This window comes from Thamnophis sirtalis, unplaced genomic scaffold, assembly GCF_051295495.1.
Source record: "Thamnophis sirtalis isolate CommonGarterSnake01/CBP01778 unplaced genomic scaffold, rThaSir2_p1.2 scaffold_2, whole genome shotgun sequence".
NCBI lineage: Eukaryota > Metazoa > Chordata > Lepidosauria > Squamata > Natricidae > Thamnophis > Thamnophis sirtalis.
This window is the reverse complement of record NW_028261382.1, coordinates 82,928,160-83,191,613: the sequence shown is the minus strand read 5'-3', so window position 1 is coordinate 83,191,613 and position 263,454 is coordinate 82,928,160. Positions and strand designations below refer to the sequence as shown.

The 263,454-nt window shown below is 41.1% G+C and overlaps 6 protein-coding genes and 1 long non-coding RNA gene across 12 annotated transcripts; 4 read left to right on the top strand and 3 right to left on the bottom strand.

Moving 5' to 3' along the window:
* Positions 1-40,883: 40,883 nt before the first annotated feature.
* On the top strand, positions 40,884-62,672 carry ERLIN2 (ER lipid raft associated 2). 3 transcript variants are annotated; one of them, XM_087706235.1, is made up of 12 exons: positions 40,884-40,957; positions 43,897-44,018; positions 44,916-44,997; positions 46,938-46,984; positions 49,161-49,222; positions 49,511-49,636; positions 54,411-54,484; positions 55,130-55,188; positions 55,388-55,479; positions 56,042-56,131; positions 59,884-59,963; positions 61,654-62,672. In XM_087706235.1, the coding sequence occupies exons 2-12, from the start codon at positions 43,912-43,914 to the stop codon at positions 61,840-61,842; spliced, it is 1,008 nt and encodes a 335-aa protein (XP_087562361.1). In that variant the 5' UTR covers positions 40,884-40,957; positions 43,897-43,911; the 3' UTR covers positions 61,843-62,672. The 3 variants fall into 3 exon arrangements, with proteins under 3 accessions (XP_087562361.1, XP_087562362.1, XP_087562363.1); XM_087706236.1 differs by lacking the exon at positions 40,884-40,957 and adding an exon at positions 40,976-41,085; XM_087706237.1 differs by lacking the exon at positions 40,884-40,957 and adding an exon at positions 41,319-41,459.
* Positions 62,673-68,512: 5,840 nt separating this feature from the next.
* PLPBP (pyridoxal phosphate binding protein) lies at positions 68,513-78,068 on the top strand. Of its 2 annotated transcripts, XR_015695564.1 has the most exons (9): positions 68,513-68,654; positions 70,333-70,440; positions 71,073-71,108; positions 71,579-71,654; positions 72,877-73,011; positions 73,472-73,614; positions 73,715-73,813; positions 75,753-75,988; positions 77,298-78,068. XR_015695564.1 is itself a non-coding variant. In XM_087706234.1 (8 exons), the coding sequence occupies exons 1-8, from the start codon at positions 68,559-68,561 to the stop codon at positions 75,888-75,890; spliced, it is 831 nt and encodes a 276-aa protein (XP_087562360.1). In that variant the 5' UTR covers positions 68,513-68,558; the 3' UTR covers positions 75,891-78,068. The 2 variants fall into 2 exon arrangements, 1 of the variants encoding a protein (XP_087562360.1); XM_087706234.1 differs by having other exon boundaries at positions 75,753-78,068.
* Positions 78,069-87,730: 9,662 nt separating this feature from the next.
* ADGRA2 (adhesion G protein-coupled receptor A2) lies at positions 87,731-188,733 on the top strand. Its single transcript, XM_087706233.1, has 19 exons — positions 87,731-88,194; positions 119,504-119,575; positions 162,967-163,038; positions 164,010-164,081; positions 165,944-166,015; positions 166,374-166,537; positions 168,330-168,543; positions 170,115-170,279; positions 173,941-174,136; positions 176,601-176,750; positions 177,156-177,317; positions 178,533-178,739; positions 180,024-180,228; positions 181,605-181,813; positions 182,762-182,889; positions 183,222-183,345; positions 184,816-184,961; positions 185,561-185,650; positions 186,552-188,733. Exons 1-19 carry the CDS (start codon positions 87,962-87,964, stop codon positions 187,780-187,782), a joined length of 3,912 nt encoding a protein of 1,303 aa, XP_087562359.1. The 5' UTR covers positions 87,731-87,961; the 3' UTR covers positions 187,783-188,733.
* A 5,510-nt stretch (positions 188,734-194,243) lies between these two features.
* BRF2 (BRF2 general transcription factor IIIB subunit) lies at positions 194,244-201,390 on the bottom strand. 2 transcript variants are annotated; one of them, XM_087706231.1, is made up of 5 exons: positions 201,309-201,390; positions 199,965-200,127; positions 199,665-199,724; positions 197,096-197,417; positions 194,244-195,201 (listed from the first exon to the last, which is right to left on the bottom strand). In XM_087706231.1, exons 2-5 carry the CDS (start codon positions 200,116-200,118, stop codon positions 194,502-194,504), a joined length of 1,236 nt encoding a protein of 411 aa, XP_087562357.1. In that variant the 5' UTR covers positions 200,119-200,127; positions 201,309-201,390; the 3' UTR covers positions 194,244-194,501. The 2 variants fall into 2 exon arrangements, with proteins under 2 accessions (XP_087562357.1, XP_087562356.1); XM_087706230.1 differs by lacking the exon at positions 201,309-201,390 and having other exon boundaries at positions 199,965-200,175.
* A 3,464-nt stretch (positions 201,391-204,854) lies between these two features.
* On the bottom strand, positions 204,855-221,285 carry RAB11FIP1 (RAB11 family interacting protein 1). 2 transcript variants are annotated; one of them, XM_014064708.2, is made up of 6 exons: positions 220,780-221,285; positions 214,926-215,371; positions 213,807-214,629; positions 210,782-212,698; positions 210,165-210,270; positions 204,855-209,142 (listed from the first exon to the last, which is right to left on the bottom strand). In XM_014064708.2, exons 1-6 carry the CDS (start codon positions 221,175-221,177, stop codon positions 208,924-208,926), a joined length of 3,909 nt encoding a protein of 1,302 aa, XP_013920183.2. In that variant the 5' UTR covers positions 221,178-221,285; the 3' UTR covers positions 204,855-208,923. The 2 variants fall into 2 exon arrangements, with proteins under 2 accessions (XP_013920183.2, XP_013920184.2); XM_014064709.2 differs by lacking the exon at positions 220,780-221,285 and adding an exon at positions 216,362-217,774.
* Positions 221,286-221,418: 133 nt separating this feature from the next.
* On the top strand, positions 221,419-224,892 carry LOC148048963 (uncharacterized). The gene is made up of 3 exons (XR_015695563.1): positions 221,419-221,648; positions 221,886-222,017; positions 224,575-224,892. It is a non-coding gene; the product is annotated as an uncharacterized LOC148048963 (long non-coding RNA).
* Positions 224,893-238,670: 13,778 nt separating this feature from the next.
* On the bottom strand, positions 238,671-252,974 carry LOC106545307 (prolactin-releasing peptide receptor). Its single transcript, XM_014061819.2, has 3 exons — positions 252,853-252,974; positions 248,688-249,760; positions 238,671-240,482 (listed from the first exon to the last, which is right to left on the bottom strand). The coding sequence occupies exons 2-3, from the start codon at positions 249,104-249,106 to the stop codon at positions 239,849-239,851; spliced, it is 1,053 nt and encodes a 350-aa protein (XP_013917294.1). The 5' UTR covers positions 249,107-249,760; positions 252,853-252,974; the 3' UTR covers positions 238,671-239,848.
* Between the last annotated feature and the right edge of the window lie 10,480 nt (positions 252,975-263,454).

The window sequence follows — 263,454 nt, the reverse complement described above, 5'->3', positions numbered from 1 at the left end:
AGGGTGAATTTGCTATAGAAGATGCAAAAAGTGTCTTAAGATTAGCAGGTTTTATTGGCGGTAATCATGGATGCAAGAATGGTAGTAATGGCTTTATCCAGAAATGACACTTTGATCCATCTAGGATGGTCCTCACTGCTCAATTTTGTTCATAACAACCTTCTACAACCAGGGTATTGCCAAATGTGTTGACTTAACTCCCAGAATTCTCAGCGGTAATGACTGAAATTGATATCCAAACATTGTAGTGAACTCCGATTGAGCAAGATTCAACATTTTGTAGTTTCAGATAGAGATTATTTTCAGTGAAACTTGGAAGTGAGAGGAATTGAACTCTGAACCTACTTCATGCAAAGCAGAGGTTCTACTGTTGAGTGATGAGGGTTCTTCCATCACATTTAAAACACTTGTAGTAGGGAGTGCCATATTACAAACTGTATTGCCCTACTAATAAAGTCAGATGAAACCACTTTCTGTTTATATATTTGGGGACAGGAGTAACGACAATAAGTGCTTGGGTTCAAATATGACTTTCCAGAGATATAAAAGATGACTGTATAAAATACTGTAGAGCTTCAAGCTCAAGTTATAGCTACTCACAAATGAGGCCCATAGCTAGCTGATATTCATTTTTAATTTTCAGAGAGTGCCCCATTAATTGGGCTAGCAAGAGATCTTTAAGCTAAGTTAAAATGAGATTAATTAGTTCAGCATGCTTGGGAGACCTAGCCATTGTTTTTAGCATGTTGCATGACAGGCCATCACGTTATGCTTCACGATGGTTGATGGAATGTTTTGAGAATTCACGAATTGAGGGTTTATGTAGGGTGTTACATGAAGTCAACCAATTGTCTGTTTAGCCACGGTGAACAAGATGAGATGACACAAAAAACTTCCTGCAGATCAAGCTGTTGCCGGCAATGGTTCCTCCATAGCTTGGATTGAGTTCTGATGCAGAAGTGATTTCCTTTTCCCTTTCCTTCTTTCCTTTCCTTTCTCTTTTCCCCTCCACTTCCCTCCCCTCCTCTCCTCTCCCTTACCCGAAGGTTTGGAAATACACCTTTCATGATCTTGTCATCGACAGTGCTCTTTCAATTTCTGTCCAGATGGCAACTGAACTCCAAATCATCTGGAAGGTTTCAGGCCTGCCTCTCCACCCTGTTCTAAACAAAGTAGAAGTGCTTGTTCTCTGCCACACGGAATGGCAACCATGCATTTCGCCTTCTCAGCAACTCAACTGCCAGTGGAGTGTATGAAACAAGGCAGTAAACTGTAAAAGTCTTAAGGAGACTCTTGCTAGATCAGCACAAATACCTTTTCAGTCTCCCATCCATTTCCTGCTGTGGCCAAGCAGAGGCCTGTGAGAGGCCTGTAAGCAGAATGGACGGGAGAGCACGCTCACTGCTCTTTCTGAGATGAGTTTTCCAGCAATTTATACTCGGGCATTTCATCCTCAATACTAGGGATACGATAGCCTCTGTGAACTTTCTGATCAGGGCAAAAAAAGTTTAACATCAACTTTCAGAGATATTATACTGTACACTTGGCCGATGCTCAATGACATCTGGTTTCTTCAGCCTATCAGAATTTACTTTCGCTCTGACAATGACTTGCAGAAAATCAAAGTTAACAGGCCGGTTGTTAAGATGTTGATGTTGTTATTGATGTTATTATTGTAAACTCAATTGATTTAGTTGCAGTGGCAAATACTGACAAGAATCTAGTCCATTTCTCTCTGCTTCGTCCCTTGTTTTCCTAAAGGAAAATGAGGAGGAAATAGAAGATGATTAAGCTTCACTTTAGCCAGTTTTGACATGTGGCCTAATATAGATTCGATCTCCTGTTAGTGTTCACATGTTCGTGCATGTCTGTAATCCTACGTATTTAATAAAATACTGGAAGATTACTATTTATCGCAAAGCTTTCTGCAGACAGATGTCAAACTGGCAGCACAAATTAGAAGTCAGGCAGTTACCGCTGTTTCTGAAACTTCCTTGCAAAAAAGTTTACATTAGTTCTTGAGTCTGAATTATACATCTGGCATGGCAATGTGCATGTAGAATCTTCTCTCCAGTCAGTAATACAAATACACTAGGGAGAATTTCAGAGGTTAAGGTGCAATTGTAAATTATTTTTGCAAGTGTACAATTTCATTCGCTGCTTTTTAAAAACATCTATGAAGCTGTAAAAATCAGCTACCAGAAGACCGCAGAGCTGGAAATAATACCTTGTAGAAAGTTTCCATGCCATGAAAAATTTCATGGGGTCTCGAGCACCTGTTTTTCTTAGTTTTAGCATAATATTTCAGAGGTGAGAAGTTTCACGGATGAGATGCATTTAAAGAAGGCACCCCGTTTTTTTTCCTTTGATAAAGAGCCAACGGAACAACTCTCATTTATCGGTTGTTCTCTCTTTGTTTAGGATTTTTTTCCTCCATGGATGCCATATGAAGCAAATTATGTGCAAAAATTGTGTCATTATTTTGATATAAATTCAGGTGTTTGAAACTAAATATTCTTCCTGTTCTGCTCTACTTCCCAAGAGATCTCTTCACTGCAAGTATACCCTCTGGCATTTCTTTGTATATATAACCCAGCTTTCCCTCTACTGTACTTTTAAAAAGAAAAATAATGACATTTCCTCTGTCTTGAGATTTCCAGTGTCTTGACAACTTCTCATTCACAGAGATAGTCCTTAATCCTCGGCTGTTTGCTAAAGTAACAGCTGATCTGTTGTACCTACACCTGCTCCTTGCTAGTGAGCAAGCTAAGTCTCATTTAGCATTTGGAGTTTCTATAACCCTGGCTCTCTTATAGTACAGATAGCTTACGATCATAATTGAGCCCAAAATTCCTGTTGTTAAGTGAGACATTTAAATGTGTTTTGCCCCATTTTATGCTCTTTCTTGCCACAGTGGTTAAATAAATTACTGCAATTGATAAGTTAGTACCATAGTCGTTAAGTGAATCTGGTTACCCCACTGATTATGCTTGTCAAATGGTCGCAAAAGGTGATCACATGACCTTGGGACACAGTAATGTTTATAAGTTTGAACCAGTTGCCAAGCATCTGAACTTCGATCATATGATCATGGGATTGCTAGGCCATAAGTGTGAAAAATAGCCTTGAGTCACTTTTTTTTCAACTGCCACTGTAACTTTGAACAGTCACTAAATTCACTGTTGTAAGTCAGGGACTACGTACACAGAGTATACAGCAACAAAGAAAGCTGTCAGTGGCGAATGGCCATCCTAGCTATAACTCAAGAATAAAAAAAAGTCGTATGCCCCAGAATAGCAATTCCTGGAGGACTTCACACAAAGACAACGTTGTGTTTCATTAGAGGTTTGTAAAAGATATTTGGTTGGGTATTTTAGGAACGAAACTCGAGACTAGGCAAATGTTTGCTCTGAGATAGCAGAATTCTTAAATTTCCTAAGAACATATATAGAGGCCCCTAAAGCTGGGAAATAGAGATGACCATTAGAGCGCAATAAAGACAATTTTTTAATATAAGTTCTTGTCATCTTAGGGAAACATCCAGATATTTGCAGCTTGGATCTGGTAGCTTTAATACTAAGTTCATTCAAGATAAGAGCCACTTTCAGACTCAAGAGCTTAAAAGGGATATACATTCAAAATATGAACTGCTTTCAGGTTCAACAAGAGGGCTCATACCCTTTTTGGCTGGGAGGGAAGAGGTTGTATTTATTGCTATTAATTTAATGTTCATGGTTTGCTGGATAAAAAGGGGACGATAAAGCAAAGTGCTTTGGTTCCCTAACTCTGAGATTTTTAGTCATGATTAATTGTTCGAATTTGGTGTGAAGAGTTTTCTGCCAAACCTGCATAAGAAAACTGGTCTGAATACTTGACTGTAACAAAGAATCTATATCTATCTTCCTGCAACCTGGAATTAAGGAAAAACTTCCTAACAGAGAGGACAATTAATCTGGGGGAAAACTTGCCTTCAGAAGGTGCTTCATCACTGGAGGTGTTTAAGAAAAGGCTGGACATCCACCTGTATGAAATGGTATAGGGTCTCCTGCTTTGAGCAGGGAATTGGACTAGAAGACCACCAAGGTATCTTCCAGCTATATTCTGATATCTGTCTGTCTGTCTGTCTGTCTGTCTGTTAGAGAGAGAATTGGGGGGGGGAGTTTATTCAACACACCAGTGCTAAAGAATCTATGCCTTAGGACAGGGGTTAGGACCCTCTGGGGAGTCATAAGCAATCAAGAGGTGTCTAAACATGGCATGGTGGTCAAGCTTGGGCTTTTGAATATCACTAAATCCACTAAAATCCTAAATATTATTCATTAGGGATTGCGCATATTTTTTATTTTTATTTTAAGTCATCATGATATCAGAAAATTTAAGAGCTGCTGGTTTAAAAAATGTGCGAATGTGGAGATGGTGATTTGTATGGGGAAGAAAAACAATTCAAAACATCTTATTAACAGCTTGCTTACTTACTTACTTACAAGGTTGATGGATGGATGGAGGATGGATTCAACTCACATAACTTAGCTAACTAGGTAGATGCAGGTATGGTCAACGTGACCTAAATTATCTATATTTAACTGGGACCTAAAAACTAACAACTTGTTGCCAGCAATCTTTCCAATTGTTTTTATAAACAGAGATCCAATCTCAATGGTAGATTGCCTAAGAACCAACGATTTTTTAAAAAAATTAACAAACCAAGTCGAAAAAGTCAAAGTGGCAAAAAGCTCTTGATTATATTCAAAAATGGGAACTTTCAAGCTTTTTGATTGGGAAGGCCATAAGTTGCAGTTGCTTCACCAAACAGATTTGCAGTTGATCAATGCAGGGACAATCAAACTGTAGGAGGCTCCCCAATTGCTACTTCCAGTTCCATAGAGTAAAAGCAAGGTGTCAAGGCAATAAATCGATGCCTTTGTCAAGTTATTCCTGGGGAAGGAGAAACACCTCTGCAATAAATATCATATATTTTTTTCTGAAGAAGAAATGATCTAATTCAGGGTTAGGAAAAAAAGAGAGGAAGGGAGAGAGAGAAATGCCTCTTTCTACAGTTGCCTATGATAGCAATAGCATTTATATACCACGTCACAGTGCTTTATCAGCCTCTCTAAGCTGTTTCCAAAGTCAGCCTATTGCCCCCCAACAATCTGGGTCCTCATTTTACCAACCTTGGAAGGATGGAAGGCTCAATCAACCTTGAGCTGGTCAGGATCAAACTGCTGGCAATCAGACTGCAATACTACTTTCTAACTACTGCACCACCACGGCATTAAGGGAGGCAGCAATGTTGGGCTTTTCTTGCTTTAAAAATCAGGGAAATGAGTTTAACCCATCAATAGCCTTTCATGAATACTTTCCCCTCCACCCCTTATTTAAGTCCCTTTTGGTAGAGATTTTGGGCAAGCAAGCTGCAGCTTGTGCTGGATTATAGGATCCTATAAGTTGAGTTTGGGGTGCAGGAAAAGTAGGAGAAAGCAGAAATGATAGAGGTTTGGCTTTGAGACCAGACTAGACGGACTTGAAAGCATTAAAAAGGGCTTAGCCATGGAGTGCAGCAAGGACCAGCCTGAAGCAATTGCACCAAGCAATTGGTGCAATTGCTTCAACCTGGTAGGCCAAATTTTTATGCTCTTCACTTCTTGGATCAGCTCTGATGGGGTTACAGAGCTATTTGATAACGTATATTCTTATCATTCTAGTTTTCTCTAGAAACATTTTAAATATTCATTCATTCATTCATTCATTCATTCATTTGTATCCCACTTTTATTGTTATTTTTGCAAACAACTCAAGATAGCAAACATATCCAACATACCTTCCTTCTCCCATTTTTCCCCACAACAGCCCTGGGAGGTAGGTTGAGCGGAGAGAAAGTGACTATCCCAAAGTCACCAAGCTGGCTTTCATGACTAAAATGGGACTTGAACTCATGGTCTCCTGCTTTCTAGTCCAAACTGACTCTCATACATAACAAGGACATCTGGCTCATTCTTAGCAAAAGGGCATCCATTCCCAAATTAGTAATGTGGTTCATTCTTGACATTACATACACCAGAGATCATTGGGGAAGGCCAATTAAGCCATCAAGCCACACCACTCTTCTGAAAATATTCTCCTATCCCAAGGAAGGCTTTACTGCCCCCCAAAAACCCTCAATTTATTCGGGTCAGTTGCCCCCTGACATTTCTCATGCCCTGCATCATCAGGCAGAGAATAATCACAAAACATTGGGAAGCAGGCTCTCTGGTTGCAGGAATTGGGTTTGGCTAGTCCAGAGAAAAGAAGGACTAAGGGGGACATGATCGCAGTATTCCAGTATTTGAGGAGCTGCCACAAAGAAGAAGCGGTCAACTTATTTTCCAAAGCACCAGAATGCAAGACTAGAAACCATGGATGGAAACCAATCTAGAAGAAAAGCAACTTGGAATTGAGGAGAAACTTCCTAACAGTGAGGACAATTAACCGGTGGAACAGCTTGCCTCCAGAAATTGTAGGTGCTTCATCACTGGAAGTTTTTAAGAAGAGACTGGACAGCCACCTATCTGAAATGGTATATACTTGAGCATGGGGTTGGACTAGAAGATCTCCAAGGTCCCTTCCAGCTCTATTCTGATTGTTATTATTATTTATAACCTGCCAGGTTGCTGCAACTTCATCTGCAGCAGAGCAATTGCTCTGCTAATGCATTAAAGAATTCCCTGTCAAGTTTATGGCTTGGATCTTGCCAAAACCACCTCTAATAGGGGATAGGAGATGCACTTTATTAATCATTCCGCAGTTAACAACTTGCACTCAAGAGTTTCTCATGTGATTTGATTTGGTTTCCTCTCATTGGAACAGCAGGAAAATCAGTGTGGCTTTTTTTTCTTTTTGCTCATGGATTTCTATTCAGCTAAGTGGGATTGCAATCTTCAGATGAAACAGAGTTCTAGGTTCTGAGATGTGGCAATCAATCAATAGCAGATGTATTGCTATATATTATATCACACACAGACACACACAGAGAGAGACAGAGACAGACATAGGCTTTAATCAGGATTTTTGGACAAAGCCAAAATTGCTGGATTGGTCCATCACAATCAGCCATCAATTGTAGTTTATATAGCACAGTCATTGGAGCCACACAAGCTGATGAACTAAATCTGGACATTATGATTTAACTTGCATTTGTATTTAGCCACTTGGATCTTGACCATTTCTGAATCAGACATGTTTGGAGTGGCAAATAAATTTATTAAACAATTTATTAAAAGTTAAACAAATAAGTGACCCCACTAGTGATTTATAATTTCTTCATAACAGCCAATCCTCGCTAACAAGACAGAAAGTTTGTCCTCACTCGTTATTTGAAAAACAATACCTGCTTCTGAAAGATGCTTTAAAAAAATTTATATGTCTGTCTGTCTGTTATCTACCTACCTACCTCTATCTATCTATCATCTATCATCTATCATCTATCTATCTATCTATCTATCTATCTATCTATCTATCTATCTATTATCTTTCATCTATCTATCATCTATCATCGTCTATCCATCTATCTATCTATCTATCTATCTATCTATCTATCTATCTATCTATCATCTATCTATCTATCTATCTATCTATCTATCTATCTATCTATCTATCTATCTATCATCTTGTGGACTTAAAGTTATATACCTCTACCTCTACCTCTGTATCTATCTACCTTGTTTGGGCTACCTCTGCCATCCAAGTACCGTCACTCCCTAAAGCAGTAAGTGCAGCCATGGCACAAACTACAGGTAGTTCTTGACTTACAACCATCCATTTACTGACCATTCAAAGTAACAACACGTTGCCTACTGCTGACTTTCGTACATACGATTATCACAGTTTCCCCAGAGACTCATGATAAAAATTCAGGTCCTTGGCAACCAGCATATATTTATGAAACTTTCATTGTCCTGGAGTCATCTGATCGCCATTTGTGATCTTCCCATCTAGCTTTTGACAAGCAAAGTCAATGGGGGAAGCCAGATTTGCTTAACAACCATGTGAATCACTTAAAAACCAAGGCAAAAAAAAAGTCATAACGGTGGACATGACTCACTTAGCAACCACCGTGCTTAGCAACAGAAATCCTGGTCCCAACTGTGATCGTAAGACAATTGTGGTTGTAAGAATATACTACCTATACATTCCAGGCCATTCTGCTTATGTTTCACCTTAATGCAAATAAAGTCGAGAGGTTTTGTCTCATTTTTCCAGTTTGCTGATACAATATGGACCAGCATAATATGGGCCAGCATTTGGAGTTCTTTCTCCAGAAGATACGCCTGCATTTTCAGGCAGGGAACCTCACTTTGAGCACCTCTGAATTAAATTCAAACAGCGGTTCCTCCAATCTAGCCAGGAAGAATCTTTTTATTTTATTTTATTTACAGATTTTTACAGATCAACAGAGTTGGAAGGGACCTTGTAGGTCATCTAATCCAACCCCCTCGCCCGCCCAAGCAGGAGACCCTACACCATTTCTGACACATGGCTGTCCAGTCTCTTCTTGAAAGCCTCCAGTGATGAAGCTCCCACAACTTCCGAAGGCAACTTCTGTTCCATGGGTTGATTGTTCTCACTGTCAGAAAGTTCCTCCTTATTTCTAAGTTGAATCTCTCCTTGAGACATTTTTTTTTTGTGTGTCTTTGTTTCTTTTGGGGGCAGTTGTTTGGACAGCTCAGAGGGACACAACACATTCGGGCGTTCCAGCTCCTGGCAAAGAGCTTCTGATCTTCTGACTGCCAAACAACCCCTGTCCGGGTTCTGGACCAAAAGGCCTTTTGTGGTTGACTCTTGGTTGACCCTGTTTCTCTCACCCCCCACCCCCCACCCCTGTGAATGGCTGCAATAGTACCAGCTGTCCCTTCTTCAAGCCCTCACCCAGAAGGAAAAAGCACTGATTATCCAAATACAGTCATTAAAGGGGAAATGTGTTTTTAGAGCTGTCAGGGTGATTAATGAGGGCTAGCAAGCTTTGCAAATGCACTTGTTTAGTCTAACTGGCAGGCTCTGTTTCCCTTTGATTTATCGCAGCCACAGCTCAGGCCTCTGTGTATGTCTGTATAGGGATGCATATCCCTGCCCCGATTGCATGAGGATGCAAGAGAGGAATGGGGGAAATCAAGGCACTTCATTACTTTTGGAGGGTTAGGATTATTTTGGTACCCAAGCAGAAAAAGCTGAAAGCGTTTTGTGATCCTGGGGAATTGCAGAAAAGGCAATTCTTGCTTTTTTTTCTTTCTTTTTTTTTACCCCTCTTTTGGCTTCAAATCAGTCTTCCAGGCCAGACTTAACAAAGGCGACATTATACGTTTGGGCTGGAAAATAGAAATGTGTTGGGTTCTGTAATGCACAAGCTGTTCTCTCAAGGTTCAAGCCCTTTGCTAAATCTCCTGGTTAATCCATCACAAACAGAAAAGCTGCAGTGGAGATGTCCACAAAGAAATCTCAGGAAATACAAAGAGCATCAAAGATCTGTAGTCCATGAAGGATGAATTCTGCTCTAGTCTTCTTCTTTTTTTTTTAAACAAGACAGATGTCAGTGCAAAATAGCAGAGCTGGATAAAAAAAAAAAAAGAAGAGAGGTGCACTAATAGGGGCTGAATGGTTCCTAACAGGCATTGGAGTGGAAGCTTTTCCTCTGAAACTCCATTCAGGTATCACAGATTTTGGCTTTTGAGTGCCATATTTATTTATTATTTATTGTCTCTACTTGCTGCCTTTCTTCTGAAGCCTTCCTTTTTCCCTCCACCTTTATCCCTCACCCCCCGGGGGGGTATAGGAGAGAAAGATTAAGCAGAAAGAAATGGATAACTTGTGTCCATCACACTGTTGTGAATCTAGCTGGTTGTTTTCATCAAATAAATCAAGGATGAAAGAAAACACAACTTAATAGGGCCTGTGATTCCGGCCAAGAATTGTCTCAAGGTCATCTAATAAATCACAGACAACTTAGTTTAGCTCACAGGAGTCTTGGGAAGGCAATACAGGCAGTCCTTGACTTACAACCACAATTGAGCCCAAAATGTCTGCTGTTAAGTGAGACATTTGTTAAGTGAGTTTTGCCCCATTTTATGATCTTGGTTGCCACATTTGTTAAGTGAATCACTGCAGTTGTTAACTTAGCAACAAGGTTGTTCAGTGAACCTGGCTTCCCCGTTGATTTTGCTGGTCAGGTGGTTACAAAAGGGGATCACATGACCCTGGGGCGCAGCAACAGTCATAGGTATGAGACAGTTGCCAGGCATCTGAATTTTGATCACCTGATCATGGGGATGCAGCAAAGGTTATAACTGTGAAAAATGGTCCTAAGTCACTTTCTTCAGTGGTGATGTAACTTTGAACGCTCCGTAAATGAACTGTTGTAAGTCAAGGACTACCCGTATTCAGGGACTGAAGTGAAGATCCCGTACGGTGTCTGCGTGATGCTCCGATGAGCAGCTGGAGCGTCACAGGGGTGGGTGCGCATGTGTGCGTAGCGCCCGTGCCCATGGCGCTTGCCCGGTTCCCGTTGCAGCATGCCGGTTGCAACGGGAGCCAAAACCCACCACTGATCCCATCCATATCAAATGCAATAGGTGATCAGCAGCTCTTCAAGTTTTTCAGAGAAGAGTCCATCAGTTGCCACAAAGAAGAGAGGGCCAGCCTATTTTTCTAAGCACCAAGAGGTAAGACAAGAAACAATGGATGGGAGCTAATCAAGGAGAAATCCAACCTAGAACTAAGGAGAAATTTTCTGACAGCGAGAACAATTAACAGATGGAACAGTTTGCCTTCAGAAGTAGTGGGGGCTCCATCACTGGAGGCTTTTAAGAAGAAACTGGATGGCCATTTGTCTGAAATGGTCTAGGGCCATGATGGAAAATCTATGGCACATGTGGCAGAGGTGGCACACAGAACCCTCTCTGTGGGCGCACACGCCATCCCCATCTGCTCTTCTGGGTTCCGGTATGCATGAACACAACGGAACCCGGAAGAATACCGGCCAGCTGCTCTGTTCCGGGTTCCGGCACTCCGGTGAACATGCACTCCAGTTTCGGCACTTGGTGCCAAAATGGTTAACCATCACTGGTATAGGTTCTCCTGCTCAACAAGGCTTGAGCTAGAAGACCTCCAAGGTCTCTTCCAACTCTCTAATTCTTTTACTCTCAGCCCTACTTGGATGCAATGTATTTAAATCTGGAATTTTCTTCATGCAAAACATATGCTCCCCACTGAACTGCAATCCGGAACTGCTTGTGGTTATCTGTTTTATGTCACATTCATGCTCTCCTTGTATGGATTCCATATTGCAGCATTGAAGAAAATCTCTCTTTTTTCCAAAACATTCATCCGAGACAATGGCCAGGACAGATCTATGCCATGGTGATTTTCTACAGGGTCCTGTAGAGATGTCAGTTTTCAGCCAGACCTATTGTTTAGTGTGAGATGTTACTTGATGATGATGTATGATCAAGCAGTCAGCCCTCTGTTTAACATCATGACAAATAGCTAGAGAGACATCATTTTCTTCCCACCAAAGAACATCTCCTGGAAACATTTAGCAGGCCTCTTTATTTAGAAAGGCTGTTTCTTCAACTTGATTCCCAGGAAGAATCATTCTCGGCTTCCAATTTTTTTTCTCTCCAGTAACTCATACCAGTATACCAAGCTAGGGTTTGTTGAATTGTGGTTTATTGAATAACCCACCATGGGGCAGTGTTATGCAACATATTTATCTAGGAACAATGGCTTATAAAATGATATCGTTCCGTCTGCGTGAGTGTGCTTTCCATCCTCTGTTTGCATCAGTAGTGTGCAAACTCACTTTAAAAAATGCATTATGTCTTCATGAGATATGTGATCAGAGCCATTGTAGCAGTACATGGAGAGAATAACCAGGCACACAGATCACTTGACCATGTTATACTTGCTCTGGTGAAATGTATTGCATTTCTGATCAAAAGAAGACAAAGGTTTGCGAGAAAATCATCTTTGTTTCTCAATGGCTATAGATGAACATTTATAATCAGTATAGTACATACAAAGTATGCAAGCCATTTTTTAAAAAACTATCTTTGCATCCTTGAAGGTCGGAAGAAGTGAAGGATGTACCGTAATCACTCAGTAAAATCAAGAGTGCATTTTCCCATTAATAACTTAAAGGATCTTTCAGAAGCCAGCAGTTTTCCAAAATAAACAACAGTGAGGCCAAACTTTCTATCTCGTCAGCAATAAGACACTAGTGGAGTCAATTGGGGTGGCACAGTAACTCAGTGGTTAAAGACGCTGGACTTGTTAGCTGGAAAGCTGGCAGCCCAGGTTTGAGACCCAAGTGCCACATGACGGGGTGAGTTCCGTCCTCGCCTCAGTTCCTGCCAACATAGCAGTTCAAAAGCAAATAGATAAATAGGTACCACCTCGATGGGAAGGTAACAGTGTTCCGTGACTTCATGCTGGCCATTTGACTGTGAAAATGTCTTCGGACAGTGCTGGCTCAATGACCTTGAAACGGTAAAATCTGCAGGAACTTCTTTTCCGAGTGAGGTCACTTATTTCATCAAATTTATATACTACTCCAAATGTCTGATTCAGAAATGGCCAGTGTCCAGGTGGCTAAATACAAACTTCAGTTAAGTCATAATGTGTCAAATTTAGATTTAGTTCAGCAGATTGTGTGGATCCAACGACTGTGTCTTATAAGCCATAATTGATGGCTGATCGTGGTGGACCAATCCAGCCATTTTGGCTTTGTCCAAAAATCCTGATTAAAACCCATAGCTTCGAACTACTACAAACCATGATTCTTGACTTGTGAAGCCACCTCTTGTGATTTACTTCTCAAGTCATGGCTAAAACAAAATATAGTTTAGTGCATGATGTGAATCAGGGGTGAAATCCAGCAGGATCTGACAGGTTCTAGAGAACCGGTAGTGGAAATTTTGAGTTGTTCGCAGAACCAGCAAATCCCAGCTCTGGCTGGCCCCAGAGTGGGGTGGGAATGGAGATTTTGCAGTATCCTTCCCCTGCCATGCCCACCAAGCCATGCCCACCAAGCGACACCACACCCACCAAGCAACGCCCACAGAACCGGTAGTAAAAGAAATTGAATTTCACCACTGATGTGAATCCAGTCACCAGAGTCCGTGGCTGTTAATTATACTATAGATTTGGCTGCTCCCAGATGGTTTTTTTTTTACAATGAACCTTCCTCGTTCCTGGAAAACTATATCCATTCCAGACAAACACATTTTTGTTTGTAATTTTCCAGTTTTTTCGCATTTCTTCTTTTCCCAGTTAAGGAGAGAAGGAATAGAAGCAGAGGTGGGTTCCTACCAGTTCGCATCTATTCGGTAGAACCGGTTTGTCAAATCTACCTAACCGGTTAGAAGAGGTTCCACCAGTGGATCCGGAAAGCAGGCCACACCTACAGAAGAGGTTCCAAAAATTTTTGAAACCCACCACTGGTCCTTGGATATGATTATTTTACACTATCATGCTCATATTTATAAAACTCAGTGCCTCTATGAAAGGTAAGGATGACTATTGTGTTTGTGGTGCAATCAGAACATTGCGTATGTTGAAGTTGTTTTAACGCAAATCAAAGATGCCTTTTAAAAAACAAGTTTACATCATATTCTTATGCATGCCAGTGCTGTGTATGAGGTAATTTAAGGTGGTTCTGACAAGTGTCGTCGGCATCCTCATATCCAGTCACATGGGCGGCAAGCCACTCCCATCCAGTCACATGGGCAGCAAGCCACTCCCATCCAGTCACATGGGCAGCAAGCCACTCCCACAAAGGAGGCCACACCCACAGAGTAGGTTCGAACAATTTTTGAAACTCACCACTGATGAGAAGCCTAATGCCCTTTGTGGATGTGGAGCTACACATCTAGAAGTAGCCCCTCCTTCTTCCTGCTGAAACCACCGTGGTTTCCTTAGTCCTCATGCTCCATGCTCTCAAGGACACCACCTGAGACTGAGGAACAGACTGAAGAAGGGTAAGATGCTAAAGAAGAGGAAGGAAAGCAAATGTCTCCAGGATAAACGTTGCTTCATAGCCGCACACTGATTTTTCATTCGACCCGGATTGTACAAGTGGTTTTAATAGCTGGCAGAGCAGAAATGACCACAAATGTCTTCTTCTAGAATAGGGGAGAGGGGAGAGAGTAGGGAAGGATGTATCACTTCAATATTTTGAAAAATGAGTGGGGTAGTATCAGGGGGATTTAAAACTGCTGCAAGCCACAAACTGGAATCTGCATACTCTGTAAAGTTTTACTTGGCAGGGTTCTTTCATCCTCTCACTCCCCCTCCCCACTCTAAACAATATAATTTTATAATGTACCATTAGTACCTCCTACAAAGTTTGGGTTTGGACCAATGTGGCCAGGCATCTGCTATAGCTTTACTGGTAGAGCTTAAATTAATCCACTTTTGGAGGAACCGAGCTGAAAAGAAATCAAGTTCAGTTAACACCTGATCCACCTGCATAAATACCCATCCATCCATCCATTTCTTAGATGTCAAGTTTTGCTCCCTAGGTAGCTATTACTATTTTTTTTTTGTGACAATGAATTCTATAGATATCTGAGATAGCCCTAAAAAAGTACATATCCTCTCGCTTCCTCCATGTTAGCATCTTTACAGGCCTCCGTCATGCAGACCATCTGACAATTGTTCTAAGAAGCATGCTTAGATCCTACAGAATATTGACCTTATTCATGGAGGCTCACTATAACCTTGTAAAAATGTCACATACTAGACGGAGCTAATGCTCCCCTGTAACAGTTTGGCACTGCGTTAAGTTATATAACAAGGACACTTGTCTACTACAAGCAATCTTTGAACACGAGGAGAGCTTTGATCAACTATCAAACATCTCTCAACAGATCAAACATCACTGTAACCTAGGGATGAGCAAATTATGAACTGTCGCCAGGGATTCCTTTTTTTTTCTAATTTCAAAAGAAAAATGCAAGCGTTAATTCAAGGAGGATCTATGTAAGCAGACTGGTCTGTGGGAGGCAGGCTGTCAAGATGATAGACGAAAAGGATGTCAGAAATGGAGACAATTCAACCATTTTTGCTTCTCTCTGGCCCCACCTAAGCCTCACCCTCATCTCGTTGTGAAATGGAAAACTGAGGCTAAATGAAGCAAGGCTTGCCCAAAGCCACCAAAGAGGTTCTTAGCTCTGGGAATATTTGAACCCAGTTGCTTCTTCTCTCCACCAGCTGCTGGAGCTGTACTAGAATGAAGCTGCAAATTAAGGACTCCTTGAATTTCAAGAACATATTTGAGGGAGGGAGCGGGGAGAGGAGGAGGAACTTTACTTCCAATAGAAAAGAATATCTGTAGCTCAGGGAGGTTAGTGCTCTCTGAACTTGGTTGTTTGCTTGTAGATGTTTTATTACATACATCATCACTAAGTGTCTTAGAGAGCCGAGGTGGCGCAGTGGCTAGGGTGCAGTACTGCAGGCCACTTCAGCTGACTGCTATCTACAGTTCAGCGGTTCAAATCTCACCGGCTCAAGGTTGACTCAGCCTTCCATCCTTCCGAGGTGGGTGAAATGAGGACCCAGACTGTGGGGGTGATATGCTGACTCTGTAAACCGCTTAGAGAGGGCTGAAAGCCCTATGAAGCGGTATATAAGTCTAACTGCTATTGCTATTGCTTCCCTTCCCTACAGACCCAATCTACAACCTGTCTAACACTGATCCTCTTTCCAAGGTAGTTGGGAGTAAGTAAGGGGTTATGTGGATGATTCAGCTTAACTTTTATGGAGTCACTTGTCCATTCATTGCCAATGGCTCCTCAAAGTGTTTGCAAGCCTTGCTTCTGTGTGGGGAAACTAAACCCCTGAAGATGACAAGGATGGAGCTGGTGGCTTTTCCATGCCAAGCAGGATCCAAACAGGCTGAAGCAGGGCTCAGCCACAGAATGAAAATCCCTTTCCTGATCCCTATATAAATATTTCTTCCCCATAATTACATGCAGCTGTTAAACTGGGGTCCCTGGAGAGCACAGCATGGATACCAGTGCAGTCATCTGAGCCTTCAAGGCTGGGGACCTTCCTCCTCTTGTCCTGCCCTGCCCTGGACTCCATGCCTTTTCCCTGTTCCTTCTTGTGAGAGGTCTCCCGATTCACCCTCCTTGTCCTCCCTTCCATTTGTTTCAATGAGCAGCCCTTTTATCTATTCTGTAGGTACAAATAAAGCTGTCTGATTTGATCAGGTTCTTGATATGACAGGTTGAGAAAGAGCTGGGGAGGAGGGGGGGGGAGAGAAGAGAGGCTGCTCAAACAGAGCTCCCTTGTCTGTCAGGATCTGCTTGACACTCTCTATAATAGCCAGATTGATGAGCTCCTGAAAGTAGAGCCCTGCGTGTTTTCAAGCTCTATTTTGGGTGAAAACACTTCTTGAAAGATCTTGAAAGGAGCTGGCAGTTGAGTAGTTCGAATGATTAATGAGGGCCGGCTTGGCTGGGTAAGATTTTGTTGGCCGTGCCAGCAAGCAGCAGTGGGCCTGTTCCAGCAAGGCAGAAGGTGAAGCCCACCCTCTCCCCACAATTCCCAAATAATTCTCTTTTCCCTCATCCCAGTGTTTTCCCGGAAATCACATGGAGGCGACAGGCTCCACATGTGGAAAAAGTTAAATAAACGACTGCCGAAAGGGGCCTCGCCAAGCCGAGTTGAGTGAGTTAAAAAGATGTTTATGGGTTTAGGAGAACTTGGGTCTGCATAGCTATTATGTATTTTAAAGACAATAAATATCATTCAGTAAACCAAGGCTCCCCTATCTCCTTCCTCGGCAGGAGCTTTCAGAGTCCAGATCTCCAAAAATGTAACTTATAAATTTGGAAGGGAGGCGGAACCTAGATACAACTCCATTCTTTCATATCTCCTATTAGTTTTATTTATGGATTCCAACCAACAGGAACAAAATAATCATCCACTCAATCTGGGGGTGGGGGTGGGGAGACAATTAGTGGGCACTTTGCATGGCAAATTGATACATTCAAAAATAATGACTAGATTCACCTGAGAAATAATTGAAGTGATTAATAATTATTTCCTGCAGAAAAATTATCCTATCATTTCTTGCTACTAGTCAATTTGGATTGAAATTCTCATGGGTGGCATTCCAGCTGCCCATGAGGTTCATGTGACTGGCCTGTTTTTCAGTGTGAGATCGCTTATCCAGAAATGTAGGCTCTCTGACTCTATCCTAGGGTGATACGCTTAACAAATCCTTTTCATTAGCTTTTTTTTTTCAGAGTAGGAAATATGGGCAGCCAGAGAGGCTTCATAGTGAGAGACAAATGTGGAGCATAAAACAGCAGCAGTGATACTCTTCATCATCTTTGAGATGGTTCTTTTATCATTCAGGCAGACCCAGTTTAAAGCAAGCCCCCGTCTTACTCCTTGCTTATATTCCCCCTTCTCTGTGTGTGCATGTGGGTGGGTGTTCACACACAAACACACACTGCACACACATTAGGAGATCTTGAGTTGTAGATCTGCCTTAGGCACAAAGCCAACTATGTGGCCTTGGGCTGGTCCCTCTCTCTCAGCCCTAGGAAGGGGGCAAGGGTGAAACCACTTCTTAAATCCATACATATGTATACAGACCAGTGGTGGGATTCAAATAATTTAACAACTAGTTCTCTGCCCTAATGGCTAGCTGGGTAGGCGGGGCTCAGTGGTCACGTGATTGGGTGGGTGTGGCCAACTCAACGTCACTCCCGTCGATGGATGCTTCACCTTAGCTCTTACAATGTAATCAGGGTTAACCGGAGAGACAGCTTCTGTAAGCAGGTCAACAAAGATGAGGCTAGAAACACCAGAATGTTTCCTTCCTGCCTTCCTTACAGGATTAGCCCTGTAAAGTGGGGAAAAACAAAAGGAGATTTCTTCCAACAACCAGTTCTCTGAACTGCCTGGAAAATTACCAACCGGTTCTCCCAAATAGGTGCGAACCGGCTGAATCCCACCATTGATACAGACAGACAGAATTTCCTCATCCCAGTTTGATCTAGTGGTTGAAGCACCAGACTAGAAAACAGGAGACCATGAGTTCATATCCCGCCTTAGCTATGAAAGCCAGCTGGGTGACCTTGGATCAGTCCCTCTCCCTCAGCCCTAGGAAGGAGACAAGGGCAAACCACTTCTTAAATTCTTAAACCACTTCTTAAACCTATACACATGTATCTCTACATACATACATCATACATACATACATACATACATACATACATACATACATACATACATACATACATAATGTGCTCTTTCAAGTTCAGTCTAGTGCCAGAAAGGAAGAGACCATGAATTCTAGTCCCACCTCAGGCAAGAAAAGAAGCTGGGTGGTCTTGGGTCAGCCACTCCCTCTCTCAGCCCAACTCACCTCTCAAGGTGGGGAAATAGGACGAGGAAAGAGTATCAGGTATGTTAACCTCCTTGAGTTATTTGTAAAAATAATAAACGTGGGATACAAATAGAAAAATAAATCTCCAGCGCTCCCTAGTCCATCCATTTTGGCCATTTTAGAATCAACTGCATAAAGGCCATCAGAGAACAAAGCTAGTCAAAAACCTTCCACCACTGGTCTATTTCACAATCCTTCTGCCATAACCCGCCAATAAGCTTCAATCTTGTCCTCTGATACTTGTGTGCAGGGGTCAGGTGTTGCTGAAAGACCCTCTTAGAAATCTCCTGTATGTTGTTTTTTTCCATACCAATCAGGGTTAGAAAAGAAGCTTGCTGTCTTTTCCTTCCTTCCTTTCGACCCAACTGTGTTACAGAGCCCGGCTCCCATAATTCCTCAGGCCATCTACATCTGCATCGCCTAACACCTGGGCCCCCATATACAGCCTCACCACAGATCTATCAATGGAGAGAGATTCTTTCCACTGACCTGCTGAAATGGAAACATCCAAAGAAATGTTTTCTCTGCGCAAGCACGTGCAGGCATGTAGAGATCAGGCTAAGCCTGGCTTGCCTTTGATCTATATCCAGGACCCATTAGTCATCCTCACTGGGACATTCTGCAGCCTAGTGCCTCACAGCAGTGGGGAACATTCAGAGTAGGAAGGCGATTCTCTTTCTTCTTTCGTGCAGAGCTGGGGATATTAATTCATTCCTTCATTCGTTCACTCACTCCTGCCTGGGTTTCTCCTGGAGCTTGCTCAACCCTCACCTGTCTCATCTGTGATTCACTGGGAGGTGAGCCCACTACGCCTCATTGTCTCCAGACAGTTCTGCCAATCATGGTAGGATCTGAAAGGGCAGAGAGAAAGCTGCTAGAACAAGAAAAGGATGTGAGCCTCTGATCTTTAATTAAATCAGTTTATTTTGCCAGTGGCAAAGGAGACCACAGAGCATCCTCTGGATATATTTGTCTTTCTATGCTAGCTGATAAGGTAACATGTTGCCCGCTGGAGAAAAAAAATATGTTGCCAGAGAAAAAGCAAAAATATGGAGAAAGGAGTTTGGAGTTTATTCAATTTGTAGGCCGCCCTATTCCCCGAAGGGACTCAGGGCGGCTGAACAAAAGCCAAGGGAGGGGAAATTACAAAAAGTAAGACAAAAACAATCGGACAATACAAACAATTTAAAAGCACAACAGACACAGCAAATTCGAGTAGGGGTGGGGGAACTCAACCCCAGGCTTGCTGCCAGGTCTTCACGGCCATCCGGAAGGCCCGAAGGGTGGAGAGGGTCCGAATCTCCACGGGGAGATCGTTCCAAAGGGCCGGGGCAGCCACAGAGAAGGCCCTTCTCCGAGTAGTCGCCAGTCGACATTGGCCGGCAGATGGAATACGGAGGAGGCCTAATCTGTGGGATCGAATGGGTCTGTGGGAGGTAATCGGCAGAAGGCATGCAACCTTAAACAGAATGGCCTTCTTGCTGGCTGCAACTGGAAGTTGCAGGGTGCAGCCAAATCCATGAGCCAGTGTTTGCACATTCACTCTAAGCATTTTGTAGCACTTCAATGATTAAGCACTCCAGTGCCAGCATTGTTTCCATTACAGAAACCCTTCAGAAGCAATTTGAAGAAGATCCTTGCTAGCCTTCCTTTTTGCTGATGTGAATTGAAAATCACCGCAGAGCTGCTGCAAACAAAAAACAAACCAGCCCTGACCCCATTTCACACAAAGGGAGGGGGGAAAAGGAATTTTAAAAACTCAAGCACCCTGGGACTATGCTCGACTGGGAAAAAGGGGGAAATGGGGAAAACTCATAGAACTCATTGTCAGTGTCACACCTATTCATCTGGGCTACTGAGAGAAGCTGCAAAGCCATCAGTTTTAACATTCCCTTTGCCGAACCAGTGCCGGATTTAGATGAAAAGAGGCCCTAGGCCAGTGTTTCTCAACCTTGGCAACTTGAAGATGTCTGGACTTCAACTCCCAGAATTCCCCAGCCAAATGCTGTTCCTCCAGAAGTTGAACATCCCCCTGTTCAAAAGCAAATGCTGGCTGGGGAATTCTGAGAGTTGAAGTCCAGACATCTTCAAGTTGCCAAGGTTGAGAAACACTGCCCTAGGCTATTCCACTTATGAGGCCCTTTCACCTCCCATTTTTAAGTTTGTAAATTACATGAGAGACAATAAAATACATCATTACTGTGATATATATCAATATATATCAATATATATAGCTCGCCTCCCGACGGAGGGCGGCTCTGCTCTGCGGCAAAGGCAGCGAGGCCACCCGCCTCCCCTGTTGCGCTCAGCTGCCCGGCTCGCCCCCCTCGCCCTCACCTGCCTGGCCGCTGGTGGGCTCCGCGTCGACGGGGTGGCTACTGGGAGCGGCTGCGCCTCTCGCCCGACTGCCGGTGCCGGGAACGTGGGCGGGCTCCCCAATTGCCGCAGCGCTGGAACGATCTTAAACAATACATTTTTATGTTTATTTATTAGTCATATGCGTAGAATTTCTCCTTATTTTCGGTTCAGTGTTTTAGTGTTCACCGTTTTTAGAATAGTGTAATTTTAATTTTGCTAACAATTTGAATGTAGGCCCCTCTTGATCATGAGGCCCTAGGCTGAAGCCTAGTTAGCCTATAGGAAAATCCGGCCCTGTGCCGAACCCAAAGTAAATCAATCGCCATTAACTCATACCAAAAACTTAATTTCACAGGTTTCCAACCACTTTGCAATTGCGTAAATAGATTCCTTGGGTTGAACAAGTACAGCAAGGATGAAGGCAAAATGGACTGCTAAATTGGCCACGCCCACCCAGTCACATGACCACGCCCACCCAGCCAGTCCAACCCCCCCAGCAGTGCGAGGGACCGTGAATCGTCCCCCCGTTCAAAAGGTTTGAGGACCCCTGGATTAGCCCTACACGTAGGGTCCAGTCTTTAGGAGCATCAAACATATGAAGCAACAATCAAAGTCACATGAATTTTGTCTGGCAGGTACCTGAGGTTTCACTGGCCAATGGGTGCTGCCAGCTTTTTCTCCAGCCCACCATAACAGAATAAGCGTTGGAAGGGACCTTGGAGGTCTTCTAGTCTAACCTCCTGCTCAGGCAGGAAGCCCTATACCATTTCAGACAAATGTTTGTCCAATCTCTTCTTAAAACCTCCAGTGTTGGAGAACCCACAACTTCTGGAGGAAAGTCATTCCACTGATTAATTGTTCTATCAGGAAATTTTTCCTTAGTTCTAGGTTGGTTCTCGCCTTGATAAGTTTTTATCCTTTTCTTCCTGTCCTACCTTCACGTGCTTTGGAGAATAGCTTGATTCCCTGTTCTTGGTGGCAACCTCTGAGATATTGGAACACTGCTATCATGTCATCCCTAGTCCTTCTTTTCATTAAAATAGACATGCCCAATTCCTGAAAATAATGCTAACTTCCAGAAATCCTTGCTTTAGGGGCTATTGATGAGGATGGCCTATGCCTCCCCTCTGCTCAACGATTTCCCGAATCAGCTCCTAAAATCCAAAAAAAAGGGAACATACAGGTAACTCCTTGACCTACAATCACAACTGAACTCAAAATTTCCATTGCTAACAGAAGTTAAGCGAGTTTTGCCCTATTTCGCGACCTTTCCTGCCTCCGTTGTTAAGTGAATCACTCCAGCTATTAAGTTAGTAACACAGTTGTTAAGTGAATCTGGCTTCCCAACTGACTTTGACAGAAGTTCGTAAAAACTGATCGTGTGGCCCCCAGGACACAGCAATCATCATAAATACAAGCACAGTTTTCAAGCCTGGAGTTTGATCATGTGACCATGGAGATGCTGCTGATGCCACTCAATTTTTTCAGTGCCATTGTAACTTTGGAATGGTTGTAAGCCAAGGACTATCCGTACTGCAAAGCTTCTTGCAGATTGACGAAATCCTTTTTCTTGTGGCTAAATTTAGACAGTCGCTCAAAGAAGCAAATGTCCCCAGGCGCTTCTTTTTCCTTTTCCCCAGATAGCTGAATTCTTTGGAGTGACTGGCCCTGTCAAGATTGACAGAGTGATTAATGAGCAACAACTTTGAAATTGCCATTACTGCCACTTTAGGTATTGTTTGGCCTGGTTCGTAATGAGTGTGGACATGCTCTTGCAAAGTTCTTCTCCGAGGCAGCTGCTTTGTCTCATGTGCTGCTGCTTTAGATGAGGAGAGTGCCAAGCAGCATATCCAAACCCTGGCAGGGGTAGATCCTGGTTCAGAGGAACTTACAGCCTGACGTACAGGCAGCCAGAGAAGGTTCAATGTGGTGTTGAAATGTGAAATCCAAAAGAACACTCCCCGCATCGGTGCCCTTCATCTTCTCCAACAAAAAAGTAAATTTAAAAACTCCGTTGGGGAAATTCAAAAGAAATTCTCAACCACCTTGAGAATAAAGGCAAAGAAACACAAAGGCACACATACACAGAAGCCTCTTTTGCAGGTTAAGAAAACAGAGGAAATGGGAAACCGATGTTTGCCATACTATTAATCTTAGCAGACCAAAGGAAAGACACGTATGAAGCCAGCTGATAGATCCATAGGTTAGTTCCTCCTAGGCATGTTAACTCCAGCTGCCTTTCTTTATCCTGGGTATCATCTGTCAGAAGACTAGTGGACATTACCATCTAACAAGGGGCCGAGTTTATTGCAGCAAGGTTCCTCTGCTAAAACAATATTGCGAAAAAACAAATGCGTTTGGAAATCTGGGGTGCGTTTTTTTTACTTTGGAGATTTATTGCTCTAGTAGACTCCAGAAGGACATAGCTTTTTCATTCTTCTCATTGTGAGGCGATATCAGCTTGCAAGGTTGAAAGGGTTCTGGAATCCTGATTTATTGGAAGAGATGATCTGGAGAAATGCAGCTAGCTGGCTGGGACTTCCCAAGCAGGTCCAGGTGAGAGAGGGTACCATATGTACCTTCCTCCCCTCTCCCTCCCCTTTTCTTCTCCCTCCCCCTCTCTCTGTCTCATTAACATGCAGAATTATTACATCTGCTATGGCTGTACCCAATTTGGGAAGGCTTTTCTTAGCCATTTTGTAAAAAAAAATTCTTGGCTGTTTCATTTTGGCTATGTTTTAGGGAGTGAGGCAAATTATTTGAGGTGAGAAGAACCTTTTCATCAGCAGGATGTCATTGTGAGGCAATGCTAATAGCTTCATACCTTCCACCTGATCTTTTGATTGGATGCCTTTTGTATTTTTTAGCTAAACAAAAAGCCAAAAGTAGCATATTTTTTTTAACACAGAGAGTTTTCAACCTTCGTCTACCTATTGACTGTCCTAGCCTTTTGTATTTAAAACCAGTATTTAAGCAGGACTAGGTTACTTTTGGTCTGTGGGAAGTTATCATCCAGCCCTCTCGCAGAAAAATGAAATATCCTAGGAAATATTGAAAAGGCAGAATATTTCTCTGGATGTGAAAACAAAGAAACATGTTTTAAAAGACAGAATAGCTGCCTGTAGCTTCCTGCCCATCCCCACTGTTAATGGGCCAACATTAAGGCCAAGCTAGTCCACTTTTACATAATAAAGACTTCTCCACTGCAGCTGCAGGGGGAAGGGATATTGGAACTTTACTCAACTTTACTCTGAAAACTCATCCATACCTGGATTCAAAACACAGCCTAGAGCAGTGATCCCCAACCCCCGGTCCGCGGACCGGTGCCGGGCCGTGGAGTACCTGGCACCGGGCCGCGCAGCGGCCGGGGGCCATGATCGCTGCAGCGGCCGGCTGATTCCTGAAAAAAACCTAAGAGCGCCTGCGCAGCTACGTAGGGCTAGCGTAGACAGTGCTAGTAGCGTAGCCTTGCGTAGGCGCAGTTTGTGCTACGCTATCTACGCTAGCCATACTGAACTGCGCCTGCGCAAGGCTACGCTACTAGCGCTGGTCATCGACGCGCTCAGCGGGCCACGGTAAAATTATCAAAGTCTGACTGGTCCGCGGCGATAAAAAGGTTGGGGACCACTGGCCTAGAGAGTAGCCCCCGCATGGCCCCATGGGAGTCTGACAACCAATCAGAATACATTTCTTACACAGGAACAGGAAACAGAGAGGTGGGACTGAACAGGTTATAAAAAGCCTAGCAAGCCCCTCCCTCAGCCCTTCTCTTCTTCTCCACCAACATTGAAGCATGTGATCACTTTTTCTGTTCAGGGCTCAAGCCATGTGGTCCTGTCCACAAATAAACCATCTTTCCAAGCAGCCTCCATGTCTCCAGTGTCTTCTTCCCCACTTGGAGCCGAACCCAGAAGGGCATTTCTTTCATCAGGTGAAAATAAACTTCATATAGGGGAGTAGTGGAATTCTATGCAGCTACATTTACAGGAGGCTGATGAGGAAAACTAAGCATCCTGCTTAAACACATACATACACACATACTGCATTCCACAAAGAATAACGGCAATTTGCTGCAGGAGAAAAAGAGCTCTTAATTTTTCTTGCCCCAGCACCACAGCATGATCTTAGAGCCATCTACTCACTTTTATTTTTATTTTTTTTAAAAAAATAACACGGCTGGTATCCACAATTCCATTGTTCACATATACTCTGACTTGGGCCCTGGACTTTTCCTTGATATCTAAAAGGAAACCTACACTCTTTAGCATGCTGTAGGCATCCCTTTCTGGCTGTGACTTTTTCCCTCTCCCTTTGTTTCAGCTTTCAGCTCTGCTTTGGTCTGTCTCATTTTATTCCTTCCCTGTTTCAACAGCCATTTTGTAGTTTTCGCTGGTCTGATTAAGCCAGGGGCCAACCCCCTTTCTCTTTCCCCTTCTCCTTCCCTTTCTCATTATTTCTTAGGCAATGACAAATATATACCACTAGCTTCCTTCAAGCCCAGAACTTACACAATGGGTTTAGATGCCAAAGTGAAAGAACACAGCTGCTTGGATTAAAGTCAGCAGTCCTGCTGGAAAACTCTTTTTTATGCATTTCCAGATTAATCAGCTCCTACTTTCTCTCAGCTCACCACTCAACAGACTGACAAGAAGAGTTATTCAGCTCTGAAAAGAATATGAAAGCAGAAGTGATGCAATTGCAGGTAAATGACTGTCTTGACTTGTACTCCATCCAGGTGAATTTTACTCTCTCGCACACATTGTTTTCCTCTGCTTCGTGGCCTGACAAACCTTAACAAGACTGGTGGCACTGGAAAAGCGGGTCTCCATTTAAACTGGAGGGAAATCTAGTCTTGAACATACCTTATGCAGCTGACCATAAATTTCTAATTATAAGGAAGAACAATAGAAGAGAATATATATATAGCTCAGGGATGAACTATGGAGGCCTTGATTCTCTCTGAAGTTAATAATTTCCTTGCAAATGTTTCATTACCTGATTAGGTAACATCATCAGTGGTAGTGAGTGTAGTGATTTGCTTCATTGGAGCAGGCAGATTAAACCATAGTTTCAGTTGGGAAACTGCGTATCATATACCAAGCTATATCCAAATACACTAGGGAATTCCTGCAAGACAACTCAGCCATCAACAGATATGTCAAGATAAACCACATTTACAGCCATTCAAAGAGACAATTAAAAAGGAGACATCAAAAAGACTAGAACGCATCCTCTCCAGCAGCCAACTCCCAGATAAGCAGGGATTAACACCAGACAAACAATCAAGCAAAACACAATATCCTAATCAAGGACCTACCAAGGAGAAAACCACGCTCCCACCAACAAGGCAGGACAAGCTACTATATGTAAACAGCAAATCTCACACCCATTAACACTGATGGTGTTATTTAGTCAGATAATGACACATCTTCATGCAAATGTAGCACTAAGGACTCCATATTAGCAAGTGTGGTTTCATGCAATTTGTGCTCCTTCCTGTCCTGGGCCTGTAGCAGAGTATGATGGTGTAAATAAGGGGGAAGTAGTTCTAGCCTTGGATCCAGTCTCAATGGTCCTCTGCAGATGATCTACTCCAAGTCCTAGGAGACAGCTCCCTCTTGTTAGATTAGATTAGATTAGAGGTTTATTTATATGCCGCCCTTTTCCCTGGGGGGACTCAGGGCAGCTCACAATCCAAAGGAAACAGACTTTTACATATAAGACAATACATAATTAAAACACAACATTCATACCATTCGGGCGGGTTACAATCTTTAGCCCCAGGCCTGACGGGATAGCCAGATTCTGAGGGCTGTGCGGAAGGTCTGGAGGGTGGTGAGGGTACGAATCTCCACGGGGAGATCGTTCCATTGGGTCGGAGCTACCACCGAGAAGGCTCTCCTCCGCGTGGTTGCCAGTCGGCATTGACCAGCAGATGGAACTCGGAGGAGGCCTAATCGATGAGATCTTGTTTCCTTGGTGCTTGAGAAAAAGGATGCTGGAAAGAGAAGAAGGGGTGGGGGGTGGGGGTTCAGAACCATCCAGTAAAAGACATATACAATCTCACTCTGAATTCCCACAGGTCATCCCTGCAGGATGTGGCCCAAAGGTGTAATATATCACCTGGCAAGGGTAACTTCCAAGCATCTTTCTGCATTCCTCACCCCTTTTAACCAATTTTAAAGTGAATAGCTTCTCTCTGAATAGCTTGCAGCTTCTTTTCTTTTATGCATTTCTTGCAGTTTACTCATTTAGTGCCTGAGAGTCAAAACTCCCAGAACAATGATGAGTCCTAATCGCCCCCAGCTTCCCCTCCCCGTCTGCCCAAACCTCTCCAAGCACTCATTCGCAAGTGCGGGTTGGAGTTGTGGGTTTTTCTTTTCTTTTTGGAAGCAAGTATTAATTTCTATCCCTGGATGAATTGTGGTTTCGCGAGGCCATTAATCATTTCCCCATTATAAATGGGATTCTGGGGCTGGAAACATTGCTCCTTTTATTTATGGACATGATGACCTGGTAAGTTGGCAGTTGTCCACTGGGCTGGCGTCTAGAAGATTAAGTAAAGAAAAAGCCTCCGGGTAAATTTCCCACTGCAAACTCCCAAGTCAAAACCCTCGTTTTCCTTTCTAAATGCTGGGTTCATCCAGCAGTTCCACCAGCCTCCTGAGGATTTGGCCCATCTCAGAAGATACTGCAGTCCAAGCCAAAATCTGACATATTCCACTCATCTTCCCATGTGCTTACCAGAAGGTTCCTTTGGAAGGGAAGCTTCTCTGATGCAAAGGACATCGCTTACTAATGAAGGAGAATATTTGTAGCTCAACTTGACATGAGGGATCCTTGGTGCTCTTTCAGCTTGTTTTCTTGTAGACATTTTGTTACCAAACTAGGTAACGTCATCAGTGCTCTTCACTGCTAGCCTCACTGGACTAGCACTGATGATGTTACCTTGTTTGGGTCATGAAACATCTGCAAGAAAACAAGCACACTCAGAGAGCACCAAGGACCCCTCACATCACTCAACAGTGGGTAAATACTGGAGCCAGTTTTGTGTAGATCAGGTAGAAACCAGAAGAGTGTGCTTTAACGGATTAGCAGAGTTGGAAGGGACCTTGTAGGTCATCTAGTCCCATCCCCTGCTCAAGCAGGAGGCCCTACACCATTTCTGACAAATGGCAGTCCAATCTCTTCTTGAAAGCCTCCAGTGATGGAGCTCCCACAACTTCCGAAGGCAACTTCTGTTCCATTGATTTATTGTTCTCACTGTCAGAAAGTTCTTCCTTGTTTCTAGGTTGAATCTCTCCTTGTTCAGTTTCCATCCATTGTTCCTTGTCCAGCCTTCAGGTGCTTTGGAAAATAGCTTGGCCCCCTCCTCTCTGTGGCAACCCCTCAAATATTGGACCACTGCAATTATGTCTCCCCTGGTCCTTCTCGTCACTAGACTAGCCATGCCCAGTTCCTGTAACTATTCTTCATATGTTTTAGTCTCCAGTCCCCTAATCATCCTGGTTTCTCTTCTCTGCAATTTTTTTAGAATCTCAACCTCCTTTTTATAGTGTGGTGACCAAAACTGGATGCAGTACTCTAGGTGTGGCCTTACTAGGGCTTTATAGAGTGGTATTAGTACCTCCCTTGATCTTGATTGTATCCCTGTTAATGCAACTTAGTATTGCATTGGCTTTTTTGGCTACTGCTGCACACTGTTTCTAGTCTTACCTTAGGCACAAAGCCAGCTGGTTGACCTTGGGATAGTCACTTTCTCTTAGCCCTAGGAAGAACACAAGGGCAACCCCATCCTGAAAAACCTTGCCATGAAAACTGTAGGAACTTCTCCAGGCTTTCTCCAAGAATCAGATATGAATGAATGGAAGAAAAAGGAAGCCCTGTCCTCGTGCAAGGGCTGGTTTTGTAGTGAGGCGGTGGAACTCCCCAAAGCTTCATCAATTTCTAAAAACCAAGGACATTTCTTATTCTTGCTTGCTACCACTCAAAAGAGCTTGGAGGTAAAAGCTGCAAAAACGATGAAGATTCAAGACTCCACTGTCATCATCATTGATGCATTGATGCCTGGAGAGTTTTCCTTACAGTTAGAACAATTAATTAGTGGTACGACTGAAGTTGTGGATCCACCAACACTGGAAGTTTTGAAGAAGAGATTGGACAACCATTTGTCTGAAATGGCATAGGATTTCCTAGGGGGTTGGACTAGAAGACCTCCAAGTTCCCTTCCAGCTCTGTCATTCTGAGTTGCCCTCTTCTGGACTCACGGCTTTCCTTAGGTTTCTCAAACCAATGGAGTTGAGAAAGTAAAGCCTTAGCACTTGCACTGAACTTTTCTTCTGCATTTTTAAACAATTCTCTGACTTGGTTTCTTCCTCCCCTTTTCCCAAAAAAGGTTTTTTAAAAAGTGAAAACTTCACAGGAAACATTTCTCCCCACCCCTAACATTGGCTTTAGTTAGGCACCATCTAGAACAGAGGTGTCAAACACCAGACCCACAGGCTAATCCAGCCCACGATGTGGTCGGATCCAGCCTCCGGACCATCCTGGAAAATGTAAGGGGCCAGCCCTCATCTCTTCGGCCCAGTCTACCTGCGTCACTTCACCCCAGTCTATCCAATGCTAAGAGAAAACATCGGGCCAGGGTAGCTTCGGCCCGATCTGCCCAGTGCGAAGAGGAAACATGCCAGTAGTTTGGGGAGTGGCATCATGCTGGCCATGCCCACCTAGTTGGCCATGCCCACCCGGTTCCCCGAAGTCAACCACAGCCCTGATGCAGCCCTCAATGAAACTGAGTTTGATACCCCTGATCTACATGATATCTATAAATATGTCTCTTTTCCTCCCCAAGTTTTTCAAAAAACAGGGAAAACTGGGGAGGGAGGTAATCAAACACAATCAAACTCGACCCCAATTCCAACAATAAAATTTCACCAGAAAGAAATTCCACCTAGGAGCATCCCATCCCAATCATGTTATATTTTAAACGGGATGAGAGGCTCCTTTTCAGTGGAAGAAAACATTTTTAAAAATTGGAAGACGCACTGAATTCCTTTACACTCCCCTTTGGAGCTGACTTTCGATTCCAGAATTTTGGATTACTCAAACATAGATTTTTCTCAAATGTAGCAACTTAAAGAGGTGTGAACTTCAACTCTCAGAATTCTGAGAGTTGAAATCCATATATCTTAAAAGTAGTGATGTTGAGAAATACTGATTTATATTGTTAAAAGATAAATCCCACTCTTGAGAAAGCATGGAAGAAATGCTCCATCCACTGGAGAAATTCAGAAGAAGGGGGGGGGGAAACCCTCCTTGTAATTTCTCTGCCCCTAAATAGGTGAAGAACTTCCAAAGATCACTTGTACTGCATCTAGTTTCAATTCGAGGCTACATCTCTGCAAAAATAGATAAAATATGCTGGCGTGACAACTTTTGTGTACATATGAACAATAAACCTGTTTATGGTTATAAACAAATCTTGCATTGATTGCATGCACTTAGACACATGCCCACATTCCTTTAGTTCCCATAAATATAAATAGAACAAAATAAGGACCTTATCACCCAGGCTGCCGTTGCTGAAAAGCACTAAGTTAGTGGCATGAGCGACAGACGTCACTGCAGCAGGGAGAGTTACTGGGGATGAGACACGTGTGAGCCATTTTCTGAGTTTCTGCTTCAAGGCCTGTCAGATGGTGATTAATGACTAACAGCCTGAGTTCTGTCTTGATTGCCAAGTGCAGTATTGTTAATGCTGACATCTAATGAACTTGGATCTACCAGAACACAAGTTGGCACCATCATCTGTAAATAATGTTGAAGAGATTTAATTGGTTGTGTTTTTTCCTTCTCCGTTGCTGTTTTTTTTTTTAAAAAAATGGCCTTGGGGTTAAGATTCACCATCTTTTCCAATTGTCTTTCTGTCATTTTTTTAAGTAGACAGAACTGTGTTGGATGTGACAAAGAGAGGGACTGAACTGCCTTCCGAGGTGTCCAGTCGTACAAGCCAAAGAAAACTGAAGCTAGAGACAAAAACATTTTATTTATGAATTGCAGGATTATTATTTTTTCCTAGCCGTAACAAGATCTATCCATGTTTGTCTTGCATTTTACTTCTGTTTCCATCCAGACCATCAGCTGACACTGATGGGAATGTTTGCTCTGAATTTTAACATAATTCAGGCCATCCTGTGGCAAAGATGGCACACAGGGCCCTCTCTGCAGGCACGCCAGCCATCGCCCAAGGCCAGATCTACCAAGCAGGCGCGTGGGCCTTCTGCCAGCCAGCTGGACTTCAGGTCTCTCTGCCATGCATAACACACTGCACGTGCAACCTCTTGAGCCCCCTGCACCCCGTACTTGTACCCGCTTGTGCCCCATCCCCCCTGCATGCACGTCCCCCCCCCAATGCACGTGCCCTTCCCCCTCTCGCCCATTTTTGGTTTCCAGGTTGGTGCAGGAGGCTTCCCAGACCCAAAATGGGGTACGGGTGCCCCATTTTGGGCCTGGAATGCCTCCTGCACCAACCTGGAAACCAAAACAGGGCGCGGGGGAACCGCGCGAGATCCCCCGTGCTGCATTTTGCCCTGGAAAGCCTCCTGCACCAACCTGGAAGCCAAACATGGGTGAGTGGGGAAAGGGGGCATGCACGGGGAGGGTGGTGTCACATGTGCATGTGAGGGGATGGGACACATGCAGTGGGTTGCGCATGCATACGCGGGGGCAAGGGCACGGGGGTTTGCACGCACATTGCATTATGGATGTGGGCACACAAGCTTTTGGCACACGAAGATTAGCCATCCCTGGTCTATAGCTTCTGGGCTTCCCACACTTCCATTCTTAACAGAAGGTACCATCTGACAACTCTCCCTGGGAAGCTTTTAGCTTAAAAAAAAACCCCTTCAATCTGATGGAAAATAAGAGTAACAGGAATAATGATAACAGCATCTTCTCTCTACCACTACCACTTCATTCTTGGGCAATAGAATTAGTTCAAAAATACTCCCAAAAGAAATCTTTAAGCAAACTGACAATGAAATAGAAAAGCAGAAGTGAACTTCTGTTTCCATTTCGCAAAATTGCAAAGCAGGTTTGGGTTTTGATCTGGGTTAGACAGGAAGAACCAATCACACCGGTTCAATCTAGTTCAATGGAAACTGTAACGCCACAAGCAATAATTAATAGCACATCAAGTGGCTCATTTAAAAATAAATGTGGGTGGGATCAGAACAGTAAAAGATTGGCTCTAGACCAATGGCCTTGGCCTTGGCAACTTTAAGATGCATGGACTTCAACTCCCAGAATTCCCCCAACTGGAGTTGAAGTCCATGTGTATTAGAGTGGCCAAACATTGGCCTACAAAAAGTAATTCTAGTGGTATTCTCACCTCAGTTATAAACAGTACAAACTTTGAATTTGTTTTCTTTAAAGGTAAGGAATATTGTTGGCTGGAACTTGCCATCCTGCCCACGGTTCAAGTTTGGAAAATTCACTTGTTCAGAGGCATCTACCATCCCAGAAAATTACAGCAAGAAGAATGGTGATTTAGTATGACAAATAGCATGACTCCCAAATATGAAGGTGGGGTGTCTGAAGAGTAATATGCTTCAACACATTGAGCACATATTAGTTACGTCATGTGAACATGTTGGGCAAGGAGGCAGTCAGTAGGACTCTCCCTGTTAGCCTTCTATTCGGCCTCCAAGCACACTGAAAGATACATTTGAGACATGCTTTGACCACATAGGCTCTGCTTGAGCTTAACTCTCAATGACTTCTTGGCATCAAGATGCCAACGGCTTTCTTCTAAGATGCGTTTTCAGCATCCCCATCTAGCTTGCAGCCTTAAGGTTGTGCCATCAAAGGTTCTTCCACCAAAACTGGGCCCAACCCTGCCGACCTTCAGCCAGCAAGGGACTGTCATCAACCGAGATGCAACTTGGGTCCAGTTGGCTAAAATAAGCAGATCTTAGTGAATAAATACAGAAGCCAGCCAACAATAATTTTTCCTCCATTTTCCTATCCCAAGCATTCTTCTCGGTCATGAAGGCCATCCAGGTTTTCTTTATTTATGTTTTATGAATCCTGCCAGGACATCATTTCCATCTATAGATCTTTTCTTTGATGAATTATTAATAGAGTCTTAGCCTGGCCATGCCACGGGCAACAGCAGGATCAATCCCCACCATGGGCTTAGCATAAAACAAAGTCCGTGGAAAAGAGGTCGAGGGAGAGGAATCGGTCTCTCATGATGACAGTTTAAAGCATTTAACCAGGCCTTATCAGCATGCTAGCTATGGGCTACAGCCAGGAGATCTGCCCAGGGGGATTTAAAGTTATTACACACAGATGGAATATCATTCTGTTGACAGCAGGGGTACTTCACATAAGCCAAAATTCAACAGAGGCATGCTTTGATAGATTATATAGAAACATCCTAACTATCCATGGCTGAAGTCGGATCTGTTCTTTCTCCTAGCTGTTCTTTCCCCCTTTGTTTTTGCAACATTTAACCCAAGCTAATTGCTATCTCTTCCCACATTCTAGGAGGAGGGAAGAAAGTCGATGCTATTCTGGAATGTTGTACTTATAGAGGTAGTCCTCAACTTACAACCACTGATTTACAACAGCACTGAAAACAGTGACTTGCCAGTCCTCATATTTACGACCATCGCGATGACCATTTACTAAAGCTTCCAGAATGTCCTCTTTCAAAACTAAGGGTCTAAATATTATCTTTTAAGTAAATGTCGTGATAGAGGCAACTAGTCTGATGATCATCAAAAGGGATATGGGGACACCATGTTACCTGTGGGTGCTACGCTGCTTTCTTCAAGAGAAGAAGAATCAGAGTAGATAAAGAAGGATGCTTAACAATAAAGGTAGAAGACAGAGAATTCTAAAGGATTCTCTGGAAAAAGATCTTTACTAGTGATACATACATACATACATGGCAATTATGGATTTATATATCTTTTTAATATTTATATTTTATTGAGTTCTACTAGTCTAATTAAAATGTTAATATATATTGCTAGTCCATGTATCGTATACCAAACGCTAAATAAATATGGATTTCCTTTTATTGCCATGCCTGAATTTTCTCTGTTTATTTTGATTTTTGCAGTTGTTCCTATGTTATGCACTTCACCTGGAGATTTTTAGATCAGAGCGGGTAAAAATGCTGCCATTGCTTACTCTGCAGTTTCCTTGGCTTCCCAATTTCTATTCAACCCCAAGGGAGAGAAGTTATCTCATGAAGCTTTATTTTTCCAGGCTGTTCTGCCAAGCAGACTTCAAGAGGATGGAAAATTGTAGAATACAAAACAGGCAAGCTAGCACTAGAACTCAACAGCGTATCCAAAAATGGTGGATTGCGTTCCAAATTCTCCAAGAAGAAGGCAGAAGCCTTTTTCACAGGAGAGGAAAATTTGTGAAAAGTTCATCCAGTTTTGTTTATTTATCTATTTAGCGTAAACTTTCAGTCTTCAACAAAAGCTGCTGTTCCTTCTGTCACTTTGGACTTAATGGTTTTAGCAACGGCCCATTCTTGAGTCTTTTGTTTTTCCTTATTTTGCAAACACTATCCCTATCTTTTTCCATTTGTAAAAGAAAAATTGTCTGGACATTTCTTCAATTAAACATATTTTAATTTAAACGTATTTTGTAGTAGGGCTGTATTACTATTATCTTCTCATCTATCCTATTACCTATTCCTATTGGTATCTTATGACTATCCACTTGTTGGTTGTATCTTATGATTTAGGATTGTATCTTATGATTCATGATTTATCATTTTGTTACTTGTATGTATGTATGTATGTATGTATGTATGTATGTATGTATGTATATATATATGTGTGTGTGTGTGTGTGTGTGTGTATTTTATTTGTGCTGATAAATAAATAAAGCACAAATAAAAAAAACACAAATATAACAAAGGCAACAGTAAAAATATTGGGTTTCTGTCGTGATGGACTCTTGTGACGAGCCGATTGACAGATGATGGAAGCAGTTAGCTTCCTCCCATAATTGGGGCTTACCAGGGGTTGTAAAAAATCTAATAGATAGATATAGATAGATAGATAGATAGATAGATAGATAGATAGATAGATAGATAGATGATAGATAGATAGATAGATAGATAGATAGATAGATAGATAGATACACACACATACATACATACATACATATATATATATATACACATATAGGTTATGCACCAGAGACAAATTCATTGTGTGTCCAATCACACTTGACCAATAATGAATATTCTATTCTATATTCTTTGTTCTTATGAAAATCAGTATGTACAAATACACACACCCAGGCATAGCTCAAACTAATCACTCTTAATCAACATGTGGTTAACATTTTCAGCTTTCTTATATGTCTCCCACATACATACAGGCACCGTTCTACTTAAACGTAAACAGATAAATATTCTAAAACTCTAATTATCCAATCCAGCTGGGGCAGCTTAGTGAGTTGAAAACCATAGCTGCTTTGAAGGTGCCTGACTCATAAAAAGGTGGGAGAGAGGTCAGGGCATGACATTCAATCAATCCGGGTTGAGAAAGAATGAGCTGCTCTTCACTAAGTTGCTTATTTACCTGTTGAGAAAGTGCTCCACCTGTACCTGCGGACAGGGGAACTCCAGTGGGAGATATACGCTGGGAGCTTTAGGCTCTTACCACTCCCCCATCTTTGACAGGATCAGCCCTCCATCCCTGAAACCTTCTCCCTGTCAAACAATGCTGATCTGAGTCACTCCTCTGGATCAGGTTATTTTCCAGCTTTAATCCCTACTGTCATTCCCATCAGGTTTTGCCTGAAGCTTCTCCTTTGGATACTAATCTATTCTGTCAGCACAATAGCTTTGATCAGGGTGTTCTGTCTCTGGGCACTTCCCCACCCAGGACACCTGCAGAACTCCGAGTTCCTTCTTGGTTTCTCTCTCAGATTTCTCCTCCTGGTAGTAACTGGTTTGCTATCTTCTCTTTCAGGATTCTCCAGCCTGGATGGGAAGTTTTCCTCCTCAGCTTTCTCCACCAGCAGCAAGAGTGGCCTCTTAGGGATTATTTCATGCCTCCCCACTTCCCCAAGTTTCAAGAGGCAACTAAAAGCCCAGTGGATTTCCTTGGCAGAAAGCTCCAAGAACAGGATCAACGTTCCAGAAATGACGTTATAAATTTGGAAAACTGCCTTAGCGTGAGGAAAGAGAGGAGATTTTGACAAAACATATTCTTTTAAACCAGTGGTTCTCAACCTGTGGGTCGGGACCCCTTTGGGGATTGAACGACCCTTTCACAGGGGTCGCCTAAGACCATCGGAAAACATATATTTTTGATGGTCTTAGGAACCGAGACACCAATTTTCACACAACATGAGGAACTGTATTAAAGGGTCGCGGCATTGGGAAGGTTGAGAACCACTGTTTTAAACAATGAAACAAGGCAACAGAAAATACATTGGGAATTAATTGGAACCAACCAAATAGGCAGCTTTCTAGGGTGAGGTAGGGGGTGATGCAAAGTAGATATGCCATGTAGGGCACACACGGGCACTGCAAGATTATTAGGGGGGGTATTTTTGCCCAGGTGGTTGACCTCGGCTAACCTCAAAAAGGAGACCAAGAAATCCAGAGTGATGAGCTAAGGAACAACTTAAAAATAATTCCCCAAAGAAGGCAATAAAGGAAGCAATTTTCATATTTTTGCTGAGTAAACTACATAGAACTTAACTGTTGGCTTTGATTTCAAGGAGGCTTTATTGTTTCTCTGTATTTTTAATTGTTTGATGGTCATTTTAGGGCATGTGATGCTCTTGTATCAGTGGTGGATTGTCATTTCTTTTTACTACCGGTTCGGGTGCGCTCCCACGGGTGTGTGACACTGTCTCCAGGCAGGTGGCAGCGGGAGAGGCCTCCCGCTGCCACTACTACCGGTTTGCCCGATTTGGGCCGAACCGGGAACAACTCATCTCTGTATTGTGTAATTCCTATCTCTACGTGGCCAATTTTCAATTTCAATTTGTGAACCCAAAACCTAACAGCAGACTCATAAAACTCTCCAAGGCTAGGAAGAGAAAACTTGAAGCACATACATATCTCCAAGGTCAAACATTGATGTACATAAAGAAACCATATTGTCCAGTTGGGCCTGAGAGAGTTATATTAAAATATACTAGTGCCTATCACAGAATAACTGATTGCTTTTCTCTGAAATTCTTAGAGATATGGCAACTTAACTCATGAGGCAAGCTGGGTTTAACTCTGGAGATAAATTAGATACCTCTTTCTCCTTTCTTTCTATTCTCCATGGTTGCCAAGGAAGAAATGTGAGCAGTGGGAACTAGCACGGAATGTCCTAGAAGAGGGCACAGCTGGCAAGTTGGCTGGCACCAGAATCAGGAGCAGTTCCCTCTTTTATTTTCTTGCAAAGTAAAGGCTTTCCATCTCTGGAAGAGGGTGTTTTTTTAAAAAAAATTCTGCTTTTTAGTTCTAATGGGTTGGGACAAAGTTACTGGAAGGAAGATATGAGGCACTTCTAATCTTCACTAATAACCTAATAATAATTTAATATGTTGTTTGTAAAGTGTCTCAAAGATGAGCACGCTTTATGGAGGCCTGATTTTTTGCACATAAGAGCATGCGCACCGGGATCAAGTGGAGCTAAAAGAAAATTATTGACGGGAAGGGAGGAGGGCTCCTTTTTAATCTGCTTTAATTTATTTTATTCTTCCCACATCCCAACATCTTTAAAAAAAACGACTTAAGGGGATTTTGAGAAAAAGTTGATGAGTCAGTGGCAGCTCTCTTTCAAATAAAAAAGAAACTCATTCCTACAGCATTTCATATCACTTTGAAATAAAGATGATGTCTTTGTTGCATATACACGCATATTCATGCATACTAGTGCTCATTATGAACATGGTTTCCTCTTATAAGGGATTTTGATGCTTTTTGTTCACAAGGTAAGTGCTAACCTTGCTTGCCAAGTCAAACATAAAGTATTATTTAAATGTAATTTCAGTTCTACAGTTTTTGCATGCTCGAGCCGACCTCTTCAATTCCGGATACCATGGTGAAAGTGGGATCTGATAAAATTATCTAATGCATCATGCCAAGCTATTTATTGTGTGTTTAGTTTGGGCCCGGCATGTTAATGTGAATCCAGTTAAATATCAACTCTTCAACAAACCCCAACTAAGGAAATAATGACTTAGTGAACTATAGAAAGGACCGTGGGAAATGGGGGAAAGAGATGCTGCTTAGGGAAGTCAGATAACTGGGGGAGCCCACAGTTGCATAACAGGCAAAGAAAGAAACTGAGAAGGAATCCCTCCCTAACTTATCAGGCTACAGAAAGATATGGCAGTTTTGTACTTTCAGGCTTGCAAGATTCTGTTAACGTAGCCTCACAATAATATTAGAATTAGTTCATCTGATGTGTTTCCTGTTTGGTTTACTTGGGAAAGCTGACAAGTGGGGAGTAAAGAGATCTCCATCACATAAGCTTCTCACTGCCCCAGTGGTGGGTTTCAAATTTTTTTAGAACCTCTTCTGTAGGTGTGGCTTGCTTTGTGGGAGTGGCTTACCAGCCATGTGGCCTGGTGGGAGTGGCTTGCCAGCCATGTGACTGGGTGGGCATAGCCAACTTGTAAAATGTGGTGAAACTCACTTAACAACACTCTTGCTTAGCAATCAAAATGTTGGCTCAGAAACTCTGGCATTTGAAGCACGCAAGTCTTAAAGTTGTCAACAAGACCCTTGCACCCCTAACCCTTTAGAAAACAAAACCCCAGGGGTGTTCAAACTTGACAGCTTTAAGACTTGTGGACTTCAACTCCCAGAATTCCTCTTCTCTCTCTTCATCTTGATGATGGGCGGGGGGGGAGGGAGCTGGAACCGGTTCTAAACGGCACTGTAGATTTGTGGAACCTCTTCTATAGAAGAGGTTAGAACTGGCAGGAACCCACCCCTGCCCAGCCCCTATGAAGAGACAGTGACATAAGTTTTCATTTCTGCCAAGAGTGAATCTAACTGGATTTGACCAGGCTACAAAAAGAAATACAACAAAGTTCCTGTAACTATAGCAGCTTCTCATGTTTCTTCCACGGCCAAGCTGTGCTGATGATGATTCCTTAAGTTTCTGATGCATTTACCATTCTACCCAGTTACATCTTGATATTGTTAACTGTAGATCCACAGATGGAATCTGATATGCTGTCACCAGAGTCAGTTCCAGACATGAGGCCAGTTTTCTTGTTCAAAAACCTTGTTTGTTTTCCCCGTTACAGGAATGTGTTTTGCCTCAGCTCACAACCATTTCCTAGTTTACTGCTATTAAAAGAAGGGCTGAGCCAAACTCTGATTTATGAAGCACCTGCTAAATTCATTAAAAACCTTAAAAGATTTAGTGCATTTTATCAAGACTTTAAATCTAGGCAAGTGTTTAAAAACTTAATGCTGTGTGTATTTCATCCAAAACAACCTTTTAACGTTTGCTTTGGAGCTGAACATTTGGATTGACAAATATTGCTGATATTTCGTTACTTGGTTTTATAAATTGGCCCAGAATTCTTTGGACAGGTTTGTTCTATACATATACAAAGAGATTGCTATAAAGCCGAGATGAAATATTCTCATTTTAGATGAGTTTTTCTCCTTATGCTTCTGGATAGCCTTTTCAGAAGTCACAGCGATTTGGAGAATCAGATTTGTAGAACTGGGAATAATACAAGAGCTTACACATTTTTCTCTATTTACTTTTCTCTAGTGGTTTTAATTTGCTGGTGTATTCTAGAAGGAGGGAAGAAAGTCGATGCTATTCTGGAATGTTGTACTTATAAACAGGTAGTCCTCGACTTACAATCACTGATTTACAACAGCACTGAAAACAGTCACTTTCCAGTCCTCATATTTACGACCATCGTGATGACCATTTACTAAAGCTTCCAGAATGTCCTCTTTCAAAACTAAGGGTCTAAATATTATCCTTTAAGTAAATGTGGTGATAGAGGCTAGTGGATTGTCAGTGGGGTTTGGCAAAGTAAGATTAGCACACAAAAGTCTGTAATCTCAAAAGCAGTTTTTTAACCAGGCCAGCATTAAACAGAGCTTGTTGATTTTGAAACCACTACAAACTATTGATGAAAGAAATGTCCTTCTGGGTTCGGCTCCAAGTGGGGAAAAAGACACTGGAGATATGGAGGCTGCTTGGAAAGATGGTTTTAATGGTGGACAGGACCACATGGCTTGAGTCCTGAACAGAAAAGGTGATCACATGCTTCAATGTTGGTGGAGAAAAGAGAAGGGCCGGAGAGAAGCTGAGTCCCTGGTTTTATGCCCTCTCTGGCCTTTGATCTTGAGCTTGTGTTCTGATTGGTTGTCAGACTCCCATGGGCCCATGCAGGGGCAACTCTCTAGGCTGCATTTCGAATTCAGGTTTGGTTGAGTTCTCAGATGCCATGTGGTGAGTTGGGTAAAGGGCCAATATTATCATGCCTTAATCCCAATACTCTGGAGCTGAAGGGGGAGAACTCTTTATTATGTAAAGGGACTGGCTTGGCCTTCTTAATGGCCCATTGACAAAGTGGGGATGGGCAGGAAGCTACAGGGAGCTATTCTCTCCTTAATAAAACATGTTTCTTCCTTTTCACATCCAGAGAAATATTCTGCCTTTTCAATATTTCCTAGGATATTTCATTTTTCTGGGAGAGGGCTGGGTGATAACTTCCTATACTATAATGACTCATAGTCTACACGCCAACTCAAAAAGGGATGCAAGCCCACTGTGACCCACGAAGACCCACGTTTCGAATCATCACTTCCACCCCTTTGCCCCAGACGAGGTGGAAGGCAGTCGCCACCTGGGAAACGCGTCTCCGCACCGCTGCTCAGTTTATCGCGCGCTTCTTACTTCAAACGGCGGCTCGGGGCATCATTCCGACGTTCCGGGTAACACGCAGAAGAGTCTGCGGCGAAGAAGCGATTCCAAGGGCTCTCGCGCCCTCTGTCGGAGAGAAGGCGGCAGCAGCGGCCATACTTCAGGGGGGGCGGGGCGAACGTCCAACAAGTTGTGCCGGTGCAGGGAGATGACGTCGGGCGCGCGACTGACCCGGAAGCCAGGGCGGCCATAGCAGCAGGAGGCGCGGGCGGCCGTAAGTGTGCCGGGGCTGTGAAGCGCGGCAGTCCGCGTGGCTGTCTTTCTCTGCTAGGCCGGCGCCTCGCTTCCTCTCCTCCCTCTCGGCGGTGCACCCGGCGGGGGTTCCGCGTCGTCTTTCCGGCTGTAGGGAATCCCTGCGTTGCTATCTCTATCTCCCTCCCCAACCGGGTGCTTTCGCTAGGCCGCCTCCTCGCTTCTCTCTCCCCTTTAGGTGGCCCGGAGAGCGTCCCGTTTCTTTCATTGGGAAGAAATAAGAATGAGGATTGTTTTTATTTATTCTCTGTTGAAAGCATTGGCCGCCCAACTTCAGTGAACTCCTGGGCAGTGCACAATACTAAAGGGTGGGGGGGGGAGAGAAAACATTAATAATAACAATAATAACGTCCCAGTTTTTAGCTGCAAATTTTGTCCTCCGCTTAAGGCACAGCCAGGTCGTTTCATTTCCCCAATCTGGGCCTTCCAGGGGTGTTGCAAAAACGTCTTCCAGAAACTTCCAGGTAGCCCTTTTGGACTCCTAATGGAGAAGTCTGTTGCCTTTTTCTTTGGTGGAACAATTTCGACAGCGCTTTCCTGTATTGTTATGTAGCTCTTCTCTCGTTTACTTATCCACTGTTTTTTATATCCTGTTTGTTCTCTGAAGAGCTGGAGAGGTTAAGTGGGGAGGGGAGGTCTTTTTTGGGGGGGGATCTTCCCACAAACAACAATCCTGCGAGAGATTGGTTGGAATGAGAATGGCTGGGGGAAATTATTTGCTAGCTCCATGGTTACTTAAGTCTTGGTGCTAGCAGATGAATGCATCCAAAGGAACTCTCTTGTGTGTGTTTTTTTAAAATATGTTTTAAAACAGATACATTCCAATAAAATCTTGTCTTTCAAATCCGAAGAAAATGAGGGCTAGGAAAGGAGGCAGAGAAGCCCAAAAGGATGAAACAGTTGTCTTTCTGAAGCAGGGGTGTCCAATCTTAGCAACTTTAAGACATGCTGGCCAGGGAATTCTGGGAGTTGAAGTCTACAAGTCTTTAAGTTGCCAAGGTTGGACATTGCTGTTTTAAAGGAATAGGTAAGGTGGAAGAATAGAAATTCATTTACAGATAAAGGTGCCTGGTGAACTTTTTAAAAAAATCATTAACAAGTTTGTCAGGAGACTAATATGCCTGACTTCACTATGCCAGGACATGTTGAACAAGTTACAGTTGGTTCAGTTGATAAGTAATCAAGCTTAGTTCATGCATATAACCACCATTATTTAGCAGTTACAGTTCATTGTCAACAAATTTTAGCTTAGTGATTTCTGCAACTTACCTCATTCTCTTCTATTAGAATTTTACTCATGGTGGGCACTGCATTTCTTTTTCAGCTGTAGTGAAAATTTAGAATTGGGTAATGGATATATCATTGCTATAGCTGCAGCTCACAGAAACTGATTGCTGAATGTGTGTTTCCTGCCCTTTGGATATGCCACAACTCATAGGTGTACTGACAGATTAACCTCTTTTTGTTTATCTAAAGAGGTGTTTGGCAAGCTGAGGGAAGCATAAGCTATAAGAATTGAAAAGACATGTTTAAATTCTTCCTGCTTGGTTTCCTTATCATTGGCAGTGGTTGAAAATTCAAAGAACTGGCAACTTGGGCACGTCTTTGAGCTAATTTTTTTGGGGGGGGGAAACAACATAACAAAGCAACTGTAGTATCTGTCAGAATTTGGGTCCTACTGATAGGAAAAATGCAGACATGGTCAACGGGAAAGTGCAAAATGAATCTTAGAACTGAACAGGACGATGGAGTAATTTAGTCCAATTCTCTGGTTCATCAGGATAAACCAGAAGTACTCTTGCCTGACTAGTGCTGCCCAGAAATTGGGAAATCTGGGAATTGCAAATCAATATATTTCATTAGAATCAAGTTGTTGAGGCTTGAGTATCAGTATCACTGGCATATAACAATTTCTGCTTTAATATCAAAAGGGAGAACCTATCACTTGCAGTAGTCTATTCCACAGTTGGAAATTTTTTACACTTACTTTATAAGACTTTAGCCAATTTCTTGTTTCCACATTGTGATTCTAGTCCTGCCTTTAGAGATACAGGAAACTGTTAATTTCTGCATGAAGAATATGCCAACAGCCACAGATTTCCTCAGAGTCTGTGCTGGAGAGGTTTATCAGTGGATTGCGTTTAATATTAATACAAGGTGAACACATCTGTGGCACTATTTGAATGGTCAGCATCCGATCCTACATAGCAAAAGTTACAATCAGCAGCCCAGTTTTTACAGTTCTCTTCTGATCACATTTTTACTTCACATGAATGCTGTCGTTGACAAAACATTAAGGAATTAAATTGATACTGTAGACATTTTCCGATAACCTGCCGTTGGTAAAACTGGCAAATTAGGCAAATAATGCTCTCTATTGGAGAGAAGAGTGAAGTTGAGCTCCTTGGTGTTCACTGTCTAGTTTATGAGATTTCATTGGGCCCATGACCACTGAGTGTGTGAAATTGATTTCTGTTGCCAAGAGGACTGAACATTTGTCCTTGCCATCCTAAAAAGCAGCTGAGGTTTGTAGGATGTCAAGTACTTTAATCAAATTTAATAAGAAATATATAGGCTAACGTACTGTATCTTTTAGCAATGACATGAAACAGTCTGAATATTCTGTGGCAGTAGGGTTGGTCATCAAATGCTAAAGGTAAATACGTAACTGAATTTTCAGTTGTTCAGAGAACAGTCAGCTAGCTATTGATGGAAAAAGTATGCTGGGACTGTGCACCTTGATCCAATCATGCAAGGAAATCCTTATCATGTGATCTGATCACGCAAGGTTAACTATAACTTTAGAGAGGACAGCTTGTCCCAGAGCAGAGAACCAGTGTCTTGCACAGATTCACATAAGTGCTTATCTTGCTCCTTTTTTTTTTGTTTAACTTTTCTCAGGTTACTTTCTCAGGGATGACTCAGTTAGGTGCCATTGCAGCTTTGGCTGCTAGCCTAGTGGCAGCTTCTCTTTTTTCTGCAATACACAAGATTGAAGAAGGGCACATTGGTGTTTACTACAGGTAAGGGCAGATACTTGGAAGGAACTGTGCTTTTTTTGTATTGTTGAATGCGTGCTAAGAAATGTAGTTTGCAAGATTGAATAAATGGCAAATGCACATTTTTCCCTTCACTTCAACCTGGTGCCATGCATAACTTTATTTAGGAGAGTGTTCTTTAAGTTGAATGCAATAGCTGTGAAAATCTGCTTCTCCTGGACCATTTGAGGACTGTGTGCAAATTGCATCTCATTTTGAATATGCTTACTGAGATTGCTTGTACATGTTTCAAAATAGTAGCTCCAGAGTGGTTAGCTTGGGATACTTGTGGTCTTTTGGCACTGGAGAACACCTCCTTCTTTTATACATAACTTGCGTATTTAGATTGAAAAGTTTGACTTTGAACCTGAGGTTGTTACAAGCTCAAGGTAATTGTATTTATGATGAGCTGTCTTCAGTTTATAGGATGCTATACAAATGTTCTAAAGAAAGTTTTGATAAAAGGACATAGGCAAAATGTGACAGTGAAAAAGCAAGCTTTGGATTTGTTAATGCAATACATAATCTGGAATTGGTTGGTGGGAATATCAAAAGGCTGAAATTGCTGATCAAAGAACCAGAGCAGTGGTGGTTTCCTTACCGGTTTGGACCGGTTCAGCTGAACCGGTAGTGGTTTGGTGACCTGGGTCGCTGGAACTGGCAGCGACTCAGGCCTGCCATGCCCCCGAAACGGTTCTCCAGGCAGCGCCATCTTGTTTTTCAATTCTGCGCATGCGCAGAACAATTTTAATTAAATTGCACATATGTGTATTTCACAAGCGCCCACAGCACGCCCACAAGCAAACCGGAAATAGTACTTGCCGGAATCTACCCCTGAACCACAGAATTATCTGTTTAAATATATACCTTTCTCCCCTACAGAGGAGGAGCACTTCTGACATCTACAAGTGGACCTGGTTTTCATCTGATGCTCCCCTTCATAACTTCCTATAAATCAGTACAGGTATCTTGTCTTTATATATAATTGTCTTATGGGAGAGAAGCACAGAGATCTTTTACTAACTGTGCCAGGGTAGTTTTGAAGGCTACCTTAGAATAGTCATTTCTTGATAGATTCTAATTCACAGTTTCAACAATATGATGTGTCATTTTAGTCCAATGTATAGTTTATATAGCTCAATATTCATAATAATTGTATATTTTGTTGGGGATAAGCAAATCAACTCCTAATTGATTGGAAAATGTAAATACATGATTCAATATGTTGTTACTAAAGTATAAATACGTATCTAGAAGCCAGATTTACATTTATACCTCGTAAATGTCACACGGAAGATGCTCCTAAATGCATCTTGGGGTGATTTTGTTAATATGTAATTCTCCGATGTTCTTTGTGTATCTTGGGTGCAAGCCTGAGGAACTGTTTTGTCATGGGGTTCATTATGTAGCAACTGTTGTGAAATGAATAAAGAAAGAAGCTTGCCACACCCTATAGTTCAGAGTCCAGGTTTTCTGTTACAAGTTGTTTGGGTAAGGAACATAATGTGGGGAATGCTTGAGGAGGTTATAAATAAAATAAAAATGGAATGTGGCATGAAGAGGAATTGTGCCCACGCTTAAATTTGTAATTAACCTTTTATTCTTGGATCTCAATTCCTCCATTCATGATAATCATATCTTAGTCTGAAACTATGACTGATCCTAGCTTGTCTCCAAAGGAGTATCAGAATACTTACAGTTTTGGTTTCTAGTTGCTTTCCACCACCAGGAATTCTAGTTTTCAGTAACCATCATTCATGTAGTGTAGCAAGCTATAAACTCCACATGTATTAATTAATCAGATTTATATAGCAATCCATCTTACAAGAAGTTAACTCTGGATGGTTTACAATAACATAATAATACATCATTCATATAAATCAGACAAGATGTATAACAAGCTTGTGACACAAACATTATTTATATACTCCAATTTGTTTAATTCTTACGTCCAGTGGAAAAGCTGGTTTTATGTGTGGGAAACACTGTTATTTGGCAATAAGATTTATTTATTTTTCTTTACTATTATCGACTTCCCAGGTTGACTTAGATCTTAACTGCCCCTTATTATTTTATTGTCCCCTGATATGTACATTTTTCTTGCTGTGTTTTATTAAGACTTTTACCTCTGTGAATTTTATAATCAGGCTGTGCAAAGTTCTTGCAAAGTTACTCTTAAAATTGCAGGCCTGCAAACGAAGTTGTTCTTTGCATGTGCCACATTTTCCAACTCCTTCACATTCTTTAGTTTTATCTGGTCTGAATGGACCCCAAACCTGTTTTCAAACAAGACCTTCCACTTTTTCACAATAGGGGTAAGAGATTTATCTTCAAGATCTCAATCAGCACGTTGAATATATTTGTATTGTTCAGCAACTTTTGGAATGGCCAGTCTGTTTCTAGCTCAGATAAGTTGCAGAGAAGATGGGGCTAAGACAATCAGGTAGAGCTACTTTTAGACAGATGGGTGGCATTTACCTGAGTTGAGCCAAAGAGACTTGACCAGTGCTATGCAAGCTACTATGCAAAGATGCAAAAAGGACCACTTTTTATAGCCCTTGGAGCTCTGCAGTCCCCAAAATTAATTTTCTGTTCTCCTGGGACAAGAAACATCATTTTGCATCAGTAAATAATAAGTTGTAGCACAATAATTTAAAAATCCTCCTCCAAGTCAGGGAAAAAAGTAAAAAGATGAATCTCTTAATAGTTGTGACCTTCTTTATTACCTTGTTTTCTGCTGCTGTTTATCCCCCCCCCCTTCAAAAAAAAAGATTATGTGAGTGTCAGCTGCCAAATTTTGCTTATCCCCATCCCAGAGGAAAGTTTTTTTTTTCTTATTGCAGAAGTGAAATTCAGCTTAAGGAAAGCAGTTCCTTAATAGTCCTCTTTATCTCTACTTTCCAGACCACCTTACAAACAGATGAAGTAAAGAATGTTCCATGTGGCACAAGGTAAGGTTGGACCCCCATCCGTGAATCTGCCATCTCTCAGCTTTTCTCTTCTCTACAGGTGGAGGAAGGCTTTCTCATACATAAATCTAGAATTTGTTTTGTAACTTTGATTAGTGCTTACCGTGGGTGGGTGGGTGGGTGGGTGGGTGGGTGGGTGGGTGGGTGGATGGATAGATAGATAGATAGATAGATAGATAGATAGATAGATAGATAGATAGATAGATAGATAGATAGATAGATAGATAGATAGATAGATGATAGATAGATGATGTCGGAAAATGTGGTGTGTTATTTTTGTTGATTTCAGATAAGATGACACAAATAGGAAATGGAATCATCTTGTATCTTATGATCCTGTATTTGGCTGTCCATGTAACTACCAGTTTGGTCTAGTGATCAAGGCTAGAAACCAAGAAATTGGGAGTTCTAGTACTGCCTTAGACATGAAAACCAGGTGGGTGACTTTGGGCCAGTCAATCTCTCAGCCCAACTCACCCCAAGGTGGTTGTTGTAGAGAAAGTAGGAGAAGGATTAGCTACTTTTGCTGTCTTGAGTTATTTATAAAAATGATAAAGGCAAGATTTTAAAAATTAATACCACAGCCTAAGAGTCTGTGTTTAAAGATGGCATAAAAATGCAAGTAGGATTGTCAGTCATGAAACCTGGAGTTAAGATATTTGGCGTTCAATGCTGCAGTTACTACACACAAAAACCCCAAGTTATGTACGTAGTTTGACTAATTAATGTAATCATTTCTTGTATTTCTATTTTCGATAAGAGAGGAATATCAGTATCTCTGGATGAAATGAGGGGTCCTTGGTGCTCTCCGAGCTTGTTTTCTTGCAGATGTTTTGTTACCCAAATTAGGTAACACCATGAAGTGTCTGCCAGAAATCAACGAAGCTCAGAAAGCACCAATTTCTATTCCAATTTCACCCCTCATTTCTATATTTTCCCATTTATGGAGCCCATGTGGGATAATGCAAACTCTCCCCCTTTTCCAATCCTGATGTTGTATTTGAGGAGGATTGTCATCCAAACATCTTATTTTGATTCATTTTTTATTATTATTATGGTTTGTGGCACACTCAGCCATATGTTCAGACTGGGTTTTTCCATTTTTATCCACCTATCAAGTCCTTCCCCAGGACCTGAGTGGGGTAGGCAGATATTGATGTTTCATTGTGTTAGAGGTCTGGTCGCAGGATGTAAGCTGTTCCAAATAAAGCTGCCTTTTGCAATTGACTGATGGTGAATTTGTCAGTTCCGGTGGTGTTCAAACGGTGCTCCAATTGTTTTGGAATTGCACCCAAGACAATATTACTACGTTTGCTTCCTTCATTTTTCTCACTCAGATGGGACACCTGATTGCATTCTATCAATCCAAAGAATGTTCTTGCCTCTACCACTAGATGGCGATGTTTCCCTTTTACTTATCCACAGAGAAGCCTCTTGCAGTAGTCTTAATGGGCACCAATCAATCTAAAATTGCTGTATGTATGTATGTATGTATGTATGTATGTATGTATGTATGTATGTATATATGTATATATATATCGATTCCCAAATTGGGTATGGCTAGCTGATGAGAGCTAGGTAGCTTGAAATAGATCTATACTAGTCTCCCTTTATTTATTTGTCAGCATAAATATAGCATATATATATATATATATAGATAGATAGATAGATAGATAGATAGATAGATAGACAGACAGACAGACAGACAGACAGACAGACACACACACACACACACACACACACACACACACACACACACACACACACACACACACACACACACACACACACACATATATATATATATATATATATATATATATATATATATATACCAAGTAGCACTGCATATGTTTGGGGGCAGGTAGGATTCACTTTCTGATTTCGTGATACCTTATTCTTTCAATCAGAAGTCTGGTAGCACTTTTTTCCCCCAAATAATGTATTTTATTAAAAGGTGTTGGCTTACATGAGAAAAACCTATGGCTTCTAATGAAAGGTGTTTGTCAGAAAAAGTGCTACCAAACTCCTGGGTTTTTTTCTTTTTGCCAAGGGAGATTAGCACAGCTCTCAGTGTTGCTTCTCTTCCAAGTGACCCATCTCAGCAGGTGCTCACCTTTCTCTCTCCTACTTGATTTTTTTTTCTTTTTTGCTGCAGTGGAGGAGTGATGATCTATTTTGACAGAATTGAGGTTGTGAACTTCCTGATCCAAAGTGCAGGTGAGTTATTACTGCCAACCTCTTTTTTCAGAGCTGGATTTGGGATTAGATTTATTGTGGGAGACGGCTGCACCAGTTGTGCTGGAAGGAAGATAAATCGCATGAATCATTTATACGAAGGAAATAAAATTAAGGGTTATTTTTAATCACCTAATTCCCAGGATTCTTTGTTGCCTGGAGAGAAGTACTGAGTTTTTCCCATTCTCAAATCGTGGCTATAGTGATAACAAATGAGATGCCATTTCTTGCCTGCACAATTTTTTAACACCCCTTTTTCTCTCTCCCTAGTCTACGATATAGTAAAGAACTATACTGCAGATTATGATAAGGCTCTTATCTTCAACAAGATCCACCATGAGTTGAACCAGTTTTGCAGCGTTCACACACTTCAGGAAGTTTATATTGAATTGTTTGGTGAGTGTCTTTGGCATGACGTGCATACATTAAAATACCTTAGAGAATTGTTGGGGTTACAATGTGTCTAGAATGAGAGGAATTAAAGGATTAGGTTTGTGAATTTCATTAAGGTGACTTCCTTTCTCTTTTCCATAATTTGAGAGCATTTATGGGTTTGCATATTTGTTAAATCATTGAATCCACAGCAATAGTTTTTACTTTCCTAACATTAATGGCAGCATTGAAAAACTCGAAAGACTAGGTTAAGGACAGAGAAAATATATGTGGTCACTAAGAGCAGAGGGCAATTTGATGACACAAAATCTATCAATCAAAAAAATTAATGGTGCTTTTAGCTTGTCTCAGTGGAAGTAATTAAATGTTGCAATGTGTGATATATCATTTTCTTTGAACCCAGAACTAGAGCATAATAGTACATTACATATTTTCATTAATCTACCCTCATTTTGTTTCAGAAGGAAAATCAGTCAGTTGAAAACAAATAGTGGTTTTGTAGTTTAGGGTTGTATAATCAGGAATTTTGGCAGATCTAGTTGATGAGGCAGGAGTGAAACTTTGCACCATTTTTACACAACTAATTAGCAGTAAATGAACATTTGAAAGTGCCATTGATTATATGAATGTTTGGTCAAAGATTATAATCTCCTTATCAGTGGCCTTAATACCTTAAAATATTGCTGAATTATATAATGCTGAATTGTAAGTCTCAGTATTCCTCTAATATTATTATTATTATTATTGTTGTTGTTGTACAATTGTATCACAGCGGCCAGTTGTTTCGCTGGATTTGGCATTGGTTACTAGTCGGGCCCCACCCAGGGGCCTAGGACGTCGTAACGTATTTTCGTAATATGCGTGCAGATCCAAGCAGTGCGGCTTTTTGCATTTGACTGATGGTGATTTTGTCAATTTTTAACTGTTTTAAATGTAATTCCAGTGCTTTTGGAATAGCACCCAGTGTGCCAATTACCACTGGAATTACCACTGCTGGTTTGTGCCATAGTCGTTGAATTTCGATTTTTAAGTCCTGATATCTTGCGATTTTTTCATGTTCCTTCTCGGCGACCCTGCTATCACCTGGTATTGCGATGTCTATGATTGTGACCTTATTTTTCTCAACCAGTGTGATGTCTGGTGTATTATGCGCCAGTATTTTGTTGGTTTGTATACGGAAATCCCACAAGATCTTGACCATCTGATTTTCGGTGACTTTTTCAGGCTGATGTTCCCACCAGTTTGTTGCTGTTTTAATATTATAATTTTTGCACAAATTCCAATGGATCATTTGTGCTACTGAATTGTGCCGCAATTTATAATCAGTCTGCGCGATTTTTTTACAGCAGCTGAGTATGTGATCAACAGTTTCATCAGCTTCTTTGCAAAGTCTGCATTTGGCATCATCAGAGGATTTTTCGATTTTGGCCTTAATGGCATTTGTGCGGATAGCTTGTTCTTGCGCAGCCAGGATTAGTGACTCTGTTTCTTTGTTTAATGTACCTGTTTTTAACCATAACCAAGTTTGTTCACTGTCCACTTTATCTTTTATTTTTTCCAGAAATTGACCATGCAGTGCTTTGTTCTGCCAACTCTCCATTCTTGATTTTATCACATCTTTTCTGTATTCTTGTTTTGTCTGTTGGGCCTTCAGTAGATTTTTGTTCTTTACTTCGATTAATAGATGTTCTTGAGTGTCTTTTAAATAATCAGCCAGTGCATGTTTTTCTTCTTCAACTGTTTGCTTCACTTGTAATAATCCTCTGCCACCTGATTTTCGGGGCAGATATAGTCTATCAGTATCACCACGTGGATGTAAACTGTAGTGCATTGTCATTAGTTTCCTGGTTTTTCGGTCCAAAAGGTCCAAATCAGCTTGTGTCCAGTTAACTATGCCAGCTGTGTATCTTATAACTGGTATTGCCCAGGTATTTATGGCCTTGATTGTATTTCCACCATTCAATTTAGATTTCAAAATTTTCTTAACTCTGTTGGTGTACTCTCGCCTGACAATAGTTTTTACTTCTCCATGCTTGATGTTATCCAACTGCAGAATGCCTAAGTATTTGTAGGCTTCATTTTCTTTGCATTTAATTAGTTGGCCATTGGGCATTTCAATTCCCTCAGATGCAGTGATTTTGCCCCTTTTTATGGATACAGTGGCGCATTTTTCCATGCCAAACTGCATTGAAATATCGGTGCTGAATACTCGGACTGTATTTGTCAATGATTGGATTTCTATTTCTGACTTTCCATAGAGTTTCAAATCATCCATATATAGTAAATGCGAAATTTTTTCAGCTTTTTTGGCTGTTTGGTAGCCTAATTTCATTTTTTTTAAGATTACTGATAGTGGGATCATTGTGATGATGAAGAGAAGAGGTGAAAGTGAATCACCCTGGAAAATTCCTCGCTTGATATTAACCATTCCGTAGCTCTCATTCCCTACTGCCAACTCAGTTCTCCATTGTTTCATTGCCTTTTCAGTAAAGGATGTAATATTTTTGCTAATGCCAGTTGTTTCTAAGCATTTTATGATCCAACTATGTGGCAGTGAGTCAAATGCCTTTTTGTAATCAATCCAGACCATATTTAAGTTCGTTTTTCTGTTCTTACAATTTTCTAATATCATTTTATCAATTAGAAGCTGATCTTTTGTGCCCCTGCTCCTTCTTTTGTTGCCTTTTTGCTCTACTGGCAAGATGTTGTTTGTTTCCAAATAATCCATCATGTTATCTGCAATAATGCCTGTGAGTAATTTGAAGGTTGTTGGTAAGCATGTTATTGGTCTATAGTTTTCAGGTGTTGTTCCTTTAGTTGGATCTTTCTGAATCAAGTATGTTTTTCCAGTTGTCAACCATTCATCAATTTGGCCCTTTTGTAAAATTTCATTCAGTTGCTTGGCCAATATTGCATGTAAGCTGGTCAGATATTTGAGCCAGAAACCATGTAATTGGTCCTTTCCAGGTGATGTCCAATTCTTTACCTTTTTAACTCGATTTTTGATCATCTCAGTTGTTATTTCTAATACTTGCATTTGTTTGTTGCCAATGCTTTTCTCAAAGTCATGTATCCACTTTGCTTCCTTGTTGTAGTCCTTTGCATTTTCCCACAATTCTTTCCAGAATTCAACTGTGGCCTGCTTTTCTGGTTTTTCACTTTTGGTGTCACCATTCACATTAAGACTTTGATAAAAACGCCGTTGGTCTGATCGAAATTGCTGATTTTGTTTATATTGGATGATTCGTGCCTCATATCTTTCAATTTTTCTAGCTGTTGCTGTTATCTGCTGTTTTACAATCTCTACAGCTTCATTGATGTTTCTTGTATCCAATCTATATCTTCTGATTAGCCGATCTATGATTTTGTTGTTTTTAAGCCGTTGCTCATGCATGTTCTTTAAGTTACTAGCATCTGCCCTTGATTTTTTGATTTTTTGTTCTAGACGGATTTTCCACTTTGGCTTTGATGCTTTTTCTGTTGTGTGACTAGGTACTTTAATTTTAATGCCTAGTTCATTAGTGACTATTACATTAACTGGTTTGTTTCCAAGATGGATCCCGGTTCAATTGTTGAAAACACTGCATTAACCATTTTCATGATAGGGGCCAAAATTTTCTTAGGCACAGTTTTTAGTGATGGTAAACGTTGCCTTTCCTCATTAAGCAGAAAATGCTCCATGATCTTATCCTTCAATTCTTTTTGTTTTTGAGTTAGTTCATCAGTTGGTTCAGTGATAACTGGTTCTAGTGGTGGTGATGTTATTTCCTCCCTGAGAGCTTCTTCTGGGAGTTCTACTATAGTGTCTTTAGTTGTGTCTTGAATATCAGTTATTTCCGCTTGTGATATTGTTTTTTGGGTTTTGCAATTTGCCTGAATTTCCTCATGTTCAACTTCACTAAACACTTTATTCCGTATAATAAATCGCCTTTGATCTGCTAGTCGTTGTTCACTAACATTTGAATCTGGATATTGTTGTTTCCATAATTCATACATTCACTTTAAATATCCTCTTTTTTCTGGCTCTGAGTTGTAGTAACAGGCCATTATGGCACGGTTTTCATCTGCACTATATTTTTGTCGTTTTGTCGAATTATATAATGCTGAATTGTAAGTCTCAGTATTCCTCTAATATTATTATTATTATTATTGTTGTTGTTGTACAATTGTATCACAGCGGCCAGTTGTTTCGCTGGATTTGGCATTGGTTACTAATCAGGAATTTTGGCAGATCTAGTTGATGAGGCAGGAGTGAAACTTTGCACCATTTTTACACAACTAATTAGCAGTAAATGAACATTTGAAAGTGCCATTGATTATATGAATGTTTGGTCAAAGATTATAATCTCCTTATCAGTGGCCTTAATACCTTAAAATATTGCTGAATTATATAATGCTGAATTGTAAGTCTCAGTATTCCTCTATTATTATTATTATTATTATTATTATTATTATTATTATTATTATAATAATAATATTATAATTATAAGTCCCAGTATTCCAATATACTGCGACATATATAATTATAAATCCCAGTATTTCTCCACGTTCATGGCTAATAATGCTGGAAGTTCAGCAAATTTTGAAAATCCATACATTTTCTGTGATCTTTGGCATAAAAGGGGTTGGAATTGAAAGTGAAACCACCTGCTTCCAAAGAAACTACTGTCTCACGGACCTATAATTCCTTCCAGAGAATAAGTGCCTTGTCATCCATATTCTCTCCCGTTTTTATTGCAGCAATATTGTATTGTCGGTTTGCTTTATCCCTTCTTAGATCAGATTGATGAAAACCTAAAACTGGCTCTCCAACAAGATCTGACAAGCATGGCTCCAGGACTCATCATACAGGTAACGAAAAATGCTGAAATATAGCCCAAGAACAAAATACTGGTGCAAAACTGTATAGAATGTGCAATGTTTTGGTTTCAGGATCCCTTCACATTCTTAAAAATGATTGAGGGACCCCCAAAGAGCTTTGGTTAAAATGGGATATATCTAACAATATTTAGATGTTAAAATGGAGAAAATTTAAAATATTTACTTGACTTAATGGACTCCCTGAAGGAGAGAATCGCTGGGATAGAGGAGAGAATTGCAAACTAATCTTGATGTTGTTCTATTTGAAGTTCAGAGATTCTACCATTGTTGTAAACATGATGACAAAATATTGGTTCTGGATTGGTTCTAGATTGTCATCTTTTGTCCTAACAGAAATGCCTCAAGTTCTGGTCTAGGCAACTTCCACGTTTTAGTTTTATATGTCTGAATAGATTATAAGATTATTTTTAAAAATGGTGCTTATATAAACAATAAGTTATTGAAACCTCTTATGAGCTCCATCCAGCTAGTCTTTCCTTTGTTGCATTAATCTTACTAGTTCCTATTCACATCTTCAGGATGCTTTTACTTTTGAACAGTCAGCTGTGTAGTTCTTAACATTGTGGTCATCTTGAGAGTCTTTCCTCATAATCCTCACTTTTTCTGTTCAATCAGGCTGTCCGAGTTACAAAGCCAAACATCCCAGAAACAATTCGGAGAAATTATGAGCTCATGTAAGTTTCTGAAATACTCTTCTTTATAGTGGACTGTAAAGCACTGTGAAGCAGTATGTAAAGCACTGTGAAGCAGTATATCAGTCTAAGTGCTATTCTATATATGTACGTATTCTAATCTGTTCAGTAACTTGAAGACGCCTTTTATTATGAAAGTCATTTTAATCCTTTAGCTAAAGCCTGTCTTGGTCCCCTCTAGGGAGAGTGAAAAGACAAAACTGTTGATTGCGGCTCAGAAGCAGAAAGTTGTGGAGAAAGAGGCTGAAACAGAACGCAAAAAGGCCCTCATTGGTTGGTGTGCAGTTCTTGTTCTCATGCATGAATATTCTTGTAGAATTATGCAGAGCATAAAAGGTGGCATTTCTTGTTTTGTCTGTGTGGATTGCATTTTCTAAAAGAATAGAAGGACATCTAAGGCAGAGGTTAAGAAGTATACATTGTGCATACAATAACTAAGGGAGTATTTTCCCCACTGGATCGGAACCAAACTGGATATAAGATCAGAATGATTTTAGGTTGCAAGCTGTGAATTCTCTGAAAGTATTGAAATACTCAGGTAGTTTGTGAAATAACGTGGGAAGAGGGAGGACAAACGTAATTTCCTCTAGGGTAGTTAACTTCATCAGAGATCATTAGAGAAATCCTAATTTAAAATATGAGCCACCCCTGTTAAAAAAAAAGAGGAAAAAAAATCTCCTGAAAAGGTATACAAGTCATCATTTCTAAGCACCCTTTGGAGGAAGCACCCACAGAGAGGCAGCGAAGGAAGCTTTTCTGCTCCAGAAAATTGTAGTTTCATTGAACATCGTTGCTGCCTCCTATAATAATTGGGTGTGTTTTCTCGCCTATGCAGAAGCAGAAAAAATTGCCCAGGTGGCTGAGATAACATACGGACAGAAGGTGATGGAAAAAGAAACAGAGAAGAGAATATCTGAGATTGAAGGTAAGCAACAGTGTCTTTAGAGGTGTTTGTCCTGTCTGAGAATTTCAACCACTGTGTTCCCTGTTTGAAGACCACCAAAAATCTAAGAAAGAGATAAATCCAGTTTACAGAAAGAACAAGGAAATTCCAAAAATCTTAATTACGTTAATGGAGATTATCTTGGTTTGGATGAATCAGTGGTGTCCATCTTGTGATCTGCTTCTGTTTAACCCCATTCGTCTGTCTTCAGCTTTAGGAGCCTCTCCCTATTTCACTGACGTTTGAAGAATCTTTTCTTGCTTATTCCAGTTTTTTATTTTATCCTTAAACAATAAGGAGGTAAATCATAGAATCATGAAGTGGGAAAGATAATATTTAGATTACTGAGTTCGAACCCCTGCTCAGTGCAAAAATCCAAATTAAAGCATCGGTTACAATTCAGCTTCACTTGAAAACGTCCAGCAAAGGCTACTCATTACTTTTAAATCCTCCTTGAACTGCAATTAAACCAAGAATCGGAAAATTGACAGTTACCATTGCTTGTTACCATTAGGAAGTTTCTCCTAACTTCCATTTAAAGAGTATGCAGTAGGCAGAGTTGAACAACAAATTGCATTGCACTTGTGTCGGCGGCACTAGGGTGCTTCTGGGTTGAAAGGACTAGCCGGTGACATCACTGTTGCCCAGCAGATGCCTAGTTGAGAGCTGCTTTCATGTCCCTATTAATGTGCCCAATTGAAGTGGTACCTATCAGCCTACATGCAAATGCACACTTCTGGGAAGTCAGCAGGAGCTGGGGGGAATTATGGGAAGTCACCCTGTTCCATGTTAGCATTTGGTTTTCAAACATGGGCTTGCTACTTATCAACCCAGCATCCTAACCATGCAAACTACCATGCAACTAATGAGGCAGAATGAATTGACTCCTCCTCCTTTCTCTCAATTTCCCTCACTCCCCCAATCTGCAGGCCTTAAAAACAACCCAAATATCTCTGAGCCTACCCCTTTGGCAGAGGCTTTGAAATTAGCTTGAAGTTACATGGGATTGGCATCTGGTTCACAAGTTGCCCCAGGTGATGGTTGCTCAGACTCTAGAAAGAGTGCAGAGAAGAGCAACCAAGATGATTAGGGGCCTGGAGACTAAAACATGAAGAACAGTTGCAGGAACTGGGTATGTCTAGTTTAATAGAGTTTAATAGAAAGAAGGACTAGGGGAGACGTGATAGCAGTGTTCCAATATCTCGGGGTTGCCACAAAGAAGTGATAGTTCAAACTATTCTCCAAGGCACCTGAGGGTAGAACAAGAAGCAATGGGTGGAAACTAATCAAGGAGAGAAGCAACTTAGCAGAAATTTCCTGACAGTTAGAACAATTAATCAGTGGAACAGCTTGCCTCCAGAAGTTGTGAATGCCCCAACACTGGGAGTTTTTAAGAAGATGTTGGATAGCCATGTGTCTGAAATGGTATAGGGTTTCCTGCCTAGGCAGGGAGTTGGACTAGAAGACCTCCAAGGTCCCTTCCAACTCTGATATTTTATTGTATTGTATTGATATCTCCACCAACTGGCACTGGCTCTTAAGGATTTTGAACCCAGGTTTTTCTCTGCATCACAAGCTGGAATTGAACCTGGGCACTTTGCCTACAAAGCATGTGCTGTGCCACCAAGCCAAAGCCTTCAGGCTATCCTTGTAAGAAGGAGATGCTGACATGAGGATTTTCCATTTGTTGATCCTTTTTGGGAGAATAAGCTGCTGGTGCAGGGAAAAGGCTCCTCTGGCCTGCCTCTAAGCACCGGTTTGCTAAGCTAAGTTCATTACGAATCCTGTCAAGCGATGCAGCATGTCTCCAAGGAGCTAATTAGTGGTTTACAGAGCAGCAGTTCCTCATTAGGCAGGCCTTGGCAGAGGGCTAATAGCTTGCTTTTACATCAAGATGTGCTGCTGAGTGCCAGGCCTTTGAAACGATCCAGCTGTATCCTAAGCGATTGAGGCGAGGAGACAGGATGTCCAGCTGTATCCTAAGTAGCAAACCTGGAGGTTTGTTCAGACCCGTACAGTTGCTCCGGCAATTGGATCCTGTACTGTATACCCCTTGAATTGCACACACTTTGGGCTGTTGACATTGGTCCATTGGTATATGAACAGACATGGAGGTGTTAATAGATGGGTGTGTGTCGAAACCGCTTGCTCAGACCCGTACAGTTGCTCCGGCAATTGGATCCTGTACTGTATACCCCTTGAATTGCACACACTTTGGGCTGTTGACATTGGTCCATTGGTATATGAACAGACATGGAGGTGTTAATAGATGGGTGTGTGTCGAAACTGCTTGAGTGTGGACTTCCCCATCGACTTCGCTTGTCAAGGGCTTGCAAAAGGTGATCACATGATTGCAGGCATCATAAACATGAGCCAATTGCCAAGCATTCTGATCATGGGACTGTGGGGGTGTTGCAATGGTCGTAAGTGTGAAAAAGTCATAAGTCACTTTTTTTCAGTACCATTGTCACTTTAAATTGTCACTAAAACAAATCGTTTGCAAGTCGAGCAATTGCCTGCATTGCTTTTATGCAGTAAAGCTCGACTTACAACTTTTCCACCCTTGCAACAGTTGCGGCATCCCCATGGTCACGTCATCAAAATTCAGGCACTTGGCAATTGGCTCTCAAGGTCATGTGATCCACCTTTTGGGATCTCCTGACAAGCAAAGTCAACAGAGAAGCCAGGTTCACTTAACAACCGTGTTACTAACTTAAATAACTGCTGCAGGGATTCACTTAACAACTGTGTCAAGACAATTCATAAATTGGGGCAAAACTCACTTAACTGCCTTGCTTAGCAACAGAAATTTGGGTATTGTGGTCATGTTTAGCAGTTATTTTATGAACTGGCTTTCTAAACTTGGAAATTCTCTTAGAATAATAGCTTTGCAAACAATCAGAACACTAACGCTTTTATTAATTTGTTTTCCTGGGGGTAGAGCATTATGCAATAGATGATGCTTGCGTTGAACACAAACATTTCAGTGGAAGTGGAGGGTGACATGTACTTGTCAGCGTAGGCAAAATCATAATTCTTTGTACTTTTCCATCAGCACTGTCTCTCAGCCATGCGCTTTAGAGGGAATTGAATTCGCATCTCCCTGATCTAATTCCAACCATCTCTACTTCACTGACTCTTGGGTGTGTGTGTTTTTCTTGGGGGGGGGGGAGTTGAATCTTTTGCTCAGAAACTAGAACAGTCTAAATTATATCTGTTGCACTTGATGCTGAAAAGCATCTGATTTACACAGGTTTACTAGGTTTCACACAGAAAAGTTTGAGTTTTTAACTGAAGCATGTTCTTTTTGTTCAGATTTCCTTTTGTCACTGATCATAAGCTGAGCAGAAGAGATTTTGGCCATGCCAGGGCGATGCCCTATTCTAACTTTTCCTAACCTAGTGACCTTCATACTACACAGATTCTACTGACTATAGTGATGCCTAGAATGTCTGCAGGATATCAGATTAAGGAAAACTGCTCTGCTTCATTTCCTCCCCCAGATTATTCTCTTGATGATTGGCTGTCATGTTTTTGTTCTTGTTCTGATCAAGATTAAGAGGAAAAAATGACTTCAGATGGAAACTATTTGACCAATTCTGCAGATAGAAATGAGCATTTCTTCTAGAAAAGGCTTGCTCCTCCTCCTCCCCTTTTAATCTTCATATTTTCAGGTCACTTGAGGCTTCTCTGCATTTGGAAGTCTTATTCACTCACTTCCCCTCTTTTTGCAGATGCTGCATTCCTTGCCAGAGAAAAGGCGAAAGCGGATGCTGAATGTTACACTGCCATGAAGATGGCAGAAGCCAACAAGGTGAGAGATTCCGCTGTGCCTCCGTGGCCTGGAGCTCAGTTTATTGATGCTGCAACTGCAAAATCTTAAAAGTTGTTTTGATCTTTATTCTCACTGTGGTCGTCCCCTTGTTTGAGCTTCTCCATCCTCAGTTTCTTGATGGAATCTGTGTGACTCCTAAAATCTTACGGATTTAAAAAGTTGTTCTTGATTACTTGCTAACCATTGACTTATTTATCGACCAGTTTGTGGCTGGCAAACCACGCTAGGTTTTCCTCTTTCTCCTGGACACAAAAGTAGATGTTTCTCCCATGTGATCCCTACATCATAGTTATAGCCGCAGCACTGAGTTATTATTACAAGATACATAAGAGAAGATATTTACACAACATGCTGAATCCCAAATGTAGATTATGTTTCTCCCATGTACAGATTGTTAGATTGTTGGTTCATTTGGGTCAGAAGCATCACAATGAAAATAAGACATACTATATGACATAAAATTTAAAATATAAGATTAAAATATATACAAATTAAATAGATCTTACCCCAAAACTAGCAACATTGATTGTGTTCTGTTGCGCTGCCATTAAATCCTGATTGGGACACAAAAGGGCAGATATATACATGGGTTGTTTTCTGCATGTTACCATAATCGCAAAGAGCAGAAGCCGCTGGATAATCCCATTTCTTCAGAGTGTCTCTGGATATTGTGCTATATTCAAACAAACTATTATTATTGCTGAATGCAATAGCCTATTTATATAACACTGTAAGGCAGTGGCTGAGTCAACGAACTAATAATCTCCATTATTCGCCTGGTACGCCAGTTGCGCCCCTTCCTGGATCGGGATGCCCTGTGCACAGTCACACACGCCCTCGTCCTTTCTCGCCTGGACTACTGTAACGCTCTCTAAATGGGACTGCCCTGGAAGAGCACCCGGAGGTTCCAGCTGGTCCAGAATGCGGCCGCGCGGGTTGTCATGGGGGTACCTAGGTGCTCCCATGTTAGGCGGCCTCTGCACTGGTTGCTGGTTGTTTTCCAGATGCGATTCAAGGTGTTAATTATGATCTTTAAAGCGCTCCATGGCTTGGGCCCAGGGTATTTGCGAGATCACCTACTGCCACCAGTAGCCTCCCACCGTCCAGTACGATCCCACAGAGTTGGCCTCCTCAGGGTGCCGGCGGCCAGGCAGTGTTGGCTGGTAACCCCCAGGGGGAGAGCCTTCTCTGTGGTAGCGCCTTCCCTTTGGAATGAGCTGCCCACTGAGCTTCATATAATTCCCGACGTCCGGTCCTTCCAGCGCGCCCTAAAAAGTTGGCTTTTCCAGCAAGCCAGCCTTGCTGGAAATTAATTTTAATTTTAATTGTTAATTTTAATTTAATTTCTAAATCTCGTTGTAAATGTCTGCTGGGTGTTTTTTTTTGGATATTCTATTTAATCTTTCTTTTAACTTTTGTAATATGTGTTTTTATGTTGTACGCCGCCCTGAGTCCTTTGGGAGAAGGGCGACATATCTGTCCAATAAACCTAACCTAAACCTAACTAGCCTCATTTTAGCTTGCAAGATATTTACGTTGCTCTATTTTTTGGATTTTCAAAGTATTATAAGCCACACAATTGGTTTTGATCCAAAAACTGAGCAGAAGTCTTGAAAACTCTTTTTCATAACTGGACTTGTGGTTATGCTCTCTTTCTCTCTCCTTGCAGCTAAAACTGACCCCAGAATACTTGCAGTTAATGAAATACAAAGCGATTGCCTCCAACAGCAAAATCTACTTTGGCAAAAATATACCCAACATGTTTATGGATCACGCTGGGACTCCCACTAAGTTTTCTGAAGGACAGGCAGAGGAGCTAAAAGATGAAAGTTGGCTGGAAACAGGGGAAGATTTGTGAAGTCATGAACAGTCAGAAGGACAGCAGTACCCCTGTCTGAATCCATCTGAACTGGCATTTGGCTATTTGATGTGCGGTCTCTACCTTCCAGAATGTGAAGAAGCACTGAGCCCATTAGGCCAGAAAGAAAAAACACCCTCTCTGTTCTGAAAAGACAGCCTGAAGAAGCACTGAAACTCAAGCTTCTGACTTCATCTTTCTTAGCAGTCAAGATACGCTGCCTTATTGATCTTCGTGCCGATGGAGGGAGCAACAGTGAATCATGCTAAAGGAAGAGGCAGTGTGCCCATGATTGACTCTGCCTCCACTTTAATAAAATGAAGCATGCTCAATTTTATTTTTGGAGCAAGAGAAACCTTTTTCTGTGAGAAACCCAACTATAGTTGTACATATGCTACAGGTCAAGCCCACCACGTATGATTATTTTTTTTTCTTCTGAGAATTGAAAAAAGGACTCGCTTAGTTTTAATATAGCCCAACCTTATTCCTTCTAGATATCTTGGGACTGCCAACTCCCCAGAATGTAAGTTGTTGGGGTGACCAGGAAGTCCATGAGTTACAGTCCCAACTCTTCTTCAGGGAATAAGGTTCAGTAGACTAATTTTTTTTTTTTTTGGATAATATGTGGATGAGCAGATCATCTCTGCATGCTGAATTATTTGCATTCATGAGCATCATCTCCAGTAATTGGATTTTACCAGTCATCAGTTACAGCCATTTCGTTCAAAAATAAAGGTGCTAATTTTGAATTTTTTAAACAAGAAGTACTCACACTACAGATTAAAAGCCTTGGAATGGAAACTTGGCGCATTAAACATTAACTAAAGATATGTCAGTTGGTGCTTATTTCAAGATCTGCAGAGCACATCTAGATCCAATGTCCACCTTCCTACCCTGTAGAAATTGGTTGGGACAGTCATGGGACAAATGTCAGGTGAGATGGTTCTTTTACCCTTACATTAAATGCAGCTTTTCCTGGAGAAGTGCTTGCCCTGTCTGGAAGTTCTTCTATAATAATATGCAGTTCATATGCAGGGAATCAGTAAAGAAGCATAACTTGATTTTGGTTTCCAGATTGTGGTCTGGAATGGACCTGCGTAACTACTCATTCCATAATCTTAACACAATCTGCTAGCCAGGTCATTGTTCAGTAGGCAATTGGCAGCCTGTTTGCAGAACCCAGATCTGACTCATCACGACTCATCACACAGGGCTGCATTCTGGTTTGACTAGTCTCCAGTGGTTCAACATCGAGGTCTCTCCTGTTCCACTGCTTTATGGATAAAATACACACATCCAGCATTTCTATATTCCAGAAGGCTGCCCTTTGAAGTGATCCACAAGTATGTGAAATAGTTTGGGAACTGATTCTTAACGCTGTTTTTTTCTAAGGACAGCCCTGCAAGCAGGAATCAGAAACACCAAGCTGCATCCGAATCCCTCCTTCAGCAAACCAGTGATGTCTCAAATGGTGCCCTCAGTGACTGTAAATCCCAAACTGCTTATTCCATTAGGTGTGTATCTTCCATTAAAAGGGGGGGGGGGGGGTTGCATGTGGTCCTAGAAATGGCTTGCTCCAAAAATCAGATTGAGAGAACTTTCTGTTCCCCCGAAACAGAAGGATTTTTTTTTTCATTCTTCTTGTTGGCCTGTGCTATTTATTTTACATAGGCTAGTGTTTCTCAGCTTAAACAACTTTTAAGAAGTGTGGACTTCAACTCTTTGAATTCCTAGCCAGCCATGATGGCTGATTGGGGAATTCTGGGAGTTGAAGTCCACATGTCTTAAAGTTGTAAAGGTTGAGACATAGTGATGTAGACTAATAGGGCATTCTGCCAAAATTTTCTGTTCTAACCCCAAGATTCTGGTACTAGGGATAAGAACCCTTTTAGGGCTGAAATCCTATTTTGTTTGTCTGCAGTCTGTAACAAACACTCTGTAACAAAGGCCTTTTTTTCCTCCTTGTAGTAGGGGAACCATTTTTTAAAAATCACTAATCAACATTTGCTGATTGAATAGCTGGTGTATCAGTAGCATACATTTTCTTGCTTTTAGCATACATTTTCTTGCTTTTAAGCTGCAGCAAGTAGGGCTATAATGGCTTGTAACTGGCAGGACCACGAACCCCAGATCTCTTAGGTGATGATACTCAAAAGACTTTTGTCATCTTAGTCTAATCAGTGCCTCTCACTATAAGATCAGTGCCCAGTAGCCCTCTTGTTAAATCTTTTGTGTCTGTTCCACGTGTTAAGAATGCCAGCTTTCCTAGGTCCTTTTTAAAGTATGCTTTGCCTGTGCTGGACAAAAGACCATGTAGAAAAACTTTCTGTTTGCTTCTTGTTCTCTTTCCTTTTCTGATTTTTTTTTTCAAACAACCTGGTCAATTTTCAGTTGTCATCAAGTGAGATGTCCTGCACCTTTCTCCGAATATGCCAGTGAAAAATCCCTCTTGTTCAATTTTGTTCCATCACCTAATTGAGAGGGTGATAGATTTCTGTCAGTCTGATTAAAGTCCTTGCTCTTGAAGTGTGACTTTGGGAGAGGGGTGTTTTCACATTAACATTTCTTTTTCTCAACATGCAAGAGGGATTGAGGTGAGCCTCTTTATAAAATGGGGGGTACTATTCGGAATCCGTGGCCTGCAAACTAAATAAAGGGAATCTCAGGCGCTTTGCCACATGTGCCTTAAATTTCAAATGAGCTTCTCCTTAGCCTAGGGGAGTCCAACCTTGGCAACATTAAGACCATGCTGGCTGGGGTTTCTGGGAGTTGAAGTCCACAAGTCTTAAACATTGCCAAGGTTGGACACCTAGCCTATTCTTCCACTTGCAGTTGCTTTCTTCCATGTGTCTTCATTGTCTAAAGCTGAGCTAATGTACAGAGTTCCTTTGAAACGAAGGAAGCTGTATGGAGAATATCTGTCTCTTCCACTAAAGTTGAAAAAAAAATAGTAGCTAGCATGAGCATGCTAAGATACCCTTAGTTATGAATCCATAGGAAACTACTTTGTCTTATGAATAGCCTTTGCTATTGTATGAGTTTTTATGGAGGCGATAAGGCTTACATTTGGGTTGTAGTATACTTCAAGTTGCCAGCATTAGAGAGGTCACACAATTGGCCAGGACAATTAAATATAAAAATATCCTGCAAGTGTATCTGATTGGTTAGAATTCTTGAGATATTAACTTTTGGGGAAATACATTTTTAATATAGGAGCATTCAATCATGTGAACCCTCATTTTTCAATTGACAAGGATAAAGTTTACGTGCCGTTTCCCATTCTGTGTTAGAATTTGGCCTTTACTTGCAGTTGAATTGAACAGTGCTTATGTACAACACAATATAGGCTGTAGGGAAAGCGCAGCAGAAGAAGCATCAAGTGTACTTCCCTTTGTGTGACTTGCTGTGTACGAATAAAAGTTTGTGAGAGTTATGGCATCATTACCCCCAAATTCATGGGGAGAAGCCCATTAAATGCGACATTGGTTTCCACAGAGTGCATTGTTCTGAATTGGTGCTGCTTGTTGAAATCCCTAGAACTGCAATAACAGGAGTATAGGAGGTTTTTTTTTTACTATTCTAATTTAAAGACTATCCAAACCTTATAAAGTAACTTGGCATTCTTCCATGTCTGATAAATGCAAGTCATAAAGCATTAGGTTCTTTAGCAGGTGGCTTTGTAATGTATTCCTCTATTCTTCAAAATAAGTCCATTCTCAGTAAAACAAAACAAAAAAGGAATGTTTTTTTTTAAGGAGGAACCCAAGCTGAAACTATATCAAATGTAATTCTAAAAATATTGGGACCTTAATGACCCCAAGCCAAAGTTTTGACAGTGAAATGTGCAGTACAAAATTAGTTTTCTTCATTCTGATATTGTCCAGTGTTAGGAAACAGAGATCCAACACATCTGGAGGTCACGGAAGGCTTATACCATAGAATTTGACTGGGCTGGAGGGGGTATATTAGAAAATGTATTTCCCTTCATATATGTTCTTCTCTTCTATCACACACTGCCATCCTCCGTTACCACTTGAGCTTTCAGCAGCAATTGCAAAAGATTGATGTGGCTGCTATAGGACAATTAATTGCCAGCAGGTTGTTACTAGCCAAATTTATCTAGATTCTGTTCATATCAAAAAATACTGTAGCCAAAATCATTTTGATATTTAAGTCTGCACTTCTGGGTTCAGCCATGTTCTTGTTTATTTGTTTCAGTTTGTTTTCAGGTAGAAGTCAACGATATTTCCTTGTCAATTGAAAATACAGAAAGTTTGAAACAAATAGTTCAGAAATGGTCTGAATAAATAGCTTAGGCACTAAAATGAGTTTGTAACCATTTGTCTTAATTTCTGAATTGTACAGTGGAATTTCATTGCCTGAGTTATGTCCAATCCTGTAATAGAAGAAAGATGCTGTTTTTTTTAACTTCCTACCTACTTCACAATTTCACAATTGCAGAAACAATTATGTGTGCACTGGAATATAAAAATAAAGTTACTAAGCATTCACATAAGATTTATGGAAGTAATGACATTTGACTTTTTTTTCTTTATGTATAAAAGATTAGGATTTCTTTCTCTTTTGCTCAACTCTCTTTTTTAAACTAACGAATACTAAATTCCAGCAAAGCCAAAGTATATTATGTGACTTTTTATATAACACTGATGTAAAAATATGGTTTAGAATAAAGCTTTAGGATTTTTTTAAATATATGGATTAACTAAATGAAACTTTAAAATTCTTTTCATTTTTTTAAAAAAAGCAGCATTCCATAATTAAGATGTGGATGATTTTTCCTGATAATTCAATTCTGTCCAGCCAATAAGATACTAGAAATATTGTGTATGTGTGAAAGAGAATGTGCGTGGAAGAGAGAGATGCTTTGTTAAAATGAGCCTTTCTCAACTGCTCACTGTTTGGGTTCTGAGCAACTAATTTTTCTATTTCCTTTTGTATTATAATTGAACAAACACTTACTTTCTGTATGCAAGGATGTGAAAAAGGACTTTTATGCTTCAAATGAGCTCTCTACAGGAGGCAATCAATGAATGTCTTTTGGGACATCTGCCGTTCCACCATGCTGCTGTGTTTCTAATCAGTTGGATTGTTTCCTTAGAAAATTGTGTATTAAACTGCCGGTACATTTTGATATTTATTGTAATGACTCAATAAAAATGTTCTTTGCTTTTAGAATAAGTACACCCTAATGTGTGTATTCAGGGGATCTCATTTTGGAGTGAAAAGTAAGGAGTTATACATATGGTGGGTTTTGAAATAATGTTGGTGGGAGGGGGGCACAGAAATATTTGAAGAATCTAAGAATTGATAGTATCTTGGAAACGTTTACTGAACACAAGAAACATACACAAAAATCTTATTTTAAATTGAGACATTTTATGGAGCTAGGCTGCCAAGCATTCCTGTGAGGATCATTAGAACTTGATTATCAGAGGTTTTTTTTATCTTTTTAAACTTGAGACATAAATAATTGATGGCTTTATAAAGTTGAAACATGTTTCTCTACTGTATTGTAACTCTTTATGAATGTCCTAGAGAAAAAAAATCAAGCGCTGTGTTCCTTATAGGCGAGCCCAGTTGGGAAAGATAGTCCATATTTTGGGAACAAGGTTGGGTGATGGTGGTAGCAGTTGAACTCACATTGTGTGATATTGTGGTTTATTTAATGTAATGTTTTTGGCCACGGAAGCCAAAAGCATTAGAGCTGAGCAAGTTGTCCCAATCAGTCTGGTGGCTCTATAAATATGGGAGATTTGGGTGGAATTCTTAATGATATCCTATCCTTCCAATCTCTCTCTCTCTCTCTCTCTCCTTCCCTCTTCCCAAAATCTTGCAGATACATTGGATTCCAAGGACAGCTTCAGCTTCTCTCTCTCTGATCAATGGGGAAGATGGGTACAGGAACCAGCATGCACAAGCCACCCAATTGGTGTCAACTGGCATAGATGTTCTTGGAGCTCAAATAATGAGTCATCCAGAAATGAAGCCAAAGTAGAAACAGAAGATTGGGGAAGGGGAGGGGGGAGCAAGATCAATGGAAGCATAGGGGAACCAAAGGTTTCCAGAAATACTGAAAATTAGCAAACTGCTCAGCAGGTAACCTGATTTTGCATTTTCAACCACCCTGGAAAATGGAGACGTTGACGTTGAGTAGGGAGCTTCATGTATCCCAGAGAAAAGCACACTTGCCCTGTGTCACTTGTGTAATCTTTAAGGTGAAGATAGTCTGCAACACTGGTGCAATAAGGATTTGACAGTAGGAGCACGACTGTAACCTGCAGCCTTAATCCTCATCCCAACCCTTCTAGATAGAGCTCTTCATGCACGTATCTTCCCCAACCGCTAGCCCTCGGCCTTTTGGAGCTGCCCGTCTGCCCATCTCTTCAGCACAAGCGTGGCACACACGTCTCAAGCCTTGCCAGAACCTACTAGTGGCGCGCATGCGTGCTGCAGCTTCCTCATCTCCCCCATTCCTTCGCCACTTCGACCCATCCGACCTTTCCAAAATGGCCGAAGACGAGGGACGGTCAACTGCTTCAGCCCCGCCTCCTTCCGGCCTCTTCTCCCCAATCCCAGTGGCCAGCCGAGAGTAGCCTCGAGCGGCGATTGGCTCTCGCGTGTGTGGCGGAAGGTGGCGCACTCGGCATCCCGGGGGGGGGGTGTTGTGCGCAGAGGAAGAGGAGGCCGGGCGAGGAATGTGGAGAGCCGGCATGGCTGCCGGGGAAGGCCTGCCGCAGATGCTCCGGGCGGTCCGGGAGCAAGTGCAGCAGGCGGCGGCTCGGAGGCCCCAGGTGATGTCCCGGGATTGGGGAGGAGGGCAGGACCCGCCTGGGCCCACGCTCCTCTGGGTCGGGATGGGCGTCGCTGAACCGGCCCTGCGCTCGGACTTTGCATTGGGTGCTTCTGGCTCTTCCGAGGCCGGAGCGGCGGGACTCCCCCCACAGCGTCGACGGGCGCCTTCCAAGGCTTGGGGACTACAACTCCCCTAATCTTCAGAAGCCGCCCTTGCTGGGAGGCGTAGTCCCCGCGCCTCTGGAGCTCCTCGGGCGGCGAAAGGCGGAATCAACCGCGATGGTCTTAACCTTCCAATTGCTTCAAATCCAAATCCTGTGTGGGAGGAGATCCGCAAATCTGATCCAAAAGGCTTTTTTTTTGTTGTAGCCGCAACTGCTTTCATCCCGGCCGGGGCGTGTGGGGAGAAGGACGGCATGCAAATATATTTATTTATCCGATTTATATCCCCCTCCTCTGACTTTTGCGGGGCGCCAGGGGGGCTTGGAATACAAAAGATAAAATGCAGAATCTATTTTTTTTTAAAGAACCCAATAACTAATATGTGTCATTCTTAGCTGCATGCTTACCACAAAATATATAAAATGCACAAAGTGAATTTTTTTAAAAAAAATATGTATTCATTATCATTAGCTGCATGGCTTACAATAAAACAGAACGCGTAAAAGACACAATATAAAAATAAGTTGATTATAGGGATTATAATGAAATGATTAGCTGTGTGGAGAATGGCTAGGCTGATGTCAGATTTAAATCAGGTCATGGGAGAAACTTGCCTTCTGCTGCCTTTTCCCCCATTCATTTCAATTTAAATATCAGCCTAGCTGTTCTATGCATCTGATGAAGTGAACAGCAGCTCTCAAAAGCTTTTTTTTGCCTTTTAGTTCAATTTGCTAGTAGGAAAAGGGGCTCCCGGGCTTCTCCTGAATTTTTAATCCCAAACCTAACTCCCCCAATAATTGGGGAGACTGGAAGCCCCTTTTCCTACTAACAAATGGAACTAAAAGGCAAAAGCTTTTGAGATCTGTTGTTTCCTTCATCAGATGCATATTCCATTGTGTTTGGTCAGTCTTGTTCCAAGTGAAAGGAGTGAGGCACCTAAAGATGCAGAATCCTTTTGTCTGTGAGACCGTCCATTCGATTTTAATGCATTCTTTCAGGTGCCATAAAACTGTTGTTTTTACATGTTATTCATCACTGTGGTTAGATAAACCGAATATAGGGAATCCTTTAGAACTTGTTTTTATCCAGCAGGCTTGAGAAATCCTAGAGATAGGGGAGCCCATAAGATTGGCTCTGGTCTGTTCACCCATGTATTAATTTTATTTGTATTATTTGTTACTAACTCTTGTTTAAACTAACTGGTGGCTTATTGTACGGTTAGAGGTGGGTAGCTATATAAAGCTAATAAATAAATAAATTTCCATATTCCTGGAATATGCAATCTGGTCCTCTCCATGTCTTTTGGATTGTGTCTGCTTCAATCCAGGGACAACATTGCCAATGAACAATGGAGTGATCCAAAATGTGAAAGAGAACCAGATTTCCCTCCTTTTGTTTGCTGTTACCTGATATGTTGATGGGTCTTTAGTGATTGCTTTCCATATTCCACTTGTCAAGCTTATCAGAAAGCCTGTATAGACTTGCTCATCTTCTTTTTTGTCTTTGCAAATGCAGACCTTACCTGCCATACCACCTCGTTTAGTGGCTGTCAGTAAAACCAAACCGCCAGAAATGGTCATTGAGGCTTACAATCATGGACAGCGCAGCTTTGGAGAAAACTACGTGAGTCCTTGGCTTAATCTAATGTTAAAAGACAGGAAGGAATGAGACATGAGCTTGCTGGTGCCCAGGCTAATTTATAAGATGGGATGAGATGAGATAAGATAAGATAACCTTTACTGTCATTTTTTTTTTACTGTGAGCACACTGGCACACATTAAAAATGAAATTGCCTGCTCCCAAATACATAGCGGAAAGAGGAAACTTGAGAGTTCATATGGAACATATGTTCATATATGGAACAAAACTGTGACTAAATCTAGATATTCTGCTTCAGATAACACGAAGTCTCCTCCCAGAAAGTAACAGGGCAAAGTTTATTTTGACTTTGGAACTTGTCAGTTAATGTGAAATCAGGCTACTCATTCCTGAAGCAAAGAAAATTAAAGAAAATTATTTAAGCAAATAGGATAGAGCACCACATTTCTGTTGGATGTATATGTACAAAGATAGTACTGTTTATTCAGGACAAATGATCAGGTGGCGACACCATGCATAATTTGGGCAGATGTGTCTTCGCTTGCCTGTAATTTACTTTTCCTAATGCTCTTTTTTTGCATTGTCAATTATGAGTCTGCATGAAATAAATGAAAGTAAACTTTGAAGCCTTAATTGGATGTTTTTATTTTCCATAGGTCCAGGAATTATTAGAAAAGGCATCAGATTCCAAAGTAAGTAGGAGTACGTTATTTTTTATATAAAAATTTCAAATGGTCTGTATTCAGATCAATCTAGAACATACCATTGTTGGATTAAATTTGTTCTGCAGAAGATTCCTCCTATTGAAATTTTGAACTTAGTCTAGGTCTAAATAAAAGACATAGAACTTAACAAGGTGGTTCTTTGTCCTTGAGAGACCTAGTAATTTGAAACAATTTTCTTATCTGGATTGTTCTGGAATCTGGTTGGGGTTATTAACAATAGTAAGTAAAGTTAAACATGAACACACAGCTACAACAATACACATGCACAAACACACATATAAGATATTGGTTGATATTTGTGCCTTTGTTTGAAATTGCAACTGTTTTGTGACTTTTAATCCTGTGTATCTTTATATAGAAGTTTTGATGGATAAATATAAAATAATGCCATTAGGTTTCAAACCAGAATATCACATTCCTTGTTGTCTTGATCTTAGATTCTTTCTTCTTGTCCGGAGATTAAATGGCATTTTATTGGCCATCTGCAGAAGAGTAATGTCAACAAGCTAATCGGTAATTATATTTATTTTTAATACTGATTTAAGAGACAGTAGAGGAAAAACTTACTATAGAAAGTAAGGCCTGATGTGATATGTTCAATTTAAATGAATGTCTCACTTTGCTTTGGAATTTCAAATTATGAGGTTTGTATTTATTTTATTTTTTTACTAAATGTATGTACCACCCATCTCACTATCAAGGGACTATGAATTAGTTAGCTGAATGGTGGGATGAAATAAAGCATAGGAAATATTTGTCATCAGATTCTATTGGGCAACGAACAGTCCACTCTCTCTTCTCTGCAAAACTTCCAATCTTAGGAATCTATGCCTTATTGTATTTAATTATTTTGTAATTATTTTTGTAAATGGTGCTAACAAATGACTAATATGAAAGGTGTATCTAAGAGACTCATAGAATTGATGCAAGAAAACAGGTAGTGGGAAAATGCATAGAATCCTGAACAAACGTACAGCCAATTCACTGAACTACATTAGTCTAATTCAATGTATTTTAAGTATCAGTAGAAACAAACCCTCTTCCACTTTCATAACTTATTAACCACTTACTATTGAATTTAGAAATAATAAGGTATGTTTCTCAGCAGGGCCTGCAAGGCTCGCTGTGGAATTTTGGAGGTTGAAGTTCACATGCCTTAAATTTGCTATGGTTGAGAAACATTGGTCTAGTGCCGGGATGGCGAACCTATGGCACGCGTGCCACAAGTGGCATGCGGAGCCATTTGTCAGGGCACGTGAGGTTCAGCCTTTTATAAAGCCATTTTTTGCCCTCCCCAGACTCCAGAGGCTTTATGGGAGCCTGGGGAGGGCGAAAAGAGCCTCCTCCGCCCCACCCGGAGGCCCTCCGAAGGCTTCATGAGCTTCCCTGAAGCCTCTGGAGCGCAAAAAAACGCCCCTATGGGCAAACCGGAAGTTCAAGAACGGACTTCGGGTTTGCTCGTAGGGCTGGTTTAGGCCTTCCGGAGGGCAGGGGAGGCTGTTTTCTCTCTCGAAAAAAGCATGCAAAAATTGGGGGGGGGGGGAGTGCCTCATGCACGCATGTGCACTGGGGGGGGGGTGTCGCGCGTTGCATTATGGGTGCAGCACGCCCGTGCACAACCCCCCCTGCGCTCCCCCCCCCCTCTTATGGCACGTGAGCCAAAAAAGGTTCTCCATTGCTGGTCTAGTGTATGTCACAAATGATATTTGCTAAGACCCTTTTTCATTTGTTTTAGTGGTGCCAAACCTATTTATGCTGGAAACAGTGGATTCCATTAAACTGGCAGATAAGGTGAACAGTATTTGGCAAAAAAAGAACTCTTCTGAAAAGCTAAAGATCATGGTGCAAGTAAACACCAGTGGAGAAACGAGTAAGTAGACCAGGTGTTCTTCTTCCACACATGAACATGACTGAGTCATGATAAAGTTTTGGCTGGTTCGTCCGCTTGACTACAAAGTCAAGAAGCTCATGTTTGAGACCTTCCAATGTACACATTCAGTGGCTGGAGAGGAGTGACATCTATACTTTGCAGGTAGGATATATGTAAAAGGCATGGGCTTACAGGTGTGCACGCACAGAACCTTTCAAATCACTTGGAAAACCTACACCCCAACAACTTTACTTATGGGCTTCCTTGTACAGATACCGCACCAGTTGTGTTGAGGTGGTTAAGTGACCCCAAACTCATTCTCCGTGAGTATGGAGAAATAGTATGTCAGTGGTGATTTCATTAGTCTCTCTTGCCATAATTGTGAATGCATCTTGCTGGGGGTGTCTTCCTGCAAAGAACTCCATCCACAGCAAGTGCATTGATACGTTCTCTTTTAAAGGTAAACACGGGCTTCCGCCAGGGGAACTAATCACAACAGCAGAACACATCCTTCAGAAGTGTCCCAATCTGGAATTTGTTGGTTTGATGACAATTGGAAGCTTTGGGCATGATCTCAGTAAGGGTCCCAATCCCGACTTCCAGGTGGGTGAACTTTTGAGAGATAATACTGGTAGGCAAATCTTGGCTTTTAAAGAAATGATTGAGCTATGTTCTTTCCCCCCACCCCCACCCCCCTCTCCAGTTGTTAATATCTCTGCGTCAAGAACTGTGTGAAAATCTCAATATCCCAATTGAAAAGGTTGAGCTGAGCATGGGGATGTCTACAGATTTTCAACATGCAGTAAGTCTGTTTGTCCTTTCGCCAAAGATTATCAGAAGCCTTTTGATATTGTCCTCTTTCCCATTGAAGAAAGCTACGGAAAGGTCTAGATAATCTTTCCTAACCTAATACCCTACACTAAGAGCCGAGGTGGCGCAGTGGTTAGGGTGCAGTACTGCAGGCCACTTCAGCTGACTGTGATCTGCAGTTCAGCGGTTCATATCTCACCGGCTCAAGGTCGACTCAGCCTTCCATCCTTCCGAGGTGGGTGAAATGAGGACCCAGACTGTGGGGGCAAGTTGCTGATTCAATTTGCTAAAAAATTTGTAAACCGCTTAGAAAGGGCTGAAAGTCCTATGAAGCGGTATATAAGTCAAATAAATAAATAAATAATCTGTAAATTAATGGACTTATTTCCAACTGAGTGGAATGGTCCATCTATTCCATTATTATCTAAGGAACAGTTAAATAGTGCACCAGTTGATCTAGAAAGTAGGCAAGTTCTTTCTCTTTGGATTTGTTCAGCGAAAAGCTAAGCATCATCTGGTAGAACCTTTCATTCAGAACTCTTACCATCTGATCTTGGATGGTTTTTTTGGGGTGGGATGCAAAGCATGTAATTTACTACAGAACATAAATTATGGTGGATTTCACTATGGCTTGTCCATCAGGATAGACTACAGGGACCTATAGTTCAATGACAGCACAGCTCCATATTCAGAAGACTAATAGGCATATCCTATTAGAAGGACTAGGTAGAAGTCCTTAAGTTCTGAGATTATGATGGATAACTGCTAGACCAGGGTTCCTCAAACTACAGCCCGCTGGCCACATACAGCCCGCCAAAGCCATTAATCCGGCCCGCGCAAGACCACGAAGCTTTCCCCACCCACCCGCCGGCTCCCCACCCTTTGGCGGAGCACAGGACCTAACTTCAGGAGCACAGCGGGCTGGAACTGGAAGATAAGGCCAACATTTTTGGCCTGCAGAGTGCTTCTGGAGGCGGGGGAGGTGAAAGACGGGGTACATGGACACCCTAGGAGGCCAAAAATGGGCCCCTTGTCCCCCGCCTCTAGTACCACTCTGCAGGCCAAAAACATAGTGCGCAGAGGCCTCCCGGGGCATCCACAAGCCCCATTTTTGACCTCCCCAATCTCCAGAAGATAGACAGAAAGAGAGAGAAAGAGAGACAGAGAGAGGGAGAGAGGGAAAAAGAGACAAGACACAAAGAATGAGAGGACAAGAGACAAACACAGAAAGAGAGAGAGATGGAGAAAGAGAGAGTCTTGTTGATTCTAAGCTCCTTGGGGCTGCAAAACTAAGTTTCCTGAAGTGGACCACTAGACTCCTAAGCAACTGGGGTGGGGGGGGGAATGATCTAGTAAAAAGAAAAGGCAACCAAAAGAGCAACATGCAAACAAAAGCAAATAAAACACCCCCAGGAGCAAAACAAAGTTTATTTTGTCTGTATTGTATAATGGACTGCTAATTGGCCATGCCCACCCAGTCACATGTTGACCTAGCCACACCCACCCACCCAGTCCAGGCCTCCCAGCAGTCTGAGGGACTGTGAATTGGCCCCCTGTTTAAAAAGTTTGAGGACCCCTGTGCTAGACAGTACTGGCCAGATGCACCAGATGTACTCCTATAAATCAGCTTGTATGGGGATTCAGAGTTTTGATTCATTCATTTTGATTGGAATAGATGTTTTCTACTATTGCCATTTGATCAGTCGGGCCTGCGAGGCAGGTTGTCTCAGTTCCATTCCACCAATTGTCTAAAACCAGTGTTTCTCCACCCTAGCTAAGGATAGGTGTGCTCCAGAACCCAGAATTCTGAGTTGCCAAGATTGGAGATCTCCATTCTTGCTCCAGATTCCTAACTAAGGGCGAAGGAGGTTCCTTCAGTTCATGTCACACTCCTAACAGTGGTTCTTTCTCTCACCTTTAACTCTGCACAGATTGAAGTGGGATCTACCAACGTCAGAATTGGAAGCACCATCTTCGGAGAGCGCAGCTACCCCAACAAATCTGTTAGCGACAAAACCCAGAAGGAGGTCAAAGACAGATTGGAGAATTTGACTCTGAAGGAGAACTAATAGCAGAGGCTCAAGGGATTCCCTCTGTTGGAGGGAATCTCCTTGGATTCCCAGGCACTTGACTCTTCTTTTTGTGGATGGCAGAGTAGCACTAGCAGGTAATTGGCAGGTGTGACAGGGACTTCAGCACCTGTACCTTTATTCTTGTACATCCATTGAGGTTGTATTTATAGGGGGGGAGAACAGCGGCCCCTGTGATTGACTTCAGTACTTTAACTGCCGTGACTTTAAATAGCTACACTGGATAACCATTTGACTTAAACTGGACTTGGTCTGGGCAGGACACCATTTCCAGGAGTGGCCATGATGAATTTCTAATCAGAGGCATGTTTCTGGTTTGCTTCCCCTTGAAGCAAGGTTGCCTTAGGGAAAGGTTATTCTCCACCCTCCCGCTCTCAAAAGCTTTTATGGCTCAACTTCTGTGCTTCATTCGAACCGACACATCTTTGCTATCTTTAATCTTTTCTGTGGCATTTCAGAAAATATGCTCAAATTGGGTGGTTTGCTAAGTAGCCCACGAGGGGGAGGATAGATAGGGATCCCAGTGAACATCAAACCTACCCCTGGATCTGAGATTTGGAAGAGTTTGCTTCTGAAATTGTTCTCTTGACTTATTACCACTGCCGACTAGCTTTGCTGTACCATTTGCTCTGTAATCTATAGCCTTGGGGGTTTCTTTCCTTTATCTGAACCAAGTCAAGTTTGGAATGATTCTGATAGAGGAAGCAGGATGGTTCTGCTTGTGAAAGCCAAGAAACCTGCCGGCTGTGCCCCCAGTGTGCAGGGTGATTTCTTAACCGTGCTGTGCCTGATCCCTATAGGAGAAATGGGGCTGATCTACCTCACGTGGCAAATGGGGGGGTGGCTCCCCCTCGTTATCATCATTCCATAGGAAAGGCAGTGCAGCTTTCAGCGTCTGCCTAACCGAAGGCCAAGCAAGATCTTGCAGCCAGCCATGATTTGCTCACCTGTGCGTGCGCGCGCACACGAGATGAGACTGGTGGCATTGCAAGATTGGAAGTGGCACATATGCAAATAATAGTTTTCCAGGGCAAACTTCGGAATTTCTGCATTTTAATGCAAAGCTCTTGTCTTTCCAGGTTTGATGTCTGGGGTGTTAGTAAATGATGTTGGGCTGTATCTCTCACTGTGTATATATTTTCCCCCATCTTTAAAAAGTACACCTTGACTAAAATCTTATTGAAACAGAATGCATTGCTAAAGATCCATCGGAATAGTCATCCTTCCTTCTGCAAACCCCAGTTGGTGAAAATGTTTACCGTGGAATCTGTTTTGTAACTCACATATTGACAATCTACTTGAAAGCCTGGCCTCATGCTTTAAGTGATATTGGCAGAAATATGTATTATTATTATTTTTAATTGTCCTCTCCTTTTTCCTCTGTAGCAAAAGGCTTCTAGCTTTGTGCATCTCTGGAATAATTTAATGGTGTATCTTTGAGTCCATTGCGATTATAAAACACATGCTTGGCTCATAGAAAGCTCCAGATTTAACCCCAGCACCCCCAAATAAAAGGGTAGCAGATTATGGGTCTGAATTCTACTTGGCGTTTTCAACACCCAGTAGCAATCATAGAATGCATTATCAGGTGAGATTCCTTATCCAGGTAAAAAGCCAGTTTCCTTTATTTTTAATTTTGGGAGTCACTTGATTGTTCACATCTTTGACTCCCATCTATTTGCTACTAAAGCTATCATGTCTGATTTGATCGTTTGTAAACTTCAAAGGGACAAAACGTTGCATTCATAGGGCAACAGATTTTGAATTGACGTACCTCAAACAGGCTACCTTACGGAATGCATCCAAAATCCAGGACCTTACAAATAAAGTCAATGGGGAAGCCAGCAAGAAGTCGGATATCACTCCCGCTCCTTCTACTATTTGCCTGCTGATGGTCATGCTATTTCTGTGTTTTAAGTAAGGAAATATTTCTGAAATGGTGACCCATCAGGGTTGTCTGGTTTTAATATATAACTGCAAGGTACAGAACATCCTGCTAGCTAGTCTTTTACAGCACAGGTGCAACGCTAAACGCAGTCCAAACTGACCTATCCCAGTCCCTGAGCTCCACAGTCCTTTGTCTTAAGAATAACACTAGTTGTGAATCAAGATACTATGCTGCTTACTAAGCTATTAAAGATATATATTTTTCCTTTTTCTGTCCTGTGGTGGTGTGGATGTTTGAGTAGAGAACCATATGCATCTTGTTGGGTTTTTATTGCCACATCCAGGACTTTCATTTTGGTGTCTGGTGAGAAGAGTGTATTTGTTCAGAAAGTCTATTACTAGACTAAGGGAGGAGTGTCTGTCGCTTATAGGGACAGCACCAAGCTAGATTGGCGTGGAGAAGATGGGCAAGCAGATGGCACTTTAGAAGAATGCCAAGAAGAAGTCAGTGATGGATCTTCAGGTGCCTTGGTGCTCCTTAAGACAAGTGCAAAACATGGATTGCAAGCATCCTTGAAGACCGAGTGCGTTCAGAGAAGCGTTGTGAGAATTGTGTTGGAGAACACACAAACCAGCATACAGAGACACTGCAGTTTAAATAGGCTTTTACTTTCATGGAAATAGAGGTATCAGAGTCCGTCAAACAGTCCAAGTCATACACGGATAAGACAGTCAATCATCAATGTCTTTCAGTTAAGGGATAATCCAAATAATATAGTCCATAATCATACAAACAGTCCGGTACTCAAAGTTTGCTAGCAGTTGCGAAACTTACAATAGCTCACGGCACTTTCTAACAGCTAGCTTCCAAAACACTCAGATCAGATCAGCCCAGCATCTAACAGAGAGCTAACAGTCATTCTGGCTCCCTCTTATGGCCAATTGAGGAAAACAGCAACCAATCACATTTTGCAGCATGATTTAAAGAAACAGCACTGCTATATGATTTATATATTGCCAACCCAACCATTAGATTATATTCATAACAGAGGTCACACCCCTAAGACTGAGCTGGTCCCCAAACATGTTCATTGAGAAACAGCAGAGGGGCAATAGGGTACCTTAAACTTTGCCTTTGCTCCTTAACTTCACTGTCCATCCCCAAAAGTGCTGCTGGCCACAACACATATACAGGTAGTTTCAACTTGTAACAGTTCATTTAGTGACCGTTCAAAGTTACAACTGCACTGAAAAAAAATGACAGGTCCATTTTTTACATGTGGGACCATTGCAGCATCCCTATGATTATATGGTTTACATTCGGATGCTTGACAACTGACTCCGCTGCAGTGTCCTGGAGTTATGTGATCCCCTATTGCGGCCTTCTAGCAAACAAAATCAACGGGGAAACCAGGTTCACTTTAACAAAGCTTTTTGCAGCTCAGAGCCCACAAATATTGCATCCCTCTGCCCTACAGGTTTTTAGTTCAGAACGAAATACAGGTAATCCCTGGGTTACAAGCATTCCCTTAGCAAACATTCAAAGTTATGCGATAAGCGCCCGCTGGCATTTGCAAACAAGTTCCAAAACTACGAATCTTGCAGCACGCCAGCAGTTGTTCACCCTTATGAACGTTGCCAGCCAAAATGGAGCTTCTGAGGGGCGGATCTGCCATTCCGTTCGGGCCTCTGCGGGCCTCCCCCAGCCCATTGCAGGCCAAAATTGAGCTTCGGGGAGGGGGGGTGGATCCACCTTTCAGAAGCTCCATTTCAGCCAGCAACATGCCAGGCAAAGCAGAGGCCTAAACGGAGCATTGGAGGCAGGGGTGGGTTCCTGCCAGTTCTAACCTCTTCTATAGAAGAGGTTCCACAAATCTACCGTGCCGTTTAGAACCGGTTCCAGCTCCCTCCCCCTGCCTGTCCGCACCATGCTTGCCCTGCCCACCGCTCACTGATTGGCTGGCTCACCAATCGCCCTGCCCACCTCCAAGAGTCCTATCTAAACCTTAAAGTCTTAAAGCTGTCAAGTTTGAACATCCCTGAGGGTTTTTTTCTAAAGGGGTAGGGGTGCAACAGTCTTGTAACTTGACAGCTTTAAGACTTGCGTGCTTCAATGGCCAGAGTTTCTGAGCCAACATTTTGGTTGCTAAGCAAGAGCGTTGTTAAGTGAGCTTCACCACATTTTACAAGTTGGCCATGCCCATCCAGTCACGTGGCTGGCAAGCCACTCCTACTCGGTCACATGGCCGGCAAGTCAGGTCCACAAAGCAGGACCTACCGAAGAGGTTCTAAAAAATTTTGAAACCCACCACTGATTGGAGGGGGCACAAAGCTAAGAGGCTAGAGAGGAGACGGCTTGCTAGATCTTCACAAGGTAACATTTTTTGGAGTATAAGACGCACCTTTTTCCCCACCCTGAAATACCTCGTGCACTTTACGAGCCTCACATCTGATTAGTGAATGCGTGGGCAAAAGGAGGGAGTGATCTCATTCAAGGTACGAGATTCACTCCCACAAATCCTTGGGTTACAAATGGAATGGGCGGACTCCATTACATTCGTACAGGTAGTCCTTGATTTACAACACAATTGGGCTCAGAATTTCCACTGTTAAGCAAGGAAGTGGTTAAATGAGGGGCATTCAGTTTTACTACCTTTTTTTACTACCATTAACCAAATCACTGCAGTTGTTAAGTAAACCATGTGGTTGTTAAGTGAACCCAGCTTCCCACATTGACTCGGCTTTTTGGAAGCTGGCTGGGAAGATCGCAAATGATGATCACATGATTCCAGGACACATCAGCCATCATAAATAATACTATTTGCCAAGCCCCCAAATGTTGATCACATGACTATGGAGACAGTTGTGAGTGTGAGGACCAGTGGTCATCTTAAAAAGATGTTGAGACTCTAGAAAAAGTGCAGAGAAGAGCAACCAAGATGATTAGGGGACTGGAAGCTAAAACATAAGGATGCATGGTTGCAGGAATTGGGCATGGCTAGTTTAATGAAAAGAAGAACTAGAGGTGACATGATAACAGTGTTCCAATATTTCAGTGGTTGCCACAAAAAAGAGGTCAAGCTATTCTCCAAAGCATCTAAAGGAAGGGCAAAAAGCAATGGATGGAAACTAATAATGGAGAGAAGCAATCTAGAACTAAAGAGAAATTTCCTGACAGTTAGAATAATTAGTCAGTGGAATGCCTTGCCTCCAGAAATTGTGAATGCTCCAACACTGGAAGTTTTTAAGAAGCGATTGGACAACCACTTTTCTGAAGTGGCATAGCATTTCCTGTCTGAGCAGGGGGTTGGACTAGGAGATCTTCAAGAATCCCTTCCAATTCTATTATTCTACTCTATTTCTTTCAGGGCTGTTGTAATTTCAAACAGTTGCTAAATGAATGGTTTTAAGTCAAGGACTGCCTCTACAATCTCTCAAGGAATCACGCTGCTGGGTTCAGAGTTCTTTCATTGTTTGCAGCTTCTTGCACAAAGCAATCATCCGTAGGAACTGTAGATTGATAGGCAATACTTTCCCATCTTCTCCAAATTTCAAAGGAGAACATGTGAACTTGTATTCTTCGGTGGTGGGTTCTTGTGTGCATGTGTATAGAAATTATGGGAAAACAGAATGAGACTGTAGGTGGCATCATTGGTTCATTCTCAAAGAGCAAGAATGCAGGGTTTATTATTCTCAACTCTATTTCTGCTTCAGAAAGTGGAAGAATGCCAGAAAATTGAATTTCAGGTTTTTTTTAAGTGTTTGTTGTTCACTATGTATGGAGCACGTATCCATTGATAAGAAATTGTTTTATCAATGATAAATACTTTTAACATCCCAAACTGATATATTAGGGAATTTGCTTTCCCACAGCTGTCCTAAATGGAGTGAAATAACTGGAAAGCTAAAATCCATGAAGGTATTCTTCAAGTATCTTATAAATCGAGGCAAAAAGTCAAAATCACATGAAGTATTAATTCCACTCTATAAAACCTTTCTAAGACCACACCTACATGCAGTTCTGGTCATCACATTGCAAAAAAAAGATGTTGAGACTTTGGGGAACAGCAACTAAGATTATTAAAGACCTGGAGATTAAATATACAAAATACCATTGCAGGAACTGGCTATGGCTACTCTATAAAAAGGAGAAGTGGTGGCATGATAGCAGTATTCCAGTATTTGAGGGGCTGTCACAAAGAAGAGGGGGTCAACTTATTTTCCAAAACACCAGAGGACAGGACAAGAAACAACAGATGGAAACTAATCAAGGAGACAAGCACCCTGGAATTGAGGAGAAACTTCCAACAGAACAATTAACCGGCGGAAGGGCTGGCCTTCAGAAGTTGTGGCATCACTGGAGGTTTTTAAGAAGAAACTGGACAACCACTTGTCTGAAATGGTACGGGGTCTCCTGTATGAACTAGGGGGTTGGACTAGAAGACCTCCAAAATACTTGCTAGCTCTATTATGACTAGAAATATTGGGTTTTCAAAGCAGTATTGTTCTTGAAGCTGTAGAGTGATGCATTTCTTTGATATATTGAGAGCAACAAGTTAGTGAATTAGAAGTAATAGTTCTGTGGAGATCCCATCCCCTGCTATATTTTTAGAACTCAGTGAGCTAGAGTGGTGGATCAATTAGATTCCAGTGAAGATCATAGTAAAGTAGGAATCTGGACCCAGGTTATGGGTGTTTTTGGGACACCATATAACTATTTATTAGAGCTAGGCTATATGTTGCCCTTTGGATGTTCTGAACTTCAGCTCCTATCAGTTCCACCCAGAATGGGATTGTGGGATTTGTATGGTAGTTCAAAATATCCAGGAGGCCTCAGATGCGTCATCCCTGCTTCACCAAAACAAGGACTCTACTAAAAAGGCCAGGGGTGAAATCCAGCAGGTTCTGACAGGTTCTGGAGAAGCGGTAGCGGAAATTTTGAGTAGTTCGGAGAACTGGTAAATACCACCTCTGGCTGGCCCCAGAGTGTGGGTTTGAATGGAGATTTTGCAGTATCTTTCCCTTGCCACGTCTACCAAGCCACGTCCACAGAACCAGTAGTAAAAAAAAAATTGCATTTCATCACTGAAAAAGGCCAAATATTTGATGCAGTCCTAGGTTGCATCAACAGAGGTAAGTAAATAAGTAAATAAGAAACACACTTGTTTCAAAGGGAGGGGAATATATACTTTTGAAATAAATAATAAAAATAAATATTAATTGTTTCAAAGAGGAATATATAGGAAAAGTCACTCTCTGCTTTTGAGAAAGGAAAGAAAGAAAAGGAAAGGGGGGGAATATACGTATATATACCCTCTCTGCTTTTGACCACATCCAGGAAACAAAAAAGGTGATTATTCCAGTTGCTGGATTAGACCGAGAAAAATTCCTTGAGAGTTTAGTTTCTTCAGGTTTCAAAAAAGTTCTTTGTCTGCCTTCGGCACCGAAATGGAGAAACTGTTTATTCAGTAGCTATTAGATTTCCTCTAGGAAAGCAACGCTGAAGCTGTTTTTATTGGCGGTAAGTTAGAAGGATTTGGGCTGTAATTCTCACAGGGGCGGTCAAAACCTGTGCTTGGGCACTGCTGCTTCCAACTACTAGTAGAGTAGAGGCTCACATAACAGAATACTCCTCCCCTCCCAAAACAAATAGGAAATCTGGTATGGGGGGCACTCTTCTCCCCTCAGGCAGATGATAAATGCCAAGAGGCCACTGTGAGGCTGCACTCTCTGTTTTCTGGAGAATCAGAGCAAGGGCAAAAATCAGTCTGGCCCCATTCATCACCCAGGGACAGGACAGCTGTTGCCATTCATATTTGTACCTTCCCTCCCTTCCCCTTTCATTTTTTCCCCCTTTTTTGCATTCCAAATCTATTCTTTCCATTAGCGTATCTGGGTTAGAATTGCAAGCCCCTTTTCTCTCCGGGGTGATGTTTTAATGGCAGAGAGAGAAATCTTATGCCAAGAGGTTTCTCCTGCAGAGAATTCCAGACCTTCCTCGAATTTCGATCACAATTGAGCCCAAAATTTAGGCTGCTAAGTGAAACATATGTTAATTGTGTTTCCCCCCCGTTTTACGACTTTCCTTGCCACCGTTGTTAAGTGAATCAGTGCATTTGTTAAGTTAGTAACGGTTGTTAAGTGAATCTGGCTTCCCCATTGACTTTCCTTGTCAGAAGGTCGCAAAAGCTGATCACAGGACCCCGGGACACTGCAACCGTCATAAATATGAAGCATCTGGAAATGCTGCAACAGTCCTAGGCTTGAAAAACTGTCATAGATCACTTTTTTCAGGGCCATTTGTAACTTTGAATGGACGCTAAATGAACTGTTGTTAGCCGAGGACTACCTATATCTGGAAAGATGATTTCGTTTCCTCAGGCAAATTATTTCCCCTCCTTGGAATAGCACAGTCCTTCTTGCCACCTTTTCTGGGAGCAGAACTTGGTATATGAATACACTCAGCATGGTTTCTGACCGGCTTCGCTTTGAGAAATGCAACTCCTCTTGGTAATTAGGTTGACAGATGTTATTACAGCATCAGGTTAAGCCACCTTTCTGTTTCCCTTCATCAAAGAATAGTTCCAAAGGCCTGGAATTGTGTTTCCCTGGGACGGACGTGAGAGGATTTGGAAGGAGTTGAAAGCAATCTAGTCTATATGCCACTTGGTCCCTATGGGAAGTTGTGTTCGAACTGAGACGTGGGTCTCAGATTTCATATTTCCATCTAGTTCAGATCTGTGGAGCTGACTTTCTTTTGAGACTTACAGGAAACAGTGCAGATGAGTAGAATCTGGATGGTTTGGGGTGGGGTGGACATTTGGGAGACAGCCTGGCCAAACCAACATCTAGGATCCGGAGCCAGGAAAGGCCAGTCTTGTTGGCTTGCAAGATTAGTTTGCTCTGGTACTGTTTTAAAGTATCAGGCTAAGGGAGCAGGAGATTGTGAGTTCAAGTCCTGCCTTAGCCATGAAAGCCAGCTGGGTGACTGGGTCACTCGCTCAGCCCAACCCACCTGACAGGGATGTTGTGGGGAAAATAGGAGGAGGAGGATGTGTTTGGTATGTTGACCACCTTGAGTCATTAGTAAAAATAATAAAGGCAGGATACAAACACATAAAAATAATTCCTTGTGAAGTCATTTAGACAGGAAAAGGCACAGATGTACAACTTTTGGTTAGATTGTGTTTGGGGAATGCAGACATTTACTTTTTATCACTGAGTTTGACCACTGACCCAGATGTTGTACTTCTGAGTCAAGTGGATTGTGATTCATCAAAACTGCAATAATATGTACAATCTTTAGGTTCCACTGTTGTCACAATTCCACTCATACATCATTCAAATGATGATCGCTGTTCTGGGGGTAAAGAGTCAACAGAGCAAAAATTGCATCAGTAAGAAGAGAAAGCAAAGGATAGGATTTAAAAAAAGGTTTACATACATCACCTGAATTAAAATTCTAGTTTCTAGTTTATTTATTTGTATGCCGCCCTTTTCCCTGGGGGGACTCAGGGCGGCTCACAATCAAAAGGAAGGGGGGGGGGGACAGACTTTTACATATAAGACAATACATGATTAAAACGCAACATTCATACCATTCGGGCGGGTTACAATCTTTAGCCCCAGGCCTGACGGGATAGCCAGGTTCTAAGGGCTGTGCGGAAGGTCTGGAGGGTGGTGAGGGTACGAAGCTCCACGGGGAGATCGTTCCATTGGGTCGGGGCTACCACCGAGAAGGCTCTCCTCCGCGTGGTGGCCAGTCAGCATTGGCCAGCGGATGGAACTCGGAGGAGGCCTAAACGATGAGATCTAATGGGTCGTGTGGAGGTGATCGGCAGTAGGCGGTCTCTCAAGTACCCAGATCCACTACCATGAAGGGCTTTATAGGTGGCAAGTAGCACCTATTAAGCAAGTAGCACCTATTTAGGTGCAAGTAGCACCTAAAAATTACATTAAGACTACTTATCGAAGTATGAGTATTAATCAACTTAATTCAGTATCTGCCTATTCAACAATTAAGTTTAGAATGGCTGCTGCCTATCATCACAGCTTGCACCATCATATATTTAATTTCTCTTTAAACTCTCTTCCATTCTCCCCCCCCCCCCCCCCAGTAATCCATAGCTTCCTTTTTCAAAGTAATCTTTCACATGTCTGATTCAGTGGGGTGAAATCTATAAAACTGGTATTATGTTTTCAAGGTGTTGTCACAGACTGTTGTTTTCAAAGAAACTGCAAAAGGGCTTTGTTTAAAAGAGTTTGAAGTTTTGAATGCAAATTTAAAGAGACCTTTGTGAACACCTCGGGAAAGCAGCAGATTTTGAAGTGCTAATAATCAAAATCGGGTTGACGGAAGGCAGTGTAAAGTTAGGCTGGCTGGGGAATTCTGGGAGTTGAGGTCCACACATCTTAAAAGTTGCCAAGTTTGTAAAGGTCTACCAGGCAGCTGCAACCCATCCCAGAGATAGTGAACATCCCTTGTGCATCAAATAAGATTGACCAGTCCAACATCTAGTATTCAATCCTGCGCATCTTCACACACAGGCAAGGAAAGAATTTAATACTTGGAAAGGTTCACCAGCCAGCACTAACAATCCTGGCTTAGATCAGAAACATACAATTTTGCCCACACCAATTTTGTGTGGCGTGTCAACGGTTGTGCTCCAAAAGGTAAGCAGGACCTGGTCCTCTTGTGCAGAGGGATTTAGGATTTTGTGTGTTTCAAAGAGGTGAAATTAAGCATTCAGAGCTCCTGCAAGGTTTAGGTCCCCAGGTTGATTCTTGATGGTCACAAAAGTGCATAAAGCTTCATAGGATTGAAATGGGGAGGGACAGGCCAGCTATTCTGGCAAAGTTAAGGACATAAAGGGACCAGATGCGGCCCTCCATGCCCCTTTTAAGAGCCGAGGTGGTGCAGTGGTTAAATGCAGCACTGCAGGCTACTTCAGCTGACTGCAGTTCGGCTGTTCAAATCCCACTAGGCTCAAGGTTGACTCAGCCTTCCATCCTTCCGAGGTGGGTAAAATGAAGACCCGGATTGTTGTTGGGGGCAATATGCTGACTCTGTAAACCGCTTAGAGAGGTATATGAAGCGGTATATAAGTCTAACTATTGCTATTGCTATTGCTTTCTTAGATGAATCAAAAAATCTTACAAAGGGATCCTTACTTCCAAAAGCCAGTTAAACAGATGGACTGCCAAGCAGTTCTATTCTCAGCTGTCAAAGTTGACTCAGCCTTCCATCCTTCTGAGGTCAGTAAAATGAGAACCCAGGTTGTTGGGGGCAATACGCTGACTCTGTAAACCATGTAGAGAAAAGTATCAAGCGGTATATAAATCTAAGTGCTATTGCTAGTCTTCGCACACCAACTATGGGAGCAACAAATTTATCGGGCAACCAAAATATACAACACAGCCTGCCGCTGACTTCCTGGCCCAGAAACCGCAGCAGTTCGTGTGAAACAAGCAAAATCCGAAGAAGAGGACCTAAGAGTCAGGTCAACTCCTTCGGAGGGCATCTCCCAGGGGGAATGTTTGCTCAGCCGTCCCGAAAGCTGCTTTCAATTTATCTTGCCGGAGCTGCGCTCAAGGCCAGTTCGCAAATGACAAGCGGAGTTCAGCAGCGACGGGAAGGAAGCCTCAACAGCTGGACAAAACTCCCGTGGATGCAGCCGGGGGAGCCGAGGCCGGGAACTCCTGGACTCTCCGCTGTTAACCCCCCAAGCTCTGGGTCCCATCCAAGACCGCTCGCCCTCCGCGGCTCCAGTTCGGCAACTGCGGCCGAGAGCCAGAGCCGAGAAGGAGGCGCTAGGGCCCCGCCGTGGCTGAGAACCGGGCCGGCCAGGCGGGCGAATCGAGGGGAGGGACCCGTCTTACGGCAGCCCCAGCCGCGGGATCCAACCCTCGCCTAGCAGCCCGGCAGCCGGACATCCTCGCCCAGCGACGCGCCGGTCCTCCCTGGCCATGCAAGGCGCAGCCCCAGCGGGGACAGACGAGCTCCGGGCAGGCGACGCGGCTCGGCCGGGGCTGCCTTCGAGCCGAGCGTGACGGCCGGGGAAACAAGCTGCGGGGACGGGCGGGCGCCTGTCGGAGCTGCTGAGGTCCCCGGAGCGCTCCGAACGCCGAAGGCTGCGGTGCGAGCAGGCGAGGATGGGCTGAGGATGGGCTGGCAGCCTCTGCCGTCGAGGATGCTCTGGACCGGCGCCCTGCTCCTGCTGGCGGCGCTGGGGGGCGCGGGCGGGGCGCGCAGTTGCCCCCTCCAGCTGCGGGGCTGCAAGTGCGTGGGCGAGAGGCCGAAGGGCTTGGCCCCGGCCAGGAAGCGGGTCAGCTGCAGCGGCGAGGAGCTGAGGGAGCCGCCGGCGCCTCGCTTGCTGCCCAACGATACCGTCACCCTGTGAGTAGCAGGACGAGGCTTGGGAAATGGGCGGGAGGGCTGGTGGCAGCCGATCCTGGCACTCTGCGCGCGCTCAGAGGCTACTCGTGCAAGCTGAGCCAACCCTCGCTCTTTGCAGCTGCCGAGGCGGATTTCGCGCTCTGCACGTGCTCAGAGTCTTATTGAAGGGGAGCTTTCCTGTTCTGTAAAGCCCGGGGCTCGAAGGGATGGGGTGGGAGCGGGTTTCAGGTAAGCCATCAGCGCGCCCCCCCCCCCGACGGACAGCGCATAGGAATCAGATCCCAATGCCCACCATCGAAACAAGGGCAGCGAAGTAGGACCGAGGTATCCTGAGACTCCCGCTCAGTGGATCTGTTGCTAAAGAGGCAGGATGCAGCCTGCAGAAACGCATTGGGCACCCTGGCTAGATTTGCTCGGCTCGTTAACACATCCTCCTGGTTGTGGGAATCAGCCACTCTAACACGGTAGTTCTGTAAACCGGGGTCCTAATACGCTTTGCTTGCCTAATTCGTTATGTGGGTCGGAGCTGGGGGTCTTGATTTTGATCAACTGGATGTAGGGATTAATAAATTGTGAGAATCTATCTTTTAAGTAATCCGCTCGGGTGCAAAGAAAACCCCATCTCTCTGCTAGGAAACCACTGCAAGCTCATGGGAGTTATAGTCCAAAACAGCTGGAGGCTGCCTCAGTTTAGAAACGGATTCGAGTATTTATGAATCCGATGCCATTTTATCCCACGTGTCAAGCATTGCCTTAAGCGCAGACATTAAGGAGTTTGAATTGGGGGAGGGGGCCCTACAGACGGCTGTACACGTGTCTTCCTATTAAAATGCATCAGGCCAGCCTTGCAGTGTTGCAGGGGAGGGGGAATCCGGTTCTGTGAATCCTAGACATCTGTCGTCCCCCCCCCCCCACACACACACTATCTGGTTGAGGATTTAGGTGAGAGAGGGAACCTGTAATTGAAAAAGTCGAAATAAGTGGAGGCTCCCCTTGTATATTTGAGGAGTTAACATAATTAGTCCCGATTTGCATACTTTCATTTTCCATTCCCTTCAACGGTTGGCTGCTGCCCCTCACTTCTGCGCAAGCGTCTTAAAATCTGCCCATTTAGGCTATTTTGTACATCTGTGGAAATCCATAGCAGTAAGGCTACAATCTTTTACATTTTTATTGAAAGTTTGTTATAGATCATAAAACTCTGTGTAAGTTCATGAAGAGGAAAGCAGTGCAAAAGGAAAGAAGAATAAAAGCAAGAGAGCAGGAAAATACAGAAAGAAATAGAAGTGTCTAATTTCTTTGAAGCAAATATAAATACAATCACAAAACTATTTCTTCCTTTGTGACCACAAAAGAAAGCTCATTCTTTGCTATAATCCAGCCTTTTTTCCCTCCGCATCAGAATCACAAATCATAAGTTCAGTTTCTTTCTGCTTTATGCAGAAAGTCTACAAGGGGTTTCCACTCAGCCATAAATGTAGATATTGTGTTTTTCCTCCCCGCTCTCTCTAATCAAAGACACTGATGCCATTATGAATGTGTTTCACAGAGATATTTTCCCAGTACAGCAAATGGACTTTTGGCAGATGGTTACTCTACGCATGTGCCAAAAGGCTCTGGATAAGCTAGCTGCAAGTTGCAAAGTTGGGGGGGGGGAAGGGTTGTGGGTGGCTGTGGGGGTCTGAGGTCTGGAGGGGAGACATCTGGGCTGAGTGAAACAGTTTCTAGCCTGGGAAAGGTTACAATGATTACTTGTCATGAATGAATTGGCTTAATAGAACTGGAAACATTGTAGCCCTGCTTTGCAGGAAAGAATTTAGGAAAAACAAAGCTGTCCAGGGAAATGGTAAAACTTTAAATATCTTTTCAGCTCACTATGAGAATTACAGATATGAGAGTATATAGAAGAGATATATAATAGTATTAATATTAGAGCAATCAATGATGCAATGTTAAGTATATTTTCTTAGTACTCGGGCAGAGTTGAAACGTGGCACGACATAAGCGCGAACGTCAAAAGCACGCCGACAAAACCGCAGCGCTAAAACCGCGATGTCAAAAGCGTGCGACAACAGCGCGCCGACAACAGCGTGCCGACAGAAGCGCGATTTAAGTTAAGGTAAGGTTTAGGGTTAGGTTTAGGGTTAGGTTTAGGGTTAGGTTTAGGGTTAGGTTTAGGGTTAGGTTCAGGGTTAGGTTCAGGGTTAGGGTTAGGTTTAGGGTTAGGTTTAGGGTTAGGTTTAGGGTTATTTTTAGGGTTATGTTACAGCGCGCTTCTGTCGGCGCGCTGTTGTCGGCGTGCTTCAGCTCTCATTCGTCGCCGCGGTTTTGATGGTGCGGTTTTGTCACCGTGGTTTAGTCAGACGCGCTTTTGTCGTTCGCGCATTTGTGGTGGAACCGAGTTGAAAGCCTTTATTTCTCATTGTGTGTTTAACTGTATTGGGTTTTGCCCTCAATGAGCTAATCAATAAAGTAGAAAGAAAATAAAATGCAACTTGAAGGGGCTGGTGTAAGGGTCCACCAACTTCAATTAGGATAGAGTTGGAGGAGACCTTTGAGGTCTTCTAGTCCAACCCCATCCTCAAGCAGGAGACCCGATCCCAGTGATGGCGAACCTATGGCACAGGTGGCATGCGAAGCCATCTCTCTGGGCACACGAGCCGTCCTCCAGGTCAACTCTACTGCACACACGCCTCCCACCGGCCAGCTGATTTCCGGGTCTTTGCTGGGAGACGAGTGCACATGCGCCGGGGGTGTGTGTGCAGGGGGCATTGCAACCTCAAGTGGCTGAAGTGCCCATGACTTCTGAAGCCCTTCCACTGGTTAATTGTCTTCGCTGATGGGAAGTTTATCCTTAATTCCGGGATTGCTTCTCTCTTTGATTAGTTTCCATCTGTTGTTCCTTGCCTTGCCTTCTGGGGCTTTGGAAAAATAAATCGATCCGTTCTTCATTGCATTTAATGGTTGGTCTGTGAAAGAAAAATGGTTTGCATCCTGGATGCTTTTTCACTTAATCCGGAGTTGGCAAAATGTAGCCCTCCAGATGTTATTCAGCTCCAACCCTTCATTTCTCCCTGTTGATTGTGCTGGCTTTGATTGGAGCTCAACATCTAGAACAGTGTTTCTCAACCTTGACAACTTGAAGTCCTGTGGACTTCAACTCCCAGAATCCCCCAGCCAGCATAGCTGGCTGGGGAATTCTGGGAGTTGAAATCCACACGACTTCAAGTTGCCAAGGTTGAAAAACACTGATCTAGAAGGCCACATCTTAATCTAAACTGGCCTGCAATGCCCTCTTCTCAGGAACACAGGACTCTGCATGTGTACAGAGATATTCTGACACACTTCCATGTGTGCTTTGCTGAAGTATGGGTCCAGTTACTACTCTGTTATTTGTTCTTTTTGGGAGTGTTTTGAGAAAAGTAAAAAAAAACACTTTTTAAAAAAACATAGCCTTCTGCCCATAAAAGCAATTTGATTTTGCTGGCAAGTTTTAATGATAATGACCCATATCCTGAGTAATTCTTTGATTACACATTGGCTTGGATGCTGGGATGCTTTTTGCCATTTTATGGTGTCTTCATTGTTTATCTTTACTATCATGTGTAGAGTATTTATTTTTGAGTTGATTATAATTTGAAAGAGTTGCTGACTGGAATGGGCCAGCTCTCATAGCATGTAGTCCAGGAATAAATTAAGGAAATAAATACATGGATAATTTTTCATAAATGCAGGATGCAAGATATATATGTAGTTATTTATCAGCACAAATACAACACAAATGTAACAAAGGCAACAGTAAAAATATTTGGTTTCTGTCTGGATGGTCTCTTGTGACGAGCCGATAGACAGAGAACGGAAACAGTAGGCTTCCTCCCATATTTGGGCATACCAGGGGTTGTGACACTAAATACATACCTATTTCCCTGGCTCAGCTGATAAAGGAGGAGAACCTTGTGGCTTAGTGGTTAACACATCTGCCTAATATGTAATACAGCCCAGGTTCGAATCCCAGTAAGGGTATGGCTAGCTGATGAGAGCTAAATAGCTTGAAATAGATCTATACTAGTCTCCCTTTATTTATTTATCAGCACAAATACACTATATATATATATATATATATATACTTAAAGTCACAACCCCTGGTATGCCCAAGTGTGGGAGGAAGGTCACACTTCCACTCTCTGTCATTAGGCTCGTCACAAGAGTCCATCCAGACAGAAACCCAATATTTTTACTGTTGCCTTTGTTATATTTGTGTTTTTATTTGTGCTGATAAATAAATAAAGGAAGACTAGTATAGATCTATTTCAAGCTATTTAGCTCTCATCAGCTAGCCATATCCTTACTGGGATTCGAACCTGTGCTCTATTGCCTCCCAGGCAGGGAGTTAACCAATAATGTTATATTTATGCTTTAAATATATACCTTTCACCCTGGCCTGGCTGATAAGGAGTCGAGCTCTGTAGCTCAATGGTTAACACATCTGCCTAAGAGGCAATAGAGCACAGGTTCGATCCCCAGCAAGGGTATGGCTAGCTGATGAGAGCTAAATAGCTTGAAATAGATCTATACTAGTCTCCCTTTATTTATTTATCAGCATAAATATAACAAATGCAACAAAAAAGGCAACAGTAAAAAAAATATTGGGTTTCTGTCTGGATGGTCTCTTGTGATGAGCCGAAGGACAGAGAGTGGAAGTGTGACCTTCCTCCCATATTTGGGCATACCAGGGGTTGTGACTTTAAATATATATATATATATATATATATATATATAGATAGATAGATAGATAGATAGATAGATAGATAGATATAGATATAGATGATATAGATATAGATATAGATATAGATAGATAGATAGATAGATATAGATATAGATATAGATTAGATATAGAGATAGAGATAGAGATAGAGATAGAGATAGATAGAGATAGAGATAGAGATAGAGATAGAGATTATAGATATAGATATAGATATAGATATAGATATAGATATAGATATAGATATAGATATAGATATAGATATAGATATAGATAGATAGATATAGATTAGATAGAGATAGAGATAGAGATAGAGATAGAGATAGAGATAGAGATAGAGATAGAGATAGAGATAGAGATAGAGATAGAGATAGATAGATAGATAGATAGATAGATAGATAGATAGATAGATAGATAGATAGATAGATAGATATATTATATGTAATACTAGCTCATTGGACAGTCTCTGCACTATTAGATAAAGCTCAGCACAGAGTTTTGAGGGACGTTGAGGGTTATTTCAGCCATCTGATGTGGCTAAGAGTTCATTTGAAACTCTCCAGTCATAGTGTGATATTTTAATCATTTTATACCATTTATTCCAATTAAAGAAAATGTGTCTTTCTCTGCCCGCCCACCCACCCTTGGCCTTTTCCTTATTTTTTTCCCCCCACAGCCACATTTTTTTTTGTTTTTGTTGAAAGGCTAATCCTCACTATGTGCTGTTAACTCTTTGGATGATTCAATTTTCATAACAAGCATTCTGAAAATGATAAATAAGCATTCTGAAAATAAGAATGGCCTACATGGCCTAGGACCCGGATATCTGCGAGACTGTCTTCTGCCACATACTTCCTAACGACCGATAAGATCGCACAGGGAGGGCCTTCTCCGGGTGCCGTCAGCCAGACAATGTCGGCTGGCAATTACCCGGGGGAGGGCCTTCTCTGTAGCCGCTCCGACCCTCTGGAATAAACTGCCCCCAGAGATCCGGACCCTACCCACTCTCATGGCCTTCCGTAAGGCTCTTAAGACCTGGCTATTCCGGCAGGCCCCGGGCTGTTGAACTCACGATTGAGTTCCAGCCCCGATCAGACTGGGTGTATGTTGTGGTCTTTTTAATCTATGTTTTTGTGCTTTTAACTTCTATTTTTAAATGTATTGTTGTAAGCCGCCCGGAGTCCTTCGGGATTGGGCGGCCTATAAATTTATTAAACATCAACATCAAACATAATAGAGGTGGAGATCCAAAGACTGGGTGTAAATCTCCTCCATATCTGAGCGGTCCTGTTTGGCCACCCAAACTCTCTCCTTGTTTGCTACTGCAATTCACTACAGATAGTCTTCATTCATTTGGAAGTTAGAATGGCACTGGAAAAAGTGGCTTATGGCCATTTTTCACACTTACGACCAATACAGCATCTCCATGGTCACATGATCAAATTTCAGATGCTTGGCAACTGGCAAATATTTATGACGGTTACAGAGTCCCGGGGTCACATGATTTCCTTTTGCAACCTTCTGACAAGCAAAGTCAATGGGGAAGCCAGATTCACTTAGCAACAGTGTTACTAACTTAAACCTTAAATCAAGTTTATTGCAGTCAAAGACCAGAGATGAGAACAAATAAAAGCACTCCAGGAATAGCCAGTTAAAAATTCTACAATAACATCATGGATATTATAGTATAGTTAGGCCATGTGTAACTGACAGGTTGGATGCCAAATCGTAATTTTAATATAGATTTTGTGTGTTATTTATTTTATTGTAAAAATTTTAACTAGATATTCCTTGAGTGTTTGGCTTTGTTGTTGTTGTTCTGGTCTCTGGCCTTTGTAATAAAACTTGATACTAACTTTAAAACAACACTGATTCACTTAACAACTCTGGCAAGAAATGACATAAGATCTGGCAAATCACTTAACAATTGTCTTGTTCAGAAATTGATTTTTTGGGGGGGAGGGCACTATTGTGATTGTAATTTGAGCGTGGCACAACAAAACCGCACTCGTCAAAATAGCGGTGATAAAACCGCATCGCTAAAGCCGCGACGTCATCACCGCGCGTCATCACCGCTGCGACAACAGCACGGCGACAGAAGGGCGCTTTAAAACAGCGCGGCGGCAGAAAGCCAATTTAAATTAAGGTAAGGGTTAGGATTAGGTTTAGGGCTTTGCTTTAGGGTTAGGTTTAGGGTTAGGTTTAGGGTTAGGTTTAGGGTTAGGGTTAGGGTTAGGGTTAGGGTTAGGTTTAGGGTTAGGTTAGGCTGAGTGCTTCGGAAGGCGCGGATTTGCCCCCGCGCTTATGTCAGCGCGGTAAGGTCACATTTGCTTTAGCGATTCGGACGGCGCGGATTAGCCCTCACGCTTATGTCTTCGCGGATAAGGGCTTCGCGGTATTGTGGTGGAACCTAATTTGAGGACAACCTGTATTACAGTTTCAATGCCATCCTAACCTCCTTGGGGTGGGGCGAGAGGAGAGGTCAATCATTGCATTTTAAATGTTTAATGGTGGATCACTGCACTATTCCAGAGAGTGTGGCTGCAAACGCCAGAGATGTGCCTGAAGCCTTTGGACTGTGCTTAAAGATTATGCTTTTATGTGTTGGCTCTCTCCCTTTTTGAAATCTGAGGATTGTGCATAATCCATGTCCAAAAAACACGTTTCTTGCTGCTTTTTGCAAAAACTGGACAGGCCAGGGAGGGGCGGGCAAGCCTCTTTTCATAAAACTCTAACCTTTGTGCCAATTTTCTTTTAATGGAGGAAAGAGAGCTTATGCCAGCAAGTCCCCTTGTGTGCTTATTTTCAGTGCATTTGTAACCTTCAAGGGAAATATTGCAGCTGACTTCTGGCACCAGACAGCAAACTCAGCTTGATGCATGGAAAGTTAATACATTCAGGAGCAAAACTTGGAAAGCGGGGGGAGACATTCCTGACTTTCGCAGCTTGCTAATGAGGCCGCAGGATTCAAACAAGGCTCCAAGTTATATAGTGGAATGTTATCACGGAGTCTGTAAAATTGGATCTCAGCTCAACAGGATATCCAGAAGTCTCTTCCTGAAACAAAAAAAGGCTCCCCATGCCAGATGTGATGTAAAAAGCTTGCTTAAGAATAGGGTTGCAGCTCAACCCTTGAGATTGTTTCTGCGCAGGGTTGCATGGCCTGGAGCATAGTTGGAAAGCACAGTGCACATCCCCCTTTCAGATGGTCAAGTTCAGCTCTGCTTATGGTTCTTTGTTACTGTCTTTTTTTTAATTGCATCTTTCCAGCAGAAAGGCCTTCCCCAAACGGTTGGGAAAATTTAGCTCAGTCAAGGAGCATTTCCGCAGATGAATAACGTAATTGGAAGGGACTTTGGAGGTCTTCTAATCCAATCCCCTGCTCAAGCAGGAGACCTATACCATTCCAGTCAAGTGGCTGCCCAGTCTCTTCTTAAAAATCTCCAGTGATGAAGCAACTACAACTCCTGAAGGCAAAGCCGTTCCACTGGTTAATTCCGTTCACTGTTAGGACGTTTCTCCTTAGCAATAGCAGTTAGACTTATACACCGCTTCATGGGGCTTTCAGCCCTCTCTAAGCGGTTTACAGAGTCAGCATATTGCTCCCAACAATCCGGGTCCTCATTTTACCCACCTCGGAAGGATGGGAGGCTGAGTCAACCTTGAGCCGGTGAGATTTGAACAGCCGAACTGCAGAACTGCAGTCAGCTGAAGTAGTCTGCAGTGCTGTACTCTAACCACTGCGCCACCTCGGCTCTCCTTAATTCCAAGTTGCTTCTCTCCTTGATTCAGTTTCCATCCATTGTTCCTTGTCTTGCCTTCTGGTGCTTTGGAAACTAGGCTGTCTCCCTCTTCTTTGTGGCAGCCCTGAAAATATTGAAACACTGCTATCATGTCACCTTTTCACAAAGGAGAAAGCTGTTTAGCTTCAAGGCTGTATCTCTACTCCAGAATTTGCCTTGTAATTTTTCATGTTTTCTGCCCTCTGTTTTTTGTTTTTGTTTTTTGTCCCATTTGCAGGATGGTGGAGAATGACTTTTCAATTTCTATTCAGGATGACTTGGGGGCAGCTCTATTGCAAAAGGACAAAAGAGGATCCTCCTTCTGGCATGTTTTCTGTTATTCCTATCAACCTCTAGCTTCTCTGGCTGTTCACATTTCTGCACCTGAAAAGGTGTGTTGTTGCTTTGGGGTTGAAGTCATGAAGGCTGGATGGAGAAGTGCTATTATGAAATGCAGGCAATTCCCCAATTTCCTTTAACCTAAGAATTAAATAAGGGCATGAAGACCCAGCCTCTATTTCTCTTCTGAAAAATACATACACACCCTTCTTTTTCTTTCAATCAAAGAAGAACAGCCGGGGGAAAATGCAAGAGATGTTTTTGGCACGGCACAAAATTCTTTTCCATATCAGAAAGAAGTAAGCCCCATTAAACTCAAGCTGTGTTAGAACATGAGCAGAATGTTCAGGAATTTTAAAAGTCATCAGATAACCAAGTTTGGGTCAGTGTTTTAGTTCAGGAAACAAGTCAAATCAGCTTGTATTGGAATTTGCACAGATTAAATTCCTTCACCATCCCTATAGGTCAGGAGTTGTCAACATTTTGGACAAAAATAAGCACACAAAAAGTGTGGGACTAGGATTTCTATTTTTCCTTGTTTTTTGGGGTGGTGGTGATGAAATGAGGTATTTCTTATAGTAAGCCTTTCAAGATTTTTGAAACAAAAATCTTGAAACAAAAATTTCAAGATTTTCATTACAGTCTTGGTGTGTTTTTGACATCGGCTTGAAAGCAAAGGGTGTATCAGATTTTTGGTATTTATAATAAAAGGGTTCTGGATGCCACTGAAAAGGGATTCAAAGCCTGCAAGTTGTCCAGTGCCCACCCCTGTCTAGGTTAATAACTTTCAAAAGTTTGAAATTGTTTTTGGGAAGCTGAGAGATCACAGAACCTTATTTCCAAGCCATTATACTTGGGCTTGCATTCATTACATCCAAGTGTTTCAAGGTGCTTAAATTAGCTTTTATAGTCCTTAGTATATGATTTTTATCTTGTGGGCTGGCTTGGACATTATTTTGTATTCTTACAGACAGCAATTTCAATCCAAAGATGGCATGTTGAAAGAAGATGAAAGTATGGGAAAAGGAGGAGGAATGAAAGGGAAAAGGAAGGGGAAGGGGAGGAGGAAAGGAAAGGAAAAGGAGAGAAAGGAAGGAAGGAGGAAGGGAGGGATCAGGTCTTTGATTGCTGCTCAAAACTGAGCATGAATTTATACAGTGTGAGGCCAGTGGCTCTCTTCCTTCTGCAGCACTGCTGGTTCCATGCTTGTGTTTGCAATATTTTAGTGTGTTCTTTGAGAACACATCTGCACCTATGTTTCTGCAATCCATATAGTAATATAGTGATCCTAATCATCATTCAGGCTAGATTTTGGTGCCTTTTCTTGAGTACAAGATGAGATGATTTCCTAAAAAAATATATTTAGGCTCTGAGTTTTATTATTGCAAAAAAGCTAAGAATGCTGATTCAAGCATTTCTCAGTCACTCAGCAGCCTTTTTCTAGTGCACTGGTTTTTACATCTAGAAATAGCAATAGCACTTAGTCTTATATACCACTGGCTCTCTTTAAGCAGCTTACAGAGTCAGAATTTTGCCCCCAACAATCTGGGTCCTCATTTTACCAACTTTGGAAGGATAACTACTGTGTCACCGTGGCTCCTAGCAACTGTTTCTTGCTTCATGTGCCATGAAATGCTCAAGGAGGTATGCATAAGACACTTCCCTCTAACTTTATCTACCAAACAATCCTATGATGTAGCTTAGTCTTGAGAAAGATTAACCAAAGCTAGCTACCTGTATGCTGTCGAGGTTAAAATGCTGGTCTATGAACAAGGTGTCCTAGTTTAAATTCTATAACACGTTGTTCATAGGCCAACATTTTAACCTTGACAGCATACAGGTAGTGAGCAGGGTCTGCTGCCTATTGCTCCAATTGTGCTGAATTGGCAGGATCTATCTTGGCATTCATTAACAAGATTCTAATCCCCTCCTTTCCTGGTTGACCTCTGTGCTAATAGCTTGATGGAAAAAGTACTATATTCCTAACAAGAGACAGATAGCTGTCTAAGGTCAGAGCTAGTTGTGTTCCCTTCTCATGAAGGAGTTCAAACCTTTTCCAGATGTGGAAATTGTGAGCTGCCCTGATTTGTTCCTGTAACACGATGGCTTAGAAAATCACATATTTTCTGAGGGGTACAAATCTAGAGGTTGGGGGGGGGGAGAGAAAGGCAAAATTGCAGTGTACTACTTCTGTTCCAATTTTTCTGACCTCTTGGCTACAATTTATTTTCTTGTTCCAATTTATTTTCCTTCTGCCTAGTCTCTTCTTGACATGTTTCCAATGTTTTATTCTCATTGTTTATTCCCTTACAAGCCTGATTGTTCCTCTGTTCCCCATCTAACTTTTGATTGAGGAGAAGGGTTGGTCATTGACTCTCATCGAATATAGCCAGTTTGGTCTCGTAGTTAAGGTATTTGACTAGAAACCAGGAGACTGTGAGTTCTGATTCCACCTTAGCTGTGAAAACCAGCTGGGTGACTTTGGGCCAATAATCAGGAGGCTCAGAGTTCTAGTCCCATCTTAGACATGAAAGCCAGCTGGATAACTTTGGGCCAGTCATTCTCTCTCAGCCTGACTCACTTCCCAGGGTGGTTGCAGGGAAAATAGGAGGAGAAAGGAGTAGGTGCCTTGAATTACTTATAAAGCAATAAGGGCAGGATAAAAATGTAATAAGAACAAATAAATAATTGTCAAAGAGTTTCTATTGGGCAGGCATTTGATGCTCACTGCAGTTCTATGGTTGCTTAGGTGGTCCTTGAGAGTGTCTCATCTCCATTTTGCTGACTGTATCTCCCATTCCAACAGTTCTTGCTGACTTGAGTCTTTATTATTTACTACTATTCTTTTTCGATCCATCTGGAGAAAGACTGGATGCTCTTGGAGGTCAAAGTGCTGCAGACAGCAAGCTTTGATAGTAGCTGACTCAGCACCCTCTTGCATCAAGCCTCAAGAGCAACACTTTTTCCCATCACCGCATCAATGCTCTACTCAGTTATGAAACTCACCATTGATCTTGTAACCCCAGGACAGTGGTGGGTTTCAAAAAATTTTTAGAACCTCTTCTGTAGATGTGGCCTGCTTTGTGGGAGTGGCTTGCCAGCCATGTGACCAGGTGGGAGTGGCTTGGCAGTCATGTGACTGAGTGGGCGTGGCCAACTTGCAAAATGTGGTGAAACTCACTTAACAACGCTCTTGCTTTGCAACCAAAATGTTGGCTCAGATAATCTGGCATTTGAAGAACACAAGTCTTAAAGCTGTCAAGTTACAAGACCCTCGCACCCTAACCCTTTAGAAAAAAAACCCCAGGGGTGTTCAAACTTGACAGCTTTAAGACTTGTGGACTTCAACTCCCAGAATTCCTCCTCTCGCTCTTCATCTTGATGATGTGTGGACGGGCGGGGGGAAGGAGCTGGAACCGGTTCTCAACGGCACAGTAGATTTGTGGAACCTCTTCTATAGAAGAGGTTAGAACTGGCAGGAACTCACCCCTGCTCCAGGCTCACGAACACTGTCAGGAATCCTAGCCTAACCTTTTCTTGATTCCCTGGGGCTCCTGGCTGGCATTGACAGCTGTAGCAAGTATCCTGCCTCCTGCCATAAGGATTAAATCAGGTGTGCCATTGGAGACTGATGCTCAGAACATCCCATTCAAAAGGATGTTGAGTAGGGAAACCAGGAAGGAGTTATGATGACATGGGACCATCATTGCATTGGGGGCACCACTTTCTTCCCCTGCTGTTTTCAGTATCCAAAATAGTGTGGGTATTATCCAAAGGTGCCTAGTTGTAGGAAATGACCAGACTGAGCCTGAGGGAAGGGTCAAACATGTCATCAGTCATAAGTCTCTTCACATCCACAAGAGATCTAAGTCCAGCTCACCTTGAATATTCTTAACCTTCATTAATTTCCCTTGACCGTTAGTAGTTCAGATTCTTGTAGAGAGCTTAAACTTATAAAATAAATATTTACACATACTGTATTTGAACTGCCTGAATCTCCTGATTTGCCTCATGCTCTACATTGGGTAGACTTGTATTAATAGCAATAGCAATAGCAGTAGACTTATATACCGCTTCATAGGGCTTTCAGCCCTCTCTAAGCGGTTTACAGAGAGTCAGCATATTGCCCCCAACAATCTGGGTCCTCATTTTACCCACCTCGGAAGGATGGAAGGCTGAGTCAACCCTGAGCCGGTGAGATTTGAACCGCTGAACTGCTGATCTAGCAGTAGCCTGCAGTGCTGCATTTTAACCACTGAGTATGTTACTCTTTCCTCAGCATCCTGGTGGAAGAAAATCTAGGTGTGCAAATAAAGTGTTGGATTACAACAGGAGCAGGAATTATTATGGTGGTGGTTGAGGTTGAGGTTTATTGGATTTATATGCCTCCCTTCTCCCAAGGACTCAGGGCGGCGTACAACATAAAAGAAAACACATATTACAAAAATTAAAAGGGACTGAATAAAGTATCCAAAAAACCCCAATTGATATTTACAATAAAATTTTAAAAATTAAATTAAAATTTTATGGTCCTTGTTGTCATTGTAATGATGTAATTTTAGGTGCAAGAAAGATAAGGGACTTTTATTACTTTTCTCCCTTCTTTGGTATGCTGTGGGAACCAGCTCTGAAAGTGACTTTGTGCCTTTCATGTGTGGTTGAAACTTGAGGGGGTAAGCAACCTGAATAACTTTTGAGTAACTTTGGGGGCTGTAGTCCAAAGCTGCTGGAGGGTTTCCAAATCCTGGATTAGTGAATCTATTGTAAACTATGATTTGGGAGCTGGCTTGTTTCCAGAAAACATTGTAGCAGCAGTTTGGTTTTGGCTAGCATAACAAGCTGTGGTTAGTCCATGATGAAACTCTGGAAACTCTTTCTCTGAATGTTTTGAGAGGAAAGAGAAAAAATAGATCAACATTTCAGTACATTAAACATTATAGCAATAGCAGTAGACTTATATACCGCTTCATAGGGCTTTCAGCCCTCTCTAAGCGGTTTACAGAGAGTCAGCATATTGCCCCCAACAATCTGGGTCCTCATTTTACCCACCTCGGAAGGATGGAAGGCTGAGTCAACCCTGAGCCGGTGGGATTTGAACCGCTGATCTAGCAGTAGCTTGCAGTGCTGCATTTAACCACTGCACCACCTTGGCTCATTAGCTTGTTTCATGTGAATATTAGGCAAGGCTCCTTAAAGAATTAATAATTAATAATGTGATTGGGTTGGAGTTAGTGTATTGTATGAATCTAGCTATTGTGGTTAGTCAACTGCGGGTTAAGATTTAGGGGGAGAAGGAGTCCACAAATACTTAGAATATGCTTTTGCATCCTGGATAAGCCCTGTGCTTTCCACACTGGATAAATTTAAAAATGCACAATCTCCATTTCAATTTGGCTATTATGCCTTTCCTGATTCTGTTTCACTTGATATGCTTACAAATATCAGAAACATAATATAGTTGAGTTGTGTATTATTTCCTCAGATCAATCTCGAACTCATTGTTCCACAAAGGAGATGTGGTGTAGCAAGTTTGCTAACTAGGATTCAGTAAAAGTAACTGAAAATATACATAGTGTTGATTTTCTGTGCCCTATGACATTTTATAAACCATCCATCAAAAGTAGCCGGTATGATACACACACCCCCACACACACACTGGTAAACAACTTTGTTTTAAGGATATATGCTGTGATTTTAATGTTGTTTTCAAACAGTTTTCAAGCTTTCCTAGAAATACTCTTTATTGGAATGCTTGGCATGAGAAAATTGGTATTCTATATTTCAATGGTGTTTAGATTATAAAGAAAAAAACCATAGTAACATGGTAATTTTGGTAGATTCACCATTTGCAGTTCCAATGTCTTTGTTTAGACTTTACTAAAAACAATACTGAATTATAGTAGAATAAATTTGAGCCTGCCTGGAAAGTTTTATGGATGATTGCATGTGTTTTCTACAATTATTGTCTCGGGAAGAGGGAGGAAGGAAGGAAGGAATGGGTTTTCTATTCATTTTCACTGCCTAATTTATTGAATATTGTGTTTGTTTGTTTATGTTTTCGTTAACTTTATATGGCATTTTCTTTTTTTTTTAAAAAGGTCAAAATATTCTTCTTGCTACCACATCTGAAATGATCCAAATAGGTTGATGGCAGGATCAGCCCGTCTCTTCATGCAGAACTCTATCTGTAGCTTCTAAACATGTGCTTTTAATTATTGCAGATTAAACAATAACAACAACAACAACAGAAAGAGCTGAAAAAAGAGAAGCCCCTCCCTCTCTTTTTCCTTTCAGCTCCATATTCTGCTGCAAAAGAACCCCCCTTCTCTTTTTTTCTGCTTTCAACTCCATATTTTGCTGTAAGAGAAGCTCTCCCTTCCTCCCCTCCCCCTCCCCTCCTCCTCCTCCTTCTGCTTTCAGCTTCATATTCTGCTGTAAGAGTAGCGCCCCCCCTTTTTTTCTTCTGCTTTCAGCTCCATCCTCTGCCATCAGTGGTGGCAAGTTGGTAGGAATCAACTTTAGAGGTGAGAGTGGAGGTTTCCTGCACTTCTCCATCCTTTCTGACGGAGAGAAGGCATTCCAACCACCCCCATCGCTTTTTGGGGTCAGCTCCGAGGAAGTTTATTGTTTTAGCAGCCCCGTTTCTGGAACTGTTATTTATTCAAGTGGATTCCAGCACGCTTGAGAAAATAATCGTGTGTTTTCCTTTCAGCTCCTAGTTTGAGATTAAAGAAAGAAGGAACATTCCCTAGCAAATGAGCTCAGCTGCGTGATAGGCTGGTGGTCATTCCTAGAACTCTTCTAGCAGAGCCATAGGAGCTTTTGTGCCTAGCAATTAAGTGGCATTAGCTTCAAGCTGCTGGAAATGGGAGGTGACTCAGTGTGAAGATTGTGTTGCTTGTAAGGGATTGGCTCAAGGCGGGCAGCAATGCTACATCAGCATCCTTTAGTGGCTCTGGTCAAATCTAATCTAACGGCTTGCCTGCCAAAGTTTTGGGTGCTCCATCACTGGGGGTTTTCAAGAAGAGGTTGGACAGCCATTTGTCTGGAATGGTCTATGCCTCTATGGTCTCCTGCTTGAGCAGGGTATTAGACTAGAACAGGGGTCTCCAACCTTGGCAACTTTAAGCCTGGCAGACTTGGGCAAAGCTGACTAGGGAATTCTGGGAGTTGAAGTCCACCGGTCTTAAAGTGGCCAAAGTTGGAGACCCCTGGACTAGAACACCTCCAAGGTCCCTTCCAAACTGTTGTTCTACTTTCTAATCCAGGATTAGGGTCCGCTGTCCGCAGCATGCCAGAAACCACGCCCCCCCCCCCCATCTGTGGGATGCAGGCAGCACATGAAACCATGCCCCCTCTGGTCCATGGAAAAACCTCTCTCCACGGAACCAGTCCCTGGTGCTCAAAAGGTTGGGGGCCACTGTTCTAATCTGCTGCTAGGGGAATGTCCCAAAGGTGCATTTGTTTCAAAAGCAACTGGTTTTTCTTTAAGATGTTTTGCTTCTCATCCAGGAGTTCTAACTAACTGGTGTGGAAATCAAGTTAGTTAGAACTAAAGAAGCTTCTTGAATGAGAAGCAAAATGTCTTAAAGGAATATTAGCAAGTCAAGTTGCCTTTAAAATAAAAATGCCCTTGGGACCATCATGATCTGGAATGAATGAGAATCTCCATGTGGACATTTACCAGAGAAATCCTAATGACCCTTCATTTGGCTGAACAAGTCGCTCAGTGGTGGCTTTCAAAAATTGTTTGAACCTACTCTGTGGGTGTGGCCTCCTTTGTGGGAGTGGCTTGCCACCCATGTGACCGGATGGAAGTGGCTTGCCACCCATGTGACCGGATATGAAGATGCCGACGACACTTGACAGAACCACCTTAAATTACCTCACACACAGCACTGGCATGCATAAGAATATGATGTAAACTTGTTTTTTTAAAGGCATCTTTGGTTTGCGTTAAAACAACTTCAACACACGCAATGTTCTGATTGCCCCACAAATGCAGTAGTCATCCTTACCTTTCACAGAGGCATTGAGTTTTATAAATATGAGCATGATAGTGTAGAATAATCATATCCAAGGACCAGTGGTGGGTTTCAAAGAATTTTGGAACCTCTTCTGTAGGTATGGCCTGCTTTCTGGGTCCACTGGTAGAAACTCTTCTAACCGGTTCAGTAGATTTGACGAACTGGTTCTACCGAATAGGTGTGAACTGGTAGGAACCCACCTCTGAAGTCGCTCGATGACACTTCTAACCTTTAGAATCTTCTGGGGCTTTTTTTCTTTCCTTCTGACTTCATCTGTTACTGTTCATGTTTCCCAGAGGTGACCATAAGATTGGTTAATACCAATCCTGAAGTATCTGGTAGGGCATTCTATTGGAAATGGCTTCTTTCTTGCTTGTTTGATCCTATCTGTCCTCTGGCATACCACAGATTCTGAGCATCTCTGATGGCCTTTCAGAACCCTCAGAAATCAGCTTGTGGCTCTTCTTCTGGATCAAAGCCCTCCTCGTGTTCTTTTTTGCAGCAGCAAATAAAATTTAGAAATGCAAAGCATCTATCTAGATGATGGTTAGTAATGTGGTTGTCCCAAAGAGGAGGGCTGAGTAGGATGAAACTAGCTGACCGAGGCAAATATTTCATTTTTAACCACTTCTTGGGCAAGAATCCTAGTGAGGTTTTTCCATCTTAATGTGGGGCCATGCATTCTGGACAAGTTATTATTAGTTAACTTAATCTGTATACCCCAGAATCTGTGGGCATCATTTTCCCCAAAAGCCCAAACAGTCTCCTGTCCCAAACCAAGATGAAGCTATTTTAAAAACATGTATTACCTTCAGTGGTAGGAAGAGAGAAAGAACCTTGGCTCACAAGAGAGCTGTGTGACTGAAATAAACCTTTGGGGTCACAATTTCTTACTTTTTTTTTTTTACTTCCAATAACAGAACATGGAGAAGCTGAGCTGAAAGAAGTTGTGGTCCCAATAATGAAGTGCCTGGGGACTCCCATCTGGAGTCTAATGTATCTCCTGAGATATGCTGGGCAAGATTGCTAACATTTTGGCCTGATTGCAAGATGGCCAACATTCTTTCTAGCACAATAAATAAAGCTGAATCAATTGCACTTTCCATTGTCATCCTACAATGGCAGCAAATTGGGGGGGGGGGGGAACTATATGAATACCTGAAATTTTGTGCCATATATACTTGTAGGTAAGCTAAGACTTTTAGGTTCAGAAATGTACCCAAGAATTTGAGGTCAGTTTATCTGCAGGATGGCCTATTTGGGAATATATAAATAGTCCCCGACTTACAACAGTTCATTTACTAATCATTCAAAGTTCCAATGACATAATTTTTCACGCTTATGACCAGTGGTGGGTTTCAAATTTTTTTAGAACCTCTTGTGTAGGTGTGGCCTGCTTTGTGGGAGTGGCTTGCTGGCTATGTGACTGGGTGGACGTGGCCAACTTGCAAAATGTGGTGAAACTCACTTAACAATACTCTTGCTTAGCAATCAAAATGTTATCTCAGAAACTCTGGCATTTGAAGCACACAAGTCTTAAAGCTGTCAAGTTACAAGACCCTTGCACCCTAACCCTTTAGAAAACAAAACCCAGGGGTGTTCAAACTTGACAGCTTTAAGACTTGTGGACTTCAACTCCCAGAATTCCTCCTCTCTCTCTTCATCTTGATGATGTGCGGATGGGTGGGGGGAGGGAGCTGGAACCGGTTCTAAATGGCACTGTAGATTTGTGGAATCTCTTCTATAGAAGAGCTTAGAACTGGCAGGAACCCACCCCTGTTTATGACCATTGCAGCATCCCCACAGTCACATGATTTTTATCTGGATGCTGGACAACCGATTTATGTTTATGACGATTGCAGTGTCGTGGGGTCATGGGATTACCTTTTGTAACCCTTGGTCAAGGTGGAAGCCAGATTTACTTACCATGAAAAATGCAACACCATAAGCCAATTGTGAAAATTAAAACAATAACTTTGAGGATCGCTTTATCCATGGCTCTGCTTATCTGCAAGACTATACAGTATTTTTTCCCTTTCTGGTGCCTCTGCATTGCTTCCTTCTGTTGCTTATTTTTAACCTAATGAGTAATCGGTAATGACAAGGAATGGAGAGGGGGTTCTGTGGGAAGATTCAGCTTTGGCTCATATGAAAAATCTGACTAAAACTGCTTAGGTGATGACTGAATCAGAGCCGAGAGTTTGATAGTTGGGCAGACAGCTCCAAGCCAACGGTGCAGAAAAAGATTTCCCTGCTAGGATATACAGTATTTGGAAAGGACAGAGAATAAAACAGCCAGTATTTAAGATCAAATCTGGGTCGGTCCCAGAGTTTTAACTTTTCTGAGCTTTCGGATGATCTGGAAACTATCTCTATCCGAATATATGCTTTGGGCTGTTCCATCATCGTGTTTATGTGGTGCCTTCCTATTGATTGACTAGTGTGTTGATGGCAGGCAATTGGCTGTTGTTTCCTTGTGGTGCCAAAACCTCAGCTTCTAAGTACTTGTTAAGCTGGAGGTAAATCACCACTTATGTTAACTGTTTCCCAGGCTTCAATCATTTCCCTGGCTATCTTTGTACCTGCATGGCCAACAATCTTAGTTGCTGTGAAATTGAATGTGTCCTTGTTCATTGCAATGTGAGGCTATCAATGAGTTTGGGTCTCCTCATCTGACTGTTCACTTATGTTCTTGCAATCTGGTGGTGAGCTTCCTTCAGTATTTAATTTAAATTAAATCCCGCCAGCCTTTAAAACAATTCCATTCAATTTCCCCAGGCTGGTACCCTTAAGAACTCCCTAAATGTTCAACTGTGTATTAGAAATGGATACTACTGTAAACTAGGGGCCCAATAGTTGAAAAAGGTGTAATATGTTAGCTAAAAGTCATTGTGATAGGATTTGAGCATCCCGTGGTTTGGGTCTCCTGGCATTATTATGTTTTAATTCTTAGTAGTATAGAAGTAGAGCCAGTTTGGTCTAGTGGTTGAGACACCAGGCTAGAATCCAGGAGAGACCATGAGTTTAAGACCTGCCTTTGGCATGAAAACTGGCTGGATGATTCTCCAGTCATTCTCTCATGGCTCATGATTTCAAGCTCAGGCAACACTCTAGTGGGTCAATTCTTGTTGCAACCACTGGATCAACTGTCAGCTGATCTGAAAAAAGTGGACTCAGCACTTATGTGGAAAAAAGTTAGGAAGGAAAAAACCTAACTATATACACTATATTGCCAAAAGTATTCGCTCACCTGCCTTTACTCGCATATGAACTTACTGTAAGTGACATCCAATTCCTAATCCATAGGGTTCAATATGATGTTGGTCCACCCTTTGCAGCTATGGGTGTTGCTGCAAAGCTGTTAAGCTGTTGCTTCAACTCTTCTGGGAAGGCTGTCCACAAAGTTCAGGAGTTTGTTCATGGGAATTTTTGACCATTCTTCCAGAAGCGCATTTGTGAGGTCACACACTGATGTTGGACGAGTTTACGTGGCCTACCACTTCGTGGCTGAGTTGCTGTCATTCCCAAACACTTCCACGTTCCTACAATACAGCTGAAAGTTGACTGTGGAATATTTAGGAGCGAGGAAATTTCACAACTGGATTTGTTGTAAATCCATAGTTCCACGCTGGAATTCACTGAGCTCCTGAGAGCGACGCATTCTTTCACAAATGTTTGTCAAAACAGTCTGCATGCCTAGGTACTTGATTTTATACACCTGTGGCCATGGAGGTGATTGGAACACCTGATTCTGATTATTTGGATGGGTGAGCGAATACTTTTGGCAATATAGTTTAGGTTCCTATCCTTTGCAAGATCTTTAGATTGAATTGATGAATGGTCCTTTTCCTTTAATAGCTTTATGGTTTTTTATTGCATTGTAGCTGTTTCAATCAAATTTTTATGCTTGATGTTCCATATGTATGTATATCTATCCAAATATGCCCGCGCTATAGGCAGTGGTGGAATTCAAATAATTTAACAACCAGTTCTCTGCCCTAATGACCAGATGGTTAGGCATGGCTCAGTGGTCATGTGACTGGGTGGGCGTGGCCAACTCAATGTCATTTACATCGATGGGCGCTTTGCCTTAGCTGTGACAATGTAATAAGGGTTAACTGGAGAGGCAGTTTCTGTTATGCAGGGCAATAAAGATTAGCCTAGAAACAACACCAGACTGTTTCCTTCCTGCCTTCCTTACAGGATTAGCCCTGTAAAGTGGAAAAAAACAAAATGAGATTTCTTCCAATAACCAGTTCTCTGAAATGCTTAGAAAGTTAACAACTGGTTCTCCCGAATAGGTGCGAACTGGCTGAATCTCACCACTGACTATAGGGCCTGTCTGATTGCGGCTGCAAATAATCCTATGTAATATATCTGAAATGAAGCTGGTGAGTCAAATATTAGCAGTCCAGAAAGCATCATTATGTGAACATAGATCAGATGTCTCCTAACTCGTTAAGAGGAGATTAGGGTGGGGGGGGGGGGAGCCCAGAAATTAATTCCTGGAGCACAGAACTCTATATAGACTCTGATTTCCCCATACTATGGGGAAATCATCTGTGGATATATAACTTCTTTCTGACCTCCAGGTTTACTTAGAGAAGTCTGCTGCTAAGCTCTCAAGTTCTGATTAAGGCATGCCCGGAAAGACAAGATTTACAGTCTTATTTGTAATTGTTCCTGGTGATCCTTCAGCATCATTTCTGGGGCCATTAATTCCTCTTCCATAATGCTTTTTTCACAATCAGACCTCATTCCTGCTAGAGGAAATTGCATGACATTGATGATTGGTCTTTGTAGTTAAGAGCTGTCATCATTAACTGCAAAAGACTCCAGGGATTCAGATGGGACTTTTTCTAAGATTTATGCCAAGGATTTATGCCTTGGTCCTTTTAATGCAAAGTATATACTTTACCATTGAACTATAGTTCTACAAATCCTCTACAAAGGAGAGATATTTCTGTGTGGGAAGGATGGACGCACACACACATGCACGCACGCACACACACACACATGCACACACAAACATATTTTGGTGGCATTGGGCTGCACCTACAGTTGCCTGTTAAGAACTAGTGAAGTTTGGAGGACAAACTATTTATTTGAAATCCACTTCTCTCTTCTCCTTTTCACTGGATGCTATGTCAATCCCTTTATATCTGTCCATTGAAGTCAATGGGAAATTGACTTCAATGGACAGATATAACCCCCAAATACAATTTTCTGGAATTATCCTTTAATTGGCCTGCCTGTCTACCTTCAAAGGAAAGTATGGCTTCATCCAATCATTGGAAAGTCTGAAGAATATCTTGGATGGCGCCTCCTCCATTATGCAACTCAAGGGTCCCTCATAAAAAAGTAGGGATGCAAAACTGCCAACAAGGAAAACAACATGCCTCCAGTTGAAGGGTCCTCAGATTGGAGAAGAAACCTTATTTCTTTACTTGGAGGGCAGACGATCCCATGGTCAGTAGAAGAAACTCACATATTTTTGAAGCAATAAAAAAGGATAGAAGCAGTAATGTTTCTCTCCCTTTGTCCTTTTGTTCTCTTCATTGTCCTCCCCACAACAGCAGAGGATGGGTGGAGGGACTCATGAAATCTCTGGGAAGGAAGTGCAGAGCTCTTTTGCTAAGATTTAAAGATAGGCAGGATTTTGCCCTGTAGACGTTTTGTGACCCAGATTCGATGGTTTGCATTCTCCTTTTCCCCTCCTTTCTTGTTCAGCTTGGAGTGCCAATTGAAAATGCAACAGCTGATGCATCTGAATCTTTGGAAATGGGGTTGGAGTTCCTTAATTGTTTAGGCAAGGCGGTAGATAGTTATCCTTGGCTGTTCAAGTCCATGCTTTAAAATTTTTTTTAATATGGTTTCCCTTTTAAACAAATGAACATAAACTCTCTTCTCTTTTTCTATGTATACAAGAGTTTTGTCAGACAGGTTCAAGCCTCCTAACAGATGCTGGAGAGAAACACCAAAATGCCAAACATGATTTTATATAGGCCCTTTGGAAACCTGTTTCTTTGACCTCCATGCATATCTTCCCTTGTTGGTTTCATCTCCCAGTTATCTCCACTTCTAACCCTACTTGACTCATTGGCCTTATAATCGTTGCCTGGGGATGTTTGTTTATTGCCAAAGTAAATGTTACCAGTTGCAAGGATCTCTTAAGCTATCTGGATAATGGGACATGTAGTCATAACATAAGATGAAGGAAAGCTGCCATATAAATGGAGGGCAATTCTATCCAACCCTCTCCTTGGTCTTTCATTTTGCCTATTGACAATATTTGATTCTATGTCCTAATTCTGTTGCTTAGCCATAAGCCCCTCAAAGCCATTCAAGCTTAATGAAACGTGGCTAAAAAGGGGTTCTCTGTTTTAAAGGACTCTCTGTTGCAAAGAACAATGAATGCAGTCAAGATAATTGGTAGTTTGAAGAAAAAAACAAGTTTAAAAAAAGCTGTTAGGACAATGTCTCTAAAATGGTCTAAGTTCCAATGTATGTTTATTTAAGTTAAACCAAAGAAAGCACCATTAAATAAACATGTCATTCTATTTGAAAAGGGGAATTAAAACAATGTGCCAATCTGAACTCGGGAGAGAGGACCTTCTGCAAGTTAGGCCTGTGTGTTGCTGACTTAATTGACTGATTTAATTATTAAGTCAATTAATGATTTATTTATCAACACAAGCAATTAATTTTCTAAACCTGGAGCAAGGATTTTCCCCCCTTTGGGACAATGGCTACTTTTAGAAATAGACCAAACTTGGAAATCAAAGGTACATAAGCACATATTATTTGTATTACCATATGAGGTTATTCTAACAGATTCTTTCAAGTCTGAATGTAATTCCCCCCACCTTCCCTTTATTTCACAAGAACTAGGAAAGGTCAAGTCTGAGATATTTTCTCAAATTACATTTCTGCCTTAGACTCAGATTTCTTTTGTCTGTCTTGGTTATGCCTCTTCCTCTTGTTCCTCAAAGTACTTCTGCTCATTACAAAATTGAAGGTTGTCCATTTCTGTCAACAGCCCCATCCTTCCTTTTCTTTCTCTTTTTCTTCTCCCTCCTCCCACACTCATGTTCTCCCTGTACCAGGCCAGAAATTACAATTAATCATAATGATGGTCAACAGTTGGCCACCCCAAATTCAGCTTTCTATAATCTGGTAAGAGCACTCACGCAAGAATATGCTATTTGGAGAATATCTTGAGGTTGAGCCTTGATTCAAGAGATATCCAGTCCATTCTCAGTGTCTCTAAAAACTGCAATTCTTGCTTCACTGAATCAATGGATGGATGGATGAAAAATTAGTCTGTATCATTTCTCCAAACAACATCCTTGGCAAGGAAAGATGGGAGCAATCTGAGCCTGAACTGGTGCTGGCTTAGCAAAGAGGAGAAAAGGTCCAGCTTTTTCTTTCCAAAGTATTGAGAGGCAGATTCCTTTTCCTGACCCTGGCTGCAGATGAGACAGAATTACGAGATTACATCTTGGCCAACTGGCTCCTTCCCTTTTTAGGGAGGTAGTCTGGTTTTTATGGCAGGAACTTGGATGATCCCCAGTATCTAAACATGAAGTAAATCCTCTGTTCCGCCTTAGGAAACTTCACCCCCACTTCCATGCCTTTGGACAAAGTTCTGGGCTTTAGAATGTGGCTCATCTTTCCCCCAAAAGGTGGAGTTGCTGTTTATTAGGGCAGTGGAAACAAGGCCCTCTTTCCTTGAACTTAAAAGGTTAGCTTTTTTTTTTTAATAAGCTCTTGCATAGAGATTCCTTGGAAGCCTGAAAGCTTCCATGTTGTTTTAGTGAGCATTCATAAAGTCTGATGAAGTTATTACTTTAATACAGAGTTGAGCTTTCTTCCTCAACTTCCAGTTCAGATCAAGGGGAAAAAAAGATTGAAGGAAGACCAAGACTTGTCAGCTTCAAGGGATTAGCCTTGTTTCGTGCTCCCGTTTAGAATGACCCAATGATAGAATGCTTGCTTTTAATCAGGCATGGCACCCTTAGTGTGGCACACATGGAAATCTTTAAGACACAAGGTTCAGGGCCAGAGGAAATCATTAACAAAACAAATAGGAAAAAGTGGAGGCTCAACTTTCCTATTGTTCAGGCAGGAAATTCCAGGGAACTTGCCAAACAGGATGCCTTCTTCTGTCAGCTACCCCAGGACCACCCTTTAAGCTGTGAAGTTGTATTTGGCTTTATGCAGCCTAAGAAGCCATCAAATATGGGATATCTAAAGCTGAGCTTAGCTTAACGCGTTACTACACTCCATAAAGGATGGTCCAATTTGCCTTTAGTGACAAATTCTAAGGGCTGTGCCAGATACTTAATTTTTCTTAACCTACATCATAACAATTATTCATTTGAGGTCTTGAGACACTCAGAAGATGTCTTTCAAGTTGACATCTTCAATATCTGAGACCAAAGCAAATATTACTCATTGTTCCCTCAATTAGTTGTTTATTTCGACTGGGTCACTTCTAAATGAAAAACAGAACATAAAGACTTTAAATGAAAAGAAGAATGGTATTGTTTCATAATATAGTAGTTGCAAATTTTATGTGGAATGTGAATAGACATATCAGATGCTGTACTAATTAAGATGTTGGACTAAGAGTAGAGAGACTCAGGTTTTAATCCCTCCCCATACTTTAGCCATTGGAGTTCATTAGCCAACTTTGGACCAGTTCATATTCTTCCAGTGCAATCTACCTCACAGGATTGTGGGGGCATTCTCTAGATCATCAGCTCCTAAATGAAAGGCAGTTTAGAAAACAAATTCATAAATAAATAATGAATTCTGTAACTGCATAATATTTTGAATTTCTGGGGCTTTCCATCATTTGCTTAACATATGGTATGACTGTGACCTCCCACCTCAATGTTTAAATGGTAGAAAAGAGTGATGAGATGTACATAGAGAAAGAAGGGGGGGGGGAGAGAACATTCTTGGGAGAAGGTAGGAACAATAAACAAATCATGAAAACAACCTAGTTCATGTTCTTTCCAGATGGAAGTCAAAAAAGGAGTATTGAACTCCAAGGGATACAGAATTAATGTTGGGGTTTGTCCTTCTTGGTTCACTTTTCTTCAAATGGTGAAGAAGACTCCAGACGTGCATGCTTCTTCTCTTGAAATTCCCAGCCAAGGTAAAGATGTGTTCGGAAAAAACACAACAAAGAGTTGCCTTGCAAAATCATGAACCAAAGAGGGACAACGCCTAGATCTACCTTGGTTTTAAAGATGACATGGACCTATTGTAGAAGAAATTCAGTTGAGCTGAGTTAAACTAGATAGGTGAACATTTGGATGGCTTCGTGTTGTACTCAAAAAGCAGCAGACTCACCAGCTTAAAGTATCCATTTTTTAAATCAATGTATACAGTGCTATCTATTCTGAGATAAAACCAGGACTCTATAAACAGAAAAGCAGTAAAGAAGCTGAAAGTTACAAGAACTATGGAATGGCATATGACACAAATAGAAATATATGGCCCCATCAAAAGATAGAAATATGTCACATAAGGAAGTGAAATGTCTCATGCGAATGGCTGTGCAGTGGCCATCGCGTGCAGAATGAACAGATGAAGTCTGGATAACAACAGTCTTTGATTGGTTACCAAACATTGGGCTGATGATACAACTCAGTTCAAAGGTGTTAATTGTAAGAAACACTTTGCAACGTGTCAAAGCTGTTGGAAAGCAGCTGAAGAAGCCTTCGTCCTGCAGTGGTTGGATTTGGGCTGATGATGATGATTGCTGTATATGTATAGGTAGTTCTCGGCTTACAACAGTTCATTTAGTGACTGTTTGAAGTTACAATGGCACTGAAAAAAGTGTCCTATGACCATTTTTCACACTTTTGACTGTTTCAGCATCCCCATGGTCACGTGATCAAAACTCATACACTTTATGGTGGTCGTAATGTCCCAGAGTCATGAGATCACATTTTATGACCTTCTGACAAGCAAAGTCAATGGGGAAGATAGATTCACTTAACAACTGTGGAAAGAAGTGTTGTAAAATGAGACAAAAATCGCTTAACAAAGGTCTCGGCAGAAATTTTGGGCTCAGCTATGGTCATAACTTAAGGTCTACTTGTATATGTGCATCTGAATCAGAGGTGGGTTCCTACCAGTTCGCACCTATTCGATAGAACCAGTTCGTCAAATCTACCGAACCGGTTAGAAGAGGTTCCACCAGTGGACCCGAAAAGCAGGCCACACCTACAGAAGAGGTTCCAAAATTTTTTGAAACCCACCACTGGTCCTTGAATATGATTATTCTACGCTATCATGCTCATATTTATAAAACTCAGTGCCTCTGTGAAAGGTAAGGATGACGACTGTGTTTGTGGTGCAATCAGAACATTGCGTGTGTTGAAGTTGTTTTAATGCAAACCAAAGATGCCTTTTAAAAAACAAGTTTACATCATATTCTTATGCATGCCTGTGCTGTGTGTGAGGTAATTTAAGGTGGTTCTGACAAGTGTCGTCGGCATCTTCATATCTGGTCACATGGGCGGCAAGCCACTCCCATCCGGTCACATGGGCGGCAAGTCACTCCCACAAAGGAAGCCACACCCGCAGAGTAGGTTCGAACAATTTTTGAAACCCACCACTGATCTGAATGCATACGTATCTCTATATTACGTATCCTGTATCTCATATTATGTATATTTCAGATTTAAATTGTTTTCTGCTGTATTTCAAGCAAAATCTTTCCAGGCAGGCTACAACAAATTTGAAAACAAAATTAAATGCCTTTTTAAAAAGGAAACTCTGAAAAGCATCTCACAGCCTAGTATGATGCTTCTATATCAGGGGTGGGCGGCTATGGCCCATTTACAGCCTGTGGATTTCAACTCCCAGAATTCCTGAGCCAGGCATAGTTGCCCACCCTATCCTATATGAAATGAATTTAAACAATTAGAAGCATTTAAAAACCATAATAATATACAGTTGTTGGACAGATAGAGAGCTGGGCACTGATGGAAAAATGTGGACCTGAGAAAAATAAACTCCCTGCACAATTCATCACTGCCTCCTTGACAAGTACTTTCAAATGTCGTTCTGACTTTATCGTTGTCAAATCAGGAAGTCAACTCAGAAACAACCCAAGGAGAAACGTGAAAGAAATTCTCGAGCATTTGGAAGAAAGGGCAGGAAAATGGAATGTAGTTTCTATTTTGGCACAGGGAACAAAACCTTAAAAAAAGTGAAAGATTTTTGTGCAATTGTTAACAGCCGTTGTTTGGGAAACATGGCTGCTACAAGGCCCATTCACTTAAAAATTTCCATGAAAAGAAGAATCTGAAGTGGATGCTGAGGTCAGGCTATCAAAAGCTCTGCAGCTGTTTGGTGGCCCTCTTAGCACAAGGCATGCTTGCCAGGGCTAATTGCTCATTAGATAAGCTTTTTAATGAGAGCTGGAAGAATTGATGGGTGCTCCTCTTTTTTTCCCTGGCTCCATTCAGTTGGCAAGTTTTCTGCTTGCTTTGAGTTGAGGTCAAAAGAGGGCTGTTTTTGTGATCTTCCCAACTGTTTACTTTGAGAGCAAGCTTCCTAGTGCCCATCAAAACCCTGACCTAGGGGGTACTTGAACCGGACTTCCATACAATAAGGAAGCCCAGTGGAAAGAGATGGTCCAAGTATCTTGGCAAATGGGGCTGAATGGTGGGCTTTGCAGGCTGTTGTGGGGGAGGTCCTAATCCAGAGGCTGCCAACTTCAGCTTGTACATGCTAAAAATGAGCATCACGCAAGGTTGATGCATAGACAGCATTCTCTACAACTTTGTGGGGGGGAGGATAGACAAATATATGGAGAAAATACATATTGATTTGATTCTGAGGCCTTGGTCCTGTTTGAGAACAAGAGCTGACTTTGGTTCCTGTTTTGAGAAAATCTATTCTTGTTAATATTTCAGTGTGTTACTGGACTGGCCAATCAGCCTTTGAAAACACACACTTATCCTGTCTACTGATTATTCCCTCTTTTTTATGATTGGATCAGAATGAAAAATATGCCTTAAAAACCATATATTATTTGCGCAGAACTAACTATGCAGATATCTTCTGAATTAATCGAACACTGAGATGTTTTTCCTGACAAATGATTTTTCTCTGCCTATTCCAGACAGAAATATTGAATGTGAATATCTAAGATTTTTTTTCCAATCATATTTTTATTTTTTATATTTTTTTATACATATCAATGCATGAATGGTGTGGTAACTGGGTCACATACATTTTAGTACACATAAACATAGTCTTATTATTCCTAAATATTACATTTCATTTCCAATATTTCATATTATTTATACATGCCTTTTATTATCACCCTTCATTTCTGAACCAACTTTCCGTCCTTTTGTATATCTTAACATATTAATATATAATTATTATTTTCCTCCACTATTTTCTATCCCTATTTTAACTCCCCCCTTTCATATCACTATGATATTCAAAGACGTGTTTTCCACCTATTTTGTTGTTGATATTTCCTTAGTTAAATCAAAGTTCTCTTCCATTATTCAATATCATGTGTCCATTCACAGCTTTAAGCAATAGCTTTAAATATGCTTCCCCCTTGGATTTCTGGGGTCAACTTCCAATAAAAAAAATATTTTCTCTCCCAGGTCACACTCCATTCACTTTCTCCACCCCAGCACAGTCTTGGGTATTCAGACTGCCCCCAGCTTCATGGTGGCCATTTTGGCTGCCACTGCTCCTCATCTTCAGATGCGGGGGCTTTCCAGGTCAGGGAGGAGAGATGTGGCTCTCCTCTGCCTACCATGTGGTCCCCCTTTACTTCACCACCCCTTGAGGGTGGCCATGGTCCGAATCTGGACCCTCCGACAGGGAGAGGTCAGAACTGACCACAGAACTTGTGGATCAGGCTTCCGAAGGCGCCGGATGTACAACCGGAAGTCAATATCTAAAAGATTTTTACTTTTCCTTAAGATCTTGCCCATGTGCATGTAAAAAAATGTATGTGTTTGTGCACACATGCGTGTGTGGGTGTACATTTGTGTCTACGTACACAACCCGTTCATATGCCGATAGGTTTCATATTTCTTTTTCTTCTAATTTTGTTTCTTTGGTTTTGGTTTGTTTATCTTTCCATTTATGTACTTTTTAGTTTACATCTGTTTGTTTTGCAATGTTTATTATTCCATTTATTAAATTACGCCTTTGTTAGTTCCATTTTGCTAGGCTTTGCAAGCTTATTTCATTCTGCTAAGAATAGCAGTGATGAAAATCTAACCGTGTCACTCAGCCACACCGCACACATTCCCAGCCAGTAATGGCACAGAGTAAAATAATGGATTCGGATGAAGGGAGAGATGAGATATATGTATTAAAAAAAAAATCCCATTAACCAGCTGGTACAGTTTAGATAAGGCCTTTCTCCTCGGTTTCCTTCAGCCATGGGAAAAGCATTGACACCTGGCCTCTGTTCCCCATTTGTAAACGTTACTATTATCCGTGGAGCTGATGTGAAAGCAAACCCCATCATGTCTGAGAAGCATTATGCGAATTGTGCTTGCAAAGGAGTGACAGCTAATCATGACTTCATCAGTTTGTGTTAGTCTCTGCTGTCTTTCCGTTAAACCATCTACAGCCACCCAAAAACACATGGTGCTGACTAATGCAGAAATGACCAACATTTGAAGCTACCATTAACATGTGGAAAGAGAGGGGAAGGGTTGCAATTGGAGCCATTATGCAAAAGTCAGGGGGGGGCATGTCATACATACATGTAATAATAATTACAGAATACAAATACCTGCAAATAGAAATAGAACAACTATGGCAAAAGAAAGCAAAGGGAATAGTGATAGGCACCTTAGATACAATCCCAAAATGGCTTGAACACCATTGGCATTGACAAATTCACCATCAATTGCAAAAGGCAGTTTTACTTGGAACAGTTTACACTCTGCAATATCTCTAACATCATCAAACATCAACATCTGCTTAATACAGCTCCTTGGGAAGCACTTGATAGGTAGATAAAACTGCCAAATCCCATCTGAACATCTGGCTGACTATTAGACAAAGTAATAATAATAATTATTATATACCGGGCTCCCCCTTTTTTTTTTCTGAAAGAAGGATGCAATTTAGGCTATTCCAAAAACTGTGAGCATGATCTGCTTTGGAATTTGATTGGAAGCTGCATGGCTGATTTGGGGAAACAATGCTTTAAAAGGTTCTGCAGGCTGCAAAAAAGAGGATTTGGGGTTCTGGGTGAATGTTTAGCTAGTTTATCTATTTGGGAACTAATGAATCCATCAATGAGAACCAAACCTCTCGCCTGCCTTGTTAAGCCCTGCATGTATGGACAACAGAAACTACATAACACCTTTCTCTTTCTCCAGGATTTTGAGCAATAACAAAATAACAACCCTGAAGAATGGCACTTTTTTGGGACTCCATGCTCTTGAAAAGTTGTAAGTACTAATTTTTGCTTCTCTTTTTAAATAAACTTCTAGGCTGTTAGTGATGATCTCAGGAATTAGTGGCTAAACTGTAGTAAAAGTCAACTTGGTGGAGTGGTTGTGAACATGTATCAGCGGTGGGATTCAGCCAGTCCGTACCTATTCGGGAGAACCAGTTGTTAACTTTCTAAGCAGTTCAGAGAACCGGCTGTTGGAAGAAATCTCCTTTTGTTTTTTTCCCCACTTTACATGGCTAATCCTGTAAGGAAGGCAGGAAGGAAACAGTCTGGTATTGCTTCTAGCCTAATCTTTATTGCCCTGCATAACAGAAACTGCCTCTCCAGTTAACCCTTATTACATTGTAACAGCTAAGGTGAAGTGCCTGTTGACGTGAGTGACGTTGGGTTGGCCATGCCCACACATGACCACCGACCCATTCCTATCCAGCTGGTCATTAGGGCAGAGAACCGGTTGTTGAAATATGTGAATCCCACCACTGACATGTATGCATACACCTGTGCCTGTGTATCTATGTGTGGAAGTCTCGTATGACCATAGGAACTGGAAGGCAAAATGTTTAGAAGAGCTAATGTTTTTGGAGTTTTGGATTAAAGGAAAAGCAAAATACATTTGAACATAACTGCAAATGGTTATTATCTGCTATGATTGTAGTACTTGTTTACTGGTGTATCTTCTGATGTGTTTGTTGTGCCTTATTGACCACTGCATGTAGGTTGTATAGCGTCTTTCTACTTTGGCTACAATTAAACACCTTAGAATCAGGAGAAGGGTTTTCTGCCTCTTGCTTTATTGAACCTTTTAGAAAAAGTAACTGTAGCATGGTTCTTGGGCAAGAATTATATATAGGTAGCCCAGAATAATATCATTGAATCACAGGCATGTTTAAACAGTTAAAATAATCGTAAGTTGCATTAGAAGAAATGTAGTTTTAGATCTTGGGTAGTCGTTGTTCCACTGTATTCTGCATTGATCCGATGTCATTTTGTGTATATTGGACACAGCATTTTAAGAAAGATGGAGCAGATAGTCGTACAGAGAAAAAGAATGAAGATGATCAGAAGATGGATAATTTAACCCCAGCAGCAGGGGTGAAATCCTCCCAGTTTGGCCCGGTTCGGTTGAACCAGTCGTTGGTTCTGCAAATTGGTAGTAAAAAAAAAAGTTTCAGAGGATCGCGCAATCACCGGAAGCTTTCCCCTCACTTTTTAAAGCATTTTTTTCCTGCCGGTTCAGGTGAATAGGTAGGAAAAAAAGCTTTAAAAGGCAGGGGGGTGGGGGGTGGAAGCTTCCGACGATCACGCGACTCACAGCTGATCCGCACGATCGTCAGAAGTTTTCCCCCCACTTTTTAAAGCAATTTTTTCCTGCCTATTCACTTGAACCAGGAGGAAAAAATGCTTTAAAAAGTGAAAAAAAAAGTTGGCCACGTCCACCCAGTCACATGACTCCCCCACCAAGCCACGCCCACAGAACCGGTAGCAAAAAAAATTAGATTTCACCACTGCCCAGCAGATAGAAATTTCAAACATCTTTGGTATTTATGGATCTACCAGCAGATCCTAAACAAGACACTCCTAGACCACAGATATCTTTCAAAAGGCTACATTTCCCAGCTGTCCCAAGTTAAATCCCTTATCTAAATTACTTCTCCTGGAAGCTATTCTCAGCTTTAGTGAATCATCCATTTATTCCAAGGATTTAGCTGCACCTCTAATGTTACGGGAGAGATTTGCCACAGCGGACTCTAGGAAATTTGGGACCCCCCCCCCCAGGTCAGATTGTATTTTTTTTAAAAAGAACATAAAATGAGCTTGGACCTCTATAGTTTGAAATTAAACTCCTGAAGATATAAGTCATTTTAAAAAGGGGGCCTTTCCCTGTTTGTTTTCTAAGGTTTATATAATGGTTATCTTGAAAACGGGAAAGGACCTTACAAGTTGTGTGAGATATTGCCTAATATTCACTTTAAATATAGGTGCAAAGATTCTGACAGCAATTTTGACCTAAATATTGAAGAAGACTCCTGTCTATAATGTATATAGTTTACACATGCTCATAAAACAGTACACACACACACACACACACACAAACACACACACACTTATTTATTTGGGGCGGAGTAAGGGGAACTGAATGGAGCTGAGCATTTACTGGCCAGATGCCCTTCCTCACACCTATGCAGAGTTCACAACAGATATTTTCTCCTTGTGCCCTGGTAGAGAAACATCTGCTGCTGCCTTAGATTGAACCCTGAACCTTCCAAGTAGGAAGCAAGCTTCTTTACATCTAGGCCACTGTGCCACTCAAATTTTAAATATATACATGCAATTTTTGATGGCCCACAATATCAATTATAATCATCTAAAGCTGTTCATTCTACTTGCTCATCCCGGAAAAAGGCTATCTCCTGCAATTCTACTGTTACAGCTGCAGTTGAAGCTTACTGCCACTCTCCTTCTCCAACAGCAGTTCTCTTTAGGGTCCTCCCCCCCCCCCCGCAAAAAGAGAGAAGAGAAGGAAGTTCAGTTCCTGATTATATCAACTTCTGTTTTGCTCTTGAGAGGCCCAGAAACATTCCAAATGAACTAGACCAATAGTTTTAGGAGGAGGCTGTCATGAAAAACAACTTTCTCAGATCAACAGAGTCAACTTTCTTATCTGAACTTGAAAGGCATCTCTGTGGTTCAGGACTTTTGAAGGAAGAGATTTATGCCTTCTTGTCCTCATCCTCCAAATGTGGCTTTAATCTTTACGTAGGTATGTTTGGGATGGGTGAGAAAGGAGAATTCACAACAAAGGGTTTTTGTTCAGAGATGCTGAATTTAGGCTGAGTTTCCCCACTGGCAAATGTATGACTGTGGCTTGTTATACTGCTTAATGAGGCTGGAAAGTGCAGCTTTTTCTGGGTTTAGGGTTAGATGTGCTGGAGGAATATTCATTGATATTGGAAAAGGGATGCTTCAAAAAAATCAGGCACAGACTGATTAGATCTGACTCTGACTGGAGAAATGAATTGTTTGGAGCATGATTATCCTTTTTGGATTTTCACTTCTCTGCACATATATGATGTTTATTTCTTGACTAGAAGTGAAGGTTTAAAACATGCCACTTTAGATTTAAAATATTGCATATTGCATACTTTGTAATAATATGCATCTGCCTATTTAAGGTGATAGCTGAACTCTGAAAAAAGCTTTTATTTTAATGTTTTGTCTGAATTGCAGCTTAATGTGGACGTAAGAAATAAATGAAGTTTAGACATGAACATATGCAAAAGTGACATGACTAGGAAAGAGACCAACGAAAAATATATAGGAAAATTAAAAATAAATTGAATGACTATTACTCAACAAACTTACTTTGCTCTATGTGTGAATACATTTTACAATTCTGAATGGGTGCAAGCTAATAGCAACAAACTTCACAGGAGTCTTACCCATACCTATGATATCTTTCCATATAATTGATGACATGAACATCAAAGTTAGTTGATCAGTTTTACAACAACATACTTGTTAGAGCATATCCGTATGAATAACAAGCAAGCTATTTTCATAGCTAAGAATTTTGCTCCCATGTATGAACTAAAGCAGGGACAGTCCCGCTGCACTGCATTATATGTCACCTTAATTGCAATTCTAGTCAGTTTGCTTTGGGGAATTTTGCAGGGACATGCATATGATTGCAAATGGAGAGGATGGCTTCCATAAGCAAATCATAGCCCACTAATTTAAAAAATTTCTACATCAAATAATAGGGTCAGGTAAATAAATGTGAATAAGAGCTGAAGTCCAAACTCGGGGCTTTGAGAAACAAGAAGAAAGGATGAACTTGCCCAGAGGTGAGGCAGGATAAGTACAATACAAAATTATTGTCTGTCTCTGTCTCACTGTCTCTGTCTGTCTATCTGTCTCTCTCTGTCTCTCTCTCCCTCCCTCCCTCTCTCTCTCTCACACACACACTCAAGATTCAGTATGTTTATCACATGAACAAAAAGACAATGGGGAAAATCCAGATGGAAAGAAGAAATTGCTTGATACAATTGCAGTGAAGTTCCTGGTTTGCAGTCTACATGAGATACCCCTAAGGGCAGGGAGCCTTTTTCTCTGCTAAAACTATGAAACTGGGAGTTTATTTAATGTTCCTTCCAGCTCCTGCTCCTCCTTTTGTTTTTTCTTCTTCATAGTTCAGGCTTATCTGCATCCCTTTAGACTGGAACAAAGTGCTCATTAATGGCAAGGGATTACGGCTTGCCCAACAGGGAAGCTGCTCCAGAGGAGGGTAGCTGTTAGAGTTTCTGACTTTCCCTGTGCTTCCAAGGGAAAGTCTTAGCAATTTGGAACTCTCTATCAACTTCCCTGATGTCGCTAATGGAGGAGAAGCCCCCAACCCAATTTTGATGGGGCTCCCGCCAAGTTTTGTATTTGCTTTAAGCAATGCTTGAACTTGACCTTCGCATCCCCTTCTCCAATGGTGTCTTCTTGTTGTTATTGTAATTCTTCTTCTTCCAGGCTAAAATCTGTATCTAATTGGATTGGACCCCTGGGCACACAACTTCTCTCTTTAAAGTTACATTGGTGGGGAGTTCTGAACAAACAGTCCACCCCATCCCAGTCTGCTCCAGATGGCATTAACCTCATGGTCACCTCTGGAATGTTCAAATTATGCTGGGAGACCAGAGCTGTCAGTCAAAGGGTATTGCTATTACCTTTTATGCTACCCATCCCCACCCTGGCTTGTGGCTTGGATAGGATGTTGGTAAAGTTCTGGGGTGTGGTAGAGGGTAGAAGCCACAATTAGTAATTGCTTCTGGTGTGTGTGTGTGTGTGTGTGTGTGTGTGTGTGTGTTTTACAGCTGCAGAGGGGAAAGTTTGGAGAGAATGATTAATGCACAAACTGAAGAGATATCCTAAAATGGAAGCATACACTCAATCTCACTCTTCCCTTTCAGGGTAATTAATATTATGCAAAATGGTATAAATAATACTAAGTCGATGGATGTATCTATTGGAAGAAATGTCCTTCTGGGTTCGACTCCAAGTGGGGAAAAAGACACTGGAGACATGGAGGCTGCTTGGAAAGATGGTTTTCATGGTGGACAGGACCACATAGCTTGAGTCTGGTTGAGTTCTCAGATGCCATGTGGTCAGTTGAGTAAAGGGCCAATATTATCATGCTTTTAATCCCATCCCCCTTGGGCTGCAGTGAAGAAGTCTTTATTATGTAAAGTGGACTAGCTCAGGCTTTAATGGCTCAATGACAAAGGGGGATGGGCAGGAAGCTGCAGGCAGCTATTCTGTCTTTTGAAACATGTTTCTTCCTTTTCAAATCCAGAGACATCTTCTGCCTTTTCAATATTTCCTAGGATATTTCATTTTTTCTGGGAGAGGGCTGGGTGATAACTTCCTACATATCATCCCCCCCCCCCCACCGCTCTGCAATATTTCTTAACCATCCCAAGAAGAATATATGTCTTTAGGCATTTTGTGGCCAGTGGTACAATTAAGTAAATTTAGAAAGGGAGGAGGGGATGGCAATGCATTTTTAGACCAGGAAATAGAAATGGGAAAGACCAGGAGAAACCCACAGTTGGATTTAATTCTATATATTTTTAAGGACCCTACAATTAAAAGCAGTTAATATAAACTCTCTATGTATATTTAGTAATTTTCCCATTTTACCATATTAATGGCAGCAACCTGGTACAGACCCACAACTTCTGCCTCCCTGATTCAAACAGCCTACATGTCCCCTTTAGACAATCACCTCTCTGGTTTCCCAAAGCAGTTAAGAAGGAGGTGGGCAGACAGGAGGTTAGGAAAAGGGTCCGGGTTGTGATGGGCAGATGGATATATGGCAGGAAGTGAAAATCAGGCCTTCGTCAGGCTTCATGAACATCAAGCTGGTCCCTACTTTTAGTCTTTTTTTCCAGGAACCAGAAAGTAGAACATCAGAAGGTACTGAGCTCTTTCTGAAGTTGAAGAGCTGATGTTCTATCTCGTCTCATTCATAACTAAATTTATGTTTCATTGTTTTAAGTGACCTTTGTATGTTGTTTTCATTGTTGGCTTTATTGTATGCCTTTAAAGCGCTCCATGGCTTAGGCCTAGGGTACCTGCGAGACCACCTACTGCCACCGGTAGCCTCCCACCATCCAGTGCGATCCCACAGAGTTGGCCTCCTGAGGGTGCCGTCGGCCAGGCAGTGTCGGCTAGCGACCCTCAGGGGGAGAGCCTTCTCTGTGGGAGCGCCTTCCCTCTGGAATGAGCTGCCCCCGGAGCTTTGCATAATCCCCGACCTCCGGTCCTTCCAATGCGCCCTAAAAAGTTGGCTTTTCCAGCAAGCTGGCCTGGCCTGAACAAAACAAATCAAATTATTGATTACTGTTAATTTTAATTTTAATTCTTTAAAAAAAAATGTGTAATTGTCAATTTTAATTGGGTTTGGGATATCCTGTTTAATTTTCTCTTAACTTTTGTATTATGTTTCTTTTAATGTTGTACGCCGCCCTGAGTCCTTGGGAGAAGGGCGGCATATAAACCGAATAAACCTAAACCTATGCCACCCAGAGTCACTTTGTGTGAGGTGGGTGGCCATATAAATTTGATGAATGGATGGATGGATGAATGAATGAACAAATGACTTGATCGTGGTGAGAAGACAAACAAGGACTGTATCACTGAAACCTTGGTAGAAAACCTCTTTGCTTGTATGTATAACCCTCCCTTCCCTGGCCAAACTCTGCTATTATTGTAAGGTATGAAGACATTTGCAGATTTTCTTCCATCTTCCTGAAGTGACCTCGTACTATCTGTGCAGTATATTATTACAGAAATGGAAATCACATTCTCTTGACAACAAAGGTCATCACTTATCGATGGAGATTCTCAGTCACCCAGGCCAAGGTTGTCCCAAAAGTTGTGTTTTCAAAAGGTAACTGGACTTTTTTTTCCTTGAAGAGTAAGTAAGTAAGTAAAATCTTTATTACGGTCAAAGACCAGCAATGCACATTAGTATTTACACTATATTAAAAAAATGCTAACATTAAAATATAATTAAAAAGTATTGACATTAAAAGTGGATAATAACATAATGGTCCAAAGATTGTTAGAGGTATGTCCAGATAGTTGGTACAAGATGGTACTTTTCCTTGTAGAGATTTCTTTTCCCATCCAAGAAGGTTTTTCAGTTTAGAACTGAAGAGGCTTCTTGGATGAGAAGCGAAACCTCTTCAGGGAAAAACGAAGTCCAGTTGCTTTTTGAAAAAAAACACTTTTGGGAAAGGACATCACTTGTTCTTAAAAAAAAATACTAGAGCATCCTACTTCGGGGTTAAGAGGAAAAGCCTGCTTTCCTGGAGCTTATTCATTTACTGCTCAGCCTGGTGTCTGTGGCAACAGCAAGGAGGGTCAATTACTGCCAATTGAGATGATGGCTTTGTATCCCAGACAATTTTGACAAAGCTGCACCACGTTAACCCGCTCTGCCTGGCCTTAACAAGCAGCCAGGGGATGGGAATTCCATCTCTTGCAACAGGGACCTAAGCTGGGGCTTGAACCTCTGACCCAGACAGAGGAGGGAATTTCTGTTTACCAGCCTTGCATTGTGCTGTCTAGGTCACACCTTGTCTTGGAGCATCGAGCATTGTTTATGATGTGTGACCTTTCTCCAAACCGAGTTCTCATCTCCCAGAGAATCATCTGAGAGAAGGGGGCTTAGAAAAACGATAGCATTTTTCAGGTCCTGGTTGACCTCTTGGACTAAAACATAGGGTAGACTTTTTTTAAAGAAAGACCTGATGCCGATGAGACCCCCCAGCTTTTCACTTCACATCCTTTAAATATTGGGATGTCACTTAAGGTAGTCTTCAACTTATAACCACAATTGAGTCTCCACATTTCTATTGCTAAATGAAACATTGTTAAGTGGATTTTGCCCCATTTAGCACCTTTTTGCCACAGTTATTTCAGAAGAGGAGGAAGTCTTCTAGAGGTTAATCAAGTATTCAAGTCAATAACCCAACTGATTATTTAAAATATTGGAAATTGACCTCTTAACATCTGAAGTTCTGATGGAGCTCCTGCAGCTAGAAATGGCTGGGACCAAAAACTGTATATAAGTACTCGACTTAGGACCACAATTGAGCCCGAAATTTCTGTTGTTAAGTGAACTTTGCTCCATTTTAGGACCTTTCCTGCCACAGTTGTTAGGTGAACCACTTCAGTTGTTAAGTTAGTAACATGGTTGTTAAATGAATCTGGCTTCCCCATTGACATTGCTTTCTACAAAGATCACATGATCCTGGGACAGTGCAGCCATCATAAATATGAGCCAGCCAAGCGTTAGAATTTTGACCTCATGTCCATGGAGATGCTGCAATGGTTGTAAGTGTGGAAAAAATCGTGACACCTTTTTCGATGCTGTTGTAACTATAACAATCAATAAATGAACTATTGTAAGTCAAGGATGACCCATATCCTACCTTGATAGGAGAAAAGATCCTGTTCTATAATCTTTTATGGATAAAATCCTGAAATTGCCACTTGGGTCTAGGTTCAAACCAGTGACAATGTGTTGAATCCAATACTTCCAGAAAAGCTCATTGGAGTTTTATCATCTTACAACACACAATGCACATGAATTACATATCTGTTTTGACCCCCCTTGTCCCACACCAACACACACTCCGAGCCAAAGATAAGTTACGGCATTTAATTAACAGACAGACAGGTCCTTGGCAGCAAACTGGCACAGACAAGCTTGGGCAGCAATCCAGCACAGATAAGACTTGGTAGCAATCCAGCCTATCAAGCTCACAATAATGTTCTCCGACATTAATTCCTGCGTTGACTTCTGCAAGAGGGCCGTGTGCACAAGCAGTCTTTTTATAGTCTGGAGAGGAGCCTAATGACCACCAGCTGAGTGCAATTACCTCCTGTACTTGCGCAACTGTTCCTGATGCCTATTAGCTCTTCGGTGCCGAGCATCTAGGAACAACTCACTGCTGGCGTCCGGCTCACTCTCCCTTGTCTCCTCCCCACTGGTCCAAGGCTCAGGCACCTCCTGGTGGCCAACCAGCCTCTCTGCGCCCTGCTCGGAGTCAGAACCCTGTCCAGGGTCCTCCACATCCTCCAGAGCCGACTCATAGGGCCCCTCGCTGTCGGAGTCTGGTGGCAGCTCCAACGACTCCTGCTGGGCCACAACACATATCTGCCTAAACGAGGACTTTTTTTCTAGTAATATCCATTTTGGATCGTGTCCATTCCCTAAACAAAAGCTGAAAAATCTTGTGTTTAGTTTTGGTATTCAGTAGGTCACAAAGTTATTGTCGTCCCATTCAAAGGCATTTTATAAATGACATTTTAAAGTATCTTGATTTAATTTGAATGGGTATGTCAAATATTGAAAACATGTTGATGTTCTGGTCACTTGGAAATGACAGTAAACACTTTGGAAACTAATGATGGAGAAAAGCAACCTGGAAATGAGGAGAAACTTCCTAATAGTGAGAACAATCAACCATTGCAACTGCTTCCCTTCAGAGGTTGTGGGTGCTTCATCGCTGAAGGTTTTTAAGAAGAGACCAGACATCCACTTGTCTGAAATGGTATAGGGTCTCCTGCAGAGGTGGGTTCCTACCAGTTCGCACCTATTCGGTAGAACCGGTTCGTCAAATCTACCGAACCGGTTAGAAGAGGTTTCACTAGTAGACCCGGAAAGCAGGCCACACCTACAGAAGAGGTTCCAAAATTTTTTGAAACCCACCACTGGTCCTTGGATGTGATTATTCTACACTATCATGCTCATATTTATAAAACTCAGTGCCTCTGTGAAAGGTAAGGATGACTACTGCGTTTGTGGTACAATCAGAACATTGCGTGGGTTGAAGTTGTTTTAACGCAAACCAAAGATGCCTTTTAAAAAACACGTTTACATCATATTCTTATGCATGCCAGTGCTGTGTGTGAGATAATTTAAGGTGGTTCTGACAAGTGTCGTTGGCATCTTCATATCCGGTCACATGGGCGGCAAGCCACTCCCATCCAGTCACATGGGTGGCAAGCCACTCCCACAAAGGAGGCCACACCCACAGAGTAGGTTCGAACAATTTTTGAAACCCACCACTGGTCTCCTGCTTGAAGAGGGGGCTGGACTAGAAGACATCCAAGGCCTTTCCAACTCTATTCTGATTGATCAGTTGACTTATGGATGTTTTGCACTTTAGATATATAACGATTTCATGTGAAATTAAGCTTGATACAACCAACACAAGCATAATAATTGGCCAGCTTTGTTCCAAAGGAAAACATCTAAGACATGGTAGACCCCCTTCTACTTGGCCCTGTGGGTCGCATTCTTAAAGTATTAGGATATAACATTTATGCGATCCATTTCTGGCATCCATAGATTCATTTGTAATCCGAGATGAAAAACTAGACATTTCAAATGACACATACATGCTTTAAAAAAAAATGGAAACACTCAAGCTTGGCCTTACATAGGACCCTCTGTCCAGCTTCATTATAGTTTTGCTGTGAATCCTGTAATATTGGCATAGATTAGAACAATTTTCTAGAGCAAGCATTCCCAGGTTGTCAGCTATTTTTGGCTCAGTTGAGGACATTAAATCACATTCCTACCCCTCCCTTTCTATCTTCCCCTTCTCCAAAGGGTTTGGAGAGCAGGTTGCTTCTCCTGCCAAAGATAAAATGAAGAAGCAAAGGCACATAAAATCATAAAATAAATGAAGGCACATAAAATCAAAGCAATTGATATACAGTTATATTCAATGGTGCGATTAGGATACAATTAAGATCTGCAGACCAGTTTATAAGAATGGGTTAGTTGGTTTTTGGGGTTCTCCAGCTGTGGCACACCTGTTCTATTACATCCTGTCTAAAAGCCCAAGGGTCTAAAATTAGCCTCAAGTGTACAGTCTGTAGCATTATTCTGGATGCCTTTGGTACTCAGGACTTGTTTGATGTTGCCACAATATATTTATGTACACTGATCTCCAAAGTCTTCCCTTTTGTCTTTTGCTTGAAGGCTGTAGGAAATCCTGTCCTCTCCTCCCACCCTTGACAACACAAATCACAATTATTAGAGGCCCAGATTTGGCCTGATAGTGCAGAATACATTAAACTAGCTTGAGATGTTTATTTATGTGTTAAGCAGACTTAATATAGCCACCCATATAGATCTGAGAATAGCTTAATAGAACAAGTGAGAATCATGAGGTTAGATCTCTCTGCCATAAAAATCTGTCAATGATTCTGCTGGTAGGTTCATCATAGCTTTGTATTAGTATTTTTTGGAGCTCAATCAATTTGGCTCAAAGGAAGCATAATGTATTTTTAGTAGCGCACCATAGAGACTAATGTGTGTGTGTGAGGGAAGGGAGATGTTCATTTTGGGAAACTGGGGAGTCTATCATGGCAAACTGATCCCTTCTACCCCTTAGGGATTTTCAGAGCAAACATCCCTTGGTGTTTGGCCATCTGATGTGATGGAGGAGAATAGAATTAAAATACACAGAGAAAATGCCAAAGTCAACAAGTCCTTCAGGCTGGAATGAAGTGGAAGTTTGGCATCGTGTGGTCCCCTTGTTTCTCGGCTGAGTCGACTCAGTCGTTTGCCGTAGCCTGAAGGCACTTAACATTTAGGTTATGGAAGAATTGCTCCTCTGTGGAGCAAAAATGTAGAATGGCATTGGGGCTCCTGCATGCACTTCCTTTTCTAAAAAAAAAATGGGCAAAGTTTGGAGTCAGATAGAGTAGTTGCAAACCAAAAGTGCCAAATGAAAACTCTTCGGTTGTGCAATTTTTTTTCCTACCAAGATTGTCCCGTAACATTTTATTTTAAGAAGAGAGCCTCGTTGAAATTCTTTTGGCACATTTACGTAGATATAAGCTGGTCAAATGTTGCGTGTGAATGTTTTTCCTTTGTGTAGTCATCTTTCTAAGGGTATATAATTTCCCTGCTTTTCCCTGCTTCGGTGAAATCCCAGCAGAAAAAAGAAACTTGTGATGGAACTCCTACAATAGGACATTTTCTTTGTGATGTTTCATCATCATCAATGTAGAATTCGTCTATTAGATACTCTGTGCAGGTAGTCCTTGACTTACAACCCTTCGTTTAGCTTCTGTTCAAAGTCACAAAGGCACTGAAAAAACATACAACCATTGTTCACACTTAAGACCCGTGGTTACATGATCAAAGTTTGGGTGCTTGGCAACTAGCATGTATTCATGGTAGTTGTATCATCCTAGGGTCATGTGATTGCCATTTTAGACCTTCCCAGACAGCTTCCAGCAAGCAAAATCAATGGGGGAAGACAGATTTAGTGATGGACTGCACGATTTACTTAACAAACATGACAAAAAAAGGTCATAAAATCAAACATCATTCACTTAACAACTGCATTGCTTAGCAACTAAAATTTTGGCCCTAATGGTAGCTATAAGTCGAGGACTACCTGTATTTGGGACATTGTGTGGCCATTTACTCCTGGAAGGCTAATTCCAACATGCTAAGAGCCAAGGTGGCGCAGTGGTTAAATGCAGCACTGCAGGCTACTGCTAGATCAGCAGTTCAGCGGTTCAAATCTCACCGGCTCAGGGTTGACTCAGCCTTCCATCCTTCCGAGGTGGGTAAAATGAGGACCCAGATTGTTGGGGGCAATATGCTGACTCTCTGTAAACCGCTTAGAGAGGGCTGAAAGCCCTATGAAGCGGTATATAAGTCTACTGCTATTGCTATTGCTATTTTGGAAATGTAGAGAGTTCTCTCTTTTTTCTGCTCTTGGAGTAATCAACCAGACACACAGTTTCATACATGCAAATCACTGTTAGTTTAACAGTAAAATTTGGTTTTAAGTTGCCTGATCCCACACCCATGTCTGGGATCACTTTAGGCAGAACAATTTCTGTTTCATTGCAAAGTGAATGGCATTTCCTGTTTGCTAATTACATCTTTCGAAACATTATCCCGCTTGTTCTCCCAATAATTGCTGTACGTCTTCAAGTCAGCTTTTCAGACCAAATCCTGTTTTGCTTGGTGAACATGCTCTGGGTCTTACGTTTCTGAGAAGGAACTTAATTAGTAATAATTAGTAATTTAATAAACTTATATGCCGCCCCAATCCCGTAGGACTCCGGGCGGCTTACAAATACAAGAGTAAAATAAAAAATAAAATATAAGGAAAAAAACGAAAACAGGTTTTAAAACAACACACCATACACTCAAACCTAGATGGGGGCTGGACCTCATTCATGGGTCAACAGCCCCAGGCCTGCCGGAACAGCCAGGTTTTAGTGGCTTTTCGGAAGGCCGAGAGAGTGGGAAGGGTCCAGATCTCTGCGGGTAGATCGTTCCACAGGGCCGGAGCAGCTACAGAGAAGGCCCTCCCCCGAGGGGTCGCCAGCCAGCATTGTCCGGGCGACGGCACCCGGAGGAGGCCCAGCCTGTGAGATCTTATTGGCCATTGGGAGGTATGTGGCAGGAGGCGGTCTCGCAGATATCCAGGTCCTAGGCCATGTAGGGCTTTAAAGGTGATAACCAGCACCTTGAAGCGCGTCCGGAGACCGATAGGAAGCCAGTGCAGCTCGCGGAGGATAGGTGTAACATGGGTGTATCTAGGTACACCCCATATCGCTTGCGCGGCTGCACTTAATTCATTGCCCTAGCAGAAGCTGTAAATATTGCTCCTGAGCTGAGGCTTTTCCCCCCAGTTTAGTTTTTATGGCTTCATGCATATCTATATCAATATCAAAAAATATGGTGCATCTTATAATTAAAATTGTCCTAGGAATTTACTTTGTTCTACATTCTTGTTCCAGTGCGTTCTTGGAAAGGAAATGTGATAATAGAAGCAAACTGCTAATAGTTTTAGTCCGTTTAGCATTCATTCTTGAAAAGAACCCTCACCCCAACAATTCTTTTAGAATTTGGGGTTTCCCCAGACAGTCCTGTTTCCTGGATTTCCTGGACTTCAAGGGATAAAGAACACTGGAAGGAAATAAAAGGAGGCTGTAAAATTAACTTTGTATGTCTCTGACATCTTAAAAAGATGTAATCAGATGCACTTAACACTATAACAGAACAACAGAATTGGAAGGGACTTAGTTTGAAGGTCTTTTAGTCCAACCCCCTACACCAGTGGTCTCCAACCTTGGCAACTTTAAGACTTGTGGACTTCAACTCTGGGAGTTGAAGTCCACAGGTCTTAAAGTTGCCAAGGTTGGAGACCACTGCCCTACATCATTCCAGGCAAGTGGCTGTACAGTCTCTTCTTAAAAACCTCCAGTGATGGAGCACCCATGACTTTTGAAGGAAAGCTCTTCCACTGGTTAATTGTTCTCACTGTTAGAAAATTGCTCCTTAGATCTACGTATGTTGCTTCTTTCCTTGATTAGTTTCCATCCATTGTTTCTTGTCTTGCCTTCCAATGCTTTGGAAAATAGATTGATCCCCTCCTCATTGTGGCAGCCTCTCAGATTGCTATCATCTGTTCCCTACTAGTCTTTCTTTTCACTAGACTAGACATACCCGATTCCTGCAACCATTTTGCATATGCTTCCTGCTCCCTAATCATCTCCGTTGCTCTTCCCTGCACTCTTTCCAAAGTCTCAACGTCTTTTTTATAAGGCGGTGACCAAAATTGGATGCCGTATTCCAGCTGTTATCTTACTAAGGCTTTATAAAGCGATATTAGTCCTTCGTGTGATCTTGAATTTATCCGTCTGCTAATGCACACTTAAAACAGAATACAATCATTAGTTGGTACCAGTGGTGGGTTTCAAAAAAAATTCGAACCTACTCTGTAGGTGTGGCCTCCTTTGTGGGAGTGGCTTGCTGGCCATGTGTTTTCTGTCTGTCTGTCTCTCTGTCTGTCTGTCTCTCTCTCTCTCTGTCTCTTTCTCTCTCTCTCCTTCCATTTGTCTCTTTGTCCCTTTTTCCTTTTTTTCTTTCATCTCTCTCTCACTTTTTCTTTCTTTTTTCTTTTTTTCTTTCTTTCTTCCTTTCTTTCTCTTTCTGTGTGTGTGTGTGTGTGTGTGTGTGTGTGGTGGGTTTCAAAAATTTTTGGAACCCCTTCTGTAGGTGTAGCCTGCTTTCCGGGTCAACTGGTGGAACCTCTTCTAACCAGTTCGGTAGATTTGACGAACTGGTTCTACCGAACTGGTGCGAATTGGTAGGAACCCACCTCTGGTTGGTACTCAGGGTTGCCTTGGATCCAGTCCTTTGATTATAAATGCATGTGTTTTGTAACCCAAATTCTTACTGGGGATACTGAGACATTCAATACTGAATTTCCCCCACCATTCCCTAAATAAGCAAACATTTTCCTTAAGCAGAGATCCCTTCCCAGTTTCTGAGAGGCTTTTAAAAGCATAATCACGTTCAGCTTTTTAATGCATGGCTGAAATCTATGGACCCCTCCTTTAACCTATAGTTAGAGGCTGATTTCTGTAAATGTTTGGGATGTTGGTAGTGGTCATCTGTTTTTACTCTTACTGCTTGTTTAATTTTTTTAAAAAGTGAGATTTGAAAGGGTTACAGTCTTCCAAACATGGAGCACAGTTTAGAAACACAGAAACTATTCAGTCTTCTTCCAAAGAAGGCAAGAGATAAACTTTTAAAAAACACCTCTGTGAACAAATACAGGTAGTCCTCGGCTTACGACCCTAATTGAGTCCAAAATTTCTGTTGCTTAGCAAGACATTTGTTATGTGAATTTTACCCCATTTTACGCTTTTTCTTGCCCAGTCGTTAAGTGAATCACTGCAGTTAAGTTAGTAACATGTTGCTAAGTGAATCTGGCTTCCCCATTGGCTTTGCTTGTCAAAGGGTCACAAGAGGTGATCCCATATGTCCCCTGGGACACAGCAACCGTCATCAATATGAATCGGTTGCCAAGCAGCTGAATTTTGATCATGTGACAGTGGAGATGCTGTAATGGTCGTAAGTGTGAAAAACGATCATAAGTTGAGGACTACCTGAAGTCATTAAGAAATTGAACACGAAAATCTGGACTAGAGCAAGGTACAAATTGCTCTGGCATTCTACTCCTCAGTTAAACCTTGCTGAAGAAAAATGTGAGTACTGCAGGTTAATCAGATCAAACATTTTTAGAAACGGCTGTTTGTTTTCTTCATATTCAACCAAAACCTGTCTTGTTAATTCCTGGAAAAAAAAATTCCCTTGCAAAAAAAAGGGGGGGATGTCTGTTTTTGAATCTCATTTAGAGGGGGGGCTTTGGACACTATTTTTACATTTCTTTGGTTGTTTTTCTGGAGCTTATTATTGCAAAACTGCAGGATGTGCTAGTGTGGTTGGTTTTATCACTCACACGGCTTTTCATTCCGGCTTCCCATATTTTCTGATAGGAGGAGGTGGGGATCATGGGAAGAACTCCGTTATTGACTTCCCCTGGGATTTACCTGAAAAGTGGAAATCCAGGAAAATAGTACATTTTTGGAGAGACTGACTCATATTTTTCACTAACTAAGGCAGTTCTGAACCGGTGGTTCCCAGTCTCCAGAGGGAAGCGATGTCATCACAGGGGATCCACAAAGGGTTGGTGCAGTTTAATGCTTTAAATCTTGAGTCACGTCTTGGTGGTCCATGGCCATGGTCTGTGGCTGCAAAAAGTATTTCAAGGTGGTCTGTGGTGGAAAGAAGGTTGCGAACCAGTGAAATAAGGTATATATCTGAATCCTATAATCTACCAATTAGAATTCCAGTTTCCTTCTCTTGTGTGAAGGAGTTTGAAATTCATATTTTCCTTCTAATTGAAGAATGATTAACAAACAGCTGAAGGAATTTCCAGTAGAGCCCTAATTTTGCAGAAAATGGTCATTACCATTAGCTTTAACTTTTATAATACTTGTCCAGAATCGATAGATTGCGCCTTCCTTGATTATTAGAGAAATTGTATTCCTTTATGTTTTCTTTTGATGCAACTAAAGGAAGCATAATGTATCTGATGGGTTTCTTTGCTCACAACGTCCAACAAAACTAGGATCAAAGGTCATTTTAACCCCTGCTTTTTGCCTGGGAAGGAAATAAGAGTTTAAGAAATTTGCAAAGGTCTTCTTACAAATTTACAGGGTTAATTTTGATGGAAAGTGACAGCTGTGAACTCTCACACTGAACTTGTAAATATGTGTTGGCTGATAGTAACCAGCTGTCCGGTACAGATAAACTCAACAACAATTACAGTAAGTGTGACTACAACTGAGTTGGCTCTCACTGCCTAAAATATGGATAGGCAGGTTTTTGAAATCTGTACATCTCTATGATTCCCATAACTGATTTTTATTTTAATTAATTGGCGATTTTAAGATCAAGGAAGAGTAATAGGGGAGCTAAATTGGAATGAATCAGTAGAATAAGAATTGTGGACAGACTTCCAGTTATGATTTGCGGTTCAGAGTTTTGAGCTTGTGTTTCCACTGACAACAGTTCTACTTTCTAGGCATTATTTGCCATATTATCAGATAGAGATGTACAGTATGGAATAATCCATGCTATGCCTCTTTTACACATGGAAATCTATTCTAATTCATATCTGGGCACATTTTTAAAGTATTTGCATGAATATACCTTCTCAGTATCATCTGCCTTTTCCATCAAGAGTTCTTCTGCTTCAAGTTTTCTTCGTCTTCTCTCTAAATCTTTTCATTCTGTTTTCCTCACTCTATTGGCTTTTCTGATTCCTTTCTGTGGCTTCCATTTTGGGAGGGTTTTCTCTCTCCATTCTGCCCCTGTACCAGAAATTGGGGCCAGAAGTTTCATTATTATAAGTGGTAGAAGTTCATTAATTACGGATTGAAGCATCAATTTGGCATCCATGCATACAGGTGAAACTCGAAAAATTAGAATGTAGTGCAAAAGTTCATTTATTTCAGTAATGCAACTTAAAAGGTGAAACTAATATATGAGATGGACTCATTACATGCAAAGCAAGGTAGTTCAAGTCGTGATTTGTCATAATTGTGATGATTATGGCTTACAGCTCATGAAAACCCCAAATCCACAATCTCAGAAAATTAGAATATTAGAAAAAAATATTAGAATATTGTGAATATAGAAAGGGAAAACACTAATTGCAAAGAAAGCGATACGGAACTGCTGTATGATATATGATGGAACTTCTTGTTCCTATGTTGTCTTAAGTCATGTGTTTGTTTTTGTTGATGTGTTTATGTGTGTAAAATAAAAACTTAATTTTTTTAAAAAAAAGAATATTGTGAAAAGGTGCAATATTCTAGGCTCAAAGTGTCCCACTCTAATCAGCTAATTAAGCCATGCAAAGCACTCCTGAGCCTTAAAATGGTCTCTCAGCCTATATTAGTTTCACCTTTTAAGTTGCATTACTGAAATAAATGAACTTTTGCATGATATTCTAATTTTTTGAGTTTCACCTCTAGGTACCTTGTCATGCACCTTGAGTACCTATTTCTTTATTTATTTTTCTTTTAAAATGGTGTCAATCTGGCATAAAATGGGTACAATTAATTACAGAGAAATGCATTCATATCACAGTGACTCATTGTGTTGTTTTAGGCCCCTTAGGTGGAAATTGGAGAGAGGAAGGGAGAGCCAATGGCTCAGGCCTTTCCTGTGGGCAGGGAAGGGGTTGAAGTCAAGCTTATACAGAATTTGAAACCAAAGTTGCTTTCCTGCTAAATGGATCCCACCCTCTGTAAACAGGCTTGGCAGCTCTGGCAGGGTGAAAGTCATCATTAACTTTCTGCTATGGGAAACAGGAGAATTGGGAGGCATGAAACCATGTTTGCTAATGTGTCCTTGGTGTTTTGTTGGGAAGAAAAATGCCTATGTTGAACTCTCTTTATCTCTTCTCCAAACAAACTGCCCTCAATTAAGAGAGCAGGTTTTCCATACAAAAAAAAAAGGCAGAAGACTATAGAGGCTGGAGTCCCTTTATAAACACATCTATCCATCTATTAATGCAGATGGTTAGGTGGAGTACTGCTCTATGACAAGATATGGGTGAAGAGAGTCTATGACCACCAAAGCAGCAGCAGGTGAAAAAACACTTCTAGTTAATCCTGGCTGTCACCTCTGGTGACCTCTTTGTAAATAGTACTGAGCCTAAAATAATATCCAAGATGGTCAATCAAAAGAATTCCCAATCAAAAGAATTCATGAATTCTCCAAATACATTTCAGCCTGTTTGCTCTTTTCCAGTCAGAAGGTCATGTAGATACCCAGTCAGGATATTCAGTGGTTTCCCAGAATTAGGTGCTAAAAAGAGATATAGGTCTCTATGTCTTTGATTTTGTCTCAGCCTATACGGTCAGAGGTGGCGCAGTGGTTAGAGTGCTGTACTGCAGCCACTTCAGCTGACTGTTATCTGCAGTTCAGCTGTTCAAATCTCACCGGCTCAGGGTTGACTCAGCCTTCCATCCTTCCGAGGTGGGTAAAATGAGGACCGAGACTGTGGGGCGATATGCTGACTCTGTAAACTGCTTAGAGAGGGCTGAAAGCCCTATGAAGCGGTATATAAGTCTAACTGCTATTGCTATAGATGATCTCCTAGGATGATGTTGCGTGGATCAAAAATGGTGAATTTAGGATTTAAAGGATAGATGCAATACAGGAAGCCTCCTAGGGGGCACACCTAGGCCAGATCCGGATACTCTCAGGTATCTTTCTAAGTTTCTCTTCTCCCCCAACTTCCTTTGTTGCCATATGATCCTGGCTGATTCTAATAAGTTAGTTGGAAGGTGAAAATTATTTCAGAAGAGGGGGAAGTCTTCTAGGAGTTAATCAAGTCTTCAAGTTAATAACCCAACTGATTATTTAAAATATTGGAAACTGATCTCTTAACATCTGAAGTTCTGATGGAGCTCCTGGAGTTAGAAATGGCTGTGACCAAAAACTGTATATAAGTACTCGACATAGGACCACAATTGAGCTCGAAATTTCTGTTGTTAAGTGAACTTTGCTCCATTTTAGGACCTTTCCTGCCGCAGTTGTTAGGTGAATCACTTCTGTTGCTAAGTTAGTAACACGGTTGTTAAATGGATCTGGCTTCTCCATTGACGTTGCTTTCTACAAAGATCACATGATCCTGGGACAGTGCAACCATCATAAATATGAGCCAGCCAAGCGTTCGAATTTTGACCTCATGTCCATGGAGATGCTGCAGTGGTTGTAAGTGTGGAAAAAATCGTGACACCTTTTTCAAATGCTGTTGTAACTATAACAGTCACTAAATGAACTGTTGTAAGTCAAGGACAACCCGTATCCTACAGTTGTTCAGTTAGTAGCATGATTGTTAAGTAGCTCTGGCTTCCCCATTGATTTTGTTTGTCAGAAGGTTGTAAAAGAGGATCAAATGACTCCAGGACACAGTTACTCTCATAAATATGACTCCATTGCCAAATGTCTGAATTTTGATCACACAGTTATGGGGAGGCTGCAATGGTGATAAGTATGAAAAAGAGTCACAGGGAGAGGTGGGTTCCTACCAGTTCACACCTATTCGGTAGAACTGGTTTGTCAAATCTACTGAACTGGTTAGAAGAGGTTCCACCAGTGGACCCGGAAAGCAGGCCACACCTACAGAAGAGGTTCCAAAAATTTTTGAAACCCACCACTCGTCCTTGGATATGATTATTCTACACTATCATGCTCATATTTATAAAACTCAGTGCCTCTGTGAAAGGTGAGGATGACTACTGCGTTTGTGGTGCAATCAGAACATTGCGTGTGTTGAAGTTGTTTTAACGCAAACCAAAGATGCCTTTTAAAAAACAACTTTACATCATATTCTTATGCATGCCAGTGCTGTGTGTGAGGTAATTTAAGGTGGTTCTGACAAATGTCATCGGCTTCTTCATATCCGGTCACATGGGCGGCAAGCCACTCCTATCTGGTCACATGGGTGGCAAGCCACTCCCACAAAGGAGGCCACACCCACAGAGTAGGTTCAAACAATTTTTGAAACCCACCACTGGTCACAATGCCATTGTAACGTTGAATGGTCACTAACTGAAATGTTGTAAGTTGAGGACTATCTGTGCACCAGGCACAGATAAATGTTTCATGAAGAAATGGTGTTGCTGAGGAGCTCATTGGTGATTATTAGCTGTGGCATCACGCTGCAAACATCAGAGACCTCTTGCAGCTGGAGAGCACTTAACATTGTCAACAGTCCATTTTGTCCACACAAAACCTCTGATAACCACCAGCAGAAAATATTTTTTTTAAAATGCCTTGCTCCCAGCTAGCCTTTCGCCAGCAGGATTTAATATAGGAACCTATAGAAGCTGGTGGTGAAGCATTTTGGTCTCTCAAAGGATTCTTGGGTATTCTTTTTTTTTTTAAATAAGAAAAACAAATCAAAATGAGAAACTCGGTCGGTTGAGTAGATGCACCACAGAGAAGTCATTCATTCCTGAACATTGCTTAGCAGTAAAAAAAGAAAAAGGAAAAAGAATGTAAGCATTTTCCTTTTGTTTATAGATTGAATGTACATTTAGCATTCCAGCAGTTTATTTACTATTTCTGAGGGATGCTTCAGTGAAGCACATGAAAATGCTTACGTGCATTTTTAGTACTCCAGCTTTTAGAATTATAATTGCTTGTTAACTTGGTTCATGATGCATTCCAATTTGGTGGTGGGTGGGGTCGTTTACGCATCTGGAGTGCATTTATTTCCAAAAGTAACTTATACTAAGTAAACTTATACTAAGGAAACTAAATGCCAGAGCCCTATCACTCCCTCCCCTCTCCCCTTTCATTGGCTTTTGCTTATGAATGAAAATGTCATATAAACAGACGTGAAGACAGAGAGGCACAGTGTAAGCAGAGAGGAAACAGTTAGCTTCACTACCCTGGGGGCGGGGGGGGGGGAAATCAAAACTCAGGAAAACATCAGCTTAAATCATTTATATTGCCTTATAAAACGCATTCCTGTGCAGATGATGATCTTGGAAAAATGAATGGATAAGGAAGATCATAATCATCTATCTACATATGGAAGGATCATAGCACATATACATTTTCTAGGCAATCTGTACCTTGTATTTTCACAAGCTGTAGATCATCTTAATGTGGTGCCAAATTGCACCGTACAGTTTTTCAAAAGTTTTCATTCCATTTGAAAGAAGCTTCTGTTTTTCCTGGGGAATTTGAATGGGAAGTTACAACACTTTTCCTCTTTTTAATATTTTTCCTGGTAGCTTTCTCAGTAATGTTGATCAGTAAAGGCAGCAGAGGATATCACAACTGTTTGGTATTGTTTTCGTAAACATTTTCCCACCACTTTCAACAATTAATATTTTTTTAAAAAACACCCTCCCCTCAAAGAGAGGCAGTTGCAAACCACCGGAGGAAGAACAGGGGAAGGTAAAGTATTCTCCCTCTGTATTTTAGTCACTTGGCCATTAAATTGATACAAGGATTCCATCCCAGAGAACTTCCCTGCAATGTTCCCTATGCACTAAGACATTAGTGCACTAAGAGCCAAAGTGGCACAGTGGTTAAATGCAGCACTGCAGGCTACTTCAGCTGACTGCAGTTCTGCAGTTCGGCGGTTCAAATCTCACTGGCTCAGGGTTGACTCAGCCTTCCATCCTTCCGATAAAATGAGGACCCGGATTGTTGTTGGGGGCAATATGCTGACTCTGTAAACCGCTTAGAGAGGGCTGAAAGCCCTATGAAGCGGTATATAAGTCTAACTGCTATTGCTATTGCTATTTAAAAAGAAAACTCAAACTGAAGAAGAACTAGTCGGAAATAAGGGCAGGAATTATTTCCTCTACCCAACTCTACTTCAGGGGTCTCCAAGCTTGGCAATTTTAAGACTTGTGGACTTCAATTCCCAGGATTCCCCAGTTAGCCATGTTGGCTGGGGAAATATGGGAGTTGAAGTCCACAAGTCTTAAAGATGCTAAGCTTGGAGGCCTCTGTTCTATTTGCCATGGTAAGAACTAATAATGTACAGTCTACAGCTTCTTTGGCCCTGTACAAGTTGTAGACAAATGTGCTGTGCAGATAATCCTTGACTTAAAAGAGCCAGAATGTATGTCATAGGTCATGATGGTTTTAAGTTGAGGCACCCATGTGACTGACTCAATTTTATGACCTTTTTGCAGCATTTGTTAACTGAATGCTTCAGTCATTAAGCAAGTCATTGCATGGGTTGTTTTTTTTTTGTGCTGAAAACTGGCCATAAGTGGAATGCTATAACTGGCTGTAAAGGTGACCATGTTGCGAAGTGTCCAAAATGCAATCATATGACCAAGAAGCTACATGTGACCATCAGAACTCCAGAACGAGGCTGTAAGTACTTTTTGTGAAGTCTGTTGTACAGTAACAGATCACCAAACCATTGGTCATTAAGTGAGGATTATCTTTATTTTAAAAAGGGGTAGTTGTTTACTTACACCTTCATTATTCTCCTGCTTCATTTTTGTCAAAGTAAGTCTTATCCGCAGGGTATGCGGCTCTTCAACTTGGTTGCAAAGCTTGTGTTTAACGTTCTTGTTCGAAGGACTATAGCTAGGAGACCGAAGTTGAATAGATGCAGTTTTGTTTGATGCCCAAAGAAATATTGGGAATTAAAATGTTGCTATGATTCACTGCATGCTAAGAAAACAGCTTGTTTCCCATCATGTGCTGAACTGTACATTAACCCAATGTTAGCCCACTCTAGCATGCTGTGTGAAACCAACCATTTGGTCCATGGGACCTTCGTAGTTCTCAAGTAGCACATAATGTCAGAAGTGAATGAATTGTGGTTTCGGATGCCTATCGTGTTTAGTCCAGATTTTTAATCTTGTATCTCATGGGCTCAAGAAGTTTTCAGCATAAGTTTTGCATCTGGAGGGTGGATGCATGAGATAAATCAACCGAAGATGCCAGTGTGGAGATGGCAGTTTCTTGCATTCTTCTTCAGCTGATCAAGAAATGGCAGTTGTTAGTAAAGTCCTCAGTCTTGGTTCCTGTAGTGGCCTCTTCATAATTCCCACAAGGATGGAGCTGAACAGAATGTGCCCCATTGGTTCTGCGACTTTGGTTTCCCTTATTTATGCTAGAGGAATGTTAGAGTTAAAATCCCACAGACATTGATCTCCCATGGGATCAAGGCAGTGGGAGTTTATACTATCACAAGCTGTTTATATTCAGACAATGGAAATCTTTGGTTTCTGTCCAAATTGCACTCTTTGTTGAGTGTAAGCCCATTGCGGGAGTTCATTGCCAATAGGTTTTCCTTGAGAGGGAATGTTGCAAAATGTATTAACTCTTTAGGGGAAGCTTCAAGCTTGTCCCATCCCAGGGGGTCCATAGCAGAAATGGGCTCATCAAAGCATAGGTAGAGCTAAAGACTGCATTTATTTTGCACAGTACTGGAGGGATATAGCTGGAGTTACCTCTATTCTTAATGATGATTGATGTCTGGATAGTTACAGAATTAGAGGGCTGCAGGCCAAAACATGATATAGGGTCTCCTGCTTGAGCAGGGGGTTGGACTAGAAGATTTCCAAGGTCCTTCCAACTCTGCTATTCTGTTAAAGTATTCTGTTAAAATGGCTTGATATGTTGGAGTCCCAGATTTGAATCTTGGTCCAGATCAGAAGCAGATCTTAAGAAAAACAGGTAGATGAGAATAAGAAGCGTAAATGTAGAGCTCTATGGTTTGGGCATGAAGAGTTATGTAGAAGTATCATGCTTTCATTAACACCGGTGATGGACATGGAGAAACTCCCTAAGATTGAATTGAAAGAATGGATTAGTAAACTAAAAGTCAGATATATAAATGGGAAGACTGGAAGAACAAGATAAAGAATGTAACACAACAAGAAACGTTTTAGCAGATATTAAATTAAATTGGTTGAATTTAATACAATTAGAAAAATGGATAAAAGTGGAAGAAAGATTCGAGGAGAAAGATAGACAGTTAACAAAATTTGAAATGATTGTAAAAGAATGTGATATTAACAAAGAAGAATATATAGGGAAAGGAAGATTAGGGAAAATATATAGAATATTAACTGAATTAGAAGAGCAGGCAAAAGGTTTAAAATTAATTTGGGAATCAGATTTGGGAGAAATAAATGATAATAATTGGAATAATATTTGGAATAGAAGAGTATATAAGAATATGTCAGTTAGAGTTAAGGAAAATGGATATAAAGTGATATGGACGTGGTACCTAGCACCACGCAAATCAAATCAAAAAGATGGTAAATATACAAATATTTGTTGTAGGTGCTAGAAAGAGGTTGGAACATATAAAAATGTGTTGTGGGATTGCAATAGTGCACAAAAAAATGGGACATGGTGTTTAGAAAAATTAGAGCACTGTTGAATGTAAATCTAGAGATGTCACCGAGGATTGCATTATTGTTGCTGTTGGAAAAACAGTATATAAATGAAACAAAAAAGGAATTGATTGTAAATTTGATAATGGCAGTTAAATTAGTGATGGCTAAATATTGGGGACGAAATTGGGATATTCAAAGAAATGAGTGGTATAAAGAAATTTGGAGTATGGCAACAAATGATAAATTAACAACCCAAATTAAACTTTAAAAAAGGGATGATTAAAGTAAATAATTATAATGAAATGGGGGGATTTTTATATCTATTCGTAGATTTTCACTGGTGTAGGTATGCTGGTCTTGTATTCGGGTCTTATATATATTCGTAGATTTTCACGGGTGTAGGTATGCTGGCCTTCTTGTATTTGGGTCTTTTCCTGTGTAAGATTGAGATTGTCTTGGCAACGTTTCGGCGAGGTCTCACTCGCCATCTTCAGGCTGGTGTTTTTGGCTTAAAGTGTGGCCGGTGGTGCTGTCTTTCTATTAATCTTGGTGGGGTGCGTGTGGAGTGCTGGCTTTGTTTCAATAAATGGATTGATTAATTGGATGTGTGACTGTATCAGGATTGGTAGATTGGTGCTGATTGGTGTGGGGTTGTTGTTTTGTGTTGTAACAGCCTGGGTGGTGGGTGGGGGTCGTTTGTTTATCAGGGCTGGTTTCCAGATGTCTGGTAGGCGGGAGGGGTGTGTGTGTGTGTGTGTGTGTGTGTGTGTGTGTGTGTGTGTATGTATGTATGTATATATATGGACATGGACATGGACATGGACATGGATATAGATGATATAGATATAGATGATATAGATATAGATATAATATAGATACAGATATATATGTTTTCGTAGATTTTCACGGGTACAGGTATGCAGGTCTTGGCGTATTCAGCTTTTTCCGTGTAAGATTGAGAGTATCTTGGCAACGAGGTCCCACTCGCCATCTTCAGGCTGGTGCTTTCAGCTTTGTGCTTGTACCGAAGGCACCAGCCTGAAGATGGTGAGTGGGACCTCGTCAAAACGTCACCAAGATACTCTCAATCTTACATGGGAAAAGGCCCAAATATGCCAAGACCCGCACACACACACACACACACACACACACACACACACACACACACATATACATACATATACATATACATAAATACATATATATAAATATCTGCCTTCTGGAACAGCATCCACCCGGAGACTCCCAGCCTGATGAAGTTCAGAAATTTAGTGAAAACCTATCTGTTCTCCCAGACCTTCAAGGAGGGTGGTGATGAGCCCCTGTAGGATGGTTTGTTAGTCATACAGAGTTAGCTTTCTGGATGCTGAAGGTCTCTTTATTGTTATGGTTCCTGCTTTCTAAGTGTAAGCTTCCTGGAATCATTTGCAGTCAGGTGGTTTCTAAACTAATAAAGTCAAAATTAAATAAATGCCCATTTCTAGCCACCTGTGCCTTCTTTCTTTACATCACTAACTGGGAAACTGTTGCATATTGCTCTGAGTCAGGGTTTCTTTATTCATGGTTTATTTTATAACCTTGGTTTATATGGCATGCTGAAGCATAAATTTTAACTTATAGGTGCCAGCATTGAATTTGCAGAATAAAATGAGCCAAAAAATAAATAAACCAACAGACCTGTGCAATGTGTTAAGCAGAATATGGATGAGACTCTGCCTCTGTTGTGTGCAGAATGGTGCCATGCAGAAAAGATTTTTTTTCATTTTTTTCTTATCAATTCTCCCATTAATTCTCCTCATCTTTTTCTGCATAATCAGTAATGGTGAAGATGAACTTTGGAGTTCAAGATATCTGAAGAACATCTACAGTCTCAGCTTGATAATTTACTCAACCTGCCTGGATATGGTAGGAATTATGGAGACTTTTCAGGGTTTTACTATGAGCGCCCCTTTGTGTTGTCGCTTCTTATAATATCTATTGTACTCAATAACTAGTTTGCACAAACCTGTTGTCTAGACTGAGGTAGTGTAGTGTGTGTGATTGAAAAGTGGGAAAGTAGCCATCGCCTTACCATGTTGTTTGAATCAAGTCATAACACTGAGTTGTAATGTGGTGTGGACAGAGCATATCAAATATGGTGAAAATGGGAACTGTGCTTTATTAAGAGAGATTTAGCTCTTTTAGTTTGAACTCATGAATCTGTTCTGAGAGTTGTGTTCTCCTCTCTTTGTAATCAAGAAGAGTTGAGTCTGAAAGCAATGGATTATTTCTGTTTTGATTGTTAACTATCAGTTACACATTGAGTTATTTTCTTTAAAGTGTGTGTATGCACACACACAAGCAAACAGACATGTAGTTTTTGAATTTTCCTTACTTTTTAGCTTGTATACCTATCCAAACATTGCCCAGGTGACAAGGAGCTGTTCCTTCAGCACCACCTTCTTTACCTGGCCATTATTACTGTGTTTATTTGCAGCTCAATGAAGCTATAAACAAATGATTTTTTAAAATTGTTGCTGTTATTATTTTACAAACTGCTTTTCAAATAATATCAGTGTTCGCTTTCAGCTTATTTTTTACTTACAATATCAGATTCTGCTGAAGGACCAATCCATGCTTCATATAAAGCCAAATAACAAACGGAATCAAAATCATCGGGCATTTTCTGAAGGCACAGTCTACCCTACAAGGAGGAACAATGGAATCGTCTACCTTTGTTTGGAGGACTGCTTTTAAAGACTTCCTGAGAACAAGTGTGGCTTGTTTGCACCCTCCCTAGGCCCTCTCCATCTTTGGTTATATCCCAAGGGGAGATGGTGCAAGCAAGCCTCTTCACTTGTAGCTCATCCTTATTAGGAAATAGAAGCAGCCTCTGTTTTGTACAGTGTAAACATTTCTGTTTACCAGAGATAGTCACTTTTTCATCTGGGATGTTGACTGTTCCTAATAAATCCCCATTCCTGTTTAGTATGCTTTTATCTATGAAAAAGAGACAGGAGGAGACCTTGTCAAGGAATAGTCTGAACTCAGAACTGCTGATTGGGCCCAGGAGGTTCTATCTTAGAACTTTTTACTTGTCTCTCTCTAAATTGAAGTCTCAATTTATAAAATATTAACAGGATGGCTAAAGTGTTAGCAGCTGTATGAAACCAAACATGGTTAGATACTTTTTGTTCCAAGCAAGTGCTGGCAAAAAACACCTGCTGTTAAAAAGGGATTCCTCACCAACAACCATAGCCCTGATAATGCTTTAAACTAATGGTCTCCACTCCCACACCGGGAGACAAAGAGGCCCTTTAAGCAAGTAGAAAGAACTCCACCATCTAACCTCATCAGAAAGCAAGGTGGGTGGGGTGGTGGGCCTCCCAGTTCCAAAGGAAATTATTTTTGAGCTATGGAAAACAGGGCAGTCTTTGTTCTGGGCAGGGGAGTTATGTGGGCTTTGTGGGTTGGTTCCTGGCCTAGATGGTATATGCTACTTGTTGCTCGATCTCCCCAGAACATGTGCTGCAAACATTTCCCCTTGCAGCTGGATGCTTGGAGAAGGGAGAAGGGAGCTCCTTTCATCTAAACCCCAGCAGGCCTCTCCCCTTTTGGAAAAAGCTTTCATGCTTGTAATCAAGAAGAGTCTATCCTAAAATTCAGGAGAGTTGACCATTAACTTAACCAGACCAGGAATAGATGAATCTAGGCTCTTCTTGTAAACTTCCCAGTCAGATTTATCACTTTTTCTTTTTAGACCAACACATCAACTTCATCTTTTCTAGGAGACCTTAATCTGGTCATTTTCTTCCATTCTCCAGTAGCATTCATATCAGATTGTAGAAATAGTCTTTGCCTTGAAGAGCATCTAGAATCTCCAGCGATTTGAAATGAAACATGGCAGATGGCTGCTTGAGCAAAGTCATCACCATACCCAAGGAAGGCAACTTCTGCTGGTCAGATGTTTTGGACAATAGTATCTCACCATTGCCTAGGTTCGTTAGGGCAGTTAGGAGTTGAACTTCCAAACATCTAGTTTAAGGCAACCAATGAATGCATAAAGCAAGGATGAGTAACATGTAGCCTGCACATTGCTTTGGGCTTCATTTTAAAAGCAAGTAATCCATTTATGGATCCTTTCTCTAAAAGATTATGAGCAAAGGGAAGAAGAGTATATGAGAAATTAATACAGTCTGCAAAGGGTCCTTTTTGCTCTCAGACTTCAGCTCACTTCATTTATGCCAGATATGTAAGCTTTGCTTGATGAACCAGAGAAAAACCAGTAAACTCTTATTTTATTATCACATATGCTTGCATTCTGAATGTACAGATGTGTCTTTACAGATGTGGATCACATTGTGTCTGATATATAGCACAACAACTTCAAACTTCAGAAACAGCATCTTTCTATGTTGGGCTACAGAAGACATTAGCAGCAGCTTCTCAACACATGTCACTAAGCCTTGAGTTGGGAACTCTTGGGTTCACTTCTTGGACTGCTTCATCTAATATTCACATGTGTGCGATTTAGATCAGTAGAACAAAGCAACGATAACTTGCTTATTGTTAACTGTGCTCATACTGCTGTTTGAACTATTAATGATAGAGATGTGGAAGTCGCTACAACAAAATAATATAGTACCCACAGCTTGTGAGCTCTTCTAAAATGTATAGCAATAGCATTTGAACTTAAACTTCTATATCACTCCATAGTACTTAAGCGGTTTATAGAGTCAGCATATTGTCCCATTAGAGCCAAGGTGGCCCAGTGGTTAAATGCAGCACTGCAGGCTACTGCTAGATCAGCAGGTCAGCGGTTCAAATCTCACCGGCTCAGGGTTGACTCAGCCTTCCATCCTTCCGAGGTGGGTAAAATGAGGACCCAGATTGTTGGGGGCAATATGCTGACTCTCTGTAAACCGCTTAGAGAGGCCTGAAAGGCCTATGAAGCGGTATATAAGTCTACTGCTATTGCTATTGCTATTGCTATTGCTATTGTCCCCAATAATCTGGGTCCTCATTTGGAAGGACAAAAGCTGAGTCAACCTTAAGCCAGTGAGAATCAAACTGCTGGCAGTCAGCAGAATTAGCCTGTAGAACTGCATTCTGACCTGCCCCACCTTAGCTCTTTGTCCCCATTTTCTAGGCTTTATGTTTATTTTTCCAACTGATATCCATCATTTTGCGGTTACTAAATGTGCTTCATCTTGAATATGCTGTAAAGTTTGGCTAAGGAAATGCTATCTTAAATTTGTTGTTGTTTTCCCCATGTATTGCAGCAAAGCTTGGGTTCCAGTGGGACACAAACATTTCTGTTGTGTTTTGCAGTAATCCTATTTTGTCCTGAATCAGACAGGATTCAGAATACTACTACTTCAAGAACAAAAAACCCCAAAATATTTTGTCCACTGTCATTTTTGCATGGAAGAATAAACTAATGGGGTGGCCAAATGCAGAATTAAATTCCAGATATTATAAAATGTAATAACAAAAATGTTTCCCCCCAACTTGGACTTAATGCTAATGGCAGAAGGATGTCAAAGTGTAGCTTCTCTTTTTCCGCACCACCATACTCAGATCATTTGAAAAACTACCGGTATCTCTGGTTTGTACAGTAAATCTGCTTTAAACCTAACCTTTGCATCATTATTTACCATTGGTTTTGCACTGGCTAGTACCAACAGTTTAAGTTGAACAGGTCTGCTATTTTAGCTTAGTCCTGCAAAATACTGAGAAATAAATATTTGCATTTTTTGGGAGGGGTGTTTTTCTACATCAGCCACAAATCACTGCTTTCACAATGTTGTGTGTTGTGAAATGTAGCAGCTGTTTGGTAGAAATGGAAGGAAATGAAGAGGGATAAGGCAGCATGCGGAGCCAAAATTACAGAAAGAGACAACCTCTTCCTTTTTGTTGTGATGCTGTTCCTTAGCTCTGGATGGTGAGAGGCAGAAGTTAGAAAAAGTTGGCAGGAATCCAATGCTCAGCCTCTTGGATTTCATTAACGGTTCTGCCTATTTGCAACATTGCAATCCAAGTTTTGCTAAGATTGGAGAGACGCATCAACATTGTCTTTTTGCTATAGATGAAAATCTAGTAATTCTCTGATCGTCGCGACAAACAGGCAGCACAAAACCAAAGCAGAGATGGGATTTTAGCAGAAGTTAAGATCTCTTGGCATCTGTTTCTCTTCTCTTTAATGCACTTACCATCATAAGATCATTTAAGATACTGTAGCTCAGGAATGAGTGGATAAGGAACCTTAGCAACAGTTTAATGTCATATCTAAAGCAAAATCTTGGCTTTTGGATAGCTAAACTCTTCATTTAGCCTTCAGCTTTCTTAATTAATGAGCTTGCCTCTTCAAACAGTTTTGCCTAGGTAAACAGTAATTAAACTACATTGCAAGTTGTGCAGATAATGGTCATCATTTTTTGAAGGATCAATAGTGTCTTTTGATTCTGGTAAGTAAGGAAAACATAGGCAGGAGCAGAAAATAAGTACAGGAAGGTGTGTATGTCTCCCTATAGCAATAGCAATAGCAGTTAGACTTATATACCGCTTCCTAGGGCTTTCAGCGCTCTCTAAGCTGTTGCCCCAACAACAATCCGGGTCCTCATTTCACCCACCTCGGAAGGATGGAAGGCTGAGTCAACCCTGAGCCGGTAAGATTTGAACAGCCGAACTGCAGAACTGCAGTCAGCTGAAGTAGCCTGCAGTGCTGCATTTAACCACTGCGCCACCTCAACTCTATGTATGTGTGCACATGCCTTGCTATAAAAAAATGAACTAGTGATTTGTGGATTTAACAATTAGAAAGAGGAAATTATGGAAAGAAGGAAATTAAGATATAACATTAAAAATATAGATGCACTTATAACTTATAAGAAGATTGGAAGCCGTTTTATTACGTTTCTCTTTTCTTCTTCCTTTTCTTCTTCTATTTCTTTTTCACTTTCTTACTACTTTTCTCTATTCTTTTTCTCTTTCCTTCAACATTTGCATTGTTTTTATTCTGTTGGAAGCTTCTTTAATAAAAATTATAAAAACCAAGTGCAGGAAAATATGGCAGAAAAACAAAAGGTTCCTACCTTTGGATATATCTGCATAAAACCTAGAGGTTTCAAAAACTAAAGGCTTTGAGTTGTCAAAAAATGCTTTAAAAGGCCAACTGTGATAATCTAATACCAGGGCTAGGCAGTTTTCTCATTCAGGTGATGAAGTATTTTGGGGTCTGGAGTAGAGGGAGTTTAGAGGTCAAGGCTATGTATGAGAAATGCTTAAGGAACACGTCTTCAGCATCTCTAAGAACAAGAGAAAGTGTTGCTGTCTTTGAAAAGGGTAATGTTAGGTTTATGTTCAGGTTTCCCTTCCTGGAAGTCGCCTCTTGAAAGAGATGAATAACTTATTCAAAGCACAGGTGGGCTTGAGCCATTTGCCCCTGTCCCACCACCAGAAAAATAAACTATTTCTGTTTGTTCATGCACATTCAGACACATTCAGATCTTTCTTCATTTGCCTTCCTGTGAAATGTAGAGACGTTTCCTTCCTCTGCCTGATGAATTCACGAATTCCATCCCCAGCTGCTCTTTCCAGATGCCTGCCATAAATTTAGCAGGCAGACCTTGGAAAAAAATTGTTCCTTTTTGCTTTGCTGCTTGCTGATGCATAGATTTGCTAACTCCACCTCCATTCTATTTTCATTTGAATGAAATCGTCAACATCAACCATCTTTAAGCAAGAAGATTTGTTTTTTCCTGGCCAGCTGGCTGCCATTTGATTGCCAGTGTCCTTAGACCTTGGAGTGTGGTGGTTTTCTTCAAGCCAGCAACCTTAGAACAATATCATATTTGACACAATTAGCATTTTTCCATTTGGATATGGGTATTAGACCAGTTCCTGTGACGAACTTAAAGTTGGACTCCACGTAGGTCTAAATATAATTGAGTTGGTTTTAGACATAGATGCATCTAACCATGGTATCTACCACCAAGGTATTATCTGTAAACCAAGATAATTATTATTACAATTCTGATTAAACCAACCACTGCATGACTGGATGTATTAGTCAGTATAATTATAATAGTTATAATTAAAGGGGAAAGTAAAGCCAAAAAATTTAGGAAAAGAGAATAAATAAATCAAAATATCACAGGTAAAGTGATGATTTATGAGGTTCTAGCAGATGTCGCCATTCCATCTAATATTTGCCCAAATTTCATTGCCATGGTTCTGTCTTGTGCACTTGGTAACTTTGGACTGTTTGGGAAATTTAAAAATTTTTAAACTCTTAGATTATTTTTCCCAACAATTTGACTGGAATTTCTGCAAAGTTGGAGGATCCATGAATCCTATTAATGTGTGTATCCTATGCATTGATTTTGTATATGAACAATATGAACAATTGTACTAAATATTGCATCTCCTCTTCCTCTTCCTCCTCTCCCTCTCGCTCCTCCTCTTCCCCTGCAAGCCTTGTGTGGAAAGTCCTTTGCATCTCCTCTGTGACTATGGTGTTTTTTGTCCCGAGCAATTCCTACATCTGCAGCTCTGCCATGATATTTTCTAAAAGGGAGTTGATAAATCTTTGAGCTTCCTCCAAACTGGGCACCAGACAGAAGCCTTTTGTAATTGCATTGACAAGGGCCCTTCATTCTGATTTATCACATGCTTAAAAGTTAACTTCAGATGAAGAAAGAACTTTGCCCCAAGGATTTACACCAGTTATTCATTTCTGGTGGCTCTGCTATGCCCTTATCCTGTTAGCGCACAGAGCAAGGATACTGTGATCTACAGGTCAACTCATAATAGTGAGTTTGACATCTCCATTGAGATGTTGCTGTGTAGATGGAGCAATGGTTAGCATAGTTAGGCAACTGCTGGAATTCCCGCTTTTGTTGGGAGAAGCCAGGATTCCTACTTGCTATAGAAAACATATGTTTGTATGCAGAGATACAACCTTGGAACTGTCCTTATGTGGAAAACCGCTCTTGAAAAAGCCTATATTTGTGGAGATTAATCTACCTAGATACAGACCAGTGGTGGGTGCGAATACATTTTACCATCCAGCGATTCCTACACGACACTCCAGCTGCTCGGCGGAGTGTCACGCAGGCGCTGTATGCACTGTGCATGTGTGCGGAAGCGCCAAAGAGTTTAAAGACAGATAAGGAGCACAGGCAGGTGGGGCCTCCGGAGCACTGTAACGGAATGGTACCTGGTGCTCCAGGCAGGCACCAGTATGCCCGTACCAGGGCGTACCGCCTGCAACCCACCACTGATACAGACATTGTTATATTCCATCCTAGCCAAGTAGTTTTGCTCAAAGCTTCTGGTTCAGCTAAATTGTATAGATGAAACTGATATATTGAAGTGAACCAGGCAAAAAGGAGCAAGAACCAAAGGGTTTTTTCCCCCCAAAGTCTTAGAGCCGAGGTGGCACAGTGGTTAAATGCAGCACTGCAGGTTACTTCAGCTGACTGCAGTTCTGCAGTTCGGCTGTTCAAATCTCACCGGCTCAAGGTTGACTCAGCCTTCCATCCTTCTGAGGTGGGTAAAATGAGGACCTGGATTGTTGGGGGCAATATGCTGACTCTGTAAACCGCTTAGAGAGGGCTGAAAGCCCTATGAAGCGGTATATAAGTCTAACTGCTATTGCTATTGCTATTATATTTTTTTCTATTGGCTGGTAGTTCTCCTCTTTCTAGCCAGAGGACACCCTTACACATAGACATGAGAAGAACCAACCTTTTGACTGTCCTCTTACACATCTTGCAAGCTGCATGAGATCTCAGAAACTGGGGTAACACAAGTGAACAATGAAAAAGGAAGGGTTATAGTTTATGGCTGGCATATCTCCTCTATAGACAGAAAGTCCCAAATTCAGATCTCAGCTTTTCCAAAGAATTTACTCCTGAAAGCTTAAGAGAGCTGCTACCAATTAATGCCAGCAAAGTCAGGCTAGATGGGCCAAAAATTGGACTTAAAGGATGGACTTTACTAGGTATCTACAAACTTCCATGATCCATCACAAGCGCTGGCCCTAGAACAGAAGGAATGCTTTAAGCCAACTGCTTTTATTTCTTGCCATTTTGTGTTTGTGTCTGTTTATGTGTGTGTGTGTGTGTGTGTGTGTTATATAACTTATCTCCTCCCCACAGTTTGACAGCTGCCTCCTCAGGTCAAGGGCGCCAGCCATTCGAGCTCCAAAATGCCTCTGTCCTTGCAAGCAAAGGAAGCCTGCTCTTCTTTCCATTTCTCTTTGTTTATGAGTTCTCTGAAATCAAATCTCATTTAAACACAGGCCATATATGGCTCATAGTCAGGGCTGGAAAGAACGTGTGCCAAAACGGAAACTAATCTGATTTTTTGAAACATTTTTATTCCATCCCTCATTCAAAAGACAGAACACATGGTCTCCTTCTACCCTCCTCCTCTGACTCCCAATTTTGTCTTTGTTTTCTGACTGAGCAGAGGTTCCTAATGTACTCCTCTAATCTTAGAGGAGACACTCCAGATGTCCCAGCACTACTACAACAGCCAGGATCTCTCACCATTGACCTTATTGCTCGGAATTGTAGTTCTCAGCCTCTAAATTGCTAGGGGAGTTATTGTGACTACATTTGCTCTGCTGGATTTTTGTTGTTGTTGTTGTTGTTCTCTTGTTTGAGGACCTGGATCCTAAATCTGTAGGAGAGGTGGAGTCCCAAAGGTGCTTTTCAAAAGGCAACTGGACTTCCTTGGTTTTTCCTTGAAAATGTTTCACTTCTCATCCAAGAAGCGCCTTCGGTTCTGACTGAACTGAAGAACCTTCTTGGATGAAAAGAGAAACATGTTCAAGGAAAAAAAACCTAGAACGTCCATTTGTCCTTTGGAAACTTGGATGACTGAGAATCTCCACAGACAGGAGAGGTGGAGGTGTGCTCACTTCCCTTGTCCATTCTGCCTCATGGGAAGTAAATAGAGTAGGCTATAAAACAGTATGACTGACAAAGAGCACCAGTGGTGGGCTTCAAAAAATTTTCGAACCTACTCTGTGGGTGTGGCCTCCTTTGTGGGAGTGGCTTGCCGGCCATGTGACCTGGTGGGAGTGGCTTGCCGGCCATGTGTTTTCTTTCTTTCTCTCCCCCACTCTCTCCTTCCTTTTTTCTCTGTCCCTTTTCCTTTTTTTCTTTCATCTCTCTCTCACTTTTTCTTTCTTTTTTTCTTTTTTTCTTTCTTCCTTTCTTTCGCTTTCTCTTTCTCTCTGTGTGAGTCTGTGTGTGTGTGTGTGTGTGTGTGTGTGTGTGTGTCAGTGGTGGGTTTCAAACATTTTTGGAACCTCTTCTGTAGGTGTGGCCTGCTTTCCGGGTCCACTGTTGGAACCTCTTCTAACCGGTTCGGTAGATTTGACGAACCGGTTCTACCGAACTGGTGCGAACTGGTAGGAACCCACCTCTGAAGAGCACCCAGATCCTCAGCAACACCAGTCGGGAGCCTGCACCCTATTCTTTCCTGTTTGAAAACTAGAAATTTGCAAGGATACCTGTTCCTCTTTGCAAAATGTTGGAAGATCCCTCTGTTCTCAGGAAGAGGTCCCTCTGCGTACACATGTCGGTGACCGGTGCGTTGTGCATGTGTACATTTCAGGCAGCATTTGAAGAAGTCCTTTTGTAATGTTTGAAACTCCTCATTCCCACGTCCAGCTGTCTCCTTGGGATTAAGAGGGTGGGTTCGCTGGTTGCTTTTGTTCTGTTCAATTTTATGATTTAGAGGAACAGCTGCAGGCAGTGTGGTCTGCACTCATCCCTTCTTTCTCAAGAGCCTGCAGAGAAGGATGATGGGGCGGGTGGCAAACAGAGCAAAGGAAAGAGGAGAGAATGGCAATAATTTCATGTCCTCGAGACTCGAGAAAGCCTGATCTTATCAACCAGCACATTTCAGAACTGCAGAATTGGCAAGGAAAGGACCAGCCAGAGCTTGGAGCATAGGAGAGGGAGGAAAAAAGCTGATTGAACATGGTCTTCACGAGAAAAAGGGCTCGGGTCCCTCACTTTGTTTTGTGCAATACAATATATGGATCATTTCCATAAGGAATATGGATTTGGTCAGCGGCCTTATACTAGAGCAAAACTTTGCAGCATTTTATGGACTTGCTGGCTTGATCAAACAACATACATAAGACAAAAACTCTACTCCATGGAGTACTGTTTCTCTTTTATTCTCCTTTTTCTACAGCAATGTGTAGCTACTGTGCATAGGAGTTCGTATTTCAATGTATGCTCCCCACCTCCACTCCTTCTCCGAATTTTGATTTATAAAAATTAAATTGTTAAGATAGATAAATTTGGAGGCTTTCCAAAACCTCTGAAATCCCCTCTTGTACTGTTTATATGGCATCGTGCTTTTTTAGTTTTATTGGAATCCTCAGCAAGAACATGAATATTTAGGCTTCTTTGATTTGTATGTAAAAATTAAATCAATGTTTCCAAAAACTTGAAGGTCTGCTTAATATCTTTCTCCATATAAGACTCCTCGACATCTCCAAGTTTGTACACATGGAAAGACAAACATGGTATATTTATTTGACATATTTTCTCCTCCTCCAATAATAATAACTGTTATTATTATTTGCTATTTAACACCATCAAACAGTCACATCTGCCTATCCCAAATCCTTGGGAAGGACTTAGTAAGTTGGCAAAAATGTCAGATCCAGTCTGAATAGCTGGCTGACTGTGCAATGAACAATCATTATTTGTTAAACTTTCCTGCTTAAAATTGCTGTTATCAGATCAGTACGATGTAATTTCTTTAAATGTAACTAAATTTTGTTATGCTGCCTGCCAAATTAGGCAGACTTTGACTGCCCACTAACAATCCACCACTAATTGTAATATATTATCTTATCTTTACAGTATTCTTATTATTTTAATGCTTCTTATTTGTAATCCTGGTCTGTGACCATAATAAAAATTATTATTATATTATTGTTCAACATCTAGGCCACCCAATTCTCAAGAACTCTCTTTATCTGTTCCTGGGTGCATTCAGCTTTTAATACTAAGCAATATATTGCTGTCATGATTAATAATTAATACTGGATGGTATTAGTAGTAATATTACTGTATATTTTAGTTATCTTTACACATAAAACATAGGAATAAATAAAAATAAGATTAAAATATAGCAATAGCAATAGCAGTTAGACTTATATACCGCTTCATAGGGCTTTCAGCCCTCTCTAAGCGGTTTACAGAGTCAGCATATCGCCCGCAACAATCCGGGTCTTTATTTTACCCACCTCGGAAAGGTGGAAGGCTGAGTCAACCTTGAGCTGGTGAGATATGAACAGCCGAACTGCAGAACTGCAGTCAGCTGAAGTAGCCTACAGTGCTGCATTTAACCACTGCGCCACCTCAGCTCCATAAAAATATAAAATGAATAAAACAAACTGCAATATGAACTAGGGTAAGTTCACGTAAACCACTTCAAATATTTAGTGGTTATATGCAGGTAGTCCTTTGACTTATAGAAGTTCATTCAATGACTGTTCAAAGTTACAACCGGACTGAAAAAAGTGACTTATGACCAATTTTCACACTTAGGACCATGGCAGCATCCCCATGGACTGTGGCAGAAAAGGTCATAAAATGATCAAAATTCAGATGCTTGTCAGTTGACTCACATTTGTGACGGTTACAGTGTCCTGAGATCATATCATCACCTTTTGTGACTTTATTACAAGCAAAGTCAGTGGGGGAAGCAAACTCACTTAACAACCCTGCTACTAACTTGACAGCTTTAGGAATTCACTTAATGACTGTGACAAGAAAGGTCATCAAATAGGGTAAAATTCACTTAACCAATGTTTCACTTAGCAACAGACATCTTGGGCTCAATTGTGGTCGTAAGTCAAGGGTTACCCGTATTAGTAGTAAGGCTTCAGTGAAGAGATCATCATCAATCATCAGAGATAAACAGGAGAAATAACAGCAATTGTTATTACTAAACCTTGAGCATGTTTAATCAAACCAAATTTGTCCCTAGTGAGGTCTTGCCAGATCTTGCTGGCTATTAAACAGAGCTTGATGACTTCGCTATCATTCAAATCAGCTAAAATGTAATCGAGATAAAGAGTGAATGGCTTGGCCAAGGGTTAAGGAAGATGTAATAAATTTGTGTTACAGATCTTGTTGATAAGGTTGAAAGTAATGGTTCCTGATTTACAGTGACAAAGGCATTCATGGCATGGGATTTTCTGGAATCTCTCGGCCAAGAAGAAGCTTGGAGAGCAATAAATAATGCTATATATACTAAGCATTTGTTTACATGCTTTTTCAAGCCTTCCAAGTTGCTGATGAGCCCTAGATCCTGTGGAAGTGATTTCCATATGTTAACTGTGGCCATTCCAGAAAACCTTCAGCCTTACCCCTAATATCCATTCCAGTAGCTTTCTTCTAAATGGTCCCTCACAGGTCAGTATGTTTCTAGTGCAAGAGCATCCTGTCCCCCTCTAGCACTGCTCTGCTCTTCTATCTTTATTCTTCCTTTGCCTGGAAAAAATATACCTGACCCATCACAAAAATTAGCAGGTTTTGATGCCACCTGCCAACACTGGAAAACTCTGACTAGGATTCGTATTTTGCATGGCATCTGTCAAAACTCTCTATGCAAATGGGGCAAGAGTATCCTCTCTTGAAGGAAAGCAGGATTCCAAAGAACACAGTGGCTGGACACCATCAAAGCTGACATCAACCAGACGTAGAAAAATTCAAAGAAGTAGGACAAGATCAGAAGATGTGGAGAGACCTGGCCCAGAGAATCACCAAGTGTTTGACATGACTGAATGGATAGCTGCGTCCCCCCACCCCAAATGTGACTATGCTTCTCCTTGTCAGACACTGGATCATATAATGACTAGCTGCTATTTGAGAGCTTATACAGGAGGAAAAGCAAATTTTCTCCAACTAACAAATACTGCACTTAATTGGATAAATGATCTAGATATTAATATATAGAACATTTATTCCATTCTCATGAACCAACATATTTCAAAATGTAACCCAAAACGTATATATAACTTTTTGAATTCCTCATACCTTACAAAATTGACTACCCATTACCAACATATCTGTGCTTGCTCCTTTTATATATTCTTAGTACTGCTATCCAGGTATTTTATGCCATACACAAAATAAATAAATCTTCTTTTGTCATCTTTGCTTTTCCCAACAGCGAAACTAAAAAAAACAAAACTCCAGCCATTGGTGAGAGAGAAAGCTTTACTTGAAAGCAACTAGAGAGGATGGGAGATGGGTGCATCACAGTACCATAGATACAGAACTAATGTTCCCACTAATGGGAAGAAATTGCTGCCTATTTCCAAGGAAGCCCAGCAAAATTGGCTTCGTACTATTTCCTCTGGTAGGGGAGTGAAGTGATAGTAGATCAGTTTACCATTGCAAACTGCACATAAGCTCTGTGGGTATGAAACCAGCCTAAATTTCAAATTGGTATATTTCCTGTTCTTAGAAGGCGCCTCTGGGATGTAGGAAAAATGTTAATTTTATCTCTCCTGAATATAACAGAATAAGAGAGTTGAAGGGACCTTGGAGGTCTTCTAGTCCAACCCCCTGCTCAAGCAGGAGACCTAACAATATTTCAGACAGTCTCTTTTAAAACCCTTGAGTGATGGAGCATCCACAATGTCTGAAGGCAAGTCCTTCCACTGGTTAATGATTCTCATGTCAGGAAATTCCTCCTTAGTTGGGTCTCTCCTTGATAACTTTCCATCCACTGTTTCTTCAGGTGCTTTGGGAAACAAGTTGACCTCCTCATCTTTGTGGCAGCCCTTCAAATATTGGAACACTACTATCATGTCATCCCTAGTCCTTCTTTTAACTAAACTAGACATACCCAATTCCTGCAACCGTGTTTGATGTTTTAGCTTCCAGCTCTCTAATCATCTTTGTTGCACTCTTTCCAGAGTCTGTACATTTTTTAAAAATAATATGGTGACCAAAACTGGATGCAGTATTCTAAGTGTGATCTCTTTCAAAGTTGAGCTTCATTTTAGCCTTGCTCGGCTTGATACCAGGAAAGTATGAAGTGTTTAGGAAGATTTACAGGCAGCACAAAAAGCTAGTAGATGGGAAAAACTGCTTTCTTTTTCTGTGGAACAGAGGATTTTGTTGCTGTCCTACTCTGTTTGGCAAGAAATCATGAAGTATGGGTGGGCTTGTTTGTGTGAATATACACTGTTGTTTTCTTAGTGCCTAGCATAAGCTGAGAGTAGGAAGAAGTTACAATTACAAGAGAAGGAGGAGTCCTGATGGCGATCCTTAATGAATTACAGAACAATAACAAACCTTCTTACATCTATAAATTCTTTGATGTGAGGATAGTGTTAGAGGGGCCTTTGGATTCTATGTAACAACTACTAAGAGAAACTTATCTTCAGAAGATGGGAATCCATCACTATGTTTCAAACAAGAGGAAGTTTGTTTGTTGAGGAAGAACATCCAAGGGATTAGTTGGACTTATCCAAAAGATAAGTAAATACCTTGTATTCTTGGGCAACTGTTCATCTTCCTGTGATGTTACCAGAAGTGGGCAAGAAAAGAATCATTTTTTCTTTTGTTCAAAGCATAATTTTTATGAAGGCTGTTCTTCAAGCAATAAAAAGCAAATCTAAAAGAAAGAAAAGAGAACAAAAAATAATAATGAGAAGAAAAAAGTGGAAGAATAATTAATAGAACAAAGGTCAGAAAAATAAGTGACTTCAAATCTCTTTTGCAACAAAAGTTAGTAACTTATACCCAACCTTCTTTCTTAATAGTATAAAAAAATCCCTTCAGCCCTTTATTTAGTCCTTTTTTAATCATCAGATCCATGAATCATCACTTCACTTTTAGCAAAAAGTCCGTAAAAGATTTTCAATCTTCTAAAAGGTCCTTATTGTTTTGTGCCTCACCCAAATATGTCAGTTACAGTTGTGAAACCCTTCTGGAAAGAATCCATTTGGGGAAACTTGATTTAGTCTGAATAAAATCCAGGACAACTTTTCTTTCTGTTTTCCTTTCTCCATCTTGAAAATAAGAACTGAAAGGAGGAAAAAAAACATGCCTCCATTATCAATTTCTCAACAAATCACAGGCAACTCTCTCATTTTAAATAAATAATTTGACACGGGTGGGGTGAACTCTTTAAGTATGTACAGAATCTTTGAGATGTTTTATTAATGGCTGAAGTGTGTCAGACACCAGAAATTGGGACATTTAGACTCCTAAAGAGTTTAATTGATTCCTACTTCCCTGGAAAAAAAAAAGGGTGGAGTTGTAAATGTCCATTATTATACTAAATAAAGTCAATAAATCAGTGAAAATCTGAGAAACAGCCCACACATGGCTGAAGCAAGGAAATTTGGAATAATTTGAAAGTGCTTGAATTCTATGCACATGCTGGCTATTTCACCAATGCTTTAAATGCTGTAAAGTAAGATGCCGCTCAGAATTATGAATATTTTAAAAAAGACTCCATTTGTGAACTTGTTTTAAAAACTAATTATGTATGTTTACATGTAATAAAATTTTCTTAAAAGCATGTTTGTAAATAAATATGTAGAAGGAAGTAAATGAGTGAGAAATAGAAAAGGAAAAGTGGAGAACTTTACATGTTTATCCATATATAAAAATGCAATGAAAGATATGATTATCTAAAGGCACAATTATCTTTGTTTTAAATATTTTGATTTGACACATTTTAATAAATCAATTATTAGAGGGTATGCCATTTTTGTTTTTATTTATACCTATTAATGTTTTAGATTTATTATCCCAGTAACAACTGCATTAACATAGTAACAGAGGAACAAACGTTATACTATGTGATTTATTTTGCTAGTTATTAGTGTATTATTGTATTTATTTGCTTTGCTTGGGTTTTGTTCTTTTAAATTTTGGTGAACATTAACTGAATAAATATTGATTGGTATAAAGAAAATAAAAAGAGTAGTTGCCTTAAGAAAGTTTCAAGCCTTATCCTCAAGGATCCATCAAGAACAAAATTCACCCATTCTTCAATGCAACATCTTACGTTTCTTTTTTCCTTATTTCCCAGAGACCTAAAGAACAATTTGATTAGCATCATTCAGCCTGGAGCTTTTCTGGGTCTTCAGGACCTGAAACGCTTGTAAGTAATAGTTTCAACTTCTCCTGAACACATTCCAGCTAATTTCCTGCTCTTGGTTCTTTATTCTGAAAACTACCTTTAATATTTACATGTGAATCCCACATCCCACCCCCAATTGCTTAACTTCCAAGCCCAGAGCCATTTCAAAAAACTTTAAGTAATCTGTAACCTGTCCATAACTCATAATGCCTGACTGTTTACTCTAAGTGTCAGTTTCCTGATAATTTCAACAAAAATGCATGTGGTCACCATCTTCTGAGCTGGGTGTTTATTTTTCCAAAAGTAATTGCAAACTATGCTCGGAAAAGACAAATCTATCCTTTAATTCTCCACCGGTCCTCTAAGCCAGTTGCATTCATTCAAGTGCTCAGTTTAAAAAAATAGAAGAAGCTTCTGGTGATTTCATGGATGTGTCTATGCAGTTGTTTTAGCAACAATACTAACACGATTGGCCATTGTTTTTAGGGGGATTTTTGTTGTTGCATTTCACTGAGGTCTACAATCTCAACACTTCTAATAAATCTCCCAAACAAATGCTGATTCTGCATAGGTTTTTTTTTTTGCGATTAACCAAGAAGTAGATGCTGACATTGAACGGTGCTCAGCAGTTCAGAAGCATGCAAATGTAAGTAGATAAATAGGTACCACTTCAGCGGGAACGTAACAGCATTCTGCGTGCCTTGGTGCATAGTCATGCTGGCCACATGACCCCAGAAACATCTTTGGACAACATTGATTTCCTTGGCTAAGAAACGGAGATGAGTACGGCTCCATAGAGTTGGACACAAGTGGACAGAGGAAACCTTTACCTTTACCAGTATACATTCAAGGTATACAAAGTGTTCTGGCAAATTCAGACTATGCTGTGTCAACATTGTGATACCCCATGAAGAGAAACCTCGTAGACACTTAATATCCACCGCTGTTCACCGTCTGTCTATGGCTCCCATTTTTTTCTCATTGTTTTTCAGGGATCTCTCCAACAACCGCATTGGCTGCTTCAACATTGGCCTTTTGCAGGGACTGTCCAGCCTTATCCGTCTGTGAGTATTCAGTGGCAATGGTGAAGGTATGGTCTCACTTTGAGCCTCTGTACAAGTGCTGTTGATAGCAACCTTCATTTCTCAAACCCGCCTTCCAAAATGTGGGTTCTCTCCAAAGGTGTGAATGTCACCTTCCAGCATTCCCACTTGGCAAGGTCAAGATTGACAGCTGTGATAGCTGAAGTCCACATAACTGAAAACTGGTTCTGGTTGGAGAATATTGTGTCAAAGAATACGGCTGAGTATAGATGCCAAGCATGATGGTTTTGCTTTCCTTTCATTATTCCTTTTCAACTTATTTTGTCAGGGAATCCTGAAATATGAAAGGGAAGGCTGAGGCATTTATAAGAAATACTTCCGATTGGGATCTATAGATTATGAACCCAACCACCCATAGCAAAAATCCCATAGCAGCAAATCTGCTAGGTCTTTCAATTAAAAAAACACATTTTGGCTAATTTTACTTATTGGTGTTCTTTAGACCAATTTTTAAACTTAGCTATCTACAGCTATTAGTCGTAGTGATGGTACACCCTTAAGATAAAAGCAGTAGTTGTTGGGAAGAACAGTAGAAAGAGGATTATTGTTCTCACATCTGTCCTGGACTTCCCTCTAGCTTTCTGGTTGGCAATTGGAGATGACAGGAAGGTCCTGGATGTGATAGCTTGTTGGTCTGATCCAGCTAATCTCTGGTTTATTTTGTAGTAATTTTAGCATTTAAACCCTGATACTTTTGGTGAAGAGTTCTTCGAAGAACTTACAGAAAAATAAAAGGCAGAAGTCCCTGTCTTCAGGTTTACTAATTAAGAAAGAAATGGTACCAGTGGTGGGTTTCAAAATTTTTTCGAACCTACTATGTAGGTGTGGCCTCCTTTGTGGGAGTGGCTTGCCGGCCATGTGTTTTCTCTCTGTCTGTCTGTCTGTCTCTCTCTCTCTCTCTCTGTGTCTCTTTCTCTCTCTCTCTCTCCTTCCGTTTGTCTCTTTGTCCCTTTTTCCTTTTTTTCTTTCATCTCTCTCTCACTTTTTCTTTTTTTTCTTTTTTTATTTATTTCTTTCTTCCTTTCTTTCTCTTTCTCTCTCTATGTGAGTGTGTGAGTGTGAGTGTGTGAGTGTGTGTATGTGTGTGTGGTGGGTTTCAAAAATTTTTGGAACCTCTTCTGTAGGTGTGGCCTGCTTTCCGGGTCAACTGGTGGAACCTCTTCTAACCGGTTCGGTAGATTTGACGAACCGGTTCTACTGAACTGGTGCGAACTGGTAGGAACCCACCTCTGAGTGGTACAGAGGAGGCAAGAGATAGGAAGGGAATAAGAAAACCAGAGAGCTCAGGCATTATTTGCAGTAATTCTGTTTTGTATTATATCCAGCTGTCATGGAAATGAGCAACCTAGGGAGGCTCATCTCTAAAGCAGATGGTCTTGGGATGATGTTGCTCTTCTTTGCAAGCTCCTGATAGATTCTGTAGAGGAGGACTTCAGTCTGAAACAGAAATAGCAACTGGACTTAGTTATGCTTATGGTCTTCTGCTATGGCTTATGTTCTTGCCCGCCCCAAATAAGTTGAATTCCCTATTGCATTTCTTTGTTCACAGTAAATTTATGGAAACCATAGCCAAAAGATGAAGTGAGAGAACCTGACTTTAATTAATATAAAACTATATCATCATTTGCTGAGAGGGCTCTATGGAGCCCTGATGTTCAGAGAAAGTGTGTTTCTCTCTAAGTACCAATTGCAAAGAGAATAAGATTCCTTCCTTCCAAAGACTTCCCTGAAACAGCTTTCTTCCATGATGAATCTCATCTTAGGTAGGCCTCTTGGTCTAATCGCGTAAGTTTTATCTTATTTTGTTATCATCTCTTTGGCAGGAACATATCAGGAAATATCTTCGCCAGCCTCCAGAGTGGAGTCTTTGATGAGTTGCTGTCTCTGAAAGTTCTGTAAGTATTTTGTGTTTTGTTGGTCAAAGGAAAAGAAAAAAGCAGAGAGGAAGCAATTAATTTTTTTAAGTGATTAATGTTGGGGTTGGTGGGACATCAGGGTGGGACAACAGCTGGGTCTTTCTGCATGGAAAGCCATGCTCAGTCCCATTGTTCTCCCCTTTGAAGCCCTCTGGAGAGAATAGACCGAGCCATCACCCAGCTGTGGACAAGGTTCCACCATGTTCACTGTGGTACCTCAAGATGCTGGAGCTTTCTAGAGTTGTTTTTGTTATCAAGGACGGACAGGCATCTCTTTCCTTTGTAAATCTTCCTCACTGGCATCTCCTCTTCAATTTACATTTCTCTTGTTCTCCAGTGACTTTGCCACTGAATACCTGACCTGTGACTGCCATTTACGCTGGGTCCTAGCCTGGTCCAAAAGCCATTCTGTCCAGGTATCTGACAAGACGGTGTGTGTCTACCCCAGCAACTTGTATGGGAAGCTACTACGAAACATCAGAGAGAGCCAACTGCGCTGTGGTGAGGCACCCTCCTGAGTGAGTGAGTTTGCTTGGTGTGCAAAGGAGATTTGTTCAGTAGTCCAGTGCTCCTTTCTCCTTCTGGGATACCTCCTTGCTTCTATTCCATCCTTCATTCAACCGATAGCAATGGCACTTAGACTTATATACCGTCCCCATTGTACCTTACAACACTCTCTAAGCGCTTTACAGAGTCAGCACATTGCCCCCAATAATCTTGGTCCTCATTTAGGAAGGATGGAAAGCTGAGTCAATCTTGAGCCGGTGAGGATTGAAGGAATCAAACTCCTGGCAATGTGTGCAGAGTTAGCCTGCAATACTGTTTTCTAACCACTGTGCCACCATGGAGTGGTTGGAATTCTATTACTGCTTAGCATGGATTATCACCATGAAGGGAGGGCGGTGATGGTCAGCTGAAAACCTCTGCAATTGATAATCCTTTCAGGGCTCCAGGTTTGATTACTGAAATATCACAGCTCAATATGTAAAGCGTGTCTACTTTGTTTTGCAATCCCAAGAGGACTTCAGAGTGGCTTAACCAAAAACCTGACCCCGGGCTCCCGTGTCAAGCAAAGCAACACGATTCCTTTGGAATGCTTGCAAGGAAAAATTCCTGAGGTCATCTTCTCTCAGCTGATGGAGTCCTCAATATGGCTCTTCTTTCCAACAGCATAGCCTGAGGAACTCCTTCACCACCGGTGATGGAAAATTTTTTTTTCCTTGCTGGCAACTCATAGAAGCAGCAGAATCTTACTCAAATGAACTGTAAAGTACTCAGATGTCTTGCAAAAAGTCTGGCAGATGTGGAGTAATGCTAGTATAGCAGCAAAGCAGACAGGCGGCTTTGGAAACATGATCCTTGGCTGGTTTATGCACATTCTGTTATTCAGCATATAGTTTCAGGTTGACTTCATGCAGAATTAGGTGGCATGATGGCTCAGAAGCCGGCAGCCCAGTTCTGAACCCTGAGCGCCAAATGTAAGTAGGCTGTCCTCCTCCCCGGTTCCTGCCAACCAAGCAGTTCGAAAGCCTGCGAATGCAAGTAGATAAATAGGTACCACTTTGGTGGGAAGATAACAGCACTCCATGATGTCATGCTGACCACATGACCATAGAAACCTCTTTGAACAGCTCTGGCTCAGGGGCCTTGAAACAAAGATGAGCACTGCCATAGTTGGCAATGACTAGCGGAGTAAAATCTGCAGGGACTCCTTTACCTTTTTAGCCATTTGCATTTAGAATTTAGCAACCTTTCTTTTTTTTATTTTAAATGCAGTACCTATATGAACATTTAGTTAATAGAATAATAAAGGCAGGAATTTAAAAAAAAAATCTAAGAAAAAATCCAAATAGACATATGGACAAACATTCTGGGCATGTCCTCCTGGATGTATTTACTTCTTTTCTTTGAAGGGTTGAGCATAACTGGCTTTGACTGCTGACCAAGTGGGCCAAGGTGGCGCAGTGGTTAAATGCAGCACTGCAGGCTACTGCTAGATCAGCAGGTCAGCGGTTCAAATCTCACCGGCTCAGGGTTGACTCAGCCTTCCATCCTTCTGAGGTGGGTAAAATGAGGACCCAGATTGTTGGGGGCAATATGCTGACTCTCTGTAAACCGCTTAGAGAGGCCTGAAAGCCCTATGAAGCGGTATATAAGTCTACTGCTATTGCTATTGCTATTGCTTTGGTCAGGCCCACTTTCTGTGAGAGGGTCCAGGACACAACCAATTTGGGCTTTCTTTCCCTAAAGCCTAAGTGGGGTCTCTCTCTCTCTCTCTCTCTTTTACCCACAGAAGGTTCCCCAGAGCTGCATACCCATCAGCTAATCCCCTCCCTGAGGCAAGTTGTCTTCCAAGGAGACCGACTCCCTTTCCAATGTACAGCCACCTATCTGGACAACAGCACACACATCCTCTGGTACCACAACCGTGCCCTGGTACAAGAAGATGAACCTAGCGGCATCATCTTAGAGGACAGCCTCGTCCATGATTGCACTTTAATCACAAGGTACTAAGGGGTGAACTGGGTTGGTCAAAGAGGGGGAAAGTATTTTCATAGTTATTTCCAGTCTTTGGTCTAGCATAGCATGGCCATTAGGCAGGCTGATTTCCACATTTCATTTCATTTCATTTCATCTATTGAATTTCTATGCCGCCCAATCCCGAGGGACTCCGGGCGGCTTACAGAAATGAAAAAAAAATTAAAAAGAATTTTTTTAAAACAATGGGACACAACAAAGTTAAAAAAAACCAATCGAAAGGGGGCTGGACCTCAATCAAGGGGTCAACAGCCCCAGGCCTGCCGGAAAAGCCAGGTTTTAATGGCTTTGCGAAAGGCCATGAGAGTGGGTAGGGCCCAGATCTCTGGGGGCAGCTCATTCCATAGGGCTGGAGCGGCAACAGAGAAGGCCCTACTCCTAGGCGTCGCCAGCCGGCATTGTCCCGCTGAAGGCACCTGGAGAAGGTCCATCCTGTGCGATCTTATTGATCTAAGGGAGGTATGTGGCAGAAGACGGTCTCGCACCAACATAGTCATTGGGTGAATTGCTATTGGCTAATACCAGTAGGAACTAAGGTTTAGAAAAACAAATGTCCTGTTGATTCACACATAAGCAGTAACTTCAGAATACAGGGATGGACTCATGGATTTAGCTCCTTTTGGTAGTTGGGTTTGACTTGATTCCAAGCAGAAGGTACTAGAAGGAAGTCTGGTGGCTGCCTTCTTAGTGGTGGCTCCCTGTTCTGGAATTCCCATCCAAATTGATTTGCCCAGTGACAGCATTGCTATCTTTTCAGAGTCTTGAATATATATGCTTATTCCTTCAGGTATTTGCAGATACTTGAATGCATTACTCTTTCATGTTTGAATATACCGGTATATGTTTCTTTTTATCCTACTCACCCAGAAGGCAGTAAATAAATCCAGTAACTGGAGAATAGCTTAGTAGTTGTCTGTCCTTTGCCACACTCTGGAATTTTCTCCGGTCACTCCCAACCACTCAATAAATACTGTATACCTTCCCCATTTTTAAATACATCCATAGGACATTACAAAAGAAATACATGTAGATTTGGGTAACCTGTATGACATCATAATAATGTTATTTGAATACTGCTAATAAATCTGTTCTGAATTGAACTCTGAAAACATTTCTATTAGGATGTGCAGCTGTTTGGATCAAGAATATAGAAAATGTTTTGGCAAAGATGGATGCATGCTCACCACATGCTTTCTCCTGCACAACCATGGTTATCACGCAATCCCAGGAAAGTAGGCATTTTAATTAGTCATGCGGTATGATCCGTTGGTGCCTTCTAAATCAAATGCGTATATTCCTGGGATTATGTGGCTCCATGTTAACCTAGGAAAAGGCAAGTACTTCAGGAGGCATTGAGAGATGCAGTGAGCATGTCCTCTTCCAAAGTTCCTGCTTCAGTTCCCAGCAACTATATATTGCTCATTCTGTGTGTAAAGAATGTGATGTAAGAAAAGGAAATATGGCTTGGGTTAGTCCGCAGTTCAAAAGCTCAATTGATCATCAGCCCATCTTGTCTTCTAAAAGCATTCTCTATTTGCAGCGAGCTCATCTTGTCCAATATCCATGTCTCAGCTAATGGTGAATGGGAATGCACCATCTTCACTGCCCAGGGCAACGTTAGCAAAAAGGTTGAGATTGTTGTGCTGGAGACCTCAGCTTCGTACTGCCCACCTGAACGGGTTACCAACAACCGTGGAGACTTCAGGTAGGGGCCAAAGTGTGGCAGAAGCTCTTATCAGGAGCAGAACTGACCATCAGTTCCCCAGACGTTGGTTGGATTCCTGTTCCAGAATTCTACTCATTTCGCACGGGCTAATATGGGAAGAAATTGTCTTAACAGGGAATGGTTTAGTTCTGCCCTGGTCCCTTTATGTTCTTAATTGCTGGAGAATCAATTTTTGAAGTAAAGTAGCCTGGACATTTACAATAAATAATAACTTATATAACAGATAAACAAGGGAAAGATTCAAGGTTTGAGAAACAAAAGTGGGAACTGTGGCCAAGAAATAAAAAAATTGAAGTTGAATATTTGAGGAACAGCCAGTACACTTGAGTCTGGCAAACCCAAATTTTCCTAATTAGTTGCAGCCATGGAAAAATGATCAATGAGGAGAAGATGGAATGAAGAGCCATGCAAATATTACAAGTTTTGGCTCATAGTTTTGTAGCGTGAATTAAACACATGGAGAACTTCGCTGAAAACAAGGATGGCCATACACTCCCCCCCGCCCCTCTGTCACGTACGAGGAGTTATGTCTGGAACTGTGCAAATATTTGAAAGGGGCAATGGGTTCAAAGAGGCACTTTTTTAAAGCACGGTCATAAAAGTGCTTTCAACTGGCAAAGCAGCTTATAGAGGTCGAACAGCATTGCTGCATGAGTTGAAGCACGTCAGAAAGCAGAGCACCCTCAATTTATACAAGCCTACTTATGCGCCCTCCTTCTAGCAAAAATTGCTTGCCTAAACTCAGTGGATCCCTTTCTCTTTTGCCCATCTCTGCCCTCTTGTGCCTTGGCAATAGAATTGCAGGGGAAGACCAGAATCAGAAGGAGCACCCCTTCACTAGCATCTTCCTCGAAGAGCCTAAGTTGGCTTTCCCCAGGAAGCCAACCCCAAAAGGACCAAATCATTTCTTTCAATTGTAGGAGATGCCCCAACGCTCTTTAATTGAGAAGACGGGAAGGTGAAGCTGCTTCCTTTGAGCTGCCTGCTGCCTTTTCCCCTGCCCCTCCCGTGGAAGGCAAAGTCAGCAAGGGATTTGGGATCGCTGGCAATTGAGGCCTGGGAATGATTAAGCATCTGTTGCAAGGGAGGCCATCTGAGAGGCCCGCTCTGGCAGTGCAGACAGGCTCCAGAAACAGGAGGTGTTGGAATTTTTCTGGCACGAGAAAAAAGGCTCATGGAGTCGGCTGTAACCTTGGCGGGGTCTTGATGGAATATAAATTACTGTGCAGTCAATGTGGCTTAAATTAACAGCGGGCCTGTCTTCTAACTCCCTCCCCTTCCTTCCATCCGTAGCCTGCATGAGCAGGATAGAGCCTGGGATTAGACGTTGGAAAAGCAGCCGCAGCAGAAGACCAGCGGAGGGTTAGAAGATCTTCCCCATCTGTGGCCCAGTCGGGTATCCCAGTGGGGACCAAAGGCCTGGCCTGTTGCATATAAGAGCTGTTTTGCAAGATTCCTCCTTTTCAGGAAATCCCTGACGGGAACCTGATTGAATGCCAGAGGAATAAAGAGATGATTAGGAATTATCTTCTGGCTTTTATTTTATTGCATTTTATTTTACTGCAGAAAGGGAGGTGAGGATTCCATATGCTGGTGGAGGAATGGCATATTCTGATTTCCTTTCCTTTTCCTTCCCCTTCCTTTTTTGCAATTCCAGAGGGTTTTTTTTTCTGGAGGGGGGGGGAATCAAGACTCCAAGAGCTCAGCAAACCTTTTAATTGAACCACTGGGTGCCAAAAAGTCCCATCAAGAAGGCCAGGGGTGGGTTTCTCGCCCCGTTCCAACTGGTTTGGTTGGAACGGGGCCGGCGGTGTCCTCGTGCACGCGCACAGTGCACGCATGCATACTAGCGTCTGTGCGATGCTCCAGCTGCTCCTGGAGGATCGTGCAGGCGCTGTATGCGTCCTGTGCATGCATGGAAGCGCAGAACTCGTCAAAACCGGGTAAGGAGCACGGGCGGGCGGGTGCACCCTTCGCCGTTCCCAGAAGTTACTTACTTCCGGGTTCGCCGACCAACCGATTCGCGGGGACCGCCGCGAACCGGTTGAAACTCACCCCTGGAGAAGGCCAAATATGTTGATCTGCCCTTGTTAGCCCTGGTGTGCTTCTGCCTTGCAACGGGACCTATTTTGTAAAACTAAAATCACAGCTCCCTGTTCTAAGCTTCCAGATGAAAATGTTCACTCCCCAACTCCAAATCTCCTTGCCCCATTGGAAAATGGGAGAGATGCTCCTTAAGGGTCTTGGTACTCCTTACAAACACGTTATGGCAGAAATAACCCCTCCCCCTTGCTATATCAATCAGCAGTACAGCTCCAATACTCCCGCACACACACATACACACGGTTGGTTTTCAAACAGCTAAGGAATTATGTGTCTGGTTTGTGTGCTAGCTTGTCCTTCAGTTACATCATAAGATACATGAGCTGCTGACCAATGTATTCAAATGCTCTTTCGGGGGGAGGGAGGGCTCCGGAGGAAATATTATTCTTGGAGGATAGATGGAGAGTACTAGCAATCTGGTTTTCACTTGATTTGCACATTTGTGCTAAGGCAGGTTTCTCAACATGTTCCCCGACCCCTGGGGGAGGGAGTCTGCAAAGGCTTGAAGAAATATTATGATTTAAATCTTGACTTAAGTCTTGGGGATCCATAGCCATCAAAGATCTTTAAAGGCGGTCTGTGCTGAAGAAAAGCTTGAGAATCATTGTACTAAGATCTTCCTTTTCCCTACCAAAACCTGCTTGAACTGTGAACGGGGACAAGAGAGGAAACTTGCTTTGACAGGTGGTATCCAAGGTGTGGGAGTATCTCTGATCTCCATTTGCTTTTGCTCAATTCATCCAGCTGTTGCTGCTGGCATGGGAGGGAAACGGGCCTCAAAATGCTGCGATCCAGATGTGGAAGCTGCTGAGCCAAGGAGAGCATTCCAGGAGGCAAATAAAATAACTGGCATTTGACATGTTCCTATGTTCTCAGACCTGAGCTGAAGCAATGGAATCTTTTTCCCCACATGGTAGAACATTTCCAGTCTTCAACCTTATCCCCTACTTTCCAGCCCTCTTATGTCACCCTTCATAATACCTTCATTTTCCCGTGGTTGATTCCATAAGCCATTTTTCGGGGATCTATCCAGGGGTGGGTTCCTGCCAGGTCTAACCTCTTCTATAGAAGAGGTTTCACAAATCTAGTGCCGTTTAGAACCGGTTCCAGCTCCCTCCCCCCAGCCGTCCGCACATCATCAAGATGAAGAGCGAGAGGAGGAATTCTGGGAGTTGAAGTTCACAAGTTTTAAAGCTTTCAACTTTGAACACCCCTGGGGTTTTGTTTTCTAAAGGGTTAGGGGTCCGAGAGTCTTGTAACTTGACAGCTTTAAGACTTGCGTGCTTCAAATGCCAGAGTTTCTGAGTCAACATTTTGGTTACTAAGCAAGAGCGTTGTTAAGTGAGTTTCACAACATTTTACAAGTTGGCCATGCCCACCCAGTCACATGGCTGGCAAGCCACTCCCACAAAGCAGGCCACACCTGCAGAAGAGGTTCTAAAAAAATTTGAAACCCACTACTGGATCTATCTAAGATCAGCATTTGATTAGATGGACATAAACGTGCTTTTATGGTTCTTCTCCTCTTTGGTGCTAGGTGGCCACGGACCTTGGCTGGCATCACTGCTTATCAATCCTGCCTCCAGTATCCCTTCACTTCTGGGAATGCAGGCTCTGGCCATGAAAAGCAGGCATGGAGACACTGTGACCGCACCGGTCACTGGGAAGAAGGAGACTATTCACACTGCTTGTACACCAATGACATCACCCGTGTACTCTACACCTTTGTGCTGGTGAGTAGGATGATAAGGACTTGTTCCGCTGATTGTCCATGAGCATTTTGCAGCCACTGGGCAGACTGACTCAGGTGTTGTGGCAAGAAATGATCACAAGCAATGTCCAAGGATTGCTGGTTCATTCCAAGGAGGAGATTGTTTTCTGGAGCAGCTCAAAGTGATAAAGTGAAGGTTTTTGTTTTTTTAAAGAATTTTTATTTGTTTTTAAAGACCAATAAACATAAAAATAAAAAAATACCCATCTTCCATTACAAATTGTAGAAAGCGTGTCAGTTGATTTCCATGCATCTCTTCCATAGTCACCACCTGCTTTTCATATCAAATTGCATGTTTTAAATTCACCTATATTCATGTACATCACAATTATTATATCTCAACCTTAATTTGACTACAATTGTTTTTACGTCCTTTTATATATAATATTCAAAATCTGGAATAGGATTATATAGTAACATTCCATTAAATCATCCTAAAATCATCCAATCACAATACATCTTTTTTTATTTTTTTCATTTTTTACGTTTCCATCATTCCCCTCTACCCTACTTCCCCTCCCCCTCTACCACTCCTCTCTCCCAGTCCACTCCCTCCCTTCCTTCTCACCCTCCCTGCCATCCTCTCTCCCGCCCTCTCTACCCCTCTTTCTTCTATCCCACTACTCCTCCCCTTGGTGTATTTCTACTATATGTCAATGTATTCAGCTTGTCCTATTTTTACAGAGAAATTAAAGAGAAACAGTATACATGTGAAATCACATTACATTGAAATCTAACACATAGTATATATCCCCGCTCCCCCCACCCTCCCCCCTAACACCCCACCTCCCTCCCCCCCCTGACTTCCCAGAGCCCGTATACGGTATAGATTTTTAACAAACACAGTCTAAAATATATTGAGACAAAAGAAATAAAAAAAAAGAAGTTAATAACATCTCTACATTGAACTCAGCTTCTTCCTGTTACACTAACTTTGAACAGTTTAAATTATTCCTGATCTTAAGCATAGGCTATCTGGAATTTCTTAGTCCCATATTTGTTTTGTATATAGTCAATCCATTTTTTCCAGTCTCGTTTATATCTCTCATTTGAATGATCTTTAAGATATGCCGATATTTTAGCCATCTCGGCTAAGTTTGTAACTTTCAATGTCCATTCTTGAGTTGTAGGCAAGTCTTCCTTCTTCCAGTATTGCGCCACCAACAGTCTTGCCGCTGTTATTAGGTGCAGAACCAAGTTAGTCTCTACCACTGTAAAGTCAGTACATATACCTACATCTTTATAACATATTCTAGATAAAGCTTTTAAACCCCCTCTCATAATCTCCATATATTGTTCATATAAAATATCATATTATCAAACTGATATATCTATATGTATTATCATTATTAATCATTTTTTACTTATAGCTATTGTTGCTTCATTTTATACTGTACATACTACTAGTAAACTAAATGTAGCTTAATTTTTATTATACATTTTTATTGCAGCAACCTGTATCCCTCTAGCAATAGTACAGTCTTATATCTCTTGCCATTTGCAGCATTAATGTTCTAGTTACTTTCTTAATAAATCTTATATAAACCTCCCTTGACAACATGCTGTTCCTTTCGTATCTCACAAAAGCTTGAAACCCAATATCTGCTCTTTCCATCAACTTATTTTTGGTTATCACTGGTGCTTCTATCAAGATTTCTCTCCTTATCTCCGTCAATTTTTCTCTCTTTTCTTCTTCTGTGCTTTGAAGTCTGGGGTAGAGTTCCAATCCATCCATCTCCTCTTTCCATATTCCGCTCTTGCCATAAAGTGAATGTTTTGAAGCACGTGGAGAGCCCTTTTCACTCCATGCCATATATAATGAGAATTTATCCTTAACATACCTGAGATTTGGAGATCCATGTGGTCCATGTCAGCACTGCATTCACCCACTTACTCCTTCCCATGATTTTTTTTTTTACATTTTTACCAGTACTATTAAATCACAACCTCTCGACATATTTTCCATCTACCTTATTAAGGCTGTACTTTACTAATCTTTGTTGTATATCCTTCCCTAATGTATTGCATTTTATACAATTAGCCCTTAAATTTGTCCATCCATCTATAATAGTGTGGTCCACATAACATCACAGGTTGCATGAGCCTCTTTCTTGCAGACCTCTGAGTTGTAGCTGACCACAGTTGACTGGCCTGGCCTGCTCATCATAATCACTTCACTCTGACTACATCTTTTGAACACCCACAGGATGGCATCTGCATTGGCAAATCTCAGTACTTCTCTCAAAAGTGGTTTATATTCCATCACATTGAGATTGGAGAACTGTCAGAAAACCTAACACTGCAGCTAAGCAGGCTTTAAGCCAGAAATCTCCCCATTTTGTAAATTAAGCATTGTCAGATGCATTGGGGATGGGGAAAGGGGGCTTAAACTGCTTTGATATTTATCTCCATTTATTTGCTGACAGATGCCTATCAATGCCTCAAATGCACTAACCTTAGCCCATCAGTTGCGGGTCTACACAGCTGAAGCTGCCAATTTCTCAGATATGATGGATGTCATCTATGTGTCTCAGATGATTGAAAAATTCACTGGTTACGTAGACCAGATCAAACAGGTAAGTGCATTATATTTGGACCTGATTTCCATTTGTTCCTTTCCCCACATTTATGATGGTGAGGAAAGAAAAGGTCTATTTAGCAACATTTCATTTGTTGCCAAATTTGCTGAACATACAGAAAGTTCTAAAGTAGAGTCACTCACTCACTCGACGCCTCTTCACCCAACATGGGTATAGGCGACTTCCATGGAAAGTTATGGCGATCCATGGAAGCTGTTTCGGCTGGATATACCCAAGGGGACGCCAGTCCCAAGGGTCCTAAAGTAGAGATGGAGAGTCTATGGCCACCATCTGATCTTAGAATCTAACTTTCCCTAACAAGATGGCCTAACAAGCGCATCTTTGATCTGGAGTGAAATGTTCAATGATTTCTTATATCCCACATTGTTTGCTTTCGCCCAGCTGGCCGACGTCATTGTGGAGATGGCAAGTAACATGATGCTGGTAGATGACCATGTTCTGTGGATGGCCCAGATTGAAGACAAAGCTTGTACCAGCATAGTGCATTCCTTGGAGAAGATTGCGACTTATGCTGTCAGCACCAACTCTCAGCATATGGCTGTGGTAAGGATCCAAGCTCTCCTGGTGGGTGAGCTGGGAGGGACGGCATAGTAAAAGGCTAAGCTTGAACATTAGGTGTGGTGTACTGCCAAAAAGGCAAATTACAGATACATGGTTTGGGGTGGGAGTGAAGAGCAAGGAACTAGGAATCCAGAATGGGAAAAAACCCACTGGTGAAATAGGAGAATTTTTATATTGTGCGACGATTTTGATTTGGCTGAGACTGAGATATACAAGGGCCCGAAGATATTCTTGGAAAGCTGTTGAGACTCAAGCATTCTGACATGTCTTCCTTCCTTATCTCCTCTCCCCCTTAGTTCCTTGTCCTGTTCCTCAATGTTCCTATTTCTTTAAACTTTCCATAGTACCTCCGAGCACAACTACAATGTAAAAGCTATTAGGAGATCTTAAAGAGGGAAAGATTAGATTAGATTAGATTAGAAGGTTTATTTATATGCCGCCCTTTTCCCTGGGGGGACTCAGGGCGGCTCACAATCCAAAAGGAAAGGGGGGAAAACAGACTTTTTACATATAAGACAATACATAATTAAAACACAACATTCATACCATTCGGGCGGGTTACAATCTTAGCCCCAGGCCTGACGGGATAGCCAGATTCTGAGGGCTGTGCGGAAGGTCTGGAGGGTGGTGAGGGTACGAATCTCCACGGGGAGATCGTTCCATAGGGTCGGAGCTACCACCGAGAAGGCTCTCCTCCGCGTGGTTGCCAGTCGGCATTGACCAGCAGATGGAACTCGGAGGAGGCCTAATCGATGAGATCTAATAGGTCGTGTGGAAGTAATTGGCAGTAGGCGGTCTCTCAAGTACCCAGATCCACTACCATGGAGGGCTTTATGGGTGACAAGTAGCACCTTGAAGCGTATCCGGAGATCGACAGGTAGCCAGTGCAGCTCGCGGAGGATAGGTGTTACGTGGGTGAAGCGAGGTGCACCCACAATCGCTCGCGCGATATAATAAGGATTATATGTTGCTGCTTCTATCAGAAAAGCCCATATTCAGGGCAGCAAATATGGGGAAGACATCCCACAAAATTGCCATGGGAGAGGCCATCTGTCCAGGAACCTGGATAGCAGTAAGTTTTAAAGAGCTAGAGACTTCAGATTAGGACAAAAAACGAATGGCTGTTGACCCCACATATGATGGTCTGGATCTAGAAAAGTTGCTTGGTTTCACAAAGCTCCTGGCTTTTTTATGCAGAATTCCAGGAACATCGCCTTTGAAGCCTACCTTATCATGCCAGAAAGTTATCTGGGCATGAGCTGCATGGCTTTTCAGAAGCGTGAGAACCTTGGTAACCGTTCTCCACGACAGGAACGGTATTCTGAATCCTTGGCAGACCAGCAGCTGAAGTTCCGTTGCTCTACGGGCCGGCCAAACATCTCCTTGGCCAGTTTCCACATCAAGGTGAGATGGGATGGGGAAGAAAGGTTTCTGGTGGATGAGTGTAATAGCATAAGGAAAAGGTATCTCTGGCATAGCAACTGGTGATGTGGGGTTTAAGTTGTGGAAATAGCAGGAGAACCTAATTTCATTTTCATATTGCTTTTCCGTGTAGAGAAGCATCCTATATTGCTAGGTTTCTTATATCAAGGCATAAGAACCAGAGCAGCCTGGAAAACATTATCGACATATTTAAAAACACATCGACATATCTCAATCATGATGGAGGAGGAGGAGGAAGAAGAGGAGATGATTCTTCTTTATTGGCCAAATGTGATTGGACACACAAGGAGACTAATTCCTTGTGCGTCCAATCACACTTGGTCAATAAAGCATATTCTTTTTTCTATTAACCAATGATTGAGATATGTTGATGGATTGAAATGTCATTAATGTTGCAAGGACAGCTATCAAGAGTTGTATTTCCCAGCCAAGCAAGAAGAATGGCACTGTCCTGTGTTTGAATGATTCCTTGTCCGTGAAGGAAGAGGGAGTCAACCTATTCTCCAAAGTACCAGATGGCAGGACAAGAAGCAATTTTTAGAAAGTAACCAAGAGAAGCAACCTAGAACTAAGAAGAAATTTCCTGACAGTGAGAACAGTAAACCAGTGGAACAGCTTGCCCCCAGAAGTTGTGTGTGCTCCATCATTGGAGGATTTTAAGAAGAGATTGGATAGCCCTTTGTCAAGAATGGTGTAAGGTCTCCTGCTTATGCAGGAGGTTGGACTAGAAGCAGGGGTGGGTTTCTCGCCCCGTTCCAACCGGTTCGGTTGGAACGAGGCCAGCGGCATCCTCGCGCACGCGTGCGGCGCACGCATGCGTACTAGCGTCTGTGCGATGCTCCAGCTGCTCCTGGAGGATCGCGCAGGCGCTGTATGCATCCTGCGCATGCGTGGAAGCGCAGAATTCGTCAAAACTGGGTAAGGAGCAGGCGCGGGCGCGCGCAGGCGCAGGTGGGCCCTTCACCGTTCCCGGAAGTTACTTACTTCTGGGTTCGGCGACCAACCAGTTCGCAGGGACCGCCGCGAACCGGTTGAAACCCACCCCTGACTAGAAGACCTCCAAGGTCCCTTTCAACTCTGTCATTCTGTTATTCAATTTGCCTGGGTGTGACAGTACTTTGACTGTTTGTGCATCCAGCCCTTTTGCGATGGAGCTGGGGGGGTGGGGGTTAACTATGGGAAGAGCCGCAAGGATTTGGCTTGACCAGCCCCTTCTTTAGCTTTCTTGGTTTCTCTTCTCATTAGAACAGCATTGCTCTGGCCTCCATTCAGCTGCCTCTGGGCCTCTTCTCCCCACCAGTTCCCCACCAGCCCATGCCCATCACGTGTAAGCTACAGTTCCTGGTGTTCCGCAATGGGAAACTCTTCTGCAGCACTGGAAATTCTTCGCACCTCGCTGATGATGGCAAGCGACGCAGCGTGGCCACTCCAGTGGTCTATGCAAGCACACGTAAGAGACCCCGGTTGCGGGGGGACATTAGCCCACTGCAGGAAGGAACTGTGTGGTTGTGAGCTTCATTAAGAAACTTGGGACCCTGGCATGGAGATGCTTATAAGACAGCTGCTGTGGGATGGATTGCCTGGGAACAAAGCAGCTGGCAGAATTAGTGGGGCCAGTCTGGGAATTCTTGTCTACCGGAAGGTGAATGTCTATGGAGATTCTCAATCATCCATGTCATGGTTGTTCCAAAGGTGCTTTTCCAAAAGGCAATAATTATAAACACTATATGCTTAGAGCCCAAAGCATTGTTAGAGACCCCAAACACCTAACTTCACAGACTGTTTCTCTTGCCCCACTTCGAGAGGAGGTTTCGAAGTATCTCGCAGGGCTACTAGATTCTGTAACAGCTTTGTTCCATCTGTCTTGTAAATTTGCAAGAATTGTTTTGGCCATGTACATGTATACATTCGAACTAGACTCTGATGTTTCTCTGGGTCACATGTGTGTGTATATGCATAAAGGTTATCTTTTGAGACTGAATGCAAAAAAAAAAATCATAATGTATGCTGATTAGAGTACATTTAAAGTGACAATAAAGTTTCCATCCCATTCTATTCTCTTGTTTTTTTTCCCCTTGGCAACGTTTTATTCTTCAGAACTGAAGATGCTTCTTGGATGAGAAGCTAAACGTTTTCAAGGAAAGGAACAAGAAAATCCAGTTGCCTTTTGGAAAAGCACCTTTGGGACCACCAAAAGGGGGTAGCAAGGTGGAGATAGAGCCGAGGTGGCGCAGTGGTTAAATGCAGCACTGCAGGCTACTTCAGCTGACTGTAGTTCTGCAGTTCGGCTGTTCAAATCTCACCGGCTCAGGGTTGACTCAGCCTTCCATCCTTCCAAGGTGGGTAAAATGAGGACCCGGATTGTTGTTGGGGGCGATATGCTGACTCTGTAAACCGCTTAGAGAGGGCTGAAAGCCCTATGAAGCGGTATATAAGTCTAACTGCTATTGCTATATTCTCATTTCCTAATGAAGGACCCATAAGCATTGTGTTGTTTTTTCTCTCTAAAATACTCAAGGGCTTCTGTGTGACATCCTTGGGAATAAAGTGGATGCTAAAGGCTGGTGCTTTATCTTGCTGTTGTTTTTAATTCAGAAGACTCAAACTTTATTTGCTTTCCCTTGCTGAGCAAGAGCTCTGCGTAATCTATTTAAGCAGCTCTTAGGATGTGAGGAAGGAATCCTGATCTTGAAAAAAAAAGACAGATGATCTCCTGCCTCAGTTAGGCAAACCCTATCTGAGCAAACAAGCACCTCCTGAAGTTAATTTGAGTTCTGAGCACTTCCATGAACTACTTTGATAAACCCCTGGTTCTCCCTCCCTCAGATGGCTGTGGCGTAAGCAATCTCACCGAGCCAGTCATCATATCGTTGCGGCATTTGGACCAGGGCACCGATCGCACAGCCGCTTTCTGGGACTTTGACATCCTGGGTGGTTATGGCGGCTGGAGAGCAGAAGGTTGTCAGCTGATCCTTCAGAAACCTAACTTCACCACTGTGAGCTGCCGACATCTCAGCAACACTGCTGTGCTGATGGTAGGCAGGAGATGGTGCATGGCACTTCGATCTGTTTCATTTCTGTTTAGCCCCTGGTTATGTCACATACATTTCTGCCAAATTCTCTTTCAAGAAAGCAAGAAACACCACTTTCCATTTTATATGCATTTCTTAAAGATTTTGTGTGCATTTGTCCGCACACTGTACATGCCTAATGGTATGCAGCTTCCTTTGCTCCTAAGCTAGGCTAGATAACCTCCAGATGTTCTAGTCCAGAGTTTCTTTTGCTACTTGTTGAAGTGAATAGAGCCCAAAGGAAATTGTAGCCCAAATTATTTAAAATATGCCAAATCGTCTATTCCTGTTTAACCTTCCTACTTATAGATACTTATAAAGAGTTAGCATATATTATTGTTAATAGGTAGTTATAGTATTATTTAATAAAGTTTTATTTTGCTTGTCCTTCAGTATCCCAAGAGCAGCGTCGTGACTCAATGTTTAAGGTGCTGGGCTTGTTGGCTAGAATGTCAGCCGCCCAGATTCGAAAGCTGAGCTCCACATGACGGGGTGAGCTCCTGTCCTCGCCTAGGGGTCCTGCCAACCTAGCAGTTCAAAAGCACGCAAATGCAAGTAGATAAATAGGTACCACTTCGGTGAGAAGGTAAAAGTGCTTGTGACATCATGCTGGCTATATGACCAGGAAAATGTCTTCGGACAGCTCAATGGCCTTGAAACAAAAATGAGCACCATCCCCTATAGTCAGCAACAAGTTATTTCAGTATCTCAAATTGGTTAGGACACAATTCTCCCAATTTCCCCCTAATACCAACCATACGAGGTAGACTCAATTGAGACAGAATGAATGGCTACAGTGCATTGGCCACATGACCCCTTTCAACTGTAAATTGAATGATTTTGATAGAAGCTGCCTTAATATCTGTCGTCCTCCCATTATTATGCCTTAATGAAACCTATTCTCAAATACAGGAGCTGAGCAACTTCCTGCATGACTCACTGAGTCCCGCTGAGGTGCTACATCCTGTAATTTACAGTTGCACGGCTCTCCTCCTCCTGTGCCTGTTTACCACCATCATCATCTACATCATCAATCACAGGTGAATCACTTTTAGAGTTGAAGGTTGCAGCTTCCTGGAATTTCTGAGCAGGTAGCTACAATACTATGCTACCAGAAGAAGCCACGTCCCAGGTTTTTCTCCATAATAACACTAACCCAATTCTGTATGCTTTGAATAACAGCAACACACACACACACACACACACACACACACACACACACACACACACACACACACACACACCATGAGAAAGCAAACTCTGGGCTGCTTATCTTTTAAACAGAGATACCTTTACTTGAATGTAGGGCTCTTGCCTGCAAAGCTTTATTGTTTGATCTCTTAACTTTCTTATCCCCATTTTTCTTTTTCAGCAACATTCATATTGCACAGAAGTGCTGGCATATGCTGCTAAATCTTTGTTTCCACATCGCCATGACATCGGCTGTGTTTGCAGGTGGCATCACTCTCACCAACTACATAGCCATCTGCCAAGCTGTGAGTATGAGGGCAGGATCTGATTAATCCGGGCTTGTAGGTTTTGTCAGATGAGATATCACTGACAGGTTTTCTTCACACACAAGGAACACTGAGAAGTTGCTAAAATGGCTTTAGCAAGACCACACCAGTGTTCCCTTCGCAATGTGGAACTAGTCTTCCTTCCTTTTTCGAAATCTGCCAACTTCCCCATGGGATAGACAGAAACTTCCATGCCTCAAAAATCACATCATATCACACATGTCCCCTGGAATTCCGAGAATTAATAGGTATCCCATTTATCAGTAAATACTGTATATTATTGTAAGGTGTTACATCTATAGAGATTTTCAATTATCCATGTCATAATTGTCCCAAAGGTGCTTTTTCCAAAAGGCAACTGGGCCTTCTTGGTTTTTCTTTGAAAATGTTTTGCTTCTCATGCAAGACACTTCTTGAAAACATTTTCAAAGGAAAAAAGAAAGACAAAGCGCAGTTGCCTTTTGGGAAAAGCCCCTTTGGGACATTACTGTAAGTCCCTTTTGATTGTCTTTCTACCTACCTCTAGATGCAGGGAACATGTTGCCACCTATTTGCCTGGTAAGGAATAAACGAACAGATGTTCCACCCTGAAAACCACCATCTTCATTACCAAACTGTTTCACTCTTAACAGAGTCACCTTCTTGAGTGATCAGCCCAAATTTACAAAAGATGCATTGCTAGGTAGCTGAGGACACTAATTTAAGGGCAAATCCAAGTGCATGCACACATACAAGCTCTTAACTACTATACCATGGAGACAAAATTGGGAAGCTGGTGACCCTCTTAAGTTTTTTGAGATTCCCATACTACTCAAGCAGATGGTCCTAATTTAAGGAACAACTAAAATCTAAAATATTTTTTTTTAATTTGCCCACCTTGAACAATATATCTCCTGAGACTTACGTTGTTGTCGTTAGTTGCAAAGTTGTGTCAACCCATCACAACCCCAAGGACAACATTCCTCCAGGCCTTCCTGTCCTCTACAATCCCCAGGAGTCCATTTAAGTTCACACCTACTGCTTCAGTGACTCCATCCAGTCACCTCATTCTCTGTCATCCCTTTCTTCTTTTGCTCTCAATCTTTCTCAGAATTAGGCTCTTCTCCAGTGAATCCTTCTTTCTCATTAGGTGGCTAAAGTATTTGAGTTTCCTCTTCAGGATCTGGCTTTCTAAAGAGCAGTCAGGGTGGATCTCCTCTAGGACTGACCGGTTGGATCGCCTTGCAGTCCAAGGGACTGGCAGGAGCCTTCTCCAGCACCATAGTTCAAAGGCCTCCATTCTTTGGCGCTCAGCCTTTGTTATGGTCCAACTTTCACAGCCATACATTGCAACTGAGAAAACCTGAGACTTATAGGGGATAGATAATCCCACAAATGAAGTCCTGGAAGTTGTAGCAACTCTTATTGACTTCCACTATGTCTGTTCTCCACATCCCCTCTCTTCTCCAGGTTGGTATCATTCTCCATTATTCTTCCTTGTCTACTCTTCTGTGGATGGCAGTGATGGCACGAGTGATCTACAAGGCATCCATTTGGAAGGCACCCCAACAGCAGGAAGGGGAACCAACTCAGCCTGCTCCTCGTCCAATGCTACGGTATTAAGGAAGTAGGAATTATAGAACTTGTTATAAGGAACCTGAAGGTTACAGGGAGTGGATAAGGGTTGCCATGATTAACCTACAAAAGAAGTCCTATTTAACTAAGATTTATTTTGTGGGTTAATAGGTATGTATATACCCATTTAACTGGGTATGAGAGATAGTGACCCTGTGTGTGGTGGGAGCTCAATCATTGTTTGATCCTTGCATCAGGTTGGGGCATCAATTTTTCTCTCCCCCCCCCTCAAAACCTTATAAATCATTCTAAGATTCTGGGCAGGAAATGAGAAAATTAGCACTGAAATGAACAAATGATATAAGAATAACATTGGCAAAATTTTCTATGATGGTTTCCATACTCGACTCATACCAAAAACACAAAGAAAAAGGGCCAATTGAATGTGCATGCAAACTGCAAGGAAGGTTATGTAGAATTGTTTGTAAATTCAAGATCAAGATTAGGCTCATGCTGTATGAGCCTAATCTATGATTATTGCATCCAGTTTAGGATTTAGTTCTTGTATCTCCAATAGATACCCGACTCGCTCTAATTCATAGGATGAATTCTGCATGGTATTTTCTGGTTTTCTTTCCAGGTTCTACCTGATTGCTGGAGGGATCCCCTTGATCATCTGCGGGATTACAGCAGCAGTTCGTATTGACAATTATGGAGACCAGGACTCGTAGTAAGTATTTGCAACATCCAATTTGATCCTAAGGTATAATGATTGTGATCCTATTTGAACATTGATTATGAGTCATCAGGTTGGCATTGACTTTTAACAATCATAAAGATAGATGATCTTCAGGATGACCTATCCCCAACCTTGTCTTTCAGATCTTCCATCACTGTACCCATAAACACCATAATTGAGTCCATCCACCTTACTGTTAGTCCACTGAATCTACTTGCACATATGTATTCAGTTGCATGAATGGATACCAAAAACTGGAGGGGGAGGGAATCCCCAGTGTTGTTTTCAAGTTTTTGAAAATATCTTGGGGATTAAAGATGTTCCTTCTAAATCCCCCCCTTCCTTGCCCCATAAATCCTGTCTAATCTTACCCTTCAGGCACCATCTTACCACATTTCAGAAAGGACAAAGTGTGCATTAACAAGCATTCTAGGTGATCTCAATAAAGACATTTGGTTTAAGTATTTTTGACTCTGAGCCTCCAGTAGATGTCTCCTGTCCTGCATATCTGTAGTTTCCAGAGTCTCCCTTTAAAGGCTGCCTTAAAGTCAAGGTAGGCAAGAGGTTGTATGGAATGGGACAACTTGCTCCGGCCAACTCACTACAGTTAATTTGTTGTGGCCAACTTGCCATGGCCAGCTCGCCACAGGACAATTCAACAATTCAATTGAATAATTTTAAAAAAACGAAAACTTTAATTTTGGTCATTCGCTTTTCATTTTGTCCCTTGGCATCGTTAATGATTCTATCCCAACATTTCTTCGATATCAGTGTAACTCTTGTCCGGTGAGTTGTGCTAGACCTGAGATTGTATGCTTGTCATGAAGAAGCCAAGTTGTTGCTGCGTTGTTAGCTATTCATAATTTGGCTAACCTTTTCTTTCTCCACCCAGCTGCTGGCTGGCTTGCCGACCCAGCATTGGAGCATTCTATGTGCCTGCAGCTTTCATTCTGCTCATCACCTGGATTTACTTCCTATGTGCCGGAATCAGCCTGCAGTGCCGAGCTAAGGATCCCAAAGAAATACCCAAACCCTTGGAAACAAGGCAGCGCTTTGGAGGTAGTAGCAACCTACTAACTGATTCAGGATCGCTTTCAGTCACCCTGAATTCCAGCCCCCACACTGCTGATGTTGATGGTGTGTATTCTCTAGGGGTGCAACTCTGGGCCCTTGTCATCACCCATTTCCTATACCTCACTCTATGGGCATTTGGAGCAATGGCAGTATCTCAGCGTTGGTTCCTCCTGAAAGTTGTCTTCAGTTGCCTCTATGGAGTCACTGCTGGAGCCTTAGGATTTTTCATCTTTATCTACCACTGTGTCCGGCGCAGAGATGTACAGAGTTTATGGTTTACCTGTTGTCCATCTTACAGGAATGCTTTACCTATGCAGGCTTATGGGCACAATGGAGCAGGTGTTGAAGATGGCTCACAGGTCTTCATTGGCTGCAATCCAGAAGTAGCTCAGTCCATTAAGTCTTCATCTTCCCCTATCAGCACAATTTCAACCCCAGGGCCCTGCAAACTCAACAATTTGCAAGTGGCCCTTGCCCAGCCAGATAGTAACCCTGTAACAACTGCCTGCTATGAGGAAGCAGAGCCTTCTAACAGTAAGACTACCTCCTCAACCAGGTATACGAACAATCTCCATGGGCGCACCAGGCATCATAAAAGCAGAACTAAACTCTATCGCGAAGGGAAGCATCAGCGCCTGAAGGCAATGCGGGGACCTTCCTCAGAGCATCCTACTAGTGAGAGTGGGAGCCTTCAGAACAGTCATTCAGAGAGTTACCAAAGCAGCCGGAATAGCCCTTTGAACAATCAGAACCAAGGGAAAGTTGTGACTCTGGAATCCACCCTGACGCAGTCGGACTTGAGTGATGGCAGTGGTGGCCCCCAGTCTGCAGATTTTGGCCGAGGCCAGAGGAGAAGCACCAGCAGAGACAACCTTAAGCATCAGGCCAACCCCTCTGTAGAAAGAGAGACTAAGAGGCGCTCCTTCCCACTCAATGCAGCAAACCAGAATGGGGTCCTGAAGGGCAGCAAGTATGACATTAATCTCAGTGGTGCTGACAATGCAAGCAGCATGAAAACAGGTCTCTGGAAGAGTGAGACAACAGTGTAGGAAAGGGTCAAAGACCTCTGCAGCTGGAATCCTAGAGCAATACCAACTCAGGTAGGAAGCTGCAGGTTACCCTTGTAGCTACAGCCTACCAGAATCAGTGAAGAGAACACTCTTATGCACTACATAGGCCTAGATAATATGGGATGGGTAGGCAAGAACTATGCTCCCCACCGATCCTCCTGAGCAGATGGAGTAAGGAGACTGTTCCTGTCCTGTCCTGTGAATCACAGCACATTTCACTTATATATGAGGTGATGTTGCTGTTCTTTGTGCCAGGGAACATTTTCCTCCAGAGAACGGGCAGAAAGCCACAATCAGCCAAGGTGCCAAAGTTGCAAAGCAAGAGACAATCATCTGTTCTTGTGATTGTATGGTCTCCCTTTTTCATGTCCCTTTATATCCTTGATATTTCTGTACACCATCCTGAGGAAGACAGTGATCTATAAGCTAAAACTTCTAATACGCTGTGTACATATGTATAGGCAAATTTGCTATCCATTGGAAAGTCTGTACGTGCTTTATGCACAATAACTCATGTTGTGTGAGACAAGGGAAGTCATCTTCCCAGTCATTCAAAGCTATGCATACATCTAGTTTTGATTTTGATAAATCTAATGAATGATTGTAGAGTTGTCAAGGAAAAAGCCACAAGACAGAATGAGGTGCACTATTAATTGTCCAAAGGTGCATATTTAGGTGACAATCCTTAGTCTTCTTTAGTCTTTCTTAAGGGACTTGGGGAGAATATGATTTTTTGGGCATCATTGCCCAAAGATGCTTAACCGTAGAGATATGCAAAACATCAAGAGCTCAGAACAATTTTCAACTTTGGAGTGGCTTGTTCAGATTTTACCAGAATGCTGCTCTATAAGAGTTTTCCATTCAGAAGAGTCGTTTCAGGGTTGAAATACCTCTAGAGCAGTGGTTCCCAAACTTGGCAACTTTAAGACTTGTGGACTTCAACTCCCAGAATTCTCCAGCCAGCTGGCTGGAGAATTCTGGGAGTTGAAGTCCACAAGTCTTAAAGTTGCCAAGTTTGGGAACCACTGCTCTAGAGCAAATATTTCAGATAATGTTCAGAAACAGCTATTCTGAGCTTGACATGTTTTGCATAAAATCTTTTTAATAGCACTTTCAAGCAGAAGCTATCAACAAGCCCACCTTTCAAGTTACCTGCTGTGGAACTGAATTGGAATAGATTACCAGTTTGCGTTCTCATTGCTAAGGGTCTTGGTGCCCATTTGCCACACCGCTGCTAAACAGGCCTGAAGGCTGACTTCCAACTTTGAATGTTAGGCAGGGAACAGACTGAACTGAAACTCAAGACAGTTCTATCCTTTTCTGTGATTCCAAGTCGAGTCACTCCTCACGTTCAAACTTGGAAGTAAGCCTTGAGGCCTGTTTAACAGTTGGGTGGAAAATATGCCCCATGAAGCCTCATTAAAGGCATGACGCAGCTAACATAGAAGCCTCTGAAATACATTTAGCTGCTGCACTGTTTAACTAGTAAGCTTGATCCATTGAAAAAAATGACACACAATTTAATTGTTCTTACCTAGGGATAAGCAAAGCCCAGCGCTTACAAGAGTGGGATGTTTTAATTTAACAGATTAAAAATGGCAACAAATTTATTATGGGCGGTTATAAAAACTCCAGAGGGCAGCCCTGCATCTTAACTCATGGATTCCCTCTCCTATAAGAGAGATTTTCCTCTGTCTAAAAGTAAAGCAGTGTGTTTCTTGCTTCAGAAATAGTTTTTTCCCCCCATGTGCACATCAATCATTTTATTAAAGCTAATTATTTAGTTAACCATATTTTTTTTAAAGAAATCCCATCACCCCTCACTATATGAAGGAAAGCATGTGCATCAGCAAACAGGGAAAAAAGAATCATAAAAAGAAGTTTAGAATAGAGTTAAAATTGCAAAGAAAAAAGCCTTACAGGCTTGAATGACATTAATCCTTTAAGGATTTGGAAAGCTCTGAAATATTGTTTTTAAGCACCTTGGGTACACTTCCTTTATCTTTATGTATGTGTGACATTACGTTAAAAAAATAAGGCCTCTTTGCAATACAGTAACCGTTTCACAGAATTGTGCAGCAATCCCCAGATTGAATCTGTTGTGTCAGAAATGAGCTGAATGAAGAAGGCATTGTGATCCTTTCTCGGAGGCAGTTTCCAGAAATATTGGAAAGAATCTTATTATTATTCTTCTGTTTGCTGGCATTTTAATTACTCTGCATCCAATAGTATAGGGACACTGCTTACATACCGTATGCCAAATTCAAGAATAAATCCCTCCTGTAGATATGAAAAATCCAATTGAAGAGAAAAAAAATCTCCAGAATTTCTTTATTGGATTGATGATAGTTCCGAGTACAGTATGTAGCACTGCATCTGTAATATTACCAGTTGAGAAAAGATCAGAATATGCCACAAATGAGATTCTTTTCTTCTAGGAATCTCCTCTTTGCTTCAGGAACCTCAATCTGGGACTGACGTGCCTATAGATGTGTTCCTTAATAATGTCAAGATCTCCTATTCTTTTTAAAATCAAAGCAATACTTTAAACAGAAAATTGGTAAGCTGTGGAAAAAGCTGCCAGCTTCTGTCATATTCTTTATGTCCAGAAGTGCCTCTGTTGGCCAGACAGGGTCCTCATAGAAGACAATGGCAGTGTTTTGCTGTTGAAAATATGACCATGTTCTTAGAACAAAAGATGAGTTAATACAGTAGCTAATATTAAATAAGGTAAAGAGCATCCTTGCTCATTTTCTTTCTGGAAAATGGGAGTTTCAAAGTGGCCCAACCATCCCCGCAGTCCTTCTGAGAATTCACAAATGGGTCTGACAGACACTTTGTGAGGTTGTCCTATTTCTAGCATTTCAATGGTTGAGGGATTCCTGCCTTGGCTTAAAGGGAATTATGATAGTATCTTTTTGTTGTTGTTGGAAAAAATAAGACAGAGGGAAAACTAATTCAAAATGGACATACTGTAGTCCTCAACTTATACCATTCATTTAGCAACCATTCAAAGTTACGACAGCAGTGGGAAAAAAGTACATTATGACCAATCTTCACCCTCAGCTATCCCCGTGGACATGTGGGCAAAATGGGCTTGAAAACTGGGATATATTTACGATAGTTGTAGCATCCCTGGGTCATGTCTATGGAGATTCTCAGTCTTCCGGGTCATGGTTGTCCCAAAGGTGCTTTTTCAAGAGGCAACAAGACTTTCTTTGGTTTTCTTTGAAGATGTTTTGCTTCTCATCCAAGAAGCTTCTTCAGGTTCCGACAAGCAAAGTCAATGAGGGAAGCTGGATTCTCTTAACAACTGTGCGGTTCATTTAACGGCAATGATTTGCTTTGTTGCTCTGATTGTTAAAACCAGGGCAACAAAGCTCATAAAAGCAGGCATGATTCACTTAGCGACTGCCTTAGCAATAAATATTCTGGTCCCAATTGAGGGTTGTAAGTTAAGGAAGACCCTGTATCCTTTTCTCTGGAGGAACTGGTCAACATACTAAGTAATAACAGTGCAGACTAAAGAAATCCCTTCTTCCATGGAAGCTGTGATAATCCTCTGTCATTTCTGGCATAAAATAAAAGTCTACAGAAGGATAATTCTGCTTTGAGATTCCTGTAGTTGAATCTTAGGGTTTCTAGAGGGTACCAGGCCAGGAAAGACCAAATTAATTTTTCTTTCCCCAATCTATTTGGTCTTAAAACATCCAAATCTTAATAACAACAAAAATAACTTTTGCTCCCTCCTTCTGTATTTTTTTTAATTTTCCAAATATAATAGGATGCATACTAGGAAGCATACTGCATTAACATTAATTCGGTTAGATTATTTTCTTATTACTAATATATTACTAATTATGAGGTTAAGTATGGTGTGTGAATACGACAATCAAACAAACCTTCCCACATAAGTAGTTGGTGCCTTTTTAAAAAAGAAAAATAGTTCTAAAGTACAGATACTTGTTCTTAATAGCATGAACCTCATAAATAGGGTTTGGCCTATGAAATGGGGCATATATTTGTTTATACAATGCACTCGGTGGAGGCTTTTTTATTCATGTCAAAACGATAACATCAGTTCATTGGAATTGAAAGGAACAACAACAAAAAGATTGTTGATGAACAGCTGAGCTTCCAAGTATTGGGAAGAATGCATGTAACCCAACTGGGGTAAAAGGGGGAGAAAAATGCATGTTGCTCATTTAAAATCAACCTTTCAGAGTACATTGTGCAATTATCTCATGTACTAGCCAACAACCAGCAAGAAACATTTTGTGGACAATCAAAAGCAAATACCGCACCCATGTTTATGAAGGATATAGCAAGGTAATGGGCTACAATATTTTTGCTACATCTGAGGGAAGGTGTTGGCTTTTTTTTGCTAGGTCTTTAGGATCATTGCCTTGTTTTGTTTACAGAGACAGACATAATTAACTTTTGCGTTGGATTTATGAACTAGGATTACACCTGTAGGAGACTGCTGTTTAGAACAGAATATTGGAGAAATGCAAAATTCCTTATTTGAAGGAGAGAGTCCACCAAGTCCAAGGTCACAGCACCCAATATTCCTTGGGAGTTTTTCCATTCCAGTGGAAAATCTTTGGCCAGGATTCTTGCAATTCCCAGAAATCTCCCTTGCAACACTCGCAGTATCGACTTAGTATTATTTCCAGGATTGACATAAAGTTATCAACAGTGGTATTTACTGCTAAATACCCAAAGGGCAGCGCTTGTAACAGCATTTTCATCCAATTTGGAAAAAATTCCTTCACTTTGTTCTATGCAAAAATACCACAAATCTCTTCTTTGTCCATGTGTGTGTCTATGTGTGGATTTTATTTTTACTGCTCCATAATGCTTAATTAGCTCATTTAAGCGGATGTATACCATGCCTGTTTAAAACGATAGAGAAACTCTTCACTCTGTTCAGAGGGCAGAAGGGCCACGTTTTCACAGCCCTCCTTGCCAGAAAAGAGAAAACCTGTTCCACAAAACCTACCTCCACAGAACCGCAGAGGCTGTGTGGTTTCACAAGCCTTAGGCCAACCTTGAAATTTCCTAAGACTTCTGGAAAGCAACAGCCATGAAAAGCCATAAAAGCACTTAATCCTCCTTATTTGGAAAAGGTCATTTCTCCCAACCTTCTTGGTTTTCATATGTATGATGTTTAATAGAGCCTTAACTATTTTATATGGCAATATTACAACCCACATGATATTGGCAATGCTGAACTTGTTATATATGCTTGCTAGAATGAAATATTATTATTGGGGAAAACTTTGTATAACTACCCTTTCTTTTGTTGGTTTACATTTTGAGCAAATGACATATCAAAATCAGAGCTCTTTGAGAGACAGCCGTGCCAAAGAAAGCATTTAATACATTTTTTGTTGTGTTTGCATTTTATACAAATGAACTGTTTTTAGAAGATGTTTCTTGTTTAATATATTAAAAGAACTGCAATATCCAATGAACTAGGCATTGCTTTTATGTTCCACCCATGCTTTGCCATCCCAACCTACACTCTTTTAATATTTCAAACTTCTAAACTGATTCCAAGCAGTGGGACTCGTTTACCCAACACTTAAAAGATCCGTGGGAGGTAAACAGCCATTCAAGCAACTACACTGGTCATCTCAGATTCTGGGGATAGGAGGCAAATCTCCTGCACACTCTTAATGAATGGTTTTCTCCCACCTACTATTCATGAGGCCTGGAGAAGCCCAACTTCTGCACCCATTCAAAAGGTGTTTTATCATCCCAACTGGGCCAATTCATTTCAAATCTTCCTATTTCAGCTTTTATATATATATATATATCTGAAGTCAAACACAAGTTGTAAGTACTAGCCAAATAACAAGAGGGGAAAACAGAAGCTGAAAAGTGGAGTTTCACTCATAAAATTTAAAGGGATATGCTGAGTTCATCCCATTTATACATATGATAATTAGCTTATTTGCATGATGACATCATGGCATGCACGATCATGCTTATTCCTCTTGCCCCCCCCAGATAAATAGGTATGTGAATCACAATATGCCCTGCTCTAAACTACTTATATCACTTTCAACCTCAGTCAATGACTGCAGAGCCTATGTCCACTTAACCCATTGAATGCTAAATGAATGTTTACCTTCAGTGTTACCAGACTCGCAAGGGAAACTTCTAAAATAACATGCAACGCAATGTTTGAACTGGGAAGAAGGTCAACCCAATTCAAAAAATAGCAAGCAAAATAAACCAGGAGTGTATCTGATGCAGATCATTAAGCTTCATTGTAGTAAGATTAAATCCAACTTTTTCTGATGTTCAGGACTAAAAATGTAGCAGAACCATATTAGTGTGTTCACCAACACACATTTAGGCCAAAGAGCTGCCTTTAAAGAAAATTATTATGTTTATTCCAACATCTAGCAAAAAACCCCCTAAAGCTCATGTTTTAGCGCTGCTTTCCCCAATCTTTATTATAACCTTCTATATTTTGTTGGTACTGTGAATTCAGAAAACTCAAATTAATGCATACAAAGCAACAGACTGCAGAAGACCATTAAGATACAAGGTTGCTCGTTCCTGAACATAAGGATTTCAACTAATCTCCGAATAAAAATATGTCTGGGACTATGAACTATAAATATAAGAAACCCAACCCCTGTTGCCACTGACTGCAGGCTTTTAACCCTCACTAAATACCTTCACTAGCACAGGCGAACTTGCATTTTGCTATACAGTTCCGTTTCTTCTGGAGTCCGGATGTATTGTTCGATCTCACTGTCTAAAATCGGCTCATCCCCTGTGACGGCTGGACCTTCAGGGTCTGGATTGCTGGGTCGAGGCTTCTTTGCTGGGTACAGGATACAAGGGGGAAGCAAAGGCATCCGCTTCTTCCCAGCAACAGAAGCCTCTTCCGTCAAAGCAACGGTTGCTTTTGTAGGCTGATGGTCTGACGGTGCTGTGAAGTTCTCAGGCTCGTAGTCTTTTGTGGTATCCACCACACGGAAAGCCGCCCGTAGAAGCACACGGCGATGTTGCAGCAAGTCTCCAACGTATTTTGACACAGTCCTCCGGTCCACTTTGAGCCCTCGCAACCAACCTAGTTGAGAGGCCATCTGAAGAAGGATATTATGCAATTCCTTCAGTCTTTGTGGGGCTGGCCGTGGCATGTCCATGTTAGCAAGCTTACAAAACTTTGCAAGGGTGCAAGCGAGGCGATCAACAGGTCGCAAAGACTGCCATGCCAAGAAGGCTGCTGCCATCACAATGGGGATGGGGTGCCGACCAGTCACCAGCCACGTCTCACTGGCAAGCTCTATTATCTGGATTGTCCTTGCCAACAGCTTCTCCTTGTCTTCCAGAAATTTGGCTGGGATGCTGGACGATTCCTGGAAAAGCTTAAAGCTGAAAGGAAGAAAATATATTGGGGATATGGAAAAGCCTATCAACACAGCTCATGTTTTTGCTTTAATTTTATACTTTTGGAAATATCTACAATATTTAAATTTGTATAATTTGAGGAAATTATTTTTAAAAACATCTGATTAAATAAATCAAGGCTTTGCCTGCTAATGCTCTGTCATCAGAGATTTTATGGTACCTGTTCCTTCCTTTCAGGTTGGTGTGTTTTTAAAGAGTAGAACAGAACAGAATAGTTGGAAGATACCTTGGAGGTCTTCTAGTCCAACCCCCTGCTCAGCCAGGAAACCCTATTTCAGATAAATAGTGGTCCAATCATTCACAACTTCTGGAGACAAGTTATTCTAAGAATATCATTCCCATTTTAAATATTATTTAGATCGCTACTAGAGTTGTTTTACTACTTTAATTCTTGGGATCATTGTTTAAAAAGTAATAAATATTTGGATATGCCTGTCTAAATCGTACCATTCCATGCTTCCTGCTCAGAATATAACACACATCCAGAACAGTCAATTCAAAACAAAATGTTCACTTCAAATATACATCCTGAGCTCACATACATGCCTCTGAAGACTCCTTAATAAGAGCTTTCTTCTATTTCCCACCCAAACATAATAAAAATTCACCCAAACCAGACAGATATGAGATTGCATTCAAAAATGCAAAAGACAACGCTGAAGTTTGTCAGAAGATTAACTATTAGTAACTTTCTGATGTGACCCGACAAAAGCGCGCTGACAAAACCGCGTAGCTAAAACCGTGACATCATCCCCGCGCCAACAACGGCACGGCGACAACAGCGCGGCAACAGAAAGCCAATTTAAGTTAAGGTGTTAGGTTTAGGGTTAGGTTTAGGGTTAGCGTTACGTTTAGGGTTAGGGTTAGCGTTACGTTTAGCATTAGGTTAGGTTTAGTTTTACAGCGCGCTTCTGTCGCCGCGCTGTTGTTGGTGCGATTCAGCGCTCATTCATCGGAGCACTTTAGAACTCGCGGTTTTGTCACTGCGGTTTAATCGGGGACGGTTTTGTCGTTTGCCCTTTTGTCAGTGAACCACTTTCTGAAACGTACATTTGAATCATATATTAGGAATAGCAAAACCAGCCACATGTAACACCTTTTCAGAAGGCAGATTGATTTAGGACAGAGATGTCAAACTCAAGGCCCACAGGCCGAATCCGGCCTGCAGGGTGCTTAGATCTGGCCCAAGGGGCTGCCCTGCAAACAGTGAAGGACCATCCTGCAGTGCCCCTGCCAGTGAAAGCTCAATTTTTGCTGGCAGAGGGTTGTCACAGCTGAAAACCGAGCTCAGGAACCTGTTTTTGCTGGCAGAGTGCTCGGGCCACCACAGGCACTCTCGATATGAGTGACATCGAGCTGGCCACGCCCACCCTGGCCACGCCTATCCCATCCCCCTGAGGTCAAACAACCCTGATGCAGCCCTCAATGAAACTGAGTTTGACAACCCTGGTTTAGGAGAACTGTCTGACATGTCTCAGTTTGAACCTCTAAATAACTACTGTAATGGACTTGACTTCTAGTAAACTATACCATTCTCAATAAATGGAGTTAAGGATCATTCTTACTGAGAGGTTCAAGGTGAGGCAGTTCTGACAAGAACATCTAAATACCTGAAAGCGGACCTCCACTTCCAAAATATGAGAAAACCTGCAAGTTCACTAGAAATATTTCTAAGCAAGCATCAGCTCTATCTAGTTTCAGCAAAGTGGTTACACTGCACTTCTAATCTATAGAACTTTCTTAGAACCAATATACTGAAGCTTAAATAATAAGAATTAATTCCACCCATAACTCTTCAACAACTGCACATTAATGAGTCAGACATTTATGAGAAAAGAGCATTAAAAAACCATCTTGCCTGTTGAGATGTGTTTTCACAAGATCGATCAAGCTCAGAGTTGGTACATCTAGTGCCAATTCCTTCAAGAACTGCAAGTAGGTTCTGGCAAACAGTTCCTTGTCTGCATAAAGGAGCAAGCAGACAGTGCCCATTGTCAAGGGCCAGTTGTGCTGTCTACAGGTCACAAAAACACAGCAACCTATAATTATCTCCTTCTTCTCTAAGCTGACAAAAGCAAAGCATGGGCATTTGATTGCCTTCTGGTAATAGGACACAGCAGTATCTTCAAACAGAGAAGGAAGTCGAAGAACTTTGCAGAGATCCTGAACACGTCTGATTCCTGTGGAAGAAGGCAATGTAGATAATTAAGAAATATGTCCATACCAGGGCCCTCCAGATATTTCTGGCAATATTGGCTGAGGCTGTAGTCTTTGAAGAACTATTTGACACCAACTTCTTGCTTCAGAAAATCTGTACTAGACAAACATCATTATTCTGCTTTAATGGCATTACTGCATGTGAGGTTTTAAGAAGGACAGCAAGATTTTTTTTTCAATTCCCATTTTGAATTATAGAATTTACAAATATTTTCTGTTAGCAATCTTCTGGAATGGAGCAATATATTGGAGTTGGGGAGAGATAGCAGAATCAATATAAGGAGAATCTCAAGGTATTTGTAAAGCAGAATGGGTAGCAATAGCAATAGCAGTTAGACTTATATACCGCTTCATAAGGCTTTCAGCCCTCTCTAAGCGGTTTACAGAGTCAGCATATTGCCCCCAACAATCCGGGTCCTCATTTTACCCACCTCGGAAGGATGGAAGGCTGAGTCAACCTTGAGCCAGTGAGATTTGAACAGCCGAACTGCTGAACTGCAGTCAGCTGAAGTAGCCTGCAGTGCTGCACTCTAACCACTGAGCCACCTCGGCTCTCGGTATGTATATACACACAGCCATGCTGTAATTTAAATCATTTTTGTTTTAAGATGGATGTCTGTTTTTTTCTCATAAAATCAAAACCAAGACAGTTTTATTTGGTCAACTGTATTTTACATACATACTATAAAAATATAAGGCACATTAGACAAAATAAATTAGTAATTTTTATGTAACATGTGTAAAAAATCACTGGATGTCTCCCCTCAATATTTATCTGGGGCCTTTTATTCTCTGGGTGTATTGTATAGATAGTCCTCAATATGCGACAATTTGGTCACTTCATGACTGTTCAAAGGTGCAGTGGATCCCACAAAAAGTACTTAGGACCTGTTTTCTAAGTTATGACAAGCATATATACTCACATGCTGACTAGATCACATTTTGGACACTTGGCAGTTGGTTCATTTTTAAGGCTGTTGCAGCATCCCATTATCACATGATCATGATTAGCGACATTTTTTGCCAATTACAAGTATTCTGGTTTCTGGCAAAAAAAATGTCCATTGGAGGAAATTGATTCACTTAATGATCATCGCATTCATTTAACAACTGCCACATTCACTTAATTACTGATTTTTTTTTTAAATCAAGTCTGTTTGTGCCTTGACTTATGACTGCAATAAATTACAACCATACTTTTGGGCTCAACTACAAACGTAAGGGTTACCCTCTATATAGTACTTGTATGTATTGTGCGTGGGTAGGTGCATATAGTCCTTGACTTACAACAGTTTGCTTAGCGACCATTTGAAGTTACAATGGCACTGAAAAAAATGACTTATGACCATTTTTCACACTTCACCGCTGCAGCATCGGCATGGTCACATGATTTACATTCAGATGCTTGACAACTGGTTCATATTTATGGCTGTTGTAGTGTCCCAAGGTCATGTGATCATCTTTTGTGACGTTCCGTCAAGCAAAGTTAATAGGGAAACCAGATCCACTTAACAACCATGTTACTAATTTAACAACTGTAGTGATTAACTTAACAAATGTGGCAAGAAAAGTCGTAAAATGGGGCATAGCTCACAACAACTTTTTCACTAAGCAACAGAAATTCTGGGCTCAACTGTGGTCATAAATCGAGGACTATCTGTGTATTACCACTGCTGTAGTAATGCGTTTCGCTTTTGTATATAGACGATTTTATAACTGTATCATTTTAGATAGATCATTTAAAGCAGTGGTAGTCAACCTGGTCCCTACCGCCCACTAGTGGGCATTCCAGCTTTCATGGTCGGAGGTAGGGGTTTGCTGTAACTCTGCTTTATAAATTGTATAAAGTAAAGTTACTTCCCTACTTTATAAATTACCATTACTGTGGAACTGGTGGGCGGTTAGAAAATTTTACTACTAAGAGAGATACAAAAATGGGCGGTAGGTATAAAAAGGTTGACTACCCCTGATTTAAAGCCTACCTATTTGGCAGAAGCCTGGTACCAGCTCAAGATTATCTACCAGGGATTTAATGAGCTCTGAAATGCTCTGAAATCTGGAAATCTGAAATGGGAAATCACCCTGCCCTTAGCAAAGGATACAGGTAATTTAAAAGTACAGAATGATTTTGACTTTAGAGAGGAGCTACACTTCACAAATGGGAAGTACAGTGCACCAAAAGGTGCTGACTGGTAATATTAAACATTTACCTCGCTGCAAGCAGCGGCTCAGCTGTTCACTTTGACCAGTACTTCGTGAATATGTCACTTCTAAAAAGACAAAAAATAAATTATAAGGGAAAGATGACAAAAAGAACATCATATTTCCCCAAACAACTTTTAAAATACATGTACATTTCATACATTTTTAATGTTCAATGTTTAAATATTTGAAATTTATATAAAAGGCCACAAGGGATGTTTTCATCTATGTAGATTACAGGTATCCAAAATATACTTAAACTTTATGATCCCAGGAGTTTTCAGTTCCACTGTTATTCTTTGATTCACCTTGTAAATGTTCTTCATCAGCATATGTAGTGGTGAGAAGTCCTTCAGTTAGAATAAAGCCACAATCTGCACACACCAATTGGTTTTGAGTGTAGTGAGAATCCTCCACAATTTCCAGGGAGCCACAATCTGGACACTTCTTTTGAATGGACATTTTAGTAGTCTGACAACAGAATTATTTTAAATTGACAATTAAAAAAATATTGGGATTTGATTAACATATTTGCTCCATAACTTTTCCCATATTTCATATGACCCCCATAAATCTGCCTCGATCTACTTGTCTAATTTATATATTTGAAGTAATCTTAAGAAATTAATTTACAAGTTCGGAAGAAGTAAATTTGACCAATTTGATGGTCAAATACTTCAAATATGTATACTTCATACTTCAAAATATAATCAGTTATTGTGATTTTAGCAAACATATTAATATCAGTGTCAATCATTCTGTTAACATATTAATTGTTGCAACACATTGTGTGCTTCTCAGCATGCTGCATCATACATTGGTTTTGTGCATCAATCGAGCACATGCACCTAGGTAGGTAGCATCAATCTAATCCCAGGAAGGATATCTTCTAATTTATTCATGATATATAGGCATAACATCACTAGAATTCAGAATAATAGGGATGGAAAGGACCTTGGACATCTTTCAGTCCAAACACCTGCTCAAGCAGGAGACTATACCATTCTGGACAAAGGGCTGTCCAATCTCTTATTAAAAACGTCTACTCTCCAATTTCTGTGTCCGGTAAAACAGAATAACAGAGTTGGAAGGGACTTTGGATATATTGTAATCCATCCCCTATTCTGGCAGGAAACCCTACACCATTTCAAACAAATGGTTGTCCAATCTCTTCTTAAAAACTTCCAGTGCTGGAGCATTCACAATTTCTGGAGGCAAGACATTCCACTGACTAATTGTTCTAACTGTCAGGAAATTTCTCTTTAGAAATTTTAAACGTTTTGATTATGAGATTTTATTGCTAGTGGCAAGCAAAGAGGAAACCCAGGCCACAGTCAGGGGACCTAAATGGCCTAAAACCTTTTGCAATCGAAACAAAAATCACCACAGCCAGAGAGAGAGATTGCTGGGGCTGTCTAGGGATCTTGAGACGCCAAGGCCGCATTGTGCATTCTACGCAATGGTTTTTAATTAAGCCAGAGCCCAGCAAGTTACGTGCTCGAAGACCCATATCGTGCGACATCCCCCCCTCCCGCTTCATACCCCTCTGGTCCCGGAAACGCTGGGGATTAAGGGAGTTGGGAGTCCTCACACCGAGCGCAAATGGTCGGGGAAGACCGACCTATATCAGCCGCTGTAGGGTATTCGCCTACCTTATTGCGAGTCAGAGGACCAGGTATGCCGAAAAGAAGCACCGTCACTCCATTTTATTTAATTCGGCTCAAACCGGAAACAAACCAGTTGGGGGGGGACTTTTCCCTGAAACACATTCATTTTCCGGTACACTACAGTATCCAGTCAGCAACGAATTTATCACCGTTCAATGTTTCCGAAGAGAAACAAAGAACGAAGGAAAAAAGTTCCGGGTAAGTGCTGGCAGCTTTCTTACTGAAGTTTTTTGTTAAGTGTCATTGCCTAGGGCTGAGTGCATGTGACTGGCCTATGATCACCCAGCTAGTTTTTTTTCCTGTAATAAGAGTAGAACTCACTTCTCCTGGTCTCAAGCCTTAACCCCTATAGCACAACTGGCTAATGCTGCATAGTAATCCAGAAATGTATGAAAAATTAACACACCAACACACTGTCAGTGATTACACTGACAGTTAACACTAAATACTAAATAAATCTGATTTGAGCATAGATTTATTTTTTCCAAGTCTTACTATAATAGGGAAAAATAGAGCCAGAAGTAGTATGCAAGCAGTAACTAAAGTATGTCTTAATGCACTCAACTCCATGAAATCCACAATAAATGCTTAGTTTATTTTAAAATGTGTATGTCGACTTTTGGAATGTAGACAATAGTTCAGCCAGATATTTTAAAAGTTGTAAAAATGAAGCAACAATGTTGCTATCTTTGGAAATGCAAACTATCTTGTGAAATATTTACTAAATAGTGTCATAGTACTAAAACAAATACTTCCCCTTAATTCAAGGAATACTGTTTGCTCAGATAATCCAGTTCCTTCCTGTGCAATGACTTAGCATTACAATTACTTTCTAAATTGGGCTCAGTCTATCCTATCAAGAATACTTCACAGCAAAGGATCATTTTTTGATACGGCAATGCAGGATTTTTTTTTTTAAAGCACCTTTATTAGGATGTTGTCAGAGTTTTAAGTGCAGGATTTAAAAAAAAACTGTAACTACTTTTCATACAATTATTTAGAACTAACTGTGTTGTCAAATTGTAAAAAAATCTCATTTAAAAAAAATCCTAAAACCTTTGACTTTCTTCAAATCCAACTGTTCCATTAACAGTAGATTATTAAAATAATAGAATTTGAAATATGCATGGAAGTTTCAATCCAAAAATGTAAAAGCAGAGGAAATTAGAAAACAAAATGTTCTCAGTATCATCAAATCAGGATGATTTTGATCATCCACACCCATAATCTTATTTTCTACAATTTCTATATTAGGTTTGTAGTGTGAAGAAGAGAGGTCATTGGTTGTTAAAACATTGGTATGAAATACAGGATTAGGCTGAATTTACATGCTATTAAAATCAATCAACACAACCTAAAACTTTATTCTTATTTTGATGTGTGTATGATCACACCATTCCCTTTCAGGCAAGGAACATTTTACAAAATGCAAAAAAAGATATATAAGGACATCGTTCAGCATTTACACATCTGGAAATATCAGCATATAAAAGTACAGTAGATATTTATGCCAGATCATCAAAATTCTAACTTCCCGGATGAGGAGCCAACGTCGCGACAACACATCATGCGGTCTCGATAGTCCGAGACCGCCATTGACACTTTTGCCACTGGATGGTCCAGTAGGATCTAAACCGTCCCGTAGAGACGGTGAACAGGAAGACAAAGCCTTGCTGGTCTCAGGGACATCACAAAGTCCCTGATTGACCCAAGGGAAGCGCTTCAAGCCGGTGGCAAACAGGCAGCCTCCAGTCCATCGGGTGAGGTTTTTTTTTATTCTGAGAAAGATTGCCCAAAGAAACTTTTTTTAAAAGATAAATTAGTCCTTTAAGTAAAAGAATAAAGCGCCGAATTTAATTCTTATTGGACTGCCTTGGAAAGTTTTTGCTTTTTCTTGTAACAATATTTTGTGGATTGAAGTGACTGTAACGCTTCCTGTTTCTCCACTTGAAGTGAACGGATTGATTTTTTTCCCCTTCTATTTTTTATCACCTTATTTTTTGGCTTGAATTAAAATCCTATTTTTTATTTTAACAAATTTTTCCTACCATTTGTTATTAAATTCCTCCAAAGACAATTAAAGATTCTTGTTTTCCATAAGCTTGAGACAAGTATGAAAAAGTCAAATCTGCCATTCGGAAGCCAGAGTCTGGAGGTTTTTTTGAAACAATGTATCCTTTGTTCATTCCTCTTTGATCTTACTGACTTTGTAACTGAAGGGTTTGCAACTTGCTTACAAAATCTGATAAAGAGTCAAGGACACGAATTGTTTTTTGCAGGTGCTCTTGGAAAATATTTTGGTAAGAGAAGGAAAAGGAAAGAAAAAGATAGAACCCTTCTCCTTTAAAGAGTACAACATATATATGTATATGTATATGTATATATATACACACACACACACATACATACACAAAAGAGGCTTGGAAGGCTAGAGTGGCAGTGGCTATCAGACTCCTTTTTTCTTTTTTCTTTTTTCCTCCTTCATTTTTTTTGGGGGAAAATGGATCAATATCCAGATGGGGAAACTACAAGGAAATGTTAATGGATAATGTTTAATGATGTGTGTGTGTATGTGTGTGTGTTGTATTAGTAAAAGCAAATTGAATATAAGCTTTAAATTGTGAGTTGGGGGAAAGGGGGGGGAAATGCTTAGATATCTTATTTACGGATTTTGTTTCAGAATGTTATAAAGGTGTAATGTCATTGGAGGTTTATTGAAATTGCGAATGAATGCCAGTAGGTGGTTGTGTCTTTAAATACAAATGATTTCGGATAAAAGCATGTTTAAATAATTGTAGTTAAATGAGAATTGTGGTACATTGATAGTAAAATAGATAAAGATTTTTGATGTACAATACGAATGAAGTATATGTAATGATTGTGGAAGAAACGCACAAAATGTATTTGTAACCAATCGACACGCTTTTACAAGATGTAACGAAGGAGGATTCTTTTTTTGTGTTTTTAATTAAAACTTTTCAAAAAAAATCTACCTTCCCAACAAACTTTTATTATATTCAAAATTGCATTGAAAATGAAACACATAGTACATTTTACTCCCAGCTTAGTGATGAACCATTAGCTAAGTATTATATTTACTTTCACACATGCTCTGCTTCCCTCATTTGCTAATCTTCATCACATGCATAAAACTGCCTTCATAAACACTTCCATCAATCATATGAAGAAAATTATGTTTAAACGATGGATTGGATACAAGCAGGGGTGAAATCCAGCAGGTTCTGACAGGTTCTGGACAACCGGTAGAGGAAATCTTTAGTAGTTCAGAGAACCGATAGCCAAAATTTTGAGTAGTTTGGAGAACTGGCAAGTACCAGAGTGGGGTGGGAATGGATTTTGCAGTGTCCTACCCCTGCCACGCCCACCAAGCCACACCCACAGAACCCATAGTTTAAAAAATGAATTTCACCACTGGATACAAGCTTTCTAAGCAGATATTCACTAAACAGTCAATGTGCTTATTCATTCTTGGGTCTATCAGTGCATAAAATATAGGACAAAGGACACATATTTGTTTAACTTTAAATAACTTTATTTTAACATTTCATAAGGCTGAAGGTTTTTGTATAAAAACCATCAGGCAATGTACCAACTGTAACAAAGCATAAACATACATTCAAATCCTTCTATGGTAAATATACAGAGGGAGACTATTCATTGCATAACCATTTTATTAAAACTTAAGAATTTTCATGAAGTTATATTTAAATCGTTCAGTAAAATACTGATTTTAAGGCACTGTTATTTCTACATTATATATTGAGTGATATATAAGGTATGAAAGTTGACAACTGGGCCCAGATGTAACGCCTTCATTGTATGTTGCACAATATGTGAAACTGCCCCACTTAAAACCCATTAAATACATGGAGTTATGACTTAAAACTATCTTTCCCCAATTTAGTTTTCTTTGTGTGTGTTGAGATCAACCTTGTACAAAAGGTTATTATGGAATGTTCTAAACACAAAATGGACCTTTCCAATTATTGAAACTGCTGACAGCCTGTTTCAGGTTTGAAAATTGAACACGCTCCCTATATTGCAATTCCCATATTTTTCAACAATAACCAACAACTATGCTCTCTTACTGGAACTTATATTAAAATTCACTGTTTCAGGATTCTAAATTTGGATTTTCTCAATCTGCTCAAAATTTTTCCAGCATGAGTTTTATTTCTTTTTTGTTTTGTTTTGATACCTACCATTTTATTAGCGGACATGTTTAGAACATAATTCCAGTCTATTTCAGAAATTTATTCCTAGGGAACATGGTGTTAAAGCAGCCATTTGATATTCTGGAATCAGACACACAATACAAATTCCTGCATGCCTTTTCATAAAAGCATACTGCATTATGCTACAACCAGCAGAGGGAAATAGCTAGACTTTAAAATACCCTCCACATTTTTTTCTTCTACGTATAAAATATGTATTGTTACACATTTCAGTACCAGCAATTCACAATACTGTACTGCCTTCAGTATGCCAGATCACTGTTCTTTTCTGTAGAAAAGTCAAAAATGCTTCTTCTAACTCTACCAAACAAATGAGGCAAAAAGAACCCTTTTATAGTTCCTCAGAATTAGAACTATACTGCATAGGAAGAGGCAGATATATCTATTCAATACATTTCACACTGAGTTTATGGCAACAACAGAGAGTATGATCTACTCCTCCCTCAGAATCTGACATTCAAATATATTATTCATTTCCTACCAAACCTTAAAATATGTAATTAGGTTATGAATGCATTGGCAAGTCATACAAACTATACTTCTTCTTAAAACATGAGTACCGTAGCCACCTAAGGTATTCTGATCTTTGGTGATTGCCAGATTATAGAGTAGCAAGTACAATGGTTAGTAAATGTAGGTGACAAATTTGTATTGTAATCCAGTATGGTGACTAAGTATAATAAGAGGACTGAAGATCTGTTCAGTGCCAAACAGATCCTTAATTAAAGTGCATAGGAAGATAATAAAAAACAGCTATAGCAAATGATTAATTCTTCAGTGTCTCTAAACAATCCTTGGATTGCTGCAGGTACCTGCATTTAATCAGCTAGCTGTGATTGCTAACAATTTTGAATCAGTAGTAGATTTGAATGGCTAGAACATAAACATGCAGAGACTTGTGTAATTCTGCAAAGTATCTTGCTAATCTCTACATGTAGTTTCTACCTTCTAAGAATTTAAAGTTTAAAATAGATTAAATAATCTGTAATAACACAACAATGGATTTGTTGTAAATCATAAAAAGGAAGATGCCCAGTTCAGAGCAAGTTTTAAGATGCGCATAGAAAATGTGGTTTTCCCACTACACCCCAAACAAAATATTACTAGCTCTGGAGTATACATTCTTTCTTTCAAGGCACATCTCACTCACCCAGGTATCCACTGCCCTACTTTAGAATTAAAAACCTCTTTAACTTTTCATTTAAAAAGTTCACAAGATTTAAAAATTCTGTATTTATTCTTCCCACTTTACCACACTATTATTTTCACGGGAAAAAGGAAATTTGATCTATTTTATATAAACTTTGCATGAACTGTATGTGGAAAATGTGATTGATTCCCCTTAGCCTTTATCAGAAACAATATAGTCTATTGTGGAAAGATCATTTAGATGTGGTATTCCAGTAATTATTGCAACAAATAGATCTGGCTACATTTCTCTACCTCTGGGGAAAGAGAAATTAACTGTGGGAAAGCCTGACAATTCAAAATCTTTACATCAGAAAGACAAGTCAAACAAAGCTTCTAGGTTTCCAAAACAAGTTCCTCAATGTAAAAAAATTGCTGCTGTTGACTCTCTCCCTCAGACTCTCTCACATCAATACTGCCCTGTTTAGTTTTTTTGACCAAATAAAATGAAATTTAAGCATCAATGAATATTCTCAGATTTGAGCAATTTATCAGATATTCAAGTTTGTTCAATTCAAACAAGATAAGATATTCTTAAGGAGAAAGGAAAACTTGAGTTAACTGACAATATTGCATATACAGCTCTTGGCATAGCAAATAAATGTTTGGAATTACAAGAGTTTATACATGGAGAATTTACTCAGCAATTCCTGAAAAGGAGCCAAGTTTAACCCAAAATTTCACTGCATAGAAAAGGAGGAAAGTGTTCAAGAATTGCAGATACATTTGCCATGGCATCTGATGAAAAAAGAATGCCTTTTCTTTCCCTTAACAAAAATTTCCTAAAAGATTTCTAATTGCTTGCTCATCAGTTATGGATTCTGAAAGTCTACAATTTTATCTGAGATTATTTTCACCCATAATAACCATCATAAGCAATTATATATACAGAATCTGAAAGAGAGAGACTTCTGGAACCCCCAAACTATCTGACCTTTCCTGACAAAAGTAATTGTACTAGCCTGTGTAGATTGTTATTCTAAAAGGACTTAAGTACACCAATTTTTTTAGATTTTCTGAAAAGAACTTCATTAGAGGAATTTTTGTGTGGGTGTTCGCAAATAGGAAGACATACTGGGAACACTTTATTGAGTAAAAGGGAAGGAAGAAAAATACATCAATTTCTGAACGAAGATGATGTGACTAAAAAGCAAGCTCAGTCAATATTCATGGCCAATTAAGAATTGTGTGAATATGTACTTTCAAACTGTTAAAAATCTGGGAACCTTCCAGTTATATCCACATTTCTAAAGTCATAGAGGAACAACAACTTAATACTACTTCTGGACTTTTGTTTTTTTTTAAAAACCCAAGGTTTCTAATCCCTGCTTTAATTTCTATTTAGAAATCATCACTTACAACTGAGGTTTGGTGCTCTAGCAGTTTGTCCCAGTCCAGATCAAATACAATGGATCCCAAACCAGTCTAGTTAAGAGATTATAAAACTAAGTGCTGAACTGTAGTTTTGCATGCTCTTATTCACTTGCCATTTCAATGTAGACAACACAAGGAAGCAATGTTTGTTCACCAGTTGTTACTATGTAATTTTTTTACATGGTTCCCAAATGAATAACACAAGTAGCTCAGTACACAATCCACTGTAAACATCCACAGCCTAAGCCCCAATTGACAAGAACCTGTTAAAGTCACAATGATGATTTCAAAGGCATCCAGTTTTCCAATAATATTTTCATTTTCCAGCAAATTAAAATGAGGGATTTGATGATATTCCAGTGTTTTCAGTGAATTAGCAAGAGATTGCTTAGGATAAGATTGTATATATTGCACAAAAACTCAGTATTACCCACAGAAATTTGAAAACTCGGGCAAATGTTTTTAACTCAACATAAAATTCTGTATAAATGCTTCAGGTGCAATATTATTCACAGTAGAAAACTGATTCACATAGCTCTCTTGAAGTTTCATAAGCTCATACTTTTAATCATAAACAGAGAACAAAGTATTTGCATTGTATTAGAAGAGTATCTAAAGAAAGATTGTCATTTTGGTTTGTATCTAGCCAGTCACTAAGACAAGAAAACCAATTTTACCCAAAGAAATAAATAACTTTTGTTTTGATAAAGGAAGTTATTTCATTTCACATTCTCTGCTTAGGTTTAACTAAGGAAGGTCTTCATACAGGTTGAGGTGTCATTTTACATCTTTCCAGCTTTCTTTTTGGGGTGGACTTCAATTCGAAGAATGTTGGGCGTTGCTTCCATGACTCTAACAAGTAAGTTATCTATGTAGTCTTCCAGCTCTCGTACCTGGACATCTCGCTTGGCAAGAATATCTTTTTGTTTCAAGACCAACTGGATAAGTTCATCATGAGTTAACTGAGCATAAGCATAGGCAGGATCTGAACGGTCATATTTCTGTAGGAAAGAAAGAAGGGGAAAAGTCATTTCAGTAGCAAGAGTTGTCATGAATAGAATCAAAAATCAGAAAGCAGTTCAAACTTTTAGCTTCAGGGATTGAGCATGCACTTCAAAAATGCTTCAGTAATGCTTAAAAGCAACCGCTTTTTTTTAAAAAATCACAAAAATGTAAAGATGCAGCATTAGCAAGTACATTTATGGATATGGAGATTTTAAGCCTTTCTAAGACCACTTCTGGTTGCTGTTGCTCAAACCAGCAAAAATCAAGACAATCTTGTAAATCATCCATTACAATTATCTCAAAATTTCAAACTCTTACAATCGTCATACACAGTCAATAACCATTGTATAATCCAATACCAAAATCTCTTATGTTGAAAGCCTTTAGAAAGTTCCAATTTTTTAGCAATTCATACATTCTCCAGTCAAGTCGTATTTTAAAATTGATGATACTATCCTTCAACTATTGTCTTCATAAAAAAAGTAGTTAAAAATACAGAGTACAAGGAACACAAATGTTAACCACAACTACAAAATATTAGACCACGTATAAATTGACAGACTGGATTTTATCATAGATTTTATCTGTTATTGGCACAGTGGTGGCACAGTGGTTATAGTGCAGTACTGCAAGCTGCTTCTGCTGCCTGCCAGCTGCCTCAATTTGACAGATCAAATCTCCCCAGGCTCAGGGTTGACTCAGCCTTCCATCCTTCTGAGGTGGGTAAAATGAGGACCCAGATATTTGGGAGCAATAGGATGACTCTGTAAATCGCTTAAAGAGGGCTGTAAAGCACTGTAAAGTGGTATATAAGTCTAAGTGTTATTGCTATTTATTCTAGAATTTTAATTGCATATTATTTTATTTATAATGGTCTATGATTATAATAATAAAAATTGAATATTATACTGTGCTTTAACATATTCTAATATTCAATTTTCATTTACTCTACAGTGAGAATCAACAGAAATTACAGAACCAGAGATTGCCCATTACATTTAAAAAATGCCTTAAGTACCTTTAGATTGAATTCAGTTTGATTATCCAGCATTTTAGTACTTATGCTCAAGGTTTTTGCAGATGGTTGGTTAGTTGAAGCATTCATTGGCTTCACAGGATGAAGTCTGAAAGAGATAACATCTACAGTGAATAACATAGATTTACTCTGAATGTAACAGAGCACTGCACACATAAATCCTGCAAAGTCACTTTTTTCCTTGTCTCTTACCTTTCGCCTTCAAATTTAAGACAAAACCTTTGTACCGCTGGCATCTTCATATGGTGGAACTACAAGTTGACACAGTGTATTAAATAACCTGCTCAAATAAGACTAAAGGTTTACTTAATATATTTATATTCTGTCCTTCCTCGAAGGAATTTATGCCAAAGTAGGGGATTTTTTACTTTTACTATTTTATTTTCATAACAAATTAGAGATACATGACAAAATAATGGAAGTAAACCAGGATAGGTACGGAGTATATCCCCATGACTTGTTTCCCCATTCCATTTATTAAAATTACAAATAAAGTTAGCTTTTCCACCTTCCCACCAAGGAGAGATATATCAAGGATACAACAGCAGCTAATGCTTTTTATATTGGATCTCCCATACCCATCTTGCTTGTCTTCTCACCTGAGTTTGGCAGAATTTCCACCAGGATTGGGATGTGTTTCAGAGGGTGAAACCCATGCCTGAAGCAGCTTCTTCCTACCAGAGCTTTCCATTTTGGCATCCAATTCTTCCGTTGTAGCTTTTTTTGGAGATTCTGCTTTATTAAAGCCATGAGAATCAGACTGGAAAGAGCTAACAGAGCAAGACTGAGAAGAATTAGATAGAGGGTAAAGAGAAACAGGCTTAGCAGAAGACTCAGGACAATCATCCTGCCTATCTTTGTTAGAGTGTTCTCCACACTCCTTTTCTATACCTGTTAGGTTATGATTTGGGTTTTTGTGTACATTGTTGGTTGGATCCTTCAACAATCTGTTGGATGAATTGCCAAAATTACTCATTTGCATGAGACCTGATACAGTCTCTCCAATAGCTTTCTTAGTTGATGTCAGATCTGTCCTCTCAGCAGAAGCCCACAAGTTCATAAAGCCATCTTCATTTCTTGACAAATCTTCACTTAATGTTATATTTTCAGGATTCCGTTGATAATCACCTAATTGCTCATCATCTGAAGCTACTTCTGGAATAACAGGAAGAGTAATGGGCTTTACATTCAGCTCTCCGGAACCTGAAATTCCAAGTGATGTTCTCATCATGTGGTTAGTGTCATCCTTAATACTTTGAGATGAGCCAGTATTACCATTATCATATATATGAGGAAGGACAGCCATTTCTGAAGTTAATGAGCAAATATGGCTTGGCTTCTCACTAATGGTTGAACTGTCTGAAGAAACCTCTTTGAGAACAGATGCATGGCTTGATACATCTTCTCCTTTTGGTTCATCAGTTAGAGGTACACCTTTTTTCACTTTCAAAATATTTCTTGGTGCTGGTTTTGGTGGTACAGTGTGTATTTTGTCACTCAGTTCAGGAACTGACATTTTGGTTTGCAGAGGATTGAGGACTCTTGCAACTGGTAGCAGTGGGTTCTTTGTAGATAAACCAGATTCAACTTCCTTCTTTAAGGGGTTACCACTAGTATGAACAGAAATTATGTCTTCTTCATCAGGCTTAGAGCCGCAACTTTTCTCTATGTTTAATTCAATTACCTGGCCACTGTTCTTTTCAAATGAATTTAGGGCTTCTTTATTTACATTTACCTCAAATGAATCTTCATCTGCACTGTCATTATGACTATTTATTACATCCTCTTTTGATTCATCAAGGGCAAAGGCTACCGACTTTTTCATCCCGTTCTTTTCTTTAAAAGGCAGTACTATATGCACTTTGTCATATGAGGGCTTTTGGTTTACTCTAACTAGGTCAGAAAACTGTGGTGGAAGACTTTCAGATAGAGAGCCAGAGAAGTTGGATACAGTATTGGTTTGATTAGTTAAGTTTTCATCTTGAAACTTTTCTGAAGAAGCATCATCTCTGTACTTGGAATTATCAATGTTTTCAGTTAAAGAAACAGAACCTATAGATGTGGGAGGACTTTTAATTCTTTCAGATTCCTGTCCCACTTTGATTACAAAGGGATCATTAACGTTAGAAAGCTGAGAAGGAATAGTATGAGTTTCAGTAGTGGAAGCTGCAGAATGTAGAGAATATAAGGAAGAGGTTTCCATCTCCTGCGTATGAGATTCTTGTCCCCATTTAGGAGAGAAGGGATTATTTTCATGGCCAGAGGTTGAAGGAAGGCGGGTAGAAACGGCAGAGCATTCCAGGTCTCCAGAATCCTGCATCCATTTTGTACTGAATGGATTATTAACGGAAACATTCTTTGAGCTCTCAAACCTACCAACTTCCTGAGTTTTCTGTTCTTCATCAAATTTAGAAGTAAAAGGATTATTTTCATTATTTGAAGGATAGCAAATAGGAGGAAGAGGGACAGGAGGAAAAGATGTAGCTTTGGTTTCATCCTCTGAAGACACGCCCAGTCTGTAAGAAGGGACAAAATAAAACCTGCATGTCAGTTGCAGATGCAACCTGAGACAAGCAGACATATTTTAGATAAAAAGTTTAGAAAAGTTGGTGTAGGTTAGTAATAAGGGACACAGGGCTGTAGTGAAGCACCCAAGCATACTTTTTATGTTGTGATACTTTTTTAATAGAATGTAAAAGCAATAAACTATCTTAGCAAAACATGTTTGTAAGATATTAATTTGTTAATCTCAGCAGATTAAATAGACTGTATGAGCAGCAAAGCCTTCAGATATATAAAGCAGCAAAGACACAAAAGTTAGAAAGCACAGCACTATTTTTGATAGGCACACTTCCCTTACAAAAGACAAGGTTTATAAACATTTAGTTTGGAAAAGTGGACTACTTTACAAATATAATCATCTTATACAACATAAGTAGCCCAGTTTGCTTCTCAAATAATTCTTCGAATTCCCTTCATGTTCCAGCTCTAGAAGCTCTATGAGGAACATTTCTACCCTGAGGGCAAGAATAGCAACTATTTTGCTTTTTCTCCTTAAAAGAAAACAAGGTAGCCTGCAAAGATCAAATGTTACTCTCCTTTTTCAAGAAGACAGAGCCATGCATGTCACCTGCAAAATGATCTGGCTGCTAAATACCCAGATCAGATACGCCCTGAAATTTATACCTGCCCAGGTAAAAGATCAATCTTACTAAATGCATTATAAGATAAGATATTTGTGACCTTTGAAATGGCATCCTCGATCCCATCCCATCCATGATATCTATGACACCCTCTTTCCTGGGGTTCTGGAAAGCTCTTAAGATTTGGCTCAGTTATCAAATCTGAAGTTATTTTATTATTTATACAATTTATATGCTGCCCACCTCTTCAAAGAGATTGAGTACCATGCACTGTAACTCTTAATTGATGAGTCTATGGAGCCCTTGTATGTTTGTTATGGCTGCTTTTTTGTGTGGGCTGTTATGTTTTAGTATTATGTTTTTAACTGTTCACTGTGTATTCCAATGTTATAAGCTGCCCAGTTTTCTAAATTGGGCAGCCCTGACAAATAAGATGATGATGATGATATTAGAAAGAATTTAAGTATCCCTCCTCACTAACCTGGGTTTGACAGGTTTCGTCTGAGAAGGTTTCACAGAAGCAGCATTCTTTTCTGGTTTCTCTCCTTCCGCAATGTTCTCACTGAAAGGGTTTACTGACGTCTTTGCAATGACAATATCTGTGGCATTACTCTTAGGTGCGCCATGGCCCCTTTTGCCATCCACAGGGAGCTCAAAAGGGTTTGTCTCTTTTCTGGCCAATTCTTTTTCATTACGCTTCACTTCCTTTGCCTTCAGAGAACTTTCAGTGTTCTCCTCACTGGTTTTTGCTTCTTTTTTCCCTGTCACAAGAGACAGCAAGCCAGACTTCTTGTTCTCCTGTTTTTTGATCTCCTTGGTTTCTTTTGGAGTGTCTGAAACAAATGGAGTGTTATTTTCTACTGAATCTCCACCAGCAAGCAATTTATACGATGGCAGAGTCATGGCTTTAAAGGATTCCAATGAAGATGACCCAGACGGCAATTTATCAAGGGCCAACCCTGCAGGGTTTTCAAGTTCCTTGTCGTGTTCGAAAGATAGGTTTTCCTGAGACAAAAAGAGGCGTTTTCGCTGGGATGTCTGAGGAGATGTAGTGCCTTCTTTTGAAACGAGGTCGTTCTTTGATTCATTTTCTTCCATGTAAACATGGCTTCCATTGATACACAGATTGGATCTGGAAACTGGGTCATTTTTGGACCTGAGGCCAAATAAAGAATGCATATCCTTCTTGGCACTGCCAGCAATTATTTGGTTTAATTGCTTGGAGTCTCCACTACCAGTTCTCTTGTGCGTCATGACAGAGGGGGGACCAAGTGCGTTATTGTTGGCTCTGTTTGTAGAGGGGTCTGAAAAGAAAAAGTAACATTGCTATCAGAATTCGGTTAAGTACTTAATTTCTGAAAATACTTATCTATACAAATTAAGGATATTTAGCAACAATATATTTATGATTGGGGATTATTTAAAGCGGACTTTAACCATTGACATGTACTACAGATCATCATGACAGCTCCATTATCGCAAAGATAGGGAGAACTCAATTTTGATTTTTTAAAAAAAGAAAATGTATGGTATCTCAAAGTTAGACACAGGCCTAAGAAGAGTTTCTAAAACTGTTTCTCTTAATGAACAGGCTACTTACTCTCAGAGACTGTTGTCAAAGTGTCATCATCTTCATCACTCCACTGTGACTGAAAGTCACTGGGTCGAAGTCGAACTCTCTCCGAAACAGGCTGGAGTGTGGGTAGCACAGACATGGACTGGGAAATATTGCTTTTATGCAAACCAGGTTTAGAGAACAGTGTCTTGAACTTTGACTTTTTCTTCTCCTTGTCATTTGACTCTTCTTCACTGTCAGCTGGAGAGTGAGTAATGCTAGGAATAATTGCTGAAGCCGTGTCTGGCAATCCATTGCCCCTTTTCCCTTTTAATTTGTTTTTCAGCTTGCTAAAGGGAGTCCGAGGCTTATCCTTCATGGAGAGATCAAACATACTGGCTGTCATGTTGCTCCTCATGAACTGGATATCCACCTCAATCTCGCCCCGCTCTTTTTCCTTCTTCCCCGGTTTGGAGTGAAGCTTGTACCATCTGTATACATGGAAAGTGAAATCAGGAGTTAGGAACATGGACACTAATTCCAAAATGCTCCTTGCAGAGTTTTATCCCAAATAAAAGAAGAATCAAATTCTCTATAACTATGAAATGATGGTGGCTAGTGATACTGTTCCAGAAAAGGATAATGTAAAAAAAGAGAAAAAGAAATCACTCAAATTATTTATTCCTCCAATGTGCTGCATCAATCTCAAAAGAGTTACAATTATAGATAGCTCTTTTATTTTAAAGCTAATGTACCAATATCAGAAAAAGGGTCTCTCTGATTACATAGCTAGAAAGGGTGGCTCTGAACTATTATACATAGATAGATATCAAGCAAAAAAGTCTTGAAAAAAGATGTTCATAATAATTTAGTGTGAATTTAAGACATGTTATTTATCTATTTATATACAGTATATGTCCATAAACAATAATTACTGTTATCATTCCAATTTAAGGAGATTTTCAAATTGTTTAGCAAAAGAGGAACATGTTTCTATAAGAATTTTAAACCTTCTGATCAAAGTATCATGCATCCAGACTTTGTTTTTATATAACTGGTTAGAAAGGAGAATTGAGGCACTTAAATAAGATGAGCCTTATCTAAATTGAAGATTTAGATATAGATCTAAAGATATAGATTTATCTGCTGCAATGAGAAGTGAGTGCTTTCACTCTTAAGATACAAGAATATAATTGAGGAAAAGTTTTGCTTTTAATAGGATCTTGAAACTTTTTTTTCTAGATCCCCCTATTCTGTTGGTGGTTGTTTTTTTTTTTAAATTATGCAACAGTTCTGTAATTTTAAATTGCTACAATATAAAAACACAGTAAAGCTCTGGCTGTTTCCCAAACTCCTTCAGTAAGATTTTAATACAATGGTAACTGCTGAAATGCCACTGATAAGCATAAGGAAGTATATGGCAAAGAATGAACTGCTTCTCTCTTCGAGCCTAAGATGCAAGCCATCTTGGTTTCTCTAACCTTTTCGCTCCCTCACAGGTACAACATGAACCAAGACAAGTACTGTAGTATAGCCTTGAATGGAACTGGATACAGCATAGGAGATAGCATGACTAGAAAGAAAGAAAAGAAGAAAGTTATTACCAGAAAAAGATTTCGGAAGCTGAAAGAGGAACAGGTAGTCCTCGACTTACAACCACAACTGGGAACATAATTTCCATTGCCAAGCAAGGTGGTTACGTGAGTCGCACCCAATTTTATGAGCTTTTTTTTTTTTGCCACTGCTGTTAATTACAAATCACTGCAATCGTTAAGTGAATCATTCGACCAATGAACAAAACTGGCTTCCCACATTGATTTTGCTTGTCAAAACCTGGCTGGGAAGGTCATAAATGGCAATCACATGGCCTTGTGATGCCACATTGCTGTAAATAATACCAGCTGCAAGAGTCCAGATTTTGATCACATGACCATGGCTGTGACAGTCATCAGTGGGAAGGCGGGTTGTAAGTCAAGTGCCATGGTAGCTTCAATTATGAAACTAATGATTGTAAGTCAGGGACTACCAGTATTCATGCAATTTCTTTAATTTTAAGTATTTCCATTTTATAAGAAAATTGCATGCAAAGTTTACATACCAAGCCTGGGAAAAGAACAAAACAGAGTAACAGAATGAGAAAAAGCACCAGATATAAAGCAATTCATTTCTTTCCTACCTCCCTCTGAATATCATGTGATATTGTGCAACTGCTCTTCAACTAGGTCATCTCATCTAAGTGATATTATTCTAAGTGGGATATTTCTTGGTTCAAAACCATGTCCATTACCTGCAACATGGCTGCGTATTTTCCATCCCATAGGAAAAGTACTATTGTATATCAAAAACTACCCATTTAGTACAAGGCTGTCGCTGTAAAAGGATACAATTTTCAAATGAAAAAAGACCAACAGATTTAAAATATATGATGCCATTATAGTCAATCAATTGCAGATGTAAAGGTGATTAAATCAGAAAAAAATAAGGAGATCAAACAGCTCTGGTTTTCTTTTCTAAAACCAATCCAATGGCTTAGCTGACATTGGGCTGCTGATTGTAGTAAGAAAGTTATGAACAGGGCCTTCCCTTCAAACATTCTCTGGATGCTTCTCATGGTTGTACAAAGAATTCGAGACTGTCAGTGTAAACTTGGTAAGCCTGCTGGACTTGTTATAGTTCAGCCTTTGCAAGAGAGCTACCACTTATCAACTATACCTGATATGATTTTAAGAAAATAATGTTATCATAATATATTGTAATTTACATTCCTAACACTGAAATATGAGCTCAGCCTAAAAACATTGCTGACCAAAGGAAAGAATCATGGTATTTTGTTCTAAAGTATCATTTTCTGTACTTCAAGACAAAACAGTGATACATTATCTACTATGCGTGTATATTATTTTTACTTTAAACAAATGGCTTTATTCAATGTGAATTTGGTTCTCAACTATTACTACTGGAACGTAATTTCATTTATATCTAGTTGTTTTTTCAGACTGGAAAGATGGCAAAACAAAGAAATTTTGGCACATTTAACAGTCTGAGACATTTTCCAAAGGGCCATAGAATTACAACCGATTAATAGTCTTAAATATTTAATCTTTTACTTTTAAAGCATGCTTTTTAGTATGTGGAGCTGTTTTGCAGCAGGAATCCTGACATAGCTAGCTTCAATAGCAGAACAATAAATTTTAACAGACTATTAGTCTGGAAGTATTCTGCATTACCCCACAGAGGATATTTAAAAATAAACACAAATAGCCTCCTTTACAACATTTAAACAAGTATAAAAACATACGTAAAAATTAGGGGAAGTACTATAAACATGACTTTCAACAATGAAGATACAAGCTATCCACTTTACTATCACTTCCAGTCTGTACAAAGAACGTCTATTTATTAAATTCATATACCACCCTAAAGCAACTTCTTTGCTCCTACAGAATAACAAGTAGCAAAATACTATGATACCTCACATAACAATGAACATTTGGTTTCAAAGCACATTCATTCTCACCACAAAGAATATAAAATTACAATGTTTTTTAATGTATGAAAAACTATTTATGGGAGGAAATAATTTTAACCAAAGAAAATATATCAAGAAATATATGAATTGAACAAATATAATAGGTTGAAGCATAGTAAATGATACTGGATTTGTATAAATTACATTTGATATTTTTTAAAAAATATTCTGTTTACTAGTGTTTATCTGATGTATTCATATGGGGTTTTTTATCACAAGGTAAATAGAGCAATAGGTATATATGTAAACTCCCTTTTCCAACTTCTCTCTGAACTAGTAACATTCAAATTATTATGTTACAAAATCAAGTAGGCTGTTTTGTGGGGATGCTAAAATCCAAACAATGAGTACATGGCTATAAGGACTTACAGAAAACTCTGACTCATTCCTAGCAACTACTAAATATAGATACTTTACCTGCCCCATCATGATGCACCATTTTATAAAAGGAACACACCCAACTTGAGTTTACAAATTGCCATATAAACATTTGAAAACATTATCATCTTGATCAAAAACCTTGCACTAACTCTAGAATTTCAGATTCCAGTATTTTCCTCGAAAGATAAAAGTCTAACCCAATCTTTTATTAAATAGGACTACATTTTGGACTGAAATTGAAGTCTTCATTCTTTTCAATAACTCCTAATTATTGGTACCTTAATCCATTTCATTTGGATTATTTACCCTTCTTTCCCCCTAGCCTCCAGTTTTACATTACTAGTAGTTCAATCTATTAAAAGTATGGTATTTAAATTAACACTGGGGTTTGGGGAAAAAAGTTAAATCTCCAAGCATTCAAAGTTCACTGATATTTCATCAAATTACTGGATTCTACTCATGCTCATCCACCACTGTTTCTCCTAACTTAATTTTTATACCAATATTCTATATTACTATATTTTCTGCTGGTTTACAATTCTTTTTCAGTTCAAATTGTAATTTAAAAATGAAGCTTCTTTTATTGTCTTATTGTCCCCAAATTTAGAATTGTAAATGTCATTCTCAGTTTAGTATTTCATAATCAAGGAAATTCATCCTTGGCTCCATTAGATACTTATTTCATTGAACTCTATTAGATTCTTAAAGGGCAGCTTTTGTTTGCAGTATCAAAAACCAATTTTACTGGAAAAAAGGTAATGAATATTTGTTTTGAAAAATGTAAAAAGAACGTAACTGCATTTATACAGAGTAAGTTTATCTTTAACTATTAGCAGATCAACATCTATTAAACAGAAGAAGCATATTAGCTGCTGAATGAAAAACAAGAATTGATCATTTTATATCTTCCTTGGGCATTTTTTGGAAGTATTATTGAGTTTTGTACATTGGGTTCATTTATAAAAGTTGAATGGAATCACCATAACTTGAAAACAGGACGTTGATTTTCCCCACCCCCCAAATTGGCTTCCCTTTTAATTAAAAGTCTGTATTAAAAGCGCAAACTAAAGTGTGCTGGCTAGCCTCTAATTGTATCCAGCAGAACTATTCCACCCCCCCTACATTTAACTAAAATGAGTATTTTAGCACAAAACTAAACCAAAAATCTACTGAAAGCACAAAACTAAATCAAAAAACTACTGAACTGACCTATCCAAAACTTATGTTATGGTAAATATGAGCTTGGCCTTTAAAATAACATTTTATTCTCCTAACAAAGGAACGCTATCTGGATTCCCATTATCAACTTTTGGGAGGCTCTCACAATACACAACAAAACATACAAGCCTTTAAAATAACATTTTATTCTCCTAACAAAGGAACGCTATCTGGATTCCCATTATCAACTTTTGGGAGGCTCTCACAATACACAACAAAACATACAAGCCTTTAAAATAACATTTTATTCTCCTAACAAAGGAACGCTATCTGGATTCCCATTATCAACTTTTGGGAGGCTCTCACAATACACAACAAAACATACAAACAGGTCCTACTACGAGGCATTCCCTCCTTTCCCATTATGCTGCCCGATTTCAGCTGTATTCCCCTCATTTCAGGTGCGCACATATACACTGCCCCTGAAGGTGGAGGCTCCATTTGACTAAGAAATCCGTCATCTCATAGCACACACCTAATGTGCCATTATTTGGACAATCAACTTTCCAGACATTAGAGATCTAGAGATGTCATATTAGAACTCGAGATACTTGACAATTAGATCTTCAGATGTTTAACCACGGGGAGAGGAAGAAAAAAAAAGGTTCGAATATATAATTTCACATTTCTCTGCACATTTCCCCAGGGAAGCAAAAACCAGTCCTGGAGAAAACGAGGTTGGCCCCGACAGGCGCCATCACCCGCCCCGCTTTCTTCCTCCCCGCGCAGGTGGACTGCCCATGAGCCCGGAGGCTCCCCTGGGTCGCTCACCGGGTGCTGCGGCGGCCGCCTTCGCTCTGCAGCTCGCCCAGGCTGATCTCGGCGCGGCCCAAGAACTTGTCGAGGCCGAGCAGCGCGCGGTGGAGGACGCTCAGCTGCAGCACGGCGTTCGGCCCAGGCCCGGCGGGCCCGCCCAGGCCTCGTCGGGGCAGCGAGGGCAGCTCGAAAGTGGCCTCCTCCCGCCACACGGGCGAGCCGAGGCAGCGCTCGGCCACCGAGGTGGCGAACTTCTCCTTGCCCAGCGCCATGACGGCGTAGGCATCGCTGCCGCTGCCACCGCCCTTGGCTTTGGCTTTGGAGCGCAGACCCCGCGCCTGGAGAACCGTCACTTGGACGTGCGTCGGGGCCCAGCGCGGGGCCGGAGAGGTCGGGGAGTCCGGCAGCGACATAGCGGTGGCTCCGTCGGCCTCAGCAGCGCATCCGTAAGACCAGCGGCAGTTCCTCCTCCTCGCGCGGCCAGACTGAGCAACCGGCACCGCGGAGACGCCAGCCAGCCGGTTCCTAGTCTCGCGACAGCGCCATGCCACGCCCTCTCCCAAATGGAAAACGCTGGAGGGGAGCCTCGGGCGCTCTCCAGAGCCGAGCCGAATCCCGCGAGATCTGTCAGGGGAAAGGGGCGTGGCTTCCAGCGCAGGATCTGAAGTTTGTTTACTCCGGAGGGTGCGGTAGACCGGTTCCTCCTTTTGTGGTTTGCTTTGGAGTGATTCCCATTACCCCTAGCAAGGACGGCAGCGGTACAAAATATGCGGAAGGCCATCGGTTGCTCTGCCTTTATTTGCACATACCTGCGGTGCAGATAAAGGCTTCTTGGAAAAAAAAAAAAATAAAGGACTCGACTGAAAAAGGACAAATCTGAAGAGGTTTATAAGGATTAAAAAATTGTTTATGTTTATATATTTGCTTCAAAAAGGGAAATTCAAAAGCAAGGACAACTGTTCTATTAAAAATATCTAAAATCCAACAAGTCAATTTGTATAAAAAAGACTAAATGTTATTTGTCATTCGCCTTGGTGGTCTCTGAGCTCGGAAGTGTTCTTGCAGATGTTTCATTATCAACAGTCCTGATAATAGTGCTATAATATTTCCTTATTTTTCAGAAGAATGCAAATCCTGTGCCTGAAATTTATACAGTCAAAGTTAAAGAACAAAAAGAAAGTGAGTTTTGGAAAAATAAATCTAAAGGACGTCCTTTTGAAATGAAAGACTAGTCTTTGTAATGAATGGTCACGGTAGGTATAGCAGATTCTATCAAATTGATGGTTTTCCATTGCTTTTTATTTTTTAAAAATGGCATATCTATAGCTTATTAAACATAAATCTATATTTTCACCTTGGATTCCCCTATCTGTAATTGGTTGTTGGTTTTTTAAAAAATTCTGGGGCCCAAAATTTTTATTCTGCACTTTATAAGTGCAGTATATGGAATACACACTGCATTCAACTTTCCACATAGATAAACCACATGATGACTTAGCATATTGCCATGTCAGGATGCTGACAACAGGCCCAGAAATTGGGACAAATGTATCAAATAATGCCTAAATAGCTGTGGCTACTTGTTTGGGGAGCAAAATATGGACACAGAGATCTGAAAAGAGGTTGGATTTTTTTTAACCTTTCCTGCCATTTCCTTGAGTTTTTTAAGTAACTCAGAGAGCTAGCAAAAATTCTGACACTAAAGTTTCTTGAATAGCTTTTTTATACAGAGAATGAATTTCTGCTGATTTACTATTCATTTTCATGTTAACGAAGACTCACAACAGGAAAAAGGGAGAAAAAACACTGGCATTACCTTCCTGAAACTAATGAGCCAATTTGTCTTAAGAGTATATGCAGAGTTCATTTCTTCCTAAGGGTGAGTAAACATGACCCTGTCCATAAGCTAGCAGTTAGATAATAATAGTTTCACCTCAGAAGGGTGTAGTTTTCCACCATAGGCAATCTGAATGCATTCAAGCCTGAATGTCTTGCATTTCCTTTTTTAGAAATGACTTAATACAGACAGACTCCACCTGCATTGCAAAATTTAAAAGCCTATCTAAGAAGTTAATTTAGTGCTTCCCAAACCTGGGTAAATTAACCCAAAACAGATAGATGTGTTTTTTCCCCCTTTGGACAACACATGAACTCATTACTCAATCCCAACAGGGACATTTAAATAAGAACTTTTTGATAAGCGGTAAAAAGGACCTCTGATAAGCTATTCCTGTGCAAATATGGGGAAATTTTGCCCAGTGAGAACTGAGAAGATCTTAGTCTTTATGATCCCTGATGTATGATTACAGTAGATGTAATATTTTATTGATGTATATTAAATTTGAAAATTTTGCTGACATGAGGAAATCTAATTTAGGGACTAAAACTCACCAACTGACCATTGAAGCCCAGTATGTTTTTCATTTCTGCAACTGAAGCATGCGAAAGAATGTATATTTGTGTGAAAGTAAATATTGTGGTATAACTCTGCGAAGTAAAGGACATGCAGTAACCCAATGTCTGGAGGTTGTGATGAAACAAGTTATAACCTTAGAAGGTTATTTGTTATCTGTTTTGTTATTTGTTTTTGAAGCCTCCAGTGTTATTTGTGGGTAGGGTATACTTGAGGAAGCGCATCAAAGACTTTGAAATCACAGATTCCCAACAACTGTCAGATGGGCATTGGAGGTTGTAGCCACAGGACCTTTTCCCACCTTCGTTTGGTGCACCAGTTATGGTCCCAATTGAAGCAAGAGGACCTTGAATCATAGGACTGGAAGCATCTTGAATGTCTTCTAATCCAAACCATTGCCCAAGATCGGAGACCTTACACCATCTAGGACAATGGTTGCCCAATCTTTTCTTGAAAACCACAGGTTTTCTCCAGGAGGCAAGCTGCAATTCATGCCTTCGTCAACACTCATCAGACTACTACTGCAATATGCTCCTCATGGGCTTGGTTTTGAAGATGCTTTGAAATCTTCTCTTGTCCAGAATTCACTGGCCTGTTATTGGTAGGTTGGTAATCACCAACATGACCCTATCAGCTCTGCCCTTCAGACCCTGGGCTGTCTTTCTATTAGTTTCAATGCAATTCAAAAACCTTGTTCTCAATCCTTTCAAGCCATGTCTGGCTTGACTCCGAAGTCATTGCAGGAGTTTTTGAATGCTTCAATTTTTTTAATATATATAATTTTCACTAAAACTTTTAAAAAGGAAGATAAAACCAAAGTAAGGGGGGGAAAAGAAAGGAATCGGAGAGAAAGCTAAAAATGCGAGAGAGAAAAAAAGTAAAAAATATAGAAAAGAAAGAAAAAACTAGCTTCCAATATACTTCACAGCAGTTATAAGGAGAATTATATTTTAGTCCTGGTGGTTAGAATGCAGTATTGCAGGCTAACTCTGCTCATAGTCTGGAGTTTGATCCTAATGGGCTCAAGGTTGACTCAGCCTTCCATCTTTCCGACATTGGTAAAATGAGGACGCAGATTGTTGGGGGCAATATGCTAACTCTGTTAACCACTTAGAGAGTTTACAATGTAAAACACTGTGAAGCAGTATATAAGCCTAAGTGCTATCAATATTGTTATTAAACTTTCTCTCTAAAGTTACATCATGATTCTCTTCTTTCTATAATCCATCCTGTCTAATCATCAAAGCCATTCTGTAAATCACTTTTTTTTTTCATTTTCCATAGGGGTTTCTATTCACACTTATCTGTTTTGATTTTAACACTCCTGATTCAAATTTCAGGGTTATTTCAGGCAGCTTGGGGACAACTATATGATCGTGTTTATATTTTTATTCTAGATGTTTACTGTATTTCCATTGACGTGAACTGCTGAGAACAGTTTGATTGCAGCAGAGTATTCCAGTAAATAAATGAATTAAATATTAAGACATGCAAATTCAACTTTATTTGAACCATCAGTCATTTTCTCAATTTTCCCCCAGAGGTTACATTAATTACAAAAAGTAGAACACAAAGAATTCTTACCAGACATGTCAGCCACTTAGACTGCAGTTTAACAGTAAATCTATTTTCATTGTCTTTTTACATCATTCTATTTTATTGGTTAGTTTTATTTATCCATTGGAGAGTTTAGCAGCAGTAGTAAAATTTTACTTATAGGACGTATAGCTAAGTCCTATAAGTAAAATTTTACTACTTACTACAGTAAGTGAAATTTAATATCAGTAACTTCATGATATAAAATATTATATCATGAAGTTACTGATATTAAATTTCACTTACTGTAGTAAGTAGTAAAATTTTACTTATAGGACTTAGCTCTAAGATATAAAATATTATATCATGAAGTTACTGATATTAAATTTCACTTACTGTTGAAGTTGTTGTAATCCTTTGTATTGAGATTGAGTTTTATATCATTTTATCCTGATGCCTGATGGAAATAACGATTTGTTGTCAAAGTTGTCTTCCTAAAAATGTAAATTTAATCATCAAAGCCTGGTTATTTACAGCTCTGAATCTGTCATTGCTATATGTATATTAAAAGGGATTTTTATATATTAAGTTGCATACAGAGCTTTCTTCGGCTAAATGGAAATACTTCTTCATGACCTGGATTACTGAGATAATACCTTTCTTGAGGAAATTTCACAGTAGTTAATTTCTTGTCTAAAGATTTGGATCAGACGATCTGCTGCTGATTTTTCCCACACAGTGTGAAAGACATGATTGTCCACATTTTGCCTAGTAAAGTATATATTGTAAAGGATTCCCATAGTTTTACTATAGCCCACCCTTAGCCAAAGCTGAGAAATGATAGGATGCTACAAGCAGGATGATGACGATTAATAAGGGTTTGCGAAATCTATAGGATGGCAGATATGGGCACAAAATGAGGGTGCGCTGCCATTTTGAGCCTGAACTTATGAAGAACCTGGAATAAGGACTGAATCTTGAAAACATTATGTTAGTGATTCCTTCCTGGCAGCACTGACCCCACTTATGGGCAGATATGAAATATACTTTTCAAAAAGCTCATTGATTGCAAGAAGCCAATATACTTAAGTTCTTCAGGTTTTATCCCTCCACCAAGTTGTTGTTTTGTTAATTCTTAAGAGCAATTTCCTACAATTGTGGCTTTGCAGGCCACAGAAATGAAGCTGGACACATAGCCCTGAAACCTTAGCTCATATAGCTAGCAGGAAAATCCAGTCTATTTGGGGTGATTCAGTAAACTGTGGTTAATCAAACCATAGCTTATTCAGCAACCCAAGAGAGGTAAATGTGAACTATGCGCTCTGTCACTGTGCCAGCATTGTGATATTTTATGTTGCTTTATTTAAGTTTCGATTCCAGAACTTAAATTATCTTGGTGTGTGAGGTAAAGGGATTTTCTATGCACTTGCTAACTCCTTCTACCCCTCAATTGCCTGTATGTATTTTGCTAAATCTCTCAGCTTTTTCAGAAAGAAAAGACAAATACAGGTAAGCGCCAGTATCGATAGCTTCTCCCTGCTTTCTATTATGTACCTGCTCATTTCGAAACAGGAGGTCCTGTTATTTGAAGAGGAACTGGGGAAAGAACAGCCAAGCAGGTGAAAAGCGTGCTGAGGAGTTTCGGTGTTGACACAATCATAACATTAAAGGGTGTGGTTCTCTTTGATTTAAGAGAGCAAATGTATTCATGTACACATGGTGCATAAATGGCGCAGTGATTAGAGTACAGCACTGCAGGCTACTTCAACTGACTGGTAGCTGCAGTTTGGCAGTTCAAATCTCACCAGCTCAAGGTTGATTCAGCCTTCCATCCTTCTGAGGTCAGTAAAAAGAGGACCCAGATTGTTGGGGTCAATATGCTGACTCTGTAAACTGCTTAGAGAGGTCTGTAAAAGCACTATGAAGCAGTATATAAGTCTAAGTGCTATTGCTATTAGTAAAGTGTTATTTGACTGCTTTCTGTCCATCCTAGGGGGCCAGGTCCTCCTTTCTTACAAAGATTTAGCTGGATGATAAGTGGTCTCTTCTCCTGGGCAAAAGAACTCAAGACAAGATTGCAATAGTGATCACTCATTCTGTCCTGGGGACAGGAACAGATGATGATGTCCTCCCATCTCCAGCCCAGCACACTTAACTCATTTAAAGTTGTTTCTTTAAGACTTTACAAGCAACTAGTCTTTGCTGCTTTGCTTCAATTTGGCTGCAGTTCCAGCCTCAATACAGATAATTTTACCATTGATCCATTAGGTCAATAACCTGTTCTAAGATCAAAATGCTAATGCACTGCCAGTGGACCAGTAGTGGGATTCAATTTTTTTTACTACTGGTTCTGTGGGCGTGGCTTGATGGGCATGGTATGGCTTGGTGGGCGTGGCTTGGTGGACATGGTATGGCTTGGTGGCCGTGGCTTGGTGGCCGTGGCAGGGGAGGATACTGCAAAATCCCCATTTCCTCCCGATCAGCTGGGACTCAGGAGGCAGAGAATAGATGGGGCAGGGCCAGTCAGAGGTGGTATTTACCGGTTCTCCGAACTACTCAAAATTTCTGCTACTGGTTCTCCAGAACTGGTCAGAACCTGCTGAATACCACCTCTGCAATGGACACCATTTTTCTTCTGCTTGGAGTGGGTAAAGTGTGTTCCTAATGCTTTCACCACCTCATGCCCATAGTACAACAATCCTTCTTCTCCCTCTCCCCATCTTCTTTCTCCCGAGTGACTATCCTTATTCGTTTCCTCTGTCTCCTATCCAGCTCTGGGCTGGGCTGCCTCTTGGCTCATCACCCCACTTTCTGGAATGTGCTTCGTCTTTTCTGGGAATCTGTTGCTTCATTGTAGTCCATCAAGCTCCCCTCCTCCCTCCACTTGTCTCATACAGGGAGACCTTTGGAAAATCCAGATTCTACAAATCTTATTTGGAACCTGGGGGAAAAAATGTACTGGAAGAAAGATAAGTCAATTTTGCATGGGACCAAGGACCAAGTTTGGGCCAACTGAGGTTTACTTATTCTAGTCCACAGAAGTCTGAATCAGTTCCATTCTGAACAGATCTTCCCTATAATAATTTCCTGTAAATCACAAATTTACAGAATATATTTGAGGTGCTTCAGCTATGAGAAGAACGTGGGTGTTCTTAAACATGTGCAACAGGACCATAATAAGATTAGTTTTTAACATTTAGAAACAAGGAAGTGGGACTAGTTTACCAACTGATTCTTATTTACAAATGGAGGATGGAGCAAGTGAGAAAACGTGGGTGACAGGCAGAAGCAAAAAAAACATACTAGCTGGGAAGTTAAGACACAAGTTTGTTATAGATCTGAAAGAAAAACACTGCCATAGCTGGAAAGTCCCGGAAATACTTTAGTGATATGCAATTAAATCTAATTTTACCTGGTGACTTCTAAAGAATCTGGTGAGATGACTCATCAACATCATCATAGACTTTTCACAGGAAGAAAAGTCTCAAGAAATTGCAAAGCAGATTTCCACACAGTGCTGATACAAAAGCAAAACTGAGTTGAGCGGATGAATGAATAAAGTTTGGGTGGACCAATACAGTATTTTTATATCCTGGTTTCTTGGTTTATTCTTATTTCTATTCTCCCATTCAATTCTTAACCTATATCATCAGGTATAGCTGGATATTTAAGTCAGTGCTCTTAAGCATTTTTTCTCCTTGGCAGCTCCCCGTTCCTACTGTTGGAAGAAATGCCCATCTGGGTTCAGTTCAGGGGTGGGTTTCAACCGGTTCGCGGCGGTCCCTGCGAACTGGTTGGTCGCCGAACCCGGAAGTAAGTAACTTCCGGGAACGGCAAAGGCCCCCACCTGCGCCCGCGCCCGCTCCTTACCCGGTTTTGACGAATTCTGTGCTTCCACGCATGCGCGGGATGCATACAGCGCCTGCGCGATCCTCCAGGAGCAGCTGGAGCATCGCACAGATGCTAGTGCGCATGTGTGCGCTGCGCGGTGCACGCGTGCGCGAGGACGCCGCACACGTGCGCGAGGACACCGCCGGCCTCGTTCCAACCGAACCGGTTGGAACGGGGCGAGAAACCCACCCCTGGTTCAGTTCCAAGTGGGGAAAAAGACACTGGAAACATGGAGGCCGTTTGGTAAGATGGTTTTAATGGTGGACAGGACCAACATGGTTTGAGGTCCTAGGGAATTATTAAACCTTTTAAAAACAAGTAGTCCTTGACTTATGACCATAATTGACCCCGAAATTGATGTTAAGCAAGAGCATTATTTAGTGAGCTTTGCCCCATTTTGCGACCTTTCTTGCCACAGTTCTTAAGTAAATCACTACCATTGTTAAGTTAGTAAAGGAATCTGGCTTTTCCATTGACTTTGCTTATCAGAAGGTGATCCTGGGACACTGCATCCATCATAAATACATGCCAGCTGCTAAGTGTCTGAATTTTGATCAGGTGACCCTGGGAATACTGCAACAGTTGTATGAAATACAGTCATGAGTCACTTTTTTTCAATGCCATTGTAACTTCAAACAGCCATTAAATGAATAGTTGTAAGTTGAGGATTACTTGTATTGTATCCCTCCATGGTGTTTTTTTTTCCTATAATAAGAATTATACAAACCATGAAAAGTCTGTAATGATTTATATGTCACACATTACAGTTTGCCTGGCAGAAAGTTAATTAAGAACCTGAAAAGAAAGGAAGCAGTAGAGCTGGTTTGTTTATAACCTGGTTTTTAGGGGGGGGGGAGTGTTCCTTGGCATGTGTTTTAGGAGCCACATTTGCTGAAACAAACACAACTATTGAAAAGCAGACATCAAATCCTTTACATTATGGGAGAAGAACTAACAGCAAAAGCTGGTTAAAGTATTAATCACTGAAGAAAATGGATCGTGCTCAAATCCAGCAGAGCTCTCTTTAGCCTGTAGGTATGTCCGCATTTGCAGAATAGGAAATAAACACCAGCTTTATATGGATTTGGCAGAAATAATAAAGTCAGAAATAATAAGGAACAAAACAAAATTTGGGAGCATTCAAACATGTGTGAACCTAAAAAGAAATACACACATTTAATCATCCACATTCAATATCTTTTCAGAATTGCATTTCTAAAAATAAAGGTAGTATATTTTTAAAAATGTTAATACTATGAGTACCTGACAATCAGGCCTGGGTTAATTTGTCCTTCAAATTCTAAGGGAGGGGGGTGTTAAAGCTTTGCTGCTCCATACATTTTTCAGCAAAACAATTTCCCAGTCTTTTAAAGGTTACTAATTCAATGAAAATTGTGTTCTTATGTTCCCATGCATGTCGAGCAGATGCTCCCATATACTAAGCCATTTTGTGAGTGCTTGTTTATTTAACTTCATTCAGCAGATGAAAAATGTGCTTTGGCGGTAGGAAAGTAATATATATATACACATACATACATACACACACAGAGTATATATTTGGATTTGCATTCCTGCATTTTTGCTCAGCCACAGACCTACACCTAATGTTACTGCTTTTATTTCTTAAGCAACCTGCAATAGGGTGCAATTTTTCATGTTCCCTACGGAGAGTCAGTTTGGTGTGGTGGTGAATGCACTGGGCTGGAAACCAGGTGACTGTGAGTTCTAGCCTCGAGTTAGATACAAAATGAGTTGGTTGAGCCTGAGATTTCTCCTCCCCCAGTTGGGATACAATGGATTTATTTGGTAGTGCTCCACCCTGCAACATAGCAGATAGTTCTAATGTATTTACTGATGCTCACCTCTGAGGGTAACATTTACATTTGGAATGGAGGTTCCTACCAAAAAAAGAGATGTTGTACTATCTCACTTCATGACAGTGGTGGGTTTCAAATTTTTTTAGAATCTCTTCTGTAGGTGTGGCCTGCTTTGTGGGAGTGGCTTGCTGGTCATGTGACTGGGAGTGGCTTGCCAGCCATGTGACTGGGTGGGCGTGGCCAACTTGTAAAATGTGGTGAAACTCACTTAACAAAACTATTGCTTGGCAACCAAAATGTTGGCTCAGAAACACTGCCATTTGAAGCACGCAAGTCTTAAAGCTGTCAAGTTACAAGACCCTTTAGAAAAAAAACCCCAGGGATGTTCAAACTTGACAGCTTTAAGACTTGTGGACTTCAACTCCCAGAATTCCTCCTCCAGTCATGTTGGCTCAGGAACTCTAGCATTGAAGTGTGCAAGTCTTAAAACTGTCAAGTTACAAGACCCTTGCACTCCTAACCCCTTAGAAAAATAACCCCAGGGGTGTTCAAACTTGACATCTTTAAGACTTGTGGACTTCAACTCCCAGAATTCCTCCTCTCTCTCTTCATCTTGATGATGTGTGGATGGGCGGGGGGGGGGAGCTGGAACCCGTTCTATACGGCACTGTAGATTTGTGGAACCCACCCCTGCTCCATGACCTCCTTTGGTGGTAATGTCCCCCCCAATCTCCTCAAAACCATTATACAGTATTTCTAGGCTTCATAATAAGTTTTATTGACACTCATCTTTGGCAATCAATCCCTATTGTTGGGAGCATCGTTAAGATCATTGCATGACTCAGAGGAAATCACAGTTCAAATAGTTTCCCAGCTTAACCTGTGAGCCGGGAATGATTTTCTTAGTAATCACTTGCTCCTATGATCCTCTCATCTTCATTCCCTCTGCTCAGAATCAGCTTCCCTAATTTACTAACAACTTTTGTAATTGTTCATATCAGAAAGTGGGGGGTGTCTGTAGAGTTCAAGGACTAGAAAATGCTGCTGTTGATTCTCTAGTGTCACCTGCTGTCTTGCTGCCTCTCGAAAAAATAACAGGGATTGCTCCTGCAATGGTGTCTTAAGTTAAGATCTCTGAGAGATCCCTCCCTGTTTTAAGATTATTTGATTAGATCTTTTTTTTTAAAATTAGAAAAAAATATTAACAAAAGCAAATGGTTAGAATTAGAATTAGAATTGATTAGAATTGATTTTATTTGTAGGCCGCCCTTTTCCCTGAGGGGACTCAGGGCGGCTCACAGAAAACCAGGGAGGGGGGAATACAACACTAAGACGACAACACATAATAAAATAATAAGCAACATGCATACAACATTCGGGCGGGGTAATGGTCCTTATCCCCAGGCCTGACGGGCGAGCCAGTTCTTCAAGGCTGTGCGGAAGGCCTGGACGGTGGAGAGGGTACGAATCTCTACGGGGAGCTCGTTCCAAAGGGTCGGGGCCGCTGCTGAGAAGGCCCTCCTCCTTGTAGTTGCCAGCCGACACTGGCTGGCCGATGGAGTACGGAGGAGGCCTAACCTATGAGATCTTATAGGTCGTAGGGAGGTAATTGGCAGAAGGCGGTCTCTCAAGTATCCAGATCCACTGCCATGTAGGGCTTTATGGGTGATCAGTAGCACCTTGAAGCGCATCCGGAGATCGACAGGTAGCCAGCGCAGCTCGCGGAGGATAGGTGTAATGCGGGTGAATCGGGGTGCACCCGCGATCACTCGCGCGGCTGCGTTCTGCACTAGCTGAAGTCGCCGGATGCACCTCAAGGGCAGCCCCATGTAGAGCACGTTGCAGTATTCCAGCCTAGAAATCACGAGGGCCCGAGTGACTGTTGTGAGGGCCTCCCGGTTCAGGTAGGGTCGCAACTGGCGCACCAGGCGTACCTGGGCGAATGCCCCCCTGGTCACAGCCGCTATATGATGGTCGAATGACAGCTGTGGATCCAGGAGGACTCCCAAGTTGCGAACCCTCTCTGAGGGGTGTAAAATTTGACCCCCCAGCCTGAGTGTTGGATTAGTGGCCAAATTTTTGGGAGGGAAACACAACAGCCACTCGGTCTTTTCTGGGTTGAGCACAAGCTTGTTAATCCTCATCCAGTCCATGACGGCTTCAAGCCCCCGGTCCATTACGTCAACCGCCTCATTGATTCGGCACGGGGCGGACAGATACAATTGAGTATCGTCCGCGTATTGATGGTATCTAATCCCGTGCCTACGGATGATCTCTCCCAGCGGTTTCATGTAAATGTTAAATAGTAGGGGGGATAAGACCGAACCCTGCGGCACCCCATATTTCAGGGGCCTTGGGGACGATCTCTGCCCTCCCACTAACACCGACTGCGACCTGTCCGAGAGGTAGGAGGAGAACCACCGTAACACGGTGCCTCCCACTCCCACCTCCCGCAGTCTTCGCAGAAGGATACCATGGTCGATGGTATCGAAAGCCGCTGAGAGGTCAAGGAGGACCAGGATGGAGGGATGTCCTTCATCTCTGGCTCTCCAAAGATCATCCATCAATGCGACCAAGGCGGTTTCAGTGCTGTAACCGGGTCTGAAGCCTGACTGGAAGGGGTCTAGGTAGTCTGCTTCCTCCAAGGACCGTTGGAGCTGGAAGGCCACCACCTTCTCAACAACCTTCCCCAGAAAGGGGAGGTTGGAGACCGGGCGGTAGTTGTTAAGGACAGCTGGATCTAGGGATGGCTTCTTCAGAAGGGGTCTCACCACCGCCGCTTTTAGTGCGGCGGGGAAGTTCCCCTCCCAAGATGGGAAAGAGGAAAAAAGTACTATAAAAATGGGCAGGCTTCTGACTTTTTTTTTCTCTTCCTGGAGAACTCAGAGAACTACTCAATCAGAGTAATTTGTATTCTCACTTCAGTTATCAAACTGAGCCATAATTCGCTTGCTTGCTTTCAATTTTGTGTTGCATGAAGCTAGCAGTTTCATTTTATAAACCATGTTTTGTAGCTTTGGTGCAAACTCAGGACATTGCAAAATAAATGTCGTCATGAATGCTTTGCTCTCCTTTGGAACCCAACTCCAGATTGTGCCATTTTACAATATTATCTATTTCCGAGTTAGGTTGTTTTCTCTCTTTGTTTTGATGTGGTTTCTTTGATGTGGTATGGCTCTTGAAGGTTCTGTGAAAATGCTAATGGACCTCAGAGATGAAGAATGATTTAGTAGAGGACTATTAGCCACGCAACTTCCCCTGTACTATGTTTGTCATTGTACCAATTCATAATTTGAGTTTTGGCTTAGCATTTTGTGTTAACCTAGGTGACCTTGGATTATTTCATGAGCCATGATTAAGCAAAGCTTAGTGTGATGTGTGAACCAGTTACAACCTGTGCTCTAGAGACCAATGTAGTAAATTACAATTATAATGCCAGTAGCTGGAAAATTAAAAATAAAACTGTGTTTCCTAATAGGAATTTTGTTGGGTGCCTGATCTATCCAAATTCACATTTAAACATTAAATATTCTAATGCAAAGGGCTTTTGAAAGGTAAGTTCATATTTCAGGAATTCAAATGGAAGTTTATATTTTTAAGTCCAAGCATCCCTGAGCAATTCCATGGATATGCATCACCTGTGAAATAATCACTTAACCCAGGACAGGTAGATTATAGGAGAAGATTGCCATATTGCAAAGCAAGCAATTAGCCATGCTTTTATGGTTAGGCTGTTTATGCCATGTCCTTTTTAAAGCTCATCCATCCGGTATCATCAGAGACCACAAAGTAATTAGTTTTCACCTGGCTCATTTATAACTCATTGATCATACTTCTTGGCATGAGGTGCTTGGGTCACATAGGACAAAGCATGTTGATAATTCAATATCACAATAGATATAGTACTGACAGGGGAAAATGATAAAGAGTTTGAATTGGCTCCATTGCTATCTAATCCAAATTGGGTTCATGCTTCATGGTAAGTCATGGTTTGTTACACTATGCATGGTTGACCAAGCCACAGTTGGCAGGATCATGTTCTAGGCTAAGCCAGATGTACAGTACAAATAATGAATGTCTGAATGCCTATAACTTGCTAAGTCAAAATCAAAAACTAAATTATTATGGCACAATGCAAAGTATATTCTAGTTAGGCTGAAATTTATATTCCAATTCTTCCAAATTTGGTTTCCTACTGCATTTTCCTACTAATTAAATTTATTTAATAATTACATTTTAATTAATTTTATTAACATAGAAATATTAATTAAAATAACTAATTAATTAAAAAGACGACACAGCAAGAAAGATCCCTTCAAAGGGCAGAGTCAATGAACCACTAGGTCTTTTTCTGTCATCAGTTTTCCATGTTTCTATTACGAATATATTTTAATTTTTCTTAATTTTGTTTTTATTTTCCTTAAAAAGGGAAAGTTATTTAATTTTCATTAAATGAGAATGCTTGAAAAAGTTTCTCAGAAAAGCACTAGTGAGAATAAAAGGCCCCGTGAGGGTATTTTTCTTCTCTGCATTCATTCTACGTCTCAGTATTTTGGAGCTCCAGATCCAAGTTCCCATTCAGTCCAAGTTTCTTGGATGATTTTAGATTGATCTCCCTCTTTTTCTCCCAACTCAATCTACCAAACACAATACTTTGAGTTAATAGCAAAAGATATTGATGAAAGAAATGTCCTTCTGGGTTCAGCTCCAAGTGGGGAAAAAGACACTGGAGACATGGAGGCTGCTTGGAAAGATGGTTTATTGTTGGACACGACCACATGGCTTGAGTCCTGAACAGAAAAGGTGATCACATGCTTCAATGTTGGTGGAGAAGAAAAGGGCGGAGGGCGGGGCTTGCTAGGCTTTTTATAACCTGTTCAGTCCCACCTCTCTGTTTCCTGTTCCTGTGTAAGAAATGTATTCTGATTGGTTGCCAGACTCCCATGAGGCCATGCAGGGGCAACTCTCTAGGCTGTGTTTTGAATCCAGGTTTGGTTGAGTTCTCAGATGCCATGTGGGGAGTTAGGTAAAGTTCCTTAATCCCATCCCCCTGTAGTTGAAGTGGAGAAGTCTTTATTATGTAAAGGGTCTAGCTTGGCCTTCTTAATGGCCCATTGACAAAGGGGGGTGGGCAGGAAGCTACAAGCAGCTATTCTGTCTTTTAAAACATGTTTCTTTCTTTTCACATCCAGAGAAATATTCTGCCTTTTCAATATTTCCTAGGATATTTCATTTTTCTGGGAGAGGGCTGGGTGATAACTTCCTACAATATATAAAGTACCTCTCTCCCCCCCTCCTTTCTTCTTTGCTAGGGCTAGGTCCAGTCAAGTAAAGTGCTGCACTTTTGTGATTCATTTGCAGGTGAAGGGCTAAGATCAATCAGGATGTTTTTTTTTTCCTAATCTGCCTCCAAATCAGAACCAAAGGAGATGCAGCCAGTCAACTCTCACAATTCTAGATAGATAATAGACATCTGATTTGGTGTAACCTTCTCTTTATATTCCTAACCTTAGTTCCCTGTATCATACTATGTTTGCACCTACTATAGTCTAATGCTCCCTGACTTGTGTTGTATGGAAATGGAAGTATACACAAACACAAACGAACAAAAGCCTGGAGCCCATTATGTTGCAATCGCTTCTAGAGCGAGAGGCTTAGACAGGATGCAATCTAATTAGATCCTCAGAAGAATAGTCCTGATGTTCTAAAGCAGAGAGAAAATCAAATTATTCTTCCTTTGCGAAAGGCGGGAAGAACATCTACAAAAGCCAAGGTGAGTGACGAGGCTTTAATAAGCAAAAATGGCTTTGTACCAAGATTATATTAGAAGCTGTTGAAGTAGGGTAGGAGTGGAGAGTCTTTTCAAAGACTTTTTTGAAGTAGGGCAAATTAGCGTGTGAGACAATTGGAAATATTTGATGCTGGTTTATTAGTCTTAACAATGCTTTCCTCTGGAAATTTGTTATTTCATGGTTCTGCTAGTGCCTGGAGAATTAATGGAGAATATAAAAAAGCTGATAGCAGATAGACTAAGATAGCATCTTCTTCTACATTACGGATGTCAGCCTCTGTTTTGCTGCTTGCTTTTCCGCTGCCATTGAAACGGGGAGGGAGGGCATGATATTTGGGTGTGGGAATTAATCTGTACAGGAGGACTGTTAATTAGGAGTTGTTCTTACCATCTACTGCGCATGTGGCAGGGAGAGGAGTTTCCCGCCAAGGCCAACCGTCCGGCATACCAACCTGATGATGATTTTTGAAGATGTCTCCCACATGACAGCTGTGGAGATATTGGATTGGACTATGGGCTGGGGTTACCAAGGGGAGGGGAATGGGTCATGTATTGATATCTATGCTTGCGCGCGCTTTTGCTCAGATCCAGCTTTGCTTAGCTTCTATTTACTTATAACCAGTAAAAGTACTCTTAATTCTGCAAAATGGAGTTGAGTGGTTTCTTTCTTGGTTATTAAGTGAAGCAGCCCTGACAACAACTATCTATATAATAAGAGGGGACCAGTGAAGGAAGATGCCTGACTCTGGAAATAAAGGAACAAGAAACAGAAATAAAATCAGTAATTCTGGGTTGCTCTTTCATTTTACTTTAAATTCACTGCTTAAAATAGTCAGCTTGGTATCCAGAAGGAAAGAATTGTACTGTCTGGGAGATTCTTCTGTCCTCAAATAAAGATTTTTTGTGAGTAATATTATGACATAATGAAACCAGTAGTTGCCATGTTACCAGGAAGGAACACGATGGGCAAAAAGTGCTTTCTAGGACAGGCTCTTATTGTGCGAGCTGATTGGGAACATTTATAGGTGTTTTCCACATTAGACATCAGAGGCAGTATTTAATAATAATAATAATAATAAAAAGCCCACAATCCAGCAGCTAAAATTAGCTTAGCATGGAAAATCATTGATGAAATAAAGCAGTTAGAAACTGTAATTTTTTTCCTTTGTTTTTAACAGCTAATCAATGCACAGGCAGGGAAAAGAGTTTTTATCTGGCTATAAAGATAAGAGTTGCTTTAATAAATGACTTCCTGTTTGTGTATTGATGGAAAGTAAGTGCAGGCTTTATTGAGGGATACTAAACTAGGATGAGTGGTGGATTCCCAGAAAAGTGCTTCCTATGGGCAATCAATCATGAAATAAATAAATGTTTCAGGACGTATTACAGCTTGTGCACTAGAAACTCTGTGTCATCATTTGCACTATAGCTCTGCAATAGGTGAGAGGATTTGCCAACATGCCAAGTGTGGCTGAACAAAACACCCTCACTGCACGTGGCACGACAAAACCGCGCTTGTCAAAATCGCAGTGATAAAATCGCGGCGCTAAAGCCGCGATGTCATCACCGCGCGTCATCACCGCCACGGCAACAGCGCGGCAACAGAAGGGCGCTTTAAAACGGCGCCGCGGCAGAAAGCCGACTTCAATTAAGGTAAGGGTTAGGATTAGGTTTAGGGGTTTGGTTTAGGGTTTGGTTTAGGGTTAGGTTTAGGGTTAGCGTTAGGTTTAGCGTTAGGTTTAGCGTTAGGTTTAGCGTTAGGTTTAGGTTAGGTTTAGGGTTGGGTTTAGGGTACTGAGTGCTTGGGAATGCGCGAATTTGCCCTCCACGATTATGTCATCACGGTAGGGTCGCGTTTTTCCTTAGCGCTTAGAACGGCGCGAATTAGTCTTCACGCTTATGTCTCCGCGGATAAGGGCTTCGCGGATTTGTGGTGGAACCCTCACTGCATGGGGCAAAGGAGAAGGGTGCCACCAGCTACAATTCAGCAAAAGCTGAAAAGTTACAGTTTTATAAATGTTCTAGACCAGTGATGGCTAACCTTTTTGCCACTGCGTGCCAAAAGCAGGGAGAGGTCATCCAAGTGTGTGTGCAAGTGCCCACGCCCATAATTCTATGCCCCCCTCTCCCACAAATGCACGTGTGATTCCCCCACGCCCTCCCTGTTTTTGGTACGTGATGGCACAGTGGACCCGTTTTCCCCCCTCCTTAGGCTCCAGAGCCTTTCTAGGAGCCTGGGGAGGGCGAAAAAGGCCTCCCACCCTGGAGGCCCTCCAGAGGCCGAAAACAGCCCATTTGCTGACTTCTGGTCAGACCGGAAGGTCCATTTTTCACTCTCCCCAGGCTCCAGAGCCTTTCTAGGAGTCTGGGGAGGGCAAAAACAGCCTGTTTGCTGACTTCTGGTGGGCCCAAAAGGCCTGAAAATCAGCTGGCTTATATGCGCATGCGTGCTGGAGCTGAGCTTGCGTGCCCGCCAATATGGCTCTGTGTGCCACCTGTGGCACGTATGTCATAGGTTCGCCATCACGGTTCCAGACAAATTTGTTGATAAATTCTTGCTTCCAAGTAGATATTCATTGGTGTTTGGGTCAATTAATGAATCTGCTTATTAAAATGGGCAGGTGTGTACATGAGGAAAGGATGCTTTTGAAAAGTCATTATTTTTCATTCATTTTAGGTAATACAATATGCATGGCAGAAAAAAGTTTTCCCTTCCATATGAGCTCACTTTGCTATAGTATGTAATTTTTGGTAAAGATTTGGTTTTTTTTTTAAAGAAAAATAGTTTCGTTGTGACCTATTTTCCAGTATTTAAATTTGGCGTTTTGCTTTTTGTCAATTCAGAAGGCATTTTAAATCAGTTGATCTGGCTTTCTTCATTCTCTTAAATCTAATTTTTATTGAAATATTTTTAATAATAAAAGGGGAAAGGGGGACCAAACAAGAGGCAGCATAACCTGAAGCTGGTTAGGAGAGAGAAGAAAAGAGTTGGACTCCCTAGAACAGGGGTTCCTAAACCCCAGGCCATGGCCCTCTACTAGGTTGTGACCTATTCAGAATTGGGCCATGCAAGTGACTGGCTGGAATATGCGCAACTCAACTTCAATGAGTGGTGGGCTGTGAGCACTCATGCACATGCACGCCAGGTCACCACTCACAGAAGTCAAGCTATGCACTTGCACACCTTTTGTGCAAGGGCTGCATGCATGTGTCTGTGTATGCATCGGCCCGCCACTCACTTGGCCCACTACTCCTCTCCCTCCCCGCCCGCCAAGCCACAAAGGTTGGGGACCACTGCCCTAGAATCTCTCAGGGTGTATCATTTAGGATGGAAATAGTAAGGGTTTAGTCTGGTAAGATTCTGTCTCTTGACTCTAAGCAAATAAAGAACTGAACTTTTGACTGAAATGCTCCTTGTTATCCTTGGGCTTAGCCTGACACCTGACCATTAGCCACTCCTGGTTTGGAGTCATCGAATATCTGAAGCACAGAACAATAATCTATCCTACGTGTACATATATGCCCTTTACTATATGAAAACTATATGAACATCTTTGTGAAGTCATAAGCAGTTGAACTAACTCAAAACAGACTTTGCCTTACTTACTTGATGCAGGAATAGAATCTACCGTATATCTAAAGCATAACACTGACTGCAACACAATTATTGGCAGGGATTATCTTCTTCTTGAAGGTGAACATTTCTTTCAACTCACTTCGGAAGCGATCGTGCAACCAGGCATAAAGGAAAGGATTATAGCAGGAAGAGCTCATGGCAAACCAGTGGCAGAGCAGCTGCAACAGAAGGAAGTATTCTTTGTTAATGAGGTTGATGTTGATGTCACGGATGATGTTGAAGAGATGAATGGGGAGCCAGCAGACAGCGAAAGCAGCCACCACCAACACCAGGAGGCGAAAGACCTTCCTTCTTCTCAGGCGGTCAAACTCTGCCTGGCTTTGTGTTGGATGACCCGGAACGACGCGGTTCTTCAGCTTGATGGTGATGCAGATGTAGGAGAGAGAGACAGCTGAAAGAGGCAGGATGTAGGTGATGATCAAGGTGCTGTAAGCATAGGCCAGGTGCTCCCTCTCTTCTCCTATCCAGAACTCCTCGCAAATGGCAAAACCTTCCTTCTGGAAATCCACGTGGTAGGTGTGGGCAACAGCTGGAGCTACCAGGGAACACGAGAGCAGCCAAATCCCACCAAGGACGTACACACAAGTTGTAAATGAGATACGTTTCCTCAGGAGATGCAGAGTGGTGTAATATCTGGGAGAACAGAATAACAGAATTACAGAATAACAGAGTTGGAAGGGACCTTGTAAGTTTTCTACTCCAACCCTTTTCTGAAGCAGGAAACCCTATACCATTTCAGACAAATGGTTGTCCAACCTCCTATGTTGGAATACCCACAACTTCTGGAGCCAAGGTGTTCCACTGATTAATTGTTCTGACTGTCAGGAAAATTCTCCTTTGTCCTAAATTGGTACTTTCCTCTCTCCCCTCCCCCCCCCCATTGTTCAAAGTTCTTTCCTTGATTAGTTTTCATCCATCCAGCAGGGAGCAAGAGAAATGAGTATGACCTCTCCTCTTGCTCTTTTACGGAATGCTTTCTGCTTCTCAATCATACCCTAACCAAAGCTTTATAGGGTTCCATCAAATCTTTTAGAAAAAAATACATATTGTGTTAAAGTATTAAAGCAATAGAAAAATTAAAACAGAGAGGACAACTTCCAAGGTCAGTAATAATTAAAGCAAGAAAATGCAGCATGAGAAGCAATCATGTTTCTTCTGGACATCATCATTATCACTGTTGCCATCATTATGGGCATTAGGATTAATACTGATATTATGGACATAATAATAGGAACTTTCCTGGATGCCCAGTGCATATTCAAGAAACAATAACCTTAGTATATATAGTAATCAATAAAACAGCAAACTCAATTCACGGGGCAGGTAGAACCCAGGAGAACAACAATTGTTCTTCCCCAGCACCTTTTTACTTTTAATTGGGTGTGAACCTAGATGTACTTACCAGAGGTGAATTGCTCCTGGTTTGGCCAAACAGGCAGTGGTATTTTGGCCTGGGTCACAGAACTGGCAGCGACCCAGGCTGGCCACACCCCCAAACCAGTTCTCTGGTCGCCGCTGCCGTTCCCAGGATGTTGTTTAGAAGGCACAACATGGATAGTTCAGTGTAAATTGTTCTGTGTATGTGCGAAGTGAAGGGGTAGCAAAACCGGCAACAACTCACCACTGTGTACTATCCCTGTAATACATGGTTGTCTTTCCAATCAGCATGCATTGTTACTCCTAGCTTAACACTTAAGAGCTTTGGTGAATACAAATATTGATTGGTGGCTAACCACTGCATGCTCACGCACATCCTCAGGTTCATGTCTAAACACAAATGTCTTCTCACGTCACAAAAATAAATTGCTGGCGTTTCCTGTTTCTATGCTCAGCATAATGCAAACCTTTGTTATTATTCAAAGCTTTACTGCTGGTACTCTGGCAGTTCTGTATGTGGGCTTAATTTCTAGAGTAGCATTTGCTGCTTGGGAATGATATTTACCCATCTCAATAATACCACCAGGATCAGGAATATATCAAAATAGCTTCCATTGGCAAATCCTTGGTTATAATATGGGACTAATAGATGCTCATCTTGATAATGCCTCTCAGACCTACAACTTTATCTGGGAAAGTCACCAAAGTCCAGGATTTTAGCTATGGTGATTCAAGTATCATTGATGTTATTCAGAGGCGCAAACTTCCTGGTAACTAGCTATGTCTGGCCTTGCATCATCTCCATTGTGAAGAAGTGGACTACATAATTTCCAACTCCCTTCCGTTGTTATGATTTATTGATTTAAGGTGTGCTCTTCAAAGGAAGAGTAAGATTGCACACTACATGAAAAGTATCCTGGGCTTTTACTCCTGTGTAAGTGTGCATAAAATTGTAACATTTAGCTGACCCAGAGTGTCCCCTGCACCATTTTCTCTTGGGGAGTTGAATTCTTCTTCTGATATTTGCTTCACTGCTTGGCCCAGACCAAAGATATTTTCTGGCTTAGCTTTGGTAGTGCTGTCAGTTAATAAAGATCTGCATGAAACAATAAGGAGCCAGACACAAATATTGGGGCAAGAATTTCCATTGTTAAGCAAGGTTGTCATGCTCCATTTTATGATTTTTTTGCCATGGTTGTTAAGTGACTCATATGGTCATTAAACAAATCCAGCTTTCCTGACTGATTTCAGAAGCCAGCTGGGAAGATCATAAGTAGCAATCATGTGACCACAGGACGTGGCCACCATCCTAAATACATGACAGTTGCTAAGTGACCAAATTTTGTTCGCATAACAACTGTGGCAATGTTGCAATAGTCATACGTGCGAGGACAGGCCTTATGTTATTTTTTTTCAGTGCTGTTGTAACTTCAAATGGTTGCTAAATGAATGGTTGTAAATCGAGGACTACCTATAATGATCAGTTGCAGAAAGTACCACTTTATAAAGTTTTAAGTAAGGACACACCTGGAATATTGCATCCAGTTTTGGTCACCTCATTACAAAAAAGATGTTGAGATTTTGGAAAAAGTGTAAAGAGCAATTAAGATTATTAAAGGCCTGGAGACTAAAACATATGAAAAATGGGTTTGGGTTTGGCTAATCTAGAGAAAAGAAGGACTAGGGGTGACATGATAGCACTCTTCCAATATTTGAGGGGCTGCCACAAAGAAGAGGGAGTCAAACTATTCTCCAAAGCAACTTGAAGGCAGAACAAGAAGCAAAGGGTGGAAACTAATCAAGGAGAGATCCAACCTAGAACTAAGGAGGAATTTCTTGACAGTGAGAATAATTAAGCAGGGGAATCGCTTGCCATCAGAAGTTGTGGGTACTTCATCACTGGAGGTTTTTAAGAAGAGACTGGACATTCACTTGTCTGGAATGTTCTCCTTCTTGGGCAGGGGGTTGGACTAGAAGACTTCAAAGGCCCCTTCCAGTTCTATTCTGAATAGATTGAAATTTCAGACTGGAGCACAGAATCCGGCAAAACCTTCAGGGTGCTGATGTGGATTTAGCCCAGCATTCTTTTCTTCCCCCATTCCCTGCTTTGATTTAATTTACGTTTTATTGCTGTTGGGTTTGATTAAATAAGAGAAGAATGACCTAAGGTAAAACACATCCCTGAATGATCCTTGGCCATTGCAATTATCCCATCAGCAACCTCATCACAGAATAAAATAATGGGGACAATTTATATTGGGGAAGAATGAATCAGAGAGGCTTTTTTCTTTCTTTTCAGGTGGTCAATTAATATCACGCACAGCAGGTTCTTCCTGGCCTCTCTCAAAGCCTGCCAATAAACCAAAGCTCTTCTCTCACTTTAAAATATATATGCCAAATCTTTCTAAAGGTTGATTTTTCTGTGACAAAGGCTACTTCCCACTGCTGAGCTGTTAGTAGAAGCTGATATTCGCATGAGAGTTGCTGCCAATTGCCAGTTTCTAACCTGCTTAATAGGGGCTCAGTGGCTAAGACGCTGAGCTTGTTGATCAGAAAGGTCAGCAGTTCAGCGGTTCGAATCCCTAGTGCTGCATAACAGAGTGAGCTCCCATTACTTGTCCCAGCTTCTGCCAACTAAGAACCGAGGTGGCGCAATGGTTAGGGTGCAGTACTACAGTCCACTTCAGCTGACTGTTATCTGCAGTTCAGCGGTTCTAATCTCACCGGCTCAAGGTTGACTCGGCCTTCCATCCTTCCGAGGTGGGTGAAATGAGGACCCAGATTGTGGGGGCGATATGCTGACTCTGTAAACTGCTTAGAGAGGGCTGAAAGCCCTATGAAGCGGTATATAAGTCTAACTGCTATTGCTATTGCTAACCCAGCAGTTCGAAAGCATGTAAAAATGCAAGTAGAAAAATAGGAACCACCTTTGGTGGGAAGATAACACCGTTCCGTGCACCTTTGGCATTTAGTCATGCCGGCCACATGACCATGGAGATGTCTTCGGACAGTACTGGCTCTTTGGCTTTGAAACAGAGATGAGCATCAGCCCCTAGAGTTGGGAATGACTAGCACATATGTGCAAGGGGAACCTTTAACCTGCTTAATGGCCTCTGCAAAGTTTAACAGATATTGTATACTTTGAGGTTGTCTTTGGACAATACCAAATAAAGGGGAAAAGATTCAAATCTGTACAGGCCAGAGTAATATAAGCCTGTTTCCGTCATAGGAGACTTTGCTAAATGAAGATTTGCTTCCTTCTCTACAAGATAGTCACTGATCAGAGGAAACACATCACCAAAAATCCAGGTTTGCCCAAATTTATGTATATCCTACTAACCAACGTCATCAGTTGCCACTTTGAAAAACGATCAATTCACTGAAGTACCCTACCATTTCAAAAGCAACAAAGAATTACTTTCATAAATTGTGTTCGGTTCCTCTCTTCCCTGCAAAGCTGTGCTGCACTCACAGCTAATTTGAGAATGGGAACTATCAACCAGGGATGATCACTGTCTGCATTCTGATATTGAATTATGATCCTGTTCTCCACGGAAAAACTCTCCTTGAAATTGGAGGGGACACTGGAAAAGATAATCCTCTGTAACTACTGGGAGAACATTCATTTGGTTATGGAGAAATTTCTTCAAGGGCAGTGAACAATATAGCAACATTTTCTCCTTTATTCCCTGTAGGGCCTCCACTGAAGAAGCTTCTCCATATGAAGAGCTGTCAAACCACAGAATTTATTCTTTTGATGAACATGGAGTGGAGTATGTGGGCAGTTCTTCTAGAGCCTTGAGCTCTCTGAAGGAAGAGATAAAGCTAATAAAAATAATATAAGCACCTTAAGATAACAAAAGGTAGCTTCTTCTCTGAAGTTTTGAAGCCTTCCAGATTGTACCACCACCTTTGATTATGGAGGAAACTGCCAAAGACTTTTTTTTGCCACACTTCTTAAGTGAATCACTGCAGTTGTTAAATTAGTAACACAGTTTTTAAGGGAATCTGTCTAGGGAGGTTCTCAGTCAGTGGTGGGATTCAAATAATTTAACAACCGGTCCTCTGCCCTAATGACCAGCTAGTTGGGCGTGGCTTGGTGGTCTTGTGACTGGGTGGGTGTGGCCAACTCAACGTCACTCACGTCAATGGGCGCTTCGCCTTAGCTGTTACAATGTAATAAGGGTTAACTGGAGAGGCAGTTTCTGTAAGCAGGGCAATAAAGATTAGGCTAGAAGCAATACCAGAATGTTTCCTTCCTGCCTTCCTTACAGGATTAGCCCTGTAAAGTGGGGAAAAAACAAAAGGAGATTTATTCCAACAATCGGTTCTCTGAACTGCTTAGAAAGTTACCAACCGGTTCTCCCGAATAGGTGCGAACTGGCTGAATCCCACCACTGTTCTCAGTCATCAAGGTGTCATGGTTGTCCCAAAATGCTTTTTAAGAGGCAAACTGGACTTTCAGGTTTTTCTTTGAAGCCGTTTTGCTTCTTATCCATAAGAAATGAAACATCTTCAAAGAAAAACCCAGAAAGTCCAGTTGCCTCTTAAAAAGCACCTTTGGGTTAAATGGGTCTGGTTTCCCCATTGATTTTGCTGGCCATAAGGTTGCAAAAGGGGATCGTGTGACTCCGGGACACTGCAATCATCATTGAGCCGAGGTGGCGCAGTGGTTAAATGCAGCACTGCAGGCTACTTCAGCTGACTGCAGTTCTGCAGTTCGGCTGTTCAAATCTCACCGGCTCAGGGTTGACTCAGCCTTCCATCCTTCTGAGGTGGGTAAAATGAGGACCCGGATTGTTGTTGGGGGCAATATGCTGACTCTGTAAACCGCTTAGAGAGGGCTGAAAGCCCTATGAGGGTTGACTCAGCCTTCCATCCTTCCGAGGTGGGTAAAATGAGGACCTGGATTGTTGTTGGGGGCAATATGCTGACTCTGTAAACCGCTTAGAGAGGGCTGAAAGCCCTATGAAGCGGTATATAAGTCTAACTGCTATTGCTATTGCTATAAATGTGAGTCAGTTATCAAGCAGCCAAATGTAAATCACAGGATCATAGGGATGCTGCAATGGTCATAAATGTGAAAAATGGTCATACGTCCCTTTTTTCAGTGCTGCTGCAACTTCAAAAGGTCACTAAAGGAAACGTAAGTTGAGGACTACCTGTATTGGTCTTTGATATACTTAATGAAACTATTTGTTTTTTAAAGTACTCAACATAGGGAAGGTTGAAATTCCTTTCCTATCCCCTCTGGAGACTTCATTGCATTAGCATCTGAGCCCTTGCAGTTTGTGATAGTCCTAATATATCATTTTAAATTAAGTATGGCCCCAAAGAACAGAAACTTGCTATTGCTTCCACATGCCAGCAACATCACACCTGTAATTAGCATTGCTTTGTTTTGAGTCAACTCTGATCTTGTATGGTAGAGAGGCATTCATTATCCCTGGCCTGAGATTACTCAATGCACCCACCCAGATTTGATGTTTAGTTCATGAGAAAGATGTTCCTTTTCTCTCTCATCTACTGTTTCACTGAGCCATCACATCTACCATTTACGAAGGCCAACACGAGTGGAATATGCTGCACATATTGGCTGTGAAGGTTGGACCGTAAGAAAGGCTGAGCACCAAAGAATTGAGGCCTTTGAACTATGGTGTTGGAGGAGACTCTGGCAAATCCCTTGGTCAGTCCTAGAGGAGATCAAGTGCTCTTTAGAAGGCCAGATCCCGAAGATGAAACTCAAATACTGTGACCACCTAATCAGAAGGAAGGACTCACTGGAGAAGAGCCTAATGCTGGGAATGATTGAGGCAAAAGAAGAATGGGACAACAGAGAATGAGGCAGCTGGATGGAGTCACCGAAGCGGTCGGTGTGAGCTTAAGTGGATTCCAGAGGATGGTAGAGGACAGGAAGGCCTGGAGGAACATTGTCCATGGGAATGCGATGGGTAGGACACAACTTCACAGCTAACAACAACAATTGGCACTGGGATTAAATCCAGGTGAATATATGGACAAGAATCAGATGTAATCTAATTTTGTCCTGTTATGGACATTACAAACACATTAGCCTGGAAAGGTTGAGGAGTTGGTCCTTATTTTCTTTCACTAGAGGGGCTCTGGATATCATTAGATCTCTTATACAATCTGGCCCATTGTTTTCAATAAATATTGTTTGCAACTTGGCCCAGAGTACCACAAACCCTCTAAAAGCCCAAACAGAGACTCTCCAGAAGGCTTCAAAGATTGCCCTAGAATTGTGGCTTCCAGATATGCAATTATTGTTATATTTTAATTTTTTATTTAGTCCCATCAACATCCATTTTTTGGTCTTGGTTTTATCTACTTTTTGGAATGTGTCCATCTCCTCTTGGATATACTGTTCAATATATTGGCAGAAAGTACAGAGTACAAGTTGCATCCCCAACCTTTGCTAGGACTATGTTGCTATGGAAATGTTCTATCACAAACTCCCAGTTCCAAACAGTTTCTACATTTGTCTGGCTTTCCAAAGGCAACAGCTGCATTTGGTGACCATGGCACCAATTTTTTTTGGTGGCAAATAATAAGATACCACATTATTAATTGAAGGACAGGGTGCAGTGAGAAGACAGCTATCTCACTCTCTCAGCCCACCCATGGAGGAGAAAAGGTGTAAAAATTAACTTATTTACCAAAGCAGTTGGCCACAAGTTAGAAAAGAGCAAACAATGGGATAATGATGATCAACCAGTAAATGCTCTCCTTTTAAATCTCTGCTGGAAATACAAGAAGGAAGAACAAGTTTAATCTCCAACTATAACAAGTTCCTTCCCAGCAGGAATAAAATGAAAACAGTAGGACATTTATAGAACATAACAAAGAACATTGACCTATCATATCGTCCTAAGGAAAGAACCAAAACCTAATGGAAAGTACATGCTTGGCAGGCAGAGTAGATTTGGGAAGAGTGAGGAACTCTTGATCAACTTCCTGGAGAGCTTCAATCCTTAAGGGTAATGGAAACATCCCAGCTACATGCCCTCAAGATGAGTTGCATTTCAACTTAACTAGGGAAGGTCAATGATGGAATAAGAAGTCTTCTGTTCTGTCAATCGTGTGTTTCACCATTGAGCTGCAGAGCTTCCTCTTAACACAAAATCTAAATTTGCACATTGTGTTAAGGCACAACTTATCTAAACATGGTTTCCGCACTTGGCCAAACCAAATATGGGAAATGCACAGCAGGTCAAATGAATCTAATTCTATAATTAACATGCCAAATATGACAGGTTAGGGTTAGGGTTAGGGGTGTGAACCGAATCTCTCTTTAGACCCGTATTTCTCTACCTTGGCAATTTGAAGAGCTGTGAACTTCAACTTCCTAAATTTTAGGAGTTGACATCCACACATCTTCCAGCTTGCCAAGGTTGAGAAACCCTGCATTAGACTCTTAGTTAATAGGAAATATTTGTTTACCTGTCCACAGCAATGGCAGTAAGTGTGAAAACAGAGACATAGACGGTCATGGGTTGCATCAGGAACACAAAGTAACACAGGAACTTCCCAAAGATCCACCCCTTGGGGTTGAAAGCATATGCAAGGGTAAAGGGGATGCAGGTTGCGCACATCAACATATCTGAGAAGGCCAGGTTCCCAATGAAGAAGTTGGTGACGTTGTGCATTTTCTTGGTCTTGCAGATGACATAAAGAAGAAGATAGTTGCCAAAGATGCCAACAAGCACCACCAAGGTGTAGCAGGGGATGATCAGAGGTTTGAAAGACTGGATCAGCTGCACACCAGTAAACTGGGAGCTGAAATTGGAACTGTTCCTTAATGCTACCCCAGAGCTGCTGCCATTAAAGAAGCCAGTATTCCAATGGCTGCTGGCTTCCATGAGTCAACCACAACAGAAGGATTTAACCATAAGTAGAATAGACAATTTTTTTTTTACTTTGAACTCCGCCTCACATTGTCTCAGCAAGTAGTTGACCTTCTTGAGGATCAAAAGCTAAGCAGGATTGGTTCTGCTTCAGATATGAATGGGCTGTAGACCACACTGGCACGTTGAAAGAAAAATATTCCAGGAGAAGGTAACAGCAGTCCACTTTTCTACTGTTGCCCAGAATATTATATAGATGTGTCTTAAAAGCCACCCAAAGTCATGCTCAACTTGGATGGTGGAGTAGCTTTAGCATTGTTTTACACCAGTCAGATAGGATAAACAAGATATATATATTAAATACTGGGTTTAGCTTGGTTCAGTTATCTATATTTCAGAAAGTTCCTTCTGTCCTGATGCACTTCCATATTCATGGGCCATCTTTTGAAGGACTTGTGTTTGAAGCCGGCACCGTAGGATTGAGAGGAATTGCTTTCAAAGGCCATGAGTTTGAGTCCTTTCCAGCTTATTAGGCTTCTTTGCCTTTTGATGCCTTCCCCATTTTCCTCTGAGTTGCTTCTGTAGCTCCTCCGTAACTTTACTCTTTCATCTCAAGATCACAACCTCCTTGTTTACTTTTTCAAGGGAAGGATTTGGCTGCAGGGGTGCCTGAAAACAGCAATTTAAAAAGAAGAAGAAAAGGGAGAGAGAGGCATAGAATGACAGGGAGTCAGTAAACAGCTTTTCCTAAAGACTGACAAACTGAAAAATACGTTAGCAACACGGTGGGCCCCAAACTGCACTAATCAGAGCTTACATAACTGTGTGGCAAAATGTTGGTGGCATGAAATATTCAGCAATAAATAAATAAATAAATAAATAACATGCTTTTCTAAAAATAGGAGAAAGGAAAATAGGTTAGGAAGGTGTGTTGGATATGTTCACAGCCTTGAGTCATTTGCAAAAAATAATGAAGGCAGGATACAAATAAATACAGGTGACGTGGTGGCTCATTTGTTATGATGCTGAGTTTGTTGGCTGGAAAGCCAGCAGTCCAGATTCAAGACCCAAGTGCCACACAATGGGGTGAGCTCCAGTCCTTGCCACACTCCTGCCAACCTAGCAGTTTCAAAGCATGCAAATGCAAGTAGATAAATAGGCACCAGTTTGGTGGGAAGGTAAGAGTGCTGGCCACATGACCATGAAAATGTCTCAAACAGAACAGGCTCAATGGCCTTGAAACAGAGATGAGCACTGTCTCCTATAGTCGGAAAAGACTAGTGGAGTAAAATTTGCAGGGATTCTCTCCCCCCCACTTCTGTCTGTCTGTCTGTCTGTCTGTCTGTCTGTCTGTCTGTCTGTCTGTCTGTCTCTCTCTTTATCTCTCTCTCTCTGACTCTCTCTCTCCATGCACACACACATACATACAAAAAAAATTTATTTAAGATACTATCTCCAACTTTCCCAATATTTGTTGTTAACAAATGAACCATAAAACTAAGAGCTTTTTTTTTTTGCCTGTGTAATATCTGGCACATATGGAAAGCGAGAATATTGCCAATTTTTAGTTATGAAGTACAAAATATACTCCACCCTGAGCTTTTACTAACCCTAGTCACAAATCCATCTGAAATTCTGTAGCAGATGGCGCCGATTCAGAGAGATTCTGCGGCTCACTGAGCTACTGATCCAGGATCTCCTTAGAGGACGGGTGTCAAACTCATGGCATCATGTGATGTTTCATAACGTTTTCCCCATTCATGGAGTTGTGGTGGGCGTGGCCTGTGCGTGACGCATCTGGTCCATGGGCCGCCAGTTTGACACACCTACTTTAGAGTTTCATGAGCATTTCAGAGCATTAGAAATCCAAACAGTGACCAAACCCCAGGCTGTTGTTTGTTTAATCTTGGCTAGTGGAATCAACTGCTGACTTTACATGGAAGCTAGATCAAAATCAATCAAGTCAACCTCATTTAGCATTTTGGGCAAACTAGATCAATTTGTTTGCAAAATCCCTATGAGTTAAATTGTGCTCTTTCATATATGACAGACCCCAGCTAAGGAGGTCAAGAAAGAAAAGGAGATAAATAAACACAGCTTCTATTCGCATGAACATCCAATTAAAGTGTTGAAAGGGGATGCTAAGTGCTCTATAATGGTTGGTTCTCAGCTCTGCTTTTGATTTTTGTTAATTTTGTTACATCCAAGCACAAATGTTTGAAGAACTTTGCCAGAGCCATCAAGTTCTTTTTTTCTAAAATCAGTTTTTTGTTCCTGTTCAAGTCTGTTTGTTTCAGTGATAGGAAATCGACATAAAGGAATGCAATTAGACATAGGAGCTGGGTACGGAACAATAAGGTAAAATTATACTGCATTTCTTTCTTTATGAAATTCATGTGTTTCCTCCATCTGCTCAGACTCTAGGAAATATAGAGATAATGGTGACAAACCTATGGACATCTCATTTTGTTTGACAGCAGCTGCTTAAGGCTGGCCAAGTATTTCAGATTGAAGATTGTAATATTTTTTCTTTGAATGATTTGCTGGAGTTTTCTTTCCAAACTGTAGGATTTAGGATATTTAAATTAAACATCATATCTAAAATAAATCAATATACTACAGTTTTATTATTCCTTCTGCATTCAGAAATGTTCTTATGACTTTCCAATTTTTTTAAAAAAGTAGTATTTTTCAATCTTGGCAACTTTAAGCTGTGTGGACTTCAACTCCCAGAATTCCAAGTATGGTAGCTGGGGAATTCTGGAAATTAAGATTCAGAATAATTTGTGGGTTAGTCACCATAGGATCTGCAGCCAAACATCTACACCACAGAATGAATGGGAAGGCTGCTGAATTGAATGGTCCCCTTTGTCAGTCGTTAATGAAATATAACACATTGTCATCTTACTGTCCTTTTTAAGTCCACTGAAGTTGACCATCTAAAATTCTCTAACAATACACTGTAGATGTAAGCATCTCTTTTCTAGGTTTGTTTAGACATCTTTTGTTTACCTAGGCAAGGGGAACTGATATCAGATAATCATGCAACGTTCAAAACATTGGGGTCATATGAATGTATGAAATGTATGTAACTTTTGGCTTATTTTATAAAATAGGATTTCAACCTTAGCGGAGAATTCCAGGAAGAAGGTGATTGAAAGAACCTACAAAAATGTTAATTACACATGTGAGCTATCACTGAAAGGTAATATGTTTTTCCCCTTGATAAATGACATGGATTTCTTTCCTGAATATAAGTCCTATAAAATATAAAAGAGTGACTGGAATGGTGTGTCTATTAAGAATTAGCATTTTTGAAGCTTAACCCTTACCAAGAATGCATAGTTGATACACTCCCTCAGCTCAATAAAATTAAATTCTAAGTAAATATACTTGCATTAAAGGCTGAAGTTCTTTTACTCAAAGGTAAGCCCTACTGTTTTAATTGAGATTCCCTTTCTGCTCAGGCAAAACTCCTAATAAAAATGCTCCAATAGCTTAAAAAGCAGAGTGCTAGCAAAAATCTTGCTTTTAGCTTATGGTCCTTCTCCCTCTTTCCTTCTCTGTTTTTTTTTGAAATAATGCTGTTTCTGGATCATGTTTCAGAAATTTATTCTTTTGAGAGCAAAATGCCAAAAGAAGAAATATTCTCCTGCAAAAGCTGACTCAAAATCTTCACCACACTTTGAAATAGATTGCCTTTTCCTTAGTACTTGGCTAACAAGCTGATCGACATATAAATCAACGAGATGTTCACTGACCTGTATAATAATTCAGGATGGGAAGCAAACTGAGGATGCCACGAGCAAAGGATCGGAGTAACAGAAGGTGTGCATATCAGGAAGAGAGAGAGAATGTGCACGTTGCATCCTGAGATACTATTTTCCAACTATGTACATTTCAGCTTAGTAGCTGAAGTTCTAGGATAGCTTTCAGCTTGCTACTACCCTCTGGTGGCTACTCTTGTTTTAACTTATTTCCAGCAGAATTGTGTTAACTTGTTGCAACAAAAATAACAGAGACCTGCTTCATATATCTCATTAGTTATGGCCATGCAAACTGCAGCCTATTCATAAATTAATTTTTGTCTGTGTATGAAAGAATATTTTTTTATTTTCGTTTGGCTTCGTTTTGCTTACCATTTTTATTTAGGACAACCATATCGAAGTGCAAACTCTGGATACACCAGGAGAGGACCAGAAAGGCAGAGAGGAAACATTAAATCTTTGCTGCCATCTATTGGTTGGTAATATTTCTGCAGTCCTAATATTGTAGCTGTGTCCTTGGTGTATTTTAAATCTGGGGATCAAGTGAGATCTTAAGAGATCATTCCTAGGTTTGGAGGGAAATGCAATTAGATGGTTTGACCATCTAGGCAGAATGAGGAGTGAACAACAAAACAGATATATGAAGGAAGAACAAGAAATGAGTTGACACCAAGGTTAAGGAAATTGTGATTATGGGATCCTGGAAAAGAGAGATGAGACATTTTGAAGTACCAAAGTGAATGTATAAAGCAGTGTGTGGATATGACAAAAGAAAGAATGGTTTGTAAGGAGAGAAAGTGGTAAACAAGGAGAGTGAATGGTGTTTGGGTAAACTTGTTTCAGCCATACTTTTTTTTAAAAAAAATATCCTATCTCAGTTCTTTAATTTCTAGGCTTACTATTTCTTATCCTTTTCTACTCTTGCTTAATGAGTTGGCCCTGAAAGGAATGGCTTAATACATGCATACAGAAGATATGTAGTATATGGTGCTACATATTGTGGACAACAGGGACATGCAGGCAGGGGAGGCAGGGGAAGCAGAGCCTCACCACTGTCCTCATGAAAAGAAAAAAAATGTAAAAGGAAAAAGGCAAGAGCTGAGATCAGGCTGAGCTAGTTGCTGCCAGAGTCACCATGGATGACTCTGCTTAGTGCTTAACTGTTTAAAAAAGCCTCTAAAAAAGCACCCTCTACAGGAGGAGGCAAGATAATGACGTGCCTCATCTATGTCAGGAATTTTTTGGCTTTTAACCCTTGCTTAACTCTGCTCGAGTGATCATAAAGTCTGATTAGATTAAATCGGAACTGAGCATGCCTGGCTCTGGAATTCTGGGAGTTGAAGTCCACAAGTCTAAAAAAATTGCTGCCTCACCAGCCATAAACCACACCGCATGTCACTGGTGGGCAACTATCTATTCTCTAACGATATAACACATTAACCTAACCGTCATGTTAAGCCATAATACTATATACTTGAATGCAAAAGTTACACATACTCACACATTGTGTTTTGTCTGTCAAGGTTTAGCATTTAGCTTATTGTCTGAACAGAGCCTAGTTGCACTAGTGTGATAATCATTTTTTTTCCAGTTAATGTTTACCCTATTTTGATTTCCAATGCACCCTATCCACTTTTCAGCACAACGTTAAACATTACGATTACAATTTTGGACTGTTCAGTAAGACAAAATACGCTTGTTTTTCATTGGTTAAGGAAACATAGCATTTGGGATTTGTAGAGCATGGCTTGTTTAGCCATGGCAATTCCCCCCCATCCCCACAAATTGTGGTAAATGAAACAATGGGAAAGAGCTAGCCTTGTGGCAGCTGAAAGATAAACACATTTAGCGTAAATAAACCCAGATGGATTGGAGCCGACTGTTGCATGGAATTAGAAGTGAACATGCCTAATGGCTTTAAATTGGGACTTAGTCATGCTTAGAAGCATGGAACCAAACCTTTCCTTGAAAGGACTGAAAGTCTTTAAAGCAGAGCCCTGATGTGCAAGAAGGTGTCGTACAGAAAGCAGGGAACAAAGACGAGTGAATGGAAACAGCGAAGGAGAGAGGTACAGTTACTGAGTGTGAGCATCATTGTGTCTGTGTGTCTTTCTTTCTAAGGACTCTTGCACCCTACACCTGATCAAGCAGGTTGTCCCAAAAGGTTAATGAGGACTTGTTCTTTAATGTGCCACAAGATGTTTTGCTACAAATGTTATGGAAATTGCCCTTTTGGAAATGGCCAAGGGAACTCCACCAGTAGAAAATGATTACAGAAAATCAATTCCAGTATTTCAAGAGTCAAAGAATAATTTTAAAAACTGCCAAATGCATCCCTCTCCGTTCTAATTCTGAAGTAGCTGTGTATTCATTAGGTTTAGATTATTCTTCATCTTTTAGTGAGGCTGCCATCTGATTTTCAGACAGATTTTTCCAGACAGGTAGTACTTCTGCTCTAAGCAGATGCTCATCGTAAGTGATACATACATACAAAAGTGGTGTGAGGACCATGAACCTCAGTGGAATCCCATAATGATACATTACTTTCCCTCAATAATTGCTTCAGTGGATTTTGGCTGTAGGAAAGCAAAACAAGGCTAGAAGAACACTTGAAATTTGTGTTTATCACGCTAGTTTTTCTTAACCTTGACTTTGTACTCAGTGGACCAAGGCTGAAGACTCTGAATTTTCCCATGTGTTAAAATAGCTGTCAAGACAGCTGGTGCATTTAATTTATGCAACATGTTTCCCGAGACCTTTCATGTGTGCCAATGTTTGAGAGATGCTCTTTATTGGGAATAATTTAATGAAGTGGCATATTTTTGTTAATCCCTCCCCGCTTCTTTTCCTGCAAAGTTCTTCAGCATGATATCTGTGCATGGTTCTGTGGACATGGCTGTGTGGGGAGGCATGTGACTGAGTGGGTGTGGGCATGAGTGACATCAAGGTGGCCATGCCCACTCAGTCACATGCCTCCTTGCCTAGCCATGCCCACAGAACCAGTAGTAAATATTTTTTGAAATCCACCCTGACTGTATTGTGTGGACAGCCAGTTTTCTTTTTAATTGATGTTAAGTCTGTTGGCTTCCAGCCATCCTTAGCAGCATGGGGAAGATAAAGAATACAAGAGTTGGAAGGAACCTTGAAGGTCTTCTATTTCAACACCTGCTCAAGCAGGAAACCAGTGTTTACTACCGGTTCAGGTGGTCCTGGATGCCCGGCAACGCTGGGCAGATCGACGGAGAGAACAGCTATGCAGTTACAAAAGATAATTGGACCCAGGTGATTGTAATTAGGCTCCTCTCAAGATTGTATTTAAGGAGAGCCTGGGAGGAGTCTGGTTTTGCAGGATTCAACTTCATTCGTAACGCTGGAGAAGCTGTTATCTGTCTGTGTCGAAGTCTGAGTTGCTGCCAAGGTTCTTATCTGTTTGTTGTGCTTGGCTTTCAGCCACCGAGGTTTATGTTTCCTGTTAATAAAGTGCTGTGAAATTCCAGTTAAGCTTGTCTCGGCATCCGTTACTGGGCGGAGGAGGGGGTCAGAACAATATGTCATGGGAAAAGACCCAAATAAAACAAGACTCTCTCTTTCTTTCTCTCTCTCTCTCTCCCCCTCCCTCCCTCCCTCCCTCCCCCTCTCTCCCTATCTATCTATCTATCTATCTATCATCTATCATCTATCTATCTACACACACACACACACAGAGTCCAAAACATTTGTGGGTTCCAAAGTTTGGAAAGATTGGTTCATGGTGACTACATGCAGACGGATGTTTCTCAGAAGTGTTTTACAGTTGATTTCCTTTTTTTCAGACTCCATCTAATATCCTATCCTTGTAATCCTCCCATTTTAGTTCTAACCAAAGATCTAATTCTGATTAGCTCTTTCAAGTTCAGCCAAAGTTGGCTGGGACCTAAATCCTTCATTTGGAGATGCCAGTATTGCATTTGGGACTTTCTTGGGACATGAACAGTAGCTATTAGACCTCTCAGTTACAACCCTATCTTATTTTATGAAAGTTGCTTTAGATATGCCATCAGCATCAAACAAACGAAAGGCTAAATAGTTCTGTAACCCCCATAGCTATTTAGCAGTAGTTATTTCATCTCGGATGCAAACAGGTTTTCCTTGTTTAACAACCACTTAGCAAATGTTTGAAGTTATGAGACACTCCAAAAAAGGTACTTGCATGGCTCACATTTGAAGTTCCAACTTCAAACTCTCATAGGATTGCATTTTGGGTGCTGAGCAACCACCCTGCCTTTATGGCTGTTTTCAGTTCTTCACCACTTGACTTACAATTGTAATTCCGGGCTCAATTATGTTCATAAATCAAGGGCTACGTGTATGCAATTTGCAAATAAGTAGGGTTTTCCCCCTCCAAACTGTATTTCTTTTGAACCTGAAGCTGCCTTCAAGCATGTGAGTTCCAGTGCAGAAACATCTATATAACCAGAAAAGGCAGATTCAATATTGCTTGATCCTTCCCCTTTCATTTGTTTCCTTTCTCAAATGGTACAAAGCTAGATTGTAAAGCTAATTTTAAATGGAAAGCAATCAGAAGCAGCAAATGAGTTACTTAGATGCTCCACCGTATCTATAGCCTTGGACTTTGTTTCTTCCTTTTTGTAATAGAAGAAGGGTTGCCGGAATCTGATTGTTTGAGCTTATGAAATTTTGCAAACTGAATATACTTTTCAGTTCTGATGGAATGCTACGTCCAGGAAGAAAGATTCACAAAATCGTAATGATTTTCTACCCACCTGCTGTTGGGTACAATAATGACTGTAAATTTGTGCTCAGTTATTAACATCCCAGATTTCCTGCTGTTGAAACAGTAGAACAAATTTTTACCTCTTAATGGGATTTTATCTGGGAGATGGCTGAGAGCTGCAGGGGGAGCCATACGGAGAGCTCGCTGGGGCCAAAGGAGCGCTTCACAGATGGGACTCCTTATATCAGCATTAGTCATCACTTAAAGAGTTCATGGCTGCATTAGGGGGAGCAGATCTGTTCTGCTGCCCTGAGCTTGCACGCAAAAGTCACTCACTGTGACGAACAGCAGAACTGGTGGATCAAAGTGGTGTCTTGTAACAAGGCTAGCAGGTTACATCAGTATCAGGGCAAGGAAGAGTTGGATTTTGTTTTTAAAAAACCCTCCATATTACAACCACTAGATGGGAACAGAGAGCTTATCGTATCTCTGTGCTTCCATCTAGTGGTTGGGCTAGATGTATGCCTAGAAGCTATCTACAACCATCCCCTGCAAACCAGTTCTTGGGTGTCCTTTTTTTAAACAATGGAAGACCCAGAAGAAGACCCTCTATATATGTTGGCTTAGAGATGGCTGTCTTAACAAAATGAATACCCCCGGAGAGAATAAGATTGTGGAATGATTCTTCTCAATCAGGAAGAAGGAGCCATTTTTTGAACTTCAGTACTTCAGTCAGAAGTCTTTTACTTTTTATTAATTGCAAAGACAGATTGGCTTTGGGGGATATTACATGTACATTCAGTAGAAAACTATACTGAGAATACTAATTATAACTGTAGGTAGGAACGGCTTGAAGAGGAAAAAAGAAATGCAACATGTCTAGGGAGAGTCTCAGTCAACTAGATCATTGTCAGCACCTCTTCATTGGGTAATTAGGAAAGAAGACCACGAGACTCCATAGGTAGAAATCAAGTGTACTTTTACTAATTATAAATGATTAAAGGCGAAGTGAAGACTGATTATTTAGGCGCGAAAGCGATTGATATATAGAATAACCCATTCCCCACCCCTTGGCATCACAGTTACAGTCCAATCATAATTCTCCTAAGTGTCAGGTGTGAGATAACTTCAAAAGGCATCACTAAGATGGAATGTCGGTGCCGTTAGTCTTGGCGGGAACCTCCTCCGCATGCGTAGTCCGACAGGCAGCAGAGCTCCAGAATCTTCCTCCAGCACAATTAGTAAACCCCTCCCAAATACCATGCCCTCCCTCCCCGTTTCATGGCAGCCGAAGCAGCAGCAAAGCAGAGGCTGACATCCATGGTTGCTCCCAAGGTGCTTCTCTTTTCCAGGAGGCCAATGGACTTTCTGGTTGTTTTTTTCTTTTGAAGACATTTTGCTTCTCATCTGAGAAGCTTCTTCATCTTGGACAGGATAGTGGGCAATGGAAAGATTTATACTCCTTGCAGACAGCTGGTAATTTTCAGCTTTTTAGAGGGTGATTGAAGCACTTGGAGATCTATCTGTGTCCTCAGGATCATCCGAGAAGTGCTCCTGGTTTCCTGTAGTCTGCATTTTTTTCCCCTCTGGAAATCCATTCCTACTCCCACACCATTCATTGTCCCAAAGGCTCTTTTTCAAAAGGCAGCTGGACTTTCATGGTTTTTCCTTGAACACATTTCACTTAAAAAAAAAAAGGAATTTTAATTTTTTTAAACAAACATAGGCAAACAAGACACAAAACATAAAACCATCTTTCATTACATACAGTATAGTGGTGGGATTCAGCTGGTTCCCACCTATCCGGGAGAACCGGTTGGTAACTTTCTAAACAGTTCGGAGAACCGGTTGTTGGATAAAATCACATTTTGTTTTTCCCCACTTTACAGGGTTAATCCTGTAAGGAAGGCAGGAAGGAAACATTCTGGTGCTGTTTCTAGCCTAATCTTTATTGCCCTGCTTACAGAAACTGCCTCTCCGGTTAACCCTTATTACATTGTAACAGCTAAGATGAAGCGCCCATCAACGTGAGTGATGTTGAGTTGGCCACGCCCACCCAGTAACATGAATACCAAGCCCCACCTACCCTGCTGGTCATTAGGGCAGAGAACTGGTTTTTAAATTATTTGAATCCCACCACTGATACAGTGTGTTGATTGGTTAAAAAGTTTTTGTGCATCCTTTCCATAGTCATTACTTGCAATTTATATAAAAACACACGTTATCCAAGATGACGTTTCATTTCTAATCCAAGAAGCTTTGTCAGTTCTGAACTGAAGAAACTTCTTTAATGAGAAACAAAAAGTCTTCAAGGAAAAACAAGGTCCAGTTGCCTTTTGAAAAAGTACCTTTGGGAGAAATTCACCAAATAAATTTAATAAACACAGAAATAAAGGGGGGGGGGAGCAAGATAGAGTAGAAGCTGTTGTAGAAGCCGCCTAACTTCAGTGAAATCTTATCTTAATGATCAAGACATAGAACAGAAATGTATGTGGGTGTCAGATGATGAGAAGTAGAAATGTCATCATCAATATCTCTTCTCAATTTCTACATGCCAAGTTAAATGGGATCTGTGAATAGTATCTTAGAGGCAGAAGAAAAAATACGGGTTTGTGAGAAAGAGACAAATAGATTTTATTTAATTTCATTTCTCTGGAAAGGAGTTAAAAAGACTGACCCAGAAATTCTGGAGGATCAAAAGAGGGGATATTACTTTCCCAGCATTTGTTGCAGATTTAATTTTTTTTTAAAGAGATAAGGCAGAAAGATAGTATCAAGAAGAAAGGCCAAAAATACCAGATGTATCCCATTAAGAAATTTAAGCTATGTCTCCTACAAGCTCAATTGTGTGGGACTTAATGTAGTTTTCTTGGCAACAGGAGGAAAATGGTTTGCCAAATCCTTCATGTAAGGGTTCTTGGTTTTTTTACTATTCAGTCTAGCCTACAATCCTTGTATCCTATCATCAAAGAACCCCACTTCTTGGAGTTTGACTAGATGCAACTGTAGGGTAATACACTGTTTATAGGAGATGACCTCATAAGCCATTAGTCCCTGCATGCCTGCAAGAGATCTAAGTCCAACCCACCTTAAATTGCCTCTCTTATTTCTTGCTCATTTCATTTAACCTCCAGTTGGTCAGATTCTTGTAGAGAGCTTAAGCTTGCAATAAATCTTTATGCTCTTTTGAACTGCCTAAATCTCCTGATTTTTCTGGTGCCTGGTGTTATTCTGCAATGTTTGTCTACATACAATGGGACAATGTACGTATATCCAAAAGTTTCAAAGTATTAATCAGATCTCTACTTCGCCAAACTCTATTTTTGAGATTGGATAAAGTGATGTAGATGCTGCCACCTAGCTGGGCATTTAAGGCATTTAACCGAAACCAAATTCCATTCTGTAGAGAATGTGACTTGGAGGCATATTCGGATTGATTGGTCTGACAACACTGGGAAGAGGAACTAGAGGCAAATTAATTTGAAAAATAACAGTCCCATCGGGCGTCACAAGCTTTCCAAATGCACATTGGATTTGCATTTTTGGTGGTGCTAATTTGGATAGTGCTCTCTTGAATACTCTAGAGAGACTGTTTCTGCATTCCCTTGAATTTGTTTGATAAATATTCAATATTACTTATGCAGCCTAGATAATGCTGTAAGTTCGCTTTGATCTATCAGTTATTTGATGTGGATATTTCAATGCTCTGCTCACAGTCTTCATCTTACACTGGCTCCACTCTGCCTAGTTCTGGCAGTGTCACAGCATCTGCGGGGACATCTCCAAATTGCCTACTTTCTGGATGTATGGAATTTGGTTCCCAGAATTCTTAGTTATAGTCCTTTTGCTTGGGCAATCCTGGGAGACAAAGCCCACTTAGAAGTCATAGAATAGTAGAGTTGGAATAGAGTTGCTCAAACAGGACATGCTATGCCATTCTGGACAGGTGGCTGTCCAATAGCTTCTTGAAAACATCCAGTGATGGAGCACCTACTTCATATCTGAATACCCCAGGTAAGGGAAGGCTGATGGCAGCAACACTTCCCTGCCAGCCAAGATGGGCCATAAAAGTGCTGATCAAACTAAATAAGTCATGATTGCACTAAGGGAAATAAAAGAAAACATCCATTGGTGAATAGCACCTGAAGCAATCTATGCCCCTTGGGGGACAGCAGAATGGAAAGGTATCTTTATTGGATTAGCTCCTGCTGTTCCTACTAGATGAATGGGGAGAATGCCAATCTCTCAGTGAGATTATTGCTTCAGGATTAGAGTATTGGCTTTCCACGCATCCCAACCCATTTCTATATTGTTGTCAAGAAAAATTGGACACTAAGGGTTGAGCTAGGCTTTAAAAAGCCTTTACCCTTTTTTTTTATAATTTGGAAGAGACAGAACTGAACTAGATATACAAATAATAGGACTGGTGATAGGCAGCTTTCTGCATTTAGAGTGTGTTTTTGAATACGGTGACCCAGCTATATAGCTTTGCTTAATTAATCTCATTGTGAATACAATGGCCATTACCTAACAAATTTGTTACGGCATTAATGAATCCCTTAATGGACATACAAAGGCTCTTCCCTTTTAGGTTTGCAATTATCCCTATTTTCAGTGGACTGTGATGGATTCTGCCAAATGCACCATGAGGACTCCATACAAATGTTTTCATCTTTCCTACAATGTTTTCTGGAGGAAAGACAGTGTGATCTTGAAGCCATGTTTTTCAGAGTTAATTTCTTTGTTATTTGTGTGGTCTATCTATCTGCAAAATGATTACTCCTCCCAGAGTCAACATAGCCAAGAGTGGTTCCACATGACATATCAAGTTTCTCTCTGCTGAAACACAACGAGCAACCAGCTAAGATGATAGATGTCACAGGGGAGTAACAGAAGTGTCTTCATTATGGCTTCAGCCATTCTTTTTCTGCTTAGGGACATAGACATGTTCCCTTCAGTCTGTCCATCATCTTTTAGGCTAAAAGTTCCTACTTGGTCAATAGGCTTGAAGTTTCTGGTCCAAGTAACGTCTGCTCAATTTCAGTTCAATAGAAGTTTCAGTCCAGTTCAGAAGTTTCTCCTTCGTTCTAGGTTGCTTCTCCCATTGAAGAGTTTCCAACAATGGATGAAAACTAATCAAGTAGAGAAGCAAACTAGAACTAAGGAGAAACATCCTTTGAACAATTCACCAGTGGAACGGCTTGCCTTCAGGAGTTGTGGATGCTCCATCACTGGAGGCTTTTAAGAAGAGACTGGACAGCCACTTGTCTGGTCTCCTACTTCAGCAGGCCGTTGGCCTAAAAGACATCCACGGTCACTTCCAATTTCTATTCTTTTCTATTGTGCATTCTATCTACCGTGTTGATGTATGGCTTATCTTTGCAAGTTGGTTTATGGCTTAACTTTGCCCACTGTGGTTTGTTGAAGAAGTCATAACACAATGCATTTAGCCGTTGGGAATATAAGCCTGTGAGCACCACTCTTTGCAATAATGTGTGAAACCTGTGCATTTTTAAAGGCTGCATTTTTGGGAATTTTTAAGAGGCTGTACTTTCGATCATATCTAGCTGGATATTTTCATCCATGAGTGTTAATGATCTGGGGGGGAGAGAGAAAATGGAGCCACAATGAGCAAAATCCTGTTTTTTTCTTATTTTTGTCTCCCGACACTAAGATCTGCATATGTTTGCCATATTGGATATTATCAAGGGCAATTGTAATAAAGTTTTAGCATCTGTGTTCCATATAATTTTGCTGTTGAGCTGTGAAGAAGCTATATTTTTTGTACTAAGCAAAAAAAAAAATCAACTCCAGGCATAATTGCAAATTAGATCTAATTGCATTTCCATTCAATGAAGGATGAATAAAGTATGCAAATTAGA

Coding starts and splice junctions, on each gene's coding strand:
- ERLIN2 (XM_087706235.1), top strand. CDS start 43,912: ATGACTCAGTTAGGTGCCATTGCAGCTTTGGCTGCTAGCCTAGTGGCA. Junction 44,019..44,915: donor CACATTGGTGTTTACTACAG/GTAAGGGCAGAT, acceptor TCTCCCCTACAG/AGGAGGAGCACTTCTGACAT. Junction 49,637..54,410: donor AGTTTATATTGAATTGTTTG/GTGAGTGTCTTT, acceptor ATCCCTTCTTAG/ATCAGATTGATGAAAACCTA.
- PLPBP (XM_087706234.1), top strand. CDS start 68,559: ATGTGGAGAGCCGGCATGGCTGCCGGGGAAGGCCTGCCGCAGATGCTC. Junction 68,655..70,332: donor CGGCGGCTCGGAGGCCCCAG/GTGATGTCCCGG, acceptor TTGCAAATGCAG/ACCTTACCTGCCATACCACC. Junction 71,109..71,578: donor AAAAGGCATCAGATTCCAAA/GTAAGTAGGAGT, acceptor TCTTGATCTTAG/ATTCTTTCTTCTTGTCCGGA.
- ADGRA2 (XM_087706233.1), top strand. CDS start 87,962: ATGGGCTGGCAGCCTCTGCCGTCGAGGATGCTCTGGACCGGCGCCCTG. Junction 174,137..176,600: donor TACTCTACACCTTTGTGCTG/GTGAGTAGGATG, acceptor ATTTGCTGACAG/ATGCCTATCAATGCCTCAAA. Junction 185,651..186,551: donor TATGGAGACCAGGACTCGTA/GTAAGTATTTGC, acceptor TTCTCCACCCAG/CTGCTGGCTGGCTTGCCGAC.
- BRF2 (XM_087706231.1), bottom strand. CDS start 200,118: ATGTCCATTCAAAAGAAGTGTCCAGATTGTGGCTCCCTGGAAATTGTG. Junction 199,725..199,964: donor TGATGAAGAACATTTACAAG/GTGAATCAAAGA, acceptor TTGTCTTTTTAG/AAGTGACATATTCACGAAGT. Junction 197,418..199,664: donor GAGCCGCTGCTTGCAGCGAG/GTAAATGTTTAA, acceptor CTTCTTCCACAG/GAATCAGACGTGTTCAGGAT.
- RAB11FIP1 (XM_014064708.2), bottom strand. CDS start 221,177: ATGTCGCTGCCGGACTCCCCGACCTCTCCGGCCCCGCGCTGGGCCCCG. Junction 214,630..214,925: donor TTTGACAACAGTCTCTGAGA/GTAAGTAGCCTG, acceptor TTTTCTTTTCAG/ACCCCTCTACAAACAGAGCC. Junction 209,143..210,164: donor AAACTGAATTCAATCTAAAG/GTACTTAAGGCA, acceptor TCTTTCCTACAG/AAATATGACCGTTCAGATCC.
- LOC106545307 (XM_014061819.2), bottom strand. CDS start 249,106: ATGGAAGCCAGCAGCCATTGGAATACTGGCTTCTTTAATGGCAGCAGC. Junction 240,483..248,687: donor ACTGCCATTGCTGTGGACAG/GTAAACAAATAT, acceptor CTGTTCTCCCAG/ATATTACACCACTCTGCATC.